General features: G+C 39.8%; 2 protein-coding genes across 6 annotated transcripts; one reads left to right on the forward strand and one right to left on the reverse strand.

The window, feature by feature from the left end:
- Positions 1–5,713: 5,713 nt before the first annotated feature.
- Positions 5,714–136,408, forward strand: LHCGR (luteinizing hormone/choriogonadotropin receptor). Of its 2 annotated transcripts, XM_075204094.1 has the most exons (11): positions 5,714–6,030; positions 20,958–21,032; positions 66,161–66,235; positions 70,482–70,556; positions 90,527–90,601; positions 94,084–94,161; positions 99,986–100,054; positions 104,579–104,653; positions 106,736–106,921; positions 131,925–132,005; positions 135,040–136,408. In XM_075204094.1, the coding sequence occupies exons 1-11, from the start codon at positions 5,879–5,881 to the stop codon at positions 136,169–136,171; spliced, it is 2,073 nt and encodes a 690-aa protein (XP_075060195.1). In that variant the 5' UTR covers positions 5,714–5,878; the 3' UTR covers positions 136,172–136,408. The 2 variants fall into 2 exon arrangements, with proteins under 2 accessions (XP_075060195.1, XP_075060196.1); XM_075204095.1 differs by lacking the exon at positions 20,958–21,032.
- A 3,437-nt stretch (positions 136,409–139,845) lies between these two features.
- GTF2A1L (general transcription factor IIA subunit 1 like) lies at positions 139,846–233,405 on the reverse strand. 4 transcript variants are annotated; one of them, XM_075204099.1, is made up of 9 exons: positions 233,257–233,397; positions 229,736–229,837; positions 213,440–213,563; positions 193,885–193,931; positions 191,604–191,694; positions 187,880–188,481; positions 167,741–167,977; positions 159,764–159,853; positions 139,846–140,267 (listed from the first exon to the last, which is right to left on the reverse strand). In XM_075204099.1, the coding sequence occupies exons 1-9, from the start codon at positions 233,284–233,286 to the stop codon at positions 140,160–140,162; spliced, it is 1,431 nt and encodes a 476-aa protein (XP_075060200.1). In that variant the 5' UTR covers positions 233,287–233,397; the 3' UTR covers positions 139,846–140,159. The 4 variants fall into 4 exon arrangements, with proteins under 4 accessions (XP_075060200.1, XP_075060202.1, XP_075060203.1 ...); XM_075204100.1 differs by having other exon boundaries at positions 140,183–140,267; positions 159,715–159,853; positions 233,257–233,405; XM_075204101.1 differs by lacking the exon at positions 167,741–167,977 and having other exon boundaries at positions 233,257–233,405.
- Positions 233,406–288,358: the final 54,953 nt, after the last annotated feature.

Below are 288,358 nucleotides of genomic sequence, written 5' to 3' on the forward strand. Positions count from 1 at the left end.
ATTGTGCATGCGTGCAGGGCAACCGATGTCAACTAGTTGGCTGGTGTCTAGTCAGAGGTAGGTCACCTGGCGTCAAGCAAGAAGTTGTTGATATCTGTCATCTGCTGGGTTTCAGTATCACAATATAGATCAGATGACAGGTCTCTGTGTCTAATAATGAACTAGACCTCTGAACAAGAAGGAAACTATGAATATACACATTTTTTAATTGAAAAAGCTGTATGTGTGAATTGATGTAAAGGTGTGATTCACACAGCTATTTTAACTGAGCTCGGTGATAAGAAAAGTCACACTTTTATAAAGTTGTTGTATTCTTTTTACTGCTGAAGAAAACAAGAGTAGACTCAATATTTTAGAGACACCGGACTGAAACACTATTATTATTATTATTATTTATTTATTTATAAAGTGCCACAAGATTTTACAAAGCCATACAGTAGATGGAACTGCACATGTAATAAAACAAGTAGCATAACATAACACAAGATACAAGCATTACCTGTGGTTAGTCATCAGAGCTACTGCCACAAACCTGACACGGATTAGTCAAACCTCTCATCCCCGACAGAGTGCTAAATCTGACTGTTGAAAAAGGAGAAGTTTAAAAATTGCAACGAATGAACATGCCATGACCCCCACATGACGTCACTATCAAGAGCGACAGTGGTATTTCTGGTGTTAAAGGGCTAATGCAAGGATGCGCCATCTGTACAATGTAGAAGCATTAGTAAAACACACTGGACAGGCGGTGCCCCCTTGCATTACCCCTTCAACACCAGAAATACTACTGTCACCCTTGAAAGTCATTTACAATCTAAAGGGAAGGTGTTAAAATAAGGGAGAGTGACAAAGAGGGGGTGGTTGGTGGGTGGAGCATGTGGTATAGGGATTAAGCAGTGAACTGATAAGCTTTTATGAACAGATGGCTTTTAGGGCTTATTTGAAGCAATGGAGGCTGGGTAGAGTCTGATAGGATGATGAAGAGCATTCCAGAGGAGGGGAGAGGCATAGGAGAAGTTGTGGTGGCAATAGTGATTAGTGGTTAGCAGAGGGGAGGGGAGGCTGAGTAGAGAGGATGGGAGGGAGTGTAGAGGGAAATAAGGTTAGAGATATAGGGGTGGGAGAGTGTGAGGGCTTTGTAGGTGTGAGTGAGGAGTTTGGATTGGAATCTGTAGTGGATAGGGTGCCAGTGTAGGGAATGGCAGAGCGGGGAGGCAGAGCGTCGAGAGAGGAAGATCAACCGCGGTATTGAAATTAGATTGATGGGAGAGAGGCGGGCGAGGGGGATATATATTATTTGTTTATTTATATGGTTGCATTCATATCAACGGCTTGTTTCTCAACCATGATGCAGAATTTTATGTATCCAAGCTTTGTTACTATTTTGTATTTTCTTAAATATATGGCAAATTGTCATGCATTCACTGATGGTATTGTGCATGTTATAAATAAATATATATATATATATATATATATATATATATATATATATATATGAAAAAGTTAATTTTTTTTCTTTCTTTGTTTGTTGGCAAATACTTTTCACAGCTCTCGAGGTAAAGCTGTCAAATCTTACATAGTTATTTAGTATCAGAAAATTAAGCTATTAGACCAAGTAGGGACAACGCAAGAATGCGACAGAGCGACAAATATTAAAAACATCATTTTTGGTTTGTAAACAATTGTTTGACTGCTGGAAGAAAACCTCGCAACAACACGACATAACGACAATGTGACAAAGCAACAAATCTTATTTGCTAAGTAGCATTTTTGGTCTATTAACCAAATAATTTGATAAGATATAAAAGCTGCTACACATTACATATCGTGGGTTGAGGTCCCTGTCGGACCTCCCATAGGTGTACGCTGGATAGAACTTTGATCCAGGGAGCCTGTTCTGGGCCTTCCACTGGATATATTTGGATGCCAGTTAATATAAAAACATAAACAACACTGGCAGTCACCTCATAGGTATATTGGAAGAGCTGCTAAGCTGCTAATTATTTTTAAAACGTAGACAGTTACATCCAGTGTTCCCTCTAAGCTGAGCAATCTGGAAATGATAGAGTTAAACCTGTATCTTACTAGGAAACATCCTGCAGATTGTGAATGCAAACCTTTCGGGTGGAGCCCTCATTAGAGTGACCATTTAACTCTTTCCTTTCCAGATTGCTCAGCTTAGAGGGAACACTAGTTACATCCGACTCATTGATAACTTAATAGCTTGAAGATGTAAACCCAGGCAACGCCGTGTACTTCAGCTAGTAACATATAAATGATGCAGGCCTATCCATGCAGTATAATTTTTGCAGTTTCAAGAGACTTTTCATGTAAGATTTCAAACTATAAAATATTTGGATGGAAAAAAATGCTGATATCTGGCCAATATGGTAGTGTCTCTCATTCTCTGGCCCATAGAGCTATGGCTCTTTCATTCTCTGACCCATAGGGCTGTGGCTTTTCCATTCTGTAGCCCATAGGGCTGTGTCTCTTTCTCTCTCTAGCCCATAGGGTGGTGCTTTTTCATTCATTGGCCCATCGGGCTGTGGCCCTTTCATTCTCTGGCCCATCGGGCTGTGGCTCTTTCATTCTGTAGCCCATATGGCTGTCTCTTTCTCTCTCTAGCCCATAGGGCAGTGCTCTTTCATTCATTGGCCCATCGGGCTGTGGCCCTTTCATTCTCTGGCCCATCGGGCTGTGGCTCTTTCATTCTGTAGCCCATAGGGCTGTGTCTCTTTCTCTCTCTAGCCCATAGGGCAGTGCTCTTTCATTCATTGGCCCATCGGGCTGTGGCCCTTTCCTTCTCTGGCCCATCGGGCTGTGGCTCTTTCATTCTGTAGCCCATAGGGCAGTGTCTCTCTCTCTTTCTAGCCCATAGGGTGGTGCTCTTTCATTCACTGGTCCATCGGGCAGTGGCTCATTCACTCTTTGGCATATAAGGCATCAGCTCTTTAACTCTAGCTCATGAGCTAGGGGCTCTTTGGCCCTCTTGCCTATGTGACAGTAACTATATGTTCCTCTTATCTATGGACCAAATTCATTTTTGCTATCTGGCCTGTAACAATGTGACTCAATGGCCCTCTGGCCTATTACCTTTGTTTGGAATCAAAATCAAAACTGTGATTTTGCCCTGACTCTAATGAGTGTGCAGCTTCCTTAACTTAGAGTTTTATTATCCTATAAAGTTTCTGACTCTACCTTGACTGAAATTCAGCAAATGTTTTAATGAAGTAGGCTCTATTATAAAACATAATACTTTTAAATGGCCTAGCTCACGGGACAGCACTCTTAACCAGAACACTTAAATATGTATTGTACAAATTAATGTATGTAAATTGGGATTGGAAAATTAGAGTTGCTTTCTTAGCAGCTTATATTAATACCATATCAAAACAAACACGCATATATGGGGCGCTAGTTATCCTATATCAATCGATCGAGATGCAGCTGTCTAGACGGGATCTGGACCCGTCAATAATATAAAGACTAATATAAAAAGGATAAGATAGCGCTATCCTATATTAATACCAGGTCATACATTTATATGAAAATACTACATACTATATCCACCAGTATTTATGAATAAACCCTCTAAGTTTCACTATCACTTGGTGGATACTACAGGCTGTGAAGTTTATTTAACCTTTACTATATTATGCTGTAGAGTCTGGATTTGGTCAACCTAAGCTGTCTGTCTCTGATCCATATGGCATTTGCCAAGATCATTAGTGATGTGCTTGAAACATTTATGGAGCTTTCATGTAAAATAAAATCACGGTTTGCATATTTTTGGTGTTAAGCATGTCAAAAGGGTCCACTTAGGCATAGGCAATCAAGGACGGCTTTAAACGCCTGCCAATAAGTAAGCTGATTTTTCATTTTGTCATTATTGTCAGCACTCATTGTAAGTCATTGCTTTTTTCTTCCCAATTTTAACACAATACAGATCCTGCATTCATATGATGTATGGCAGGATCCCTGGGGTGCTGTCTCAGTGCAGATTGTATGTTCTCTTCAAATGAGTTATCGCCAGGCACTCCAGTTTCTTCTGTGGTAGGCTTGTTGGGTGTACACAGTTCATCATCATCATCATCATTTATTTATATAGCGTTAGCAAATTCCGTAGCGCTTTACAATTGGGAACAAACATTAATAAGACAATACTGGGTAATACAGACAGACAGAGAGGTAAGAGAACCCTGCTTGCAAGCTTACAATCTATAGGACAATGGGAGTTTGAAACACAAGGGCATGTGCTACATCATGTTGCACAATGGACCAGCTAGAATGCAAAGGTAAAAGTATTGAGTGGGCTGTGTATGTGGCAGTGTTGGTCAGGGGGTTGTTGTCTTGCGTTAGCAGTGTAGAGGATGGTAATAGGGTAATCTAGGGAAATTAAGATGGTGGTTGAGGAATATTATAACCTTGTCTGAAGAGGTGGGTTTTCAGTGAACGCTTGGAGGTTTGAAGACTAGAGGAACGTCTTACTGTGCGTGGGAGGGAAACAGTTGGTTTTCTTTTAATCAATACATTTTCAGGTTAACCACACGTTGCAATGGATTGAAGATGTACCTTGAACCCCATTTAGAGTTCAGGGCAAAACCAGCAAAATTACATACTGTCTGATTTTGCATGCAACTTAGGGATACTAGGCAGTTTTATATTTACACTGACTTAGAGCTGAGCCAGGACGCGCTCCTCCCAGCCTTAAATCTCTCCAAACATTTTTACTTTTGCTGTCGCAGCAGCAGCACAACATGGTTTTGCAAAGGAGCAAAATTTGCCCTTCTAGCAGGATTTATTCCTACTCTAAATAAGTCCTATTAGGACCGTTAGGTCCATTCCCATAGACTCAATGTTAAAAAAAGGAAAACAGCTCAAAAGATGCAGAAAAAAAAGTGCTGCTCTACCTTGGATCTTGTGTGTGTTCATGTCCCTCTGGTAGGGAGATTATCCGGAGCCCCTCTGGGGCAGTGTCTGAATAAAATTACCTGATTGTACAGCGCTGCGTGATATGTTGGTGCTATATAATTTAGTGTTAATAACAGTATTTTCCTATAAAAATACAAATTACAAAATATTGCAAATGGACAAAATAATGCCAAATTCTGGAGCCGGTCACTCAAGATATTTATAGGGATCCAGGAAACATGTGCATCCACTGAAATCAATAGAAATGATCCCCAAAAGGTAGGCACCAGAAGTCATTTTATTAGGATCATTGGCTACCTGGCTCCTGACAGTTGTCCATCCCTGAAAAAAATCCAAGCATGTGTGGGTCATATTATATAATTCTTAAGGATAAATGTTAAACAAATGCAATACTCTGGTGTAGCAGTAGAAACACGACACTTGTACATTTTTTATCAACTGTACACTGACCTTTTACAATACAATATAACCGGATAAAATATATTGGCAGGCACAGTTGGATTCAGTATTATAAACTTGCCCATGATCAGATTCAGTTGCCCTTTAACCACGCTGAACCTCTGACCAAATCAAACCAAAAAGAGAAATAGCACCCACTGAAAAACATAATTATACAGTTATCACATATTATATGTTTGAATGTCGGATCACTTTACTATAAGTGTAAACCTTTATTGGGGATAGGGCTTGTGAAGAAATCCATTCATGCAATAAACTTTTGATCTGGGAGTGAAATTTTAATTTTCCAAAGTTAAAGACAGGAGGAGCCCTGACAACGACTCACGGTTAGTCAGTATAAAGGCAGACTAAAAATAGGAACACGTTGCCTGCATGGAATATAAACTGTTCCATCTCCCGGCTGTAATTCACTTCAAACAAAAAGTTAACGACATGGCAAAAGAAAAATGGAATTAAAATAACCCTGCTACTTATCTAAGGACTCACCATGGAGACCATGGTGCATTTGTATTACCTCCTGCTATATCTGACTTACCTGAACCCTGTCTGCTCAAAGCAACCTGATGCTTGCACGCTTTGTGACTGCACTGGGGTAAACCTGTTGTGCCCAGCAGTGTACAGATCACCTGGCTTGGAATTGTAAGTATCACCTAAACATGTTCTACAATACCTGCTTGTGTTTCTTTACCATGTGCAAATGTAATTGTATTGTCTTATTCTGCTGTGTGATTACAGGATTCTAGAAATCTTTGCTATTGTTTGCTCACTGATCTTTAGTTCACATATACAGGTTTTCCAGTCAAATAAACTTCATGACAAATGTATGCATTTAAGAGTTAGTGTAATGTATGCACTTTGTAAGTGGTGCATAAAGTTCACAGTGCATTATGCATAAGTTTGTGTTTGCTAAGTTGAGACTACTTAAAGTTACATAACTTAGTGTGAAACAGTGTTCCCTATTTTCCTATTGATAGGCAAATGTGCTATACAATATATAAATTTGTGTGTGTGTATGTAACTTTAGCTGTTACAATATACATGAGTGTGTGTGTGTGTGTGTGTATATATATATATATATATATATATATATATATACACATATATATATATATATATATATATATATATATATGTTTATAAATCTATACTGTACGAGTCATACGTGTGATTACTTAGCTTATGAATAACAAACTAAGCCCAAATATACATATACATATACATACATATTTGCAGGGTGACATTTACATGAGCATAATGAAAAGCACACTTGAGAATCTGCTCTGCTATGCATTATTTCTACATCAAAGGTCATTGAAAACGTTTTTATCCAGTCTTGTGTTCGTATTTTAATTTACAATAAAACACACAAAAATATATTATGTTTAGACTGTTTTTAGGTTAGTGAGAGCACATTGCTTCAGAAAGTAGTCTGCAAATTTTAGTAATTAATATTTTATTTCAAAGTATGTTATTAGTACATTGTGTACATGAAGTGCACAATCCGCTAGTGTTGTTTACAGTTTATTTTATTGTGTTTGTTGTAAGTTATGTGGAAAACCTGTAGAAACATGAGTGAATGATAATGTTTACATTATGTATTGTCAACATCAAACATGCTTAAGAAATATATTCCGTAAGTAAGAAAAAGCTAAATGTAAACTATTCAAATATCATATTTCATTTTATTTCTATGGTTACTACTTTTTATTTTGAAATATAGCAAAAAATAAAAATAAAAAAAATAAAAAGATATATTAATGTTTTCCTAATTGATTTTTTGTGTGTACCATGTGAGAATTTCAAGTCCCATAGTGTAGAACTACTCAAATGGGCATTTGCTGACTATTAACATACCTTGTGTTAATTATGGTGAAAATACAGCAATATTTGGCGTTTTTGGCACTGCAAACTGCAATCTATAACCTGGACCCAGCTACAGAAACTGTTTCACATTTGGTATGATATCTTTATTGCTATAATTTATTTATAATGTGCCAATGTGTTTCATAGTGCTGTGAGTCTAGAGTCACTGCACTAGAGAAGAAAGGAAAATTGTTTCTTAGACCAGGGTTTCCCAAACCCAGTCCTCAGGGACCCCTAACAGTGCAAGTTTTCCATATCTCCTTGCTGGAGCACAGGTGTATTCATTACTGACTGACACATTGTAACAGATCCACAGGTGGTCCTAATTATGTCACCTGTGATCTGGAAACCCTGCACTGTTAGGGAGCCCTGAGGACTGGGTTTAGGAAACCCTGTCTTAGACCATAAAGCCTACAAGAGAGGCTAGGAGCAGATACTAAAAGCAGACATTGCACTTTGCTGTTGTAGCTAGTTCCAGTCTATGCTATAATCACAGGAGGAGCAAAAAATAGTGAGAGGATTTCATGGCACTGTATTGTGGTGGGCTATAACCAGATATCATAATAGTGTTGCATTGGTACTACTAGAGACAATTAGAATTTTCCTCTTTGACCTGCTAATAGATACCAGTGCACCAGTCAGGAGAGAGGAAGAGAACATAGGCACCACAGTGATATGATGGATTTATTTGCTTTGTTATCTTACAAAAGATTAAATGTCCTCTCAGTCATCTCTGCTCCACAAAGAGTTTGTTTGATGTACAATAACAGTTCATTAACTCCAGAAGCCAGGAGCTGACACAATCCTTTGTTATCATCTTTCTACAGACACACCAGGTGAATGATTTACTCAGGTCTTCATAGCCACTTTGTTGGCCTAAGATTCCTAAATGATGGACCACAGGACAGTCTGAGTGATGTATGCAGTGGGAGAAAATATGTGCCTCTGGATAGATAGATAGATAGATAGATAGATAGATAGATAGATAGATAGATAGATAGATAGATAGATAGATACCTGTTTCGATAGATAGATAGATACCTGTTTTGACAGATAGATAGATAGATAGATAGATGCCTGTTTCAATAGATAGATAGATAGATAGATAGATAGATAGATAGATACCTGTTTCGATAGATAGATAGATAGATAGATAGATAGATAGATAGATAGATAGATAGATAGATAGATAGATAGATAGATGGATTTACGACTATCCAATTAGAATAAACACTTTGAAAGTTATGGATGGTTTATAATTTAATTTTTTTTGAGACAGGTTTAAAATAAAATTGGGCCTTTTGTGTTAAGTCTTGTACCCTTCATAGATTCATGAAGATTCTCAAGGCTATACAATATTTGTAATTTTGTACTGCTGCCATCAGTTTAAAATAAATAACTGATTGCTGCTTGGATATTTGGACTATTTTTTACCTTTATCTTAAGTAACTTTACTTTATGTTATATGTAGTCACAATGGTGCGTTATAGTATATCCACTAAACACATTTTGATCAATTTTAGACATTGGAATACAGTAGAAAAGAAATGACTGAAGTCTAATTAGATAGCTGGATATCTACACAGAAGTGTAGGTAATACAGGTAGAAGTTGGTAGAAGATTTTAATGCAGACCAAAATTAAATTACTGTTGTAGTGCCTAGATAACACAGTTGACATGGTCTTGAGCAGTAACTAGAAGTTTTAGTTCCGTGGGTGTGAGAGAACAATGGCGTGACCAATTTTGGTGGGAGTGAAAGTAAATGCCTCCTTAAAGTGGCGCTACTCCTGAGGAGGAGACATGGGATATCTACTGTGGGAAGGAGTCTAGCCCTTTACACTAGACCATGATCAACTCTCCTACCACCCTAAACCCCATCCATTTACCATGCTGTGGCTTCTTATTGATATTTGTGTTAGCGGGACAGTTGGGACTGATCTTGACCGTGCGGTATAGTCTTGAAAAATCAGGACATTCCCACAATATTGGAATAATTGTCAGATTGTGCTGTTCTCTTCTACCTGTTCTTGCAGCTTTGACTACCTGCTACAGGTGTCTTAAGCTCAATTGCTGCTCCTGGAATGTTGGGGCCCTGTTTGAAAAGCCAATGAATGAACACTTTAAACCTTCGATACCGCAAGCAACTCGACATGAAATCAAAAGCCTAAACGTTTAATAACTAGGCCTTCTCATTATTAGGGAGAGGATAAATGGACCTCTGATTGACAGTACATAGAAAAGAAGCATAGTCATGTCTTTGAAAAAAAAAAAATATTGGATAGATGACACAGGTGGCTGTTGGAAAGTACTTCCGATATTTAGGTACCCTTCAGCACCATAATGAACTGAGTGAGGAGTGGCTCAGTGATTGACATTGTCAGTACTCACTGAGTCAGTCACAGTGGCACTGAGTCCTTTCTCCCTCTCACCTGTGCAGACACCCCCTCTGCTTTGTTCCCTGCGTAGTGGCACATATTGCACTGTCCTAGTTACAGCATTGGTATTGGGAAAGAGCTAGACAAAGCCCTTTTACTCTGTAATTATTAGCTATTGGCAAAGGGTCTATCTAGTAAATGTGGTAAATAAGAATCAAGAGCAGATGAGAAAGACCAAACACCTCTATTTGTTTTACATCTAGAATATCAAACTATCAAAAGTTGCTGAGAGGAAATGATCTGTTTAGTTGTTTCTTTTTACTTCAGTAACAATATCACATCTCCTAATAGAACATCAGTTACTGTTACAGAGAAAACATATTTTAGTTTGACAAGTAAAATTAAGTTTTGTCCACCATGTACGGACACACACACACACACACAACTCACCTTTGTCTTCATACTTCCTTATGTTCTTTCCCAGAGTTGTTAAATTTGAATATAATGGCCAAGCAATCAGAAAATCATCAGCAATAATGTGATATTGAAAGCATAAGCCGTGGCTAACCAAACACATTTAGACAGGACTGAATTTGTATCTTTGTGCCTAATGTGCATTGGATGTACACACAATAGCATCTCAGACTGGTTGCAGCATAGATCCATAGAGCCATGAACATTGTAGACATGAATATAAGTGTGTGCTTAGTGTAAAACCAGGAACTATAACACAAAAAGAGACACTAAGAACTATGCTGTAGCTGTCCATATGTGTTAGCAGAAAAAGCACATGTAAAGTTGGTATAAAAAGCATAAACACAATGGCGTTCATTTACAATAAAGCACACTACAGTCGCTAAATCTTACTCTTTTGGAGTCATACCACAACTTATATGTCAAAGCACTGGATTGCACTTTGAGGTACTGTATTATGTATTTTGTGAAGGAAATGTTTGATCCAGATGAGTAATAGGCAACAGGTGGCTCTAGAACTACATGCGGCCCTCCGAGCCTTAACCTGCGGCCCATCAGTCCTTCATGCTTTGTTGTCAGATTTGACTGTTATAATTTGTAACACTTGTTTATAATGCCTGTGTGAAATTGCATTCTAACATACCTATTGAAATGATCCTGCTTGCTGCACAAGGCCATATATTTGACTTTTGTTTCTAGGGAACAATAAATTTAAGGAAAAAATCAACTCTTAGTTTAAGGGAAGATGGGACTGATTGATTTATCAAAGAGGAGGACACAGTGTGTAGTGTAGTATATATGTATCACCTCATTTCATAATTTATTAACGCATACTCCACAGTGCTTTACAATTATATCTAATATATAAATGCTTAGTGGCGTGTGTTAGTCTGTCTGTGTGTGTGTGTGTGTGTGTGGGGGGAAAAAATAAAACCAAGCTGCAGCGCCACCTGCTGGACGGAGTTATACACTGACCTACTAAATTCTTAGTGTGTGTTGAAAAAAAAATTCAGAAAGGGCTGAAATTTGGTATACTAAGATGTTTTTAATTTGTTAATTTAATTTGTTAATTGTTAAAAGTGTTTATAAAGATTTAAAAAAAATATATATATATTTCTTGAAGGAGAAGTGACAGTTGGGAGTGGTTGGTGGTTGCCGGGGGTGACAGTGGGGAGTGGTTGGTGGTTGGGACAGTGGGGAGTGGTTGGTGGTTGAGGCCTGGGCTATTGCCCAAATGCATGACAAGGACCTTTTTAACACCTTAAGTAGCTTGATTTGACTAGAATGCATGAGTATCATGCACGGGTTAACTTGTATATATATATATATATATATATATATATATATATATATATATATATATATATATATATATATATATATATATATATATATATATGATAGATAGATATTGGTCGAAGTGGAAATTTAGAAATGGCAGTATGAAAAATATAATGGGAATGTTAAAAGGATAGTTTAACAATAAAGGCAGTAGAAGTGTTGGTATGGTTAACCACATATACAAACCTCTTAGGGTGTCCAGTGTCCACCCTTAAAAGGAAAGGTGTATTGTCACAAAACTTACCTGCTCCACACTCCTGTGATGCTGATTTCCTCTGCCCCTGTGTAGAGGTCAGCACTTCCTGGTTCAGGCAGCCACGTGATCTAGGAGGTTGGGGGCGGCATGTTCAAATCTGTATATAAAACTCACTCTCACATTGCAGCAGTGTCAGAGCCGTAGGTTTCCACACCGGTCTGACTCCCTGTTATGCTGCACTACTCGTCTCTGCTCTATATATATATATATATTTATATATATATATATATATATATATATATATATACACACATACATACATACATACATACATACATACATACATACATACAAGTGGAAATTTAGAAGTGGTGTTATGGAAATTTAGAAGTGACGGTATGAAAAATGTGGTGGGTATGTACGTGTATGGAATTTGATAGTTTAATAATGAAGGCAGTAGGAGAATTGGTAGGTGAGGCACAGCTACAGGATTCAATCTCATGAATTTGGACCCAGTCAACCATACATGCCACTATTTTGGAGGTTTTCTAGGGTTTTTTTGGAGAGGGAAATTTGCCTGTATAAGCACAATTAAAGTAAATCAAAGGCAAACACTATTCAAATTGTTATGCAATGATGAATAAATATTCACAGATAAAAAAATATATCACTGAGTTAAAGCATTTGTGTACAGGTGAGTACTATTACAAGAATTGTCTTGAAGTAACTGAATCTTTAATGCACCAGAGATCATTTTCTACTTTTAGCTCCATTTCAGCTGTTCTCTGCAGCTTTTAAGATTTGAAAGTAAAGAGGTGATTATAGAAAGAAAAGCAATACTGAAAAAAATTAGTGAGCTGTAAACTTACTTTCAATTTTATGAGGCATTTGAAAGAGAAGATTTCTTATTTTAAGAAAAAAGTGCACTTTCACACAATTACAGTTTTTTCCTCAATTTCATTCCTGGATTCTCGAGTTCATGCTTTCTGAGTTTCAAAGCAATAATATCTACTGTTCCGAGTAGATATTGTAGTGTAGCCGATAGAACAGCGGAACCGCAAGTTACAGGCCAAACAAGTATGAAGGGTAGAACCAGATGGTTTCTCTAATCTGTAACCAATTTATAACATTTATAAATATGACATTGAACTGTGTGAAGCTGATGGCCAGGCTTGGACTGGTCATTGTAGTTGGCAATGGATACAATGTACAATAAGACATGTAGAAAATACAGACTTTCTGAAAAAGTGACAGGCAAAATTTCCGACATCTCTGGTATAAACACCGACAGGAGAAAATGCCGGCAGTGTGATTGTAGGTACCTAATATGGGAACAGTCACTCTGCTGGCATTAAAGGGGCAATGTAAGGACCCAGCTGCTCTATAATTTACAACATTTTAAAAAAACGTGGGGGTGCTTGCTATAAACACTATTGTTTTTAAGTAACTGTTGTACATTATAGAGCTGCCAGGTTTTTGCATTGCCCCCTTAACGCCGGGAATGTGACTATCGCCATTTTAACTGCTGACAGTCACACTACCGGCATTTTCACCTATCGGCGTTTAAACCAGAGATGTCGTAATTTTGCCTGTCACTTATTCAGTAAGTCTGTATTTCCGTCTCTATTGTAGCGATCGCCATTTTACTGTCGCTATAACGGTTGTCGGCTTTGTGGTCAGTGGAATGATGACTACCACTGATCTAAATACCTGGACATTCTTAAAGAAGACCTATAAGCATATGAAACATTTTATCGACAACACTGTGGGCCTTGGGACTCACTCAGTACTGTAGCCACACAGCATGAGTGAAGGACGATTCTCAAGACTATTTTACCTTAGTATGCAATCTGTGTTGAGGGGATTGGCAACACAGATAACTGGACAGCTATGTTGCTTGATTCAATGATTTTCTTTGGCCAGTTTAGCCTGTAGACTTTAAAACATTACAAGGCTTCCATGAATTATTAGCACGAGTAGAGTTAAGTAGCCACCAAATCTTCCATTCACTAAATTTGTAATCAATAGGGACATGTGCTGGTTATTCGGGTGGGGGTTGCATATATGAAAATTATGTGTGCTCAGTGACTGACAATAATTAGAATAACTTGACTGTCTGCTTTTAATGAGTAATGAGATTGTACTAATACAAATTTATTCCAAACTACAAACAAAATGCAAAGACCCCAAACCTACACAGTATTTGGCAAATACATTTTTTTGATCTTTAATATTGGGAGAACCAAACTCAGATTTCAAAGTCCACTATGTACGAAAACTGTGCCTTAAAAGTTATTTGTACTGTACTGTGTGAAAATAACATGAGGTTACACATTCAGTTCAAACACACTATTTCCATGTGCTACACCAATTATGATATTTCCAATACTGGTATAGAAAAGCTTTATAAGCATTTTAATTCCATAAGCTATGCACTCAATTATACGAGTTTGTGTTATACTCTTTATAGAAGACCCCTTTACTGCATATTTGCAAGAGTGTATGTATTGTGCATTGTTGAATTAAGTACTGCATGGCCAAAAGTATGGGGGAACGAGGGGTACCTTGACCATTGGGCCTCATTTCTCACAGAGTATGGATACTGCTTGCTGTACTTTTTAGCTCATGGTCATCACGCCAAATCCCCCCAAATTACAGAAGAAGCAGGATCAAGAAATGCTAATCGCACTTAGTATTCGCCCAGTTATATGTACCCCAATGTATGTTTTAAGCCCATGCATTTATTATGTTTATGTTTTAACCATGGGTTATGTTATATAGGTATTCAGTGTGTTATAAACTGTAACTGAAGCTTGCACTAGTACCTGGTGTGAAAAAGAGTGATGGTCACTATAGTGACATTGTGCCTGCGCCGAGCATCAACGTCAGGTCTCATCTCCACTATTTACTCCCAATTAACTTCACCATTAATTCCTCCTCGAGATCCTCACGAGGTGGCATGGGAACGGGATTTGGGCTCCCCACTTGATGATGAGGAATGATCAGAAATCTGGGACAATGCCACTTCCAGTTCGATATGTGTCCAAATAAAAGAAAATGTATACAAACTCCTCTTTCGGTGGTACTATGTTCCCACACGTCTCCATAAAATGCTACCTAATTCCTCTGATGGATGTTGGCGTTTACGCTCTGGCATTGGCTCATTTCTACACATTTGGTGGGATTGCCCAAAACTGATCTCCTTTTGGCGTGAGGTTAAGGACTTGATAAAAACTGTGATCCAAATTTCATTGACTCTCGACCCAAAAATTTTTCTTCTACCTCTGGGATTCCCTTCGGCCACTAGGAATTAAAATAAACTAGCCCGCCACATTATCTCAGCTGCCACATGTCAAATTGCCATTGATTGGAGACAAATTACTCCTCCCTCCATCAACGCTGTGACTAATAGGATATGGCAAACTTACCGTATGGAATACATGACCAGCGTTATACGTAATTCTTCTAAAACCTTTAAGAAAGTCTGGGATCCATGGATGTCCTACTTTCAATATAGCTCCCCCTTTACATAGGTCCCTCCCCCCCCATTTTCCATTCACCTCTTCCTCTCCCTTCTATTTGGACTTTTACCCTAGGGTGGTCTCTGCCACAACACCCTCTTTTCTGTCTTCTTGTACTTTCCTCCTTTGTTTTTTTTTTTTATTATTATTATTCTTTTCTTTCTTTCTCTTGCTCTGTCTCTTCCTCAATTTAAATAAAAATCACCGCTTATATTCTTTTTGCATACTTCAACAGAATCTAATTTCCACTCTCTTTCAGACACAGAGAGCGTCTCAATCAATGTTTTCTATATGCTATTTCATGTATTTGATTTCTGTAATGTATCTTACTTGACCGGCAATAAATACTTGTTTAAAAAAAAAAAGAAAAAGAGTGATGGTCTACTGTTTAGCACTATAGGAGTTAAACCAGAAGCAATGCCCTTGCTAATTTCATCACTAGTGATTAATCTCCTTTCAGGAGTTCCTTTGTGTGAACATAGAGTCTGTAGAAAGGTATGTCAGGGGTCTATCATAAAGCTGGACAGCGTCTGCGTTAATTACATTCCAAGTGATTATACTCCTTTGCAGGAAGGGTCTTTGTGTAAAAAGTTGGACATCCCAGACATTGTGGAGCCACTACTAGCAGGAGGTTCCAAAGGAGAGGGTCAGCGCCTTATGAGTGATCTAGCTCATTTCAAGAAATGGTTAACAAAGCCACAACATGGCAGATGGGACATATATCACACAAAGGGAGCAAATACAACTCTATACTGGTACTCTATTATCCACCTGCGGTATCCAAACTGGGCTTGTACCAGCTCTGTGGAGGTTTCTACCCTGGTGCTACCATGTAGAAGGCAGCAGCTCTGATTCACTAATCCCCTGTTGGCAGACACATAGAGTCACAAGACTTGTAGGGATTCCAAGTGAAGGAAGTGGGCTTACTGGTCCTGACAGTTCTTCGGTAGTGCTGTTGGTGTTCTTATATTAATAAACCTAATACATATTTTTATCCGGATATTTGCCTGGGTGTGAAAATATGTTCCCATGTCCATGGTACTGATGGTAAAAAGCTTGTGGGTGCCTTGGTATCATGACAACACCCATTCCAATTAGTGTGTTTGGCTTTTCAGCTACACCCATTTCTAACAATGTTGCCTTTAAAACTAATGAAATATGTATTTGCTGTACCAATAATTGTTCAGCCATTTTCCCCTGCACATTACCAACTCTAAAAAGCAAATTATTTTTAATGATATAATAAGATACACGTTCAGCTGACTTAGCAGCCTTCTCTACATCATTAACTTCAACCACATTGTCCAAAACATTTACAAGAGTGGCATCATTAAACTGGTCATGTACAAAGTCTCTTACGACAAACAAATTGGGTATTACCGACCAGTCAGGATCCTCATCTGGAAACGGTGAGACCCCAACTACGACATCTCCCAGAAACAACACAGATGGATTGTTCAGTTCGGCTGTCCACACCTCCTACAATTACAGGAAAGAGTTGCCATGTACTCTTGTAAAGCATTCAAAATCAACAACTCCATAATTTCAGGGAGCTTACCCTCCTGTATGCTCAAACATGTCTGTCAATATCAGATTTTTGTCCTTTGAGTCAATTGCCAATATATTCGGCTGGACTTTCTGTTGAAGGACTTCTTTAAACAATGGAAAGTCTCTGCACAAACTGAGCGGGTAACAGAGTTTTGGTGCAATGGTGGCTACCACAGTAATCGTCTGGTCTTTCACTGTGACCAGCAAGAGTGTCCTCTCATGTTCTATGCTGGTACCATGAATACACAGTACTTTAACTCTGGGTAGCCTGGTGGTTATGGACCCTGGCATAACAGATCTAGAGACTAAAGTGAGTTCACTCACGGAATCCACCAAAGCTAAAACTAAATTTTTATTTAGAAGGACAGTCACTCGAAACAGACAGGGTATACCAACTGTAAGACTCTTGGATATACCTAAGTAATCTTGGCAAAGAAGAGTCCTTAGACTCCAAAACATAGCAGTCCTTTGTCTGCAGTATCTTTTCTGTTAACTCCTCTGAAAAGGATACGTAAACCCGATTTCTGTCGGGGCATTGGCTTTGGAAGCCACATCAGAGGTTCGGACATTTGTTGCTGCACTCTGAACCTCTCTACCAAAGTAGCAAGTTCTTAAAATGACTGTGGATCAGACTGCAGAACCCACCTCTGCAACCCCCCGGTCCAAACCGCAAATACAGCGGTCTATGGCCATGATTCCGATGATCCAAGTGGGGGAGTATTTCTCAGGCTGCATCCACTTTTTGAGAATCTTGGAGAGATTGCATTGTTGTGACCAAATTTTTTTTCTGTGAAAAAGCATCATTCATGGAAGTGCTGGGCTTCAGCTGGCCATGAAATACCAATGAGGGATAATATTTCAGCCTTCAACATCGAAGAGTCGGAAGCATGTGCCCCTTCCAAGTCCATGTAAGTTTGCTGGGCCAGATAAGTTGCCAGCTTCTTAGTCCAAACTTCAGGTGGCCCTTTTTGCAGCCCTCTCAAAGGATACCAGGTATGCTACCACATCATCAAAAGCTGCCATTTTCTGCAGACCCACATCTAAATGAGTAAGCTTGTCACGGCTCAGCTGGTCCACTTGTTCCCACATACACCTGCCTTTTTCTTCCTGCCTCTCTGCTACTAGTAGCACCTATCTCTACTTGAAAACTTCTTCCATATTAACTAGTAACTAGTAACACCGCTGTGATAAAGACCCCAGGTATTTAACAGGACACAGCTCAATGGGTTCACTATTCTTCTTTTATTTTGTCAGGACAGCAGAGAATATGAACCTTTTTTTCATAAAAGACAACACAAACTTGCAAACCTAGGACTGACTAACACAGCAACACGGTCACCAGCCCAGTAGTTAGATTAGACATTAGTCACCCCCTCCCCAACAAAAGCACACACTTAAATAGTTATCTTACACCTACGCACTAATCTAATCACCCATTAAATCATAGGATTTCCACCTGTGTGAGTGTACATTCTGTGTATGTCTGTGTAGGGCTGTATTCCTCACTGCAGGCTGTCACACACCCTTTTCAGTCTGAACTGTCTTAGGGAATGGCTTTCTTTGCCACAATACATACACACATACATACACACATACATTCATACATACATCATACTTGCCAACTTTTCCTCGTTGGCTTCAGGGAGATCCCGGGGGAGGTGGGAGTGCGGGGTGGGGCTTGATGGATCGCATCATTTTGGCTAAGATGATGCGATATTTGTGTCATTAAGCCCTGCCCCCCACCACTTATCTATTGCAGGGGGCGAGAACCAGGAGGTTGCCCCGCTCTCCCGGGAGGTCTCCCAGAAATACGGGAGTCTCCCAGACATTCCGGGAGAGTAGGCAACTATGTGTTAAAAAAAAACAGCTAATGAATCTCTAGAGACTGAAGTGTCTTTTACATTTCTGTCTCCATTGCTGAAGTTATGTTGTCTTACCTGTCATTCTTTGATTAAATCTTGGTCTCCATGAAAATGGCCACCTCCATAGGCATCAATACATGGACATAGGACACAATTTCTGAACTGTGTCATCATGCCACAGATGGCAAAGCCAACCACATCTTGTACTGGCTTAGCATCAGGGAGAATACCAGACTCTTCAGGGAGTGAGGGAGATCACCCCTATTTCAGGGAGTCTCCCTGACATTCAGGGAGAGTTGGCAAGTATGACATACATACATACATACATACATACATACATACCTATCTATTCAAATCCTTGTTATCCTTGTATTTTAACTGTAAATTATACAGCAGTTCAAAGAGTTGCTACAAATGAGAGTTCCTTGTCCCTTTTATTGTTTAGCTTGGATAACCAGCAAATTAAATCCTGCCAACTTATTTTTTTTTCTTGCTCCTGTTGCCAAATTAAATTGTCTCCATTTGTTTGATCTGTGACCGGTGTTATTCTCTGAGTTTTCCAACATTACTAGTTGTCCATTGTGATATTAAAACTGTACTTAAAAACAGCACATATGACCTTTAATTTTCAAAAGACACCGTTCCACAGTATAAATGAGTAATATACTTTAGCTGACATTGAGACTGTCACATTGTTTGTATATGCCAAGCAGCAACTTTTGTTCTGAACAGCTCTTAGACATAACATAAAGAGTCATTCAAACATGATGCATGCTACTTTATTGTTGTACAATGGCCAAATAGGTATCAGACGATGGTGAAAAGACCAGTGTGGAGTGCAGTGGACATGACTCCTATTCAAATGGGTAGATTTATCAAACTTTCTAAAAAAAAGTGGAGGTGTTGCCCATAGCAACCAATCATATTCTAGCTATTGTTTTCTAGAAGGAACTAGAGAATGATTGCTAAAATCTGATTGGTTTGCTAAGGCTAACACCTCTACTTTGCTTTTTAGAAGATTTGATAAATCTACCCCATATAGTGGTGCAGAAATAAGTAGTGGTGCAAATGATAATCATATTGTGGTATAAATTTGATATGAAGGTAAATATTCAGTATTACATTAATGAAGAATACCAGGAAAAAAAGAAAGACCAAATGTATAGTACATAATACAATTATAATAAACAATTGTTAAAATCACATACACAAGCAGACTGATCAACTAAGAGTTCGCTTCATAAGTAAAGTTAATTGCTGTCAGGGAATTAAAATTATTTTTAAAATGCTGAGATCCTTTGAGATCCAGTCTTAAGCATTTTTTTTTATGTGTACATAATTGTGTTATTTTCACATCAATATTCTTGAATTGTAAGGTTGAAGCTGTATAAGATCAAACAACCTTTAGCCAGTTAAAGCATTAGAATGATCACAAAACTGGAACAATTTTCAGCCAATGAGTCTACTACACCATTCATTGGGCTAGACCATGAATTCAAACAAAACAAACACAAAATAAGTCAGACCAACTTGTAGCCATTGAGTGTAGTGAAATGTTGAAAGGTCTACAGCATCCTATAACTCAAACGTTAATAGCTAACCACCAACTACAAAACAAACAGTAAAACAATATATGTGTAAAATATCCCTCTCTATATTTTATTTCAATTTCTTGATTCATACATAGTGCATATTATTATTAGTCAGTGTTATACACATAACATGTGATACACAATATCCCTGACCAATCAAACTTACAATTGAGTTTTTGGCACTTGAACTAAATGGAGACAAAGAGACCTATCCAATTGAATTAATGATGTTCAAACTTTCAACATTCAATTATTAAATCAGTGTACTAGTAGTATAGCAGGTGAAACATATTAGTAAATTGTTTGGGAGAGATCCATTCAAGTCATTAAGATAGTAGTTTTCATTTCAATAAATCATTCACTCATATTTTTCATTTTTGACAACTACTGAACCAATAAGAACGGGCAACCAACATACCTTGCTGTTCTTCGCAGATCACCTCTGAATTCTGAATGATATATGGCTACTTATTGTCAAGTAGCAATGGTAGGAAAACTCACACTTTAATAAAAGTACACCTTTGTGAAACAGTAAAGTCTAGATTTCCCTACCTGAGAAGCATGCACATCATTTTTCTTTTATCTGAATTGACATGACTTCATTGGATACAAGAAGACTTCAATCCAAAGTTTTCAGGGGGAAAAAAAAATCTAGATTTTTATTTTGAACAGCACTTAAGCAAGAACAAGAGAGAAAATACACACATACCCATATAGCAGATAATCATTCAGAGTTTTACATTTCCAATCTGTGAAAACATCATGTGTTAAAAATTCTGTCATCTTTTTTTCAGGTCATTATCCCATTTCTCCTTTAAAGTTATTCCATCTGAGGTATTTCAGAATTTCCACCAAGACCTCTTAAAAATGTAAGTTTTTTTCCACTGGAAAAGTGTGTAGTTATTCTGTAGAACTATTGCACTATACTAAATATGGGTCATATGTTGAGGAAGATACGAACTCAAACGAACATTAGTAACTGCAAATGCAATAAGAACTATTGATCATTTTCTGAAAAAATATACATTTATAAGATCTATGCTATAATTGTTGACCATGTTTCAAGAATGTAATGTTGTTGCCGTTTATTCAGTCTACAAATTTGCTTTTTAATTCTCTTAAATGAGGAATACTGAATATTTATGATTTTATGTAAATTGTCATACCAGGGAGCGCTGAAAGTTTGACTCTGAGATGTAGGGTTGAGGGTTAAGAATAATTCATAACTTGTCCATGTGAAAAATGCTGTTCCTTACATGTTTTACATATACATTTACATATACATTTCGAATTTAGACTGTAAGCTCCATTGGAGCAGAGATTAATTTGAGTGACTAGATAGGATAGGAACTAAGAGCACTAAAGATGGCTACCTCACCTACTGCAAAAAAATACGTACTGTGCTTTGAGTTCTATTGGTATATAAGCGCTATATAAATAAAACAATTATTATTAATGCATTATTATTACATATGTATAGCTTTATAGAAGCTACACACGTATCAAGGTGCAAAACTACTCTCTGATCCTAAGAAATGCCTCCACCTACTAGAAATCTACCTAGGTTCGTTAAGAGGCAGGAAATTAAGAGAGGTGAAAACATGTAAAGCTCTCATAAATAGTCCACCCTCCTACCACCTTTTATTAAGGCGCTCACTTAAAGGTGCTCACTTTAGCCACATTTATGGCTTAAATTAATCAGAGTGAGGGGACATTGGGACTGTGTTTAAAGTTTTGGTTTACATTGTGCAAAGCACACCTAGAAATGCACAACTGATGAGTCCCATTGACATTATAAGGTGAGATGAAATTTCTGTAAAGCTCAGAGCTGTCACTCACCGGACGGTGAGTGCCTCTTCCCGGACATTTAGGAACCGTGGTCGTCCACCATCCTGAGGGTCTGCGCATGCGCAGCCCTTTTCTATACTTCAGTGTATACCCCTTTAAATCAATTGGCAGATCAGGCAACCTCCCTATATTAAGCACCTGTGGTCAACACCACGTTGCCTGATCTTGGAGTCTCATTCCTCATGAGTCTCTGAAGGTGTTCCTGTATTACTTGTGTATTCAGTGCTGCTGATTCCTGTGGTTTCCAAACCACTTCTACTACTGTGGTTCCATACCACTTCTACCATCAACTGTATCATCATGACTGTTTGCTGATTCCTATCCGCTGCCTCCGTGCACTACAGTCTTCTACACCACTTCAACGTTATTTTATATCAATGTGACTGTTTGCTCATTGCTATCCGCTGCCTCCGTGCACTCCAGCTTTTACCTCACTCACCTGCTTCTCATCAAGTCTGTTTGCTGATTTCTATCCGCTGCCTCCGTGCACTACAGTCTCCTGCTTGCAACTCGCCTGTGTTCAACATCGTGACTGCCAGCTGACTACTATCCGCTGCCTCTGTGCACTACAGTCTCCTGCTTGCAACTCGCCTGTGTTCAACATCGTGACTGCCAGCTGACTACTATCCGCTGCCTCTGTGCACTACAGTCTCCTGCTTGCAACTCGCCTGTGTTCAACATCGTGACTGCCAGCTGACTACTATCCGCTGCCTCTGTGCACTACAGTCTCCTGTTTGCAACTCGCCTGTGTTCTACATCGTGACTGCCAGCTGATTACTATCCGCTGCCTCCGTGCACTACACTCTCATCTCATCTTTGCTGTGACTTCCTCGAGACTGCCGCTTTTCATTACCATCTGCTACACTTCGTGATCTACAGCTCCTGCCCTGCGCTGCACTCCTGTTTCCCATCGCTGTTGGTTCCTGTGGTTGCTACTGGTTACCTCCGTGTGCCGCTGAGTCCTGCCGCTGTGGTCAGCGCTATCGTCCATCTCCTGCTGATCCACTCTCCACGCCTTCACGTGTTCCACTGGCCTCTACCCTCCTGTCAGCATTGGATTTGTATCTCTTCTACTACCCTCTGCTGGATCATCTCCATTCTCCTGGGTTTCCTATGAGTCCAGTTCCACGTGTTGCTGACTCCTGTGGATTCGTGTCCCTGTCGGTCTACTCACCTGTGCGCTGCACCTGCTAGACCGCTGCTTCTCCTATCCAGGGACTTCCTATCCAGTCGGCCTCCAGCCGCTCAGGTACCGCTGCAATCCCATCTGACTGCTACTGCTGAACCACGGTATGCATACTTCTCATTGACTGTGCTGTGTATTGCATATCTTGCTGGACTGTGTTTGGTTCTCTCTGGAGTCTGCTATCCGCTGAGTCTATTGCCATCATTGACTGTGTTATCATTGTGCTGGACTACTTCAAGAGACTTTCTAGATTGCAGACCTGATCAGTCATTTACATATATATATACCTATATTGTGCATATTACTGTGGATCGTATATAAGGTGCCTGTGTATATCCTGTGTTGCAGTCTTCCCCCGTGCACCTCCTCACATATATATCCAGTGGTACAACTTGCTGATGTCAGACCACTGATCCCTGTTTCCGGTATCACCTGTTCCATTATCCTCTCACATAGCAGTGGTACAACTTGCTACCGCAGACCACTGACTACCTGGATACCTCCACTTGGATTCCATTCCTTCACTCAGACAGCGGTACAACTTGCTACCCGCAGACCGCTGACTCTCATCACCTCCTTGTTTCTGTTGGACATTCCTCCTCACTATAGCAGTGGTACAACTTGCTATCGCAGACCACTGACTACCTTCACGTGTCCTTGTCCATACAGTTCCTTGTGTATCATTACCTCATTATTACCAGTGTTGCTAGTCATAGACTTTCCTGAGCATCTCATCGGCCATCATTTCATGTTCCGTGATCACCCAGCTACCAGAGTACCCTATTACCATCTACATTGCTCTGGTAAGCCTACCATCTGGTGATCCCTGGGTAAAGACTCCTAGTGCCCGTGACAGTAAGATCAGGCCATGACAGACCCAGATGTGGAACCTACCGCCAAAGAGATGCTGCAACATCTGGTTAGCCGTGTGGAGCAACAGGATGCCCGCCAACAGCTGTTACTTCAGTGTTATCAGTCATTAACCTCCCAAGGAACATCTGGACAGACTGTGACAGCTACTACTGAAGCTCCTGTGCTTTCCTCCGTTTCCCCATTGCCATCCCAGGTGTCTATAGCTTCCACGCTTCACCTGCCTACTCCGTCAAAGTACGATGGAGACCCCAAAACTTGTAGGGGTTTCCTTAACCAATGTTCAGTCCATTTTGAGCTCCAACCTCAAAATTTTTCTACCCATCGTTCCAGAGTGACCTATCTTATCTCTTTGTTTTCAGGACAAGCCCTGGCTTGGGCCTCCCCTCTGTGGGAGAGGAACGATCCAATATTACAAGATAGTGCCAAATTCATTTCTACATTCCGAAGTGTGTTCGATGAACCAGGTCGTGTGACCTCCGCTGCTTCCAGCATCCTCCGTCTGCGACAAGGATCTCATACTGTAGGCCAGTACGTCATTCAATTTAGGATCTTAGCCTCTGAACTTCAGTGGAACACTGAAGCCCTAGTTGCCGCCTTCTGGCAGGGGCTTTCCGATAAAATTAAAGATGCACTGACTACCCAAGAGCTTCCTTCGTCACTTGAAGATTTGATCTCTCTATGCCATCGTGTTGATATGAGATTTCGTGAAAGAGAGGCTGAGAAAACGACTTCTGCTAAAGCACCTTTTCGCTCTAACCCTCAATTTCGTCCAGTGTCACCCGCTGTGATTCCCATGGAGATTGGACGTTCCAAGTTATCTTCTGAGGAGAGGAAACGAAGAGTCAAGAATAGACTCTGTATCTATTGTGCTGATTCCACTCATGTCCTCAGCTCCTGCCCTAAGAGATCGGGAAATGCCAGGCCCTAACTAGTTCTGGAGAGGTGAAGTTAGGGTCCCTGGAGTCCTCTCCATCGTCTATGAAATCTAAAGTCTGCGCTTTTGATGTGACTATTTCCTTTGCTACCAAGACCTTTGAGTCACAGGCATTGATTGATTCCGGAGCAGCAGGAAATTTTATTTCCAAATCGTTAGTTAATCAATGGTCTCTACCAATGATTACCTTAAAAACTCCCATTACTGTGACGGCTATCGATGGATCACGTCTCATCAACGGTCTCATCACCCAGAGTACGTCTCCAGTAACCCTTCAGATTGGTGCTCTGCATCATGAAGAGATATCGTTTTTAATTCTTCCTGTTACGACAAGTCCGATTGTCCTAGGCCTTCCATGGCTTCAGTGTCACTCTCCCCAGATTGACTGGCGCACCCCTCAAGTCACGTCTTGGGGGCCTGAATGTCACCATCATTGCCTTTCCCAAGTCATTCCTCTCAAGGTACAGCAAGCTTCCATTTCAGCTATTTCACCGGGACTCCCTCCTCAATATGCTTCATTTACCGATGTTTTTGATAAAGCTCAGTCTGAACGTCTTCCTCCTCATCGTTCTTGGGATTGTCCGATTGATCTTCTTCCTGGCAAGACTCCTCCCAGAGGCCGGGTCTATCCACTCTCGTTACCTGAAACTCAAGCTACATCTGAATATATACGGGAGAACCTCCAGCGTGGGTTCATTCGACCTTCCACCTCGCCCGCTGGAGCTGGGTTCTTCTTTGTCAAAAAGAAGGATGGATCATTACGCCCTTGTATAGATTTTCGTGGACTCAATGCCATTACTATCAAGAACCGGTATCCCATTCCGTTGATCACTGAGCTATTTGACCGCATTAAGGGAGCCCGTATTTTTACTAAGTTGGATCTTCGTGGTGCTTACAATTTAATCAGAATCCGTTCCGGTGACGAATGGAAGACGGCGTTTAACACCAGAGACGGGCATTACGAATATCTGGTAATGCCTTTCGGGCTATGTAATGCCCCCGCTGTTTTTCAGGGCTTCATCAATGAGATTTTTCGGGACTTATTATATGTATGTGTCGTCGTCTACCTGGACGACATATTGATTTTTTCACAGGACCTGCCTTCTCACCACCAACATGTGGCAGAAGTCCTCTCCAGGCTACGGAAAAATTCATTGTTCTGTAAATTAGAAAAATGTTCATTCGAATTACCCCAGATTCCATTCTTGGGGTATATTGTTTCCGGAGTTGGTCTGAAGATGGATCCTGACAAAGTAAATGCTGTACTACATTGGCCCCAGCCAACTACTCTTCGTGCCATCCAGCGTTTTTTAGGTTTTGCCAATTACTATAGACGCTTCATTCAAGACTTTTCTTCCATTGCATCTCCTATTGTGGCCCTGACTCGTAAAGGGGCTAATCCTAAGCAATGGTCTACTGAGGCTATTCAAGCCTTTCAAACATTAAAAGAGTCCTTCTCTTCAGCTCCAATCCTTCGTCAGCCTGATGTGACACTCCCTTTTTTCCTAGAAGTAGATGCCTCTAATGTGGGCTTAGGAGCTATTCTCTCCCAACGCTCGGAACAGCAAAAATTCCACCCTTGTGCCTTCTATTCTCGGGGTCTCCTACCCGCAGAGAAGAATTATACCATCGGAGACAAGGAATTACTGGCTATCAAAGCCGCATTAGAGGAATGGAGATACTTGTTGGAGGGAGCTCGCCATCCGGTGACGATCTTCACGGATCATAAGAACTTGTCATATCTCCAGTCTGCCCAATGCTTGAACCCTCGTCAAGCAAGATGGTCTCTTTTCTTTTCCCGTTTTGAATTAATAATTACCTTCAAACCAGCTGCCAAGAACAAAAAAGCTGATGCCTTATCTAGAGCCTTTGCTACGTCCTCTGATATAGAAGAGGTTTCCAACCATACCATTCTAGACCCCAAATGTATCTCACTGGCTGCTTCATCCACCAAAACGCTACCATTTGGGAAGACCCTCGTGCCTCCTACTCTAAGGAGGAAAATCCTTTCGTGGTTCCATGCCTCTCGTTTTTCTGGACACGCCGGTGAACACAAGACTTTTGAGATCCTCTCTCGAAGTTACTGGTGGCCTTCAATGAGGAGAGACGTCAAAGAGTTCATTGCTTCCTGTGAATTATGTTCGCAATTCAAATCCTCCCGCAGAACCCCAGCAGGGTTGCTGCGACCACTACCCATTCCGTCCAAACCATGGACCCATATTAGTATGGATTTCGTTACTGACTTACCACCTAGTAAGAACCATAACACTATTTGGGTGGTAGTGGACAGATTTTCGAAGATGGCTCATTTCATCCCTCTGTCTGGTTTGCCTTCCTCGTCTATCCTGGCTGAACATTTCATTAAAGAGATCTTCCGTATCCATGGATGTCCATCTGAGATTGTGTCTGATAGAGGAGTACAATTCGTGTCCAGATTCTGGCGAGCCCTTTGTAAAACCTTGGGCATACGATTAGCACTCTCATCTTCTTACCATCCACAATCCAATGGACAAACCGAACGTGTCAATCAAGATCTTGAGACTTTTATAAGGATATTTTCATCAGCCAATCAAGACAACTGGGTAGAGTTACTCCCTTGGGCTGAGTTCGCCCATAACAACATGTACCATGAGTCATCATCCAAAACTCCATTCTTTGTGGTCTACGGTCACCATCCGTCTTTTCCGGAATTTCCTGCCCTCCCGCCCACCCAAGTTCCTGCGGTGGAGACTGTTTGTCAGACCTTTAAAAATATCTGGTCTCAGGTCAGAACCTGTTTAAAGAAGACATCTGTCAAATATAAATCTTTCGCTGATAGGAAGAGGCGGGCTATTCCACCACTAAAAATTGGAGATCGTGTCTGGTTATCCACAAAAAATATTCGTTTGAAGGTTCCATCCATGAAATTCGCCCCTCGTTTTATTGGTCCATATAGGATCATTCAAGTTATCAATCCAGTATGTGTGAAACTCCTTCTTCCTAAGAGTCTTCGGATTTCTAATGCCTTCCATGTATCTTTGCTCAAACCTCTTATTATCAACCGTTTTTCAACTCCTCCCTCAGCTCCGCAGCCAGTTCAAGTTCATCAGGAGGAGGATTTTGAGATTACCGAGGTACTAGATGCAAAAATTTCGCGAGGAGTCCTCCACTTTCTCGTTCATTGGAAGGGCTTTGGTCCTGAGGAGCGCTCTTGGATCAAAGCTGAAGATCTTAATGCTCCTGCCCTTTTGAAGAAGTTTTACTCCAAAAATCCGGACAAGCCCGGTTCCAGGCGTTCTGTGCCCACCTTTAAAAGGGGGGGTACTGTCACTCACCGGACCGTGAGTGCCTCTTCCCGGACATTTAGGAACCGTGGTCGTCCACCATCCTGAGGGTCTGCGCATGCGCAGCCCTTTTCTATACTTCAGTGTATACCCCTTTAAATCAATTGGCAGATCAGGCAACCTCCCTATATTAAGCACCTGTGGTCAACACCACGTTGCCTGATCTTGGAGTCTCATTCCTCATGAGTCTCTGAAGGTGTTCCTGTATTACTTGTGTATTCAGTGCTGCTGATTCCTGTGGTTTCCAAACCACTTCTACTACTGTGGTTCCATACCACTTCTACCATCAACTGTATCATCATGACTGTTTGCTGATTCCTATCCGCTGCCTCCGTGCACTACAGTCTTCTACACCACTTCAACGTTATTTTATATCAATGTGACTGTTTGCTCATTGCTATCCGCTGCCTCCGTGCACTCCAGCTTTTACCTCACTCACCTGCTTCTCATCAAGTCTGTTTGCTGATTTCTATCCGCTGCCTCCGTGCACTACAGTCTCCTGCTTGCAACTCGCCTGTGTTCAACATCGTGACTGCCAGCTGACTACTATCCACTGCCTCTGTGCACTACAGTCTCCTGCTTGCAACTCGCCTGTGTTCAACATCGTGACTGCCAGCTGACTACTATCCGCTGCCTCTGTGCACTACAGTCTCCTGCTTGCAACTCGCCTGTGTTCAACATCGTGACTGCCAGCTGACTACTATCCGCTGCCTCTGTGCACTACAGTCTCCTGTTTGCAACTCGCCTGTGTTCTACATCGTGACTGCCAGCTGATTACTATCCGCTGCCTCCGTGCACTACACTCTCATCTCATCTTTGCTGTGACTTCCTCGAGACTGCCGCTTTTCATTACCATCTGCTACACTTCGTGATCTACAGCTCCTGCCCTGCGCTGCACTCCTGTTTCCCATCGCTGTTGGTTCCTGTGGTTGCTACTGGTTACCTCCGTGTGCCGCTGAGTCCTGCCGCTGTGGTCAGCGCTATCGTCCATCTCCTGCTGATCCACTCTCCACGCCTTCACGTGTTCCACTGGCCTCTACCCTCCTGTCAGCATTGGATTTGTATCTCTTCTACTACCCTCTGCTGGATCATCTCCATTCTCCTGGGTTTCCTATGAGTCCAGTTCCACGTGTTGCTGACTCCTGTGGATTCGTGTCCCTGTCGGTCTACTCACCTGTGCGCTGCACCTGCTAGACCGCTGCTTCTCCTATCCAGGGACTTCCTATCCAGTCGGCCTCCAGCCGCTCAGGTACCGCTGCAATCCCATCTGACTGCTACTGCTGAACCACGGTATGCATACTTCTCATTGACTGTGCTGTGTATTGCATATCTTGCTGGACTGTGTTTGGTTCTCTCTGGAGTCTGCTATCCGCTGAGTCTATTGCCATCATTGACTGTGTTATCATTGTGCTGGACTACTTCAAGAGACTTTCTAGATTGCAGACCTGATCAGTCATTTACATATATATATACCTATATTGTGCATATTACTGTGGATCGTGTATAAGGTGCCTGTGTATATCCTGTGTTGCAGTCTTCCCCCGTGCACCTCCTCACATATATATCCAGTGGTACAACTTGCTGATGTCAGACCACTGATCCCTGTTTCCGGTATCACCTGTTCCATTATCCTCTCACATAGCAGTGGTACAACTTGCTACCGCAGACCACTGACTACCTGGATACCTCCACTTGGATTCCATTCCTTCACTCAGACAGCGGTACAACTTGCTACCCGCAGACCGCTGACTCTCATCACCTCCTTGTTTCTGTTGGACATTCCTCCTCACTATAGCAGTGGTACAACTTGCTATCGCAGACCACTGACTACCTTCACGTGTCCTTGTCCATACAGTTCCTTGTGTATCATTACCTCATTATTACCAGTGTTGCTAGTCATAGACTTTCCTGAGCATCTCATCGGCCATCATTTCATGTTCCGTGATCACCCAGCTACCAGAGTACCCTATTACCATCTACATTGCTCTGGTAAGCCTACCATCTGGTGATCCCTAGGTAAAGACTCCTAGTGCCCGTGACAAGAGCTAGTGCAGTACGGCAAGCAGTTTGGTGTAATGGAAGTCACAGCCCAGCCCTCTGCACAGTATTAAATATCCCTTTACCTCGTTTCAATAATCTCTCTCCGCAAACTGAAATCTTGATATTGCTCTGTTCATTAAAGGTCCTCATTCTACACAACTCTTTCCCATCAGCCAGTGCAGAATTCTGCTCCTCCACAAAGCAGCATAGTCTTGCTCTGTACACTTATGTGATTTGGCAGAAATCTAGGTTTACTTGCACATGTTGAGCACACAGCACTTTTAAATATCTCTACTGTCAGAGTTCCAGGCTCCATACTGGCAGCTATACAATTTGTCTTCTATTGTAAATAATTCCCAATGAGTTTTGGCTCATCGACTCTTTAAACTGTCTCAACGTTATGTGACAGTCTTCATCAGGGGGCTCATATCTGTTAAGGAAATGTTGAAGGTTTGTTAAAATAAATCACTAGTAAATATATTGTATATTAGTAGGGTGTGTTGCCTGGCGAGCTTCCTCTTGCATGAGGATCACAGTCAATGACACTGGGAATAAATAAGATAGGAAGAGGAACACTTCCTCTCCCTCCCTTACCCTTCCTTTCTCCTCCTGCTATCAGGCACTGGACTCATTATGAGTGATTACAAAGAGGAAACACACTGTCCTATGTGATTGGAGCTTCCTCCTGCAGTCATTGCATGTGGTAGCAGTTACTGCCAGCTTGCCCTGGTTGTAGGTGTGATGATGGATTTGTTGACATTAGCAAGAAATTCAGGCACATTAAATCAAAGAAATAGAAAAATAATTAGAAAGAATAATGTCTTGAATAAGTTCCCTTTGAGATATTCAACCAAATGACTTTACTGACATAAGATACTATAGAGGGTGAGAAGGCTGGGAAATAGATTCATTGTAGTAATACAGTATATACATCAGCATCATCATCATCATTTATTTATATAGCGCCAACATATTCCGTAGCTCTTTACAATTGGGATTTATACAGCCTCCATTCCTTTTCAAATCAAAATCAACAGATTTTGTGGATGTTTATCTGTAACACCCTGGGAAGCAGGGTCTGTAGTTTACTTTTACTGAATATCAGTCTTCACCTTAAATATCTTCTGCGCGGTGCCTCCACCTTAGTCAGGATTCAGTAGTATCTTTGTTAGGTAATGTTGAGTAAATATGCAACACCAGAGGGAGACTAAGGACTCCTCTGCCAACCGACTTACAACGACACACAAATGAAATCTCAATGCTCCAAACTGGTCATTTGAAGCCACACCGGCACCTTCATGTGCAGAGACGTGGGCCACTAAAGTTTTACTTTTGTTTTGTGATCAAAAATATGTTTTACTATAGAAACAGGTTATTCTAGAGGTAGGTATATTTCCATGAAACCAGTTTAAACCTTGGACAAGAATTATCAGAACAATATCCTAAGTTAGCAGTAAAATGTATATGAATACTTATACACAATTTGTACGTTCCCACTTACTATCCTCTATCTCTGACCAACTTATCTATAAACTTTTCAAAACAAGCACAATAATCTAGTCACATAAATGGCTTCTTATGATCATCATCATCACCATTTATTTATATAGCACCACTAATTCCGCAGCGCTGTACAGAGAACTCACTCACATCAGTCCCTGCCCCATTGGGGCTTACAGTCTAAATTCCCTAACACACACACAGACAGACAGACACACACTAGGGTTAATTTGTTAGCAGGCAATTAACCTACCAGTATGTTTTTGGAGTGTGGGAGGAAACCAGAGCACCCGGAGGAAACCCATGCAAACACGGGGAGAACATACAAACTCCTTAGAGATAAGGCCACGGTCATGGTCATCAGCAATCACACTTTTTGGTAGTTTTTCCTGATAGAATAATATATTTCTCATGTAGATCTATGAAGCAACACTCTTCTTTCACATAAGATTCCTCCAAATGGGTGCAAAGACACATATAGTAAATTTTGAATGTTCCCTGCTTTTTCTTATGAAAACACAGCTCACCGTCTCCTTTCTGTAAAGTGTATCACAATGCACACCAGTAATAATTTCCATTGACAAATATTTGATTTTAGGGTTTTACACACACTCTCTCCTTAATTTCTCAGTCCCAAAGTTCTTATCTATCTCTCCCTGCATTGTATCTTGGATATTAAAGTCCCGTAATAGGGTTTTTACAAATATATCTTCAGGTCTTCCCACCAATTCCCTGTCTAACCAACAGTAACAGTCCAGGTAAATAAGTCATATAACAATAGGTTTCTAATTATCCCACTGGTATCCAGCTTCCATTGGCAACATGGTTTCTCTCAGGTATGGAGTCTGGCAGCTGCTTCCATTCCTCACCAAATGGTCTCTTTCTCCCTCTCTTCACCCCTTCTTCCGCTCTCCTGCTCTCTATCCCTGGTGCTTCAGTCACCAGCTTTGTTCCTGGCAGACTTTTTTTCCTGCTTTCTCTGTCTCCTGTATCTTTTCCCAGCTCATACTTGCTCCTCTATCTGGTTGCAAACTCTGTCTTTCCTCTTTCCAGTTTCCCTTGCTCACTTTCCCATTCTGCACCAGCTCTGCTTGACTCTGAATGTTAGATCTCATCCCCAGGATGTAGTTCTGTGAAAGTCGGGACCCGGTCAGTTGCGCATGCATGACCCATCTGGGATGCCAGCGCTAAATATAATGTAATCAAGCTGCTGATTTGACTTCTCTGCCCCAGCAGGATCTAACATTTTGAATCATGGTCTTTTGCCTATCTGTTTGTTGGGGCACAGGGACATAACATCACAGATCTTGGTAAAGTCTGCCACTCAACCAGACCAAGAAGATAAGAACTATGTGAGTCCACATGGCCATCACACCTCTTGATTAGACAAATGATATCTTAAAATTAAAAATCCAATTGGATTTTTCATCAAAAGTGTTTTGCTACAAGGATAGAATTAAGGATTAGGGCTGGCTGGCAACATTTCACCTGGGGACATAGTCAGTGGATGAATGAACTAGCTACAGAGGATGCCTACCTAGCACTAGACTGAATCCAATCCCCTCTCTCTTCATTCATGCACAAGAAAAAAATGCTCTACACATGTCCACAATCCAGAAAACGCCCCATGCATCCACTCTTTCCACTTGTCAAATATCCTTTTCATATTCCCACAAAAAAATATATATTTTTTGCCTGTGGACATAGCATGAGGCATATGTCTCATGCTATGTCATATTATTTCGTTTTAGACATCCTGATCTGCCCAGCCCCTCCCATCACAACATGCTAAATGCTACAACTCTGCAGACGCTGTTATTCTCATATGCAAACTCCATACATGTCAGACAAAACTATTTGTTTTAAAAAATGACATATGACAATAAAAAAAAATATTTGCACTGCAGGCCTGCAAACATTGTTTCTACTCCTGTTAGTAACACATTGTCATTAGATGATGATGATGATGATGATGATGATGATGATGATGATATGTAGGTCTGCTCTTTACTTGACTTCTATGAATCCAAGTCTATGACCAGATCAATGATACTGGTTGTGTGGTGAATGGGGGAGGAAATAATTTCATATTCTTGTTCAAGCTGAGCAGGCAGCTTTTTCTCCATTTAATAAACACAGTTATGTGCATCCGGCTCCCCCTTAATGAGAGCAACATCAAGTGGAACATACCAACCAATTGTCCCTTCAATCAGTATGGTCCTAACAGCACGAGACTGTCCCTAAAAATTGGAATAACTGTTAGACAGTACTGTTCCCTAATACCTGTTTCTGCAACTTTGAATACCTGCCACTGCTGGTATCTTAAACTCTGTTGCTGCTTGGTTGGAACCTGGAATGTTGAGGCCTTGTTTGGAAAAGGCATAAGTCCCATTTACCTCCTGAAAACTGAGCAACTAGTAAAAACTCTAGGCCTCCCTCCAAAAAACAGCCCCAAGATTAAGTCAATCATACTCAAGTTTATTTAACAAGGTCTACTTCCCCCCAGCCTAATTTATTAGATTAATCATAGTTATGTCATCATGTCAGGATCACTACTCAAGCTTTGCACTGATTGGCTGATTGCTTCCGGTGTTGACATTGGAGATGGGCAGGTATCTTTAAAAACATCCTTTTCAACCTGTCATTCATCCCTGGTAAGAGTATTGGAAACTTTCTGGCTTTTCTTCTCACAAGCTAAGATTTTAAACACTGCCACTAAAGATGAATTACTGGTTTGGGAATTCAGCTAAAATACACTACAATAGCATGAGCTTCTTGTGGAACCTGTGATATTTATCTATTGAGCACATTAAACTTGATACATTTTACTTTTCTATTTCAGGATAAAGTGAAGCCAATTTTATAATTAATATATATCAAAGGCTATTGAACTGAATTAAATATAAATATATAACTGAAGGGTTTATACTGTCTGTCATTCTCTCCTTCACTTCTCTGCAGCACATTGCCATGCTAAGGGGAAGGTGCTTCTCTAACTCAGGCTTTGTAGAGGCGCACTTTCTGGATTCATTCATTAGATTGATGCACATGATCAGTGTCAGTGATGACACAGTATCTCAAATCACTGCATCCTCAGCTTTCTCTCCTGTTTCAGATCCCATTAGAACATACTTCTACCTATACGTAACGAGCTTCAGTTGTCTGTAATGATCTGTGGGGAAGGGATACTTTAAATAATTGGGCTAGATGGTAGATTGATTCTACATGCTCCAGTCCAGCACTGAATGTTATTGTTTCTTAATAGTGTCTATCTCAGATTCACTTTTTTTTTTCCTAAGCTTTTTACAAAAATTCAATCTGCTAACACCTTGCTTCCCAAAGTGCACATAAAAGCTTTTCATCAGTCTGATAACATTCCATTGATCCATATTTTCTTCATTCTGTCACAGCTGTCCTCATTCCTAACCTTATATGCAATAACTGAGAGGGAAAGATGAACAGTAGAAACAGTGCAAGAAGCAAGGAGAACTGTTATTTTCACATGCCATTCCTATAAAACCCTCCATCACAAACTGCTTGTAAAATGGGTCTTATTATTCCCCTCTTAATTGCTTTTGGCTGTGGTTTATTTAATATGATTATTATATTAAGTATGTTTCTGCTAAGTTCACTTTAACTGTCCAGATAAGCCTGGCCTTGCGATGAGGCTGTAACAGCTGTTAGCAGAAGAATGGAGAAGCATTGCTGATTTCCATGAACCTATTGTAACCAGAACGCATACTGAACTGATAACCTTGTACATCCCTATGCAAGTAGATAAAAATAGAAAGTGCCCAGGAATCTTAAGATCAAGTATAAAATAGAGAAGTGAAGGGGAGACCCACCAAGTACTGTACACCCCACCAATTCTTCCTGCTGATAATGAATACATTTATGTACTGCTATGCAGTTTGAACTTACCAACAGCTATTGGATAAAATAAAAGTTGTCTCAATAAGCAAAACTTCGGTACACTGAGGAACATTTATAAAGAGCGTTCCACATTTAACAGACATTTAGCCCCCTAAATGATAAAGATTTCAATATGGCGTGAGGTGTCTCCGGAAAGTCCGCAGAGACAACTTGCGCCAATGTTATGGCTGGAATCTATACTCTTTTTTCCTCACACTCCATAGAGGTGATTACATAGATATGATGGTGTAAGATACAGTCAGGTCCATAAATATTGGGACATCGACACAATTCTCATATTTTGGGCTCTATACACCACCACAATGGTGGTGAAATGAAACTAACAAGATGTGCTTTAACTGCAGACTTTCAACTTTAATTTGAGGGAATTTACATCCAAATTAGGTGAACAGTGTAGGAATTACAACGGTTTCTATATGTGCCTCCCACTTTTTAAGGGACCAAAAGTAATGGGACAAACTAAACAATCCTACATCAAACTTTAACTTTATAATACTTTGTTGCAAATCCTTGGCAGTCAATTACGCTGGGTTTCATCCCTGGTGATGCTCTGCCAGGCCTCTACTGCAAATGTCTTCAGTTCCTGCTTGTTCTTGGGGCATTTTCCCTTCAGTTTTGTTTTCATCAAGTGAAATGCAGCTTAATCGGATTCAGGTCAGGTGATTGACTTGGCCATTGCATAACATTCCACTTGTTAGCCTTAAAAAACTCTTTGGTTGCTTTTGCAGTATGCTTCGGGTCATTGTCCATCTGCACTGTGAAGCGCCGTCCAATGAGTTCTGAAGCATTTTACTGAATATGAGCAGATAATATTGCCTGAAACACTTCAGAATTCATCCTGCTGCTTTTGTCAGCAGTCACATCATCAAAAAATACAAGGGAACCAGTTCCATTGGCAGCCATACATGCCCACGCCATGACACTACCACCACCATGCTTCACTGATGAGGTGGTATGTTTTGGATCATGAGCAGTTCCTTTTCTTCTCCATACTCTTCTCTTCCCATCACTCTCGTACAAGTTGATCTTTGTCTCATCTGTCCATAGGATGTTTTTCCAGAACTGTAATAGCTTTTTTAGATGTTGTTTGCCAAACTCTAATCTGGTCTTCCTGTTTTTGTGGCTCACAAATGGTTTACATCTTGTGGTAAACCCTCTATATTCACTCTTGTGAAGTCTTCTCTTGATTGTTGACTTTGACACATATACACCTACCTCCTGGAGAGTGTTCTTGATTTGGCCAACTGTTGTGAAGAGGTTTTTCTTCACCATGGAAAAAATTGTTCTGTCATCCACCACAGTTGTTTTCCGTGGTCTTCCGGGTCTTTTGGTTTTGCTGAGCTCTCCGGTGCGTTCTTTCTTTTTAAGAATGTTCCAAACAGTTGATTTGGCCACACCTAATGTTTTTGCTATCTCTCTGATGGGTTTGTTTTGATTTTTCAGCCTAATGATGGCTTGCTTCACTGATAGTGACAGCTCTTTGGATCTCATATTGAGAGTCGACAGCAACAGATTCCAAATGCAAATGTCAAACCTAGAATCAACTCCAGACCTTTTACCTGCTTAATTGATGATGAATTAATGAGGGAATAGCCCACACATGTCTATGAAATAGCTTTGGAGTCGATTGTCCCATTACTTTTGGTCCCTTAAAAAGTGGGATGCACATATAGAAACCGTTGTAATTCCTACACCGTTCACCTGATTTGGATGTAAATACCCTCAAATTAAAGCTGAAAGTCTGCAGTTAAAGCACATCTTGTTTGTTTCATTTCAAATCCATTGTGGTGGTGTATACAGCCCAAAATATGAGAATTGTGCTGATGTCCCAATATTTATGGACCTGACTGTATATAGATAAGATAGATAGATGCTGTTCAACTTTCTTCTTTAACATGCATTTATCCAATCAATAATGCACCTCTGACAAGGCTTGGGGACTTCCAGTTCCTAGCTATTGTTTGCTTAGCTGACTGAAAGTAAAAGTGCACGGTTTATGTTTATGGACTGAAAGCCCTTTCACCTTTTTATGTAAAAGTTCCCCCCTTAAGCTCCTATTGAAAACGCAAAACTAGTGGGTTCATTTACTAAACTGCGGGTTTTGAAAAGTGGAGATGTTGCCCATAGCAACCAATCATATTCTAGCTGATATTTTGTAGAATGTACTAAACGAATGACAAAAAGAATCTGATTGGTTGCTATAGGCAACACCTCCACTTTTTCAAACTTGCAGTTTAGTAAATATACTCCCAGAACTGCATTTCTTAATGTCCATAATATGGGCTCTGCCTTGTCTTCTTCAGATAGATACCAATTATGTTCATGAAAGTGGGTACCACCAGACAAAAGGTTGTCAGATAAAGTAAGGTGTCTCATCCCCTCATCACAGATGCTGTAAAGTTTTTGTTTTTAATATATCAGAAGATATCTCCCTGAGGGGTGTCCTTCTGATACTTAAAGCTTTGGGAATTGTGAATACCCATAATATTCAGCAAGTGGTATACCATTGATCCAGGTTTCTAAAAAGCCCCTCAGCCTAGAAAAGAATGTTAGTACTAACTAAGCCACATACAGTTGTATGTATGTCTGTAGTATGCCCCCCGAGCACCACCAGAGGCAAGTTAAGACTAATTAGCTTGGTCAGTTGGGCAGATAGGAAAATGCCCATTCGATTATTTAAACATTGTTTCTCACTAAGCTTGAAAGCCTTGATAATTCTAATGTACACAGACAATGACGCTATGCACACAGGAACGGTAATAACTTATGTAGGCCCCTGCAAATTGTGTTGTATCTAATGCTTTATCACAAAAATATTGTAGTAATAGCTACAGATTACTTATTTTAGACAGGGGAATGGATTCATTGTATAGAGAGTCGATTAATTAGTTGCTATTGTTTGCATGCTGACAAATGTTCCACAAAGGGTTGCTTCATTATGGACTGTAATACTGATTGCCCCTGACGTGTCAACCCTTTATGAAATAGCAGGCATACAATTATGTCTCTCTGAAGATGTCTCATTTTAGGCGACTCAAAATAAAAAATAAAAACTTTTACAGCGGTCGCCACTGCTTGAAATTGTAATCCACTAATTGACTCTTCAGCTTACAACTAGGGGACTGAAACTACGTAGGGTTTCTGCTGCAAGTGAGTTATCCCACTTAAATCTTGTATTTATGAATGAAGCAGTCAGTGGCAGGGACTGAAAAATCTGCTACCCAAGTGGTGCCAATAATAGAGCGGTCACTTGTATGAATCACGATTGTATATAATCAGGGGAGGACTGGCATATTAAAGCCATGGGGGTAATACTCAACTCTTTGGGACATATTCAATTAGCTTTCTAGTTTGCGGTAACGCGCATTACCGCAAAACATGCGCAGTATTGCCGGTAATACGGTACCGCAATAACGCGGATTTTCATACGCAACCCTATGGGCTGCGAACGAAAATCCACGTTATTGCGGTACCGTGGATTGACTTCACGGGCCGTTCCGGCGCGATCCCGCGAACTGGAAAGCTAATTGAATATGCCCCTTTAAATGAAAAAAATGCAGGTGGCCCAGTGACCCAGCCCAAAGTAGCCCACTATGGGACCGGCTCAGGGGCAGATGCCCCCTTGCCCCCCAGTCCAGCCTGCCCCTGCATATAAGTGTAATCCACTTACCATATTTCATTAAATAACTGGATTTATACAATCAACATCTTATATTCAGGCAGTGCTATTATTACAGACGTCACCTTTTATTAGTTACTGATGTATGAAACTGGAATTAATATTAGATCTCCTATTTAGCACCTAAGTAGATACTGAAATCATTAAAGCCATTTATGTCTAGTCTAGCAGCCTTACTATTTGACAGTATGCATTATCAAGATATCGATATCCCGAGAATAATTACAGCCAAGGAGATTAGATTTATGGAGACAGGAACGACAGGATGGTCTTTATTTTTTGTTCTTTTGTTTCTATTCCTTCTTTCCCTCCATTTAGATACTTATTTTATTCATCATTAAATGTAACATTTATTATAAAGTTATATGTTAGCACAAGCAGTCCGGATTAGCAAAACAGGGTCTCATTTAGCTAAAGGGTGCAGATTTGCACCTGAACAAACCATGATGGATTTTCTCTGTATTCTAAATGAGGCCCAATGTTTTTACAATTAAGGTTCTCGTATACAAAGTATGAAATGTGTCAAATCTCCATTTATGCACAAACAGTCAGTCTATTCATTAGTAGATACATACAGAGACAAATTATTTCAGGAATTGATGCTGCATTTTAGTGCAATAAAGATTTTTATTTTAATTATATATTGATCCATTTCCAGCCTATCTATAGACATAGAGACTGTAGATTGGTGGTTTTCTATGGTCTCCAGATGCCAAAGAATGTACCCTATTTTTAGCATGTTCCATTTTTAGATCTGCAGTTGTTAGTTTTTCCTGTTAAGCATCAATTTCCTTATTGTTGGAATCAAAAGGTATCAAGATCCAAAATAGTGTCTTCCATTCGATGATCCAGCACAGCCAAGTATCACAAATTTCCCTTGTGATATCAACTGCTAGCTTCTTCAACAACACTTCAAGTTCTAATTGAAGCAGGGCTTTAGACTTACCCACTCTATAAAAAAGATAATTTGGAACTAGAAAGGGTTCAGAGAAGGGCGACAAAATTGATAAAGGGTATGGAGTCATTAAGTTATGAGGAAAGGTTAGCCAGTTTAGGCATGTTTACTTTAGAAAAGAGGCGTCTAAGGGGAGATATGATTACTATGTACAAATACATTAGGGGTCAATACAGAGAGCTTTCATGGGAACTTTTTACCCCAAGGACCATACACAGGACACGTGGTCATCCCCTAAGGTTAGAGGAGAGGAAATTTCACAACCAGCAAAGGAAGGGGTTCTTTACAGTAAGGGCAGTCAAGATATGGAATTCATTGCCAGGGAAGGTTGTGATGGCAGATTCAATAGATATATTTAAGAAAGGGTTAGACAAATTTTTAGCGGAAAGGTGTATCCAGGGATACGACCGTTAATTTAAAATGAAGGATAGTAGTGGATATAGGGTAAAAGTAGGACTGCAATATTGAGTCTGGGGGGATTTTCAAAATTGAAACAGATTGGCGGTTGCTTACTCTGGATTAATTTCAAATATAAGTGCAGAGGATCGCAGGAGATCCAAAATAGGTTGAACTTGATGGACTGGTGTCTTTTTTCAACCTCATCAACTATGTTACTATGTTACTATGTAAGAGGTAATCATCAGTACTCACAGTGTCCCGTTAGGTTGAAGGGTGCACCAAGAGTTACTGGGTCCTCATTCCAAAATCTTGTGTGCTCATCCATGAGTAAGTTTTCTGTTACCATTGTGGAAGTTAAGCAGGAATTGGCAGTGTTGGTGAGCCTTTCCCATATAATTGCAAGCAATCCTGTGGAGGACAGAATTAAAAGGGTGGTGCCTGCACGGAGGGGTGATTGATGGTCTGAGCTGTCTCAGAATGCGGTCATCTTGGACAGCTGCACAGGAACAACTCCCCATCTCAGTACATATTAAAGATGAAGTTGAACAGAAATATATATGAAATATTGTACATAAGTAATTCATAATATGATTGTATTAAGCCGATGAAGAAACTGTACTGTAGTGTACAATGAAGATGGAGAGCAAAATATATACTTCACCAAATGTTGCTTATAGAATGATACAGATTCAAGATTATTAACTTTTTGCTACTTTAATTCTAATACAACATGAATCTCCAGATGTCCTCATATAATTCTCTGCCAGAAACCGAGTATGTGAGAATCATAATAGTTGTAGTTTGAAAGTAGCTAAGGGAGTACAATTTTCTGACCTTTGTGTGAGTATTATTCCTTCTTAAACATCACTATACTTTTTCAGTATGAGAGGAAAGTTAAAATCAAAAATCTTACCACAAGGAGTAAAATAAAGCATGTCTGTGGGTGCTTTTGTCGGCAATAATTTTCATGTTTTATCTTTTAACTATTGGTCAACTGCACAGTATCACTTCTCATTTTATTTTATGCGTGTATTTCTTAGGATCTCTTTTAATCATATATGATCAGTAGTTATCCTATTCCATATGCTGTGTGGGAGACAGCTTGTTATTTTCATCAGTATACCTAGAACAGTGTTTCATAAACCCAGTCCTCAGGGACTCCTGTCAGTGCAGGTTTTCCAGGTCAAGTGAAATAATTAGTACAACCTGTGGATCTTTCAAAGTGTGTCAGTCACTAATGATTACACCTGTGCTCCAGCAAAGACATATGGAAAACTTGCACTGTTAGTGGTCCTTGAGGAATGGGTTTGGGAAACACTAGTTAGGATGTCCTCCCTACATGCCTCAAAGTGCACACCTACTCTCTTAAAATGCTTAATGGTTGATAACATAGCCATAAACCTATAACTTAAACTTCACACTTATGGTATGAAATTAGTGACATCACACCGACTTGTTGGAGATTAACTCTGTTTATTAAATGAACCTTGCACTGATATGGTAGAGGGAGAACACTGTACTCTGCCTTGGCTACTGATCAATACTAATCGGGATGTCCCATCACGAGTCACCCATCCTTGGGACATCCGTATTATCTGCCATTTTAGTTAAGCGCACCGATGTAGTGTATCTTTAAACCCGGGAAAATAATCCCCAGACATTCTGGAACCCGAACTCTTCTGGGCTAATCGTAACGAACCACAAGTCAGCCCATTGGAGCTGTACTTGCACCAAACCTATGCCTGCTCTTTGAAGTGAAAGGATTCCAAATGCCTCACTACCATCAATGTGCGCTTTACCAACCTTGTTTATCGCCTGTACAGTGTACTCCTGCCACTCCAAAAGTTGCTCCGGCCTCATGACTACAGATCTGGCAACAATCCCGGGCACCAGATGGTTCAACATACCTCCAGGCCTAGAACAGCACACCCGTACCATACCTCGGCCTGCACCAAGTGGCCCATTACCTCTAGGGCTAGACCAGCACCATACCTGGCCTGTATATGATACCAGATACCAAAACCTGTGTACCTCCAAACACACAGCCTCAGGCCAGAACTATAACCCGGGCAACGATAACACCGGATCCAGCAGTCAGGAATGGGTGGGAGGGCTGCTTGACTGGATTCCAAGAGAACTAATTGACTCCTCCTTGTCCTTATATAGTCTGTCTCCTTGATCCTACCCTTACTATGACCTGTACATAGGCATCACAACCTCCTTGGTTAAGTTAACCCTTAGTTGGGCCAAATAGCTATATAAACAAACCTCAGTTTTTAATCTCACTTGGGCTTAATCCATCCCTCAGTTCTAATTTCTCATTGTGCCTAGGTGTGGGGAGAGGCAGCAAAATATGAAGAGGCGCACTATGCAAAAGTGTAAGTCTCCCAATAAAAAATCCAACTTCCTTGGTATAATTTAAGTCCTGAGATTGAGTGGAAATTGTGACTGTTGTTCACACGTCGCACTTCTGTGTGTTTGTAGCTGTGATTTATAGTGTGCAAAATGCGACTCTCCACTGAAGTGCAACTTGAACTTGCAAAATATGTCCCATTAAAAGCATAGGATGGCATCTGATCTCCGCCAAATTCCTATAATTGGCCAGTGCAAATTTCTGCTTCTAATCCAATGCCACTATTTTGCCGGATACATATATGCGCTTTGGTGGACATCATGGGGCTTCTGTGCAAATAACAGTGTATGGCACAACCAAAGAGGATTTTGTGCTGAGCTTCAGAAGCCCTCTGTATCTATTCTCCCTTGAGCAGTTGTCCAGTTGACTGTATCTATATGTAAATAAATATACAAAGCAAAGAAAAATTAAAGGATTCCTCTGCAACATCATTTAAGATTCATAGACAACTGTACAGTAACACCTCTTATTCCGAATGCTTTGTGTAATGCTCAGTGCCTTATGTCATACTGTGTTCATCTACAGGTGTAAAGTACCAATTATTTGGCTCGATATACACATTGTTCTTATTCTGTATGTATCAGCAGCCACACATTGCTGCTTCTCTTATAATAAATATTCTGTCTCTATTTTGTATGTATTCTTTTGTCAAATCGCCATTATTTTAAGTAGTATGCAAAATTCACTATCTGCTAACTCTGTAAAAATTAATATTTATTGAAAGTGATATGTATTTCCATACATAACGCCATACTGTCCAAAGTTAACTACATGTGCCATTTTGGGAATAATGGTGCCTAACATACTGCGTGTAATGTGTGTGCTTGTTTCTGGCCAGTAACAAAGGTCCAATGGAATTATATTGTTAAATTTTATTATCTAAAGTTAAAAACGATGTTACCTTCAACCAATTTGCTTGGACATAAGAAATCTGTGCTGGTAACATTACAGTACTTATAAAGTAATAAAAACATTTCTAAAAAATAGAACTGTCTTACTGAATTGCCAGGAGGGAAGTTAATTGCTGGAAGTTGCCTCATTCATTCAAAATTTACAAAGAAGAGAACGGATTATTTTTTTGGCAGTAGCCAGTTGCTGAAACTCTCACAGGCTTTCATCTTTGAACTGTTGATTATACATGGCAGCGGTGTATAGAGCACTGGAATCAATACACGATTTACTATTTTATTATAGCAATCTGCTCCTTTCTACCACATTCCAGCATGCTTGGAGACGGCGCTCATGATGTCAGAGATCAGTGAAGTTGCTCTCAGACAGAAATATTTACACTTTCACCAGCATATAGAATAAACATGTCAAGGTTATTTGGCTTCCCTGCTATATTTGAAGTAGTGTAAGGCTTGTTAACCTAGTTCACAAACTAGAGTTCACCAGAATAAAATATATTGTGTTATGTTGTGTACTGTTACCTGCCTTTTAGTGCTTATAGTTATTATTTACTGTCTCTATTTACTATAGAACATATATGTTATGTACAGTATGGGCCTGATCCATTAAGGAAAGGAAAGCAAAAAAAAATGAGTATGATTTCTCCGATTCAAACCATGTTACAATGCAAAGGGTGCAAATTACTTTATTATTTTGCAGATAAGTTAAATACTGGCTGTTTTTTCATGTAACACAAATAATTGATAGCTCTATTTTTAGACTGAAATTTAAAATTGATCTAGGACATGTGCTACCCCAACTATCTGCCCCCACATTTTAAATTTACCTTTCCCTCCAATGCAACGTGGTTTTGGCAAGGTGCAAAGTTACACATTTTGTTTTGCTTTACTTTCCTTGATGAATCAGGCCCTATAAGTAGGCAGGTCCATTTTAAGCACGAGCCATATGTCCTTTTGCATAAATAGAGAATGCTTGAAAATATTCCATTCCACCCCATCAGTGAGAAAAAGACGCCTTTTTTCTAAGATTATGGTCTCCTCTTTCAAGTTAGTTGCTGGAGCTAAACTGATCCTTAGCTAAATAGTCTTCCCATTTACAGACTGTTTTCACAATGAGTCATGTGACACAAGTGATATCACTGCTGGGTATGAAATAATGCTGGACAACATTTGTGAATCAATTTAATTTGCTCAAACCTCTACATGCTGTAAGTGGTGTTCCAAGATGGTTAGCGTACCGGAACCAACTGAGTGAGTCACACCGCCCAGAGCTCCCTACAGGCCACTGCAATGCATCATGGGATGCATAACTCTACAACAACCTAAAATAAGCAATGACATCACTAGTTACCAAATCTAAGGATATATTTTATATTTTATAATATTTGTGTGTGTTTTATCATGTCACCTATGTGATTATATATATATATATATATATATATATATATATATATATATTTATACAATATTTGATTTACAATAATATCCAACTTCAACCGAATAAGGACTAAGGCAACCACTCAAGACTGTAGTACTTTTCTATCATACTTACTGACCTGCTTCACTAGGCATGCTATGCATGTTACATAACCAATGCATTTCTTCGCTTGGCATCACAATCTACACAAGACTTGTCAGTGTAAGTATAACTGCTGTAGCTCTAACCTCTCAGGCTACATCAGCCATTGCTTGACTCACCATTTAAACCTACCTCCAAACTAGTAAGCAGGATATAGCTTCTCTACAATGGAAGTTTTTTCTACACTTTTTGTCAAGACTGAAGAAGGGAAATATTCCCAAAATCTTGCTAGTCAGTGCTAATCTGTATTATCAGTAATATGGGATGTACTAACAGCTTTTACTACATAACCTTTGCCAGGATAAGGAGCTTTAGCACCTAAGGCAAAGATGCCAGATAGTGCCGATCTCACTCACCAAACACCTTATGGTAGAGGGTGAAGGGTAAGGGTGAATATGTTTTAGCCAGGAGTGCCTCCCAACATACAATACATTACAGTTATCCCCATTAGATTTACATTTTTATACAAAGCAGAGCATTGTCTGATGGCTAGCGTGCAAAGCAAGATGTTGTCTGGTTGTTAGTCTGTTTTCTAGTGTACAGTGTAAAACTGAGTCCTGAGACAGGTGTACATAGCAAGATCCAGTATTGTGACTAACGTACACCCCATTGTCCAGTGTACAGCCTAATTGTGTACGGCTGAGCCCAATGTTCAGACCCAAGGTCTACAGCCATGCCTATAGAGAAAGTAACGTTGGATGCCTGAACAGTGTCTCCATGGCAGTCATTCCATCAATCAATCAATCACAGTAATGTAAATTACAGCCAGGAATGGAGCAGCATAAAAATAGATTGCAAAAGTGGCATTCACTTTTATATATAGCAGCAGAGATTTAATGTCAATCACAACAGTTCGATGGTGAGGGCAGCAGGTAATGTGGGACTGGTAAAGTGTGGGCAAGCACTGCCACCTTTGTATGTTACACTTTTATGTTTATGGGATTTGTTTTCTTGCTAAATAGTGGTGCCAGGGTCTTATGGTGCTCTGTTTATCTAACTGCCTGGGCTGTGTTTTAAGTGGACTCCGTTAGCCCATTAAGTCCCCTGTACAAGCAGCTCACCACTATCAGCACCGTAGGAGCATTCCACTATTATATAATAACAGCTACAGGTGTTCTCCCCTATAATCAAGTGGCAAAGTTTACTTGGGGGGCAACGAGTACCCTCCTGTCTGAGCCCCTTGCTGTGGCAAACCTTCCTGCAGTTAAGGCAAGTAAGTCCTCCATGGCAATAGATCCTATTTATGTATTTGCAAGTGCATTGTAGTGATTTTTCCTTTCATTTTGGTCACCTATGTCTTTCCCCATTCAGATCTTTGTGCCTCCCGAATTATCTTTTCCTTTCAATCTGTAAATATCTATCTCAGCAAAGCATGTGTACTTCATTTGAAATGACATCAAGTGTAATTACTACAGTTTAGAACCACTGCCTTAGAGTATTAATTTCTTCTAACAATCCCAATGCTTTCATGGAAAAGTACATAATGTGACATTCCAAAAGGATTCATGACTGATTGCATGTTGTAACCTATTCTCTTATGGTTAAATGTTCAATAGTGCTAATTCGCAACACCACAGGTTGTTTATTGTGTAAAAAAAAATGCACTAAAAGCTAATTTACAAAGTTGCAAATGTGCGACCTATCGGCCTGCTATGGATGTTATTTTGCACAGAGAGTACAAAGACCAGTGTGTCAAGATGATTGCAGCTGCCCTCAGAATTGGGGACTGGGTGCGGAGGTAATTGAAATAAATGCCATCATAGGCATGACTTGTGACGTGTTTCTATTTCCACCATGCACAATTCCAGCCCCAGAAAAAGGTGCACTTGACGCACACTGTAACTTGACTTCATTTTGCACTCATGCACCTGGTCAGTCCGCCCAGCGCACTACTAGGTGCAGCCTACTCCCCACTCTCAGACGCCTAAGAGTGCTCTTAGATTTATGGAGAGGTCCACTGCACAATACAAATAACCTTTCTCTGTATGTTAGATAGTTGTAGAAATAGTATTAGGGCGCTAGATAGGACCTATAAGATAATTACAGCTGCCCCTGAACGCTAGGATGCAAACCTAGACCAAAAGACAAATAGACATAAAACAGATAAAGAGGCGCTAGTAATTACTTGATTAAAAAATTATTGACATTTATTGTTATAAACATACACCAGGAACATATATTCCCTAAATAGGGATTTTAACACAAGGCTCCTATACCTTGGGTAGAGCAGGTAAAAAATCACAGCACTATCAGCTATGAGCACTCGGACAGTTATTTGAAATGACAACCAATATTAATAAAAGTCAATAAACTCCATAGATGAATTGAATGAAAGTGGGGATGACACAATTTGTTAGGGACTCATATAATGTAGAGTATCATGTTAGACTCTTGCTGAAATACATGTCCAGATGGTATAGCAAACACCATATATGAGTTCTCACATTGCCGTTTATGCAATGGTATAATTTATCAAACCGGCATCATCTCCGCATGAGAGACCACCAGGGAAAGAAACACAATATCAATGGTTTGAAAAGAAAAAAGGGGGCAGTGCACCCTTGATCTTAATACAAGCTGGATCTCTTCTGGTGAAATTTGATAAAATTAGATCACCATCTTCAATATAAGAAGAGCGCTTAGTATAGTCAATGTAGCAAACTGCAGTTTGGAAATGTTCTTTTGAAAAAAGAAACTCACTTTTCGTAGCGTGGTTTTGATCTCTCACCCTCTAGAGTGTCCTCAGACGGTTATTGCGGCTCACTGAAGCTTAGCGTAATATAACCTCAAAGTTTCATCTTCCAGAGCGTCCTCAGACGATTGTTGGAATTAGATGCAAAAAACGTTGAATGGAAAAGCCGTTGTTTCGTCCGTCAGTCCGCATGAGATACAAACAAACCAGATATCCGCTAGTGAAATCCCCGGGGTCTCTAGATTTTCAAGAAAAACTTTCAAAGTTATAAGTGTAAAAGCTTGACGCGTTTCTCGACAGATGTCGTTTCATCAGAAGCAGGATCTACATTATATGAGTCCATAACAAATTGTGTCATCCCCACTTTCATTCAATTCATCTATGGAGTTTATTGACTTTTATTAATATTGGTTGTCATTTCAAATAACTGTCCGAGTGCTCATAGCTGATAGTGCTGTGATTTTTTACCTGCTCTACCCAAGGTATAGGATCCTTGTGTTAAAATCCCTATTTAGGGAATATATGTTCCTGGTGTATGTTTATAACAATAAATGTCAATCATTTTTTAATCAAGTAATTACTAGCGCCTCTTTATCTGTTTTATGTCTGTATGTTAGATGCCATTGTTTCCAACTGTTCTTTATAACTAAGCCTTATTACTATGTACAGTGCTTAGATTGGTAAGCAGAAGGCAGTGTTGTGGTTCCTATGTAATCATATGTCATAGACCTTCACACCTTAATTTGCTTCTATCTGACAGGCAGATTTGCATATTTTCTCTACCCTTAGAAAACAGATAAGCTTAGTTCTGTGCATTGGATAGGATGCGTTAGAAGGTGGAGTACCAGACCATACTGAGTAAATATATTATATTAAGTGAATTGCTCTGAATAATGTGCATTATGTCAGACAACAGCAAATATTAGCAAATTGATTATTGAGCAAAAAGTAATGATGAAAAGCATGATCTGTTTCGGACACACAAACAAGCCAAGTACATTGTTCATCTGATTTTCTGTGACATATTACATATTGTTTGTTACAGAGGAAGACTGAATGATCAGCACAGCTTGTATTTTATATGCAATAACAAGTGTAGAACGCTGGGTCTACTGGGGTGTCTAGAAAGCTCACACAGAACATTAAACTTTAAACCAGCAACATGTGCTGTATTGCTTAACAAGTTAAATATAAAAGTGTCCTTTCCTGTCTGGAGAGGTCACACCCAGAAAGTACATTAAACTGCTATATGGGGCATAATTTACAGTTGAACATAAATCCAACTGCGGCCCGTAAAAATACACGTTGCTTCTCTGCTTATGCACATTGAAATGCAGCCACATTAAGGGCCTGATCCATCAAGACTCGCATCTGCTGATTCTGAGCGTATTGTACGCAAAATCACTCTGCACATGCCCAGATCCGGGACATATGGCTGTGTCTTCGAACGCAAAGGACACTTACTACACTCCTACGATTTCAGGGAGTGAACGGGGCAGGGAAGGAGCGTTTTTCCATACAATTGCAGGAGTGTTCAAGTCACAGCACACTCACCTCCTGATATACTGTGTCCTACATTGAAGATATTGCTTATGTCATTGTTGGATAGTATTTTTACCACCATACACTTCAATCCAGGGAACACATGTACATGTAGGATACGAAGGATGAGAACAAAGAATTTACCCTAGACAACCAAATTTTACACAAATTGCTAAAATATAATTTAGAAATATGTTAACAAAATGCTTACAACAGTATTCAGTTCTTTACACTGAACTTACTGGGTTTTTTAAAAGAAAATCCAGAATAATTTATAGCAGCTTTCTCGTCTCTTGACCTCCTCCACACAGCACATCCAATCGGAGGAGAGAGTGCAGTGCATTCTGCACCACGTTTTCTCTGTAGGCTCTGACCTAAAGGTAAGTGCTTTCACTAAAAGTCACTAGATTAGTTACTGAGTGGGAATGTTTGAGTGACACTTGGGAAGGTCTGGGCTACATGTGTGAAGGTCTAGGTGTCATGTGAGGAGGTTCTTAATGGCATGTGAGTGGCATCTGGGGCAGTCTGAGTGGTATGTGGGTGGCATATGGAGAGGTATGATGGACATGTAGCGAGGTCTGAGGGGCATGTGCTGAGGTCTGGGTGGGAAGTGGGGAGGTCTGAATAGAAGTGGAGCTAAGTTTGGTGGTCTGAGTGGGGCAAGTGAGGTGGACTGTCTGCTTGGCATGTTCAGAAGTCTGAGTGGCATGTGGGGAGGTCTGAGTAGCATGTGGGAAGGTCTGAGTACATGTGGAATCTGAGGATATCTGGAGGGGGGGCATTTTATCACATGTGGTGGAACTTGGAGCAAATCCTGTGGTTGTTATGGAACTGTTCTTTAATTCTCTAAATTAAAGACACCCTTGAAGGTTAGCGGGCAGCACAGAAGTATGCCAGGTTGCCTATCACTGTTTTAGACCCACAATTCTTCTGTGGTTTGAATGTTGCATAATAAATATCTGGAATCCCAGCAACAGTGTAGAAAAATCTATACTCCTTTACCCTGTTTATTTATTTGGTCCAGTAGATGAACAGATAATATTTAAGGATATGTATAAATTATTATTACATAGTAGCAAATATGCATTGCACTGCATTCTAAGTGCAAAAGCTTTTCATAGATCCATATGTGATACCCAGAATATTGTGTTTCAGCCAAAACAATGCTGTAAATATATTAATGCAGCACATTCAACGTCTATGGCGTCTTATAGCATAAGGGGACCTGATCCCTGAGAAAAGAATATCCATCTATTTGATGCATATTTATACATTCAGAAACAAACAGATTTAGAAGCTACCAGGGATAGAGCAATGTGTGTACAGTTCAGGTGCCTGTGTCAGATTAGTAAATTTGTAATTAAAGGTAATTGTGCATTGTAACATTTGGAATTGTATTGTGATGGAACAGATGTTGGAGTTTGAAACAAAGGAGCAAATGATGGACAGTCTGGTGGACTTCCACATGTTTCTGTTCTTCCCAGCAGTTTCTAATTATGCCCCTGTTTTTTATGCATTTGTTGTCCGTTTTACACTGATAGGTGGTGTACACTTAGTGGACTATAGGGCACAGTCCACTAAACTCAGGCAACTGGATGTTAACTATACCTGGATTTATTACTACTCCCTGATCCTAATGATGTCTTTTGTTAAACACCATGAAAACCTATAAAGGTTATTTTTGTTGCTTGCCATGTAAGGTACTTATGATTCTTTATCTATTTATCAAACCTTGAATTTCTCATTCCTCAGTATAGAGAATTGATAAGAATATGTAAAACAAGAAGAAATGGTTGGTTTCAGTCTCAACAATCTACATACATGTCACGAGCAATGGCGGCTCCAGGCACCGCCGGGACTCTCTGCCCCAGCCGTTGTCATGACGACCGGGACGTCACTTCCGGGTTGTCCCGACCGTTGCCGCTTTCAGTGTGTAGCGCCGCACCCCGGCATCCAGGACAGTCGGGCGCGTGCGCAAATTAAGAAGTGGCCAGCTGCCTGATTATCCCTTCTGTGGCTAAACATTTTCATTGGGCCATGCTGGTATTTAAGGCAGGAAGGGGCAAAGCCGGTTATAGTCCCTGCTACTTGCATACTTCCCTGCTGTGTTGCTGTTTCGGATATTTCCTCTCCTCTGTTGCCGACCTTTGCCTGGATTTTGATTCGGATTGATTGCCTGTGACCTTGACCCCCTGCTTGTATTAGACGCTGCTGATTGTTCCTGTGACCTTGAACCCTTTGCTTGAACTTAGACACTCCATATTGCCTGTGACCTTTTGACCTCTGGCCTGGACCTAGACACTATTGTTTGCCGGCGACTCTCAAATACCTTGCCGGGATCTTCACTCCACCTCTGTGTGAACTTCTGCGCTACGTTCTCAGGTATCAGCTCCTACTACTAGAGAACAAGACCTAGAGGCATCAGAGTACCTGTGAGCACATCTAGCTCTATGGGAAAAGCGGTTCCTATAGGCGAAGACCTCTGAAGCAGTTCTAGGAGTTGATGCCTGGGGCGTGAGCCGTAACAATACATCAGCTCCTCCTGGCTTTTTCACTTCCTCTTCTGGAACAGTGATACGGGGAGATGTATTAACCCCACAGCCTCTGACCTTTCTGATAGCTCAATGCTATCAGCCATGTCTAATTTCCATGGACAGTTTCAGATATTATAGATTTATCGCTGGAAGATTTTGCACAATAAAATTCTCTAACGTTCTACATGCCCTATAAATTTCTTGCCATCTATTCTTATTCTCTTTAAGATAATATCATTGAATATTTATTATAAAGCAACCATTTGAAATAAAGAAAAAGCAAGTTACAATTCAGTAATCATGTCATGATAGGGGCTGTAGTGCCTCAAGGTCTGTAGAGACATTATCAAGCAACATGCTCAATACACCAGCTCAGCAGCAATGTGTCCCATTTTTAAATGTTGGCAGCTCTGGATTGAACTTAATCACAATGCCTCAAGGTGGCAAGCAATATATTACATTTTCTGTACTGTTTGTGGACAGAGTTGCTAGTTTACTGGTCAAGAGTTTAGCGAGGCCTCTGAACTGTAAACAGGCATTAAAAAAATGTAATGAAAAACTAATAAAATAAATAAAATAAACACAAACTAATTAAAATAAAAAAATATATATCTTTTTAAAATGCATACCTCATTCTTCATTATGGGACTCATTTAATGGCGAACGAATTTGCAGCCCAAATGTAGGAAAAGGAGCAAACACAAAATAGGTAATTTACATGCGTGTTCAGTCAGCTTTACTGCAATAGCATTTTGCCCAGTCTACATCAGCTGTACAAGTGTGTATAGTCCAACAATAGCACAAAGATATTGTAGAGATGTGGCTTGATAGTGTTAGTAGTAAAGGCTAAGGTCACATTACCCTAGGGAGGTCAGGGAACTTTTTTACATTTTACCCTAAAATATATTTAGATACGCTGACGGTACCCCCCTTGATTTGCAGGGAAGGAAATCATGTATTATTAATTATTGGAATTCCATACTTTTGTACCCACTTCTCTTACTTCCCGCACCCTATGTGCCTCCATAGTATTTCTCCCCCCTCTCTTACTTCCCTCACCCTATGTACCTCCATAGTTTTGTTCCACCCTCTCTTATTTCCCTCACCCTATGTATCTGCATAGTTTTGCTCCCCCCCCTCTTTTACTTCCCTCACCCTAAGTGCCTCCATAGTTTTGTTCCCCCTCTCTTATTTCCCTCACCCTATGTGCCTCCATAGTTTTGCCCCCCCTCTTTTACTTCCCTCACCCTATGTGCCTCCATAGTTTTGTTCCCCGCTCTCTTACTTATCTCACCCCATGTGCCTCCATAGTTTTGTTTCCCCCTCTCTTACTTCTCTCACCCTATGTGCCTCCATATTTTTGTTTCCCCCTCTTTTACTTCCCTCACCATATGTGCCTCCATAGTTTTGTTTCCCCGTCTCTTACTTATCTCACCCTATGTGCCTCCATAGTTTTGTTTCCCCCTCTCTTACTTCCCTCACCCTATGTGCCTCTGTTATTTTACTTACTTTTCTATTGACTTTTTCTCTTCTTTTTTCTTCTTCTCTGTTCTTCTTGTCTTGTTTTCTTCTGCCGCTGCTCCTCTCTGCCCCTCACTGAAAATGACGTCAGGCCGCCCCGACATTCAGTGGGAGAGAGGAGGAGAGGAGACTGCTGGGAGCCGCAGCGTGGTCATGTGATTGAAAAAAAAAAAATCACATGACCCCCGGCGGTGTGTCTCGGCAGCATTACCCCCAGGAAATTAATTTTTACCCCATTTGGGATAATTTACTCCGGTTCCCCGACCACTGTCCTAGATGCACACAGTATAATAATGTAATGAAGTGCCATATACAAAAGAGAGAATATTGTCTCAACAAATATTAATAAATCCAAAAGTCGCATTTGCAATGTAAAATGTAATATAATAAAAACACAAATACAATCTCAAGTTAAATGAAATACTGCAGTAGTCCAAATGGAAATGTCCATTAAGTAACACAAATAGACGGCCATGACTTCACATTATATAGCAGCAATGCTAAAGATTTAAGTAGTCAACTGGACAGGTCAATATGGAACCAGCCAATCACGGCCGATAGATGGATAGCTAGAGAGTGCAGCTGATAGTCAGCATCATTGTGAATTTGTGCACCAGCCTGCCAGCCCAGAGAAGAAATAGGTCTCCTAAAAAGGCTTATCTAATTGTGTCACAAGTGAACACACCCGTACAGAACTTGGCTGACACTGCTCCCGTTCTGCCTCTTTAGATGTAAGGAGGAGACACACGTCAATGATATGTACAAATATACGGATGTATGTATACGCATTTTAGGTTACACACAAAAACATGACGTAGTCCAACCTTATATACACTGTCAAATGGTGTCCACAATCCTCATTTTATTTCAAAGCACAGCTCTATGTTTTATGAGAGGTTTTGCAATATGTATGTTTTTGGCTTTAAACACAAGCCTTAATCCAGCCAGTCTTACAAATAAACAACATTCACAATTCATTATGCAGCACAGTACATAATACTGGCATCATTAGTACTAACAACCACCCAGTTGGAAATGACAGTGAAGCATATGAGCACTCCCCAGTCCATGTGCAGAACACAGAATGTGTCCACTCTTTCCTGCCTGATGTCTCTTCAAGTGTTTTGTTTGCTTAAGGACCACTAAACCTAAAATACAAATTGTAAAAGTTCCAGGAGCTTATCGGAATAAAGGTAATCTGGCATAAAATAATACAGGGTGTTTAAAAAAAAAAATGAACCCAATTTCAAAGCAATATATTTCACAATGGCAACATGTTACAATTACACAAAAGTTGCAAACAGTTTAAAGAGTTATCAAATTTTACTAACGATTTTATAAATGCTCTATGTGCAAGAAAACTATGGATTTTTCTCACATTTTTCCTCTGAACTGCATGGTCACCCTGTGCTCTTCTCTTTACATAAATGTTTGCTCAAAGTGTTGGAACCAACGTTGAATGCTCTTTTTGCCATTGAGCAGCCAATGCTAATGCTGCTGAAATGCACGTTGCACTGCAATTATAGGTTCAGTCTTGCTAAACTGCAGAACACAAAACGCCTTTTGCTGCGGGCTCGCCATCTAGCGAATGACTGCAGCTAGGAGCTGTTGGTGCGCTGTGAGAGGCATCGAGCGATAGTCATTTGAAACTCTACGTCCCATCCTTTCAAATGGTAAGAGTTTCATTCATGGGCGATTCGTGGTTGCAGAAATATAGCAATTTCAAATGGGATCCATCTTTTTGAAACACCCTGTAGATACAAATGTGATCATGGAGGGGGAGGGATTTTCCTGGACACAGCAGACTTCCTGCCTGGTGAAGGACACAGAGAGCTTCTTTTAAGCTCCCATCTGTACTCTTTCCAGTGCACCAAACGTCTGGATCTGCCCAGTTTAGTTACTCTCATGTGGTTATGACACTGAGTACAGAGCAACACGATTAGTCAGTGTGGGCCAAGGTAAGTTGGAAATGGTTAATAACAAAGATTGATAGTTTGAACTGGAGGATTGAAGGTATTCCCACTGATGTACAAAAGTTTGCTTTGTTTATCATTGCGCAACAGAAAGGAGATTTCATTTTGTGGAGCTAGATTATTAAAATAAGTTAAATGCGTGGAGAGAGCATATATTATGGATGCTTAAATGCACGGCCATTCCTCCTCCGCAAACAAACTTTAATTTCGCACTAGATGAGAGGCGGCAGACATTAGGGGCTAGATTTACTAAGCTGCGGGTTTGAAAAAGTGGGGATGTTGCCTATAGCAACCAATCAGATTCCAGCTTCCATTAATTTAGTACCTTCTACAAAATGACAGCTAGAATCTGTAGAATCTAATTGGTTGCTATAGGCAACATCCCCACTTTTTCAAACCCGCAGCTTAGTAAATCTAGCCCTAGGTCTCATAATATACTTTTAATGAGATAAAATACTTCCCAGACACAGTGCACAGTGAAATTAATATAAATAATAATGGAAATCATGCCCACCCAAATCTCAATCAGTCTGATCTCTAGACAGCCTGTAATAGGGACTAACTATAATAGGGAGACCACGAGTGTAGGGTCCTCATGTTATAGTGAAATATAGCCACAAGCTGGTTTGTCTATATGGAGGGAGGGGGCACAAAAGACATAGTGAAATCCTCCAAGAGAGTTCCGTGCAGGGAATCTTCCTGACCTTTCTGGGTTGTGAGCGCCAGGGTAATTAATAAGATTGGGACCACTGAAGTGACAAGTTATCATCCCAGTGACCCCAGTAAAATGAGCCCTACCCAATACATTAAAAAGAGGAGAAAACACACACGCTCCATTTTCAAATTAACTAAAACTAAACTAATTTAAATAAATAATAATATAAATTTAATAAATTAATCCAACTGTTCAATTTTCAGTGAATTGATTTTACCTTTCCAACATTATTGAGATTTTTTTTTTTTACCCTTTGGGCTTCTAATTTGCAAATCCTTCTCAGCTGCTCACTGACTCTCTCCTACGACATCTGCAGAAGTCTTACAGCTGGCTCCCATCCAGATACCTGCAAGAAGAGCGTTTTTATAGCAGAGTATTCACATTCTCTTAGCTATAGCAGTTTATAACAAACAGCATTATCCTGCAGAATCAAACAGTGAAGGATTTACTAGGAAAATCAGCTTACGATTGAAGAGGTCTGTGGAACACTTGATTCAGAAGGCAGCAGAATAACAATTGCAGTTACTCGTGGAGAAAGTGGTTGGGGCTATTATTAGGCAGCACCATTATCAGCCTCTGATAATAAAGGTCATTGACAACTGGCATTTATGTGCAGTTTCCGGTGGTGTAGTATGGTTGGAATAAGGGAAGAGAGCCAAAGCTGGAGACATGAAATATGTGCCAGTCACAGTAAACTCATGACACAATCAGCTGCTGCCAACCATAAGTGTCCTTCACCAATTATCTTAACTGAGCATCCATCCTCTGCTGGTTCTTGCTTTCATGCTGCATGGCCATTCTTGTGGTTTTCTGTCAGTTTGGAGTAACTGTGTATAGACCAATTATTTCCTTTAGTGTCATGGTCACTGTCGGAAATAGATGCAAGACAGTTGTTCCGCATGTTCAGTGGAAGGAGGCAGCGGAGATCACCAAAGAAGGAACAGAGATGGCAAAATAAATGGCAGTTGAACTCACTGGGTCTAGCAGCTGAACTGGGATGGTATTTAGTACTATCTCAGGTCCTTGGTGTGACTCTCTTTGGCACTACAATGTAATTTCACACAGCCTGTGTATATTTTTACATGTTTTATATTTGTGGAAAGGTGATTATGTGGGAGGTTAAGAACAGAGTAGTGCAGCCATCTCATAGTCATCCAAAAGATGCAGTCCCGTCCAAGACAACTCTGCAAAAACTAGAAAGGTTGAGGGGGTATCCTAGAGATGCATATGCCTGGTGGATCATAACTAGGATTCATGAGAGTAATAGAGTATGTTCTAAATATGCAAGGACAGTCCCATAAGGTTTATTACCCAAGCCCACACTTGTTTAGTCTCAATATTATACATATAAGCAAATTAGTCCTACCTACAAGGTACACCTACATACTCTAATATATTACATATTATAGGCCATATCGTATTATACTTTGTTTAGAATTTATTTATGCGGATAGACTTAATGATGTTCGAAAGAGTAGAAAGTGTAGGTGGCTAGTTTGACACAGAATAAAGCTTTTCTGATTTATGGACCATTTAAATGACTTTGCCATTCACAGTGATCAGCATTCATATGCCAATAAATTTGTGTTACTGACTGAAGTAGTGCCAGGTTTTATTCACATTTGAATTCTTCTTCATACCTGATTAATGAGACTCAGTAGCACTTGGAGATAAAGTAGTTATGATAGTGCCCCTCATGTGTGATTTGTACTAAGTATTTATATCATTGTTGAATTGACAAGTATTTTCTTACACTTAAATATCATTCCTTTGAGTTCATACAGAGTAAACTGTATTTGTTATATTGCGGGAGATGTACTGAATGGTGGTATATTTAGCACTAAGCAGGTATGTTGAGGTTTATCAGCTGACTAGGCTGATCCTGTGACTGACTTCCATCATAAGCAGCCTTTGTGATGTCACTCAGCTTTAGTACAAAAGCTACAGCTTGGTATAGAACACTCAGCTATCAGCTGAGAGTAAACTGTGTATTATACACTTACATATAAACACACATTTGTTTATTGCTATGACTGTGTCTGATGATATGACATCTTAGACTGAGGTAAGCTTATTTTAACCTAAATGTTATATATACTAGTGCTGATAAGAAATTTTTAAGGCTGGAAGTACTGAATCTAATTATGAATTCAGTTTCACAGTGTGTAAAGAGTCCACTAAGTGGGCAGTTGTGGCATTGCGAGGGAAACCATTTAATGATGTGTTTAACATAAACCAAGGAAAAATCATAATGTACCTATTAAGGATGTAATGGCATACAATTGCACCTAGTAAAATGTTTGTTCAACACTTGTTACTTCCGTTTCTGTATATTTTAAAGTAGAGTGTGCATTATTCTTTATGATATGTGAGTAGTGGCATTAGAAAAAGTACACTTTCATGGAACTGTGTTCTGAGTTGCGGCTTTCAAATTATAATAAATTTGTTTTAAATTTGTCCCACTGACGTCATTATTACAAACCAAACATAAATTAATGAACTCACCAAGCACCAATGATAAAAATATATTTAACATGTTTCTACATATATTGTAGTGGGTTGGGTTAACTAGGAACCTGTTTGTGGTGGTTAGATTTCGGAGCTGTGGATTGATGTGTGGTTAAAGAGACAATAACCTAAAAAAAGGTCTGGTCTTAATCGTGCCTTGCCCATGCTAAACATAGTGTTATACAATTAGATTGATTGTATATAAGAGGTGAGAATATATGTAGAAACACCTTAAATATATTTTTATCATTGGTGCTTGGTGAGAGCTTTGTGAGGTAATAATGGGATTCTGAGAAAGCAAAAAGTGTAACTGTACTAAGTAGTGAGCCTTGCAAGCAGACTCACTAACAACATCATAGAAACTAGATAAAGTCCTAGAACAAGAATATTTATATATCGTTTTATAACATTTAAATTAGACAAATGTAAAAGGAAAATAAAAGGCAGAATGGGGGAGGGAAGGAATGCACAAGCATAGGCATATGCCAAAGAGGTGGAAGTAGTCACAAGTACACCAGCACCAGAGGCTGGTCACGCTAATACAGCATGGGGTACCCCTATTATAGGGGGACACAACCCCACCACCTTCAGAACGTGTTTGAGTCCCCTAGGGGAATCGGAAACAAAGAAAAACAATATCCAATGGCACTCGACAAGCTGTGATGCAAAGGACAGCTGTGAGGGATCTGCAGTCCCCCTAAAAAATGTGTAGCAAGAAACACGAAACGCGCCAGTCTGGTCTGATCTTGTTTATTGGATTTTATGTGGAGCCCACGAGCCATTGTTACGGTCCCATTTACCACTTGCTTTTATTATTTATGCCAAAAAGCAACCGGGGTATCATATTTAGAAAACAGAAGTGCTTGTGCACAAACTATTCTAAGACTGCGGGATACACGATCACGTGAGAGAGAGGTGGGGTCTTTGAGCGACCTAGGATCGTAGTGGTCCGGGAGCAAGTTACTCTAGATGCACACATAGTTGTGCAAGTGGATGGATTTTGTATCCTTTGTATTTACTGCTTGAAAGACTGTGGAATACGTTGCCCATGTGAAAGAGAAGCGGTGTCACAGAGCAACCCAGGACTGACGTCACAGCCGACATTCAGTGTGTAGCGAGGAAGGGAGGAGGATGCCGGGTCCTGGACGCCACCGGATTGGAAAATTTTGAATTTGTTTCTACTCCTGGCCACGGCACCCCTGCTTCCAGGGGTGCCGCGGTGCACACTTTGGGAACCGCTGGGTTAGTGGTTGGATTATCCATTATCTGCAAGTCTGCTACTGAGTTTAACCCACATAGTATTAGTAATAAAGTGGTAGAAGTTAGTTTAGGATGAAAGGGTAAGGTAGTCTTATTCGGCCACTGAGCTAGATGATTGTCAAAATCAATTGAATCTCCCACTGCTTAAACATAATTCCATTTTTTCTATCAGCACTTGAGCTTATTGTCTATATACCAAAAATATGTTCCTTAATGTTGTTTGTTCTTTCTTTCAAGCAATTTGTTAAGGATTAAAAATAAGTCTGAACTTCCATGCTTATAGTTTGTGGTTTATATTTTTGTACTGTACAAATTAACAGATCATTAAAATGTTTTCTAAAACTTTTTTTTTTTTTTTAGAAAGTACAGTGTTCCCTCTCATCCATTCCACTTTGTGTTTAAATGCATGTATTAATGTTAGTCCAGTGAATATTAAAGTGTAACATGTTTAGTTATTCCCCATTTCCTGTGTCCTCGTTGAAAGGTTTTCCTTTGTTCTAGTTCTATCTTCTAACAGTTGCTTTTTCTATTGTCTTATCTCATATTGATTTTTACTGATGCTACTGTATCTCTTACCCTTTACTTATTTGTATATTGCTTTGTTTACATTTTGTGGATTGTATGGCGCTGCATATTCTGTGGCACCTTACAAATAAACAATAATTGTTATTGTTACAATCTTGTATTCTTTGTGGACTCCACTGAGAAATAGTAATACACTCAGAGCCTTATTATCCAATAGGCTGACTAGACTGCAACCTCGGGTAAAATAGTTTTGGGGTAAGAACCACATTATTGGGGGTGCAAAATTGTGATGAAGAGGTATAAACTAAAATCCATTTTAAAATATAAGAGAATTGTTTTTCTCCAAAGTACAATTAATACAAGAAAGAAAAATATAGTAAGGTTTTAAGATGATGCATCATCCTTGGGCAAGTGCTTGAAGATAAGCGAGTAGGAGAGACAAGGATGGTGACAGGCATGTTCTGCTGTACAGTTCTGATTTTAATGAAAATGAAATGAGTCACATAGATTGCTATGACTCTTTTAAAAAGCCAAGTGCCACTGAGTCTCGAAAAACAGGAACATAAACATTGGTGTTGGTGAAAGAAGACAGATTTTAAATTAAGGACAAGTTAGTTTTTACCTACCGCACATTAGCCTGACGTGGGAGTGCTATGAGTGTTTTATCCTGGGGGGGCATAAACCCTTAATCAGGCCCTAAATACACTTTACAGATATTCAAGTTCCTTCATAGACATGTATACAAGTCTTGTGCAACACCCATTTCTTTGATACATGCATTTTCTAGTTTTCCAAACTTTTCATTTCATCATAGTACATTTTCCGTAAAATATGTATAGTGAAGCCAGTAACAACGTCACATGAAAGTCCAGCCTACTACCACTTTAGGACCGATGCTGTCATTAGTTTTAACTCTGGCTCAAAAATTACCTTAAGCCTGTGATGTCATTATTTTTTAGTTGATATGCTGTATTCTCGCATTGGTTTAGCCCATGAAAAGGTCTCTCCATCTGACTTTATCTTACTTCCATAGGTACCAACCATGACCCTGTCTGTATTAACAATTAATTAAAATGATCTCAATACTCCACAGAAATGTACAATACTTCCCCAATACCTAAAACGGCACTTGTAATGCTTTAAGAGACAAATTTTAAACATACTTACACAAGTTTGTAATGTAAAGGCCTACCCTCAGGTATACTACTCCAAATCTCCCCACAAGGTCAAAGTCATCTCTCCCTCCCACTAAAAGTTGACTCTTTACATATAGACCCCCAAGGACAATTTATCATCCTAACCATTTCCCTACAACAAACACTCATCCCCTTACCTACATTACATGCTCTGAATACCTCCCAGAGCTCCTTTTTTGCCAGGCTCTCACAAGTTGTGACTGGCAGGGTAATAATAGGTGGAGACTTCAATATCATCTTAAATACACGACTAGACTGCTCACAACCTGTATTACGTAGCAATCAAACTGCTCGAGAGAGCTCTAAGCTACAATCTCTGCTCACCTAAGCCATTCTCTATGACACATGGCGGGTATCATACTCTAATGATAGAACTTGCGCGCATTATGCAGTACCGCATGGCACACACTCCAGATTGGATATGCTCTTTTTGGGCGCTTGCACATCTCGGGCCCTGAGATTGGCCACCATCACACCAGTTCCCTGGTCTGATCACTCAGCCATGATGTTACATCTTGATGTTTTGCCGCTTTCACACCGTGCTATCGGTGGAGATTTAATGACCATTTGTTCTTGAATAAAAGATAACATCAATACCATTTGACTTTGGCCCTATTAGGCTATTAAGCAGACAATGACCAAGAGAATGTCACCCCCTCTATTAAGTGGGAAGCCCGTAAGGATACCATTAGAGTATTTAGCCTAGCTTCTCATGAGAAAAATCTCCACCTGCAAACGATCAGAGACCTAGACACCCAAATACAAACCCTTACTGACCATCAACAAAAATACTCCAAATGCAAAACTTATTTAAAACTCCTAGCCTTATTGGGTCAGCTTGGCAAACTACTCGCCTGAAAAGTAGCCAAAACACTTCAATGGCTGTAGCAACAATATTATGAAAAAGGAGATGAAGCAAATACGTTAATCACCCAAAAACTTCAAAACAACAGCACCCGCAATCGTATTATGGCCATTAAGGATGAATATCAACACTCACTCTATGACCCTCAGGCCATTGCCAATAGATTCCTCTTCTACTATAGTCTACTATACAATCTCCCTCAGCCAATTGATGATACAGATGCTCTTCACTCCCAAATAACCAATTATCTTCGCACCTGTTCCCTCCCCCGCCTTACTCAAGCACAATTATCAGTCTTAAACGCAGATATCATGGCAGTGGAGATAAAAACAGCCATTAAGACCTTTTCGAACTCGGCAGCTCCAGGTCCTGACGGCCTTACTGCTTTGTATTACAAGAAATTCACTTCTGTTCTTATACCCATACTTCTCCCCATCTTTAATGCAATTTTAAGTGGTAAAAAATTTGAGAGGGACACCACCAGAGCAGACATTATTGTTATCGCCAAAGAAGGACTACCGGCCAATCTCACTCTTGAATGTAGATTTAAAGTCATTTGCTTTTGTAGCTCGCGAACAGATTATGTCAAGTGATCCCCGCCCTGCTCCACCCAGACCAGGTAGGCTTTATTCTCACTTGCCAAGGAGCAGACAACACAAGACAAGCCATTGATCTAATCGGGCGGCAAATCGCTCTCAATCCCCTGTCCTGGTGGTGTCTCTCGATGCAGAAAAGGCCTTTGATAAGGTCTCTTGGCTATTCATGAAGGCCACTCTCACTCCAATGGGCTTTCAGGGCTGATTGCCATCCCTCTATTACAACCCTTTAGCAAATGTACAGGCCAAGGTGGAGCCATTGGTGGCCCGGGTCTGCAACAATTCATTGATCACTTGGTCCAAGCAGGTGCAGATGATTATAAGATCTCAATAAGATTTGTATGCAGATGATATTTTCCCACAATTACCAATCCCCTCACCTCCCTCCCCTCCCTCCAAACTGAACTCAATGAATACGGAGCAATCTCTAATTTTAAAATTAACATGGACAAATCCAAAATCCTCCCCCTAAAACAACCCTCCAACTTCTCATTAACTTGAAGCGGCAGTCAGATTTCCAATGGCAAGCAAGCAAGCTTAAATTCCTGGGGATCAATGTGACTAGCCATTATAACCTACTGTATGCTGCTAACTTTCTCTGACTATTGGATTCGCTTAAATGTGACCTTGAGAAATGGGATAAATTGTACATCTTCTAGATAAACCGCATAGCAGCAATAAAAATGAATCTGTCAAAGATCCTTTACTTGTTCCAAACAATACTGGTGCAAGTACCCTTCCTGGCAATTCAGACCCTTCAGAAACAAATTGCTCGATTTATCTGGGCAGATAAATGTCCCAGAGTATGAGCTTGTACACTTTATAGGCAAACTGCAGAGGAAGGTTTAGGTCTCCCAAATATCTCTAAATACTATATAGTCGCACATCTTACCCAGCTGGTTCTATTCCACTACCCATCTTCCACAAGACTATGGGTTGAAATTGAGGCCAACCTTTTACACCTACTCTCACCTTACACTCTACTATGGATAACCCTCAAACATCGCCCGCCACTCTCTCTGCTTCCTCCCACCACTCATTTCTCGCTACAGATGTAGGACTATAGCACCAGCACATTTTAATTACTGAAAAATCCCAAAGTCAGGTTCCCAGTTTGCAAAAATCCAACCTTTATCCCCGGTTAACAACATTCCACCTTCTGACACTGGTCCCAACGAGGTCTCAGATTTCTGACAGATATAGCACCTATGCGTATATAGACCTGTAAAGGACCACTATGAACTGAAGTGGGAAGAGGACCTGGGTGTGGAGCTGGTCCAAGATCAGGAAACGAGTCGCCAAGAGCTCTATCTGTGTGCGCAATAAGGAAAATTCATACAAGCTACTCTATAGATGGTATCTGGTCCCTACCCAATTCCTCTAACTTATGCTGGAGGTCCTGTTGGCAAGAGGGCCCATTCAACTACATTTGGTGGTCTTGCCCAAAGTTCATGAGATTCTGGCAAAGTGTACATAATCTGATCCGTAGGGTCACCATGTTACAACTACCTCCCTGTCCTTCTTATTCTTTACTGCACAGACCTGTACCTGAAACTGATAAGTACACAATGGCACTTGCTGGCCATATACTCAATGCCACCAGGTGTTCAATAGCAATGAACTGGAAACAACCCCAACCTCCTACCTTATCTGAAGTGATCAATAGAATTTGGCAGACCTACTATTGTGAACATATCACAAGCATCATCAATGACCACCCCAACAATTTCCATACCATTTGGAACCCTTGGCTCCCCTCTCAAGAAATAGACAAGCCAAGAACCACTTAATCTGTAGGTGGACCCCAATGGTATTACTTACAGTCCGTGCATCAAGCACCCAATGCACGGCAAGGTGTCAAGTCGGAGCCCTGCCCATCCATTTCCACTCTCCTTACTAACATGCCCCCTCTCTGCCCCCCCCCCCGTCACTCTCCCTTCTTTATTTCGAACACCTCCTCCAATCCCCAAGACACCTCCTTTTTTTATTTCTTTTACTCTTACTGTGCTTTTAAACTTTCTTTCTCTTAATAATCATCTAATTACTGATTGTTTAGTGTAATTTTGTCTTTACACTGTTAAAATGCTGAAAAAACCCCAATAATATATGTTTTAAAAAAAAAGAAAGTGTCCCTCTACTGTGCAGAGGTTCCTGGTTCACAGACCGTCATTGAACACAACTATATAATGAAATTTGTGACAGCAATGTTCAGGTAGAAGCAGTTTACAATTAATACTGATGGAAGCTAAAATGTTGAGGGTGTACAAATTCGGTGGGGCTGCTTAGCCTTGACTTGGCTCTGAATAAATGTCACTCCGCTCTAGTGAAGCACTTCTCAGCACAGCAAAAACAAAAAAGAAAAATTAATTCCAAAATCAACCTTAGTAGAAACACTGTGTTTTACATGTGTGAGATCATAGCGCAATGTGGTATTTCGACAGTAAGAACTCATAATGTCTCATAATGCATTTTAATATTATTTTGTTTGCTTTCATTACAGAGTAATATCTGAAAGTGATTCACTAGAAAGGATTCAAAATCGTGCGTTTGCCAAACTTCCCAACTTGACAGAATTGTAAGTAAGCTTTTTTTTAAACTTCTGCTGTTACCAGTATTTATTTTATTTTTTTTAAAAAAAGTATATTGAAAGAACAAACATACTAGGAGCAATTGTTTCAAAATAGATCCTCAAAATATTTGCCTTATTCAGCATTTGGGTGCAAAATGTTTTGATTCATTGCGTAGCATACGTTGCTCTGCCTATGCCCAGAAAGTGGGCGCACACATATGCGCCTATGCAGATTTGCGTGACTATGCCACTTATGCCAGACTGCACCGGTTAAGGTGGGATGGGAGTGAAAGGAGAGCATTCAAACATAGGTCAAGAGTTGCGAATGGGGGCAGAATGGGAAAAAGGTGCGTACACACCTGAGAAAGACATAACACTTGTAGGTGGTCAGGGGCAGGTGCAAATAGCAGATGATGATAATGATTGTCTCTTGCACTAGTGAACCACTGTCTGCTTGCACTTGCAATGCTGACACTGATTGGTGCTTTCTTCGGAATTTGGGCATATACTATGCTTTTGTGTGTGTGTGTGTGTGTGTGTGTGTTTAAGTGCAAAAAAACATTTTGTACACAAGACGGAGTCTTTGCTTACGCTCTATTAGAGAAAGATACGGTTTAGTGATGCCTAATAACATGCATTTGTTGCACACAAATGAAAAATAACATTGATGCAAGTAGGATGTAAGTGTCTGTGACATGCCTGACATAAATCTGACACATGTAAATCTGTTGCCATCCAGGACACATCTGGGCTGTGAAGCTCTAGACTCACCTCAGAAACCTCCCTTCCACTTCAAACACTGCAGCACCCACTGAACCGCTACTGCTTAGTTGTGAACACAAGATATCTCCCTATGTTCCCACCCATGGGACAAATATGTCTATGGGTGGGACAAAGCCCTAAAATCAGTACTGGGAGTTATGATAAACAGCCTATTCCGCTGCAAAACCAAATTCCCAGAAAATTCTGTACATTTGCACTTTTCGCTGAGACTTGCACTTTCCACGTGTTTCAAAACACATTATGTGTCAAACTTTCAAGAAAATAGAAAGGACAGGTGATCCATGTTTGACCAAATAATCATCGAATCATAAACCTCATCATATGTACTGTGATTAGTATCAAAGGAGCATCATGAAAAGCCAGAAAGCCAGTCTCTTCCCGCCCCTAATTGGGGAAGGGGGGTTGTAATTAACAAAACGGGATCCCTGAAGTGTAACCCCAATTGTCCCAGTATAGGATTCCCTATTTATCAATGCCCATTATACCAAAAGAGTCAAATAAAAAGCACACACCCATTTTTCAATGTTTAATTGAATAAACTCCCCAAAACACTTGTTCACCACTATTAAGTAAAAAAAATAAAAAATTTCTGTCTTGAGCCATTGTAGCAGAAATAGGGGGAAAAGTCTCCAGAAAAAAGATGAACTACCTGCACACTAATCCGTACAACCAAGCAAAACTGACAAAAAGCAGGAATCCTCAGGTCTCCCTCTCACTACCAGCCAATCACAAGTTACTAGTGTTGGAAAATGTTTGTGATTGGCTTGCACTGAAGGGGAGTTCCAGGACAAAACTTATCTCCATGCACATTATCTATTTAACCAGACCCCTAATCTACCCAATTATAACTCTGCAATTTGACATATCCACACCCTTTTTTATGTCTCTAAAATCAGGACACTTGAGAGGCATGCTTTAAGACTAGAGAGCAACTCAGCAAAACTAGACCTGGGGGTAAATGTATTAAGCTCCGGGTTCTTAAACACCCGTGAGTTCGGCATCTTCGGCGTTTAAATTTAAAGCGGCGCTGCCTTGTAAAGAGAAACTTCCCTTTAAAAGGCAGCGCCGCCTTAAATTTAAACGCCAAACTCGCGGGTGTTGAAGAACCCGGAGCTTAATACATTTACCCCCTAGTGCTAGAACTAGTGCTTATTATTATTATTCACATATTCTTGAGACTCACTATGTCGATAGCTACAGTATTAATCCATTTTCACAAATTTGAGTAAATTATTACAACATATTTACAGCTTTGCTTTACTTTAATTCCAAAACTATTTAAAACGCCCCCCCCTGCCCCCCCTACTAAAAATTTAGGTTGGTCTGATTTTAGTATGCTCTAAAGTTCATTTAGGCAAACAAATATTACCTAGCTCTCGCCCAACATTTTAGAGGCCCTTGTATACCCCTGCTTAGATCTTAATTAGTTGCTAACTGAGGAATCTCCAACACTTCAGTTGCAGTTGAGATGCTGACATTGACAATTTGCTTTCACACAGGGACTTTCCCACCTGTTCACTACAGCAGTACAGCATAGTGGGAGACTGTGGGACTGGAATTGAAAAGTCTACATTTCAGCGAGGTCTCCCTTATGAAACAACAAATATCACTTGTTTGTCCTGCTTATATGTTTTGTCCAATCTTCATCTCAATCCCCCCTGACATCTTATACATCCTCCATATAAAGGATGCCCATTATATGTGTTTAGTAGGAGAACATATCTTCTGACACTCCTTCATTCATTTCCCTTTCTGTCTTTTTCCAACTCTTCCATCTTATCCTACTAGTCCTCTCTCCTGACACATGGCAGTTGGTAACAGGCTAAAAATATAGCTTTATGCTCATTTTACTTAAACTGCAACATGGAATTCAAATGAGTGTTGTTTAAAGTAAGGCACTTGAAGGTGTCAGCAGGGCATATGAAGCGTTTCCTTGTAACAGTGCTTCCTTATTCTTATGTAGTATTTTTACTTGAGTATGTTATCCCAACCTTTTCCTCCTTGAAAAATATCCCCTCCAAAAATTGCAGGTTTGAAAGAAAAGGAGACTGTGTCGCTGAGAAGGTGGGAGGGATTTGCAAAATGTGATTGCAAAAAAAACATTTGGGCACATAAACATTTATTCAAATGTTATACAGGTTGGGTGCTCTTTTAACAGCTCCACTGGTAGAAATCTAGTACTTTTCGTATTTAATGTGGCAAGTCCAAATTGTATCTTTATAGAATGCAATTGTTACCCCACAAATAACTTAAGAGTTTCTGTAACCTGGAAATCAACAGCCTGAAATGTGCAATCTCAATATAGGAGGCTTCTATGCCTCCCAATGGTAAGATAACAAAACACAAAACCTCAAACAAATCTTTTTTACAGATGGATTCCTGCATGATATACCACTTACATCCGTGGCTACCAGAAATTATTAGTGCATAAATGGAATATAAGTAACATGTCTATATGTAGTAGCCGCCCATCAATTGGCGTAGGAGGGAAATTGATGAAGAGGGTTCATGACCAGTTCATGAATGCTGCGAAGCACACACAGGAAAGAATAGTGTGACATTCCATATTTATTATGAATACAAAAGTGCATAAATACCAAGACATATAATGTTTCAGGGTGCCATCCGTCCTCTCTTGAGTGCTGCTTATGTCATTATATATATACATATATATATATATATATATATATATATATACACACACACGCACATATATATACATATACACACATATATATACATATATATATATATATATATATATATATATATAATGTATGCATATATATATGTGTGTATATTATTATTATTATTAACATGATTATTAATTTTTATTTATAAGGCTCCACAAGGCGTCCGCAGCGCTGTACAAATTACAATACAATGGGAGACAGCACAGTACAGTAAACAGTAAGCACAGCAACTCAGTAAGCTCAATGCACAGCTAGAGAGGGCGGGGAAGGGGGAGGTAGGATCCGCAAATGACGGGGCCCAAGAAGGAGGGCGCGGAAGACAGGGAGACCCCCAGGGGGGAGGAGGGAGCGAGAGTGGACGTGGAGTGGAGCCTCGAGGAGAAGGGCTAAGTAGCTGGAGAGCAGAGTTACAAGTGGTGGAAACAAGAGGAGAGATGGCCCTGCTCAGAGGAGTGTACAATCTAAGGTATATATATGTGTGTATATATATGTGTGTGTGTGTATATATATATATATATATATATATATATATATATATATATATATATATATATATACACACATATATATACACACACATACATACATACATACATACATACATACATACACACATTAAGACTGCAGCAATTAATATTGAGAGTGAATAAAGGTATAATGATGCAAGCTAAATTATCGTCTTAACAGATGAATGTGTTAATTATAAATTTCTTTTAGAGCAGTATGTATATTCTAGATATAATTTGAAGAAAAACAATTAATATTTGTCATTACAGAACTATCCGGAACACCAAAAACCTGGTCCATGTTGGGCATGGAGCCTTTGAAAACCTACAAAAGTTAAAATACTTGTAAGTTGGTGTCACATAAATGCTGCAGTGTCCCCAGCTCTTCCATCAGCATGTTATGTTTGGTATCAGTTGGAGGGCATGTGTGCGGACACTTTGTGTCTGGGTGTGTTTGCTTATGTGTTTCCGGGATTCCACACTAACGGGATATTCCATTGTGAACTGTGGGACATAATTATCTTAAATATATGTTTGCCTAAGTGAGATAGAGTTTGTAAATTATGGGCTTTGATGAGGAACAAATGCTGGTCTGTTATTCTCTGCCACAGTAAACACATTATTGCTCATGAGATAACATGTTTTTGCTAACAATGGCAAGGACATTTTTATCAGTTCATTGCAATAGCGTACTATACAAGAGATGAAGACTCATTGAAATTGTATGTTGTAAGAATGTAATTTGGAGATAGCTGTAAAGAAGATATGTTTCGCCCATAATTCTGTCTTATGGAGCTCCTTTGGTTATGTGAGGTGTCTTGTTATATATAGTTGGAGTTCAGATGAGCAGGGTTTAATGTTTTAAGTGTTGTTAACAAAAGGTAGTTAAAATATCAAATATAGAATAAAAAAAAGAACTGCGTAGATGACACCTTAATCATAATCAATACAATGTAACAAACCAATATAAATAAACACATAAACAATTTATTCAAACATAAAAATAACTAAAATTAATCAAATTGACATGATAAAAACTAGAGAGCATACAGAGTAATTTTAGCTAAATAGCACTATATATTCATCAATGGAGACTCATTCATTATCAACCAACCAAAATAATTAAAATAATATTGGTAGCCTGTTCAAAAATGTTTTAGGATTAATGTGGCATCTTAGTCAGTCCAATATGTAAAGAATCCTCATTGTGTGATAAACAGAATATGGCAGTATAATTTCTTCTTCCTAGCATCAGCAGGAGGATCGAGCGTGAATTAAGTGCAAAGTTCACACACCCCCAGAAGCTCAACCGCAAATGCACACAGTGGAATAGCACTAGTCCGTAATAAACACTCACCCAAAGCCAGGGGTGCTGGATAAATATCTTCAGATTACATGCTTCTCTGGTATAGTACCGGCTCACTGACACAATGAAATCTGAACTTCCTACGTGGTGTACACCGAATTTACAGATAGTTAGTAACCGCAAATAAGTTCCTTTCTAAAGCAGTTCGTAATTAGAAGCTCCGGATTACAAAATATTGTACTACTTGAAGTCTTCACATACAAATAATGTTGGTTGGAGATAAAGATTGAAACACACAGATTGCGAAGCGTTTCATCTGCCGCATGCAGACTTTCTAAAGCAGTACTTGAGGTAAGGTAGTTAAAAGCCTTTGGGGTTCAGTACAAAGTTTGAGGTAGGGTACTGTCACGTCTAACGGGAGATTCCTAACAGTCAGTGTTTACGTAGACCTTCTCAAGGAGCGGGGTCTAACGAACCCCCAGTCTGCACCAAGAACCGCCGCAAAGCAAGATGGATTTTGCTGCCAGAGGTTCGCAGGTCGCAGGCCTTGGATTAGTCCACTGACGCGATAGATAATAGATGGTAGGAGAGAGTTCCAGCAGGATAAAGGAGAATGGACTCTGTGCCATACTACACTACCACTTCAAACGAGCTGAATCAGTTAGCTGAAGAAGCACAGCACACGCAGAAGGATCCAAGCAGCATTCAGTAGAAGTTAGGGTCGGATACACTGGTGATACACCACACTTTGGAGAGTTGCCGGGTTGGACACACTGATGCTCAAACAGTGGATGGGTCACAAAGGATAGTCGCTTTGGATACACAGGAGCACTGACAGTACGAGATAAATGAATATAGCGGAGTCAGATACTCAGAAGCACAGACAGTACATAGTCAATGAGGAAGGCCGGGTTGGATACACAGGCAGCAACATAGTCAATAAGGATATCCGGGTCGGATACACAGGGAGAACACCAGAAGCAACACAGAATACACAGGGAGAGCCAGACGCGAAGTGGTAACTTGTTGCTCTGACAGACAGTGTGTCAGAGCGTGCTAGATACAGTGGGTGAAATAAGTATTAATCACATCAACATTTTTCTCAGTAAATATATATTTAACCCTTGCAATCCACACAAGCAAAGAAATCAAACCATAGATGTCCATAAATTAAGTTTTGTGTAATAATGTGAAATGACACAGGGAAAAAGTATCGAACAAGCTTCCTGAAATTTATTTAATACTTTGTACAAAAGCCTTTGTCGGTAATAACAGCTTCAAGACGCCTCCTGTATGGAGAAACTAGTCCAATGTATTGCTCAGGTGTGATTTTGTCCCATTCTTCAACACAAATAGTCTTTAAATCTTGAAGGTTCCGTGGGCTTCTTCTATGAACTCTGATCTTTAGCTCTTTCCATAGATTTTCAATTGGATTTAAGTAAGGTGATTGGCTGCGCCATTCTAGCAGCTTTATTTTCTTTCTCTGAAACCAATTGAGAGTGTCCTTGGCTGTGTGTTTGGGATCATTGTCTTGCTGAAATGTCCACCCTCATTTCATCTTCAGCATCCTAGTAGATGACAGCAGATTTTTATGAAGAATGTCTTGGTACATTTCTCCATTCATCCTTCCTTCAAATATATGCATTATGCCAGTACCGTGTGTAGAAAAACAGCCCCACACCATGTTCCCACCTCCAAACTTCATTGTTGGTATGGTGTTTTTGGGATGATGTGCAGTGCCATTTCTCTTCCAAACATGGTTGTATTATGGCATCCAAAGAGTTCAATTTTGCTTTCATCTGACCACACTATATTCTCCCAGTATTTCACAGACTTGTCCAAATGTTGTGCAGCAAATTTTTAATGAGCTCCAACATGTTTTTTCTTCAGCAAAGGAGTCTTGCGTGATGAGCGTGCATACAGGCCATGGCGGTTGAGTGCATTACTTATTGTTTTCTTTGAAACAATTGTACCTGTGTTAGGAGCGGCGGTTCCCAGCCACCCACGCCAACATGAGACCTCAGTCTCGGCTGCTGGAAAAAGTTCAGTCGTTTGTAGATCGTCAGTGTAGAAATTGTTCCTTCAAAGTAGGTCAGGAAGTCTGGCTTTCTACTCGCAACATAATGCTTATACAGCATTGTAAAAAAAACTCGGGCCTAAGTTCATTGGACCCCTCTCTATCATCAAGCAAGTTAATCCTGTGGCCTACAGGTTAAAGCGTCCTCGTTTTCTGAGAATCCCAAACACATTTCACTGTTCTCTTCTCAAACCTGTATTCTACTCAAATCAATTCAGACAACTTCAGCCACCAAGAACTTGGCCACCTAATTTAGATGGATGACAGGGATTTGTGATTGAAAAAATTCTTTAATCTAAGAGAGTCCAAGGACAGGTGCATTTCTTGGTTCAGTGGAAGAATTGTGGCCTAGAGGTACGAGCTTGGATTCCGCGGAAGCGTCTACACGCTGACACACTTATCAAGAAATTCTTCAAACAATTTCCCAAGAGCCCGGGTGTGAAGGTTCCTTAACCCTTCCTCAAGAGGAGGGGGGGGTACTGTTAGGAGCGGCGGTTGCCAGCCGCCCACTCCAAACTGCATCCCGGGTGCCATGGTGACAGTCGGGATGTCACTTCCGGGACCTCTGGCAAGCCAGGTGCGTGCACAAAATGTGCAAATTAATTAAGTACACTACGGGGGGCTCATTAGTGTACTCCCCTCACCTAACTACCTTTGGTCATTTTCTGTATTTAAGGCAGGGAGGGCTTAGCCTCCCTGCCTGGAAATACGGGTGTTTAGAATCTCGTTAACCTCGTACTTTTGATCTTGCATAAAGAGTGCTGCGGGCGGCTTCTTAGAAAAAGAAAACTTGTTAATAACAAGTGGTTTCAGAAGAGACACGTGAAAAACATTAGGAATTTTCAATGTGGGGGGTAATTCCAATCTGAATGCCACCTGGTTGACGACCTCTGAAATTTTTAAGGGAATTTCTTGGAAGGAAATTGAAGGCTAAGGTTTCGAGTGGACAACTACACTGTATCACCAGGAAAAAGTAGAGGATCTGGATGGACGTCTCTTTTTATGATAAGACTTTTACTTACTACAGTGGAAGTTTGAAACAACCTGCGTTTAATTTGGGCCCATACGGAAGAAAAATTTTGCAAAAGAGAATCCACAGCAGAAACTCCGGATATTCTTGAAATGAGGGAAGTTTAGGATGAAATTCCTGAAGAGCAAAGAAAGGAGAGACAGAAGTAGAATTATGACAATGGTTATTATGGGCGAATTCCGCCCAAGGTAATGAATCAATCCAATCATCATGCTTGACCGAAATATAGCATATGAGGAATTTCTCGAGTTCTTGATTGGTTCTCTCAGTCAGCCCATTAGTTTGAGGATGATAGGCGGACAAAAAGTTTAACTTAATCCCACAAACACGATAGAAAGCTCTTCAAAATTTTTACAAAAACTAAGGCCCTCGGTCAGAAACAATCACGTCTGGACAACCGTAAAGGAGGAAAACTTCTTTTATAAATAGCTGAGCCAGAATAGAGGCAGATGGTACACCCTTCAAAGGAACAAAATGGGCTGCACAGGAAAGGCGGTCAGTAATAATCCATAGCACGGTCAAACCTTTTAGATAAATCAGTTATGAAATCCATAGAGAGATGACTCCAAGGACGATCCGGAATGGAAAGTGGATGCAGCAGCCCATAAGGAGATTGTCTAGGAACTTTATTTTGTGCACAAGTAGAGTATGCCGCAACAAAATCCTGCACATCCTAGTGTAGAGAAGGCCATCAATAACCATGGGATATTAGTTCCCTAGTGTTCTTAGTACCGTAGTGACCGGGGAAGCAAGAATCATGAGCCCACCTGAGAAGTTTGAAACACAGACAGAATGAAACAAAAGTTTTTCCGTGGAGAATGTTAAGTTGAGTAGGAGTGGTAACCACAATACATTCTGGAACAATGATAGGTCTTCTAGAATCCAAAACCTCAGAATCGGTAGCGTCAAAAGAACGAGATAGAGCATCTGCTTTTTTGTTTCTTGGAACCCGGCCTGAATGTGATTATCATATCAAAGCGAGAAAAAAAATAATGACCACCTAGGCTGCGGAGGATTGACACAGGAGGCAGATTGTATACATAGCAGATTTTTATGATCCGTATAGACAGTTATAGGAAATAAAGCCCACTATTTGGTGTCTCTAATCTTCCAGGGCCAACGTAAAAGTGAGAAGTTCCCTGTCGCCGATACCATAATTCTGCTCCGCAACAGATAATCTTTGTGAATAGAAGCCACATGGAGAAAGTTTCCCTGAAGAGTTCTTTTGGGATAATATGGCTCCAACACTGATAGAGGGAGAGTCCACTTCAAGGAAAAAAGGAAGAGTGGAATCAGGCTGTCATAGGATAGGGGCAGTAGTGCAGGCTTTCTTAAGTGAAGTAAAGGCCTCTACAGCCTCAGGAGGCCAAACTTTAGAATTGGTGGATTTCTTTGTTAACGCGGTAATGGGTGCCACCAAGGAAGAGAACCAATTAATGAACTGTCTGTAGTAATTAGCAAACCCCAAAAACTGTTGAACCCACAGGCTGCAAAATTGCCTTAAGCTTCTCAGGGTCCATTTGAAGACCAGAGTCTGAAAACACATATCCTAGAAAGGGAAGATGATCTTCTTCAAAGACACATTTTTCCAGCTTGCAGTATAATCTTTGTTGCCGGAGCTGATCAAGGACTATGGAAACATGTTTCTGATGGGAAGTGATATGCCGAGAGAATATGAGGATATCATCCAAGTATATTACCACAAATTGATAAAGAATATTTTGAAAAATTTTGGTGATAAAGTTTTGGAACAGCGCAGGGGCATTGCATATCCCAAAGGGCATAGCCAAATACTCAAAGTGTCCATCGTGTGTATTAAATGCTGTCTTCCATTCATCTCCCCGCTTGATACGGATTAAATTATATGTGCCCCTGAGATCCATCTTGGAGAATATTGAGGCTACTTTAATTCTATTGAACAACTCGAAATTAGAGGAAAAGGGTATTTATTCTTTACGGTGATGGAGTTAAGTCTCCAGTAGTCAATACAAGGACAGAAACCACCGTCCTTTTTAACAAAAAAGAAGCCAGCCCCTGCGGAAGTAGATTGCCTTATAAAACCCTGCTTAAGATTATCCTTAATATAAGCAGACATGGCCCTGCAATTCAGGCAGCAACCAAGTAGACTCGTCCACGAGGTGGCATTTTTTCTGGCAAGAGTTCTATACTGCAGTCCCAAGGTCTGTGTGGAGGTAACTTAGAAGCCTCTTTCTCGCAGAATTCATCAGAAAAGGAGCTGTTTTGCAGAGGAACATCAGAGGATACCTTGGGTACACAAGAGGTAGTCCTCAAGGGCTTTTCTACTCTTAGAAGACATCGAGTGTGACAAGCAGGTCCCCAAGCGAGTAGTTCAGCTTTATGCCAGACAAAATTAGGTGAATGAAGTCTTAACTAAGGAAGACCTAGAACCAAAGGATTTATGGTTTCTTTAATAACCAGAAACGAAATGAGCTCTCTATGCAAGGCCCCAATCTGAAGAGACAAGTTGATAGTACATCTCCTAATGGATTCTCATACAATCCTGCTTTAATTTATGGCGGTAATAGCGAAGGGAGGATCCAGGGGTAGAGTAGGTAATGATAATTTAGTGACAGTGGCAGCACTTATGAACTTCCCTGCAATCCGGAGTCAATGAGAGCAGAAAGTTAAAGCCGTTTATTGGCATGTTGAAGGAGAGCCTTGATGTAAAAATTGGAATCTGATGCAGAAGAAGCGAAAACACCTAACCTGACCTCTCCAGAGCCAATTAGGTCCTGTCGTTTCCTGGCCGTTTAGGACAATTGCCCAGAATATGACCTGGTTCTCTGCAGTATAGACACAAGTGGTTCTTGAATCATCTCTCTCTCCTCCTGAGAGATGAGCTCTCGCCAATTGTATAGGTTCCTTAATAGGTACCACTGGACCCTGGAATTGAGGAGCCAAACGAAACCCTGATCGACGGGATATCTCCTTCTCTTGAGAGCGTTCAAGGACATTAATATCAATCTGGTTACATAGAGAGATTAAAGTGTCCAAAGAGGAAGGGAGTTCACGACCCGCTAATTCATCTTTGAACTGGTCCGAAAGACCTTGCCAAAATGTGGCCACAAGAGCTTCGTTGTTCTAGCGAAATTCGGCTGCCAAGGTACGGAACTGGACAGCGTTATTGACCTAGAGATTGAGTGGCTTGACGAAGGCGCAGAATACCGGATGCCGCACTGGAGACCCGTCCAGGTTCATAAAAAATATGCCTGAAGGTTTCCAGGAACGTGGTACAGTTATGTAAAATGGGATCATCGCGTTCCTACAAGGGGGATGCCTAAGATAGAGCTTGTCCAGAAAATAAAGAAATGATATATGCCACCTTAGTTTTCTCTGTAGGAAAATTTCCTGGTTGTAATTCAAATTGGATGGTGGTTTGATTTAAAAACCCACAACAAACTTTTGGATCTCCATCAAACTTAGGAAGATTTGGGATCCGAAGCTGAGAAGCTGACGGTGCAAAAGCTGCCAAGGTTTGCACAGGAGGAGGAGGAAACAGTGGAGGAGACAGTGTAGAAGATGTCACAACCACCTGTGAGGCAAGGGTATTCTAAATTGTATCTAGTCTAGCAGATTTATCTGTATAAATTGTAGTAGCTGGGCCTGATTCTTTTCTTGTTCCTCCACAAGGTTAGCGAGATGCTCCAACAGATCCCTGGTTGAGGGACTACAAGAACCGTCCATCGTGGTTTGGGTCACAGCAAACCGTAATGTCTAACGGGAGATTCCTATCAGTCAGTGTTTATGCAGACCTTCTCAAGGAGCAGAATCTAACGAACCCCCCAGTTGTCACCAAGAACCGTCGCAAGGCAGGATGGATTTTGCTGTTGGAGGTTCGCAGGTAGCAGCCCTTGGGTTAGTCCTTTGATGTGATAGACATTGATGGTATAAGAGAGATTCGGCAGGATAAAGGAGAATGGACTCTGAAGTGGTAGTGTAGTACGGCACAAAGAGCTGGATCAGTTAATTGAAGAAGCACAGCACACGCAGAAAGATCCAAGCAGCATACAGTGGAACTTGGGGTCGGATACATTGGTGATACACCACACTCAGGAGAGTTGCCGGGTCGTATACACTAGTGCTCCGAGAGTGGATGGGTCACAAAGGATAGCCGCTTCGGATACACAGGAGCACTGACAGTACGAGGTCAATGAGGAAGGCTGGGTCGGACACATGGGCACACAGGCAGCAGCATAATCAATAAGGATAGCCGGGTCAGATACACAGGAAGAACACCAGAAGCACAGGATACACAGGGAGAGCCAGACGCCAAGTGGTAACGTGTTGCTCTGACAAAGGCAGTGTCACATGACCGTAGCGGCGCCGTCCGCCCGGACGACAGAGCGGCGGCTGAGATCGGGGAACAGGAATGCGGAGAAGTAAGTTTCGTACAGGTACCCCCAAGCCCAGCTGCACACCCTCCTTTGCCAGTGTGTAAGTTAGTTGAAGCCTAAGGACATATATTGTACTGGACACTGGAAGCTGTAATTCATAGACAGCATTGCCAGCTACATTGCACAAACACGGCTAGTTTTTCATTACTAGCTACATTGAACAGAAACCATTACAGCAGCTAATGTATAGACCTCCCATCCCCGACATTCCCCAGTGACCTACTTTTTATGCCTAGACAACAGGAAGGTGGTGTCTACTTCTGTCCAGAACTTCCATGTGACATGTGTTTGCTGGTTCTGGACCCATTTAGCTTCTCTCTAATCAGAGACATGTTAATACTGGTATAAGAATTACTGTTTCTTGTTCTATAAATATAGCCCTCTGAAGGCACCCAGGAGAAACCTGCTGAAACTGGGTTCTGCCTACTCTGCCTAGCTACCTAATCAGACAATAGTCAAAGTAGGGGAAAGGCACCCGGATCTCATTGGTGCTTTGTGTAACAGCAGAGTACCACTATTTGTGACCGGTTGATATATATAGGGTCACAGCCCAGACCTAGACCCCCTGACTTTCTGGGCCTCTTCTCAATCATAACTGCTGCATATGAACTGTATGAAATCGGTTTATCAGGACTAATCCTCAACAGTGTGTAGGCTACACAAAAGTGATTGATGGGACATCAGGGGGTAAATGTATGAACATGCGGGTTCTTCAACACCCGCGTGTTCAGCGTGTTCGGCGATTAAATTTCAAGCGGCGCTGCATTGTAAAGGGAAGTTTCCCTTTACAATGCAGCGCCGCTTGAAATTTAATCGCCGAGCACGCTGAACACGCGGGTGTTGAAGAACCCGCACGTTCATACATTTACCCCCTGGACTAGTTTTATAACTTGTCTCTTCTGTGTGAAACTTTCTATTACATTTCTTGGAATGCGCCTAGAACTCGCTTCTCAGCCAAAGACTTGCAGAGATCGGAACCTGTCCTGTGATGTGACCCACTGGGATGGGTTGCACATTGCCAGGTGCACTCCAAAAATATAAAAAGACATTGTACACAAAATCGCCACCTGTAATTAAGACACTCCCCATATTCATTGGTTTTGTAATAAATTCATTTTAGCCCCGACATCTGATTTTTATACCTTACATATTAAGCAGTAACAGTCCCAAGGTTGTAATTATTTAATATATCTGGCAATGCACTCTTTGCTTTAAGCAATCTGGATATTAGAAATCATGGAACGGTTCTGGGACATTGTGAACATACAAGGTTTTAGGCCAAGTACTTTTATACAGGTCACAGAAATCCAAGGTGATTGGAAAACAAGAGTGAAAAGCAGAAGTAGAGAATGATCTCTCTGTGAAAAAAATTGGCAGTCAGGCATATGAGCTCATATACGTCTGTATTATTTTGATTAATAGAATTCATTAAACTTTGCTCTACCATGTCACTGTCCTTATGACACCTGAACTACGTGCCAGCAACAAAGAAAAAAATAAATTAAAAACCTCCCTGTCACTGTTTGTGCTCATGAGCTTGTACAATCCTTTTCATTTGTACACTGTTAACATAATTAATTATTTTCAGAAAAGTGTAGTGAGCTCTGGTTTGTGTCCCAGTGTCTTGCTTTTATGCCTTTCAATGAAATGATCACAACACACCCACTGTCCAGTTACTGATTAGCCCTTGTCACTGAAAATTGACATTTAATCATAGAGAAAAAAAGTGAATGCTAAAATAGAAACCAACCTGATGACTGTCTGAATCCTCAAAAGGTTGCCAAGGACAACAGACTCTAATGGCAAATAAAGAACATCTGTGACTCTTAACTCATGCACTTCATGTCAAGATAGACTTCTTGCAAATTTAAATAAAAACAAAATGCTGCATGTGTGTGCAAGACCATTTTCTCCCAGCAATAATAATTTGAGCAGGAAAACACAATGTACTTACTGTAGCCAATGCTGAACTATTAATCCATCAAAAGATATCAAGCTTGAATAGCTTGAAATGTAATTAGCAGAACCCAGAAATTGATTTATATAACCTGTTCTATGTATGCTTTGTTTATATATGGTTCTTCCATGAATTTCTAAAGGAAAATAAACTGTAAAAAAAATTAACAAATATAAATATTATTATAGTCCAATATAAGATTACCAGATAACAGTCTCTCTCTCTCTCTCTGTATATGTGTGTATATATATATATATATATATATATATATATATATATATATATATATATATATATATATATATATATATATATATATAAAGACAGACACAGTCACTAAAGCAATATTATCTTTTTATACTATTATTATTTAGTAGTATGGTAATTATTTTTCTATGTTGTATTGTAGAATGTAGTGAGTTTTGTTTAGTAATTGCAATGTTACAATGTGGGAATGTAATATTGCAATCCTCACTATGGGTCCTGGCACATGGGTGATCCATATAGTTGGGTTTATCGGCAATACACTTTTGCAGGCCAGAAGTTCCCACTTATTAACATAAAACAGTTTTGCACACTTGAGAAGTATTATTCTTAAATATGGGTTCAGATAATTCAAACCAATGACATCATGAATTAGTGAACACATGTTATAGGGATTCTTGATCCTTATGTTGTCTTTATGACTTGTTCACACTTGTCACTGGGTAAAACTGACCATGCTCAAAAAACTAAGTGGTGGCACGTGTGAATAAACTTTTACATGCAGCAGCCATAGGTATTAATGATTTATATTGTAAAATAAATGTACTCACCCATACAATTATGTTACATTAACACATAAACATGAATAAACCCTGGCATGAGATATTAGCCTTGGTTAGAAATAGAATATGGTGTTATACTACTTCAAGCTAATGCATACCTCCCAAGTATTCCTACTGCAGACCCTAAATTACCTGTCCCACCATGATGTCCCTCATTTAGATGTATTGTATAAAGTTTATCATGTCAACATCACTTTAAGTCAAATACATCATCAATTGGAATGAGTTTAGCACAATGTAGAGTTTCACGTGTATTTTGCTTAATAAATTTCATCTAGAAAAGTCATATTTGGATTAAAGGATTTCACACTGGCTAGCTGTCAAATTTTAGCCCGGTGGGCAAGACTCGGCTCAGCCAGAGCTGGATTAAGGCTTCGGGGGGCCCGAGGCACTTAAGACAGGGGGGCCCCTAAGATCTAAAATTAAGGGCATAGTGACACATCCTGCATTACATCACCTACAGCCCACAGTATGACACTTACAGCTCTCCCTGAGGGCTCGCTTAGGTTGTCTGCATAAGAAAAATCATTGCTTGCACAAACTAAAATACTGTACATTAAAATAATCATCAAAACACCACTTTAAAATGGGTATTGACACCACACATTAAAACTAGCAATGATACCGCAAATTAAAATACCATTGATAATGCATCATTGGGCATGGCCAGGCCACCCTCCTACAGACAAAAAACCTGCATTGTTGTGTACACCATTGAACGGTCACCAAAAATTGGGATTGCCCCACTAGAATAACAATATTTCACAGACGTTGCTGCTCTCTCCTACCTGTGCTTCTCACTTTCACCACCTGTGCTGCAGGTTTCTTTAGTTGCTGCTTGTCTGAATGCTGGAATGTTAGGAGCCCTATTTGGAAAAAAAAAAATGGGTACATTTAGAAAATTACAGCCACCCACAGCGTTAAATCAGTACCACCCATGATTAATAATTAGGCCTTCCTCCAGCCCCAACATTAAAATGATAGTATACACATTTAATAAATAAACCTATTTCACTCTCTACAAACAGCCCCAGCAATAAATTAATAGTATTTACATTTCAGAAATATACCTATTTCCCGCAACCGTCACTACCATTAAATAATTAATAGGCACATTTAATAAAGGGACCTCATTCTTCCCAAACTCACCCCCACATTCAGTAGCGCCCAAACCACCCCATCTTAAATTAATTAATTGTCCCCACTATTGTGCCTCTCTCCCCCCCCCTTTTTCCTCATGATGTCTCTCCCCCTTTTTCCTTACTGTGCCGCTCTTCTCCCCCTTTTTCCTTACTGTGCCTCTCCTCCCCCTTTTTAGTTACTGTGCCTCTCTTCTCCCCATTTTTCGTTACTGTGCCTCTCTTCTCCTCCTTTTTTCCTTACTGTGCCTCTCTTCTCCCCCTTTTTTCCTTACTGTGCCTCTCTTTTCCCCCTTTTTTTCCTTACTGTGCCGCTCTTCTCCCCCTTTTTCCTTACTGTGCCGCTCTTCTCCCCCTTTTTTCCTTACTGTGCCTCTCTTTTCCCCCTTTTTTTCCTTACTGTGCCGCTCTTCTCCCCCTTTTTCCTTACTGTGCCGCTCTTCTCCCCCTTTTTCCTTACTGTGCCTCTCTTCTCCCCCTTTTTCCTTACTGTGCCTCTCTTCTCCCCCTTTTTTCCTCCATACTGTGCCTCTATTCTCCCCCTTTTTTCCTCCATACTGTGCCTCTATTCTCCCCCTTTTTTCCTCCATACTGTGCCTCTATTCTCCCCCTTTTTCCTCCATACTGTGCCTTTCTTCTCCCCCTTTTTTTTTTTTCTTACATTTCTTTTAGCTTTCTTCTCTTCTGTCTTCTTGTTTCTTTCCTGGTCCTCTCCGCGCTGCTCCTCACTGAATGACAGGCGTGCCTTGATGACGTCACGCCTGTCATTCAGTGTTAACAGTGCAGAGAGGGAGGAGGAGGGACGCCAGCGCCGCGGTGAGGTGAGTATATCTTTTTTTTTTTTTCTTTCTTTTACTACCCTGCTCCCCCCACCAATGAAGGGAGCCCCGAACACGCCAGCCCGCAAAGCCCCCCCTCCCCGCAGGCGCCGGGGGGGGCCGCCATTGAAAAAAAAACAAAAACAAAAAGGAGAATAAAAAAAAAACATCAGAGGTTAGGAGCGCGGCAGCGGGGGGCCCTCAAGGAGAGAGGGGGGCCCGGGGCACATGCCCCCTGTGCCCCCCCTTAATCCGGCTATGGGCTCAGCAGCCTATTAGGAAAATTGTAAAGGAAAAGTAATGCAGGTAGCCCAATAACTCAGCCCAAGGTAGCTGGGTTATAAATCACTAAGGGGCATATTCAATTGTTCCTCCGGCCGCCGGAAAAACGAGCGCTCTAAAACTATTACCGTTAATACGGTAGTTTACTCGCTGAATTTCAGCTCGCAGCTCCCTGAGCTGCGAGATGAAATTCAGCGAGTAAACTACAGTGTTAACGGTTTTTACACGCAATATTACCGTATAAACGGTAGCAGTTTTAACGCGCTCGTTTTTCCGGCGGCTGGAGGAACAATTGAATACGCCCCTAAGATTCATAATCTTCTCACATACAATAATGCGATTAAATTTAAAGATATACTCACTATTCCGCCCCAAATGATCTCTATCCTCAAATTATTATTATTTCTTTGTGAACCATTCCACAACCCAAAATCTAGTTAGTCTTCAGGTCCTCCCAGTGTCGTGGTCCGACCACTTGGTGATCAAGCTTACATTGCACGTCTCCCACGCTCTCTGTGTACGTTCCAAGTGGTGCCTCAGCGAATCGCTGTTGCTTCAAAGCAGAAATATCACAGGTGCCTTTCTGGGAGGCCCACAAGGCCACAATACGAAGAGTGCTAATTAGTTTATCCATTGCCTGCAAACAAGACGAGTGGGACATTAGAGATCTTGAAAGTCAGCTTTTGGCCCTAATCACTCAACACCATAAACACCCCAGGAAATGCACATACCACAAGATCTTAGCCTGAAAGTTCAGCTCAATGATCTGCTATCCAAAACAGCTGCCAACTCATTGTTGTGGTTAAAACAACATTAGTACAAAAAGGGGGACAAGGCAGACACACTTCTGGCACGTAAATTTAAGATACGCCATCCCCGTAATAACAGCAATGAAAAGTGGCAGATGGCTCCCTTCATCTACGACCCAAAATTCATCACCCGACACTTCCAAGAATATTACACATCTCTATATAACCTTCCCCCACCGACAGCAGAACCCAATTCAACTGAAACAGACATCAAATTCTTCCTACAGACCTGTCATCTCCCCAGACTCCAGAGACCTCAATTGTAGTCTCTCAATGCCGGAATAACTTTGGAGGAGATTGTGGATGCGATTAAAACCCTTAAGTTAGGCTCGGGATCTGGCCCCGATGGATTCAACTAACTCTACTATAAGAAATGTACTAGTTCCCTGGTTCACATGCTATTAGGGTTGTTTAACACTATGTTCTCTGGGGATAAATTTGACAGGACCGTCACTGGTGTGGGGATAGTTGTGATTCCTAAACTTGACAGAGACCCTAGGGACGCAGGAAGCTATAGACTACTATTGTTACTCTGAAATTGTTTGCTAAAAAAACTGGGCAAAAGGCTGAGTAAAGTACTACTTCTCTGTTCCACCAGACCATTTAGATTTTGTACTCAACCGACAATACTTGAAGGCTCATTAAATTGAGACATAGTTCGAACAGATCGTCTCTCCCTGCACTGGTGTTTGCCCTGGATGCTGAAAAAGCTTTCGACAGGATTGCATGGCCCTTTATGCAACAAACGATAGGGAACATGGGAATCCAAGGGGCGTTTTGTAGGGGAATATCTGCACTATACCATAACCCTTCAGCCAGGATACTAACGAATGGTTTTATGTCCACCCCCTTTCCTATCACTAATGGCACCCCGACAGGTCTGCCCCTTATCGCCCCTGCTTTTCACCTTACTCATGAAACCCCTAGCAGCCTGCATTCGTCTGAATGCAGATAAATCCGGGATCTCAACTGGCTCCCGGGAATACAAAATTGCCCTGTACGCAGACGATGTGATTCTCACACTCACAAATCTCCACATTTCCCTGCCCAACCTATTTAATGAAATTCACATGTATAGTAGACTATCTAATTACAAAAACAAGTTTGAAGTACTCGATTTGAACCTCCCGCCTACTGTTATTCAAATGTTGTAAGCAAATTACTCTTTTCGCTGGCAATCGCAGAAACTCAAATACCTAGGAACAGATCTTACCTAGCAGTACTCCTAGTTGTACTTGACCAATCTCCCATGGCTTCTGGACTCCATCAAAACACTGGTTTAAACTCACCATTTCCTGATTTGGCCATATATCATCCATTAAGATGAATTTCCTTTCAAAGCTATTATATATCTAGCAGACCCTCCCTATACATATTCCTGCACATGTTCTGAACAACTTACAGAAAGCTCTCACTAACTTTGCCCGGAGGGGTCATAAAGCTAGAGTCCATATGAGAATCCAATCTCCTACACTTCTACTATTTATTCCCTTCTATGTATGCCCCTTAACCAATGACCCAAGCTGGTCAACCTCATTCCCACACTCAAATTTTCTTTGACTATCTGGGATCACACAACACAGACACATCAATTATGCTCCATTTACGCATTGCTAGCTCCTTTATGAAATTTAGCTGCATTCCCACTGGGGCAAGACCATCGCCTCTTTCACCACTGGACACGTCATAATCTCCTATTTATGAGGGATCTGACTTCAATGCACTTATTCCCTATGTTCTCCGCCCTCAACTCAACAGTGGTTCTCCCCAAACACATTTTTTAACCAATACCAATCTTATTTCAACTTCCTTAAACTCCCACTCCCCTCCAAATGATGTTCACAACTGGAATCTCTGTGGCATGGTACCCTATCTTGAAGGCTCTCATCTCCACTATTTATCAGCTACTACTAGCACATAATCAACCCCCAAGAATTCTCATGAGCTGGCTTGCGAGCAGGACAAGGTGGTGATCCTAGATTTAAAGGAATGGACCAAAATTAAGTTTAACTTAGCTAAATTGTCCATCTCCGTTCAGATACAAAAGAACGCATATAAGATCTTCTACCAATGGTACTGGGTCCTCACCTTTATCTGCTCGATTTACCCTGCTTCATCTGGCCTTTGTTGGAGAGCTTCTTGTCAGACAGGCACCCTGTTGCACATATGCTTGAATTGTCTGAAAATACGTTTCTGCTGGCGGGACATACACTCGCTCATTGATCACTGAAGTCTGTATACCTGACTCGGCCCCGTACATGCTTTTGCCCAGACCTATCCCTTACACCCCTCACGTTACAAAGAAATTGATCTGGCACATTCTGAATGCGGCAAACTGCCTAATAACTGTGTACTGGAAATGTACCTTCCCACCTTTACTGTCTGCAACTATATAAAATATATGGTCTACATATCAGTAGGAAAGTATCACGGCCACATACGTAACACTCCTTACACTTTCAGAGCAGTGTGGACTCAGTGGACAACATTCTATAACATAGAGCCCCCCCCCCAATCTTCATACAGATATTCCACTCCTCACCTTGTGTCTTAGACATTGCTCCTTTCCCTCCCCTCTCTTCTATTCCTCCTACCTGAGAACCCCCCACACCGTAAGCGAGATACTCACAATCAGAGAAGATATCCTTTATCCTTTCTTTAATGGGGTTTATTCTTTCCCCCCCATTACTACACTATAATCTGGCATGAGGATACATTTTGTTAATGGTCATTTTGATATACTGTTTCACTGAATTACAAACCAGTTTTTGTACGGTCATTGTTCTTTTCAATGTTTTTTTGTTTTCTTCTTTTTCCTATGCCTAACAAAATCAATAAACTTTACTTAAAAAAATAAATAAAATAAACATATTTCAGGATATCTGGCACCCCAAGCTATCTTATTATGAGGTCACTGTTTAACCTTTCATCCATATAAGTATTTAAGTTTTTACTCTGATATTATATAAGGTTAGATATGTTTATTGATAGAACCGATCTGGACATATGTCCTCCCCGTCCTTTCCATTACTAGTTTTCCTTCCTGTCCTCCCCCTCCTTCTCTCACACACTGCTTCTCAACTATCTGATGTTTAGTAGATGTTTTACGATTCTGGATACTTGTGACTTTGACAACTTATGTCAATGCATTTGTTTCATTATGTAATACTGTGTGGATCACTTTGCTCCCTGCTATGTTTCAAGCAGTTGGTTGAATCTTGGTATCCTCTTCCCTTCTCCCTGATGCACTTTTTTCCTTTTTGCCCCCCCCCCCCCCCCCCCCCGCATCCCTTCCTTTTTATTACTTATTTCTGAATCTGCAAAAAAATTCAATAAATTATATTAAAAACAAAAAAACAATAGAAAAAAACAATAATGTTACTAAAAATCTTCTGTTCAGATACATTTTTATGACTGCAATATATAAACAGTTTCATTGGCTATTAATACAGTGACATAAAAAGCACAATACCTTGAATAACTTCTTCTGTTTGATTAACAACATGCATCTCCCTTTAGATATCAAGAACCTGCCTTGAAACTTGACATAGAGACCTTATCTTATTTAATTAGGATACTCATTTCAACATTTGCTCTGCCTGTTTCATATTGCAAGATGACCTGTTGGAGCTGAGGGTTCATTTAATCATGTAGCGTGATCTTTACTTGACATCTTCAGGCTAGCACTATAGAACTGTATCTCAGACTGTAAATTAATCACCTAAATTGCAAGACATTTATTCAGAAGAAACATCCCAATAGATTTAAGGCCCCCATCATTATTTGCCGGTTCATGTTACTCTGCATTAATAGCCAATTATTTTTTTAACCTATAGTATAGCGTTAATAAAATAACTAATGTAGAACTCATACAAGCTTACTACATATTTATTGCAGTAATTTATTCACAAATAGGTGTTTGTGTAAATATTTCAGTCTCTGTACTTGATACCAGGAGCCGATTGGGAATGTAGAGTGGACATGAAAAATATTCTGATAGTGACCTTATGTTCCAGGCGGGCCAAATTGTCAGCATGTGGGGTCAAGTTGTCAGGTAAGGCAAGCCGGCAGAGTGAACTCCTAATTGTCCCTGCAGTTGGGACAAGGTCCTGACTGAGTAGGACAGTCCACAAAATTAGGAATATACCACTAGCGTCAGGAAAGTTGATAGACAGTAGTGCTCTCTTCTACCTGTTCCTGCAGCTTTTAATGTCTGCTGCTAGTGGTATCTTAAGCTCAGCTGCTACTTTCCTGGATCCTGGAATGTTGGGTCCTGTTTGAAAAAGGTATAGATCTATAAGATATGAAAAATAAAGAAACAAGAAAACACATTCTAGGCCTCCCTTCACAACAGCCCCAAAAATATATTAATAGTGTTCAAATTTAATAAATAGACATATTTCCTGCCAGCAAACACCAATATTAAATTAACAGCATTCACATTTAATAAATAGACTTTATTGCTCCCAACTAGAGCAAACATAAAATTTATACCATTAACATTTTATAAATATGCTTATTGACCTGCACCCAGCAGCGATATTAAATTTGCTTTTAAAACATAGGACTGTTTCCTCCCAACCAACCCTGACATTAAATACAGTATTCAAATTTAATAAATAGGCCTACTTCCCATTAAACAGCCCCGTCATTAAATTACTAGCATCCACACTTAATAGGACTATTTACTGCAATTAGGAGGTGACATTAAATTTATAGTATTCAAATGTAATAGGCCTATTTACCCTCAACCAGCACCAACACTAAACTAATAGCACTCACATTTAATAAATAATCTATTTTCCCCAACCATCCACACCCATAAATAAAAATAATTTTAATTAATGGCCGATTTACCCCCAAACAGCCCTGATAAAGAGGCCTATCTCCCCTGAGCCAGCCTTAACATCAAACTAATAGTACTCACATGTAATAGGCCTCCCTCCTTCACAGCTCTCCAAACATTCAGTTAATAGCCCTCAAACCACCCCAACATTAAATTGATAGTCTGCTAATGTCAACTTAAATAGTCCCCATCATGACCCCACTAAATAGCATCCTCTATCACCATCACCTAAACATTAATTATACCTATTCTCCCATTAAATGAATAACCCATGCAACCCCACATACCTATGTCAACCACATTAAATTAAGATCCTTCCCACACTTACTTTTTTCCATCTGAGGCTTTATGCTGCAGAAGGCAGACACCTCTGTATTCCTCTCTTGCTACTTGAACATGTGGGATGTGCATTCGTCAGGTAACATGTGACTTGCTGCCATTGGAGGCAGGCTGGCACATGTAGAGGGGAAGAAAGGGAAGAGAGGGCTAGGAATGGATCAGTGTAATATGCACTGCACATACAAAACAGTGCCTGGTTCCAGCGATGGGACCAGACATTGGGAAGTACACTAATGCTGGGCTGGCCCCAAAAAGCTTGGCCTACCCAGGACAAGGCTATGATTCATTGACGCCCTCCTGTCCTAGTTAAAGAAACAAAACAGACCTAAGATGGCCCCATGACATCAACTCCCAGTGAAGTCTATGTCCAATCGGCCCCTAATGTCATATATCTACAGAGTACTTTATGTGTCTTTATTTTAGATTTTCTTTGTGTTGTAACTTTATTTTTACATTGTCGTGTCTTGTAGGAGCATCTGTAACACAGGAATTCGTAAATTTCCAGATGTCACAAAAATCTTCTCTGTGGAATTAAATTTAATTTTGTAAGTAATACTCTATGTTATATTATTATTATTATTATTATTATTATTATATATAGCACTATCATATTCAAAAAAACAATACATTGATTACAATATAGAACACACCATGTGACAGATGGAGGAATGACCCAGCTTACAAGAGCATACAAACCAATAGGAAACAAGGTAGTTATGCAGAATGTACAAGTGCATTGTAGTACTCAGTTGTACTGTGTGAACAAGCAACAAATACAGATCGTGCTTATGGATGACATTGGCAATTGTAGTACTTCATAAAATAAGATTAGCCCCAACAATGGGTTAAATTGTACCCATCCCCTCCAGTCATTTGTATAGACCAGGGTTTCCCAAACCCAGTCCTCAGAGCTCCCCAACAGTGCAGGTTTTCTGGATCACATGTGACATAATTAGGACCACCTGTGGATCTGTTACAATGTGTCAGTCAGTAATGAATACACCTGTCCTCCAGCAAGGAGATATGGAAAACCTGCACTGTTGGGGAGCTGTGAGGACTGGGTTTGGGAAACCCTGGTATAGACTGTGCCAATAACCAGCCTGTCAACTCACTAGAATATAGTGACATCAATCAATTTGTGATGTCAATAGATTCTAGTGATTTGATACCGTAGGCCAGTGGTTCATTACTTGTTGTGAAACACCTATCACAAGATTCATATTCTCACAACACTCCGATGTTAAAATATGATGAAATAATAGAATCGCTGACCCCAGGGCCTTAATCTGTGCTGTCATATAATGACAACCTGCCAGCAAATTCCCCAATGTCAATAACAGACCCACCATCATTATAATTATTTAAAGTGACCTCTGTGTGCTAAAAGATAAAGTAGTATGCACTTCCATATTTTAATAGGAAATCCCAGTGATGTTTAAGTGATTTGTATTCAAATTATACAATTTATCCTAACTTTACACCTACCTACAATATTAACAAAAGTGCTATAAAAGTTTGGGTTACGTTTACATTATTTTGGTTGCATTAACTGCATAAAATAAAAAAAGTTTATTTTTGTGACTTTGCCCATTTTTTCTCTCTAATGCTAATTGTAGTAAACATAGATGAATTAGTTATAAGGATTAACACATAACATAATTGTGGGGAATAAGGCCTAATCACAACTGCATTGTAAATACTGTGTCAAATGAAGCCATTTATAATTTGTTTTTCTTTGTAAGTCAAATGCAAGTGACTTCAAAGCAGAGCCCTGCTATCAAATGGACTGTGTTTATTTGGTGGCTCTGCACATCCCTGTGTTAAGAGATAAAAGCATAATTTTAAGGGGAAATTGAGCAGCTTCAAAGGCCCCTGGAGTGATATACATCCTGACATAGGGGAGTTTAGGGGACAGTCACCTAGAGACTTTGGGCAGCACCGTGGTAAGCAGTTATGCCTCACAGTGATGCGGTCATGAGTTCAATTCCCTACCATGGCCTTATCTGTGTGATGTTTGCATGGGTTTCCTCCCAGAACCAAAACATACTAGTAGGTCAGTGATGGATAACCTGTGACACTCCAGGTGTTGTGAAACTACAAGCCCCAGCATGCTTTGCCAGTAGAAAACTAGCTGATATCTGGCAGAGCATGCTAGGGCTTGTAGTTTCACAACACCTGGAGTGTCACAGGTTGGCCATCACTGTAGTAGGTTAAATGGCTGCTATCAAAGTGAGCCTAGTCTATGTGTGTGTGTGTGTGTGTGTGTGTGTGTGTTAGGGAATTTAGACTGTAAGCTCTATTGGGGCAGAGACTCATGTGAGTGAGTTCTCTGTACGTTGCGGAATTAGTGACACTATATAAATAAATGATGGGGGAGCCATTCACAAGGAGATCACATAAGGAATTGCTATATTTTGTATAGCCAAATATATTTCAGTTTCCAAAATACCACTTCAAATCAATAAAAGTAGTGAACTACCACATATTCATAAATAGCATGATGCAGGGCAGCACATATGTCAAATAAAGCATACAGTCACACAGAGAAGTTGAGGAAATTAATATAAGCTCAACTCATACACTGGACCTAGGTCTGTTTGGCATCAATAAGTTGGCAAATTTGTAGTAGATCTATTAATAATAAAATTGGGTCTGCATGAAACTCCACAGGAAAGTTAGGTCACATAGTAGAATTGGGTACTAAATCAGGAAACATGCAAATTGTGGTTGTAAATAGTGTCACAGACCACAACCCCCAGAGGTGGAGAAAGGTGTAAAAGTATCTTTAAAAAGCCTAGACCATTTACAAGAAATTGTCAGCTCTTGCGCATCAATCTAATTTAAGGACTGTCTATCTCTTCTGTCTGCCCCAGGCATACAGATTATTATACGTAAATTATGCTCTGTACTCATCTCATTATAACTGTTATGTAATTTTTCTTTATTTGTATGTTAATTCTTTATTGTTTTCATAACCTGTAAGCATTGTACCTTTTGTATATTAAATCTAAAAATTAATAAGTGCTGTCCTTATTGCTCTAAATGAATTCACTGTCTGTTTAGAAGAGAGAGATTGCTTGGCTGGATTAACCATTTGGATACCAATGTGTGAAGTGTTAACTATTTTAGCTACCAGAGCACAGAGTGTGCGCAATTTGGTAATTGAGTCATACGTATGCTACGGGCCTTTTACATAGCTGGTGGCAGTTGCGGAGAGGTGTGTCTGTGTTGGGAAAGGGACCAGCTAAATCGGTAGCCTAACAGAGAGGTGAGTGCGAGACTTAGGCTGGAATCCTGTGTGTTCCCTTACAGTAAGCTTCCAAGTCACAAGTGCGCAGAGTGCGTTTTGTGACAGGTAAAGGTAGTCAGGAGAGGTTTCCTAACAAAACAGAGGTGATATATTGTTTCACTGTGTGAAGATAGGATAAGATAATAAATCAGGGAGAGGCTAGAAGTGGCTATCCCTGACACTCATAAAAATATATTTAATATAGTACACCACTATATTAAAAACTTGCTATATGTCTTCTAAAAAGAATAAAATAAAATGTGATGAATTTGACTCATAATAAAGAGAAGTTAATCCCGGTGAAGCCAAGACAGTACGAAACACAAAAATTGCTCCGATCCTTAAGATGCAAACTCCAGACATGTCAGGGATATATCTGAGTAAATCTGAAAGCCAATGTGAATTACAGCTCATTTGTTCCATTCATATTTAAAGACCTGCTATTCAAAAATTCTTACAACACATGAAGCCTGACAGAAATGTGCTGTGGCACAAAATCAATGATGTGGGCTCAATATTGGCTTTGCCCAGAAAATAACAGGCATACTTCGAGTAGTGTTGATTTATTTACATGCATCTGCTTTTTTTTTTTTAACAATTTTGTTACTTGTTCAAATAGTTTCAGGCTGTTGTGTTATTTACATACATTTTTTTTTTTGGGGGGGGGGGACATTTAACTGAATCACATGGCCTTCTAATTTTATCTGCATTTTTAAATGTATTTCTTTTTTTCCACAGAGAGATTTATGATAATCTGCATATATCAACAATACCAGCAAATGCTTTTCAAGGGATGAACAATGAATCTTTAACATTGTAAGTGAGACATAAACAAAACCCTAACCAAACGTGTTTTGCACATTGTGGGACCAGGGCCGGTGCTAGGGTTCTCAGCGCCCTAGGCAAAATTTCAAAATTCCGCCCCACCCACCCCAGAACACACCAAATACCCACTTCCCAGACACTCACACACTTCACTTTCGGTAAAAAAAAATAAAAAAATAAGCCTTACCTCCTACAGCGGTCTGGCTGCCGTGATGTTTCATAGAGAACGTTGTCCAGACTCCACTGCTGTCCAGGGGCAATCACAGGATTTCTAGAGGGGAAGTATCCAAGTATTAGATATGGGAACAAAAACTTGTGAGAATGACCCATCACACTCTGCTCCCCCTGCAGCATACTGCCCCACCCCACTGCTTGACCATGTGCTCTCTCTCCCCCCCCCCCCCCGCAGCACCATGTCCTCTGTCCCCCCCCCTGCAGCACCATGTCCTCTGTCCCCCTCCCTGCAGCACCATGTCCTCTGTCCGTCCCCCCCCCTGCAGCACCATGTCTTCTGTCCCCCCCCCTGCAGCACCATGTCCTCTGTTCCCCCCCCCCTGCAGCACCATGTCCTCTGTCCCGTCCCCCCTGCAGCACCATGTCCTCTGTCCCCCCCCCCCTGCAGCACCATGTCCTCTGTCCCCCCCCCCCTGCAGCACCATGATTTTATTTGCACGTCATGCTCTATATTTGACTTGCAGCAAGTCAATAATAGAGCATGAGGTGCCAATAAAATAATTATTTTATCCACCATAGTGTTTAAATCAAAGATAGAGCATGAAGTGCAAAATAGTCATTTTTCCAACGCATATTTTGCAAATCAAATATAGAGTATGACGTGGAAAATAGTAATTTTTATACCATTGAAAAAATACTATTTTCCACCTCATGCTCTATATTTAATTTTCAAGCTATGTGGGAGAAAAATTAATATTATTTGCAACTTCATGCTCTATCTTTGATTTAAAAACTATGGTGGATAAAATAATTATTTTATTGGCACGTCATGCTCTATTATTGACTTTAAGCAAGTCAAATATAGAGCATGAGGTGCAATAAAATAATTATTTTATCCACCATAGTTTTTAAATTAAATATAGACCATAATGTGTGACATAATAATAAAAAATCCTACCCCCAACATTTTTTGGGGCTCCACACTTCCCCTTTGGGTACCCCATTTTTTATAAAATGAAATTAATAATACAAAAAAATAAAAGATAAAGATACTTACTGTTTTTGATGCTGAAGGCTGTTCAGATGCAGAGAGGCTCTTCTGTAATGGCTGCCCACCGCTCCTCAGCTTCTTTACACCAGAGGGGTGGAGCAGCCGTGGCATGCTGGAAAGAGAGGGGGGCGCTGGGTAGCAAACTTTATTCACACTGTCTGTCACTGACAGACAGTGTGATATACTACACAGGCGCCGCGGAAGAGTGACCCAGTGTCACCTGATCACTGATGTCAGTGATCAGGTGTGTGACAGATAGTGGGAGCGACACGCCGGGCAGCCTGAGCGGACATTGAAGAAACAGCAGCGGCACCCCGCCGCCGCTGCACCACCTCTCCCACTTCTCCCGGCTGACTAGATTTTCAAATCTAGTCAGCGGCAGCGGCGCCCTGCAGGTCCCGGCGCCCTAGGCAACTGCCTAAGGTTGCCTAATGGGAGCGCCGGGCCTGTGTGGGACTCAAATTAAGTTGAATGCAATTTGCATTCGTTGCAGAACATGCTCTTTTAAATCTGAGCTTCCGCATACAACACTATTTGTGAAGTAGTGCTTTGTGCGCTAGGGCAGAAGTAAAAAAAAGTGTTTTTCATATCACAAATGCAATTTGTGTTCATCTTAACAAGAGCCCTTGTGTATGCCATGTAATAGGATTATGTGACAATGTTAGACTATTTGAACTAAACCGTTCTGGATCCAAGGTAGAAGAAGGGTGCCAAAACATAACCAAAAGTGTTAATGCAACATACATTAACAAAACAACCAGCAAATGTATTTAATTTATAAATAAGTTGTCCAGTTTTGATCAACTCCTTCTAAAAACCAATAACCCCTCTCACTTAAAATTATAATAATAATGATATTAACATAAACCATAGATAAATAAATACAATTAAGTGGTTTAATAATGGTGATTAAATTGCTTGGTAATCGAAAATAATATGGTTCTTTAAAGAAGAACACTCAAGAGACAAATAAGCTATATGAACGTTGTACTAAAAGTAGCAAGTTTCAGCATTTTTGTAGTCGAGCAAGTGATTTTCATGTAAACAATCAGAGGAGGAAATTATTTCACTCTTTTCTGTCAAGTGATTTTGTAGCTGTGCAGAGTTTGTTGCTTAGTTTAACTGTTTAAGTTTAAGTGTGTTCTAATCGAAAATATTATGGTGAGACTATACATACAAACCATGTTTATGTACCTTTGTAACCTCCTGAGCCTGTAGCTGTCCTCCTTTTACCTGGTTAACCTTGGCTTTCCCAAGGATGTGTAGAGCTAAGGGTACTATTATGAGAGGTGGAGAGGATACTTTTGCTGAATTAATAAACGTATCTAGAAATCATATGTCTCCTATCACCAAGCACTACCTTGCAATGGACTTACTTCCTGTCCTGCTGGCCTCTATAGAATATATCCAGTAGGCTTTTCAGGCAAGGACATGTGGTCAAACCATCTTCAGACAACCAGCAGTCATCCTGCTGTTCCATATCCACTGAACAAGACCATATGGTGGCCAGACTATAGATACATAAACTTATTTCAGCTCCAATTCAACTTCTTTGGAAACAAAATAAAATGCAACTATTAGCACTGGTCCTCTTGTGACATGTTTGGTGAGTAGATTATTTACAGTGAATTAAACTGAGATTAGGACAAATGGAAGATATTAGGACAACTGGTTTTTTTTTTAGAACCAGGTCAGTTCTTATACCCCAGTACCGGCACACATCTCTGGCACTCTAGCATGCACCACCCACAGAAGAACATCTACAAAAGGAAACAAGAGATGCATGTGAACCACTAAGTAGAAGAGCAAGCTGAGCTGTAATCTGTCATCTCAGAAGGAAAGCACAAAATTATCTGTGACAGAGGCTTGTCCAAGGACGAACAATGACTGGTATTGTTAATATAAGGGCAAAAAGGCAAGGACATAGCTATCATAGGTGCAGCTGCTACAGACCCACAGCTGAGGATGCGTGTATGCCACTTTTTCACCATTGGGCAGTACATGGGGGCCCTTAAAAAATTTTGCTATTGGGCCCACAAATGTCTTGTTACGCTCCTGAGCAAAGATTCAAGATTGCTTTAACATTATTAGTGGACGCAGGATAAAGATCACCTGAGTGGGGCCTTCCTGTTTGTAACTATGCCTCAAAAGTATAGTGTTTCAAGTTTGCTCAAGAGAACAGTACTAGTATACACTACAGTGCAGATTATGCTATGTGAGGATTTCTTACACTATTAGAATTTTGGGGAGAAAAAATGAGAGGTCTACAAGTATTCTGATAGGATTATGGCTTGAGTTTGGTTAAAGCTAGGTGGTAGGCTCCGATTTAGGTCTAAAGTTAAGGAGATATAAGGGTTAAGATTAAAATAAGGTTGTTATTATTTTGGAAGCAACAATTCGCTCGCAGGAGGACACCTGAGAGCCGAAGTTTCTTTAAGGGCCCTGAGCTATCCAGGCTCCATTCCTAGACAGTCTAATGGTGTAATGATGGGATCAGAACATATGCCTCTTCATTATGTAACATTTTATATCTTCTTTTTCCTCCTCGAATTCCACATTATTGCACATTGGATACTTTTAAGTCTAGGGTTAAGGCTTGAAGAAGGATTCCAGACTCAATCTTAGAATCATATTGATCAAGCAACAACTCACTTTTTTGTCTTAGAATCATATTGATCAAGCAACAACTCACTTTTTTGAGTCTTCTCTGTACAAAAGGAGTTTCTCATCTTAGATGACTTATACTGCTTTTATACTGCCGCCCCTGCAATTTCCCGGGTTTTTCAAGCCGAGTTTTTAGCGAGGCACAGAGTGTCCCAGCTCAGAGACCCCGTTCACTCTGCACCTTTCCCGGGTCGACCCCATTCATACTGAACACGGGTCTGCCCTGGCAATACGTGTGAGTCATCACAAGAGGAGCTTTCATTGGCTGTAAAAATACTGAGGTCATTTAAAGGGAAATAGTTTTTATGCACACAAAGTTGAGGTCAAAGTGGGTGGTGACTGTTCACACCATTGGTTTAATCATGGCCGACGAGTCACTATTGGGTAGCCCAGAGTTCCTGTTTTATTGCGTTTATTTGCTGTTTTATACATCAAATGAGAGCTTGATGCAGCTGCACAGTGTCATTTCAGGAGAACGGAGCAATTTCTGGCTCAGAGGTAGAATACTCGGCGTCTATATATGCACAGGAGAGTTCTTCTCAGGGCCAGCGTCCCAGACACCCAATCAGCTGCTTTATGTGAGACCCGGGTTGAAAAACTTGGGTCTCGCCAGTCATACTGCAGGCTAACCAGGGCTGACATGGGAATTACCCCACCAAAAGTCCCGGGTCTAAATCCTGGGTTTTCAGACCTGGGATTTTTCACTAGCACCATTCAATACCACGTCTAAACCCGGGTCGTCTGGGCTTGCCCTGGCAACAACACGGGTTTTTCAGGCAGTATGATTGGGGCATTATTAGTAGGGACATATTAACCCTAGACTCAAAGCTGCCCCTCCACCTGTGAATTTTTTTTTTTTACTAGCACGCTCCTTCACCTTGCCAAAACTCTGGGAGCTTTTACATGCAGCTAGTTTTCCTGGGGTTCCGTCAGTGTTTGTCATATAGAACAGACAAATTCATTTAGTTTGCCTAGTCTATCTGTGAGTGACACTGTGTCTGTGGATTGCATGAGGGCAGTTCATATCAGACCACACAGTAGTGCCCCCCAGGGCTGCCTTCGGAAGCTGGGGGCCCAGGATTAATTAATCTGGTAGGGTCCCTCCACCACCTCTCTCTTTGCTGTACATTACAGTATTCTTAAAAAATATAAATATTATTAACAAAATATATATAAAAATAGATTTACCATAAAAAATATATTTTTTAAAAATAAAAATTTATAAAATTGATAATAAAAGTAAAATAGAAATAAAAATCAATATACATGTAAAATTAAATATAATAAACTAAATATAGGATATATTCAGAATGTTAAATAATACAAAAAAGTGGTGGTCAGTGGTGTTTCTATATGAAGCGGTGGCTTTCTAAAGCTGAGTGTGGAACTACTAAAAAAAACAAGAATGTGCTCATTCCAGAGGCTTTCCATTCCCAAAACCGAAGGGAGATGTTAGTGGCACCTCTGATCTCTCACACATACAAACACACTTGTAATGAAAACTGCCTAGGGCTGATACATGAACATTACCACATGTGAGAGTACTAATAATAAGACAAGAGCCTCACTATTCACATGACTCTAAGTAAAATTACAGCAGCCAATAGTCAATTCTAATATATACAACCAGAATTAGAGTTTCTCTCCTACAAAAAGAACTTCACATTACTTCCCCATAGCAGGTTTTAAAGTACAGACCATAGACCCTAGTTGTAGGCCAGAGTAGGAAGGCTCCAATAAAAATGTTATAGGAAAGCTTTAATGTAAGGTGTAAGTTTATCAAGGAGTAATTACTCATCTCATAGTAGGTAAAGTTACTTTATAATCTGTATCTTTGTACAACGTTCCAAAATTGTTAAGAAAACCATTTGGTGGTTTAATGTGTTCTGTAGGAGTAACCATCTTTCTGACATATTCATATTACAGGAAACTTTCCAGGAATGGATTTGAAGAAATACAAAACTATGCATTCAATGGAACAAAACTGGATCAATTGTAGGTATATAAATGTCTTAAGCAATTCACTTATCACAGGTTACTTATGGAATGTGAACGTTGACATACTGCACAAAATGAACTGAATTATTTTATTATGTTACTCTATACGTGAACATAGAGAAATGTTATTTTGTATTGTGGAATACAGTTCAAAAAGTAAAGCTGGGATGGGCAGTCTGTGTCACACCAACTGCTCATAAACGTCCATCTAACGCACCTGTAAGCAGCTCTAAAACAGCTGGAATAACACTAGTTGTCCAACCCTGATACATTCTAAGTCTTCTCACACTGTAAAAGTTCTGAGAATGATACAAGTATTGGTTTTCACAAAGATTTCTGCTTCAGTGTCTTTTTAGACCTTTTTGTCAGAAGTGTCAATAAAAGCCTTTGACAATTACATTAAATTTATGCAAAGAGTCAATATTTGCAGTGTTGACCCTTCCTTTTGAAGACCTCTGCAATTGGCCCTGGCATGCTGTCAATCAACTTCTGGGCCACAAGTTCTCAATGGGATTAAGGTCTGGGCAGTTTTCTGGCCATGGACCCAAAATTTCGATGTCCGAGTCACTTAGTTATCACTTTTGCCTTATGGCAAGGTGCTCCATCATGCTGGACAAGGCATTGTTCGTCACCAAACTGTTTTGGGATGATTGTGAGAAGTTGCTCTTGGAGGATGTTTTGGTACCATTCTTTATTCATGGCTGTGTTCTTAGGCAAAACTGTGAGTGAGCCCACTCCCTTGGCTGAGAAGCATCCCCACACATGAATGGTCACAGGATGCTTTACTGCTGGCATGACACAGGACATTTTTCCAGACGACCCAAACAATCTGAATGGGGATTCATCAGAGAAAATGACTTTACTCCATTCCTCAGCAGTCCAATCCCTATACCTTTTGCAGAATATGAGTCTGTCCCTGATATTTTTCCTGGAGAGAAATGGTTTCTTTGAACGCCTTCTTGACAATAGGCCATCCTCCAAAAGTCTTTACTTCACTGTGCGTGCAGATGCAGTCTCACACCTGTCTGCTGCCATTCCTGAGCAAGCTCTGTACTGGTGATGCCCTGATCCCGCATCTAAATCAACTTTAGGAGACAGTCCTCACACTTGCTGGATGTTCTTGTGTGCCCTGAAGCCTTCTTCACAACTATTGAATCTCTCTTCTTGTAGTTCTTGATAATTCGATAAATGGTTGATTTAGGTGCAATCTTGCTAGCAGGAATATCCTTCTCTGTGAAGCCCTTTTTGTGCAATGATGACCGCACGTATTTCCTTGCAGTTAACCATGGTTAACAGAGAAAGAACAAGGATTTCAAGCACCAGTCTGTTATTCTAACTCAATCAGCATGACAGAGTGATCTCCAGCCTTGTCCTCGTCAACACTCTCACCTGTGTTAACGAGAGAATCACTGACCTGGTGTCAGCTGGTCCTTTTGTGGCAGGGCTGAAATGAAATGGAAATGTTGTTTTTGGGATAAAGTTCAGTGTCATGGCAAAGAGGGATTTTGAAATCAATTGCAATTCATCTGACCACTCTTTATGACATTCAGAAGTATATGCAAATTGCCATCATAAAAACTGAGACAGCAGAAAAATATTTGTGTCATTCTCAAAACTTTTGACCATGACTTTATACTGTATATAATTATGTTACGATTTGGTATAGTAGATAAATACTATAATGTGAAATACCATTATATGACGAGTAAATAGATATAAAAATCATCATGCAAAAGGACATACTGCATCTCCAGTTTCTCAAAAAACCAGAAAGGAACTGGTGTAAGTTTATTATTATTAATACTATAATATTATTATTGTTATTTATTTGTAATAAGTGTCTACTGGCATTCTTGCTCCAAAGCTATAGGAGCTGATCAACAACATCCTGGAGGGGGGCAGCCTTTGACTCAGCCACTACAAGGGCCAATATAGTGGGTATCACAAATCTGCTTGCAACCCGAACTTGTGTAGCCTACTAAATGTGTTTTAAAAGTCTTTCCAAAAATCCTAGCTACCCGCTTCAACCCCATCCTTCCTTCATTGTTGTACCCAGACCAAGTGGGCTTTGTCCTTGGCCACTAGATTCAGAAAACACCAGAAACAGAACTGACATACTCCCTGATATATACAAATGTTAGTGTCCTACTATTCTCATGGCCCTTGAGAAAAGACAAGGCTGTCCCCTCTTGTCCACACAGTATCATCAGCTTTTTCAAACTAACTGGCCTCCACTGCTATCCAAAATCAAGATGGACCATAGAACATGGGATAAGCAATTCACCTGGATTGGCGATATCAACTCCTTTATTTATTTCAAACCGCATTTCTAAATTTAAATATGAACCTTCATTTGGGCTAAAAGACTTTACTTGCTGCAGAAGTTTACAAGGAGGGGACCTGGGCATCCAGACTTAGAAAATAATATATGGTGATGCACATCACCCAGTGACTGCAATGAAATGCCTCTTCATCCACTAAGGATTGGCTCAGCATACAAACAGAAAGCATTAAGGTTTAATTTTTTTTATTAATAACTTCAGACTATACACTTTCATCAAACGAATATACCATTTTAGTTAACAGGCCCTCACCACACTAGACTACCCGTTTTCACTGGGCCTCCTCATAGAGTCTACTTTCTTGCTGTACCTGGGAAGAAGGGTGAAAACATTCTTCTGCCATTAATGTAAAATGTCCTTATGGACAGAGAAAGGATTGCTCTGCAAAGATTAAGAGGGCTGGGGCATAGTCTGTCCACCACCAGATCTGTGTAAAATAGTATAAAACGATGTCTAATAACCCTGTAAACTGCTACATGTGAATGCACTTGGAACAGGTCTCATAAGATCTAATAGAGCCAATAAACACACTATGAGATCCTGCTTGCTCCATTGACCAAGAGATTAAAGCTTAAACTTTAAGCCATAAATTGGTCGTCCATATTGCCAAGTAAGTGGTCAGGAAGGATTGAACCAGTGTCAAATAAAAGAGTTCTGTAGTCGCTACATATCAGCCAAGTGTAAGCTCTACCAGGTGTCGTGGAAGGAGCCTGGTGGTGGCAGCTATATCCTCTTTCAACTAGGGACAACCAGTTTACTCAAGGGCCTCACTTAAAATTTGGAGTAAATCCAGCTAGGATGAGTTGCAAAGGGGGTGCGTCCTAGCTGTAAACGAAATCTTGCAGTGTTTACATGAAGCTCCCTAGTATTTGTGTGCTACAGGAAAAACATTCAGTATTTTGCATTCATGGAAAATAGAAATGCATTTACACTAATTGCATTGCAACATGTTTTTTTGCACCGATTAGCTGCATTTCCTCCTAACTCTAAATGAAGCCCATGGTCAGTGAGTGGCTGGCTTTGCCATGCATTGCTAGTAGCAGTTGGTGACAGTTCATTTTTTCTAACCAGTGAAACCCCAAAAAGCCTAGTGGAACGGTGTGGCACTGTAGGCCCATCTCATCACACCTAGTGCCACAAGTATCTACTTTAAATGGTGTACCCATATGGAAAATATTAAGTGTTGCCACATGAGAAAAAAATATTGTTGCCCCTCTGGTAATGAACCAGTATGCCACAATAATATAATAAAATAAAAATTCCCTTAGTATAATCATTAATAATTTGGCCCACTAATTTATTCATAAAATAATTTTTGCCCCTCTAAACAAGAAATCATGATTATTCCCATAATTAAAACTTGTATTGTGTCTCCTGTTATTTTAACGTTGACTAGCAGTGGAAAGCTGATGTTTGCTGATCTCACCTATCCAATGCAGCATGTTGATTCTGGCGATTTTCACATCAAACTTGCGGCGAGTTTCACTAAACAGATGACGGGATAGGCATTTTAAAATCAACGGAGATTGGATTTTGGAATCTCAAAATCGCAGGTTAATACATATGGCAACTTTGCACATAAAATCCAGGGGATTTCAAGTGATTTGCAGCTGCTGGAAAAAAAATTGAACTTTGATACATTTACCCCCTAGTCTTTGCTATATTGTGCATTTTAATTAAAAACCTGTATGCATGTTTCAACCATTTTTAATGGGAATCAATGTTCTATACTTTTATAGTCTGTCTTTTTGACATATCTTGTATTGAACCATGAAATTAAGAGAGGCAATTTGATCAAGTCAAAAATATACAGTATATATTAGCAAGGAGAAATTTACTCTGTAGTAGAAATCCATTGCAGCAAATTATAGAGTGCTTTTATTATTTTGACATTACAGTCAGACCACTCTTAACAATCATCTAGTCCTCACCAAGTCCTAAAATGTGATACATCTAATCTCATGTAAAAAATAACAAAACAGATTTTTCTTTATCATTGTTTATTCAACAAAAAATTACGCAACATGCAGAAACCATGTGTTGTAAAAGTACACCCTTATTGCTTCCATATCAATTAACATTGTTATTTGTGCCAGGAGCTGCTACTCAATTGCACTTGATTTTTTGATTAAAACAGAAATTCAATTGAGAAAATGTAGTTAATATTTGTTATATGCAGGTTTCTTGATAACAACAAAAATCTACAACGCTTTCATAATGATGCCTTAAAGGGAGCTACTGGACCAAATCGTTTGTAAGTATAACAATAGTGATTTCATTTTTTTCCCCATGACATTTAAGCAAAACTTTAAAAAAAATTATAATTTGGTCATTGAAAAAAAATGAATGAACAAATTCAGGGGAGTGCAGTTAAGTTTATTAGATTATGGGCAATAAATTCCTTATGTATGTGTATAAGTACCATTTATTTTATAAACATACTCCTGTTGATTTTACATTTAAAACGTAATAATGTTAATTACAAAGTTTACGTCAAAGGATGACCCATTAAAATCTAAATTTCTCCCTACCTCGTACAGTTTAAAAATGATTTACTATTGAATTGTGGCTCCATACTTACCACCTATTCAGTGCTATCATTAATGTGAACTACCAGAGGAGTATAAAGGACTAATATTTAACTGAACTTGCAACTTCAGTCTCCTGAGTGCTGCCTCTTTGCCTAGTTATTATGTGCTATATGTGATGGTACGCTATACTACTGTATTAAACTATAGAGTGCTATCATGTATACCACAGAGTATTAAGGCAAGCCCGCAACACCCTGGAAATCTCTCACATCATTAATCGGCAGAGGAGAGATGGACATCCAATTCACTCTCCTGCTATTACACAGCATTCACTGGTAATCAGTCAATTTTTACTGACCATTCCCCTTAGTGTAGCTACGTGAATTGCACAATCAAACAGTTTTTCCTGAGACTTCTCCATCTCTATAATATAGTACCAGCAAATGTTTATAGGTCACCACTTTAAAATGGACTCCAAGTACGAGGTGTGAGTGGGAGCACCAAGAGAAATCTGCAATTTCCATAATTGTAACTTCTTATTGGTCTGGAGGGTCACACCCATTTCTGCAGTGTCGAGCAGCCCTTTCCCCTGTTTTCAGCCAAGTCAGTGATGGAACCTCAGGAATGTAGCAGCCCCCCAGGCTCCAGTGAGGGAAGAGATGTGCTTTTTTCCCCAACCTTCCTAGGAATGCTGCTTTAAGGCCAACACTAAATATGTGGATATGTAGGTATATAACACACTTAATTCTATAACAATATAAAACTTTAAAGACAGTATAGGAGAGAGAAAATTTGCTTTTAATGGAATTGCCATTTAACATACATTGACAGAGTATTGGGTTACTCTTACAGTGATATTATAGTTGATCTGTGTTTGAGGAGGCAATAATAACATGTGTTGTGTATGAAATGTCTTCATACACAACACGTGTTAAAATATATATACATACTTTAATAATGTCTTTTAACAAAATGCTCCACTGCCCAATGCTCCACACAAATGTGCTATTATTTAAAAATAATGTGTGGACGGGAAGGGGCGCTTTAAGAATGTTTAACTTACCTCTTCATTGGCTTTATAGTTGCCTCCTGACTCTCTTCGTCATGGTGCTCACACCAGCAGTTGCCAGACAGTAGACTATCAAAGGTATAAATGTCATATCAAAGTCCTACCTTATACAACTTTAGAACAACCCCCTTCATAAAAATTTTTTTTCACTTTTTCTTCTAAAATAATGCTCGGTTTAGGCTTATTCATAGCTTACATTAATCAGGAGAGTGAGGAGACACACGGACTGTATTGCAGGTGGCACTCCTGTCTGTGTGAAGATGTTTATTACATTACTTGTGGCTAGCTTCTCTGCCAAAGTGCAAGATGAAGCAGGAAGTTGGTACCATTAAATATATAGACAAGAGCAAAAGACCACCATCTCGGATTTGGGGCAAAATGTAAGAATTTTTTGAGTGGAAAATAGATGTGCACTCCCTCCACCCATTTAAGTCATTTCAAAAGACTCACTCCACCAAAAGGTAATAATGTTTATTCAATGGGCCAGAAAACCAGGCTTACCAGAGTGCACCATACTTTGTAAACACACCACGGGGAGGTCAGAATAATTTATTTAACTGAACTCCTCCCCTTGTTCCTCCGCAAACTCAGCCATCTTGATCCAACAACACTTTGGCGAACATATAGGTGCACTTGTGCAACGTGAGGCTCACAATGAGACCAAAGCTGATTTTGCACTGAGCAGTGGCCGTTTTGTGCTTTTTAAATGACCTTCAGTATGTTTTGTTTTTTTAAGAGACATATCATCAACAGCTTTAGAGCATCTACCCATCCATGGACTGGAATTTATCCAGATCTTAGTCGCAGAAAAATCTTACTATCTGAAGAAGTTACCAGCTCTGGATAAACTTGCCAATTTGGTGGAAGCTCGGCTAACCTATCCCAGTCACTGTTGTGCTTTCACTGACATGAGATCAAAGGAGTAAGTATCAGTTTTTACTTTAAAATGCACTGTATTTATTAAACCGCTTTTTGGAGTTTATTGGCAAGTTAACCAATGACATTCACTTTGAGTTTTTAAAAAGTATGGGGGCAATTCTATGAAAGTGAAGGAAGCAGAATATGGAGGGAAAACATTCCTTAAAATAAAGGCAAATTAACTCCATATTATATTTAAAAAAATAGTCCCACTTTTTTCTACAGTTTAGAGCACAAACGTGGTAATGTTAGATGCAAAAATGTACTTCCTCCACTTTAACAAATTTCTCCAGATGGAATTGTTTTATTACTACTACTGCTGTGATTGTTATTTGTATATATATGAGAAAGTGTTCATCAAAGACAAACCTCTTAATCTCTACCAGTATTTATGAATAATTCTGCCCATTGCACAGAGACATGCCACATCTCATATATGTACCTGTCTATGTAATGTAAAAAATAAAAATACAGTGTAAATGGCCAAGGTGGACTTAATGGGTTTAATTATTTTTTTTTCTCTGTATTTGGAACATTTGGCTACGTGATAGAAAAAAAAAATAGTGTACAAAACAAGTTATTTATTGTATATAAGTGTTATTCAGTGCTTTTAACATCCGGATCTCACTGCAGCTTCCATTGTTACTGGATTCAACCTGCTGATAGTCTTAAAAGAACAATCTAGAGTGCTGGGTGTCCGTATAATCGATCTTCTCCGATTTCAGTGCAATATTTCACACCTCAAACTCCAGGTAATATTGCACTAATATTGGAGAGGACTATTTGTTATGAACAAATCTCCACAATGATTCTTACTAGAAGCTTAATACGTGTGTTTACACTTTTTTTGTTAAATTAAATTGACTATACTGACTCCCAGTGCTCTTTTTTTTTTTCTGTTAAGTAACTCATGAATTACAAGGACAAATATGCAACTAAGCAACACATTATCACTTCCTTCTTCCTTTACAAATAGTTAAAAAATCCATTAAAAGTATTACAAACATTAAAGGGATGAATATGCACAATAGGCATGAAATACAAAAATAAAATCAAAATATATTAAAGCAAAAAAAAAAATCTTAATTTTTCTGAACTTTTTAATTATCACTACGTCTTAAAACATTGATTTACATTTAAGAAAACTGCTGATTTATTAACAAAGTATAAAAATAATCTAGTAGGCAGAAGATTAAATACCCCACTTCACTTTTATACAATAAGAGGAGTGTCTCCACTGGTAAGCCAAAAAAATATAATTGCTTAAACAAAGGTAGGGCCAGAGTTGTGTCAATCTGTGAAATATTTAGTGACATTTGTTGGAATGACTTTCCTGATGTCATAGAGACATCTTATCCTATCATATAACTTAATAGTACATCTCACATATTGAGTATGATAAAGGCTATGTCAGGATTTAAATAATATTCTCACTGTTACAGTAGCTGCAACATGTAATCTAAAAACATAATCAACTTTTTTTTGAAAAGCAATCTTTTTTCACATATTCTAATGTATAGGACTCTTGAATCCTGATCTGACCATTATTATAGTTTAGGTGCATTGACAGTATTAATTCCAAAAAGACCAGAGGCAAAATGTATCAAGCTGCAATTTGCCCAAATCGACAATTTTCAGCATTTTTTTCGGGCGATATGCAAATCTCTGATGTAAGAGGGAGAATTGAGAGACCGCAGAAAAAAAAACCTTATTTTCAAAGGCGCCCATTACATATTGCAGTCCCAACTTTTGATAAGAATACAAATCATGAAATGTTTGAAGCAGCGGTTTTGCAAATGGACCGTAAATTGCCCCAAAAAATCCCAAGAAAAAAAAAGAGGTGGTTCCGAGAGGCGAGATAGCTCAAATCACCTGTGTTTTGAACTATCTGGCTATTCATTACATTACAAGAGGAATACAATTATTAATTATGAGATAAATCATTATTTCTTCATTAGAGGGACAAAAATAATTATCTTATGCAAAATTATTTTATTAATATGTTATTGGGCCAAATTTCATATATAATTATCTTTAAGGGGCAATAATATTTTCATAATTATATTATTGGGGCTAACTATTTGATTACCAATGAGGTAATAATATATTTGTTTATAATGTGGCAACACATTATTTCCTGATGGGAACACTTGTGGCACTAAAAGTGGAAGCATGCACATGAGCACAAGTAGTACCACACGTATGCACTTTAAATGGTGTCCATATTTTAAGGAGGTGCCACCTGTACAATATATTAGACTTTCTAAATAACATTGTACAGGCAGCGGCTCCTTAAAATACCCACGCTTAAGAACAGCAAACATAATGTGCAGCATGAAAGTGACGTCATCCTTACCTGCCGGCTTCTTTATTCGTCGCCATGGTTTCCGGTCACTGTTTAAAGCTGTCAGTATTTAGCCGGGGAATACACCTTCGGTGTATTCTTGTTGGCGTATCTGGTATCGGCGAGATAGGCATCGTAAAAAGGTACCCCACCCGTTTTTAGAACTATGTGTGTGCATTTACTAAAATGCCAGGAGAAAAAAATCACTGCCGATTTAGGGAAGATACTTAATTATAAACTAATATAGAAAGTAATTTAAGAGTACCAGATCTTTAATAAATATAATGGAAGCTTATAAATGGATCATTAATATTCACCTTTAACTTTTCAAACTAGTCAGATTTGTTATAGGAAATGTGTTCAACCTATATCTGTTTTGTAGAAAAGAAAAAAAAACAAGTGTGGCGTTAAGGCCTGTTTTCCCCAGGTGATGCAGTAAATAGACAAATATTCTTACCGATAATTTTATTTCCTTGAAGTGCTCCATGGCAGATATAACAAATGGGTTAACCCATAGGGCTAGACACATCAAAACTTCTAAGAGAGGAAAAGTGGGGCTGCTATCCATAGAAACTAAATCAGATTCAAGCTCTCATTTTCCAGCATTTAGAAGATAAATAGCTAGAATCTGATTGGTTGATATGGGCACCACCTCTTTTTCCATTTAGAAGGTATGATAAATATTCCCCTTAATCAGCTGAATAAAGACAGGAAAAAAATACCAACCCTGGAAGGTATATAGTGTGTCTTCTCGTTCTTGCAATGTCTTCTGTCTCTGAAATGTATAAATAGATCACGAGGGAGGTATATTGGAGCTGCTATGAAGTACCTCAAAAAAAACTAAATCAATTGGTAACAATAATTTGCTTATTTTCTACTCAGACTCCATGGCAGCCTTAATTAATGGGATGTTCCTGACCAATCATAACATAGGCTCATAAATTAGACAAGTACTGCTCTTGTAATGCATCTAAAACAAATTATTGATCCATTGATTGCAAGATCTTCTACTCAAGTTGTGCATCAGTTGAAGTGGACATGTCTAAATGGTAATGTCTGAGAAAGGTGTGAAGCAATAACCAGTCTGCTGCTTTACTGAGATCTTTAGCTGAAGCTTGTTTCGCCCAAGGACGTTGCCACAAACCATAAATTAGACAAATACTGATCTTGTAATGCATCTAAAATTATTTATTGATCAACTGCTTCCAAGATCTTTAATCCAAACTGTGTATCAGCTGAACTTTACATGTTTAAAAAGTAATGTCTGGAAAAGGTGAACCATCTGCACAAGGAGGTTGTTACCAACCTTGAGGAATGCACTTCATGTCCACTCTTCTTATAATCCTGTGTAATTACTTCTCTAATTCAATTTGTCAGTGTGTCTTTAGATGTACCCTGTCCTTGATGTGGTCCACAGCAAGGAGAAAAGGCTGATCTGTCTTCCTGAACTCTTTTGTTCTAGAGAGATAACTCGGACAAGGTCTAACGTATCCAATTGTTTTTCGCCGTCATTGGTTGGTTGAGGGCAAAGGGACAGAAGTAAAAACAAATGTGATCATATCCAATGTTGCCTCACAAGGGAAATGAATCCCTTTCTTCATGATTTACACACTTTTAGTTGCCATCTACTATTTTTTTATACAAAAGGTTTCCAGGTTTGCCCTGGAGTCCAAAGCCATCGCTACCTGAGATTTGATCACAATTCCTGACAAGATATGTAGTTTCTTAAAACATTTCTCCATTTTTTTGTCCATTGGATCTTTTATTAGACCACCATCTTCTAATGGACAAGTAGTTTTTGCTGAGAGACGTGCTACAACGTCATCAACCTTAGGTATTGAATCCCACTTAGTGTCAACATTTTCTTGAAAGGGATGTATTCATTCTTTAATAATGAGTTCTTTAATAATCCTGTGTACTACGAAGCCTCTACACCTATGGTGATTCCCTTCAAAAAAAGAATCCAGTTATGACTTTAAAGTCCTCTATTCCCATGGTCTTATTAACATTTTCATCCATCACTTCTGGGTTAGATGACCTGGGCTCCTCTATAATTTCCCCTTTATCACTATCAGATAAATCTTTCCCATTTCATCATCCAACTGATTAAATTATTATATTGTTCTGGGGCTGACTCTGGATTTAGGTATCCAGTAGCTTATTTAGTCATTAGGTAAATCCTTATCACATGCTCCACAAACACAATTGTGAATCTTGCTGCTCCTTTTTTATTATGTAGGCTCTGAAAGAATATTGAGAAGGAATAACTAACTAATCTAATAAAATAATCACTCTGACTAGGGGCATATCTAGAACGGATGTCTACAGACTTTTTGGGGTGGTTTCCAGAACCATGATTGGAGGATGTCTAAAACCTTAACGATGCAGACTGAAACAAACACCAATGTTTCTGGCTTACTGCCAATACATAAGTGAATCTGATATGGAAATTACATCAGCCACCTTCCCGATGTTTTCTGATGTAGTGGCTGTACACTCGCGTCTAAAGAAAGAATTGTGTTCAACCCAATGTTAGCCCTGAAAACAACACTGTGAATGGAATTACATTAATCACTATGCCGTCTCCTAAACTACTAACACTAAAGAGGATGAGTAACTGACCTTATTTTTTCTAGGGTTGTGGCAACTGTGAAACTCCTTCACCAACTATAAGAACCACATAAGTGAAATAGTATACCTTCCAACTGTCCCAAATTTGGTGGTACAGTTTCATATGTGCATACTCACTATGCACCTTGCAATTTAAGGGTGTTTTAAGAGGTTTGGATTGGGGCAGCCTATCTCTTCAGAATGTAAATGTAACCATGCCTTCTTTTCAGAGGAGGGGTGTTAGGAGGTATGAAATACAGAAATAAGTGTATTTTTAATAACTTTTTATTAAATAGAAGCACAACCTTGTAGTTCACAAAATAGTACTAAAATTTAAAAGTAAAAACAAAAACAAATTTATGAATCTCATAGAATCCAATCACTTCAGCAAACTCTCTGTGCAGTTAATTGGCATTCACAAACACCGACAAGAAGCAATTATTTTATGTAAGTGATTAAAGTAACTTTAATATTATGAGTGTCTAGAAAGGATGTGTGTACAAAGTCTTGCAGCTGATTATGAGGTAGGGTAAATCAAAAGATACAACAATTTGAGGTGCGCTTAGATAATACTGTAGTTTCTGTTTGACACTTGTTAATGTTCCTAATGTTTGTGTCAGACAGAGAATAGAATGTTGAGACTAATGTGAGATTTATGGATTTATTGATACAGTGTATACACACTTTTATACAAATATGGTGATGATTTTAGTTAAAGTTGTTCCCCTTGGCGCTCCGCTTATTATTCAATATTAGTATAGCCGTTTAGTTATATAAATACAATATGTTTATTAACAAAGTTTAATCAATCATGATTGTTCTGGCCAGAACACAAATAATAACTGCATGCAGTAAATGATAAAAGTACATGGATAACAATTAAACAGTCTGGAAATCATAAATGTATATCACACTTGGACACTTTTCTCAAATGTACTTATCAAGAAGTCCTGGTGTGATGTGATACAGATGAAAAGTCCATATGAAACCAATGCTTCTTGGTTGGTTATAGTCGTTGATATATAACTTATATTGCAGGCAGTATTATTGTGCCTCTTAAGGGCTCAACGGAAGGAGGCTGCGCCTGTATATTACAGAAGTCTTCTTAACTACATTCTACAGGCGCAGCCTTCTTCCGTTGAACCCTTAAGAGGCACAATAATACCGCCGGCGTTAAAACGCACGTGATTCTGCGTGGCCGGCTTCTTACGGTCAGGATTTCTTCTTGTCCGCGGCGATCGCTCCGGCTCTATACTTCCGGGTAGCACTGCCGCGGTCATGTGATCTGGGAGGCGGGGAATTCAAACCACCCCGCTACTTATGCCTTACTCTGACACTCTCCTGTGTCAGAGAGCAATAAGTGTGTTTAGCATCCTGGCTGTTTCTGATCCCTGTGCTTCCCCAGTGCATCTCTCCTAGTGAAATCCTGCCGATTTATTGTGTACCGGCTACAGTTCCTGACTTTTCTTGTGTCCGCCTCAATGTGTCGGGGTAAGTGTTGTCACTGAAATAAAGGTCTATAGGAGTTTTTACATTTTCAGGGATAGATTTCCTTTGGGTATATTCCAACTTCGTCCTTAGTCAGTATTTTCTTGTTATGTAATGGACCATTAATGGGCTATTTGACACTTATAATATTCTAGTGAATGTATATCTGCTCTGCACCTGTCAGTGATTCTTGTTTTGGAATAATAACTGACCTATCCCCAGATGCATAAATGGTATTGTAACACCTATGACATTATGCAAACATATAAGGCCTGAGTAATTAAGGCAAAAAAAAGGAGTAAATGGTCTCTGGGACAAACCATGTTACAATGCAAGGGGCGTAAATTAGTTTATTATTTTGCACATGATTTAAATACTGGCTGTTTTTTCATGTAGCACACAAATACTTAATAGCTTTATTTTTACACGTAAATGTAAAGTTAATCTAAGACATACCCTACTCAAACTATAAATCTGTCCCCACATTTTAAATTTACGTCCCCCTCCAATGCAACATGGTTTTGCTCAGATGCAAAGTTACTCCTTTTTTATGCTTTGCTCTCCTTCATGACTCAGGCCCTTAGAGTCTATGGGGGGTGAATTGCTGTCTGCCTCCTAAATTCTCCTTTCTCACTTTGGGTTTAGTGGAGCTTGGAACCTGCAGAAAACATCCCCCTCTGGAATGAGGAGATCCAGCTATGATAGGCATTAATACTGTTGGCCAGTCTGCCATGGGGAGTGATTTGCTGCCTGATTCATAAATGCTCCATGCTAACTCTGGATTTAGTGGAGCTATCCTGCATAAATATTCCCATCTATAATATAAGATGATCCAGTGCACCAAGCTAATACGCGTGTTTCGCTAGGTAGTACTTATTCAAAGCTGACCGCGTGATATGACAGTTCTTAGATACTGCCTTTTCAGAGCTTTCAGAATGACATCTAGTGAGTGGACCAATCAGGAGTATAGCACCCGATTAAGATGGACAGTACTCTCTGCCAATAAATTGCGGTTTGAATTGAGGCACCGCCTCTCGTATGATCCTATTGGTTAAATCAACCAACCTGTATTATTTGGGGATAAGTGTGGTCGGCAGAATCTTTCACCAATAACAGACAACAATTCAGTTAGTACCGCTCCTTAAAGTATTCTGTTAGTTACTTTCCTATATAAACAGACTCACCGCGATTATGTTTCATAATGCTATTAATAATTTAATTCATATTTATTAATGTCTGACTGGTAAATAATATGTCACAATAATAAAATTGTATGAGAAATTACTAATAACAGAGATTAAACAATAGTGGGATGTAGCCACTCAAAACAAAACAAAATATTATTGCTCCTACTGATTCATAAAACTTCCCAAGTCGAAATCCAGCTTTAGGCTCTGTGGTGCTAGCGTGCCAATGTCATATATCCACCTGACTTCTACCCTGTTGATTTGAAAATGTAGTTTTACCCCCTCCAATCCTGTTTGACTGTTTTATTACTATAAACTTAAGCGAGGTTGGATCACTATTGTTGCTTATAGCATAATAGTCTGATAAACTGTGGTTCTGAAACTTGTTCCGGATGTTCTTACAACGTTCAGCTATGGTTGTTTTTAAACTCATTCATGATTGATTAAACTTTGTTAATAAATATATTTATATAACTAAACGGCTATTTATATTAATACTGAATAATAAGCGGAGGGCCAAGAGGCACAACTATAACCATTTCGTACTGGTGATAGGGATACTATCCATTTTCCATAGGCTGCACCAATTTTATTCACTCTCAAGACTTATTACATAGGACAGCGCTCTGTTTTTGCTTTGTAATGGTTATGATTTTAGTTTAGGTTCCTTCTACCTACTATAGAACAGTTGAATCTTAAAAATAAAAATAGATAAATAATGTGGGTTTTGTGTCACAATTAAGAAATATCAGATAAGAAACTGTTTAATCTGTAGGTAATCACATACTGTGAGTAATGTGTAGTACTCATTCATAAGAAATGTTGTTAGAAAGTCCAAATGAGCATTGGAAGGGTCAAATTTAATTAATGACATTTCTTCAAAGCAGGTGTGCTGAAATTCCTAACATATTTGGCTACACACATAACTTTAGCATTCCATAACATTCCATGTGCAATGCATTCAGTTTAATTCTCCGTAATTATACACTGAAAAGGGGCCAAATGAAGCACTGTTCTTTCCTCATTGAAAATAAACTCTAGATTCCATAGAAACAAATGCTGCATTACACAGCCATTGCAACAATTAAAAGATTGTAAAGGTGGAAAGTTATCTGATGTGCCAAGCACTAAAACTGTTAAAAAATAAAAAAAAACACTGGACGAGACAAAAAACCTGAACATGACAATTAGAACAAAGGGTGAATATGTAAAAATAACATTTATACAGTTTATTTTCTTTATATATAGTGACTGTAAAATACACTCTTTGGTCTTACCTTAACTTCCTAGCCAGGGGCTGCATATCTAGGTCAGAAAAATTCAAATAGCAAAGTACAGAATGTCAGTCATTTTCTTTGCAATGATAAAACTCACCAAAACAAAAACCCCAAAATATTAGTTATTTCAGTATTAGAGTAGTGCCCCTGGGAGCATGTTATAACTGCCGTCCTGGATGGATGCAGCTCTGGTGCTCTGTTTCAGTCATTCAATACTGCTTCATTGTAGCTTCTAAAGTGGTTTTAATAACAAAAATTGAGGGTGAAAGAATCGCTGCTACAATTAATGGGCAGTTTACTCACCTAAAGAAGGTGATTTTTTTAATCTACAACTTTTTTGTGCGCAACAGCCTGTGACTTGTGAAGAGGTACTCCCACCTATTGAGCCAATCTGATGCCCAGGCTTTGATCAATGTCTGGCTCCACTTTAATTTCACTGGTTGCTCGATGAGCAATATGTCTGTCACCTCCAAAGATTCCATGGAAATCACTCCATTCTTAGTCGCAGATCACTAACCACCATTGACTCATCAGCTCTACATTCCTGATAGGAAAGTGTTCAATGACCATCGAATAGCTAGTGAGCCTCTTAGCGGCCTACTCAGCTAATTCACAGCTCTCCCTAACCAAGGCTGGCATTGGCATCCTGTGTCTTGCAACTAGGTAATAGACTCTGCCGGAGGAATGTATTCCTGTCTCCCTCTTTATTATTGCCCTTCATCCACTCATTTCATGCATGTAACCTTATTGCTCTCAATTATTAGCTTCCTTGCTGTCCCTAAGCTCCCATCCAACAGTCTCACCAACTTGTTTAACTAAAGCTGATCCTCATCCCGATTTCAACCTCAGATGGAGATCATTACAGCTTTCTCCACAGAGCCACATGCCGTTTAGTTTGTCAAAATGAGTCAAAATCAGCTGATCCTTTCCACTTCTTCAGGAGAAAGGAGTGGCAAAACACCCTCCCTCAAGTCTAGTTCTCCCCAAACCCAGAATTGGCTCCAGAAGGGGAGTTCCCCATAGTATTAAAATGCTTTATAATTGGGTGGAAAATGAAAGCAGTAATTACAGAATTTAAAACTTTAATTGCTTGCTTGGGCAGCCATATTAATGCTCTAGAAGTGTGAGTAAATTAAGTCTGTCAGCTTAATGAAACGGTTAACCAAGAATTGTCAGTTCTGACAAAAGATATGGATTGAGTTAAAAAGCTTGAGGATCCTAAGAACCGGGCCCTCCACAACTTACGTATTAAATTTGTCCGAAACAATCAACAATGCTGCTCTCCTCTAGGATCTTGAAGCTCTACTTCAACAGATACTTCTGGATACCACTAGAGAGAGCCTTGTATTAGACAGTGCTCAACTTCCCCAATGTGCAAGAGGTTCGGCGAATCAGCCACCAAGAGAATGAATTCTGAAACCGGTGATTATTTTCTTTACCCCACACTGAATGCTAGATGCTCCCATAACAATATCCACTCTATTAAAAGCAACAGTAAATACCAATTGATCCCAATAAAATTGCTGAAGAATCTTGGTTCGTTTACTCCACCATTCAAAACTTTGTAGCGCCCACATTAAGTTCACCCTGTATAACAGCAATTGATGAATATCTGCTGACATGTAACCTTCCCTCTGTGTCAAATATGCAACATCTGGCACAATGTGTACAGATGTCCCTCTCCTAATCTGCTTCTGTTAATTAAGAAATCTCTATACATTAAGTAACCTCATCCATTAAATCCCTAAAATCCTCCACTGCCCTGGTCCAGACGGGGATACTACGCAATACTATAAAAAAAAAAAACCACTTGGATTTGCTATCTCCTTTTTTGACGGTCATGTTTAATGCGGTTGTAAATGGGGTGTAATTTGACCCAGCCTTCATGCAAACCCAGGTTATAGTTATCCATAAATCTGAATTTATGTTCCAACTATAGATCAAACTCATCTTAATGTAGATCTTAAACTCTATGCTAAAGCACTGGCGACAAGATGAAGTTGAGTAATGTCCTCTCTAACATATCTAAACCAGGTGGACATTATCCCTAGCAGCCAGGCCTCAGATAATACAAGTGTGACAATCCATGACAAAGTAAACCATCCATGACAATGAGGTCTCAACTCTACAGCTATAAATCAATAATGTTATATATCAGTGCTGATTATATCTCCGTTGATCTTCAACCTGCTCATAGAACCTCTTGCAACCAGAATTACACTCGACAATAGTATTTTGGGGAGTGATGTCAGGTCTTGTGACCATAAAATTGCGCTATTATGCATATGATGTCCTTGATATTCATTTGCTCACACTTCTTGAGGACACAAACAAATGTAGCATGCTTTTGGGATATTAAAGCAATTCCGATAAAACAAATTTTGGATCTGAATTTACCCAACTCCTATGATAATATAATCCTAATATGATAACTTTTTATTGCCAATTTCCCTGCACTACCTGAGCTTGATTAAAACAGAGCTTTCCAACAGGAGCAAGTTCTTTATATATTGAACAGTGCATATATCAGTAGCTAAGATAAACATCCTACAAAATTTTATTTTTTTAATCAAAGCTTGCCTATTCAGATACCTGCAATTCTCTGAATGTATTACAGAAATCAATATCACAGTTAATTTGGCCCAGCAAAAAAATCCTTGTTTCAGGATTCACACCTTTATGATCTCATCAATGTTTACAGATGTCTTCTCTCCAAACTGTGAGTGCACATGGAATCTGTGCACCTTAAAGTGTCTTTAGTCTCCACTCTTGAATGCCAAGCATCTGAGATCAAACCTGTCAATATAACATCTTCTGTATTTAGGATTGTTCATGAAAAGCATTCCATCTACATTCTGACCATCCTATAGTGTTTCCTTTGTAAAGTGCTGGTTTGTAAAGGCAAGTTTGCCTTTACAAGCCAACGCCGATTTAAATTTTAGCTCTAAACTCGCCGATTTCCGACGAGTTGAAAAAAACAGACCATAATACTTTTACCCCCTGGTCTGATACTGGTGGCTCTCTGAGTGAATCAGATGACTGGTTGGCTATTAGAGAAATAAAAACCCTAAAGCTTAATCAGTGCACGAAAAAAAAGAAAATACCTATTCACTATCATCAGTGGTATCTGGTCTCCTCCAGGATTCTCTTTTTTCCTTCAGATACTTCAGATTTATGTTGGCTTTGTACCCAAAAAGCACATATTTGGTGGATCTGTGCCAAACTTATCTATTGAGCAGGCACCCGCAATCTCATCATACCAATTACTAGAGGTATGAGCTCCAGTTTCCCTCAGTGTTTCCTACTCCACCTTCCAATTTCAAACAACTCTGAAACCTCAAGAAGCTAATTAGGCACATACTGAACGCAGCAAATTGCCAACAAGCTGCCTCCTAGAGGAGCCTTGACCTCCTGTCCTTGCATCGTTACTCTCCAGGATATTCTATAAGCACAGCACTGAAGTATATCACTAGTATTCCACGCAGCTCCTCCATTGAGAGGCTGGGATAGAAATTGTGGCAGACTCAGGAGTTCCACTGCTTCTCAGTCTGTTTAAACTGGTAATATTGGTTGCCTTGACATTCTCTGACTCAGGTTCTGGACATTGGTTATCAGCAATGTAGCAGCTGAACTTATCTGCTGGTGGGATTAGTAAACTGTGGATTTATTAGGCTATGAGTGCCTTTCACTTGTTTATTAGCATTAGCTTTACTAGGTGTTCATGTTCTGTAGCGCATTGTAGACTGCTCGTTACTGACAACTCTTTCCTGCCACCTTCCTCAACCATACCATGTTTCCATTTATACTTTCTGCTAACTGTAGTGACTTATGCTTGTACATCCTGTCTGCCATCATATTGACCTCTGCTTGTTTCCCTTTATCCTTGTCTGCAGTTTAGCCTGACCCGCTTTGTGAGTCCTATGATTCTGTTACCTGTCTGCCACAACTGTGGATTGTATTTTATTACTGTTGCCACTTAATGTTATTGTTCCCACTCCTAGAAGTCCCAGTCAATTATAATAATTTATGTTTTAGGGATTATTCTCATATTTTTTCTGTTTGCCAATATCCATATATAAACCTATGCTATTGCTAACAAGACCTTTGGGAAATGTAATATGGGTGAGCACATACTACACTATGGAAAATATGGGCTGCTAATGGTGAAGGTATGATGTGGTTCTATAGGTTTAATAGGAGCAGCTAACAAACATGTTACTCAAAGCTCATATCATTTGTTACGATAACCTGTCCTCTGCAGCGATGATGTGCAGTCTCCACTGCTGGTTCCCCCCAAATCTTCTCTATCCTGATATGCCACTGCATAATTTCACAAGGGCCTATAGTTTATACCCTCATGACATACTATTTGTGCACCATTTTATTCCTGATTCGTACATTGTATTCTAATTTGTGTTTTCATACATCTCAAATAAATCTTTTTAAAAAAATCTGAATTTCAGAGATTCACTGTAAGTGAATTAATTCAAATATTGGTCCACAATCACCAAAAACTTGGCAAATAAATTAACATCCCTGGAGAATCAGACCACTCAGTGCATAAAATGATGCACTTCAAGTTTATAGAGGCATCCACAAAGTGGGTTTACACCTTAAAGTGTCAGATATGTGCTCCGCTGCAAAACCAAAGTGATCTGTGTTGCACCTCGCAAATGACCTCATTTGATTTTTAGTGTTAACATTATTTAGCCTACTGTGCCTGCAATGAAAAATGGACAAGGACTATAGTGATTCACCAATTTACTTGAATTTGCTGGTATTAATGTGATTTGTTAAAGTCTGCTCAATTTCCAAATTTTCGGTATGAATTCATTCAAACTGATGTGGCATCATCATTTTTCGGGTTTAATACATCTCAATTACTTAAGCTGGCTTTTAAGTCAGGCCCCATACTATGTTATACCGGCTCCAAAATTGCTTCCTTCACACAGTTCTTCTTCTTGGGGCAAGGAAGTTGTGACCTGAGGAAACTGTTAAAATCAAATAAAAAAATTCTGCGTATCGTAAAAATGAATCTGGCCTGCAGCGTTTATTGCTTTTATATGGTAAGAGACTTCTTTCACACTTGCAAATTATATCAGCTAAGGGTTTATATTACTCCACATGTTGGTTTGCACAAAATATAAAAGCACACATTCTAGTGTTTAACAGTGACTGGATGCATTGACCACTTTAACTACTTGTGAAAAACCTGTCAAAGATCTGATATACTTTCTATACCTGTGACATAAACCAAACCCCTCAAATTGATATGTACAAGTTTATGCAGCTTTGTATTCATTACGTGATTTTTTAAAAAAACATTAACTGCTATTTCTTAATATATTATGCTTTATTACACATTTTTAATAGATCACATGCTTTTCCTACTTCAACTGTTTTATTTAGGAAAATGTTACTCAATTCCAATTAGTTTTGAGAAATAAGTAGCAGTGAAACTCATATCCAACACATACTCCCCTGAGATGATTTTGACACACTGTGGGTAATTAAATCCAACTATCACCAATATTATTTTCTCCTTGGCAACAGACATCAAACTGTAATAAAAGCAAATTCTCCTCCACACCCTGCAGTGCTAGTGCTGAGAGACCGAAGTGTCTTCAGTAATATTGTCGGTGCTCTAAGCCTCCTGTATTAGAGCGCTTTGATTAAAAACTATATAACTGAAAAAGTCTGCTTTATATAATAATCAGCTTCATTTTTTGGTGCAAAAGTTGACAGTTTAATTGTAAAAAAATAATAAATAAAAAAGTGGAAATCCTCAATGCTCCCATAGTATATATTTTTAAATTAATTTTGCCAAAATCCTATTCATGATGCCAAATGTATTATTAGAATGGTTTATTAAAGGCATCACAGATGTGTGCATTAAAAGTGTATGCAAGAGAGGGCACTACCACAAACATAGGCAGTTGTCTAGGAGTGCTAATCATTATGGGCGCCTAAACCACTAAATGCGTGACAAAGTCACTCATTTAGTGTTTTTAATGTCCTGTAGCACCCTCACAGAGCGCCAGCTACAGTCATGGATGAGCATCAGCAACTGTGAAGCTGCTCCTGTCTGATACACTGGAAGTTTGGAGCTGGGCTATTAAGTCAAAGCGCAGTCTGAGGAATAGGAGATGCCACAACCCTCTGCCGTCTGCTAAGGTATAAAGCAGCAATGTGGTGAGGGTTCTGTCTCTAAAGGGTAGCTTAGCCACTGAGGTGGTGAGAGCAGTTCTACCTCTAAGGTCAACAGAATCATGATAAAAAGAAAAACAATCTTATTTTTATTTCAGAAGCGGGTACAGAGCTTCCATCGAACCAGTTTATGAGAAACAAATCAAAGGCATGACAAGAACCGAATTGCAAACACTGTAAAATAAAGAAATACAGAATCTTGTGTAGTCATTGTCCTACACTAGGGAAACTAGTGCAACTTATATTTAAACTTATATGCACTATATGGAGAAAAGAATTTGGGCACACCTGTTAATTATTAAATAGAGGTGTTTCAATCAGACCTGTTGCCAGAGGTGTATAAAAAACAAGCACCTAGCCATGCATTCTCCATCTGAAAACATTTGATACAAAATGGGTTGTTCTGAATAGCTCCGTGAAGCATTGTACTGTGATAGGATGCCACCTTTGCAATAAAAGACGGTTCATGAAATGTCACCCCTGCTGGATATTTCATGGTCAACTGTAAGTGATATTATTAGAAAGTGGAAAAATTTAGGGACAACAGCAACTCAGCCACAAAGCAGAAGACCATTTAAAAGCACATGTGCGGGGTCAACGACAGACTACTAAGGCGTACAAAATTCACAAACGCTCTGTTGATTCCATAGCTGAAGAGTTCCGAACTTCCACTGGCATTAATGTAAGCACAAAAATTGTGCAGCGGGAGCTCAATGGAATGGTTTTTCCATATCTGGACAGCTGCATGCAAGCCTCACATCACCAAGACCAATAAAGAACACCAACACTTGACTGTGGAGCAGTGGAAATGTGTTCTGTGGAGTGATGAATTGCAGTTCTCTGGCAGTCAGAAGGGCGAGTCTGGGTTTGGCAGATGCCAGGAGGTTACCTGCCTGACCGCATTATGCCAACTGTGAAGTTTGGTGGAGGAGGGATAATGGTATAGGGCTGTTTTTCAAGGTCTAGGCTAGGGGCCCTATCTCCAGTGAAGGGCAATCTTAATGCTTCAGCATTCCAAGTCATTTTGGACCATGCTTTGCTTCCAACTTTGTGCCTTGTGGAAGGCATTTTTCTATTCCAACATGACTGTGCCCCAGTGCATAAAGCAGGCACTACAGAGACATGGTTTGACAAGTTCGGTGTGAAAGAACTTGACTGGCCCACTCAGAGCCCCGACCTCAACCCCATCGGACATCTTTGGGATGAACTGGTATGGAGATTGCAAGCCATGCCTTCTCGTCTGTTAAAATACAGGGTTTAATGTAACCCTCTGCGCTGCACAGCTGGCCTACCCGGTACCTATCCAAGGTTCAAAATCACCTCAGCAAATATCCAAAATAAAATAAATAAGTTTATTTAACAAAATGAAAGCACCAAACAGCGATAAACATATTTAAATAATAACTTGCAACCAATAACACTACAGTCTGGCACAGACAACGTACTGGGTATAAAACACCTCAACGTACTGGGTATAAAACACCTCACCAGTACCCTAGTCACTTTCAGGGACTGCTGTCTATCCATCCAAGCTTCTCCCCCTCTCTCATTTGAGGCTACCAGCAAGGCAGTGGTCCTGAGTCAGTCACTCTGCTTTTGGCAGACACAGTTCCCCAAGACCTGGCGAGGTAGATCAGTACTCCAAGGACCGATTGTCTCTTTCCTGTCAGGGGCAGAGGTCTAGATCTCAACACCAGCCTGACTTCAGCTATCACTTGGTAGTGAATGTCCCTTTGCTGTTTCTGGAGCTGGTTTTTACAGGCAAAAATGACCTCCTTATGCGTTTCAGGACTGATTTGTCCTTTACCTGTGAAAAGGTAAGCACAGAAAACATGGAGACAAAAGGATAGCAGATGCGCCACTCTTGATTTAATTAGGGACAGGTATTGATCTGTGGCTATACAGCAAAAGTTTTTTTAAACAAGTGAGGTCACAATCTAGACACATTACATTTAAATACACAATGCAGTCCTCTAATTAAAGATCTATCTGTGGGCAATAATCCTTTTGCCTAGGCTGAAACAATGGACGAGTCTGCAAGATAAGAAAACCATACTGTCAGACATTTTAACTACTTACAAATAGAATATATATACAAGTTTAAATATGATTGACAATTATGGGGAACAAGAGGGCTAGAAAAATTATATGTTTTTATAGTCCAGTTTGTGAGAAAAGAGGTGCAGACTATTTGAGGTGATATTAATACCTCGTTTCATCACATCGTCCAACATCAGTGTTTGACCTCACAAATGCTCTACAGAATGAATGGGCACAAATTTCCACAGAAACACTCCAACATCTTGTGGAAAGCCTTCCAGGAAGAGTGGAAGCTGTTATCGCTGCAAAAGGGGGATCAACTCCATATTAAAGTAAAATGTGTTTGAATACAATGTCACTACAGTCCCTGTTGGTGTAACGGTCAAGCGTCCGAATACTTTTGTCCATATAGTGTATATATGGAACGATAAAAAAGGAGTAAGGAAACATGGGGTTGGGGTTAAAGACTCAAGAGGGAAAATAAAAAAAGCAGGTGTGTGTGGGGATCCACTCTGAAGCCAAACGCTAGTAAAGGGGACTGATTGTGAGCAGCATTCTGTCACTATTCTGTCTTGCTCCATAACATTTGGGTGCCCTGGGCTTTATCACAAATTCCATTTGGTAAGTAATACATGCTTATTATTAGCCTTGAAGCTCTAAGAATGGGGTGGACAGGTCCTTCCAGAAGCAGCATTTGGCAGGAGGTTGCACTCTGAATATGCCTAATGAGTTTGTTTTGTTGTTTGGGAATATCCAACATAGGGATTTTAATCGAGATCAGGACCAATATGATGCTAAAGATTACATTTCTGATTTCCATCTATAAAGGCTGGATCCTGATGCAGCTCTACTACATGTGCAAAAAGAATCATTCCCTACAACATATAACAGATGTATTAGGAAACATGTTCCAAGTTTTGTTTTTCACAGGGACATAGTGCTATCGGGTTAATAATTTGTTTCCCTCTCAAATGTCATCCAGTCCTCTGGGTTCAAGGATTTCCCCAATTTGGTTTCCATTTTAGTTCATATGGATCTTTGGAGTTGCTCTGTGCAATTAGCAGTAGCAGAGAGTGGAGGTAATGAGCCCCTTAGAGAACTGATTACTGAGACAATTGCTCTCAAAAGGGATGAAATCACTTTGTTGAAATATTATAACATTAGTAGTGAAAATGTGTTTTCTGCAAATACTGATGGAACTGCACCTTGAGAAAGCTGTGACAGGTCTGGAGATCATAGGAAGAGGAAACTATTCAAATTTGTGAAGTCATTAAACCTTACATTTGCCATCTTAGTAAACAATAAGGGAGGAGGGCGCAAAATAATTAACAGACACAGATGATAATATGTTTGATTTTTTTTATCACTGTCAACATATGAGAAAGTTCAAAAAGTTCCAGAAATCCCATTTATCACTCAATATAATAGCAATTCCATAGATATTGAGAAGATTATCCAGAAACACTGGCCAATTTTAAAATTAGATCAAGAAATAAAAGATTCAATACCCAATAAACCAAACATTGTCTATAGAAAAGCTGAAAATTTGAAACAGATACTTACCAACAGCTACATCCCATTACAAAAGGAAAAATCATCATTTTTATCACTGTCAACAATTGTAAGGCGTGTAGAGATTTAAATATTTCTCAAACAAAAGCCACCACTACTTTTAAATCAACTTCAAATGGGAAATTATTCAATATAAAAAAGCATATTACCTGCAACACGCAGGGAGTTGTTTACATGTTGGAATGTGAATGTGGTGTTCAATACATAGGAAGGACTCAACGCATTCTAAAAATAAGAATTGTGGAGCATCTATATAATATTAAAAGAAAATTGAATACTCACAGCGTTCCCAATCACTTTTCCAATAACTCCACATGTAACCCCAACAAACTTAAATTTTTGGGGATTCAGAAAGTAAACCATTATTGGAGAGGTGGAGATTATATATCAAACATCTCACGCCAAGAAACCAATTGGATTTATATGGTTAAAACTTTGATACCATATGGTTTAAATAGTGACTTCGATTAGGGGTCATTTTTAAAGATCTAATTTTAATCATTTTAATTATTTTATATTCAATCATTTTTTCTTACTTTTAACATTTTAATAACATTTTGGTACTATATGTTATTATTTTATTCAATAAAAATTCTTAGGGAAATCAAACTAAATGTTTAAAATGGTGCCCAACCAATCGGGACTTAGCAGGCTCTTTATAAGACCTTCTCTATTCACCCCATAACATCCTTGAAAGTCCAATATCGGATGAAACGCGTTGGTTTAACTTAGACTCAACTCAGCCACCGTAGTCTGTATTACATCATCCTGCTTGCTGTGTGCGGCGGGACGTTTGGCTATCAGAACGCTGAGGAATAAGAATAGGATTTCACTAGAACAACCTGTCCGGATTTCTCCTGGAGTAACTTTGAATTTCACAACAAGTTCAGCCACTGCTGACTGAGAGTTATAGAAGAAAATCAATCAGATCAAGTCCCGGGATCAGCGATCAGGGTCATATAGGGTAAGATCATTTAACTCCTTTATGCTGACAGGTTTTTTTGGACATCTCTTATCCTATTTTTGACACAATTTAATCATCCAAAAGAGCTATAAACATAATCAAACATATTATCATCTGTTTCTGTTAATTATTTTGCGCCCTCCTCCCTTATTGTTTACCAAGATTTATTTCTAGAGGTGCTGCAATATTTGTTTGAGAGCGCCTCCCCTTTTTTATCTATCTTACATTTGCTATGGTCCAGGCTATACAAGCCAGTGGGAAGAGTTTGGACTATGGCTCTCCCAGTCGACCAGTTTTTTTGGATCTTTGCAGGATTCAGACCTGTAGTGTGGACCAAACCAGATAAACTGCTTTTTTTTTTGTAGAAGCCAGAAAGTTTTGAGAGGAATATGACCAGCCAAGTAATGAGCATCTGGCTACACAAGTCTAAAGCCTCATTATAGGGGCAGGAAAAGTAAAGAATTTGGCTTGAAACAGAGCAGGTCTGTATAATCTGTAACACTCCAGGTGTTATGAAATTATAAATCTCAGTATACCCTGCCAGCTACTGGCTGGCAAAGCATGCTGGGGCTTGTAGTTTGAAAAAGTGAGAGAGACACCAGTTCAGTGGCTGCCTCAAACATTGGAGTAGCTAGGAACATTCCTTATGATCCCTAATATAAATAAATTCAATCCCCCTCCCCGTATTATAAAGCAGATCCCATCTAGTGCGTTACTAAGTTCTCGGTTAGAATGCATTGTACAGAGGCAGAGGATGAGTGATGCCTCAACCCTCCAAACACATTGTAAATTAGAGAGTAACATCATAAAGCAACTATGCCTCATTTCAATCTTTCCAATTACAGATTTACATAAATAGTTTTTACTATTTTATTATAATAGATTACTATTTGTAATCCATAATTATATAAAACTAAGGGATTAGTTAGCTGGCATCCAATTTAGCCAAATACAGTTGTTTTAATCCTGCACAGACATATACAGCAATACTCCATTACCAACACTGATCATTACAATGATAAAATAAATGGTATTTTTTTTTTTTTCTACCAGTCTGCTAGTAGCTGACAATTTATTACTTTGCAATCTGTTTACACATTGAACTCGTTTGCTTCACATATTCATTTTTAGAATTCATTCCATATCCTATGCTGCAGTATTTTGTAAACACAACATACATATATTTTCTAAATTTACAGAAAGCTTAATGTTTTTGCAAAATGTTATTCCTTTCCTCATAGTGACAGTACATGATAAATAGTGCACTGGAAAGAATGGTTCTTCTTTTAAATAAATAGTCCACCTTTGTGGTAAATTTATATTCTGTAGAATTCATTTCTTCCGAAGCTTCATTCATGCAATTACCCTATGATTTAGTTTAGCCACTTGAGAGAGGGTAACCATCAGACATGTGTCATTTTATAAAGTAATAGAAACATTCTATAGTAGATTGTGTAAGTTGATTATAAATATTGCTTAAGTCTGCATAAGAACTCACCATTTATTTACCTTATAAATACAAAATCAGAATTAACAAATCCATGTCTGTTAGAAAAATTATAGTTTGATGACCGGGCTAAGAGCACTTGGTTTTGGTCCCCAATGCTCAATTTGTACAACTGAATAAGAGTGACAGTGAGACCAGGTTTACCAAATTAATTTTTTTAAATGTTTGCAGTACACCGATGTATGATGCTGTGTAATATGAATGGTGCAATATTAACAATAATACTGTGATTTTATAGATCCTGACAATGTTGTCTAAATTTTTAACTGGAAAGACCATATATTCTTATAATTGTTATTTTGCATCCTAATGTATGAACTCCATATAAATAGAGTCAATAATGCGTGCATGAAAGACAGGCTTATTATATAGGATATAATCCAATTTAATTACAGCCTAGATCCATAAAAAGCAATAAAATGCCCGTACATCGGGTAAAGTAAAACAGGCTTATCTGTATAGAAAACGCTTGCAGTGGTCCCCTCAGAAAACTCTCTGGAACTGGCACATGGGAACCTACTCGCATCAGCTTCCACCAAAATACAGAGCCTGAATATCAAAAGACCTAATCAAAGCCAATAAGCCAAAAAGTACTATGTATATATACTAATGCCCAAAAAAGTCTAAAAACTACCGGAGCTATACATTATATACTGCTTCCCGATAATAAGAACCTCCCAAAATCAGCCAAAAGGTAAGTAATTTAATAATAAATACATACGAGATTTCTATACATAATACCACTATACAAGATGACATAGTCCAGCCCCCAAATATAGAGTTAATACAGAATAAATGACCCAATCAAGATCAGTATGACACAGAAACTAGCAGCAAGATATAACAGTTCATAAAATTAATCCAAACATCCTCAAATACAGATATATATATATATATATATATATATATATATATATATATATATATCTCTATAATATAAATGCTTAGTGGCGTGTGTTAGTCTGTGTGTGTGGAAAAAATAAAACCAAGCTGCAGCGCCACCTGCTGGGCGGAGTTATACACTGACCTACTAAATTCTTAGTTTGTGTGGAAAAAAAAATTCAGAAAGGGCTAAAACTTGGTATACTAAGATGTTTTTAATTTGTTAATTTAATTTGTTAATTGTTAAAAGTGTTTATAAAGATTTTAAAAAAATATATATATTTCTTGAAGGAGAAGTGACAATTGGGAGTGGTTGGTGGTTGCCGGGGGTGACAGTGGGGAGTGGTTGGTGGTTGCCGGGGGTGACAGAGCGAGAGGAGTGTGATACTCAGGACCGCTGAGAGAGATCCCTGTGTCTGGATAGACATCTGGATAGATGTGGCGATGGAAATGAAGGATGAGGTGATGGAGAAGAATGATGAGGTGGTGACATGTGGACAAAACCACGTTAAAAAAAGGGCGCTTACGTCGGGAAGTAACGCTCTTCCCCTGAGGAGGCCTGGGCTATGGCCCAAATGCATGACAAGAACCTTTGTAACACCTTAAGTAGCTTGATTTGACTAGAATGCATGAGTATCATGCACGGGTTAACTTGTATACACATATACATACATATATACACACACACATATATATATATATATATATATATATATATATATATATATATATATATATACACATACATATATATACACACAGATATACATACACACAATAAGAAAAATTATACCCCTCAATTAAGATAGATGACCATTGTTATTTTTCCTCTACTACAAACCAGCAACAACAAAAGAAGCAACAAAACATAATAAATTAACTAATGTTTAACTATTTTCCAGCGTATAGCAATATTGTTTTTACAAACCAAGACTACAATACCGCCAATAATTCTCTAGATTATAAATGTATACATTAAAAACTGTTTTAATATATGAAAATTGGCACCAGAAAAAATAAATAGTTGTAAATTATTGTATTATTAAATAAGGACACTAACACATTACCAAAAAAAACAAAAAAAACCCAGTTAATTTATTTTTATTTTTTTAAAGCAAATCTGCATTAAAAAGTTACATTACTATGAAGTGTATTTTGCCCTCATATCTCAAAATTATAGGTTCAGTTGTGTAATTAACGACAAAAAAAATACAAACTTGGGAGGTGAATCTAAACTAAAGCAACTAGTTAAGAAAATATATTTAATGCATGTCATCAGATCTGGACTTTTTTGAAACTTTTGTTACATGTTTGTCTAAAGAAATGTGCCCCCTGACCTTCCCCTAGAAAAAAAACAATTGTGTGTTTTATTATATGATAGATTGCATTCTGAAACAGTCATGCAACTAGTGCAACACCAGAAATATATCCTTACAATTATTGTGCTAATTCAATGCTTATACAACAAATGTTTTAGTCTGTGTACCATATATTCAAGTAAAAAAACAAATTAAAGCACACACACACCATAAACCATTTTTCTGCTTTCTACGCATGAATAGAGCCACAGTTTATTTGTGTATTATATTATTGCAATGACAAAAAGCAACATGCTTTAATCCCTTCAAGTTCTTCTTATACCTTCAAAGCCAGACCACATTTTAGTTTTTTCAGGCGTTTGTTATAATGAAAATGTTTTAAAACTAGTTTTGTAACTTTATGAATTGCTTTTTTTTGGCAAAGGTGTCATGAGATTCTTTAGGAAGCTATTTAAATAATTCACTTCTATTCAAAAAGATTTAAACATGCAAAAAAAAAAAACAAAACACATTACCCATAGTTGTTTTGATCCATTTAGTGTAAAACTAGAAAGTTACCAAAAAGTGATCTGTCTGCGCTCCTGATATTTTTTTCAATATATATTTATATAGCTTTAGTACATTCAGTGCAATGTGGGTTTAACACCAATTCTCAGGCCAGCCCACATAGGACTGTATATGGAGTTCAATGCTGTTTTTAGGTTTAAGGTAGCATTTCCTTTTCTACCTGAGTGAATGTACATACTGGGTGAAATTCATGAACATTCCATTTTAAAAAAAACTTGCAAATCTTCTTAATACTGGCGCATGCAAGAAGAAATGTTTATTTCTGATTACACTATTAATAAAAAAGGGAAATATTAATCTTTCCTTTATTATGTAGGTAAAGTGTTTTATAATATAATCGTTTTACCAATATCAAAACAGAATTATAATGGATAAATATACCACAAATAAAGAATATTTTCTTATCCTAGAGTTGAAAATTACAAATGTTATAGGTTTAAATAATTATGATTGCCGTAAAATACAAAAATAATCATACTATATAAGCATTAATTCATATTCAGGACATATTTCTTGCTATACATACAATATGGAAAATTAATATCTGAAACTAACATTACTGAATGAACAGTGTTTTTAATGTTTACATATTTCTTTAAAAACTTAATTGTAGTATAATTCTTTAAAACATTTCTTGTATCAAGTTAACCACATACGTTTTAACACTATTTTTCAAATCTTATATTTATGGCATTAAAAGATTTTCTGAATAGTACATTCAGTACTTTAAGCAAAAAAATGTAATAGCAGGAAAAATAGCATCACTTAAATTTCGCCCACTGTATTTAGAATGTTTATAGCACTGCAAACAAGTAAAAATAAATACAGTATACATTTAGTGCTTTGTAATCCTATCTGAAATGAATAATTATGCTACCAAGTGTCAGAATACAATTCTGTTTTTTGCAAAAATTACAGCATTTAAAAGAGATAATACAACATAACTAAAATATTTCAGATTATAGTATATAATGAAATGAATCACATGATTTCAGATGGGTGGGTTAATTTTTCTATTTTGTTCTGTTGTCTTCTTCCCCCAGTTTAAATCCCACCCTTCCCTATTTTGGAAACCTATCAAACCAATGTGATAATATGGCACGGAAACAAATGAATGACACAAAGTAAGTAAAAGTGAGTCACTATCATTTTTCATAAAAAATAGAAAAAAAACACTACACAAAATATGGTTACCATACACGGTTCAGACTACTTTGGGTATAAGGAAAACATTTCAGTTTTCTAATAATTTTCTGTGTTAAATGTTTGCAGCAATAGGTTTAAAGACCTTGTGCAGTTAAATGATGCTGGTTGTCATGTACTGACCATCTCCTTACCACTTGACTGCCATCATGCATTAGACAAGCGCTTTTAATGCTAGCCTTTTTCCAGTTAGAAAAGCATTCATAGCTCACTATCACTTCTATGCACCATTCCCCTTTCACTTTGATGTGTCAGCATGGTAGCAATTGATCCCCAGCGGCTTTTTTTTTTTTTTAAATGGAAAATCACTAGCACACCTGATATCACCTTAAAGTAAAATCAATGCAATTCATTTTATATGAAAATATCATAAAACAGGTTTGCTTTGAAAGGGCTGTCAACCTTCAGATTACTTTAAAATACCGATTAGTAAATATTCTCCTGCAAAAAATTCTACTTTAAAAGCATATCTTTTTATGAGGAGGTAAAGTTGTGAATATTCATTGCCTTGGGACACATCTCTGTTGAGCTCTCTGGATTGGATGGAACTGTGTCCAAATAGGAGCTTTGTGTAGTGTCCCAATGTAATTAAAATAAACTCTGCCTAAACTATCACTGTCATGTCAGGCACTATATGTAATACTACTCTTTTTGGAGGAGACCTTATTTTAGCCTGATGAGGACCATCATATCAGTGACGTCATATTGCAAGTGTTGTGCGCATCATACAAAACCAAGAAGCCAACATAAATGTCCTATCAATGTTTCTATTAAGGACATAGCTATAAAATACTATGGCAAAACTACAAGAGATAATTCATTTAAAAATGTTTTTTTTTAAAATGAATGAACCATAAATAGCATATTCCCAGAATGTCGAATATAGCCTACATATTACAAAGTGGTTGACAGAGGAGTCAACTACCAATATCTTTTTGATCTGTGGAAGAAACCCCAGACAAACACAGGAAGAACATACAAACTCCACACATATAGTGCCCATGTTAGATTTAAACGCACACTGAAAAGCATCAGATATTATTAAACTGTTTCTGACTCTACAACAAAATGATTTCTACCAGTTAAAATGCTCTGCTCCCATATTGTCCACTTGACTTTCTATTGTTGTTATGTGGAAGGAATGCATTAACGGATGTTAAATAAAAAAACACCCTCGTCATCAATTAATTAGTTCAGTCCTCGCTACTTTGTGCAGTAAGGTGACCATACAAACTTCTATCTTACTGGTCATTTCAGCTTGGTTTAGACCTAGTTAATGGAAAATTGCAGTGTATAAGCCTGAAAAAAGACAGCTGATGACAAATCAACCACTGATTAGGATCTTTCGGACGTTGATTGGAACAGATGAAAAATACAGTTGGACAATGACCATGTGTGTGCAGTCGTTTTCTGACCACTTTCTCACATATCTTCCCAATTTGGCCGCGTGTGGCTAAATTGAACATGGATTGGAGCATTAAGGCTGTATATCCAGATTTGCTCACTTAATGGCACCACCAGAATATTAAAGGGTATGTTGCATCTAACGGTACAATATACACCAATCAATCACAACATTAAAACCAATGACAACTGAATAACATTATCTCATCACAATGGCATCTGTCAATGGATGGGATATATTAGGCAGCAAGTGAACAGTCAGTTCTTGAAGTTGATGAGTTGGAAGCAGGAAAAAAATGGGCAAGCGCAAGGATCTTAACGACTTTGACAAGGGCCAAATGGTGATGGCTAGACTGACTGGGTTAGAGCATCTCCAAAATTAAAGGTCTTGTGGGGTGTTCCCAGTATGCAGTGATTAGTACCTACCAAACACGGTCCAAGTAAGGACAACCAGTGAACCGACGACAAGGTCATGGGGGCGCCCAATGCTCATTGATGCACATGGAGAGCGAAAACTAGTACGTCTGGTACAATTCCACAGAAGAGCCATTGTAGTACTAATTATTATCCTTTATTTATATGGCACCACAGGATTTCCACAGCGCCTTACAAAATACAAACAGTAGACCATACAGGGTACAACAGCGCAGAACGCAAAAAAGAAGAAAAAAAAATTCCAATAACTCCAAGCATAGCAAGTACAGTGAACATTGGAGGAGAAGAAATGGTATAAAGAAAAATAAGGGAAGAGGGTCCTGCTTATAAGATACTAAAAGCTTACACTAATTGCTGTAAAAGTTAGTGCTGGCTATGATAGAAAGTTGTCAGAACATGTGGACGGCCGGGTGAGTGTTTTTGTCGCTTACCTGGGGAAGAGTTGGCACCAGGATGCACTATGGGAAGAAGACAAGCCGACGGAGGTAGTGTCATGCTCTGGGCAGTGTTCTGCCATTCATGTGGATGTTACTTTGACACGTACCCTGCATAAACATTGTTGTAGACCAAGTACACCCCTTCGTGGGAACAGTATTCCGTGATGGCAGTGGCCTCTTTCAGCAGGATTATGCGTCCTGCCACACTGCGAACATTGTTCAGGAATGGTTTGAGGAACATGACAGAGTTCAAGGTGTTGACTTGGCCTCCAAATTCCCCAGATCTCGATCCGATCGAGCATCTGTGGAATGTACTGGATAAACAAGTCCAAGCCATGAAGGCCCCACCTCAAAAATTACATGACTTAAAGGATCTGCTGCTAACGTCTTGGGGCCAGATACCGTAGGACACCTTCAGATGTTATGTGGAGTCCATGCCTCGACGGGTCAGAGGTGTTTTGCCGGCACAAGGAGGAACCTACTCAATATTAAGCAGGTGGTTTTAATGTTGTGGTTGATCATTGTAAAGGCCTTAGTGAAGAATTCATAAATACAATGTAGCATATTTAACAAGGTTTGCAGAAGGTCATGTATAAACCAATAAATAAAAGCCTTCAGTATGTGGAAAACCTCAACTTTTTACTATAAAGATTAAAAAATGTTTATTTTTTTTTTCCAGTGCTGAACTGACTGAGGACTATGAATTCTTGTGTCAACCTAGAACACTCCAATGCAAGCCAGCGCCAGATGCGTTTAACCCTTGTGAGGACATCATGGGATATGACTTTCTTCGAGTGCTGATCTGGTTTATTAGTATACTAGCTATTGCAGGGAATGCTGTGGTTCTGTTAGTCCTGCTGACAAGTCACTACAAACTCACTGTTCCTCGATTCCTAATGTGCAATCTGTCCTTTGCAGATTTCTGTATGGGCATTTATTTATTGCTAATTGCATCAGTCGACTCCAAGACTAAAAGTCAGTATTATAACCACGCTATTGATTGGCAAACAGGCAGTGGCTGCAGCGCAGCTGGTTTTTTTACTGTATTTGCAAGTGAGCTCTCTGTCTACACGTTGACTATAATTACCCTAGAGCGATGGCACACAATAACCTACGCAATGCAAGTTGACAGAAAGCTCCGGCTAAGACACGCAATTCTGATTATGCTGGGAGGCTGGATATTTTCTCTTCTAATTGCACTTCTGCCACTTGTTGGAGTTAGCAATTACATTAAAGTCAGCATATGCCTACCGATGGACATAGAAACACCCCTTTCTCAAGCATATATAATCATCATCTTGGTGCTCAATGTTCTAGCCTTTATTATTATATGTGCCTGTTATATTAAAATTTACATAGCTGTCCAAAATCCAGAACTCACACCAACTAACAAAGATACAAAAATAGCCAAGAAAATGGCAGTGCTCATCTTCACTGACTTTACATGTATGGCGCCTATATCATTCTTTGCCATTTCAGCAGCCTTTAAAGTTCCTCTCATCACAGTGACCAATTCAAAAATATTGCTGGTTTTGTTCTATCCTGTGAACTCCTGTGCAAATCCATTTCTATATGCAATTTTTACCAAAGCATTTCGAAGGGATTTCTTTCTGCTTATGAGCAAATTTGGTTGTTGCAAGCTTCAGGCAGAACTTTACAGAGTGAACAACTTTACCACCTACACCTCCAACTGCAAAACAGACAGCTTATACACTGGACCAAAACCGAGCACACGGGCTGATCTGCATCTTGCAACATTTGCCTGCCAGTATTTGAGTGTAAATGACAAACCAACATGCATAGACAGTTAATTCTCCTACTCATTTAGATACTTATTTAAATTCCAAAATCCCTTGGAAGGAGTCTTTGTAAAATATGTAAATCTATTTATGTATGTATGTATGAGGTTGAAAATGGCCATTTTAACTGTTGTAAACCTGTATTTTTGTATTAAATCTTTTTAAAGGAACATACAACTAGTAACTGGTAATAGAATCTGTGCTGTGACTAAAGGTTTGCCAATAAAAACACAAAATCATGGCGTTTTACGATATTCTGATAAACAGGATAAACTATGCATTTTACATTGGCATATATCACCATTTTCTTTTCAGTTGTAACTAGAAGACATCTTTAACAGTTCCCGTCTATGGCAGGTTAAATAATTTCACTCATTCTACTGAAATGATTAAATCTATGTTTTTATATATTTGGATGGCTGGCTATCTCTTAAAGTCTGTTATAAGTCTAGCATAATGCTGTAAATCAACTTTTATATAGATGGGATATGCAGAGGTTGGGGTCATGCAGCTCTATAGAGAGGACAGGATAAAGGAAGAAGGGACTTCTTCACAAAGTATTTTGGCAAGATAAAGTATGTGAATGGTCCCTATTTAACACACTGAGTGCACTATCAGTTACCACAGACCCATAGCTCAGGAAATGGTGTGGGAACCCTGGGGGATAGAGTGGAGGATGATGTGCTAGTGTTTTATGGTAGGGCACATGCTGGTATAATGAAGGCAAATGCTGATATATTGAGATGTGCAGACCGATATATTTAGGAGATGCAGACTAGTGTAGTCTGGAGTAAATTCTGATATATTGAGGGTTGCAGAATGGCATTGAGGTAAAAAGGTTGATATATTGAGGGCTGTAAGCTGGAATGAGGGGGGATACACATCGGTTTAATGATAAGGCTTAGGATGGTATATTGGTCATAGGCTAGTATGACATGGAGGTCAAAGCCGCTAAAGTGATGAGACAATGGCTGGTGTAATACTGGGTATAGACTAATACAACATGTTAAAGGGCATTCTGGTAACATGATGGGGGTGCTAGCTGCTGTAATAAGGATGTTGGCTGGTGTGTTTAAGGGAACACAAGGAGGTGTAATTATGGGGGCACAGTCAGGAATGACGTGGTGTTGGACACAGTGGGTTATGTGTCTAGCACATACCTGATTAAGTGGTGGGCCCAGGCTGATTTCATATGCTGTTGGTGTAATATATTGTCAAAGCTGGTATAATGTGTGGAGGCACAGGTTTGTGTAAAGTGATCAGCATAGGTTGGTTTAATGTGGTGTTGCCAAAGCCTAGAGTGAAGTGATGGGCATTGTCTAATATAATGTGATGGATGCAAGCTGATCTATCGTACTGGACATAAACTGGTATAGCATACTGGACATAGGTTGGCTTACTGTGGTGTTGGGCACAGGCTGGAATTATGTATTGAGCACACAGTTTAAGAAGATGCCACAGGTTGGTATAATGCATTTGGGATAAGCTTATGCAATATATTTTGCACAAGTTACTCGCACAAGCTGGTATAATGTGGTGTTAGTCAAAGATCAAATTACTTGATACCTCCCAGCAGAACTATGGAGGTAGAGAGGAAGATGGCCCAGAAAAGAACCTATAGTCTATGCCGATAGCCCCTGCTTCTGAGTCGTGCCGTCAACTTGAGAGCATGAAGTATTAGGTGCTCTCTCCCAGGTAAAAAGAGGAAACCCTTAAATTGTTTTTTGCCTCATCACATAGTACATACGGCACCAAGTAATAAGCACATAATGAAATGCTGCAGATGGTGACAGGTTTGCTTAAATTAAAGAAGAGATCTTTAGCAGGATACTTATAGATTTACAGCTGGGAAAAGGATACCTCACCTTGCCTATGGACTGGAACCATGTAAAACCACTGCACTGACTATACCAGAAGAATCAGTAGCAGCTCTAACAGAAGCACAGGTTGCTAGCACCTGCTAGTGTAAGGAGATCAGTCCCCAATTGGGTAGTGATTAAACAGGGAGAGTGTCGACCTGGAGCAACTGATGGCTGAAAAAATAAAAAGAGGAATGGAGGGAAGCATCAAAAGAAACATACGGGGGTGGGCGTACGGGGGAATTTTATATCTGGAAGCTATCTTTATACACAATAGATGCTAAATATTACTAATTTCCAGTGCAAGATTTTTAAGATTTGCAAATATTCCTTTTATGCATTACTGAGCTACTGTATACTGTATTTTATTGTATATATACTCACACTAGTCTGATTTAAAATGACACCAAGTGCATTTACACTGTGTTAAGTTTGTGCTTCACATAAAATTAGTCGTACTGTCCATAAGTTGTGCCAGTGTGTGGATCAAGGGTGTTCACATGCAAGTGCAGTAAGAACATGAGTTGCAAGTTAAGCACGCCTCTTTCAGAAGCATCTTATTTTGGGTTACACATCTCAGAAGTATATCCCTTACCATACATAGATTCTGCACCTATACACAGGACATTTGTAGTTTGAATTGATGATGTTTGTATATTTACTTCAGACACATATATACGCAAGCTAACTAAAAATTCAGAATAGCAAGTGTAAGTGTGCAAAAGAAAATAGGAATCTTTTAAGTTTAACTTTTTAAATTCCCACCAATAATAAGAATGTACATATAAAACAAAAAAGGATATAAATATAACCGTGTTCAGTGAACATGGTCATGACAGAGACACCATAAATTGCACCATGCATGGTATGTTTGTGCCTGTCCAGCGACAATATAACCATGGAAATCCTATTCAAATGTTAGCAACTATGAAAAGACACAGCATTCACATTACACACACATCACTCACACATACATATACATATAATATATTACATACATACACATCACTTTCCTCACAAATTACTTAACTTTTACATTGTCCTGTCACATAGCTTTCTCCCTGTTGAGAACACATCAATGTGAACATTACTTCAGTACTTTAAGTAACGTGCTTGGGTTAAGTCAATTACACAGCAGTGCCCTCTGTATTTTTAAATCAGAGATAGCTTGCTGTCAACACGAAAGGCGGTATGAGGCAATGATATTCCTCTCACTGCCTTGTCGTCAACATTTTCCAACATATGTAAGTCTTCAACACTCCTGCAAGAGAACAAATGTGGTGGACATCTCATCTTCTGAGCTATCTCAGTTGGTCCTCAAATGAGCAAATCACTCCATATCCTTGAAAATACTGTTCTATTTTCTAAATGCAAGTGTCAGGATACATATTTACAGATATTTTTAGACTTTAACTTGGAATAAAGATAAAAAAAAACCAAAATATACATTTCTTTCGTACACTTTTTACTGCATAGTTGTTAACAAAAATATCACAAACATATTATAATATAAACTTAAGTTTGAAAAAAAGGCACCATTCAATTTATTATAAATAATGGAGTATGTCTTAAGCAAGTATTTGAAAGCAGTTCAAATTAAAGTTTAAGTAATTTCACCACTGTTTCCTACCTTACGTGAAAATTACAACTTTCAACAATAAAAATATTGATGCAGCTAATAAAAGGCATTTGATCGGCAATGTAGGGGTGCCCGCTTTACAAATCATATGAAATCATTTGTCAGGGAGAATAAATATAATACTTTCATAGTGTATTCTAGGAACCAGTGTTTCTATAGCTCCTTAAACTGACAACAGGACAAAAATCTTTTTCAGATTCATATGGAAATAAGTAGTTTATTACCATGTCTACTCTGACACTGAGTACTTCAGTGCCCTTTAAATACAATTATATTTAAACAAACAGTATACTAAAAAGGAAAAGATTTTATTTCTTGATACCATTTTAACTGAAAAAGAAATCATGGCATTTAACAAAAACAATATTGCTGGCAACTGACATTTTATATATACAACAAAAATATACAGTGTCAATATGTAAGACACAAAGACTCTTATAACAAAAACGGTTCATTGAAATAAAGCATAGTAGCGGGCACTTCATGTAAAGCAAAATCTGATTCACCATTCTGCCTCTCCAATTGCTTTTGAAAAAATATAGTCTTTTCCTCCAAAGCACATGACTCCATCTTTTAAGTAGAACTTCCACTTGTTTTTACTTCTGTGGATCTGACAAAAAAAATAAAATGGACATTATACAGAAACATTTCTTCTGGAAGCAGTTTTCATTATCGTAAATGCTAGAAAAAAAAAAAAAAAGCTTAAAAGAGTGTTAATCCATTCTCTCAATTTCAAAGTTAATTGCTTAGCTATTGTCAAGTGTTACAATACCTGGTGATTTGGCTATTGCAACAACTTTAAAATTCACATCCTTTCCATAAATGTGCTCAGATAAGGTATGGACCTACCCATAGTACTGCTCTCCAATCAATTGAATGCAGTGCCGGAGGACGTGAAAATAGTAATTGATTCATCACTGAGGAACACAATGTGAGCAATCACTACACGGACGCAAAACAGACCTTGGATACAGCTTGATGCATTTTTGCACCAATGACCGATCTACAACTTCCCATGAATACATAGACTATGAGGTTTAAAATACCGTATTTGCCGGCATATAAGACGACTGGGCGTATAAGACGACCGGGCGTATAAGACGACCCCCAACATTTCTCGCCGTATAAGACTACCCCCTCTTCCGCACACCTTCCACACACCAAATAAAACGTAAAAGAACATCAGATCTGATTTCAACATGTTAATTTATATATTCGAATGCCTATGACATGCAGGAAAACTGTCACAAGGCTGTATGTTATCAAACATGTACAGTAAACATAAAACAGGCAAAGTTTACAACTTTGAGTTTAAAACTTGCATCATATTTCTTTCTTTTTGCTGGTGCCATGATAGGGTTGATAGGGGTTTGACTGCTGGACATTTTATATGCTGTATTGTACTGTACAATGGTGCAGTACTGTGGTTGGCTGTTGGCTGTATACAAAGCCTGATTGGATTGGTCCCTGCTCCCTGTCTGCCCTCCCTGTCAGCAGAATGGGCCGGTCACGCCAAAAAGGCTGGCACCCCTGTATCGCTGCTGATGCTCGCCGCAGCCGCGCTGATGACCCGCCGCGGCCGCACTGGATACCGCGCGATACTGGACCCGGTGTATAAGACGACCCCCCCACTTGGAGGCATGTTTTTCAGGGCAAAAAAGTAGTCTTATACGCCAGCAAATAGGGTACATGTTTGAGAAAATTGAAATGCCGAGTGAATATAAGCCAACTCAGAGCTAGAGCTTAATGTTTCGCCGCACAGCTCGCCTAACCTGTACCTAGTCAAGGTTCAAAATCATCTAGGCAAATAACCAAAATAACTATATTTAGGTTATTTAACAAAAATATAGCACTAAACAACAATAACATTTAAATAATAAACCGCAACAAAATTACACTAATGTCTGGCATTTTTGAAGTTCAGGTTACATAGACATCACAACCGTGCAAGCGTATCAAGTATTTAAAATATAAAGCATTATGCCAACCAATAGAAAATTGCATATCTCAAGACTAAGCAGACTAGATAAATACATTAGATTTTTTATAATACTTCAATGTATTTCTAGAAATCTCTAATAAGCAGGTGTATTATATATGCACATCATTAGACCTTGGGCTTAAAAAGCAACAAAAGAGCTGTTGTGTATCTTACCAGGCACTGAGCCAACTTATCTATACAAAGTCAGACCTTGAATTTTGACAAGTTACAGAATGCAGCTGCAGGCCAGAAACTAAACTACTTTTAGTTAATATTATACTATATTGCTTTTGAACAAGAAAAACAATTAACTTCCAGTTGCATTATCAGAATGAACTTTTTTTAAAATTGGCCCACCCGTGACAAATGAAGTCACCAGGAGGATCTTCATAGGACACGCTTAGCAGCAAGCATCTCAGAGGAAGCAGACGGCAACAGGAACACAGAGACAGTGAACAGCACAGCAGGTGAGTATGCAGGAGGCCGGAGCCTGAACCAACAACCACAGAGAGATGTACTGGCAATCACTGAAAACCTGCTAAAGGAGAGAGAGATCAGGCATTTCAAACATCATGTTTCAAAAAGCTGCGGGGATTGGCTCAAAGTGGCATGTGATGAACAGATATCTCCTGACAGGGAATCAGTGCTGATCAGCAAAGTGACATGAGAGAAGCTGACAAAAACGGACGCGGTAAGTGGGTCTGTCTGGGCGCTTTGTGAAATAGGCTACAATAAAGATAAGGCCTTAGCAGTTACAGTATAAAGTGGGTGTAAATAGCATGAAATAGAGAATGAAGTTAGATAGGCTTTTGAAAATAAAATTTAAATACCATAGCTTAAATTGTTTTGTTTTTTTCTTTATAAAAAAAAAAAAAAAAAAAGACTACCTCAACTGAGAGTATGAAGAAATTTTGCGAGACGCTAAAAGATGGAGGTTTGCTTGCAACACATTTAGAAAGAGAGAGGGTGAGAGGTAGAAAGCATAGAGACAAGGCAAAAACAATAGAGAAAAAGTCACCACAAAATTGAGGCAACAAAAAGACATGAGTGAGCAGAAAGAAAAAAGAAAGTATAGAGAAAAACTGGATTTATACTTACGATAAATCTTTTTCTCTGAGTCCATCTGGGGGACACTCCTTAACCATGGGGTTGAGTCGGGGGGAGGAGTCTGGCACCCAAAGAGTTAACTTTTTTCAACTGACAGCATATCACCCCCGCCAATTCCCACATACCTCAGTTTGATTACCAAAGCCCTTAGGATGATAGGCCAATCAACCAAGACACACCACTCAACAGAGGGAGGAGTGGAGACAAAACAACGAAAAGACAGGGGGGATCGGAGTGTCCCCCAGATGGACTCAGAGAAAAAGATTTATCGTAAGTATAAATCCCGTTTTCTCTTTCATCCATCTGGGGGACACTCCTTAACCATGGGGACTTACAAAAGCAATCCCTCTGAAGGGTGGGACCGCTCTGATCTCCTTGCACGCAGAAGACTACGGCCAAATAAGGCGTCCCCAGACGCAAATATATTAAATTGGTAGAATTTCGTAAAGGTATGGACCGAGGACCAGGTGGCTGCTCTGCACAGCTGGTCAGCCGTGGCTCCATTACAAGCTGCCCAAGACGCCCCAACCGACCGGGTAAAATGGGCAACAATACGTTTCGGCACAGGGAGATTAATACGGACATAAGCCTCCCTGATAGTCAGGGTAAGCCATCTGGCAATAGTTTGCTTAGATGCTGGCCATCCCCGTTTGGAAAAGTCAAACAACACAAATAGAGACTCTGTCTTACGTATCTTTGCAGATCTCTTAACATATATACGTAATGCCCTCACTACGTGCAAATATATTTATTTGTCTTTGTTCTTAGGAGTCTGAGGGTCCTCTCTACGGGACCCTGTAGGGCAGGTTTTACCTGCAGCCCCAAGGCCTTGCTAGGACGTCCCTTACCCGTGGATCCCTTGTTCTTGCGCAGAACTTTGGGACTTCCCTGTCTTTTGTTCGGTTCTTGTCCAGCAACCACCAGCTGAGGACCTACCTCCTCCACTGGTACCTCGAACACGGGAATGCTCCTCTGGGGTGGGTCCCTGCCCAGGGTAAGGTTGCGAAAGATGTCACCATCTTTCCCAGCAGCTTCAAAGACCTGGCTACTGACAGCCTCTTGTCTGACAGGATCCTGCCTGTCCACTCCATCTAGGACCTCAACTTGTCCTGTGAAGACAACCTTCTGCTGCGTACCAAGTCCCTCACTAGTCTCAAGAAACTTATTCTCAGACAAGGGATTCTCTGTGACCCTTTCAGACTCTAGAAGTTCGGTCATAGACTAAACAACTCGTCTAGCCTTAGCACCCTGAATGGGTGCGACTAAAACCTTTTCCCTTACTGGAAATTCTAAGCCTGTATAGCTTCGTCTGAACGAAGCAAAATCGACAGCCCTGAGCTCTTTCTGATTTGATAGAAGCCAGCGAGGTAATGTTTTTCAAAACCTGAGGTGAGCTGGTCCCATGAATTCTATCACGATATTCTGGACCTACTCGTCTACCGAGGACCCTGTCTGCTGCCGGGCAAACCCAAGCAGCCGTTCTCCCACCCCACCCTCTGGAACCAGAGGTGGGTGGTAGTCATGCTGCTGGTCTAACCGGCAGCTTGGCGGAAGAAGCTCTCCGCGCCACAGGGGCAAAGGATGACCTTCCCCTACGGGACTGTCTCCTGTATTCCACGGCCCCTGGACTGGTAGTCTGGCCTCTGCCAGACCCGCCCCCGTAAGGAGGCTGTCTGAAAGTACTAAACCTAGGCCTAGCCCTAGGTCTTGGAGTATTTACAGACAAGGACGTCTTCTTGCCCCCTGAAGCCTGTAAAATCCAAGAGTCTAATTCTGGACCAAATAGCATCCCACCCGTATACGGGATGGATTCTAATGATCGTTTAGACTCTGAATCCGCATTCCAAGCCCTTAACCATAACGACCTTCTAGCTACTACAGCTGTAGCTGAAATAGACGAAGCTATGGAGGCCGAATTATGGGCCGCTTCATATACATAGCCTGCTGCCTCCCTTAGCTGCATGGCCAGAGGCAGTAAATCTGAATCCTGCAAGGCAGACTCTAACTGCCTTGCCCAGACTTCCATGGCCCTAGCTACCCAGGTAGAGGACAATGCTGGCCTGAGGCTAATACCGGCGGCCGAGAAGATCGACTTCAGCAGGGATTCTAATTTCTTGTCAGTCGCTTCCTGTAAGGTCGCTGACCCGGGTACAGGTAGTGTAGTCTGACGAACCAATCTCGCCACAGGTGTATCTACCTTTGTCACCTGTTCCCAACGGGTCATATCCTCCTCTTGAAGGGGATACAATACGCCAAACTTTCTTGGCATAGAGAACCTTTTATCTGGATATTTCCAAGAGGCCTCTACAATATCCCTCAACTCAGCTGAGGAGGGGAACCTGACAACCTGCTTAGAAGCCTTCTTAAAGAGGGAGCGGTCCAAGGACTTCGACTCCTCTACTTCAACAAACCCCAGGGTCTGACGAACTGCTCTTACCAGGTCGTCCATACCCTGGTGCCTAGAGTTTCCTTCTGACTCTATAATGGACACATCTGAATCGTCCAACAATTCCCCCTCCTCCTCTGAGGAACTCTCAGAGTCTGACACTGACCACAGCGCTTTAGCCGTTTGTCTACGTCTTTTAACACTACGCTTGTGTCTGGGGTTCTCCAGTAGATGGGTAAGCCGCTCCAGGCTTTTAGCCACCGCTGACCAACCCACCTCTCCCATCTGAACCACAATCAGGTTACTATATTTACTGCTTGTAAAGGGAAGAAAAACGATCCTTTGCAATGGTCAGTGATTGGCTTGCCACTACAAGAAAGCTGTATTTGCCTACTTGAAAAGAATTGTAACTTCATTGAAAAAGTTCAAATTTACTAAACTTTAAGATATTTTCCTGATGGGTCAACGCCCCAATTTAAGAATATATTTACAATGTTGAATCTTTGTTTCATGAAAGAAAACGTCAGTGTGGAGGGACAATGGTAGTTCTTTGCCCCATGCCATGGCAAGGGGGCGGTTGATGGGATAATGGGATAGGAGCCGTAGTATAACATGCTGTATGGAGCAGAGTAAAACAGCACAGATTTCAGGTTGAGCATTCTAAAGACTTTGTTTCAGCAGCATGCTTGTCAGTAAAAAATGTTGAGATCATATGCATCACTCCTGAAGATATTGAAGAAAACAAGGAAATACTGTAACAATGATCGAAAACTCTAATTGGTATTGATGGGTTACAGTCACTACACTGTCTGCAGGGCCATGACAGACAGACTGAACATTTTGTGTTCAGACTGAAAAGTGTGCCCAAAAATCAAAGTTTTCAAACTGTGAATCTCTGAAGTGTACTCTGATTCTGAACCTGACAGTCCTGAAGATCATACCTCCCAACTGGAAGCTATTGAAATATAGTCACCTGAAGTTGCCGATGTAACAGCAGGGACATTTCTGCTGGTACAGTTCAAAACATCTCCCAGAAAGGCTGCTCACAGATATGCTGACATTGCTCTAAGCTCCTGTGAAGAGGACGGTTCAGTGAAAGAAAGGTTTTTGAAGATTGTTGTTGAAAACGGCCTTCTTATCACGAGCAAGAACTGCTTCCACTGGTGCCGGACTTACACAAATATCATCCTCAAACATCCTCATTAGTGCCGTCATCGGCTACACAAATATCCCCCTCATCCTGTTGCAATTCCAAAGTGGCATCCCCAATTTCTGTATCACCGGCTACACTTTGGCTGTTCATCCTTCATCTTCAGAAATGGCTTCTTTAGGAGTACAGTATCAAAATAGGTCAGGCTTACACATAGCACTCGTGGATAGAATCTCCTCATGGATTTGTGTCATTTCTGAATCTGAACATAGTTTCTTCAAATGACATACTATTTTCTTCCAGCTTGTGGACTAATGACTAAGGCAATAATCAGCATCCTTTTTTTCTGGGAGGAAATTGTAGAGCAATGCTCAATTCATAACATTTTTTGACCACAATATTGGCTACAGGGTATACATCATTTCCATAGCAGCGTTGTGGTTCTATTATTTTAGACTCATGAGTACCATTTAACATGGTTTTCTATAGTCCTTGAATTGTTACATCATCCTATGTCACAGTGCACTGTGACATAGTCTTTGTACACCTTTCCCCTATAACTACCACTCAAGCATCAATAGGTATTACATGTATGATTTTATTGTGATATTAAATACTATTTTATATATTTGACCACTCGTGATCTGCTATTTTTGCTTCATTAGTCTATATTGGGAGAGTTAGATTTGAGCGCTGGACTCAACATTGCGCTCCAAAATGGCCTGGTACTCTCAAGACGCTCTGGGTGCTCAAGGCACCCAAAGCTAGATGCAACACAGCAACCCCAAAGCATCCGATAAGTGTCGAAACATGTACTAAGTGCAAGGCCTTTCTGTAATTCTTCCTGAAGTCAATCCAGTCCTTGAGGTATTTAAGCAGCAACTGGATTAGCCCATCCAGCTTTGCACCAAAGAACAATGTTTTCCAAATTCTGAAACAGAAGTTTTCTTTCTTGCTTAAATCAACTTGTCAAAGATTCCTTAACTCAAGCAATGACCGCTCAATTTCCCCACCATCAAGGAGAGAGTCTCTGGATTCAGGTGAGAAATAAGTCCTAGATGCCGAAGATCTGGTCAAAGTGGTAGAGGCCAAGGTTGTTCAAGGTGCAAGACATTCTCCCACCTTGGTTAGATGTGTTTTATCAAACTCCAGTTGGACTTTCTTGTGTCTCTCTCAGAAGAAGCGGCCTCCTGGGCCTCCTACCATATAACCCACTTACATTGAAATGTTGACAGATAGTGCAAGTAAAGACTTGTGTCTGAAGATCAGCTTGAAGCTGTTTGGCAGACGAATGAAGTACTTTCTCCATCAATCGAACAATCTGACTCTGCAATCTTCAAACAAGTTGTGCCTTAAACTTAATGATAACATTACATACGGTGGAAACGGAAACTTCAAGGTCTATGGAGATTAATTTGTTTTATTCAAACTTGTTTATTGAGTGATTTTCATACTGCAGGCATCTAACAGGTGAGTTTAGTTCCAAAGCTAATGAGAATCACTTTCTTGAAATCAAATTATTTTGTAACAGTTTCTAAAAAAAAAGTGCTAGTAACTGTGTCTGGCCAGTAAAGGATCTTGGTGTGAAATAATCTACAACTTATTAAATGTTTCTGATTTTTGTGTTGTGTGAATAGCAAATCATTTTTAAATTTCAACAATTTTCCAGAAGGAATGGTGCATTATTAGAAAAAACTGAAAGGGTAACAACATTTTTAGCCACAGCTGTAAAGTCAGAGAAAAAATAATACTGCAACTTGGTGAAGAAAAAACAAAGCGCACACAAGCGTGTCATTTAACCAATATACAACGAAAATATGAAACTTAATTGTTAAAATACTGCATGAATTATATAGAAAGATGCTCAAAGTGAAAATAGTAAGACATTTTAATTTGTGTAAAATTATATTTTAACTATCTTAAGTTAACAAAAGCTATATTAGCTTTATTAACTCCTCCCTCTTTATACACCTGCAGCTTGATGGGAATACAGTAATTTTTTTCAGAACAAAGGAGGAACTGAATGAGAGCAAGGAAACAAGGTTCTAAAACAACAATTAACTACAAAACAATATTTATTAATAAGGAAATCAAGAAAAAAAACAAGAATGTAAATGCTGGGCTTCCAGTGTCTCCCATGCGATTCAGAGAAAATGATTTAACAAAAGTATATAAAAAAAAAACAAAAAAAACATTCCTTCTGTTTCATTATGGGAATAGGGACATCCCAAAGATGCCTCTACAGAAGAGTTCAATTAGAAGTTGAGGTGCACAGCACATGCTCTCCAAAACGGGCATCCTTGAATACAAAAATGTTGAATTTGTAAAACTTAGTCAACGTGTGTACCAAAGATTAATTGTCCACCCGACACAGCTACTCAGCCGACTATCTATGCCGCACGGCCCAGGAGTAACTCACTGAACTGGCAGAATAAGTAGACATTTTCGGGAACAGGATGTCCTGCTCTAATGTAAGCCTGGCAAATTGCTGAAGTAATTCACCTAGCAATGGTCTGCTTGGGCGCCAGCCAACCTCTCGTATGGGCTTCATAGAGGACCAAAAGAGCATCCATCCTGCACACATCATGGCTCCTATAAAAATAGGTCCTCAAAACCAGTCCAATGTCCAGAGAGTCCTATTTTTCTGGAAACCTACCACGCTCTAAGGCTGGATTCACAATGTTTTGATTCAGGTGGAACATGCAAGACCACTTTAAGCTGAAAAGAAGATTTAGTCCAAATAACAGCCCTATCTTCATGAAGGATGAGAAATGGAGACCTGCATGACAGAGTTCACAGCTCAGAAATTCTCACAGCTGTGGAGATCGCTAAAAGAAAGGGTGTCCTTCAGGTAATCAGGATAGTCTTATAGGCAGAAGCCATGACAATCCCTTCGCCAAGTTTAGAATATCAATCCACCACAAACTTCTTGGCTAGTCCGGAGCTACCAGCATCACCTGAATAGCCTCTCTTTACCTTCTTAGCACCATTGTTACCAGAGCAGGCAAGTCAGACATAAGTTCCAAGGGACCGATATGTTGCCTACCAAAAATGCCTTTAGATCCCATTTACTTGAGCAGAAACACTCAACCTTGTGGTTCAACCAAGATTCCATCATCATGTCATCTGGCTGACTCCATCTTGCCCCAATCTGCTGAAAAACTTATGGGTGAAGTGACTATTCCCTTGGTCATGCCTTCTGAGAAAATCTGCTTCCCAGATTTCCACCCCAGGAATAAACAAAGCTGTGGTGGATGGAACATTCCACTTCAATTCACAATCCTGCTGGCTTTTCTGATGACATGGGAGCTTTTGGTGCCTCCCTGATGATTGAGGTATATCACTTCCAAGGCATTGTCTTACTGGATCTTTATATCCTTTATGCACAAAAGCCGACGACTCCAGCACTTTTATCAAGAGCTTTGGGCTCCTTTGGAATCCAAAAGCCCAGAAAGCTGAAGTGTGCTGGACCCCCAAATATCCAAACCCAAATGATGAAGGGGCGACCCCTGTTAAGGTTGTCAGCTCTCAGCCACCAGAGGAGCGAATCATGCACCTTTGGGTGCAGTAGATGGAACGGATGGCAAGACTTGTTTCTTTTCAAAATGGGTTAAATTAATTTAGGGGAATCTATAATGGAAAAGGATTTGGGAGTGCTCAGACAGTAGACTTAACAATAGTGCTCAATGTCAAGCAGCAGCTGCAAGGGCAAATAAAGTATTGGCATGTATAACATGGGGCATAGATGCAAGGGAAGACAGTAATTTTGCCACTGTATAAATCATTGATAAGACCTCATCTTCAATATGGAGTACAGATCTAGGAACCACTCTATAAAAAAAAGCTATTTTGAAACTAGAAATTGTTCAGAGAAGGGCGACAAAATTAATAAAGGGTATGGAGTCATAAAGTTATGAGGAAAGGTTAGCCAGTTTAGGCATGTTTACTTTAGAAAAGAGGCGTCTAAGAGGAGATATGATTACTATGTACAAATACATTAAGGGTCAATACAGAAAACTTTCATGAGAACTTTTTACCCCAAGGACTATATACAGGACACGCGGTCACCCCCTAAGGTTAGAGGAGAGGAAGTTTCACAACCAGCAAAGGAAGGGATTCTTTACAGTAAGGGCAGTCAAGATATGGAATTCACTGCCAGTGAAGGTTGTGATGGCAGATTCAATAGATATATTTAAGAATGGGTTAGACAAAATTTAAGCGGGAAAAATGTATCCAGGGATACGACCGTTAATGAAAATGAAGGATAATATTGAATATAGGGGAAAAATAGAATTGCAATATTGGGTCTGGAGGGATTTTTCCTGATTTAAACAGATTGGCGGTTGTTTAATCTGCATCAATTTCAAATATAAGTGAGGGATTGTAGGCGATCCAAAAAAAAAAAAATTACCTTGATGGACTGGTGTCTTTTTTTCAACCCCATCAACTATGTTACTACGAAACTGTGCAAATTGCACTGTCTCAAGATTGAAACCATCTTCCCTAAGACCTTCATGCCAAAATGAGCAGATATCAGTCTGCGAGTTAACAGAAACTTTACTAGTCCCTGCAAGGAAACAATCTTGCCCTTTGGCATTAACACTTTCTCCTATCAGATATCGAACAGCAGCCCAAGGAAACCCATCCGCTGGGAGTGTGTTAAATTGGAGTTAGAATCTCAAGGGTGAATCATAATCTACAAGAAATCTATGGTGTGAGCCATCTCAGGTACATGAAACTGCAGCCAGGTTGGTGATCCCACCTTTAATCTGCAGATAATCCAGGTAGGAAATTACTAACTCCTCAGAAGAGCAGCCATCACTGCCATGATCTTTGCAAACAACCTTGGCACGATCACCAGCCCGAAAATGAAAATGATGGGACTGAACTGCAAATCTGAGAAGGCATTGGTGCCCTTCCTAGATTGGAACATGCAATACACGTCCTTGATGTTGATGAACTTGTTCTGTTCCAATGCGGTTAATGACAGACCTAAAAAAAACTCCATCTTGAACCTGCCCAACAACCTGACTCTCACTCAGGAGTCTGAGGTGAAACTGAAATATCGAACCAAAAGAACAGGATACAGGCTCCCATAAAGGGGCTCCCACCGAGTGAGCTCCCTAGTGGACAGCCTGCTATGGAGACTGACACTTAGGAGCTGGAAACTGGTTCCTCTCTACTGACTTCCACAAGGACCCAGAAGCTTGACCTTTGGAGGACTGACTTCTAACTTTTCCTGATGAATGAAATAAACGAAACCTGGTAGAAAATAACTTTCAATTCACAGTCTGATTTATAATCTTATCTAGTTCTGGCCCAAATAAGACACCGCCAGAAAAAAAGTAGACACTCCAAAATACTTTGGCAGAAAATACAGGTATATGGATGCCTTGCAGACATGCTCATCCAAAGATAGCATATCCAATCTGGTCAACCTGACTGCAAACTCAGTCAGTTGCTGTTGGACAGCCTTCAAAAAAGATTAAGGTCCCAAGGTGCTTCCAGAGATTATATGCGAGGACAAATTCTTTTAGCTACTTAAAAAAAAAAACTCTTCTGAAAAATCTGACAGTGGTCTTTTTTCCTGAAAAATAACTGCCGAAACATGTACTAAGTGCAAGGCCCTTCTGTAATTCTTACTGAAGTCAATCCATTCCTTGAGGTATTTAGGCAGCAACTGGATTAAGCCCATCCTCATTTGCACCAAAGAATGATGTTTTCCAAATTCTGAAACAGAAGTTTTCTTTCTTGCTTAAATCAACTTGCCAAAGATTCCTCTACTCGAGCAATAACCGCTCAATTTCCACACCATTAAGGAGGGAGTCTCTGGAATTAAGGTGAGAAATAAGTCCTAGATGCCGAAGATCTGGTCAAAGTGGTAGAGGCCAAGGCGCATCCCCCATGTCACTGCGAACTACGACTGGGGATGCTAGTTATTGCTTCTACTGCCTCACGACTGACCTTCAGTGGGCGTGCAATCAGAAAACAGAAGGGAAAACATGCCCTAGTTTAAAGTTAAAAAGTCTCACCACAGCATCTATTCCCTCTGCTCTGGAGTCTTTGTCAAAGGAGTAGAACTGCCCTGTCTTGGCGTTTTGACTTGTCACCGTCAGTAAGAGGCCCAAGCTGTTGAAACACATCCTTGTGTAATTTCCACTCCCCTGTGTGGATCTTATACAGACCAAGATAATCTGCCCCCTTGAAGCCCTTCAATGTTACTTGAAAAGCTGAAAGATCTACATTGTTTTCTGCCCATGACATGATTTTTGATAGCTCTCATAATGGTTTTGCTCTTGGTGCCTTTTTGTCAGTTTATGGACGTCGCTACTGTCCAGTAGTCTGAAAAGATTTTGAGATGTTTGTGTTGCAACTGAAGTAGAAAGTGTTGTATGACATCACACTGGCCTGGCATCCAGAAAGTTTGCATACAGCTTTGTTTCCTTGTGATGTCATGCAACTTGTACTACTTCTGTGTGCACATGAGCACCCAAATGTTTGGAGCTTGAATCTATTGTTAACACTATCTATTCTGCTTGAGAAGGAAAATCCCTTTGCTGCAATGTTGAATCTAGCCACCAGTCGAGAGACTGCCCTAAACTCTGTCTAAGTTTGATAGGCTGATCCAGAGATTCTGGACTACAACCCAATTGATCAAGTACATCTAAGTGAAGACTCCTCAACTGTCATCTCGCCCATGGATCCATAAGGGAATTTTCATTAGTCTTTCACTGTGTCAATTTGTATTCCCAGAAATTGCAGTTTTGGAGAGGCTAACCTCCTTGGTTACATGATCTGCAACCACAATGGAGGGGGTGCTACGTGCAATATGAATCAAATCATTAGAAAAGAAAGGAACGAAGGTTGCACTCAAAGCACTCCAGACTGGAGTGCTCTGAGTGCAACCCTCATTCCTTTCTTTCGTAATGAGTTGTTGAGAAGGCACAAGAGAATTCAGGATGGTGCAAGAAAAATTGACTTTCAGTGATTTGGTTCAAGCGCTGTGACCCATTACTAGAATATAGACCAGATAAGTCAAATTTACAATTCCCTGCTTCCGGAGATCAGTCATAAGAAGCACTAGTACGTTGGTAAGGGTTCTGAGAAATGTTGAGAGGCCATATGGCATACAGATAAACTGGAAACAATGTCCTAGTGTCAGGAGCCGAGCATGTGCATTAGTTACAATGCACTGTTATCTTTGTGGTATAGAGTAGGAGGGTGTAGGGACATCTTCCAACTCCAGGGGGAGCTCTCACATGATTCTAATCTCTCTTTTAAATTTTCATACATGTTCCTAGTTTGTGATATGACCTATGCTAGTTCTAAGCTAGTAATTAATTAGCAGCCTCCTGAGGCTGATTGTCAGCCCTGTCCTCCTCCTTTCTGATTTGTCCAAAGTATTTAAGGCAGTGAGGACTGGGCCTCAGTGCCGGTGATAGTCCATGCTTGCTAGCATACGTCTCCTGCTGTTGTTGTACTTGCTGTCTTCTGTGTTACCGTTGCTGACCCCTGGCCTGGATTTTGACATTGCCGATTTGCCTGTGACCCTGACCCTTTGCTTGGATATTGACGCTGCCGATTTGCTCGTGACCCTGAAACCTTTGCCTGGATACCCGATTCCTTTTCTTTGGAATACCTGCGCTACGATCTCAGGTTATCAGCTCCTACTACTAGAGAACAAGACCTGGGGGCATCCGAGTACCTGTGAGTGTGTCTAGCTCTACGGGAAAGGCGGCTGCTATAGGCGAAGACCTCTGAAGTGGTTCTAGGAGTTGATACCTGGGGCATGAGCCGTAAAATCTAGCCTGAAGATTCTGAGAAAACGATGATGTTGCAATGCAACTGGTATGCGCAGATAGGCAACTTGTAAATCTATTGATGTAAGAAAATGTCCTTTTTCTATTGCATTGAGAATAGAGTTTACAGACTCCATGCAGAAATGTACTGCATCCTCAAATTGATGGATACTTCTCAGCTAGAGCACTGAAAGCCTACTCACTATTTCTCCTCCCAAAAGAGTTTGGATTATAAGCTGCTGCCTCTTTACGCTGTCGGTACTAGAGGAAAATACCTGCTTCTCCATGAGCGTCTGTAAACTGCTACGTAGTGTCATCATATGCACATGGAATGAAGGAAATTGTGCATTCACAAAAAAACTTTTTCCAGGTACCACTCAAAACCCTTTGTTTATAATGTTCTCAACTCTGCAGTCTTGTTTACCGAGTGTCCAGGTCTCCGCATACCTCGTAATGCTGCCAACCACCAAGACTGCTGGAAGCGGTGTTAAGCAGGAGTTAACATATCTTTCCACTAAAGGAACGAAAAGGCTGCCTGTCTAGCATACTGTTTTCAGGAGAATAGGCTTCCATCTCTTTAAATATTTTGCCTCACAGAGGTAATCAATTTTTATTTTCATGATTTCCATACATTTTCTTGAATGTCCTTGTACAGATTATCAATCTACATTCTGTGTGCCCAGGAGGCCAAAGCCATGGCTACTCCAGATTTAATTACCTTCCCTGAGGAGACAGAAGTTTTTTAAGACATTTATCCATTTTCCAATCCAATGAGTCACAAAATGAACCTCCAGCTTCTAATGGGATAGCAGTTTTTACAGAAAGACAGGATACTGCAGCATCAACTTAAGGTACTGAATTCCACTTAATGGTTTCAGTATTTTGAAAATGAAATGGCAGATTATTTATCTGGTAAACTAGTTTCCTTTACTCCTCCATGGCAGCATACACTATGGGATAAATTCCACCTTGCACGTGAGTCAGGACAGGAAAGACGACACATCCGGAGGGTATATAGGGCCACGCCTCTCTCCTTCCTGTGTCTTCTGGTTTTCCCAATGCTGAAAAGTATCTTAATCTCATTAGAGACAAGCAAACAAGAACAGAAATAACCTAGAGCAAGCAGCATGCTGCCATGGAGAAGTAAAGGAAACCAGTTTAATAGGTAATAACGTGACGTTTCCTCTTCCTCCGCAATGGCAGCATACACTATGTGGCGATACCAAAGCTGCATTGAGTGGGCCCCATCATATAATTTAACTGAAACTTAATGAATCTGCTGAAGCTTGGACATCAAACTTATGGTGTTTAGAGAAAGTATGTTTGGAGGACACAAGTGCAGTCTTACATAACTCCTCCATATAGGCAGATTCCTTTTCTGCCCATGAAGTTGCCATGGCTCTTGTTGAATGTGTTCTTATGCTTTGAGGCACATCCACCTTCTTTACTATGTATCTCTTTCTAATGCAAGATTTTATCCATCTTCCAACTGACGCCTTTGAGACTGGACCATTTTTTATTGCCGCTGATTAGAATAAACAACTGTTTTGCTTTCCTAAACTCCTGTGTCCTTTTTAAATAAATCTTAATGGCACAGGCCAAGTCCAAAACAATGATTATACTTTCTTTTGAGATTTGTTGGTTTTGAGCATAGTGAGGGTAGAACAATTTCTTGACCAAGATAGAATTGTGATACCACTTTTGGCATAAATTGTGGACTATTTCTTATCACCTTATCCTCACACAAAAACGCTTCTGCCCAGAGAGCTTGTAGGTCTGAATTGTCCTCGCTGAGGTAATTGGAAGTAGGAAAAAAATATCTTGATTGATAAGTATTTCATCGGAACCCTTTCTAAAGGTTTAGAAGATGCTTCTGTCAGGATCTCCATTACCAGGTTGAAGTCCCATTGAGCCAAAGCAAAGCGATGAAAGGTCTTATTCTCCTTGCTGCCTGCAGACCTTCTTTACAAACCAATTTACGAACAACCTTCTGTGTAGTAATGGCCCCAGAGCAGATATCTGGAACTTTCGTGTATTGAGCAGCAGTCCCTTATCAAGCTCATCTTTCAGGAATTCAAGAATACTACCTATGGATGGACCCTTAGGTGAAAACTGTTTAACAGAGCACCATTTATGAAAAGTGTCCCAGATTCTATAATATGTCTTGGATGTTGACCTTTTCCTTGCATTTCCTTGTAGTGATTACTCTATTAGAAAGCATCGGTATTTCAAATGTCTCCTCTTAATAACCATACCGCTAGTTTCCAGAACACTGGGTTTTGCTGGTTTATCTGAACATGATGGATCAGGTCTGGTTGTAGTGGAAGGAATCACCGTTTATGCACCGCTAGCTGTAACACCTGAGGGGACCAAGCTCTGTGGTATTAAAAGGGTAATGCTATTACTGCTACCCTGTCCCTCATTTTTTATTAGCACTGGTGAGATCATGGGTGTTGGTGAAAACACATAGCCCAGATTGAATTGCCATTGAATTGCATAGCCTCTGCTTCTTTGCCAGTATGCCTGGCATAAACCCTCCTTCTCTTGACAATTTGTGAGGTCGCCATGAGGTCCACTTGTGGGTGGTTCCATCTTCTTATAAGCTTGAAAAAATATCTGTTTGTTCAATGCCCACTATCCTGGGTGCAAGAGGTTTCGGTTTAAAAAATTCTGCACTGGCGTTGATAGCAAGCCTAAATGCAGTGCACATAGGCTGGCGCTAAGTTTTTCTCTGCCCACAGCTGTACCTCCATCATAACACAGCTTTATGTGCCCCCGTGATGATTTACATAAGACACTACAGTCTGGATGTCTGAGTGTATTATGACATGCTAACCTTTAATAAGAACCTGGAGTGAATACATACCTCGACCGCAGCCTTCATTTCCCATACATTTGAGGGTAGAGTGGCCATCTCTTCTTGCCACTGGCCTTGTGCTATCTCTGTACGCGTGTTGCGCCACAGGCAAATAGACTCACGTCTGTTGTAATGACTATATGGGAACCAACCGTTACTTTACAGATCATGAACAAAATGCTGTTTGTGGACCGCCACTGCATATCCCTTCTCACCTCCTTTGTCAGTGAAATCACTTGACCTTGAGATCCTGTGCATTTCTGTTCCACTTGGACAGAAAATTTAGTTGAAGATTTCTCATTTATAGTATGGCCCATGGCACCACCTTTATGGCTGACGCCATAAGACCCAATACTCTGAGGTAGTCTTCTGCCTTGCTCCAATGTGTACTTCTGAGAAATAACGCTTCCTGTTTTAATGTTTGTTTTCTTCTGGGTGTCAGAAAACCTTCCCTTGTGCTGTATGTATACACATACCAATAAATTATATCCTCTGTATTGGATATAAATGGCTCTTTTCATTTATTATCCAGCCGTGGTCTATCAGGACCTGTAGCACATGAGTGGTGGCTTTTTTTTTCCATTTTCTACTGCTGCTATTAGGAAGTCATCTAGGCAAGGCCATACTGATATGCCATCCTTCCTCAGTGTTGCTCTGACCACAACTAGAACATTGGTGAAAGTCCTTGGCGATGTAGACAGTCCAAAGGGGGGAGATTTGTACTGATATTGACAGCTGAAAATCACAAACATGATATATTTCTGATGTGCTAGGTAAATTGGAATGTGGAGATATGCATCCTTTAGGTCTACTGTTGTAAGGAATATTCCTACCTCCATAGCATTGAGGATAGTTCTTACTGACTCCATGTTGAACCTTCTGGTATCGATAAGCTCGTTGAAGCTTCTTAAATCTAATATTATCAGAGAGCCTCCACTGCTCTTTACTACTATGAAGATCTTCAAATAAAAGCCTTTCCCTTTTTGTGCCTCTGGAACTTTGCAAATTACTCTCCGATTCCGCAATATCCTTCGAATTTGCTTCATTAGTACCTGCTTTTCCCTGCTTCTGGGAATTGGGGATGCTTGAAATACCCCTTGTGGAGGTTGAGATAGGGACTCCAGCCTATAGTTTTGCTGTATTGTAGATAGTACCCACTAGTCTGCTGTGGTTAATGTCCATTCTGCCCAAAAGTGTACAAATCTGCCTCCTACTTTGACATCTACCACTGAGCGGGTCTCTCTAGCATCATTTAGAAAAAAATCTTGCAGAACCTCATGGTTCCCTGCCTTGATGTGCCAGACTGATAACGACTTGAGTAACCTTTCCCAGGTCTATGAAGACTTGCACCTCTATACTCTGAACGTGGGTTTGGCCCCCCTGAAAACCTGAGGGGAAAATCTCTTGGTAGGTCTATCCTGAGAAAGCCAGGCTGATTTTCCCACAGACAATTTTGAAATAATACTATCTAATCTTTGGACAAACAGATAATCTCCTTCAAAGGGAAGTGATATTCATTTATTTTTAGACTGGGTCATTCCACATCAGATCACCCAATAAAACATGAAATGTCCACCACCCATCTGAGATTTTTTTGAAAATTTTTTAGTTGAGAGGATGTCGAAATAACTATTTCTGCCAAATATCTCGACTGTCTGACAATTAGTTGATTAAATATTGATTTTTCAATCAAATATTTTACTAATCGCGGCTTCTTTATCAAGTTTATTTGAAGTATCACAAGTGTTTATTAAGGAATCGACACAAAATTTGGACCCCTAAGGTAACTCTTCCTCCTGAATCCAAAAATCCAAACCAAATTACTTTATCTGCCTCATGTTTTGCGTTACAGCAAAAAAGCACGTTTTTCGAATATAATTAAAAACTCTAGATTCAATTGACATTAGGGATCCCATTTTTTGGGGGGTGTTTAAAAAAGGTATTAATTACTACCACAAAAAAAAACAGCTGGGTCCTTTCTTTCATAGTAGAGAAAAAAAAATGAAGTTGATGCTCGATTACTGCTGTACAGCATACATAATTTACACATTGTTAAAAACCATACCAAAAAAGTGAACTAAACTGAGGCAATGGGATAAAACTCCCATACAGGAAATGAAACAAACAGAAACTGATGGGAAGGGGATTCCCTTTACACAGACCAAAACTGAAACTTTCCAGAGAAAGAAAGGGAGACACAGAAATAGTCAATTATGGCAGCTGCTCATTTGGTAGTCTTTTAAATACGGACTGCCATATTACTATTTACTCAAAAACCATTGGATTACATAGCTGGAACCACTTTAAATTAAAAAAATAATGTCTAAAGGGGTGTTTACCATTTTTAGAGAATTTGATGGCATTGACAGACATTTTATACAATTCTAAAAACTAAAACTCTATATAAAACAAAAAGCCACTCTTAAATCAATCTCTAACCTTTTTTAAATATAACAGATAATGAAAACGAAGAGCCTTCAAAATACCATATGTTATGTAAAGTAAAAAATATATATATTGGGAAAGAGAATTTTCATTCAGTGTACATGCAGATACATGCAAACATACAGTTATCGAACTAAAGTGCTTAAAAAACTAAACAAAGAAAGGAAAATGGGGCAACAATTCAACATATTAACAGAGATCTACAAGTGATCTTTACTCTAAAAAATTAAATCATAATAAGGTCTAAAAACATCCTCCTTAACCCCATCTTTGTATTATTTACTCTACAATTTAGCATCTGGAATAAAGGCATACGGAAGGCATTACTTTACCTGTTATGATGCTTGGAAAAAGTCATTGGTTATTAAATAAATGTAATACCTTGTCGTATTGACACACTATTACGTTGTCCGTGTCAAACAGGTCTGGAACTTCTTGTTCACTCACATCATCTCCAGAATTTAAAGGATCCTGGAAAAACACCACAAATTAATATAGATCTCACAGTTAATACAGCTCAGAGGTAAGCAACATGGTGTATTATCGGGTCCTTAAAGACCACTGCTTTGCGAATGAATATTATTCTGCTTATGTGTGCTACCTTGCTCATTATGACATCAGTGACCCCACATAACCAAAGCAGCTAGTTAATAGTTAACCGCTAAATAAATAATAATTGCAATGGCTCCTGGTACATTAATCTTAGAATAATTAGGAAAAGATCTGGTATTAAAAGCTTGTGGAATACAGCCAACAGATCTGCAGAAGATGTCTTTACTATAGTCCTACTTCATAAATCAAAATTCTGAAAAATGTTTTCTATTGATAGATATATTGGTTTTCAACATGCCAAATGTTGCATATTTGTGTAGTGTCCTGGACTGCCACACTAATAAGTTTAAGTATAAAAGGATGTTAGAATGAAAAAATTATAAGGCATTAAATGATGCAATAATATTAGCTGTTAATATGCTCTATGTGTCAGATGGTCAATTTGGAATAAGTTTGCAGTAAAGTTGTAGACGGCGTTGTGCGAGTTTACACGTTAACCATCATCAACATTTATTTATATAGCACCAGCAAATTCCGTAGCGCTTTACGATTGGGAACAAACATTAATAAGACAATACTGGGTAATACATACAGACAGAGGTAAGAGAACCCTGCACGCAAGCTTACAATCTATAGGAGTTTGAAACACAAGAGCATGTGCTACATCATATTGCACAATGGACCAGCTAGAATGCTGGTATAAGTATTGAGTGGGCTGTGTGTGTGGCAATGTTGATCAGGGGGTTGGTGTCTTGCGCTAGCTGTGTAGATGATGGAAATAGGGTAATCTAGGGAGATTAAGATGTTGGTTGAGGAATATCATAACCTTGTCTGAAGAGGTGGGTTTTCAGTGAACGCTTGAAGGTTTGAAGACTAGAGGAGAGTCTTACTGTACGAGGGAGGGCATTCCACAAAGTGGGTGCAGCCCGGAAAAAATCCTGTAATCGAGAATGGGAGGATGTGATGAGAGTGGAAGAGAGACGTAGATCTTGTTCAGAACGGAGGTGTTGAGTTGGGAAATATTTTGAGACAAGTGAGGAAATGTATGTCGGTGCAATTTTGTTGACGGCCTTATATGTTAGTAGAAGAATTTTATATTGGATTCGTTGAAATACAGGCAGCCAATGTAGAGACTGACAGAGTGGCTCAGCAGAGGAATAACGGTTTGCAAGGAAAATCAATCTAGCCGCTGCGTGCAAAATAGATTGTAGGGGTTCAAGTCTGACTTTGGAAAGACCAGTAAGGAGGGAATTGCAATAGTCGATGCGGAGATGAGTGCATGAATTAATGTTTTTGCGGTGTCTTGTGTGAGATATGTATTCTGGAAATGTTCTTTAGGTGTATGTAACATGATTTAGATATAGAGTTGATGTGGGGAATAAATGACAGTTGTGAGTCAAGGATTACACCTAGGCAATGAGCTTGCAGGGTGGGATTTATGGTCATGTTATCAACAGAAAATGAAATGTCAGGCACAAAGCTTCTGTTTTTGGGTGGGAATATTATTAATTCAGTTTTTGAAAGATTGCATTTGAGTTGGCGAGAAGACATCCAGGATGAAATGGCAGAAAGACAGTCAGTAACGCGAGACAACACAGATGGTGAAAGATCAGGAGAGGATAGATTTGTGTATCATCCGCATAGAGATGATACTGAAATTCAAAAGGAGCTTCTTAGTTTTCCAAGAGAAGTGGTGTAGATAGAGAATAGCAGAGGACCTAGGACTGAGCCTTGCGGTACTCAACTGATAAAGGAAGCAGAGCAGAGGTGGATCCAGAGAAATTAACACTGAAAGAGCGATTAGATAGGTAGGATGAGAACCAGGATAGGACAGTGCCTTCAAGACCTAGGGATTGTAGCATTTTATGAGGAGAGAGTGGTCAACAGTGTCAAATGCAGCAGAGAGATCCAGGAGAATTAGAAGATGGTAATGGTTATTATTTTTTGCTCTCATCAAAGATAGGTAATCACTTAATTTCCTACCTTTTCTTCTGCCTCTTCCCCTTCCCTTATCCTCCGTTCCTCGTTCTCTCCCTCTCTCCCCCGTGTCTCTCTGTCTGTCTACCCCACCCCTTAGATTGTACGCTCCTTTGAGCAGGGTCACCTCTCCTCCTGTCTTCACCACTTTTAACTCTGCTCTCCAGCTACCTTGCCCTCCTCCTCGAGGAACCTCTTTCCCCCATCCCCTCTCGCTCGCTCCCTCCTCTCCCCCCCTCTGGGGGTCTCCCTGTCATCCGTGCCCTCCCTCTTGGGCTCCGTCGTATGCGGACCTTCCCCTCTCCCGCCCCTAGCTGTGCTTTGAGCTCACGGAATTACTGTGGAGTGTTGAAAGCGAAAGCCTGACTAAAGAGGATCCAATAGGTTGTTTGCTGTAAAAAAAAGTGTGTGAGGCGAGTGTAGGCAATTCTATCGAGAAGCTTGGAGGGGCATGGGAGCTGAGAGATGGGGCGGTAATTTAAGAGAGTTTGGGTCAGAATTTTGTTTTTTTTAAAATGGGAGTAATTACTCCAAAACTGATCCAGTGCTAGAAAAAGAGGGAGTATTTATACCGCCTCAGTAAGCTAAGTGACAACATACAATGACTTGAATATTACACTTACCAAAGATCATAAACTGTACATATAAGGCCTGGTCAGGTGAAAATATTGCCAGAGTATACATTGTAGTCCAGGAGAGACTACCCATTTCAGTAAATCTCCACCACACACAGACTGGACTGAAAAGTGGGGGTCCATACCTTCAATATCAATTTTATTTAATAACAGAACAGAACTGTGACACTCAGAACTTAATTTTGGACTACTAGAGGACCTATGGTCCTGAATACATATCGTGTAGGACTGTTAAGAGAAAATAGGAGTACCGCACCCATAATATTGAAGATTCAGACTGTTAAGACTGCAATTATACGATTATAAGTGTACATAGTATGAGTTGCTGTGATGATCTTAAAAAAAACCAAAAAAAACCCCACTTATTTTTATTGATTATAAAATAATGTCCATAATGTATTGATGTGAAATTTAATGGGAATTTAAGAATACCACACAATAGTAACTTAAGTAAGGTATTAGAGAGTTGTTTGCACTTTCTATTGTGTTAATTATTGTTAAATCCTAGCCCCAAATCCTTCCCCAATACAAGCATAGCCTGACATGACAGTGTCCCTTGTCTCTCTTCCTTGTGGTCTCTGCCAGGCTGCAGCCTCGTCTGTCTCTAAATGGGCAGTGCACTCTCCAAAGCCTCTACTGAGGTCCACAAAACCACAATTAAACATGATCTAATTAAAACTCAATTATTAGGAAATGCACCCTTGCCTAAACAACTAGCAAAGGGTGGTGGTGGTGAATATATATATATATATATATATATATATATATATATATATATATATATATATATATATATATATATAATATTTTCACTAGACCATGATAGGTAACCCTCAGTTAGAAGTCTAAATAAATCATAGAATCTAATGTTGACTTGCAATCAGCCAAGCAGGTATGCTAATGTAATTACATAATACGTAAATAAGAAGTATTCAACAGAACAGATAAAATGTATATATGTATATATATATATATATATATATATATATATATATATATATATATATATATATATATATATATAATGTCAAATTTAGAGATTTCAAAGAAGTGTATGCAATTCTGCAAATTTAATAACGATTACTATAGTATTTATTTTAGAATGCGGACTTCCTAAATAATTATTGTATAACATTATATATGCTTGGCAGGCTGAAATTTAATCTAACATTTTAGTGTAAATTTGTGGCTGACCAATTCTATCATTACGTCTCACTAAAGGAAACTTTTAATTTATGCAACAGTTTAAAGATCAAATGATAAGTGTTTCTCTTCATTGCTTCTAAATTAACACATTTGAAGCAGGCTGAGACAATAGTGCAACACAGACTTATACAGCACAAATCAATAACATTAAATTGATTTCTAAAGATGTGTCAGCAGGAATTCATTAAAAAAAAACAAAAAAAAAAAACAAAAAAAAAAAAAAAAGTAAATGCACCAAATATACTAATGTAAATCATCAGCTTATTAATACAAAATAGAATACACTTAGTCATATCTTGGACATAAAAAAAATTACAAAAAAATTAAAAACTGTCATGTCACTTGAGCCTGTGTGACGTGTATGTGGCAAAGGGTTCATTAAAAACTACCACCTGGTCTGTCCAAAATGATTAAATCCTTCCCTACCTATGCCACACACTAGCCGTAACAACTATGCTACCACCAAAGTTTTTATGAAGAGGTGACACTTATTTAGGAAGCCTTAGGTCCTCCCTTAGAATTAATCTAGCACAATTTACTTTAATCAGAGTTAACATAGACTACAATGTAAAGCGCTACGGAATTTGCTGGCACTATATAAATAAATGTTGATGATGATCATGATCATGGATGATGGATGATGGATGGATGATGGATGGATGGATGATGATGGATGGATGGATGATGATGATGATGGATGGATGGATGATGATGGATGGATGATGATGATGAATGTTCTCCCCGGTTTTCAACTACGTAGCGTTTTAGCCAAGCTGTTGTGTAAATTTGAAAGAACACAGATGGGGGTATTCAATTAGTATTCGTGGGTGTGGCTGTGTGTGTGTAACGTGCCATTACGGTACCGCAAAATTGTGGATTTCTATGCACAAAATCCACAACGTTGCAGTACCGGGACCCGTGCAGCCACATGTAATCGCGGCCGTGATTGTTAATTGAATATGCCCCAGAGACTTGAACTTATTAAGTGTAATTTAATATTGAAAATACATCCACAATGCTTAAGATAAAACAATTAATAAAATGACAAATATAATGCAATGGTTTCTTATAAAATAAAAATGATAAAAGACAGAATTGACAACTCACGTATAATCAAGTTTCTGGTGTTGGGAGAAGCAAAAAAATGGGACACTCTTCAATATCAGATTGACTCCCAAAAGTGAACAAATTCTTACAGTTAACTACAGTTTAAAAACCATAATGCAGGGCCCACAGCCCCCCTTCCTGTAATGTCAGAACTGAAAGGTTTGTGTAAATGCAAATCAGGGTTTTATGACTCTGTTGGAGAAACATCTAAGTCAGGTTTTAACTTCCTTGTCCTAACTTTTCACCAGTATGGCTTACAAACATGATTTTACCTCCACATAACAGGTCATAAGTTCCCCTTCATCTGCATACCACATATGCCTCCGGTAAGTATAATATTGGAGAAAATATATATATGATATTTTCCTGTGAATCTATTCAGCTTCAATTTGTCTTTAACAAATAACCCTGTCTCCACAGTCGACATGTCTGGGTTTGAGGCATTTCACTGTCCTAAAAGAGACATTTCAAAGGCTTCCATTTTGCGACCTGCCATAAATGTCCCATCTGAGGAAAACAGAGGCATTTAACATAATCAAACACATTGATACAAACAGTGCCTCCGAGTCAAGTCACGCTATTACTAGGAATTAATTCACAAACACATATTTGCAGATTTATATGCCCAGAAATTAGTTTGCACATGACAAGAACTAAATAATGAAATAACTGCATTACAATAATGAAACATTTGGAGTCAGTCAGTTTCAGAACAATATTTTTCTTAAATCTGCAACAGAAATGAGTTAAGGAATTGGCATTTCTTCTCTTGCAAGGAGTCTCAATCAAGAAAAAAAAAAAATACAACTTAGGTGCTAAACTTAATAAATCCCCACACCACTCAGCTGCTACAAAAGTGTTGGCTGCAGATTCAAATCCATGATTGTAGTCATTAAAGACTGTGCAATTAATTGGCAATCAAAAATTTCACTTGCTTATCTAGCTGTGAAGGAGCGTTTGCTCCTTGCAACGTCCTCCGAGTTGATGTAATAGCGCAGGGGGCTAGGGGCGTAAATGGCAGTGGGACTTCCTGCTGGATTTCCTGTATTGGCCAGCGTGTCTTTAGATTTTGATAAGGCGGGTGTCTGAATAAGAGATTTTACACGCGTAAGGAAATTCGCACAGCATTCTCCCCAGAAAATATTTCCAGCCAGGAGGCATTAAGTAGCAGCCGGGTTGGGGCAGTTGTAATACTTTGCAATGATAATGAAAAATGTTGGAGGTTATTGCCCACACCTGCAAGGACTGGTCAGACTGGTGGTCAGTGGTCTAATACACACTGCTGGCTGTAGTGCTCACATAGTGACTGTTCTAATAGGAAGAAAAAAATGTTTATTCTATTATAATATGACTTTGTTGGGCTCTAAGAGCAGGGTAGGCAAGCAAAAACAGTCGGGTGGAGTACCCAGGAAATAGGTTCTGGGGAGAACACTGTCGCATAAGTAATTATGGACTTCTGGTTGTGATACTTTAATGTATTATAATCGTGACAACTTTGTCTATGGTTGGTTGTGGTACAAGACGAAAGCATAGGAAGGTTGTATAGAGATGCCAGTTAATGACATCGGAGGTGTCATTGGTAACACATAGTTAGATATTGATGAAAATTATCACAATCATGAAATGTCATGACAGAGAGAGCTGAGTCATGGGTAATGATTAGTTAGATATTGACAGAAAGGCCAGAGATGCCATAGGTAATGAATGGTTAGATATTGACAAATAGCTAGGTTATGGGTAACGGAGTGTTAGACATTGACTTAAAAGGGTATGAAAGATTGCAAAGTATTTAATCCATAATTAATGGGATCAGTTATTAACATATATACACCACACCATTGCACCCTCAGTGCTAGCAGAGAAATAACAAACTTCCAGGGAAAGGGCATGATAGGACCCGCTTTAGGGGCAAAACAGATACCCTTTTACTCTAGCATTACACATTGTACAAGTCACAGTCCCACAAGTGAACTAATAAGTGATCAAGGTGGGGCATATTGCTTATCATAAGACATCATAAACTGGGTCATATTACACTTGTGTATTAACTGTGTGTATAAAATATACCTATACAAAATACTTGTTCTGATCTTGTATATTAATATGCAGAAGGCAATTCCATATTTAAATAACATTTAATAACGCTAACATGTTCCTAAGAGATGTGTATGTATGTATTTTGTTTTATTATTACGACCTCAGAAATATCATTTGCAGTAACTTTCTGTGAACCCTTGTTTTCTGGCTTTGTGACTTTTTAAAAGGCAGTAATGGTGGGGAAAGGTTGGCCTGTAGTAATGAATGTAACAAAAAACTACACAAATCATCCATTGCATCTTTGCAATAGTACAGCTGCATTTACACTATCCCCATCTATCTCTCCACTTCTGCATGGTGGCATGAACTAGTATTTGAGAGCTACCACCTGTGGAAAAAGCAACACAAAATGGAGTTTGAAGTGAGCATGGGATGGCCAGACAATTGTAAAGCGGCACTGAAGTCTCTAACTCACAGCAACCTAACTAAACAATATTATTCCACAGAAAACAAGTGGATCTTCAAAGCTCCCAGGTACCATGCTGAATAAGCAAATATTTATGGTTTGGTCTAATATACTTCTAGAAGCAATTTGGTTGAAAGTGGATGGACTACACTGTGTCTGATGCCAGCAGAAACTATAAACTTTGTAGCAGTGTATCTGGACAATGATGGCTGCACATAGTTGGATGAGAGAACACTGTAAGATCTTCTTACATCCTGGCCAAATAAGCCCTGGTGCTTCAGCGATTGCAGTCTCTCCTGACCAATCAATAATTTGTGCAATCAACACGAGAAAGTCCACCTACTTTACCTAATACATCATCCATAAATGTACATGTACCTCTTCAATTATATCAATCTCTGGATCTTCATCATCACTACTATTGCTAGTTGAATCGTTTGACCCAGAATCCTCCTCCAGAGCTTTAAGATCTTCGGTGTCAATAATGCCAAGAAATTCATTCTCATCGATATCTTTCATAGTTCCTAGCTCTTCATCAGAGGAGGTGTCTCCTGTCCCATCAATCTGAACTATATCATTGTCACTGGGAGTTGCAAGATTATCTACTGTTGACACCTAGGCAATAAAATAAGAACATATGCTTTGTTTGCAAAATGTATTCACCCATATCAGTTAAAGAACAGTATAAAATAAAAGCTTTGCATCTGTCAAATATAAGCTTAAAATGCAGAGTTCACTCTTCTGTTGACTTTCCACTGTAGATTTATTAAAAAGAAAACTGTAATAGTGCATTTCTCAATCAGTTTTTCCCACAAACAATGCTAAAAATATTGCTGGAATAGGACAAAAACACTCAAATTTATAATGCTGTCAGTTCAGATAGTGAACCTGGCCTCATTTGGATCCATAAATGACTAGTGCATTTTGTTTGAAGTGACAAAGAACCAAGAAATCAATTTTTGTATTTTTTACCTAAACAATCCAACTACAAACAAGGGCAGAGGTCATACAGACATTACTATCTTGAACCCCACCTAAGTCAACGGTGGCTTGGTTTTCATCAACACAAGTTTTACTTAATGTGGGGGGTTACCTCAATGCTTCTAGCTCTGGGCATAGCTTACAAATCGAGACCAGATGGGTATATCCAATTTCCATTACTCCTCACCCCTTTATGAAGTAGTCACCCAACTCATTTTTCTCGTTGGCAAAAAAAGGGATATAAGGATGGTGGATGACGTTGATGAAGAGGAGGTAATAAGACCTTTCAATATATCCAAATCTAACATTTTATTAATTTGCTTCCAAAGGAAAGCATTTGCCAAAACCCAACTCCCTTTGATGGACCGGTTATTAGAGGCTTTTAAACAAAGGACATCTCCATGCTTTATCATATGACACTGGCTTCAAAACCACCACCAATACCTAAATATGAAGATAGATGGAAGCAGACTTGGGCAAGGCACCGATGAGGAGGCCCGATACCCAATTAGATCCCAATAAAAGAACATTGTTATACAATGTACTATAGAGGCGGTATATGGCGCCTATTAGCCTTTAAAAAAAAATTAAAAAAAATATACAGTATATGGCTAAGACTCACCTGTGTCGGAGAAATAGCGCCCTATTCTGAAAAAAGCCTGATCTTTTATCTTGGGTTTCCAATAGAAGGTCTTGAGAAATTATGAAGATAAACTGGCTTACCAGGTCTTTCATTCAAGAAAATTACTGGAAACAATATCATGCAACATCCATACTCCTACATAAAATATGTCATATAGCAGCCAGGATAAAATTACTGCATACCTAAATAATGAAACTAATAAATTCAACCAGACACAATTTGGCTTCTTCTGTGGGCTTTCAGACCTATGCTTATTTGAAATTGTTCCTTCCATATTCCAGAATACTTGTACTTTGAGGTTTATTCATAACAATGAATCTGAAGCAAAACCGTGAAAAACAGTTTACCAAATACGTGCTTTTAGAATGTCCAAAAATAAAATTTCAATTATCATCCATGCAGACCTGATCAGCAGGTAAGTAACTAAATATCAAGTCACATATGTACTGGTACCATATTGTATGGTGGTGTCCCTGTGGACTTCATAAAAAGTGATACATGAGCTGTAAAGAACAGAGACGTGTTAAATCAGATTTTAATCAAATTTAATAACATCTCAAAATTTTCTAGTATCATTGTCCAACAGTCTGTCTTTAACTGACTTATACAAGGAGGCAGCCTATTAAATATAAAAATTGATTCACATAACAGATGTAATCTACTATTGCACACGGTTTAAGAAATCGTATGGATATACTACTAAACACAATCCTTCGCTGAGCTTATCGATTACAGGATAGAACTTAAGTATTTTTCTTATTAGTTATATTACATATTCATTTGTATTGGTGTCGCAGCTGTAATAAAAGGACCTTTCTTAAGGGCATATTCAATTCTTTATTTTTCCTGCCGCGTTAAAACTATTACCGTTATTACGGTAATAGCTGGATTTCAGCTCGCGGCTCAGGGAGCTGCGAGCTGAAATCCAGCGAGAAAACTACCGTAATAACGGCGTTTCCGACGACAATTGAATATGCCCCTTAGAGTCTTATTTTTAAATGAAATACAAAACCAAAATGATACAGTGCTGGCATCAAAACAAATTGTCAGAATATTGGTGCTGGTATTGCCACTAAATAAGGAGGCACGGAGTCTAACGCACCCCTGTGTTCACTAGGGACCTCGGCAAGGAGGTATGGAGTTGGCTGCGTGAGGTGAGCAGGTCGCAGTTCTCTGAATTAGTCACCAGTGCGGTAGCGTGGTACGGGTCAAAGCCAACCAATAGCGAAGTACACAAGGATGATCCAGAGGATGGTCAGAGGGAAGCCAAAGATCAAAACCAGAACAGGTAATGCAATACCAAGGATAAATGAGAGGGTAGTCCAAGAATCAAGCCAAAGGTCAGGAGCCAAAACACAGATGCAAGATACAGGTAACAGGAACACTGGAGCTGGTGTGAACCAATACTGTGGCACCAAAACACTAACAGGAGGTGCCTTAAATACATGGAAGTGACCCCTGATAGGTGGGGAGTATATTTGGCGATCAGCTGCAGCTGACTGCCGGCAGAAGCCAGTGGAAAGCGTCCCGTTGTCTAGCAATGGGAAGTGCGGCTGCCCAGAACCAGGAAGAGCGTCCCATTGCCTAGAGCCGCGTGAGTAGGCATGCGTCCTTCTCCAGCACCTAGGGGAAGTTCGGGGACTGCGCCTGACACAAATATTGCTCCAATTTGGAATAATAATTCCTATTAATATAATATCTCAATTGTGATAATCCAAATGGAAAATAACACTATTCACCAGGGGAGAATGGCTCTCTGAAAATATATAAAGTTTATTGCACACCTAACAAACAAATAGTACCAAATTACAAGTATATACCTGGTTTATAACAGTATAATCACTAAATGATGAATGAACAGATACTAAACATTCGGAAACATCAGTTTATGGAAACTAAATCAATATAAAAAAAAAAAAAAAAAAAAAAAAAGGTTTTCCCTCATACAACAAATAATGGCACTTATATTTCTCTGTAAATCCTGGTGGTCACTACATATATTAAAGTATTTATTGAAACATGTGACACCATAAATGCTGCCATAAAACGAGATAAAGTGAAAGAGAACATTGAAGTTAAAATAGGTCCCTTGTCTGTAAACTAGTTGTAACAGAGCTCATCTCATAAAAGGGACCTACTCTGTATGTACAGATTAAATAATTATATCCCTCAATATGGGGTCCCCCTATTTATTAGTAACTAGCCTGCAAGGTGGTCAGGCTGATTACATGCTTCCCTAATCATGCAAGCTGAGTGTTACCGATTTTTGCAGAAATAATCCAAAAACTAAATCTCTTCAGAATATTTTCAATTTATTTATGTATGCGCAATACAGACCGTTCAATTAAAATTAGAATAATCGCAAATTCATATTACTTTTGCAAGCATATTTATACCTTAAAACCACAGACTAATACGTAGATAAAAGCATCATATAAGACTTTAGACCAATAATATCACTCCACATTTCAAGAACTATCAACATCTCCCCTCATCCCCCAGATATAGGCATTAACCCAAGTTAATCTTGCCACATCTTATCAGGTGCTAATTTACGGTACCACAGATTCCCTATTCCCTTAATGGAGGGCACATTTCAGTTAAATACTTTTTAGACATGTTTCCCCACATACCTTAAGCAATATTGTCTCAAAAGAATAACAGCTTAATTTGCCAATATATATTTATGCACTATAACTCGTTAACTCTTAAGCATCCTATCATTTTATAATCAGCTTTAATTCAACTTCCATTTTGTGTGAATTGATTATCCATATCATGAGCATTGGCACTAAGAAAGGGACCTAAAAAATATGCAGGTACCTTCAAAAAAGAGTTGCACAAAGAGCCTGACATGCTCATTGTTCTGTCCCATGTTGCAGAAATTGGCTAATAGAAATAATTGGGCCTAGAGTTGGCAGTTAATGCCATTCTTAGTGGTCAAGTATAATAGAAATTATTACTAACAACATTTATAAATCATCTTAATATTCTGCAGAGCTTTACAGAGACTATTTAATCATCCACATCAGTCCCTTCCCCCATGGAGCTTACAATCCATCTTCCCTACCACAAGGATCCACACAAGTGTTAATTTTGTCAGAAGCCAAATAATCTTCCAGTATGTCTTTGGAGTGTGGGAGAAATCAATACCCCCTGTCTAATAGGGTTTGCACACACGAGCGCATTGAAAACACTAGACCTAGTAAAAAGAATAGACAAAATTTTGTACTTTGATATTGCTTTTAACGGAGTGCTAGAAATGTTTTCTCAAAGGTCTGCAGCATAGCGTTCGGGTACTTATTGGGCACTCCTGTAGAATTCTATTGTATTTTACCAAGCATTAACACGCTGCCAGCAACATTGAAATATAGCAAAGCAAAGGCTTGTATAAGTGTGTGTATAGGTCCATCCTACAGATTACACTATTTTTTGGACCATCAGTGTGCAAGACCATTTATACCCCTTTCACACAAAAATCCAGGGCCAGACACGGGATAATGAACACGGCTTCAATCCATGTTGAAATCCAAACACCGCACTTTGGACCCAGGTATATCCCGTCTCGCCACCTTTCACACTAGATCCGTGTCAGCCCTGCATTTTCAAGATGAGTCATAAAGGGGACCACAGAGGCTCATATAGATGACATAGCAGGCTGTTAAAACGAGTTGTCACAAAAAGTGGCCAGTGACTGTATTGCTGTAATCATGGCCAAAGAGATCAGCAGCAACTATGCAGTATGAAGTTACTGTATTATTGTGGATTCCTTCTGTTTCTGGATGCAAATGACAGCTTAATGCAGCTGGTTACAGTCTGTAATCTGTCCAGTGTTATTTCTGCAGGTGAAGGGCGGTATTTTTGGGTGAGTGGGCTAAAACTCGACGCCAATACTTACACAGGAGGAGAGCCTTTATGTTGTTCACAATTGGCACCATACTAAAATTCAGCACTGCGACAAACGGAAACATTTGGGTCAAAAATTAACGTCACGGACAAGCTTTATGTTCACTGTGGAAGGTTTTAATGATGAGCAGTGCATGGTACACTTTCGCACGTGCAACATTTAACTATTTGTTAGAACTCATCACCCCAGCTCTAGCAAAACAAACCACAAACTACAGAAAAACCACTGAATCAAGTATGTGACTAGCTATTGTGTTGTGGTGGTAAGCAAACTCGGGAGAGTTACGTACTATTTCATCTTTGTGGATAGGTGTAGGCCTATCCACTGTTTGCACTCTAATACACGAAGTGACACAGTATTGGTGAAACCCTGTAACCACCATTTCATCTGCATGCCACATGGACAGTGCCTAGATGACAACATAAAAGGTTTCAAGCAGCAGGGATATCCACAGTGTGCTGGGAGTCATAGATGGGACACATCCCAATTATTGCCCCCAGAGACAACCCAGCAGACTACTACAACAGAAAAGGCTGGCATTCAATTATTCTACAGGCTGTAGTTGATCACAATTTCTGGCAAGCATTAAATATTCTTGATGTTTTGGTTAATCTATTGATAATACATAATGCATCTCCTCTACTGTTATACATGTATATGTCTATACTAAAGGTATTCTTCGTTTCACAGATGTTTATATTGGCTGACCTGGTCGTGCAGAAGTTGTCAGAGTGCTTTCAAATTCAGACCTCTACCAAATTGCAGAGAAGCAACATGATGGCTGGTTTTTACTCAGAGAGAAATCCAAGATGGTCCAGGGAGTGGATATTCCAGTGCACATAATTGGCGCTGCTGCATATCCATTGAGGCGATAGCTGATGAAAGCATCAACAACTTACACCTGAACAGATTTTCTTCACCCACACCCTCAGCTCTGCCATGATGGTGGATGAAAATGCATTTGGACGACTAAAAGGATGTTGGCGTTGTTTGTTAAAGAGGAATGACATTGACATCAACCTAATGCCAGATATAGTTGTTGCTTGTTACATAATATATGTGAAAGAGCAGTTTCTTACAGTGTGGAATGTAGAGGAGCCTGAACTGCCAGACAGTCAGGTAGATGCAGTCATCTATGAGGGTGAGAGACCAAACAGCGCTGAAGTCATCCAGGGCATCATTACTGCCAACATCACAGAAATGCTAGATACATAGACGGCATTAGCAATGATTATATTAAATACACACTGAGTAATATCTGTAAACTTTTTTTTAAAAAAAGTCACACCTGTGCAAAATTGTACTTCAGATCAGTGTAGACCACTTCTATAAACAAATTTAACTTAAACTCATAAACAATAATGTGTTTCATTGTAAATATGGTTGTATACACAATAGCCTTCTGATAACTAATGAAACATTGTTCAACAACAAAAACTTTCTTCATGATTTACGCAGTCACAAATCAACAATATTTTTCTAAAAAAACCCAACAATTTTAAACGGGAAACTCAATAAAACTATTGCAACTGCCTGTACATCTTTAAATCTGAATCGGGAGTAGTGTCCTTTGTGCTAGGTTCAAAATAACTTGGACATCCACCGTAATTGAAATAATTTCCCGCAGAATAGTGTTGGAAGGGGTGTGGATGTGCTGTTGAACCTTGCACTCTAGTAATCAAATGATCTCGTTAAGACATCTGACTCTCGCTATTTTCTCTGCTGATACGCTCATACATGGTCATTAGTTGACCCATAAAATTGTTTTGCTGTTCCAGCTCATGCTCAAAGAGCCTCTGCGGACAGATGTCTTGTTGCACCTGCATAGCTGAATCCATCTCGCTCAGCTGTTCCACCAATATGGTAGACATTGCTTTAGTGGCTTGTTCCATCTTTGTTTTTTTTTCTTTCTTTCTTCTCCTTGGTGGAATAGGATAGGCTATAAATGAAAACAGGGGAGGTTAATTGGCTGCTATCAAATGCACCCTAGTGTTTCTCTCTGTGTGTGTGTGTGTGTGTGTGTGTGTGTGTGTGTGTGTGTGTGTGTGTGTGTGTGTGTGTGTGTGTGTGTGTACACACGTTAGGGAATTTTGACTGTAATCTCCAATGGGGCAGGGACTGATGTGAATAAGTTCTCTGTACAGCGCTGCAGAATTAGTGGCAACATATTGATGGGTGGTGGTGGTGATGATGGCTACTGGGCTTGGAAATATGGAGATACCTCCAAATTAAGCACTTTTTGACCTCAGGGCTGCCCTGTAGTGATACATTATTTGAATCTATGTGTTCGGCTGCCAGTTGTCCTCTCAACCTGCTTTCCAACATTTACAAACTCCTTGTAGAAAGTATTTTTAGCTCCCTACCCAAGTTTACTATGGCATGGGAACCAGATCTGAGAGATCAGGTTTATGAGGCAGACTGGACAGCCATTTTTGAGGGAGTAATGCGCAGAGTCACATTCCAGCCATCCACAATGTGAGGTAACTTGCAGGGACAGCTGGTAATGCTGATAATTAACACTTACTTTAGAACGTGGATATTTTCATTATGATTGAAAACAGTGATTGCAAAACGTATCACAAAAAGAAAATGCAGCAGAGAAGCAATTATTAATACAAAGGACCCAAAGGGAGTTAACTTACTGTTTGAACCCAAAGGCTGTGTATCAGTCCTCCCCCCTGCTTCTTCAATACTACTTCCTAGGTCTTCGTTAATAGATGAATAATATTCACTATTATCTGCCGTCTCTTCAGTCACCATCTGTGATGAGGGCGAGTCAGCTTGGCTGCTTTCAGGGGTTGCATTACTGTTGGCATAGCTTGATGAATAAAGTCGAATTGGGTTGGATAGGGCTGAGTTTTCAAAGTACAACATTGCACAAATCATAATATTTCCACTGCCACTTTTCTTTTTGTTGTGGTCATGCACTTTGCTGTATTACTTCCTGAGGGCATTGAGGGACTTGCTGCTGTGAGTGCTTTATCCCCCAGTTGGCCATTATCTTTGCAATGTTCCCATATATATAGTAGCATCTTTCACTGTGCCTGTAATTTGTGTTTTTTTTTTTATCATTTCCTCTCGTCTGACAGCCAGTAGCTCTCAAACTTCTGAGTTCTGCTAGTTCGCCATCTCCTCCTCTCTGCCGTTGTGCAGCATGCGATAGCTGTCAGAGAGTTTCCGACCCTCCAATGAGCTGCTTTTAAGTGAACCCAGGTCAAATAACCTTGGTTAACCTTTCAGACAGAAGCTTAACCGGCTCCAAACCGGGAATAACCCTGGTCGCGACCAGGGTCACCCCTTTCACACAGAAACACGACCTTGGTTATTCCCGGATCCATGCCTCTTTGTGAAAGGGGTATAAGTAAGCTTTAAGAAAGAACATTAGATGTTTAAAGTTAATGCCCAAGTGTACTAGGCCTTCTGGTGAATGCCTTTTGGGTGGAATGATCATGAGAGGACTTATAAATATTAATACCTATGGTAATTTGCAAAACATTGTAAACCTTGAGACATAGAACATTTTATATCCACTATAAGCGTGCATTTTAATTAATTCATCTGCTGTTGATTTTCAATGGTTTAGCTTTTACAGCCTGAAGATGTACACAGCAGATATCTTTTGGAAAATATTTTACCACTAACAATACAACCTTCATTTTATAAACATGTGCTGCACCTTATGACAGAATATAGTCAGATTTACTCAGCCTCTGATGTATATCACTAGATCAAGAGTATAATTTTAATAAGCAGAATAAAAACACCTCAGTTATATCACCTCCACATTTATTTTCAAATATTTTCACTATCTATTTAACAAGTACATATTTATACAAAGTATACTGATCAGGTTCTGAGATGGAAAACACATTTTAGGTCTAATCAATATGTACCATTAATAAGCCTTTAAGGGCTACTGGGACATCCTCTTTCAATTTCACAAGCCAACAAACTGCAAGGGGTGAAAATAAAAAGTCCATAAGGACTCTCACAGATCCACAAAAAGCCAAGCAAAATCAAATCAATATATTTTTACAGCCTCATTTTTCAAAAGCTTCTAAAAAACAATTTACATGGAGAGTTGTCAGCTAGGGTTCACGTTTGCATCAGTGAATACACTTGGCTGAGAACACAAATATGAGCAAGATACAGTATGTTTTGTTTGGTGAAGAAAAATGCTAAATTAAAGTCACTGTAATATTGCATTAGACATTTAATAATACAACAAACCTAATACACTTAACCTCATAACAGACAGACTATTGGTGAAAAACTAGATTGAGCCAATGGTATCTATTATGTTAAAGGTTTTTTTTTTTTTATTTTAAATATCAGTTTTACTTAGTACCCTGCCCAATAAGAGTAATTTGATGGGGTCCTCCTCACTTGGGAACCCCACAATTTAGGACCACACTCATTGATAGCCTCGACCTCTGCCGACCAAAAAAAGGTTTAAGTGTCTGATTGTCTTATTTAACTGGGCAGATACCCTTATCCGTGTATCTGAAATAAATGGAAACCGATAATAAAATGACATCATGGGGCAGGCTCAGAAAAAAATATAACCAGGTACATTTCATACAGACTGTATATTCAGAATTGTGGATAGCTTTAAGCTACATCGAAAATAAAATTTTTTAGGGGTCACTGCTGCAAGGAAGGACCACAGAAAATATTTTTCACTCTCCTACTGGCACAAGCAGCAAAAATGTTGAAAAGATGCTGTGTGGACATAGCCTGTGTGTAGCTGCTGCTAAAAATTCCAGTAGCATGCTAGTTTAGTGGTTGACATTAAAGTACATAGTGCTACAAAATTAATTGTATTGATTTGCATACATAAAAAAAACAAAAAACTTTTGATACTTTATAACTAACGGCCAGTACAATACAAATTTCAACTGGTGCATAAGGTCCCTTATCCACTGGCATCAAAACACATGCTTTTACTAGCACTTTTCAACACTAGCCATAGCAAGGAAATATTTGGGAATGGAACACACTGGTTACAATGACCCCATGCCCTAACATTTGTGGCTATTGTGCTTGGGTAAGCAGATGTTACAGTACAGTTTTATTGTGCATTCCATAATTTGCAAGCAACTTTGAGAGTTGCTTGGGATCAATGTGTAGCTCAGTAGTCTCTAAGTAACTAGTGAACCATCAGGGACACAAAAGGTGATGGGTTCTAATCCCAAAGGAAGGATGAGAAAAATAAAGCTTTTTACAATTACTCTGATTAGTTATTTTTCTATAGGATTTGCAGACACAAAATGCCACCATACTATGAAAAAGGATAAATTTTGTTGTTTTTTAATGTGCAATTTAATTAGACTGTTTAATTAATTGACTATGTTGTGAGATTTAAAAAGAATCTCTGCTTCCGAGTTTGTTATCTCTGATGAAACCACATAGTTACTATGTGGAGAAATGCGTAACATGGAACATTTAACATCTATTTGAGAACCTGATTACTTCTATGCACTGCCAAATTAATGGAACAAGGAGTGACACATATATGATCGAGTGTGTCTCCTTTTCTGTAGGAACAAGCCTGAGGGAGGAAGGTAACTGCTGAAGCCGTGATCTGTGTGTTTGGAGAAAAAGAGATGGAAAGAACAGCTGCAGCCAGCGGTGTCATCAACTGCCGACACAGACTGTTTGTGTCTCTATCCTAAATTACTTCTCATAAGCAGATAATACGGCACACATTCATACATTGTGGATGGGATCCCTCAAGTAAGGCAAAAACGGGATTTATACTTACGATAAATCTTTTTCTCGGAGTCCATCTGGGGGACACTCCTTAACCATGGGGTTGAGTCGGGGGGAGGAGTCTGGCACCCAAAGAGTTAACTTTTTTCAGCTGACAGCATATCACCCCGCCAATTCCCCACATACCTCAGTTTGATTACCAAAGCCCTTAGGATGATAGGCCAATCAACCAAGACACACCACTCAACAGAGGGGGAAGTGGAGACAAAAGAAAACAACAAAAAGACGGGGAGGATCGCAGTGTCCCCCAGATGGACTCAGAGAAAAAGATTTATCGTAAGTATAAATCCCGTTTTCTCTTACATCCATCTGGGGGACACTCCTTAACCATGGGGACTTACTAAAGCAATCCCTCTGAAGGGTGGGACCGCTCTGATCTCCTTGCACGTAGAACACTACGGCCAAAGGAGGCGTCCCCAGACGCAAATATATTAAATTGGTAGAATTTTGTAAAGGTATGGACCGAGGACCAGGTGGCTGCTCTGCACAGCTGGTCCGCCGTGGCTCCATTACGAGTCGCCCAAGATACCCCAACCGACCGGGTAGAATGGGCAACAATACGCTTTGGCACAGGGAGATTAATACGGACATAAGCCTCCCTGATAGTCAGGGTAAGCCATCTGGCAATAGTTTGCTTAGATGCTGGCCATGCCCGCTTGGAAAAATCAAATAATACAAATAGAGAATCTGTCTTACGTATCTTTGCAGATCTCTTAACATATATACGTAATGCCCTCACTACGTCCAAATATTTATTTGTCTTTGTTCCAGGAGTCTGAGGCTCCTCTGAACACTGGAACAACTATATCCTGATTAATATGAAAACCTGAGACCACCTTAGGGAGAAAGGACGGAACAGTCCTTAAAACTGCTCTATCCTCATGAAAAACCAGATAAGGTTCTTTGCAGGATAAAGCTCCCAGCTCCGAGACCCTTCTGGCCGAGGCGATAGCAAGCAGGAAGACTGTCTTCCATGTCAAGAACCGCCACTCTGCTGAGAGTAGAGGTTCAAAGGGAGGCTCCTGCAACATGCTAAGGACCAGGTTAAGATCCCAAGGCTCCGCAGGATGTACGTAGGGCGGCTGGATGTGAAGCACTCCCTGTAGAAAAGTCTTAACATCCGGAAGCTCCGCCAGCCGTCTGTGGAAATACACTGACAAAGCAGATACCTGAACTTTTAAGGTCCCAAGTTGAAGCCCCGCCTCTAAATCACACTGTAAGAAGGCGAAAAATGTAGCCAGACCAAAGGTTTTAGAATTGTAAGACTTCTTCTTACACCACTTTATATATATATGCCAGATACGGTGGTAAATTCTGTCTGAAACTGGCTTCCTGGCATTCAGGAGAGTGCCTATTACACCCCCCGAGAAACCTCTCGCCCTCCACAGACTGGATTCTAAGGCTCTGCCATTAAATTCAGCTGGTTCAGCCTCTGACGCAAGAACTGTCCCAGGGTCAGCAGATCTCTTCACAGCCTTACTGGCAGTAGCAGAAAGACTGGACGATCCTCCAGACTGACTCTCCACGAGACCCTGTGGGGCAGGTTTTACCTGCAGCCCCAAGGCCTTGCTAGGACGTCCACTACCAGTGGATCCCTTGTTCTTGCGCAGAACTCTGGGACCTTCCTGCCTTTTGTTCGGTTTTTGTCCAGCAACCACCAGCTGAGGACCTACCTCCTCCACTGGTACCTCGAACACTGGAATGCTCCTCTGGGGTGGAACCCTGCCCAGGGTAAGGTTGCGAAAGATGTCACCATCTTTCCCAGCAGCTTCACAGACCTGGCTACTGACAGCCTCTTGTCTGACAGGATCCTACCTGTCCACTCCATCTAGGACCTCATCTTGTCCTGTGGAGACAACATTCTGCTGCGTACTAAGTCCCTCACTAGTCTCAAGAAACTCATTCTTAGACAAGGGATTCTCTGTGACCCTTTCAGACTCCAGAAGTTCGGTCATAGACTGAACAACCCGTCTGGCCTTAGCACCCTGAATGGGTGTGACTAAAACCTTTTCCCTTACTGGAAATTCTAAGCCTGTATAGCTTCGTTTAAACGAAGCAAATCGACAGCCCTGAGCTCTTTCTGATTTGACAGAAGCCAGCGAGGTAACCAAAACTTGAGGTGAGCTGGCCCCATGAATTCTATCACGATGTCCTGGACCTACTCGTGTACCGAGGACCTTGTCTACTGCTGGGCGAACCCAAGCAGCCGTCCTCCCACCCCACCCTCTGTAACCAGAGGCGGGTGGTAGTCATGCTGCTGGTCTATCCGGCAGCTTGGCGGAAGAAGATCTCCGCGCCACAGGGGCAAAGGATGACCTTGCCCTACGGGACTGTCTCCTGGATTCCACGGCCCCTGGATTGGTAGTCTGGCCTCTGCCAGACCCGCCCCCATGAGGAGGCTGTCTGAAAGAACTAAACCTAGGCCTAGCCCTAGGTCTTGGGAGTATTTACAGGCAAGGACGTCTTCTTGCCCCCTGAAACCTGTAAAATCCAAGAGTCTAATTATGGACCAAATAGCATCAAACCCGTATACGGGATGGATTCTAATGATCTTTTAGACTCTGAATCCGCATTCCAAGTCCTTAACCATAATGCCCTTCTAGCTACTACAGCTGTAGCTGAAATAGACGAAGCTATGGAGGCCGAATTATGGGCCGCTTCATATACATAGCCTGCTGCCTCCCTTAGCTGCATGGCCAGAGGCAGTAAATCTGAATCCTGCAAGGCAGACTCTAACTGCCTTGCCCAGACTTCCATGGCCCTAGCTACCCAGGTAGAGGACAATGCTGGCCTGAGGCTAGTACCAGCGGCCAAGAAGATCGACTTCAGCAGGGATTCTAATTTTTTATCAGTCGCGTCCTGTAAGGCCGCTGACCCGGGTACAGGTAGAGTAGTCTGACGAACCAATCTCACCACAGGTGCATCCACCTTCGCCACCTGTTCCCAACGGGTCATATCCCCCTTCTGAAGGGGATACAATACGCCAAACTTCCTTGGCATAGAGAACCTCTTATCTGGATATTTCCAAGAGGCCTCTACAATATCCCTCAACTCAGCTGAGGGGGGGGAACCTGACCACCTGCTTAGAAGCTTTCTAAGAGAGAGCGGTCCAAGGACTTCGTCTCCTCTACTTCAGCAAACCCCAGGGTCTGACGAACTGCTTTTACCAGGTCGTCCATACCCTGGTGCCTAGAGTTTCCTTCTGACTCTATAATGGACACATCTGAATCGTCCAACAATTCCCCCTCCTCCTCTGAGGAACTCTCAGAGTCTGACACTGACCACAGTGCTTTAGCTGGTCTACGTCTTTTAATACTACGCTTATGTCTGGGGTTCTCCAGTAGATGGTTAAGCCGGTCCAGGCCTTTAGCCACCACTGACCAACCCACCTCTCCTATCTGGGAAACCCCTGGGAGGGAATTAACCCGACCCCTGGGGAAAATGACTCATCTGTCATTCCTACTGTTATACCCTGAGAAGCCACAGATGTAGATGAGATCTCAACTGGTTTAGATAACAGACTTACAAGGGTATTAACTCCCTGTGTTAAGGCAGCCGCCCACTCAGAAGGATCTACCGTTATGGTGGAGGTGTCTATAGGCTGTTTAACAGGATCCACAGTGCAGGCCACAGAGCCCCCCGATCCAGCCGTTCACTTGTTAATTTAACATTACATTTTGAACAGACATTAGGTTTGGTACGTGTTGTTTTGCTTTTATCTGCCATCACAAGATAAGAAAAACTGAATCACGTTTCAAAATTCACAAACACTTCTCCAAATTATCAGAAAATACAGATTAGGTTATTTAACATATAGTATTTCTGATTTAAATAAGACAGGCTTGGAGAACTTTATAGTTTTCTTATAAACAACAGTTCTCTCAACACATCATTGTCTTATAATATACATGTCTTACACATGCACACACATACACACAGAAGAAATAAAAGTGATACTCAGCAGGGAAGATATGTGTCAACAGTGCACTTCTCTTCAAATGACTGCTGCAACTGTCCTTCTTTTGAACCTTGGCGCCAAAAGGGATCTTCCACTCGCTCACTCAGCAGCGTTTTGCCCTTTCTGTTATCTTAGGGGAAAACCTGTTAGAATGTGTCCCCCGCTAGCGCTATCATTAGCTCGCCATCCTCAAGAATTCACTGCCATCCCATGGGAGGAGGAACTTGGTATACTCCAGCTGGCTTCCAGGGAACCTCAGCAGTAAAGGCGCTTTCTGCCTAATGGCAGCGTCCGTCCTGCATCAGCGGGGAGAGTCTCTTGCCGACTGCTTCCCGCTGTGAGAAGCGTTTCACTCTCCTGCTCTGTCAGCGGGGCCGCCCCCCTGACCAGCGCTTCTCCCATGAGTCAGCTCCGTTGTACATGGAGCCTCTTGCTGCTATCAAAAGAAAAAAACTTGCAAAAGAAAAGGATAAAATCTATTACCAGTGAACCCTGTTCACTGTCTCTTTTGGAGCTCTTCAGGTGCGACCTTCTTCCAAGGGCACCCAATTCAAACTGAGGTATGTGGGGAATTGGCGGTGGTGATATGCTGTCAGCTGAAAAAAGTTAACTCTTTGGGTGCCAGACTCCTCCCCCCGACTCAACCCCATGGTTAAGGAGTGTCCCCCAGATGGATGCAAGAGAAATTATGTTTTGGTAATACAACTTGCAATTCAATTACTTTCTACCTTATGAAGTCTGAAGCAGTGGCTATAATCATTTGATTGCAACATTCCCCTATTAGTGCCCTATAGGGAGTATGTGAAGGAGCTCCTATATCACCACCACTGCGCACCTGTGGTTACTCAATCGCAGAGGGCGGAGCTTGAACCCCATATAAGGGCCACTAGCGTACCACTGCTGTTTGCACGCACCGAACACATGCGCAGATTAAGAAATGTCTGGAAACCAGAGCATTTCAAACATGTGATTAACAGGACGTTAGATCAAACAAAGAGAACAAATGTACAGCTGAGCACAGAGCAGTGACTCCTCATTCCAGTGTGTTGTTGTGAGGCTACATCGCGCGCACACACCTGAAGCAGTGCATTCTGGGTTAAGGTTTATAAGCTCTAACCCAACCTGAAATTGCCCTTTGTCCATACACACACCTGAAAGGTTAGGACATTCATTGGACATCACATTGCACTTTAAGGTATTACCCGCACTAACTTCTCTATATTCCTGCAGTTTCTGTCTGTATAACCTTATCATCTATTTACCTCATATGTATTCTGCATGCAAGTTATATACTTTACTTGCATGTATATGTAAAGTTTCTATCTATCCTATTTACCCTGTTACATTCTGTTTGCATACGCGTAAGATATATTATAAATTATATATAAATATCTATATCTATATCTATATATCTCTCTCTATATCTATATATCTATATATCTATATATCTATATATCCAGATATATACATATACACACACACTACACAATTTCTAGACCTGCAGAAAATCACTAGATTTTGGGATAAAATTGTGATGTTTATAAATTCTAGTTTCCATGTCTCTGTGTAAAAACCATAAGGCACTTTTATTCGCAAGTTTTCAAGATTCAAGAGTGGTTACCAGATCATTCAGAAATAGATATAAAACCTGTATTGATGATCATAGTGACAATAATAAAAGGGTTTATATTGAAAAATTGGATTTTGAATTATTCTCCCTTACTCAATACTGTAAAATCAGAACTATATTATATTTAAAATAAACTTAAAAGCTTATACCCGAGAGGAGAGAGAACTTACAAACCACAGAACTTTATTTATAAATATTTTACGGAGATATTTGTGATAGACTGTCAGGGTATTCACATAGCCAGGAACACGATTGGTTTGCTGACTTATGACGTTTGAGTAGCAGCTGTCAAGTGACTCAGAAACAGCAGATTATGGTATAAGTATTTACCCTGGAACGAAGGAGCCCGGGCTAAACCATGAAAAACAGCCCCAGACCATTATTCCTCCTCCACCAAACTTTACAATTGGTAGTATGCTTTCAGCTAGAAATCATTCCACTGGCACCTGTCAAACCCAGATTTGTTCGTCAAACTGCCAAATGGTGAAGTATGAACACATTTCTACTGCTGCAGAGTCCGATGATAGTGTGCTTTACACCAATCCAGACGTTTGGCAACGTCCATGGTGATCTAAGGCTTGAGTGAGGCTGCTCAGCTATGGAAAGCCAATCCATGAAGCTCCTGACGAACAGATTTTGCACGGACGTTTTACAACCAATAGGAGATGATTTTCATTTTTATTATGCTCTTCAGCAAGCTTGGATGGCCTACAGCTTAAACAGTTGCCCGGGGTGTACTAGCAGTGCAGAAATTTGACTGACTTGTTGGAAAAGTGGCATCCTATGACAGTGCCATGTTGATGCAATCCATTCTACTGCTAATAGCTGGCAATGGAGATTACATTACTATATGCTTGCTTTTATGCAACTGTTAGCAATGGGTGTGACTGAAATGGCCAAACACTATCTAGAAGGGGTGTCCACATACTTTTTCCAATTATATATAGTTACAATAACATATGTGACTTTCACAGTGTCCACAAACTGTAGAGCCAAATACAGTGAAATATTATTAGGAGAAAAACAGCGTCTCTCAATTTAAAAAAAAAAAAACCCGCTGACTTATTCCCTCCAAAATCCATACATTTCATGAATGTAGCTACAAGAAAATGAAATACAAAAATATAGATTTTTAAGATAGTCTTGAAAAATAAAAATAAAGAATTCCTGGCATTGCAGCTGCGATTCTCACACATGCCCTATATACCAAAGAGAAAATCAACAAATATAAAACCACATTTGTGCACACAGATAGCACACATTGTATAGACATACTTATGTGCACATGTCTAAATTTGAATGGGACATATATCATAAAATGTAGTTGGTTACTCGGAGTGGCATTGCTGAAATATGTGCAGTCATGGATATCAGCAAGTGTTCACTGTACGCAGTATGGTGGAATTGGGGACTCTGTACGGGCATAATGATGACTTTAGTTGTGTCTTGTGGATGTCCTCTAATAACTATTGCCTGAAAAATTGCTCTGCTCCACGCCATTTTGAACACTAACCAATTTTCCAAAATGGCTGACTGACTGCGATTTCCAAGAAAAAAAATGGAGGTCCCTAATTAGGGTGGGGCACCATAAATTTGCTACAGGGGAATCAAGACACTGATAACTCCTGCAAGTAACTATGGTAGCATTAAGTTACAAAGGGATACTGACCTCTATGAAAATACTTTTCCTATGTGTTTAAGTAGCAATGATGGCAAAGATGGACAACCCATCACTATTTATAGAGGTGTCATATGAATGGTTAATGGCTATGTCAGTAAAGCGGTTTTGAAAATTAAAAGGATATGTACACCATAGGGTATTTGCTAGGCAAGTCTTAACTTCAAATGCTGGTAACATACACTCTTGCATAATGTATCCAAAACTTCCTTAAAATGTACCAAATTGAATACGCTTCTTTAATCAGGGGATGGGCATAATGTAAAGTATTATTATTATTATTATTAATATTTATTTATAAGGCGCTACAAGGCATCCGCAGCGCCGTACAGAGACAAACAAAATCCCAATACAATGGGAGACAGCACAGTACAGTAAACACAGCAACTCAGTACGCTCAATGCACAGCTAGAGAGGGCGGGGAAGGGGGAGGGAGGATCCGAAAATGACGGGGCCCAAGAAGGGGGGCGTGGAAGACAGGGAGACCCCCAGGGGGGAGGAGGGAGCGAAAGTGGATGTGGGGTGGAGGACCTTTGAGGAGGAGGGCTAAGTAGCTGGAGAGCAGAGTTAGAAGTGGTGGAAACAGGAGGAGAGATGGCCCTGCTCAGAGGAGCGTACAATCTAAGGGGAGGGGTGGACAGACAGAGAGACGCAGGGGAGAGAGGGAGAGTAGGGGGGACAGAGGCAGAAGATAAGGTAGGAAGTTAAGTGGGAGACAGAAAGGCTTTAAGAAAAAGGTGGGTTTTTAGGGCCCGTTTGAAGCTGGATAGATTAGGGGAAGTTCTGATGGAGGGAGGGAATATAAATAAATAAATAAATCTATATTATAGGTAATTATTCAATATAAACTACGATTACCTACTTATCTCTGCTGCATTGCTACATTATATCTTGGTAAATTTAACAGCTGTCTGTAATGGTTGCTGCAAAAGTCCTGTGCAGCCAATAATCTGATGAATGGATCCCAGTGCAGAGGCCAGAAATAGGGGCAACAGGAGAGATCTAATATAGAGAGACTTTCACAGTGGATGAAACGAAGACTAGAGTATCTTTAGTATCTTTTAGTATTATTCCATAACATAACATATCAGCAACTTAGCACCATAAATTGTGATAACTCTCTCCATATCTCATAGCACACTACTTGCTAAAGAGATGTCAGATGCTAATGTATGAAAGTAAACTAACAACAGCCTGTACTCCTACTCAATCCAATAGCCAAGTGTCTGGGGAACTGGTTAGTCAGAGTGTTAATAAATGTCGGCAACGATGTCTCAAGATTCAGCAAACACAGGGTTAAAGACATAGCGAAGAATAGTGAACAGAGAATTCAGAAGGGTAGTCAAGAACAGTCAAAGGGTCTGGAAAACAATGTAACATCAGGAACTGAAGAATCGTTACATGCGGTGACAGACACAATCTTGCAACGCGCTGTCCAGAAGCAAACCATGGTAACCCGTATCCCTGGTCTGTAAGCCAATTGCCAAAATGTGAGTGACCCACACTTCATGGCAAGATGTTTGAAATTATAGGATTTCAGAGCGAACTCTATAGAACTGTGTCTACCCAGGGTTTGAAAAAAAGTTTGCTGCGCTGATTTGACACGGTCATGCCAAATGTGACTTTCCCTGGTGACCAAAGGAAACCATCACCATCAAATGAGTTGCACTCCCTACGTGGCAATCGGGCCATTAAATTTGAAAGTCCTGGCTTGAACATTTCAGCAGTGCTGGTATCAAGAGTGAGGGAGGTAAATGATCCTGCAGTGTATAATTAGGATAAAATAAAATAGTTCTAGATTTAAATGAAGGTGTAACTGTGGTTTAAAGCAGTTACTTGAATAAAATGGCAACTCTAAATTTGCATTCCACTTTAGAAAATGCAGCAAACTAAATATTACATGAAACAAAAAGTAACACGAACTTTGGTCATATAAACTACTACTCACCTTATCTGGAACATTTATGTTGCCGTTGTCTAGGGGTGTATTTTTATTCACATCATCATCATCCAGTAATATCAGCTCAACAACACTATCCTCAGACGGCGATTTTAATAGGCTTGTATAGTCATTTGTCTGCTGCCCTTGAACGGTCTGAGCCATGTTTAAGCTATTCAGCAAAGAATCAGAGTTATCAGCCAAGGTTAATTCAGTCTCCTTTGGACTAAACAGCGATGGTGGCATATCATTAAAATTATTTTCTTTTAAACTATTCAATGGCTGATTAAGCACATTACTTGCAAGTTGCTGCTTCTGCATATCAACAGTCTGCTGAATAAATGACTCGCCATTAGCATTCCCAAAATTATCAGCTAGAGTGTTTTCTGTCTCATATGTATTTATGACTTCAGCCAGCCTGTTCACTTGAGCCACTTGCTGCTGCTGCCATTTTTGCCCTCCTTGAACACTTCCACCAAGCTGGTTGCTTGTGGCTGGTCTGGGAGGCTGATTGATGTGGTGAAAGTATTGCTGAACTGGCTGCTGAAGAATTCTTGGAGCCCCCGGTGCCTGAGTTACCATAACTGGCACAGTAACTTTGTAAAGTTGACCTAAGATATATAAACAAAACAAAATATTCTCAGTTCTTTGAATGCCAATTTATAATTAAAACCAATGATGTATAGGTGTGTACACAATGTAAATATGCATCTTTATTTCTATGCACTGAGAATAGTCGAGGTCCTTTCAAGGGGAAAAAATACTCTAAACCCTATAATACTAATAACATTTTAGGTTCGAGATACAACCTCGGACTAGTCTAAGATAACATTCTTGTGATTATACCACCTGCCAAAGGACTACACTAGCATTAACTTTTTATTTTTTAAACAGATATCATAACATACAGCGGGTTAAAGTATTTAACACCAACATTTTTCGCAGTAAATACATATTTAATGTGGCTACTGTAATGAAATTTATACCAAATGTCAGCAACAACCCTTGCAATCCACACATGCAAAGAAAGCAAACCATAGATGTCCATTAATTAAGTTTTGTGTAATAATGTGAAATGACACAGGGGAAAGATATTCCTGAAATTCATTTAATACTTTGTACAAAAGCCTCTGCTGTTAATGACAGTTTCAAGACGCCTCCTTTTTTTTGAAACTAGTCGCATGCAATTCTAAGGTGTGATTTTGCACCATTCTTCAACGCAAATAGTCTTCAAATCTTGAATGTTGCATGGCAAACTTCTATGAACTCTGATCTTTAGTTATTTCCATAGATTTTCATTAGATTTAAGTCAGGTAATTAGCTGGGCCATTCTAGCAATTTTATTTTCTTTCTATGAAACCAATTAAGAGTGTCCTTGGTTGTGTGTATGGGATCATTGTCTTGCTGAAATTTAATAGCCACATTAAATATATAATTTACAGAGAAAAAAAATGTTGATGTGTTCAATACTTATTTCACCCGCTGTATACAATACGGACGAAGAAACCATCTAAATTATTAAGCGTCTTTCCTATAAAGGATAGAATTCTTTTCAGTGAGGACGTTTAAACTTTTGGCGTCTTGTTTTAAAGTGGATTTACTCTAGCATTAGTCCACAAGATGGTGGCCTCCACTCTGCATAAGCAGCATGTATATTTTAAAAAGTTGATCATGATTAAAAGAAAAAACCCAAACGCTACTAAAAACTTCAAGCAAATTAGATTTTTATTAAAAAAAAATAAGAGGTTAGTTAGTGTGGAACACATGCACAGCATGATATACAGATGGTACCCAAATAGCTATCTGAAGATACCCCAAATAGTTATCTCTAAAGTAAGGAAGTGACTTAAAGATAAAAATATAAAAATAATAAATTATAAAACAAAATAAAACTATAGATATTTGAGAAAAATGGTCAGCACAAAGTGTAGTTCATATACATTCAAATTAGTTTATCATGTTTCCAGTATTATAACCACAACACAGGTATGAGATAGATTATAGACATTACTTAGACATTATACGCTACATTATGGAAAAAATACATATTTGGGAGACCATCAGTCCTATTACATATAAAAAGTACCCATGTATTTCCCCACATTGCCAGTCAACGGTTTAGCAGTGTTCCTCAGTTAATGTCAAGGAGAAGGCACTCTGATCGTGTGTGTGATATTTTCACAGAGCACAAGCAGTTACTTACCTTTTTTTTACCCCCATCGGATCTACTGAGCTTCTAGAAAATACATGTTTAAGGATAAAATATTCCTTACATTACATTTATCCTCATGTCAAAATTCCATACACTTATATGAATATTACTGTAGACATGCTTAACTTGAGCACCGCCACTCTAAAAAGGTGTTCGTGTAATTTAAATTTTTGATTTAAGAAAAAAAAAATTGTTAATGTTAATATTTTGCACAAGCATCTATTTCCTAACAGCGATACTGTATATTAATAAAAAGTAATAAACTTGTGTTTTAGCCATTAGTAATGCAGCAAAGGAAATTTATTATAAATGCAAAACTGAATGATGGATCCCTTAATTAATCTAGGTCCCAGGTCACAAATATTATGAACTGTTGATGTAGACCATCCGCAACCATGCACACAAAGCAAAAAATCTCATTATTCCAAATTAAAATTTCTGGAAAACGACACTTTCTACCCTGAAGCAAGCAGCTTTTGCAAACCTTGCAGGGTTTTTGCCAAGTTATGTTCTCAATTTGTAAAATGGTGATCCTAAGGCAAAACCAGTAGAGAGCAATGTGCCCGAGGACTCACAATTAACTGTAGACTCTTAACTGAATTTAATAGGGAACGTAAAATAATGTTTCTAATAAAATGTATATTATGACAGAATTCATGCTTTTGTATGTGCAGTGTTCTTTGCAGAAATCTATGTATATAAAACTACTGTATAAATAAATAAACCTCATGTCACCTTTATAGTGTGTTTATTAATTAGATCGGTACACCACCCAGGTATGTTAAACAATGGTCTATCATCTTTGTTGATCTAGCCCAGGCCTGTCCAACCTGCGGCCCTCCAGATGTTGTGAAACTACAAGCCCCAGCATGCTTTGCCAGTAGACAACCTGTTGATAGCTGGAAGGGCATGCTGGGACTTGTAGTTTCACAATATCTGGAGGGCCGCAGGCTGGACAGGCCTGATCTAGCCTATTCCAACTCATCTCTGTTCTTTCTACCTTCCGAGCGCAGTTAGGGGTTTTTTCTTTGTATATAAAATGACTGACTCTCTGGTGTTTTTAGGTTTCAGTGCAAATTTCTGGCTGATGTGGACAAACATGCAGACATTGCACTACAAGTTCGATAAGATAGATAGATAGATATATACACATTATATAATATATATATATATATATATATATATATATATATATATATATATATATATATATAGATAGATATATATATATATAGATATATATATATATATAGATATATATATATGAGTTGAATCAATTCCCCCCCCGATGTGCTGCAGAGCGCGTCCAATTGTGAAGGTACTCCATGGCGATGTAACATCACAAATTTGTCCTCGCACCTCGTAGAGGGAAAATAAGTGATCTAGTACCAATTTGCCATGGCTTTCTAGAAGCAGGTTGAGAGTCTAGATAATAAACTGAAATATAGCGAAGAAGCATCACCAATTTTTTTTTCTCTTTACTCCTAATCAATTACGGACACCATTCTACCAGCCACTTACCAGATGCAGTCTGCACAGTCATTCCAGCTGGTAGGTGGATCGGATATGTGATACCAGAGGGCAAGGAAAATGTACCACTTGATCCAGAGTTCTGAAAATACATTGTAATCTAAGGTTACCATTTAGAGAGAATATAAACTTAAAAGGTTAAAATTACACAAGTAAATCAAAACACTAAATTCCAGCCAGGATCTTGTTTTAATTTTAAAACCGAACAACTACTCCTCACTTAACTACAGTATACAGGACTCCTCCCCATTACCAAAATACTTATCCCCTGCTGCATACTTCTTTGTGCACTTTGAATGTGAGTGGGCTTTACATGGAGTTGTTGAAACTGGGAAAGCACACAGTCATTTTATAAAAACTATTATCTGACCAAACAGTGATATTTCAGCATGCCTTCCCTTCAGTATAAGCACAATCGGCATAACATGAAGTGAATGGGGTACACTGTTCCCCTATTACACCACAGCAATGTTGCTGTCAAAATGCTTTATTCAAACATCTGTGATAGTGCGACAGGAACCAGACATTTACATTGTATGTGAAGGAGAAGAAAAGTGCTGTATTCCTTCGTGGGCACAGAAAATGCTTTATTAACATTCCCAGCGTTTGGAGAAAGGGTAAATATGGATTTTCCCCTTTATGGTGAAAGTTGCACTATCATGAATTTGGAAAATGTTTCGTGGACAAATTGCTGTCTCCTCCTGAGATGTGGAGGATGTGCAGGTATACGCCCTACTAAACACTCAGAGAAACTATGTAAGTGCAGTGAATATTGTAATCAACACCCCTTAAGTGACAGGCCAACAATTACACAGCTCATTCAAAAAGCAGAGCTTCACTAGTACATCACATTATCATGTATACATTTCTGGTGGAATTTATTTAATATATATATTTCAAGAACATGATACAATTGCAGAACCTCTCCATGCCTTACTTACCAATAAACGTCTGTCATTTCATGCTTTTCCCATGGAGTATTTTGAGAATAAAAGATTAAAACAGTATACTTATTTATGTTATACACCACTTTACTGCTCTGTGCCAATAAGCGAAATCACAAAAGGATTATTTTTATGTTACAGATATAAAAATGTGTTTCAGAGAAATGGTTAAGAGGGTAAAATATCTACTCGATTAGTAGGGTAGTAGCTCTCATTTCAGAGCAAATTGGAACAAATATAAAATATATTTTAAGCATTATCTAGGAGACAGTAGGCACAAATACAACATTTCCATGATTGTTTCCATAATTACTTTAATGTAATTAGTGAAGCCACAAAAATGTAACCTACAATTTAATTGGCTTGCTCTCTGTACAGAGAATATGTAGCTATAGGACCCATGAATAAAAGTAATCATTTTAGCTTTTAAATACTACATGGCGGCCTGTAAGTGTGGTCTATAAATAACAATTAGGCCAATAGCGGCCATATTTCATTTGCATTTCCACTATGCACGGCGATGATCCTATCAATAGGAACATTGCTCAGTCCTCCTGCACAGAATCAGCGTTATAATAGGAGTATGGTACTAAGGTGGAAAGGACTAAGGATGGACAGTCAAAACAAGGGAAAAGGAGCATTTTATGCTCATTTATGGATGGCAAGCATTGATATGTTTGGGTTTATCAAATTTTATATACATTTTACTTAGTTCGTTGCGTGTACAGAATTACACAATCCAGAATGTGACCATGTTGAAATTAAACAGTAAGAAAAGAAAATTTTCTACAGTAACCAAAGGCTATACATTACTTAGCTATATAATATACTTGCAATAATTATGATTGCCTAAATCTACCCAACTTACTGTCTTTTACAGATATCAGACATTACTTACAAAGGTATCCTGCAGTAGGGCAAAAATAAAACGTGTGTAACTGAAAAGCTCTGTGGATTCATACACTGAGACAGAGCCTGTGAAGTCATAAAAAACGAACATGCAGTATTTTTGTTTTTTCAGCTTTTTAACCTATATCAAGCTATATAGCTATATTTGAACTAATGTCCTAAAAATGTGCTATGGCTAATGCTCATGTTTTAACAAAGTTACTAACGATATCAGATAATTAAAACAGTTTATGTGCGTACAGTAAAATGACACAGAGGAGACTACAACAGGGGGTTCTTAATTCAGTCCAAGCCCTCAATGGGGATGATTTTTTTCCCTGCCATTGAAATATTCACCAATTCAACACCAAAGTTCTGAAGAACCGTGTTCTTAGATTTACTGTGACAAACGAAGGAGTAAAACACAAATATCTACCTACCATGTCAGTTCCTGTAAAACTCGAAATATTTCTACCACCTTGAAGAACTTTAAAATAAAAAGAGAAAAGTTCAATTTTGCATCAAATAAACAAGTGCATTAGGTGCAAGAATAAGTATGTAATTATGTTTAAACTCCATAACACCAACAATAGCATCATAGTAATCCAACATTTTACTAAAAGAGCAACAATAGGCAATTAAATGAACATATTTCTGCCTTTGTGTCTTTAATTACATACTTTATACAGCTCTAAATAAACTGACAAATATGCAGACTCAGTTTCAGAGCACGTTTGTTTTCCATGATTGGTTGGCTAGAATAGGAGTCTTCTGTAAAGAACCAGTTAAACTATGAACATAACTATGCAAATTAGTACATGACAATCCACCAGATCTAGTAAAGACAGATGTTCTATGACAGCTGCAATAATAGTCTACATTGGAAATGGGGAAGAAAAATATACAATGCAGTACTGCAATATCGATCACCTCTGATGAAACCGCCTCTTAAGAGTGGAGAAACGCATCAGTTGATCGTGTGAAGTTTGGCTGGATTCAGCTCATCATTCAAACAGTATTCACATTTATCTCTGGAATCAATGTTTATGGATTCCTCAGCCTCATTGAGATTTAGTGGAGCTTATTTTTCGGAGTAAGGTAAAAGCGGATTATTCACTCTTTGACAGCAAAGTGACTTCTCTTGTGGCATATATTTTTGTTGCCCAAAATGGATTGAACTTGTCATGAATTGAGTGATTTGTGGAATACTCCTAAAAGCTGTGAATCTTTAGAGGCACTGTTTCTTCTTTTTTGGTGAACTAAAAGAGGCTAATATTTGGGATAAAAATTGTTATTCCTATGTGTGTGGTCACATCACATTATGAACTTTTTATGAGTGGGATTATATTTGAATATTTTGGAAAGTGATTGTGTATGTACAAACTTGCCACATCTAGTGAGATTTTAATGCATTATATATATTTCAATTTTTTTTTTTTTTTCTAACTCTGGGATTATACAATAAACGGTAAATCTATTTTTCACTTTAACCTGCGCTCCTCTGTATGTTGCTTTTTCAATATATATCAAGTACAGGGTGATTCATACCAGGTATGCTACATTTTGGTGAACTATTCTAAACAACCCTTGTGTTTGTACATAAACCATAATTTGAAGGTAAAATGTAAATTTAATCAAAAATGACAGCATGGGAGATGCAGAAGCTACCCCCCCCCCAAGGTCAATGATGGTGCTGCCAGGACACTTCTCACATATAAGTTCACAAAGACAAAGAAAGGTTTACTGCCAAAGGAAGAGGGATACCACTAAACCCCAACCAGAATACTTACAGTACAGGACCAATGGTTAAATGACCAAAAACATAAAATGAATACATCATTAAATTACAGCAAATATCAAAATCACTAATTATTTGGTTTGGTTACAGACTGCTACATTTTGTTCTGTAAAAAGACAACTGTTATATTCCAATGAAATACATTCATGACGGTATATCAAGTCCATGCAGAAAAAAACCTGAATGTGGGAGAGCAGATGCTGAATAATATTTTTAGAAATACTTTTAATTAGATCCATATGCGTAAACCATCATTTGCATTGTCAAACAAAGTGAAAAGAGAATTCTAGTTATTACATTTAAACTAATTTTTCTCCTAAGATCTAATTTTTCTCCTTCAAATTACTTGCAACTTACAAGAACACAGCTGTTCATATTAACTGTCTTTTGCACTTTGCGTGAACCCTATAAATAATCAAGTTATTTTTCTGTTTCTGTGTTTTGACTTTATAAATAGCAAAATGTACTTTGATAAATTACTGGATTATATTAAAACCAATTTCTGTAAAATAATTCATACTAAGAGGTCGCCCACCTAAAAATCACAAAATGTTTGGAACCCCCAAAATATTATTTTAAAAAAATAAGTAAGAATTGATAAGATCCAACTCTCCGCCTCCCCTTGTGAGTAAGCTCTTGGTCTTCCTTTTCACCACTTACTACAATGCAATAAAAAGAGAAGTGGGGTGAGGACAACAGCTGTAGAGACTGCTGAACTTGGAAATCTGTAAAATCAAAAGAACATTTTATCTCCAAGGTGTCACATACATGACAAGATCCAAAAAGCAGCACTGTATATTATTATTTTCTAGCAATAGTTTTTAGAAACAAAACAACCAAACTGACTTTACAACAAAAACTTTTTTTTTAACCATTTTTTTTTTGTTATTGAATTCTTGAAATGCAGACAGTGCAAGACAAAAATAACCAACCCCCCCTCCTCCCCAGGAAAAAGAAACACAAAAGAATACCACTTTCCCACGGTACAACAATACAATATCATAACAATATACATTACATCAGCTGGTATTGAAGGGGTTAATCACAGAGCAATGCATATTCAAAAAGAAAAACCTTAAACAAAGTCTCGAAATCAGCGTATCACACGAATCATACACATCTCATCTTCAAAACAAATAGGTCAAATTACCGGGTAAAGAGAGTGTAAGCCATAAGCAGTGTATATACACATGAATATTGAGAGAACAACCAGACCGGGTGCCTAGGAGTAATCATCTGATTCCTCAGACACAATATTACCATATCTTATAATGTTTAGGAATGGAGTTCCTGACCGTATGAATATAACACTTATGGCAAACTGTTTCATTCATCATTGACCATCCATTTTCTAGCTATAGTAACTTTAGCCAGAGCGACCAAATATATAAAATACCGGGAGGCTGGCTGGTGGCACTATAGCAGGGTCCCACTGCCATAATGTCAAATTGGACCCAGACTGGCCAGCAATGGGCTAGATATCATAGGGAGATCGGGTTGCAAAACAATAAATAAAAAAGGCCGATCATCCTTCCCCCAAGTGCCAGCATACCCTGGCACCCAGGGTCCACTGGAACATATTAAAAAACACCCCTTCATGGCAATGCAACGTCCTTATGGCAGGGGCCTCTTTCAGCAGTATAATGCGCACTGCCACACTGCAAAAATTGTTCAGGAATGATTTGAGGAACATGACAAAGACTTATAGGATCTGCTGCAGAGGACACACTCAGAGAGTCCATGCTTCGATAGATGTGTGTAAAATATATATATATATATATATATATCTCCATGTACAATCAAACTCTCGCTTCAAACTTTAAATGTTCTCTTTAGTCGACCTTATTTGACAACCACATTGAAACCCTGCAAGCTGAGCTCAGTATCCGCTGAGAACTGGGAGGGATTAATGTGATACGAGGACTGGGGTAGTTTGTGCGCGCACAGAGGAAATGCGATATGGGAGACTGGTGTGTGTGTGTGTGTAGGGGAAATGCGATACGGGGACTGGCGTGTGTGTAGGGGAAATGTAATGTGTTATTCCACATCAAATCAAACACAGGGTTTCAAACTGATAGTTTCAGATTGCAATGAAATTTGGTATAATAAATGCTGCCATGGGAGTAATGAAAACCTCAAATCTTAGGCTGATATGTGCAATGGTTTTGAAGTTATATGCCTTTTAAAGCTGCAATTTAAACAAAAAAATTTGCTTCTAACATTTTTTTAAATTGCATTTATAGTTTACCTAATTGAGCTATAGATTTGGGCAAGGTCTCATTATAAACCTCTATGGGTTTTCATATGACATTTAACACAGCAGTATGTTACAATAAAAATTAAAAATGTAAATTTTTCAAAAATCAAAAGTTTGATTCTCAAAGAGACACTTTAATATTTGAAAAACATCTCAAAAATTGTTCACACTGTTGTTAATAAATCCCAGTTTTGTTTTGGGATCATTTGCTTCCCATGAGACTGCTGAGGGATGAGAGTAAAATGTGCTGAGCCCAGGTTGCTGTGTCTCTCCCTCCCAACATCCCATCTCCAAGCTGCTGTTCCTCCCTGCTCCCAGCATACATTCTTCCAGTCTGATTATCCACTGTAATGAAACACTCTGTTTTTTCAAATGTGCAGGGTCAGGTTAGGTTTGGGTGGGCTTACATTAGTAACCAAGGGACTTTTCTTTACTAAGTAAAGCCCACCCCAACCAAACCTGACCACTTGTAGTGGTCCAGGGAAATGTAAAAGATGGGCCTATTCAACACAATGAAGTTTCTGTCAACATAGAGTATCTTTAAACTTAAGTTTGCACACCTGCGCAGAAGCAGGCACTGTCTGTAAAATTTAGTCCCTTAACACACCTGAAGAGGAACATGCATTTGTATAATGAAGTGAACTGGAAAATACATTGGTTTGATTTTCTTAGATGTGTAGTAACTCAAATACAATTTTCATGATCACTCAAAACTGAAAGCTCTTGTAGCAGGTGATCCCATCATAATCCTAAAATTAAACGTTAGGGATTTATTAACAGTATGAACAATTTTGAGATTCTTTCAAAGATGTTTTTAAAATCAGGTAGATACTGCTCTGACTTTGTATGCTTTCAATGTTATTGTCTTCCATTCCCACTATGTAACCCCCCCCCTTTTTTTTTTTTCTGTACCCCTTTAAAAAATCCCAAAAAAAATAAAGTTTTAAAAAATGGCTTTTTGAGATAATCTAAATTTAGAAAAATTTTACATTCTTAATTTGTGTTGAAACATGAAAAACATACTACGTTATATATCATATGAAAGCCCATAAAAATAGGTTTAAAATGAGACTTTTCCCAACTCTAGCTCAATTGAGTGAACTACAAACGCAACAAAGTGGAACAAAGTGAAGGAAAACAGTCAAAGTCTATGAACAACGATTCTCAACTTGATGATAGCGATGTTTTGAACAAAGAAGACCGAAATAATATTGCGGTATCCGTACAAACATTTTCCCAAAAGAGTGGTGGCAGCAGAAATAACAAAAAGTGGTACTGCCTGTACTGCGAGAAGCCTCTCTCAAAAATAGCCTAGCATATCCAGCATGTTCACAGTAATGAGAATGAAGTAGCCTGTGCCATGAAATTTCCCAAACACTCGAAAGAAAGGTACATGCAATTTGCACATCTTGGCATAAAGGCAATATTGCTGAGGTGATAATGACAGGAAAGCATTCCAATGCCATGCAAACTTCCAGACACAGAGGTGGTAGCCAAAGGCTTCATGGGCTGTTCAGCCTGCCAAGGATTGTTTGCAAGAAAATATCTTGTGTCGCCAGATGACACAAAATCAGAGTGCACTGGCAGTTACCGCCTCCCAAAAAATACCCTCCGACTTGTCAAGATCAGCAAACTTTTATTGGCTTGAGAGTGGTAGAATGGCTGAAATCAAAGACAAGAATTTGGAAGAGATGATCGAGACGGTAAGTTGGAAATTTCGTATCTGATGGTTTTGACTTTTACATCAATCATTTACATATCCGTTTCTTTTTAGAACTGGTCCAGCTACAAAGTGAAAAAAGGGGCATTAGGACAGGCGCTTCCCTATTTGTCGTGTTCCAGACATAGGTCCTCATGAAAATATTAACAAGCATGTGTGTGTTTGTGTGGTGGAAATGTGATGTGGGGACTAGTGTGTGTGTGTGGTTGGGAAGGGGAGGTGTTTATGTGAATGGTACTTATTTAATGCCTGGGCTGCTTGGGGGGGGGTACTAGCATCAATATTTAATACATTGACTAGTGTAATGTCAAATGTGTTTCGGAAGGTTTATTAAATGTAACTACTATTCATTCAGTGTTAGAGATGACTGGGGGAGAAGGAGGCCTATCCTCCTTTCAACATTGTTTTAGTTCATTGATGTTTAAGGGCAATTGTTTAAGCAAAGCTGTCTTAATGTCCCACAATGACATCTCAATAGCTATGTACTTTGACTTCATGTTCATTCCAAAACCTTCTTTTTTTCAATTTGATGTTAGAATGTATACTTGTTGTTCAGCTTTACATAAAGTTGAAAGTACCCATCTCTTTTTCAAAAACTGAGCAACAGCTTTCCAGGATCAAGACAAGCAGAGACAGACACCAGCTGTAGCAACGCTTTAAGGCCAGGTGGGAGAGAGAAGCATTGTGACAACTATCCAGAATCTAGTGGGTCAGTCCTGATGTTCAAGGGGCTGTCCAGAGCTGGCGGGACTTTATCCCACTGTCCCTGCAGTCAGGAGGTATGTCCTGCTTCACACTTCTGTTCCTGAAATGAGAGGCATCTGCACCTAACAGTAATTTCTCAAAGAAGAAAACTGCTTGCTCAGCTTAAACAGTGATATGAAATTACTTTCTCACCATTCACCACACAACTCGTATCATCAGTCTAGTCATAGGCCAGGACCCAGATATTCTAAGGAAAACAAACATCCATGTATCAAGCTACTGACAGTTTGTTACTAACAGGAGTAGTAAAGATCATTTGTTAGAGCACAAAATTTCTTAAATCCAGTGCAGATCATATATGAACCATAGTTCAGCCATTTTGTTATCTTCTTCAATATAGTAAATTAAATTACGTTTTGCTAAAGTGTATTTGAAGCAAGAATGAAACGAATTAAAACTGGAAAACCACAATAACTCAAAGCCCTGTTTGTAAAAAGTTTTTAAAACTGGATAAAGCTGTGAAATGACTCCAACTTTGGATATTATTCCGATACACCTAATTTCCAAGGTATCTAACATTCTCCAAAGGAGTTCTTCAGTAATCTAGCTTAATAAGGACATGGTAGTCTGAAAATTGTCTTAAAAAAAAAAAAAGGGAAGGTCACAGCAGGTGAATCAAGAACAATCCTGGCGCAACGACATACAGAGAAAATTTGACTTACACAAATACATCTAAATTTTAAAGGTCTTGGATATTGTACTTTCTGGATTTGAAAGCAAACTGAGGCAGTGAGTGAGTTAAGCAGCAGTTTATAGAAACAAACATGATATTGCTTTTTGGGGAGTCGTTGCACAGTGAATGGTCTGACTGGTTTATTAATGAATGCAACCAAATTGAAAAATAGACCACAGGTAAACATTCTGTAGTAATATGTAATCTGATGATTACTTTTGAAACCAAGAGAAGAGCAAAGAAATTTAGAGATCTAGTGGAAAGTGAAAAATCTAAAAGGTTGATTAAGCAGCTCCACACTAAAGCAATTAGTTAAAAAAAAAACTATACATTGGAAGAGAAGAATTTTTTTGTTCATTTGTGATTTTTAAGTTACAAGTTTAAAAATGTGTTGGAAAGTTATTTCTCAACATTTTTAAGCCATCCCTGTGAATGGTGGGGATGCAAAGTTAATAACAAAAAATAACTAAAGGTTACGGAGACTTACATTGCAGATTGCTTATAAGAATAAGTTAACATATATAAGTTATGTCTGAAAGATCTTGGTAATATAGACTATCTGTGCGACGTTTGTATGTTCTTCCCGTGTTTGTGTGCGTTTCCTCTGGGTGCTCCGGTTTCCTCCCACACTCCAAAAACATACTAGTAGGCTAATTGGCTTTTATCAAATTCACGCGTGTGTGCGTGTGTGTTAGGGAATTTAGACTGTAAGCTCCAAAGGGGCAGGGACTGATGTGAATGAGTTCTCTGTACAGTGTTGTGGAATTAGTGGCGCTATATAAATAAATGGTGATGATGATATGTTGAGTAATTCTGTAAAAAGTGAAAGGTTTATGCTTTGTTTCTTTTAAGAGATTATAGTAATTGTGCATGAGGTTTTATTTTTAAGTCATCGTTGTGATCAAAATCACAGAGACGTTTTGGCATTTTCACTATACAGTTGATGAGTTTGAGAAAAGCGATGGCTAGTGTTGCTTTGGTAGGGTGTAACCCTGACTATTAGTCTTTGTTCATCTTTCCCAGGGCAAAGATATATGGTCATATTTGAGAAGGAAAGTCTATAGTAGCAATGGGAAAATATTTTGTATATACCAGTTTAGCCGTATCTACTGACCATGATCTAATCAGTTTTTGAACTTCCTCAGCAGTGATGAAGCGCCGATCGGTGAGTGTCTTCTAGATGTGGAGGTACACTGAGGGTAACATACTGCCACAGTTTTATTTCGGGCTTTTTTTATTGCATGAATAAAAAGTTGAAATGATTATTATTGGTACTTACATTTTAGATGATATTGGTATTTTGGTTGATTTAAAAATACATTGTTTGCTGTGAGAGTATATTTCTGATGTTAATTTAATACAGATGTAACTATGATTAGTCAGCCAAAAGACATATTTAATAGTCAGTATTAGAAAATGTTATACTAATTAAATTATTTTAAGATATAAAACTTCAGAATTAGAGGAATTCATGGGAAACAAAAGAAATATACTCTAAGGATATGGCCAACCAATGAAACGGCAGTTTGCAATCATTTGGTCCTTGCGAAAATAAGCAGATATTTATTTATTTGTTGTCTCTGTAATGGTGTGGAAGACATGACAAAATAATAAGTGTACCATGTGTTGAAAGGGTTCCAAAATAAAGTGCTATCAGGATAATGGCTTTAAAAATATCTATTTTGTTACTTTGATATTATTTCTTATGGAGTTCTTAATTCTCCCAAAGACTGATTAAAACATTCTGAAGCTCAGGCCTTTCATTAGCTTTTGGGAGGCTCTTGGCAAAACATGGCCTTTATGATGTGTGGAGAGAAGCAGTCCCAAATGAAAGAGACTACACATATTTCTCCTCTGTACATAACACATACACCCGAATTGATCTTATTTTCTACAACAAGTGGGTGCTATAGATCACGCAGAGTTCAGATCCTTCCCATGACATGGTCAGACCATGCCCTAGTAGTTTGGGCCTGAAAGTTAGTGATTAAATCCCCTTCCCCGCATCCTTGATGCCTCTCTGCCTATTTGCGCTCCGCTCTGGAAGCTAAGTTAGCAATTAAAAAGGCTCTTCTTTTTGTGCAAGATAACGATGCAAGATAACAATCCTAAGGACACCTCCATTTTCATCTATTGGTGCACCCTTAAAGCAATGATCAGCCATCCAGATTGCTTTTAGGCTACGTAAGGCTAATCTCCATCACCAGCAGGGGATAGTATCTAAGCGCATATTCTTAAAATCACAGAATAATGAACACCCTAAGTCCCACACTAAGAACACACTAAGGGGTCTATTTATGACCCTTCGTTTTTTTCTGTAGAAACTTTTCAATCCTCATCGCATAGATGCGGATTGAAAAGTTTCTCATATGTATTAAAAATCAACACAGGAACAGCCGTTCCGAAAAACGGCTGCTCCTGTGAAGTCTTACACTTACCTAACACTGGATTCTTCTCTTTTCCTCCCTCTGCGGTGCCGATCGTCCCTCTTTCAATCCCTGTGCGCATGCGCCGACCAGTTAACTCGGGCATGCGCACAGAGATCCGTGTCTGCAGGAACCTGAAGCATGTGATGGAGGGATCATGTGATCCCTCCACACATGCGCTGTGCAGCTCTGCTCGTCAGAGCAGAGCTGTTTTCAGTGTAATATTTCACTTATGTTAATGTACGCCAGCTTCAGATGGCGTACATTAACAAGTAAAAAAAGAGAAATACTTCACCTGCCAGTCTTTAATACATAGCGTTACTGAGCACTCCCCATACATTGTTATGGGGAGTGCTCAGAAAAACGCTAATGGGTGCAAAGCAGCAGATATCTTCGATATCTGCTGCTATGCTAGATTAATACATCAGGATTTTAACGGGCTTTACAAGGGGGAAAAACTTTAATAAATAGACCCCAAAGTCCCTTAGGTCTGAAATCTCTGATGAAAACAGAATTGCAAAAACTACTTATGCTGCATACCCTCATAGCACTGTCTAGACTGCGTCAAAAATTTTCTGTGGCAGGATACAGAGCGGGCAGGTTGTTAGCAAGAAAACGGAGGGGAATGCAGACCCGTAACCTGATCAAGTCTATTATAGATCCTGAGGGATATAAATGTTTTAATCCTCGAGACAGACACAATTTGCATATTTTTATGCCAGCCTATACAATTTGAAACATGACACTAATAGACATCAACCGAGTGAGACTGTGAGGATACCGGGTTTAATGTAACCTTCTGCGCCGCATATCTGTCCTACCCGGTACCTTCCAAAGGTTCAAAATCACACAGGCAAATAACCTAAATAAAATAAATAAGTTTAACAAAATGGTAGCACCAAACAGCAATAAATATATTTAAGTAATAACTTGTAACAAATAACACTACAGTCTGGCACAGACAACATACAGGGTATAATGAAAACACCTCACCAGTATCCTAGTCACTCTCAGGGACTGCTGTCTATCCATCCAAGCTTCTCCCCCTCTCTTCTTGAAGGCTACAAGCAAAGGTAGTGGCCCTGAGTCACTGTCACTCCGCTTTTGACGGACACACAGCTCCCCAAGACCTGGAGAGGTAGATCAGGGCAAAAGGCAGTACTCCAGGGACCGATTATCCCTTTCCTGTCAGGGGCAGAGATCTAGATCTCAATTCCAGCTATCACTGGATAGTGAATACCAGTTTGCTGTCCTCTGAAGCTCTCTTTTAAGCCCAAAAATTGCCTCATCAATAATTTCAGGACATGCCTGATTGGTCCTTTTCTGTGTACCTTTTCACAGATAATCATACAAAGGGATAGCAGATGAACCACTTCTGATTTAAATAGGGACATGTATTGTTCTGTGGCTATACAGCGAGTTTGTTTAAACAGGAGAGATCACAATCCAGACACATTTACATTTAAATACACAATGCAGTCCTCTAATTAAACATAGATCTCGTTTCACCACAGAGACTGATATCTCCTCTTTGTTGGAGGGACTTCCCCTCTCCTCCCCTCTATAGGGAAAGAAAAGTGCATCTTGGTCCCAGGAAGAGACCAAAACACCAGGCCCGTACAGCTATATATATATCATTTTTTTGTCACTTTTCAGGAGAAATTGGTCCCCTTACTAGAGCAATTCTATAATGCCGGTATTGTAGAGGGGAACTCCCCAACCAAACTGCTGGGATACCACATAATAGTGCATACAAAGTGCAAAAATTTCAGGCCAATAGCCCTATTAAATTCGGAGGTGAAAATCTTTGCGAAGCTTATCGCCAATAGGCTTTCTATTATCCCCGAGTTGATAAATCCAGACCAAGTGGGGTTTGTCAAGGGCAAGCAGGCTCCCAAAAATTTAAGGCGTGCATTTCATTTGATAGAGCAAGTACATCATACCAATGGTACAGTGCTCCTGCTCTCATTAGACATCGAAAAAGCATTTGACAGACTCCACTGGTCTAATATGGCAAGGGTCCTTGAACAGTTTGGGTTCACGGGAGATTCCCTAAAGGCCATAATAGCACTTTATGCTAGGCCTTCTGCATAAGTGTTTAATGATGGGTTCCTCTCTGCCAACCTCCCCATTTCTAATGGTACCTGTCAGGGTTGCCCTCTGTTCCACTCATGTATGTCCTGACGATTGAACCACTAGCTGCTCGAGTGAGGCTTACACGGCAGTGTGGAGGCGTCGTTTTAGGTAAAGTACCACATAAATTTGTTCGCAGACGAAATCCTGCCGTTTGTTACCGATCCGGAGACCTCATTCAGCCATCCTTCTATAAACTCAATACTTCTAAAACAGAAGCCCTTCCAATTAACATTCCCCCAGAGCAACCTCAGGGGCTGAAAGATAAATTCACATATACATGGAAATACACTGATCTTATCAATCTGTGATCTGAATACTTAAATATGAAAGAATTTCTCCCTGCTGATGCAATTACTTTCAGCTTTGCCGGCTTCATGGATGTACTATGAGGTCTCCTGATTGGGCAGAATCTTGGCATTCAATATGATGCTCCTTCCGAAACTGGTTTGTTCTACATACTCCCGTTTCGTCTCCAAGCGAGGTTGATGAATAAACTGACAGCTGTAATAAAGACATATGTCTGGAAGAATAAACCACCACGTACGGCGATGCAGCAAATGACCTGGGAGAAAATCCAGGGGGGGGCTGGCCCTTCCCAACCTGTGGAAATACCATGATGCATACTTGTTGCCCCGGATGCGCGACTGGTTTATTCCGAGGGGGCAGAAGCCTTGGGAAGACATATAAACTGTGTGTAATCCAGACTTCCCTTTAGTTGATCTACTATTGATACCCGAAGATTGGAGGCCTCTGGCTCACAACCTGCCTGCTCTACATAGGGATGTCTTGACAGTGTGGGACCGGCTCTGTGGTGGTAACGACAAAATTTTCCCACCCTACAGCTAATGTATTAATACAGTGGCCAAACAGATTCCAGACCTCAACCCCTCACTATGGGCTTCTAGAGGGATTCTATCCTTGGGCCATCTGCTTGAATCAGGAACACTCTCCTCCTTTGCCCGCTTAAGTGATCGCTACCATTTACCTACATATGATTTTTACAAGTATATTCAGTTAAGGCAACGGCTTTCGGTGCTGCTGCTCAAAGGAGTGTCAATAAGACCCCCTCTAACATTATATTTCTCTAAATTGACAAATAGAGCCAGTATAACCTTCCGATTACACAAGTGAACTTGTCCAAATCAAAGGTCCATTTCCAGTGGGGGGGCAGACCGCAACCTGGAATTTTCCAGAGAGGAGTTGGAACGTATTTTCTGGAATTGCTTTAAAATATCCAGATGTCTCAACCACACAGATATGTTGGTTAAGCTTATTAATTGGATATATGACACCCCTGAGAAATTGCACAAAATATGGCCCTGCGTGCCCCCATCCTCTTGGCATAACTGTTCGGAAAGAGGGGTATTTTCCACATTTTCTGGTCCTGCCCAGCTCTGCAGACCTTATGGGCTGAACTTTTAGGGGATATCTTCTGACACCCTGTTCTTCCCTCCGCGGAGCTGGCTCTTCTACACCACTACCTACCCTCTACTTCTCAATGGGAAGGGTATGCGATTGGGCACGTTTTTATAGTCACCAGGGCAGCTATTGCCCAAACATCTAAGCAACTATTACCAATGATGTAGTTAGCAGGTCTATGTAACTAAGGTAGCGAGAGCTCCTCCTCTGGCCTCCAAGCAGATTGATAATGCCTACTCTGTGAATACAAGTGTCTTATTACCAGAGTGTTCTAATTTCACATATACTAGTTTAGGAAATCTGAACTGTAATTGTGTAACTGCTATTTTATAAGATGCATCTCAGTACTTTCATGTGTGCAAGTATTCTTTTTTTATGACCTACTGTTATTTTCCTTATCCACTATGTCCCTTTCCCCCAACTTAATGTAATTCCCTACCCTTTGTACTCATATAACATCTTTACAAAATTTAAAAACATTTCAGTAAAAAAAGAAAAAAAAGGAAGAAAAAAAACACACATTATGAAGTTATACATTTGATTAATACCGTAGTCAAACGTATTTGGATAAGATGACAGATCATGTGTTAAATGGATGATGGAAATTAAAGAGAATCATACTTACCATTAATTTTTTTCCTTGCAGTACTCCATGGCGGCCTTTACAATCAGTTAACTCCTGAATCAGCTGAATAGACATAAAAAAGAAACACCAGAAGGATGTATGACATGATTCCTCATTCACTCTGGTGTCTGAGAAACTTCCTAAGCTATCCTATTAAAACAAACATAGAACATGGGTAGAAATATTAGGCTGCTATGGAGTGAGTCAAGGAAGAGATACTAAAAAAGTTAAGTATAATTCTATTTCCTTTGCTTACTCCATGGCAGTCCTTACAATGGGACATATCAGAGTAGTAAACATCAACAGAAAGGGATTAACAACAACACTGATATTTATTTTGCCCACGGAAACTGAACATCGGCAGACCATTATAAAAACCATCATCTTTAAGAAACTCCAAAATAAACTGGATACTGGCAGACATGGGAATCGTCAAATTCTCTTTGCACCACAAAATGAATATTTTCCAGTTTCTATAATATTACAAGAATTATGTTTTGCTTGAATGTGTCTCAATAGTGACCGCTCAATCTCTATTCCATCAAAGAGAGGGAGTCTGGATTAAAGTTAAGAATTGGTCTCTGATGCAGAAGATCTAATAGTCATAGTAGAAAGCCAAGGTTGCTACAAGCCACTGCAAAACATGGGCAACGAGGGCAAAAATAGAAGGATTGCTAAGACTTCCAATGCCTCTTGATTTTTCTCAGAGTGCAGGCAGAGCCAAAAAAAGGAGGGAACACATTCATGAGCTGGAATTGACAGAACATCAATTCAGAGTGCCTTGTTGTCCTTGTAACAGGTGTAAAATTGCACTACCTTAGCATTCTGGACTACCTGGCATTCTGAGCTGTTGCCATTAGAACGATGTCAGGAAGACCAAATCTCAAGCAGCTGAAGAGACTTCTTATTCGTAAGGCCAATTCTCCTGGATGGTTCTAACTCCGGCTGAGGTATTCTGCTATTGTATTGTCATTGTCTGCTACATGAACAGCAGAAAGTGATATCAGACAAAGGTCTCTTGCATGCCACCTTGCCCATGGAAATATGCCGATAGCAAAAGAAAACATCACTGAGTAAAGTCCTTATTGAAAATTGTCGCCGAAACTAAATTGTAATGTGTCTTTCCTGTGACAGACACACTTTATCTTGTAAAGTATCTATCTGAACTGCCAGGAACTGGTGTTGTTACGAGGGCACAAGAGGACTTATGTTGACAAACAAGCCATGCTGTTGTAGGAACAAGATCACCTCTGCTGTCATGCTCTTGGCAATGTGTTCTGACTTTTCCATGACAAGAATGTTATCTAAATACAACCACGATTTCTGACAGCAGCCATAAGGACTATCAATAATTTGGTGACCCTCCTGGTAGACTTGGAGAGGCTGAATGGAACGCAGGTGAACTGAAAGTAATATCCCTGGACAAAAAAGAAAAAAAAATCTTAGGAATTAATGATAATGTATTGCAATAGGAATGTGGAAATAATGTCATGCAAGCCTACTGAGGTTAGAAAATACCCCTTTATTATCGCAATTAAAATGGAATCCATTGACTGCATTTAGAAATGTCTTGTATATCCAAACTGTTAGTCCGAGAAATGTCTCTTCTTATACACGGATGTAGGTACACTCTGCATATACAACACTTGCTATCCCGAGACAGACATAACCCACTGCAGGATACGAACAATACATATGTGCAATTTAAAGTCCCCGTAGAATGCACAGAAAAATAAAGTAATCAATTATTGTCACCTGTTAACATAATTAAGAAAAATTCTCATTTTTTTTTCAACAAATACATTTATCGAGATGTTCTCAATGTGTGTGGTATATAAAATGACTATCCAGTGGATCCTGATTGCAGACACATTTTGTGGCATGTAAATACATCAGTCATCACTATCACTCGGTACTTACACTAGCCCTGTACAAGTGATAGGACTGAAAAATCACATACCTGAGAGTTGCCCAGAGCTTGGATCGGACAGATGTGCATGCACTCAATCTTGGCACACCCTTACTATACATTGCCTTCGTTCATTAGCCCTTTCCCTCCGCCGTTCCGCTATGGAAGTGTACTATCCGTTCACAGGTTAACTGAATGTACTTGCAGTCACTGACATATAGAACTTTTTTGGGCATGTGCAGTACAATTTTAGGTAAAATATGCCACATATTGATGTTCACATCTCAGACTATCCAAACCCCAACTATGGCACACCAAACAGACTAGTTACCTGCAAAAATGCTCCCAGTAGCACTCTGCAGCGCGGAGGAAATCTCAATCCTATGCCAATTTTCTCCACTATAAATTCATCCTTTCATCCCACAGTAATGCCCTTTCAATTCCTAAACAAACATACTTCAAATCTCTAACATTCTCTCAGTCTTCCCACCCACATCAGGGCTCTGCCACATTCAACTCATTTCTCTGCCCACCTCCCTTTCACCATGATTTTGCCACCTACTTCAAAGACAAAATCAACACCATTTGTCAACATATTTCCTCCTGCCAAATTCCACATACTACATCCACCTTCAACTTTACATCCCAAGTCACCCACAATTCATTCTCTCCAGTAACTGAAGACGAAGTTTCTGCACTCATCTCGTCATCTCAACCTACAACCTGTCCCCTCGACCCTATTCCCTCCCAACTTCTCCACTCCCACACTGTATGCCACCTCTAGCTCATCTATTCAACCTGGCACATTTCCATCCTCCATTCAACATGCAGTACTCTCACCAATTCAAAAGAAGCCGTCTCTAGATACAGCCTCTCTCTCTAACTACCGCCCTATTTCTATCCTCCACTTTGTCTCCAAAATATTTGACCGCTTGATGTACAATCGCATATCTCATTTTCACAGCTCTCACGCTAGTCTCAACTCTCTGCAATCAGGCATCAGCCCCCAACATTCCCCTAAAAGTGTTCTCACAAAAGTGATCGGTGATCTACTTACTGCAAAGTATAAGGGTCATTTCTGCATTCTCATCATCTTGGACCTCTCTGCTGCATTTGATACTGTTGGTCACCCTCTTCTCCTACACACCTTTACTCCACTGACCTTCATGACAAAGTTCTTGCTCCTGGGTGCAATACTTGCAAAAGGTCTCAGCAGTGAGAAAAGATTTATCTCTTCATCTCGACAAGAGAAAGTCAAGAAGGATCTTTGGTGGCGGGACGACTTCGAAGGCTCCACCACTATTCAAGTCTCAGGATAGAATATTACTCAAAGGTGATAAAGGGAACTTAAAAAGAAATTCTGAAGCGACTAAAGCACCTTCCCACTAAGAATTTTTTTTTAGCTTCTTCAACATTCTATGCAAGGGACAGATACAGCAGATGTGGCCAATATCCAAACTAAAATCTCCAGCCTCTCAACTAGGCTAACCACTCTTGAGGCAACCATGAAGGCCTCAGACAACTTTTGTCCATAAATAGTCAGGGAACTGTGGATATATGGACCAATATTTTTAATGAGATCCTGGCAAAGGACCCATCACAGATGTTTTTGTGACTGGGTCTACAGAGATCTCCAGCCAAGAAGTCTTCAGAGAGGCATAGAGATACTATTTGTGGCACAAAGAGCAGAATGTCAAGAAGCTCGGCAGAATCCACTTCCATGGAAATAGAGTTCAGGTATTTCAGGACCTTTCCTGGCAAACATTACAATAGTGCAAACAGTTGAAGCTGTTAACAGAAGAATTAAGCAAAAAGAACAAAAAATATGAATGGGGTTTCCCCTTCCACTTAATAGCCACACATGATGGCAAACAAGTAGTATTACCAGTCCTGGAGAACTCAGATTCAATCTCCAGTACTGGCTGTCTTTGTTTTCCAACAGTCACCTCAGTAAAAAGCAAAAAAGACACAGGTGCTAATCATCCAATTTCATAATGATGATTTTATAATGATAATCCAAATTTTATAATGTGATAAATTACCTACTAGTGGTTAAAGATCGCTGGGGTCTAAAAAGAAAGAGGTGTACACTTATGTACAATAAGACAATAGAAAATAGAGACAGCACTAATGAGCCATTAAACCACTGTGTGTAACCCAAAATAACAGAATTATAAAATGGTCAATGCATATAGTCACACCAATTTAGTTAAAATAAATAAATTAGTTTGTTTATTGTAGAATCATATAAGAGACAACCCAGAGTTAGGCTCAAATATAACAAAAAAAAAAAACAAACAAAAAAAAAATCTCATAAGCACATCAATGACAATTAAAACTAAAAAGCCTTACATAAATCCTCTATTTTTCTCTCAGGACTAAGTACAATAGAAGCAAGAGACATCTAAAAACCAATTGAATGGCACTAGTAATCGTAACAGATCCTTTAGGAATTCATGAGTACCGAATTAATCCTAATGAACCCAACTTTATGTTTTAGAAAGGAGGAAATCCCTGCTTAGTGAACAAGTGCAGACACCTGTGCAAATTTAGATTCTTTCATAATTGGCCTGGTTGAAAGATTATATGGTACTTTCCTATCATATCACTCCTTTTTCCCATTTTGGGGATATGGCTTTCTTAAGAAAGGTTCACAATTTTGTTTTTGACTTCCCCTCTGAACATTAGGTTAAAAGTCCTTGGTATCACAGCACATTAAAGAGAATGGAAAATATATTTGTTCCTCCGCTGGGCCTCTGTACGTGAAGATGACAGATAGATTAAATTAATGTACGCTTAAAAGGAACCCGAAGGGCTGTCCCTTCACTTTCCTACTATACTCTCTCCCTACTTCCCTTACTGGATTTTTCTTTTTCTCTTATATAGATACGTAAATGTTACTGGCTACATACTTCGTATCACAACCCTGCTGATTTGCATCAATCTCGGTCTGATATATATATATATATATCTCTATTTCAAAAACTAGTTGGGAACCTTACTGTTACTACTGTGAAATGTTACAAATATAACCTGTTCGATTTCCCCAAATCACCCAAAAAAAAATTAAAAAACAAAAAACACAAAACAATAAAAACAAAACCACAAAAAGAATCAAGTCTGCATGTTCTAGGATTAAGGGAAACAAAGAGTTTGGTACTGGGTTGGAATAACTTCTTGGTTTAAGAAGTCTTGTATTTTTGTTCTTATTTACTCATCTGTCTTGGATCTTAACAGATATTGCTGCACTCGGAAAAGGGGCTTGGTAAGGTCAATAGTTATTTTAACAGAAGTGGCTATGAAGATATTTGTCCTACCTCATTTACATGTTGGGACAATAAGTCAGAAGGTACTAGGGCTAGGATCTCTTTTTGGAGATCTCTTTACTCTGGGCTTTTTTAAAGGACTGGGAATTTTTTGTAGTGCAGTGACAACTTCAGGCTCATTCCCTAAGACTGAAGGTAGAACTTAGAAGGTATGCTTCTCAGCATCTGGACCAGTGACTAAAGATACAGGACGTGTGACAGGGTGCTCTATGACTAAGAAGCTTCCATGCATTACAGGAAATAACAGGACAGTTAAAAAGATCTTGAGCAACTTCCACTTCTGAATTGTTTGTTTGAAAGGCATACTATGGTGTCTGTAGCTGATGGGGAGTGCTGGAGCCATATTGCTATTTGGAGGAATTTGGGGTACCTCTTGGTAAGTTAGCTGTCATTTTAAAAACACAAAAATTATGCCCCAAAAATATGTACTCATTGTTTAGAATTAGACCACCCTATTAGCAGATGCACCGTGAAGTGGCGGGTGGCTTTCCATACATTTGCAAATGTGTGCAACTGAGCTTTCTGTATTTTCTACAAATAGAAATAGCAACTCCTATAGCAGTGTGTTGGGGGATTTTTCCCTGAAAGAGCTCAAGTTGTTAACTTGGCCTACAAGTTCCCTAGATCTCACACCAATCGAGCATCTGTGAGTTATGCTGGGGGGAAAAAAAAAAGCCATGTAGACCCCACCTCGCAAATTACAGGACTAAAAGGATCTGCTGCTAATGTCTTGGACCAGATACCACAGGACACCTTCAGAATACATGCCTCGATGGGTAAGAGCTGTTTTAGTGTCATGAGGAGGAGCTACACAATATTAAGCAGGTGGGTTGAATGTTGAGACTGACCGGTATATATGTAACAAAATATGTATTTTTTTTCCCCACAGATACACACAAGAACATAAGATACAAAAAAAATTAAATAAGCATTATGCTAACCTGCTGATGTGTGAAGTGACTGATGTAAATGCTGTGGCAGTTGAAGAAGAAACTGAGGTACATTATTGTGATCCCTGAAGAAACCTTCTGTTGCTTTAGACTGCATAACTTTGGTTTCCCACAACTGTAATACACAAAACGTGCCAATGAATGAAAGAGCATGCAGAAATAATGTAACAAAAATTAGATGACAATATATTTATAAAAAGAAAAAAATAAGTCATACAAATTACGCAAACTCATCACAACACATTTTAAGAATACGTACAAGAATTACCAGCTTAAAAACCTGCACCCCATTTTGCTCTCTCCAGTGTCAAGTTGGCAGAAATCTAAATTCCTCGCTGGGGATGAATTACCAGATGTGGAAATGACTATTTTCTAGTTGCCCTGGAGAACATTGACCTGAGGATTTAGTAATGTGCCACCATAAGCAACCAGCTGGCTGCACAGGACATTCCACCACTGGTCTTGAGCAAGCTTGAAACATAATATGTTTTTATTTATGAATGACTATGCCTATTGTTCCTTTTGCTTCTATCTGGCTTTTTATTGTCATGCCCGAAGTCTGCTGTCCTAGGAAATAGAGTGCTTGTTTTAATCCTAGAGTGCAGCTTGCAATGCAGAGATAGCGTTGCAAACTTCGCTTTCACAGTGTAAACGCAACACGAAAATTCATGACATTACACATCTCCAGTATCACCTTGGTCATAAGGAGAACATCACGCAGTCCTTATCCGAGAAGAAAAAGTTTCTTTAAACCCACATTGCTAAGACGTCCAGGGAAAACAGCCAGCAGCGAGGGTCCTTTTACAATGCAAACTGACTACATGTTGCTGGGCATTTTTTCTGTGGCAAAAGGGTATTGCTGCTACATGTCAGGCGCCAGCCCCGCAATTGCTAGTGATGGCCACCCGACTCCTTCCTGCCACTCACGTATCCCTATGCAATGGGATATGATCATTTCCATCCAGCTTCCCCGTCCTGCGTACATGTGCACCAGCTCCATTCCCGTTGCTTAGCAGCGGAGACGCTCTCCTTGTTAGTGTCGGTGGCCAGTGATGTCAACCAATCAGCAGGTTCCAGCCACTAAAACTTTACTCTGGCACTCTAATGGTGCCAGAGTATTAGGCTCACACCTCTACTCCAGCTTTCCCGTTACCTGCATCCCTCTGTTCCTGGCTTGATTCGGCTTTGTTTGACCTTTCATTTGGATTCTGATTTGGCGTTTCACATTTCCTATAGCATTATCTCGGCTTCCCTGAACACTCTTGTATCCTGATTTTGTACCGCGTTACCTCTCTGGTTTTGACCTCAGCCTGCCTGACTATCCACAGTTCACCCCTATGTCGTCGGTGACTGTCTTGAAGAACCGCTACCTGAGCATCCCTTGCGGCCAAGTCCATACTGCCCTGCAGGGGTCCCTGGTGAAAACCAGGGTTGTGTTAATATGCGCCCCTGTAAAGTACCACTAATACCGACAGACTCATCTCCTTCAAGCTTGTGACACTATACTCTGAAGAAAATATGTTTGGCACTGCTGGTACATTCTGGGTGGTACGTGTTCTGTAAGCACACCCTTAACAATATTGTACATCACCTTCTGCACACCACAAATTTGCTGCCTAAATTTTGGTGAAGTTTGTCAAAGCCTAATATAAGCAGTTTCATTAAATAATGCTTTTTAAATGCTGCTCAAAAGAATACAGAACAGTCAGTAAAAACAAAATAGAAATATGGAAGGAACAAGCAAGCTTGAATTGGCAATTACAGTTACAAGGGTAGACAATGAATAGCTCCATGGCTAAGCCGCCCACTGAAGAGGGTTTTGTACAATGAAAACATGGTAGCAGTGACTTCATTTTCTTCTGGTGTATTTGAAAACTATTAATCAAATATATTGCGGATTTCATACTTGAATTAAACAAACTTACCCAAAATATATTGCATTTGTTACAACTGCATCTAAAAATACAAACTGCAGTCCTAATCCAGGTGTAACATCCACCTTATACTCAATTAATTGTAACAAAACAAATACTGTTTAAAGCTAAATGTTTTGTAATTATTTTCTCCCCCGCCCCCAAAATATATTCTCAATATTTTTATTTTTGGGAATTTCACATATTCCAAATTTTCATAGATTACAAGAATGCTCTATTACAAATAAAGACAATTTTAAAAATTTAAATTAAGACATCGATTAACAAGGGTTGGGCTATTTTATATTAAAAGTTAACAAATCGTGAGTATATTTTATTTGTGTTTTTACTAGTCCGATTTTCACTATAATATGGGAAACCCAAGCTTACTGTCCCCAGTGAACCAGTCACTGGTGTTGGTAAGGAATTTAGCGGAAAAATATAGTGAGACTATGCTGTCCGTTTTAGATTTATGTATTTATTACCGTCACTTTCCCCTTCAATACAATGGGGTATCTAAATGCAAGTAATTTCTTCCCCGTCCTAATGCTGCTGTCGCTTTCTACCACCACTTTGCACCCACGGAGCTCCAAACCCCAAATCTGGCACTCGTTACAGGCTTGCTACCTATAAAAGTGCTGACATTCTGCAGTGCTAATGGAGAAAATACAGCTCAGACGATGACTACATCCACAATTTATTCCTGTCTTCTTAATACACTGTCCACTCTTTCACCAAACCTACTGCAAATCCCTAATCTTCATCCTATCTAAATCTCCACCTCCTCTTCGTCTCCTCACTTCTCTTCCCTCCACCACCACCCACCCCTTTTCACTCACCACTCCCGACTTTGCCAATTACTTTTAAGGCAAGGTTGACACCATCCTCCACAAAGTCCCCTCCCATTAGAACCACCCTCCCATCCACCATCAAATCCACTATCCCTGCCACCCTCAGTTTGTCCCCTCAAGTAACAGAGTCTGAGATCCTCACTATCTTCCCATCACTTTCCTCTAGTCGTCAAACCTTCAAGAATTCTCTGAAAAACAACCTCTTCAGGCAAGATGAATAATATTCCTCAACCACCCTCTTAATCTCCCTAGGTTACCCTATTACCATCCTCTACACAGTTAACATAAGACAACCCTGTGACCATCATTGCTGTGTAACTGGATCATACAGGCCACTAAGTACTTTTAGCTTTGAATTCTAGCTGAACTAATATGCAATATGTAGCACTTACCCTCATGTATCATCAAACTCCCATTGTCCCATAGATTACAAGCTTGCGGGCAAGGCCTTCTTACCTCTCTAGTCTGTATGTATGTATTACCCAGTATCGTTTTATTACTGTGTTTGTTCCCAATTGTAAAGCGCTACAGAATTTGTTGGCGCTATATAAATAAATGTTGATTATTATGATCTCTCTACCTGTCCCCTGGATCCTGTTCCCTCCCAAATCCTCTACCCCAACGCTTGCCTGCACCAACTCCAGCTCTTCAATTTATCCATCTGCACTGACATCTTCTCTTCCACCTTCTAAAACATGCTCACATCTCCCCTTTTTTCAAGAAACAATCTATTGACCTTACATCTCTCTCTCTCTGCCACCCCACGTCTATACTCCCTTTTACTTAAACTTCTTGAATGGCTTGTCTAAAACCACCTTATACCGCTTTCATACTGCCGTCCCGGCAATATCCCGGGTTTTTCAAGCCGGGTTTTTGCCGGGGCTCGGAGCGTCCCAGCTCAGAAACACCATTCATACTGCACCTCAGACCCGGGAATTTCCCGGGTTGACCCTATTCATACTGCACAAGTCTGTGCCCTGGCAATTTGTGGGAGTCATCACCAGAGCAGTTTTCATTGGCTGAAAAATTTCCCCTAAACTCCTTCTCAAATCTTCCACGGGCTCCCACATATGACATCATCCTCCAGAGACAGGCAGACAGCCAATCAGCTTGTTTTCTGTGCAACCCGGGTTGAAAAACCCGGGTTGCACTATTCATAGTGCAGGCAACCCGGGTCCGACCCGGGAATTACCCCTCGATAAATCCCGGGTTGAAGACCCGGGTTTTTAGACCCGGGATTTTTGACTTGTACCATTCATACTGCACAAAGACCTGGGTCGTTTGAGCTCGCCCCGGCAAAAACCCAGGATTTTGGTGCAGTATGAATGGGGTATTACTCACTTTCTCTCCACCCTCTGCAGTCTGGCTTACGCCCTGTTCTCTCCATTGACATGGTCTTCACCAAAAAGTGACCAATGGCCGACTAGTTTAGTTGAGTCTAAGGTCACTTTTCCCTTTTCATACTCCTTGACTGCTCACACGGTTTCTATACCCTCTTCTTGTCGCCCTCTGCTCTTCTTTCTCTACACCACATTTCTTCGCAAACTCACACACTCCTTCAGCCTCCACTATTACCTCTACGCAAACAATACCCACATCTACCTTTTCTTTAGATAAATGGTTACCCAAGCAATAAATGGCTGCAGCATTTTACTTCCAAAGAAGAAAAAGAAAAATGTTTCTGCCAAGGACTGACTGAACCTTACATGCCCACAAGGCTGCCAACACCCTCATCAAATGCACCTTCAGGAGTTAAGACGCCTTATGGCCATTCCTGTTGTATGCCTTTGCAATGCCCTCCCTGACCCATCTTGCTAGAGTATGTTTGGACAGAGCATGCCCTTGATGGGATCCTGTAGGATTCGGTTTCCTGAATTCTTTGTTCTAGAGAGATATAAAAATGGCACTGACAAGATTCAAGGTATGTAATCTTTCTTCGCTGTTGTTAATTGACTGTAGGCAGAGAAACAGAAAAATAATCTTTTGATGGATATGAAAAGTGGAAGCTGCACTGGTTAGGATTCCAGGATTGGTTCGCAATAATACTTCATCACTATAGATAACCAGAAAAGGCCACCAAAAAAATAAACCAAGGGTATACATACATACATACACACACGTTAATTACTAAAAACTATTGATCAAAAAAAGTCCAAATGTAGCAGATGTCTAGAGGGTACTGCTATACCCAAGACACCAAGAACACTATGGTTATACAGCTTTAGCTATTTTACAACTAGCATGTTAAAGACTGAGCTTATTTTGGAACCTCCATGAAAGTGAAATCCCTAATATTCAATTGGACAACCTATGTGTACTGGCGAGACTCAAGATCAGAGTAACGCGCATCTGTTGGATTTTAGCTAATACCGAGGGGACACTTTCAAGTTTATATCTCGCCACCACTCTTACTATGCTCATCAGCAGAAAGCCTGTATATACTTGAGTGGATAGCAATACATTGAGAAGAAATTGTAAGAATCAACCCGGAATTGTATGTTTATTATAGTATTTAGTGAGAGCATTTATATAATGAATTTATCATGCCTCACAGCGCTGGTGTCATGCGTTCAATTCCCGACCAAGGCCTTTTCTGTGCGGAGTTTGCATGTTCTCCCCGTGTTTGCGAGGGTTTCATCCGGGTGCTCCAGTTTCCTCCCACACTCCAAAAATATACTCGTAGGATAATTGGCTGCTATCAAAATTGACCCTAGTCTCTCTGTGTCAGGGAATTTAGACTGTAAGCTCCAATGGGGCAGAGACTGATGGGAATGAGTGCTCTGTACAGCGCAGTGGAATCAGTGGCACTATATAAATAGATGATGAAATCTGAATTTTCTAAATAGTGTTTTTGGACCATCTGTATCACACTAAAAATCTATGCCGATTAGTTATGCTGTTTATTTAGAATATATAAACAGCATAACTTTAGCAGATGTGTCTAGAATACAATTACACTTCTACAATTATATTTTAAACAGTTCACTGCTCATCACAATTTAAAGATTAAGTTATATTGAATATATATATATATATATATGTACTGAAAGAATATCATGTATTTGTTTTTGAAGAATTATTTAGTGTATTAGTAATGAGTGAATTAGTTGAGTGCATCCTAATTTCTTATGACATTACATGTGTTTAAGATTGAGATATTTTATGTTATTTATGATTGATCTGTTTTCCTTTTATTGGTTGTATTATGGTTATATGTTTAAATAATTTTTTTAAATTTTATGTATTTTTTGGATGGTGGTCACAATTCTTCAGGCGCTCTTATTTCTGTTTGTTTATATTGAGTCCATCTGTGTAGAACTGCAAAGTTTAATTAGTCCTTACATCATAAGACATGTAATTTCCAGACAAAAACAGCCAGATTTGATTACTACTAGAAATAACACCTTAAGTCTGACCCACTCGAAGGGAAAATCCTGTAAGGGCTCAAAGGGGTCAGTTAAGCCACTGGACAAGAATGAGATCCCAAAAAGCCACAAAAGGATTCATGAAAGGCTAAATTATTTTTACTGCCTGAAAAAAAAAAAAAAAAAAATCAAGAAATAAGATCACCCAAAGCCAATCAAAAGAAAACATTAAAAGCAGGCACCTGGACCTGCATAGTACACTAGTGACACCAACGCCCTTGTTGAAGTCTTCTTGAAGAAAATCTAGAATATGTGGGATGCTAGCAGATGAAGGATCCCCTCTAGCCTGTGTTTGCACCACCCAATGAACGTCTTCCAAATCCTATAGTACACCAGTGAAGGATTTAGTTTAGTGATTGCAGTGCTTGAGGGAGCACTTCAATTACCTTTTCAGAAACTCACTTGTGCCTCAGCACCAACTGTTCAATTTCCACACCATCAAAGAGAGGGCATTCAGATTTAGATGAAGAACTGGCCTCTCGTGCAGAAGATCTGGTAGGATGGTATAGGTTAATGCTGTTGGCTACTGCAAACCATGGAGGACAAAATGGAAAAATTGCTATGACCTTGACTGCCTCTCTCCGGATCTTCCGTAGGATGCCACAATCAGAAAAAAAAAAAAAGAGGAGGAAATACATACCCCAGCTCGAAATCACTTTGCATTATCTATTCCTTCTACCTTTGTGTCCATGTAGAAGAACTAGGCAACATTGGTGTACCCAGCTTTTGTTAGATCAATTTGGTAAAGCCCAAACTTACTGATAGTAATTGGAAAACCTTTTCAGATGGAAGGATGGCTCTGACACTGGCTGACATAATATGCTACGTGGTTGTCTTTGCTTGCCATGTGAAATGAAGAAAGGGATATAAAGTTGTATTCTGCCTTGGCCCACACTGATATCTAATTCAAGATAATACAGTAATAAAAACATTTCTTTATCTTCTAAGAAAACTATACTATACACATGAAATTGGATATATCCCTACAATCCCCATGACTTCATAGGGGGGATAACATAGCAGGTCTCTTAACAATGGTTCATTTTGAAACTTTTCTCTCTTGGAAATGGTTAATGAGTTTTAAACAGGAGCTGGTGCTATATAGTTGTGACTACAGGCTTTATTTTCAAGGATATTTTTCTGAAAAGTTAATCCTATGATGAAGTTGCTCATATATCAGAGATGAAATTAGTCCGGAAATTAGACTTTATTGTACCTATGAGATCTGCGGTTTAACATCTACTCAAGCTTTGTATGGACTACATTATTTTCAGATGGAAATCATAATGGAATCCGGTTAGTTAGTGTGTATTAAGGATACCAACAGCAACACACCCAAGGCAGACTTGAGTATATTTTACCACACCAAAGCCAGGTTAAACAACTAGTTCCCGATAAAGGGTTTCAGAAATAAGCCAGGTTGAGTTTTTCGGAAAAAGAGCCACTCCAACACTAAATATAGGCATTGTGAATGCGGATCCACACTGTTGTTGAGCCTGGTTTGCCAACCACCTTTTTTTGTCTGGAAATTGCGGAACCCAGTAATAACTATATTTTATATACTTATCTGATATGCATTATCTTACCATACAATCTTATAGTGGGAGTATTCCTTTGAATAATTTGTTTTATATTGTTAGTTTCGGACATTAAATTACTACTATTGTTTTCAAGTCAAATCTACAAGGATACACAATATGTATCTGGAACTACGAAAAAAAAATTCTATAGATGAACTAAATATTAAGCATTCTCATAATATATGGTGTGAGAGACTGGAAGCAGATTATTGAATACAGAGTTTGTCCAAGTTCTGTTGCACAATTATATTTATATATAATACATCAAACTTCATTATAAGTTTTAAACGGTATTTGCAGATACATAGGAGATATATTTTTTGTTTTATGCTGTATGAAAAAGAGTAAGATATTCCAGCAAACTGTTATTTACAAGTGTTTTTATTGGGAATTTATTGGATTCTACAATGAACAGCAAAGTGCAGTGGTAAATGTGTTTTTATTGTACAGTCATGGCCAAAAGTTTTGAGAATGACACAAGTATTGGTTTTCACAAAGTTTGCTGCTTCAGTGTTTTTAGATCTTTTTGTCAGATGTTGCTATGGTATATTGAAGTAAAGTTATAAACATTTCATATGTGCCAAAGACTTTTGTTGAATCCTTCTTCACAACTATTGAACCTCTCTCCTTGAAGTTCTTGATGATCCGATAAATGGTTGATTTAGGTGCAATCTAGCAGCAATATCCTTGCCTGTGAAGCCCTTTTTGTGCAGAGCAATGATGACTGTACATGTTTCCTTGCAGGTAACCATGGTTAACAGAGAAAGAACAATGATTTCAAGCACCACTCTCCTTTTAAAGCTTCCAGTCTGTTATTCTAACTCAATCAGCATGACAGAGTGATCTCCAGCCTTAACCTCGTCATCACTCTCACCTGTGTTAACAGGAGAATCACTGACCTGATGTCAGCTGGTCCTTTTGTGGCATGGCTGAAATGCAGTGGAAATGTTTTTGAGATAAATTTCATTATCACGGCAAAGAGGGATTTTGAAATTAATTGAAAATCATCCCATCACTCTTCATGACATTCTGGAGTATATGCAAATTGCCATCATAAAAACTGAGGCAGCAGACTTTGTGAAAAATAAATATTTGTGTCATTTGCAAAACTTTTTGGTCATGACTGTATTTCTTATTTTTGGGAAGCATAAGTAATTCCCATTTTCCCACAGTTGCCAACTGTTCGGCAAATCTGTCTTCAACACTTAAACCCCCATAAAGGTAACTTTAAAACATTTTTTTTTTCATAGATGAGCACCACTGCCTGTTGTGAGCACTATTCATTCTGGTTGTGAAAGACACAAATCAATTCCTCAGCCTTGTATACTGCCATCGGCTTAGGGACTTCCCTGGTGACTTTTGTGAGTGTGATGACATATCCAAAGAAGCTGGTAACAGCTGAAGAACCTCTCAATATGCCACCTGGCCTATCGAAGGATGCCAATAGTGTAGGAGAACATCCCCAGTTGGTGGAGACAAGGCTGTATGAACATCTGTTGGGACTGGATTGGGTATACCAATGCCATTTTTTTTCTCATTCCTTCCTCTGGAAAAGACACTGTGTCACAGTCTATCTGTACACCACCACCTGAAGTGTACCTGACCGGGATATATGTTCTAATCTTTATACCACAAAGAGGTAGCCCTAAAAAAGGCCATAGAACAACTACCTACTTCCTCAGCTACTAAGAACTAAGAACTCCGTAAGAACTACTAGCACTTTAGTAAAAGGTCCTTGTAGATGTAGAGAGCTCAAATGGGAGACAGGCAAATTGGAATTGACTACCTAGAACAAAGAACCATAATTTTGCAGATTACTCTGTAGTGCCGCCTCCTCCACTGGAGAGGACGGAGCCCAGAAATTCATAAATAAAATTCCCCTCGGGTCCGAGTAGCTAATCTAGGATTGGTGCACTTCAGCTTTTTTAGAGAGGGTTCAGGGTCCATGTTTACAGTGACAACTAACCCCAGCATTCCTAGAAAACACAGGCAACAGCATTATTCAGAGTTTTCCTGTTGTTAAATAGCTGCAGCCGGTGTGAGCATGTGACCCTAAAGTGACCTCTGTACTAACTGCATTGTGTCCCATGTGCATGCACACACCTAATTCAAAAGTGAAAAAAGGTTGGAATGGGCAGTGTGCTACAATCTTCATAACACAAAGAGGTTGTCCAGATAAGGTCATAGAATGTCTACCTGCTTCCTGAGGGAGGCCATAAGAACTACTAGCAGCTTGATAAAAAGGTCCTTGGAGATGTAGAGTGCCCAAATGGGAGACAGGTAAACTGGAAATGACTACCCACAACTAAAAACCATCATTTTCATAAATTAACCAAAAAAAAACCCTACGTTTGCTACGTCATTGCAGCCACTGCCCGTTGAAGGTCAAATTTCTAACAGAAGAAACAACAACACTTACCCTGCCGCCCCCCCGACAAACCTGCTTGCCATTAATTCCTATGAAAAGAGGGTTACAGCTAAATTGGGGAGGTACAGGTGGACTTATTACTGCATCAGAATATGCAAAAATTATGAGAGGCCCGCATCTCTACCTTGGAGGATGTTACTGCACCTATGAAGGGGCAAAATGCCAAATTAGAGGCACAGATGACTACTTGTAAACAAAAGATGTCCGACACTGAAGGACGCCTCTGTTGGAATAATGTTCGAAGTAATGCGGAGTGAGACTGACCAGAAACTTTCCTGGAATATTGGATTACCACTGATCTGTCCGAATCAACGAGTATCTGTATTTCCAAACTTCCCCTTTGATGTGCAAAAATACAGAGCACAGTTCCTGCCGGTAAAGAGAAGATTACGGGATTTACAATTGCCATATACTATGCTCTGTCATGGCTGTGAGCGGTGGCAGATGGCAACTCTCATTTTGTTTCAATCTCCACATACTGTGGCCAACGGGTTGGATTGTAATGTTCATCGTTAATTCCTGCTGGGACTGAGTGCTCTGGACTCCCCTTTTGGTTCTGATGGCTCCTTTGTTAGGATGGCTCCTATGGACTCCAGTGGCATTACATGATCCTGATTTGTATTGCACTGTTTTATATGAATCTCTTAGTCATGTCTTATTATATGCCATTAATATGCTAATGTGTTTGGGTGCCATTGTTAAACTGTGTGGAGGTCTTGCCACAGTACTCTTTCATTTACTGTATTCCACTGTACTGCACTATACACTGGAGAGGACCATGGTGCCAGGGTCTCCTGCTTTTCCCAACCCTACCCACTCTTCTTTACCCCATTTTCCATTTGATTCTGATACTCTGCGAGTGTGGTTATAGAAGTTGTTTAGTTGGTATCTTTGGGTCCAGGTATGCCTGGTTGGGTTTTGGTATAAGGGGTGGGGTGTAGTTAGTGTGCTTTGGGTGGGAGTGGGGATAGCTTGGGGATGTATGTGTTCTTGTTTATGTATAGGATTTATTTTAATGTCACACACTGCCTTATTGTTTATCCATGCTGCTGAAGTGTACAATATATTCTAATGGTGCTGGGCCTTGTTATAGTCGTGCTTGGGGATGGCTACTGCTCTGTCCCTGTATTGGGTATCATTTCATGACAGCTAGAGCTACTCGGGACGGACCCCTTCGTTTTTTGACCTGGGACGTTCAGGGCCTCAACAACAAAATTAAGAGGTCCTTGGTTGGGTCCCAGGTCAAGAAATATGAGGCAAATGTTATCGGTTTTACTGAAACCCATTTGATTGTTGATGCTTCTAACTCCCAAGGTGTATCCCTGCTCATCCAAAAACGAGTCAAGTTTGTGCTGGACATGGTTCAATCAGACCTGCTGGGCAGATATGTATGTATTTCACACTTTATAGTAGCAGATGACAACTTGCTAGTATTTGGGCTGCTGAAACTGGAAGCACAGAGTCTAATGCGTCCCTGGTCTTCACCAGGGAACCCTGCAAGGAAGTTTGGATTAAGCTGCGAAGGACATGCAGGTTGTGCTTCTCCAGAACAGCCACCAGCATGCAGAAACAGTACAGAATCAGGAACCAAGCGAAGCGTCTAAGGTACGCCAAAGGACATGGGTAATACACAATCAGGGATAATCCATAGAATCAGGGATCCAAAAACAAGCAGGTTAACACAGACAGCAAGTAAGCAAACCACCAAATTCTATCAGCATCTCCATGGGAGGACACATAAGCGGCTTCCAAATGGCGAGACTCACTCTCCAGCTCTTCTCCCCTTAGTCTGGACCCACGCTTATAGGAGTTCACAGTAGTGATGAGGGATCCACGCAGGACAGCCTTGAAAGCATCCCACAAAGTGGGGGGACCCACTGAATGCTGATTGTAGGCAAAGTACCGTTCCCACAGGGACACCAAATCGTAGCAATCACCCAGTAATGTTAACCAGAAGGGATTGACTTTCCAGAATTTTTGTCCCCTTGGGCAGTGAGCATTAATAGCAAGAACCATGGGGAGTGGTTCGATATCCCCGGAGGCAAGCAGCTTGCATCCACTACAGTCTGCACCAGTCATCTAGAGATAAGGCCTAAGTCTATTCTGGAGAATGCACGGTAAGAGGAGAAGCAGGAAAATTGCTCCACCTCTGGGTGCTTGAGGAGCCAGCCCCACCTCACTCACCAATTGGGCAAATTTGGTTTTACTTCAGATAGCAGACCCTCCAGACTGCCGCCACCTATCAAAAGAATTGTCAAACAGAGCATTAAAATCCCCTAGGCATAGTCCCGGAGTGTCTGGGCTTAAAGACAAAGTCACTACATTTTTTAAGAACATCCCAAATGTAAGCAGGCGGAATATAAGCTCCCACGAGAGCCAGCAGGACAAAATTTAAAGCACCTCTAACTTATTTGCATATATATATTGTCAGGCGCCGTCCCTCCACATAAGGACAGCCATCTGCTACTTCTCCCCCTGCGTCTGGTTGCTCGGCAATCAGACGCCATACTTCAGTCCCATTTCCTAGGTTCTGGACGCGGCGGCTGGCGACGTCACCGACGCCAGTAAACAGCTTTTGCCCCTCACTGTTTAAATAAGTTTCTGGCACCTGTATTTGGTCCCTTTCAGTGCTCCAGAATATAATATTCAGCCTCAAATTCACCATTTGAAAGGTAAGATGCATGTCTGGAAACAGCTGCCACTTACAGATCGTATTAACATCATTAAGATGCTTGTGCAGTCAAAGTTTTTGTATGTCCTGCAACAGTCTCCTATCAATGTCCCTAGAACTGTTTTACAGAAGATGGATCATATCACATTCTTGGTGTGGACAGACAAAAGGGCTCGTGTTAAGCTCACCACCTTGTGCAGATGATTTTCGATCACACTACTATGCCTCACAGTTAACGCTTATCAGACAGTGGGTGACAATCTAGAGCTCATATCGATCTACACAACTGTTTAGTTGATGGGTCGGGTACCCGCTATTCACGGATTCATTTCCTTATGATTGATAAGTACTCTAGATGGGGCCCCCTTTGCTGTCCCAGGCAGTGAGAACATGGTGCCTTTCGATCAAGCTCACTGATGGCTCCGGCTATGATCCAGACACCTTTCTATCGCTCAATACTAAACTGGGCGAGTTTATGCAAATCAATGGAGCGGCTGCCTGGCGCAGGTTTGGGGTCTGCTATCTTGGTCACCTATGCTGGGGGGGGCGGACTCTCCGATACTTTGACCAACTCAGTTAAGCACATGATATCCCCAGGACATGTATAGATACTACAAATTCGACATGCCCTTATTTTCTAATTACAGAGATGCTGCTCCACAGCTGGTGGGCAATCCCTTCACTGCTGGGTCTCATATACTGCCACCTTGTTTCCTTGATCTACTAGTACCTACTGGAGGGGCTCTGTGCTGATGGTCTTCCCAGACATGAACGGAGAAGGAGACAGATCTGGGGGTGTTGGATGATAGGGACTGAGGTAGAGAGCACTTATAAAGTCACTGCATCTGCAAGTTTTGGGCAGATCCGGATTTTTCTGTTGCATAGGTCTTACCTTACTTCCACTCATATCTCCAAAATTAGTGGGAATCAAGTTGTGGCTTGTCCTAAATATGGGAGCAAGCTGGGCATCTTTTATGGGATTGCCCCCAGGTGGCTACATTTTGTGGTGAAGTCATTGACTGTATAATGAAACTTGATTTGGGGAGTTATTATTATTATTATTTTTTATTTATAGGGCGCCACTAGCTATCCGTAGCGCCGTACAGGGACAGACAGAAACACGATACAGGGTGAGACAGCACGGTACAGTTAACAAAAATCACAGTAACTCCGAAGCTCAATGTACAGATAGATGAGAGGTGAGAGCCCCAAGCGGGGTAGAGAGAGGGGTAGAAGGGCAGGAGGACCTCGTGAAAGAGACAAGAAGCTGAAGAGCAGAGTTAAGGTGGTGGAGAACAGAAGGAGAGGAGGCACTGCTCGAAGGAGCGTACAATCTAAGGGGAGGGTAGGACGGAAAGACGCAATGGTAGGAGGAGGGAATGGGGAGAACAGAGGCAGAGACGGAGAGGGGGGAAGAGGAGAATGAAAAGGAGGGAGGTAAGAGGGGGACAGGAGGGAGGGCAGGAGTGGGAGGGGGGTAGGGGGAGACTGGGAGGAGGTCAATTAGGTGGGGGACTGGAGGGTTTTTAAGGCCCGTTTGAAGCTGGACAGGTTGGGGGAAGTTCTGATGGAGCGGAGGAGCTGGTTCCAGTGGAGGGGGGCAGCGAGGGAGAAGTCAGTTTCCCCAGGAGTTTCCCCATTAGTCCAGAGATGTGCCTCTTTGGACTGGGCCTGGCCGGTAAGATGCATAAACTGATTCGACAGTTATTGTCCACTCTGTTTATGCTGGCTAAAGTTGTTATTGTCAGGAAGTGCGCCAGAGTAATTAACTCTCAGGGACTGGATCGAACTGGTCAATGACACAGTCGGCCACAAAAGATTCATGTATACTCTAGATAGAATGGGCTGCCTGGGGGGGGGCACACCCGGCCAGCCAATAAAACAGTTGTAGTCTCTTCATTATTTCATCATTCTTCATAGAAGACAGTTCCAACACTGCAAATATGTGTAAACCTAGGTTTCGCTAGACTCCTACTGATTATGAGATATTATTCCTGGTCTATTTATACAGATTTATTTCTTATATGTACACAGTTGAATTGTGTGACACTAGTCAGATACACGTGTGATTGTTGTGAATGCTATCCAAAAAAACTAAATTTATTTGAGTTAAAATGGGAGGGGGGGGCTGGGCCATGCTTTTGTCCCCCCCGTCCCCCCGATTTTGCTAGTACCAGCACTAGGCTGGCAGAACCACAGTTAACCTAATTGGGTAGCGGGGGGGGGGGGGGGAGGACGTGTTAATATATTTTGTTTTTTTAACACTGTTTTGTGCCGGCAGATCCAGCATTGTCACAGTTTGTAATCACACTGTCGCCATTTTCTCAGTGTAGGACAAATGTAGATGTCGGCATTTACCCTGTCAGCATTTTCAAGTCGGCAGGGTAAGTGTCAGTATTTCTTCCGTCAGGATTTCGTACCTAACCCGTCAATGCCGTCCCAGGGAAATGTGCTGGGACCCTTTAGGTCCCCTATGTAATAAGTATGTCCCACAGACAAAAAATAAAACCACTAGCTACACTGCTTACTATTAGAGACAGGAAAGAATGACACCAGGGTAAGGAGGCGTCACATTAAATACCTTCTGGAGAGGGAGGGCATTTCTTTTTCTTGTGTCTACCTAGCTGACTATTGGGTTAAACCATTTCTCTTTCTTTTCTCAATCCTACAAAAACAACGAGATGTTATCAAACGCAGGAATGCAGCATACCGGAGGAGGATGAGGTAGTACAGTATGCTCTCCCTCCTTTCTCTGCAGCTTAGAGCCGTAAAAGTGGTAAGGGTCAGGGAACCATGGCGGGTGAGGTCTGAGAGGCAAGTGGACAAGTGGTTGAGTTTTGAGTAGACATGGGATCTGACGGCATGTAGTGATTTTTGAAGCATGTGAGGGGAATATGGCGGCATTTTAGCATAAAATATTTGTGATTCATGGTCGTTTTCAAGCTGGGTTTTTTTGGGGTTTTTTCAGACTTGAAATTAAGGAAACTTTTGAAGGCTGCCCCTGAAGTATATAAGGTTGCCCATCACGATTTTAGAGCATAGTTATTAACTTGTGAGTAGGACCCTTGTATGCCATTTAGAGTGGCATTGAGTCATTTTCTACTTGCAATACTACTACAAAAGTGTTGCAGTGTATCTTGGTGAAGACAACACCGTTTGCACCTTTAGGATCTAGAAACAACCTTGCCACTGTAATACACATAAGATATTTACCAATTAGAGCTCCCTATATTCCTGCATTTTAATAATACTGAGCAGTCAATAAAAATCTGTTAACGGAACAGGTAAGCTCGTAGAGTTCTAGGTTAGATGTTTTTGTTTATGCACTTTTTCACTGCATATGTACATGCTGTCAAATAGATCATTTCATGATTAGTAACAACCAACAGTAAAAGCAAAATATAGAAGCTAGCACTTACTTGCTTTAGTTCTTTAAGAACTTGCTCATCTACGCCTTCTTCTGCAAAAAGGTCAGTCACACTTTCAATGACATCTTCAATAATGGACTTGTAAAGTTTTGGCTAAATAGACCAATGAAAACAGTAATGTCAGTAAATAAAGTCATTAATCAAGGTATTATTCTATATTTGCATATTAACACATTAATACTATTAAAAACCGTTGTAATCTTACACTATATCAGCTTCAGCATTAACAATGCTGCCTGTATATCTGTCACCATTAAAAAAAATTCACAGCGACATTAAAGCTTGGAGACATTTTTTTTTCCATCTATTTCCAGGGCTTTATGATGCTGTTCCTCCTGAAAATCTCCATAGGACGATATTCCATAAGACTGATAGGCTCATCTCTTCGTTTGTCTGGGGAGAGGGCAGGGCCCGTATCCGATTGGCTACATTGTGTAGATCCAAGGGCAATGGAGGCCTAGCTCTTACAAAGCTTTATATTACTATGCAGCACAGCTTACCCACTTGATCAGCTGGTTGGGAACTCAAATCCCTATAGACTTACTGGGGTTTCTTAGTGAGCAGGCGGAGTCCTATGCTTCTGGTAAAGCGCTTTTATTACCCATGGAAGTAATACTTATGGGTAAATGTCCGAGTCAGGTGGCTCCGATGATTAAATAGGCCATGGAGATTTGGCGTATCTAGCATAATGTAATGGGAGGTCAGGGTTTTGGTCCAGTTACCCCATTGTGACATAATCCTTCCTTCCCAGAACTTAAACTGCAAGACTATAATATATGGCATAGATATAGTATAGTGAATAATAATGGGCAATTGTATGAGTCTGGTTCCTTGAAAACCTTATTCCTAATTCTGCATTTTACTGTTACCTCCAATTAAGACACTTTTAACATGCAGTTTTCTGCCTCCCCTCCATTCATTCAACCATCCCCTCTAGAGAGTCTTCTGCAAAGGGTAGGTAATGAGAACTACTATATCTCAACTCTACTCAAACCTCAATTGTTCACTTGCCCCGAATGACTTAAACTTACTGAAAGCCAAATTGCATGTGGATTTAGCCCCTCTATTAGATGAGGAGTGGCCACATATGCTTAAGAGTCTCCGCAGCGCCACGTCCTGCCTTCGCTACCAACAAATACACTTATATGTATTGCACAGAGTATATCTTACCCCTGTTGGTTTGCATCGAATGGGCCGAAGAAATGACCCGTCTTGTCCAAAATGTTGCTCACTATCTGCTGAGTTTTGGCATGTTTTGGGGTTGTCCAGTTGTAAATAACTTTTGGTAAGAAGTTTGTGAATGTGTTAACACTGCTCCCCTTGCCCCTTATTTGAATCCCAAATGTTGTCTCTATGGTATTTCATTAGAAGAATTAACAAATAAATATACAGCTGCGTACGTTTTCAATTTAACAACACTTGCCAAGTTGGTAATTTCTAGGACCTGGCCGGCATCTGGCTCACCTGATTTTCATAAATTGAGAACCCTGGTTAATACCACTGTGCAACATTAAAGATATGTGTAGACATGTAGAAATACTAAATCAAAGTATCATAAAATATGGTCTAGATCAGGGGTAGGCAACCTGCGGCTCTCCAGGTGTTGTGAAACTACAAGTCCCAGCATGCTTTGCCAGTAGATAACCAGCAGATAGGTGGCAAAGCATGCTGGGATTTGTAGTTTCACAACACCTGGAGAGCCGCAGGTTGCCTACCCCTGGTCTAGATGGTATACGTCTAGATACCGAGCCTGTGCAAATGACTTGGTGTCTTCTAAATAATTCACTTGCTGGAGGTAGAGGAGAGGGGATTTTTCAGGATGACCTGTTCCATATGTGTAAAAAAATTAAAAATGTTAAACTATGAAAGACTACTGGAACTTTCTAATACTTAATCTGTTCGAGCACTATTTGTAACGTCTCTTACTACCAATATGCTAATTGTGGCGAGTCCCAAAATCTCACTTTTTCATAAAACTGTCACATATCCTGGGAAAATAAGCCTACCGATATTATTGTGAAAAATACTTCATAATTGGTTTGTATGTGAATTTGCCAAGTATAAGTGAGAAACATTACAATTTAAGAATGTCATGGTTTGTTTTGTACTAGTATTTGTTTGAGTTACTTTTGTTTTGGATGTTTGAAAAACCAAATAAAAAATATCTGATTTAAAAATATATATAAACAAAGCCACTCATTCAAATGAGAGTTTAGAATGAAGCATGCATTATTTTCGACACATGAGGTGGACATGGCTACAAGGTAAAAAAAAAAGAAGTCTGCAGTTACTCACAGGATTTTTACTTTCAATATTATCAAATTCAATAACTTGATAAGACAACAAATGAATTGCTACTTGCGTCACACGAATGATATACATTTATAGACTCTAATCTATAAAATCATTCAGAAATTTGCCCAGAAAACTATTTTAGCACTGTGTGTGAAGGTTGAATGAACATAATTAAGAAATTGCTTACCTAAGCATTTACAAAACCTCAAGAACATCACAATTAAATCACATCACATTTATTCAAAGCCAAATTATTTAGATCATTCAATTAAAACTACTATCTAGGGAGGGAGCAGAGCATTATAGCTCTATCTCCCCAAAGCTTTGTGCTGCCATTTTTACTAATGCTTTACAGTTAGTCCCACAAGCTGAAAACTGGGGCTGTGTAATGTTTTGGAGGGCATGTAAGCAGGAGGAAAACTGAGAATACAGACACTGTGGCTTCTCATTAGTCCTCCCACTTACACCACAATACTGCAGTCATTTTTAAGTGGTGAACAAAACCATTCACTACATCAGGTGGTGCAACTCTAAAGTTCCTTAAATTCAAATGCACGGGTACCCTCTGACAACAATTATATAATGTTCAGTGAAAAATCACTTCTGAAAAGGCACTTCAGCCTTATGTATTATAAGGAAAGTGATTGCCAGGGGATGTACTCACCTCTGCAGAACGTTGTGACACTAGTAGGCAAGATCAATATGCTTTTTTTCAATAAAACGCTATACAAAATAATTATGCTGTCTAGGGACAAAATAAGAGTTTAATAGTATGCACTGACCTCAGGACTGACAAATGGAAAAATAGGGAGATAGTATCCTGTTTACCAGTCAAATATACACCAGCAGTATCTGCTTAGCAGGAGCTATAATCCCCATATTACATTACAAATCTTACATAGTAAACAAACTATGTTTATTGAGTGTGTGTTTGTTTGTTTATATATATATATATATATATATATATATATATATATATATATATATATATATATATATATCCAAGAATTACATTACATACAAAGGAATTTACTGATGTAAAATAGAGACCCTTACTGGGATGGATATTTACATCCTGTCTGGGACTGACTTATATATTAGGGACAGCTGTCAGTCTCACAAATAATATAACTACCAAATGGTTCACCAAAATGATTAGTAACATCAATACTAAGTATGGGACCGCCACTGTCGTTAGAAAACACGGGTGTCCTTACCACTGGGTTCGGATTCCCAGAGTGAGCCATGACTGAAGCCCCCAACCGGCGCCGCCCAGCTCCTCGTCACTCTGCAGCTGTTAACCGCGCCTATCGCCCTCTCTGTGAGGAGCAGTCAGCACGTCACAAACAGGTCACATGACCCTGGCCCCTACATCCAGGGTCATGTGACCTCAGAGAGCAATAACGACCCACTCTCACGTGACCCCCCCCAGACGGCCGCCATCTTCTGCCTTATCAGTACTGCCGTGTTGGTAAGATGGCCGCCTGTGGCATTGTTGTGCGTAGAATAGGCGTTGCTTGACAAGTAATTGCCAGCTCCACAGACTTACAATAATACTTTGCAGCTAAATAACTGGGTCACAGAGCCGCTTCAAATCTATCAACTGAAATACTGACATTAAAATCAATGGTTATTTTTTTTTTTATATATCATTTCAGTGCATTATATTTGCCCCACTTTGGCAGACTATGATAAATGACTGCCACTATTCTTCTTCCTTCAGATGCGAGAAGGCTTTTCTTTGAGTCTGTCTTTGTATGAAGGCAATTTTACTTTTAAATATACTATCAGTTATTTTTCTGTATCACTGAGACTTTTTATTTATGTGCTGTGGAGATTTTGTGCCTTGCTGAAACAGTCTCTCAAAGCAAAAGCCTCTAGGACTAATATTAAATATGCCATGAAGTTGTTCATCGATCACCAAATAAATGTAAAAAGCTATTTGAAGAAATCTATCTCTTTTTGCTATGTATTTTTAAATGTACGAATGCTGTGAGCATACTTTTGTGCCCATTTTTATATTCCTTGCATTTTGTGCATAACAGCGATATAAAACATCAACAAAATCAGCAATGATCTGAACAGAATCTTTTTTACCTATTTTTTTTGCTCTTATTCATACATATGGGCAAAATACATAATAACTAGTGCACACATTAGACACTTTAGTAATCTGGTTTTCAAAAGCTTTTGATGAGCCCATTGTATTGTGAAGCATTTTTACATTTTAAATATTTCATTAAAATTTTAGAATGCAATGGTGGGAACGAGCCCAAAAAAAATGATTTTTCCTATTTTTTATTACAGTTTCAGGTGTAAACTAGCACCTGAACAGTGTGTTAACAATGGATAGGTGTGACAGGTCATCAAATACACCAGGTGGATCATTAACTTTTTTTAGTTTTTTCAGATCATGTATAAAATAAGTAAAATGTAGGCACTGCACTGGAATAGATTTTGAAGACTATTGCGTGCCAAAATACAGTTGCAGGCATGCATCTGAACTAATGCCAGGATTGGCCTGTAGCCTACTTATTCGTGTCTGTATTTCATTTGCCTGACACTATACTATATAAAATAATTAGCATGTCCTTTCTGAAAAGTGCCATATTTGCTAGTCACTTCTACTACCTGCATTGCAACCTTATGAGTCAAATATTTAACTATCTTGTATACAGAGCAACTACAGATGGACTGTTTAATCCTTTTTTGAGGCTGATTGTTGTAGATGCGTGTTTTCTGCTCAGCATATAAAGAATACTTGGCAACTTTTCCACGTTGGCTTCAGGGAGATTCCAGGGAAGTTGGGCAATCAGGAGTGGGGCTTGACAAATTGCATCATTTTGGCTCCGCCCCCTAAACGTTTGTCTCCATTTTGGGCAATTACAGCAGGGGGTGGCACTCATCTATTGCAGGGGCGAGAACCAGGAGGTTGCCCTGCTTTCCCGGGCGAGAACCAGGAGGTTGCCCTGCTTTCATGGAAGGTCTTACAGAAATGCAAAATTCTCCCGGATCGTAGGCAACTATGCGTTAAAGAAAACCAGCTAATGAATCTCTAGAGACTGAAGTGTCTTTTACATTTCTGTCTCCATTACTGAAGTCATGTTGTCTTACCTCTCAGTCTTTAATTAAATCTTGGTCTCCATGAAAATAGCCACCTCCCTAGGCATCAATACATAGACATAGGACACAATTTCTGAACTGTGTCATCATGCCACAGATGGCGAAGCCAACCACGTCTTGTACTGGCTCAGCATCAGGGAGAATGCCAGACTCTTCAGGGAGTGAGGGAGATCACCCCTATTTCAGGGAGTCTCCCTGACATTCAGGGAGAGTTGGCAAGTAGAATATAAAGCACTATAGAGACCGTCTCTTAGAAATAATGCAAATGATTCATGATAGTTTTAAGCTATGTTTAGGTCATATGCAGGGGCGGACCCAGACATTTGCCCTACCCGGGACGATTTTAGGGGGGGCAATTTAGGCCCCGCCCCCTTTCTGTGTTCTAAGGCTGCCGGCGGCTGCACAGTATGTGCAGGTCCGTTCAGCAGTGAAAGTGTGCTGTCCCGCTGCTCTGATTGTGTTTAAAACACAATCAGAGCAGCCGGGCAGCATACTGTCACTGCTGAACGGACCTGCACAGTGTGCAGCTGTCGGCAGCAAGCCCCTGGTAGGGGGGGCGATCGCCCCCCCCCCCCCCCCCCCCTGGATCCGCCACTGGTCATATGTAAGTCCTATTCAAGAGAAATAATTGATTTGGAATGCTTACATGACAACCCTCTTTACTGTTGAAGGCTCCTTATGACAGTTTATTATTTTTATTGTTTTGAAACTTGTCTTCCATCTTATCACAGGTTATTACTGAACCAAGTTACTTTTGAGAATTTTGGAATCATTTATTACATGAACCATTCCAGTATATAATTTAGAATGAGTGAATATGTTTATTTATGAAAACAGGTATAAAGAGGTATAGAAAGCATGCACTGTTATGACACTCTTATGGTAGACTTTGATCATGTTTGAAGTGCTATGATGTACCAGATATGTTCCTGAAACACCAATCCATTCACTTTAATGTATTCTGAAAGCTAGTAAATGTAAACCCCAGGTACAGGTGTTGTAAATTAGGTATGCCTCATTTTCCATGCTATTGGACACGGTGGGATGAAAACAAAACTGAAATGTTTTTAAAAAGAGGGGAAAATAGGTTGGTTTAGAAGTACCCTTAGAGTGCTCTGGCATCTGATAATGTTTGTTCCTTAATCTTTTTAATTATCTTATGCTGAATATTGTTGGCATGATTGGTAACTATTGACGATTTGAGTGTTAAAATAATTCTAATTAAGCTATATAATCAGCTATGATTTTAAAATCATTACTCTGAAAATACTTTTTATTCACTTTGGGTCTGATTCACTAAGGAAATTTTTTCTCCTGGTCAAAACCATGTTACAGTGCAAGGGGGGCTTATTAGTTTTTTTATTTTGAACGTAAGGAAAGTGTCTTTTTTTTCCCTAGATCAACTTTAAATTTCAATGTACAAATAAGCTATCAAGTACAGGGTGTTCGGAAAGTCACTGTGCACTTATGTATATTTATTAACACACATTTTTCAATATAAAATGTATAATACATGATGTAAACACGAATGATGATTATAAGCAATGTTGAAAATGACCACCGTTAGCATCAAGACAGGCTTGGATCCTTTTTATTTTGTTTCTGTATAGACTGAATGAATGCTGTTATCGCTGCTTTCCAGTCATCCAGTGTGTGCAGATGATCTTGATATACTGCAGATTTTGCTGCTCCCCATAAATAAAAATCTGGTGGATTTAGATCTGGTGAGCGCGGTGATCACCTATCTTTCGAAATAATGCGATCTCCACAGAATTCCTTTAATAACTGCATAGATCTGTAAGATGTGGGCAGTAGCCCCATCTTGTTGAACCAATGAGTAATTGATTTCATCACTTGTCATCTGACCGATGAAGGGGTAAAGAATCTCCAAACAATAGCGCTCGCTGTTTATTGTGTTCATAAAGAAAATAGGGCCCACAATTCAACGTCTGGAAATCGCAACCCACACACCAACCTTGAGATTATGCAGGGGTGTTTTGTGCAAAACGTGAGGATTATTGGATGACCACAATCTTGAATTTTGTGAATTAACATAACCCGAGAGATGGAACCACGCTTCGTTTGTGAAAAAGGTCACATTCTACACATCTGTATTCTCTGTGATAAATTGGTTAAACCATTTGCAATAGTGTATTCTTTTCTCATGGTCAGTTGCTTTCAGTTCTTGTACCGACATTATTTTGTATGGGAAGAGCCGTAACTTCTTTCTCACGGCCTTATGAGCAGTTCCAAGACCAATATCATGCTGCTGAGCTAACTTTGGTATTGATTTTGATGGACTCTGCAGCATACTGTCAGAAATATCCAACAGTTTCTCCTTCACAGCATTTGGCATCAACTACAGATACTGTTTCGTTAAACTTATCGATAATGTTATGAACTGCATTGTGATGTGGAGCAGGTGTGTCTGGGAATTTTTCAACAAATCACTGTCGCACCACATCTATGTAGCTATCCCCTTTTTGGAATACGTTTTGGATTAGCCATATATGTTCTTCAGTTGTTAAAACCATATTGGGATCATTATCTGAAACAAAATATGGGGTCTTTTCATAAAGCAGTGAAAACAGTGGAGAAGTTACCCATGGCAGCCAATCAGCTGCTCCGTATAATTTTATAATATGCAAATTAGAAATGTTGCCTCAATGCTAATTGGTTAAATATCAAAATACAGAAACCCTGGCGCTGAATAATTGTCACATATGAAAAGAGATGAACCCTGCAGCTATCAAGGGGTGGTGCTGACACCCCTACAGTATTGAATAAGAAACAAAAAATGTAGACAGCGCTGGGAAAATCTCAGACCAAGACAAACATCTTAAGTGAGATGTCACTCAATAAAATAATCTCCAAGTATTATGAACAAAGGAAACTCTGGAGATTATATTCCAATGATTTAATCACATACACAATAGAGGATAAATACACATCTCTATTTTCTCTATTTTCAATATAAAAATTCCATCACAAAAAATACATGTCAAACAATATTAATATAAAAATATTAAAATATTCTTCAATAGATATACCATCGATGGTTTGCCTATAATAGCGCTATAATTAAAAAAATAAAAATGGATACAGATAATAATGGATATTCCTAAATAGGCCTATAAAACCAATGAATAAATCTGCACAAGGTGGATCATCGAGAAAAATCCAATGATACGATAGAAAATGAATGTCAGCAGATTGGAGACTAAATAGATGTTTAAGATGTGTGAAACACAATCTTACTGGTTTACATGGAGTCCTCCAATATTTTGAATAGAATGGAATATATCCAGGTTACTCCTCGATCAGATATTAAGTCTGGGAGCTTAGTACCTCCACAATCCTCATAAAATGCCAAACTTGCCTTAAATGTTGGAGGGATCCCGATTGCAGCTCCTTGATAGTATTAGTCGCAGCATGCCAGCTTGCTAGCTCCGCTGTAGAGAGATCAGTAGAAGCAGGTACGCACCTGATGTTAGTCCGTGGGAAACAGAATAGACGCCGGAGTGTTCCTGATGTGTCCTTAGTCAGCGTACTTGCATCAATAGATAGGACTGGGTCACTCCTCGGCTGGTCAAGATGTAGATAAGCACAGATAGCTTACAGCATGTGCTGGTGTAATAACAAATGGCAACGCGTTTCGTCCACCGTACTGTGGACTTTCTCAAGCCAATGCTAATTGGTTGCCATGGGCAACTTCTCCACTGCTTCAATTCTCCACTGTTTTCACTGCTTTATGAAAAGTGCACAGTGACTTTCCAAACACCCTGTATTTGTTTGCTTCATGAGAAAACAGCCAGTATTTATCTTATGTGCAAAATAATAAACTAATTTGCACCCCTTGCATTGTGACATGTTTTGTTCCAGAAAACTTAAGTAAGAAAACATAGTCAACTTCTTGCTTAACTTTCCTTAATGAATCAGGCCCTTTAAGCCTAACATTAAAATGATACTAATAATATCTGCCTTTTATGGCTAATTCTGTTGCTCCCAGTTTCTTGTTGTCAAGGCTTGGCAGGTAGCAGAGGGAATAAAGTAGATTAGGATTGGTCTGCGAGGGAAGAGGGTGAATAGGTATATGCTGGCAGAATTAGTGTCAATTTGCTTGGGAGTGGTTATAATCAGGAGAGGCTATGGAGCTTGTGAGCTCCTTCAGTTTCGAGCAATTGCTCGCAGTTATGGAGCCGTAAACAATTGCTAGTTAGCAATTGCAAAATAACAAATGTTAGGGTATAGTATCTATTTAAATTTGTCTTTACTTGTTTCTTCTTTGATTCTTTTTCTGGCATTTTTCAAATTTTCTTGGAATTTCTTGCTTTCCACCTTAATTAACAATAATTGAATAAATAATGTTAGCGCCACATACCTTAGCCTAGTATACTCAGGTGTTTTCTAGCCCATTCTGAGAAGTGTTGTATTCACTGCTGTCACGGTCGTCTGAATTTCTTGATCCGATTCGGGACCCTTGGGACTAGCTGGAGCAGGAGTGAAACAGAACTTAGCAGCCTGGATGAACTTCTTGCTCATGTTCGTGCTGATTGTAGAATATAGCAGGGGAATTAGCAGTCTGGAAATGTAGACAGGAACACTGCACTTGTAATGCAGACAGGATTACTGCACTTGTAATGCAGTCAGGAACACTGGAGCCAAGAACTATCCTCTGGAGAGAAGTGTGTTGTTCTGGCAATGAACAGATCACAGCAGCAGGTTTAAATAGGATGTCCCAAACAACTATTGGCTGATTAGTTCATGTGATCACAGCTTCTGAATCTGGTTGGTTAGGACTGATCACCTGACTGCATCCAAGATGGCCGCGCCCATGCAGCAGGACAGACAGTATGTGTTTGTTTACAAATGAAGGTGTGGAGAACGGGAATGCTGCAGATGACCAGAAGGGACCCAGGTAGCCGTGATATGACAGCGGCGGATGAGGTAAGTGCGGCTAAGATCCCGATTTGTGACAGTACCCCCTCCCTTACGAGTGGCCACTGGACACTTAGATTGGGGCTTAGTTGGAAACTTAGGTGAAATTTTTTGATGAGAGATGGAGCGTGAACATCAGAAGCTTTGATCCAGGCCCTCTCTTCTGGACCATAGCCTTTCCAGTCGACTAGATATTGTAAGGTTTTATGTCGAAACCGAGAGTCCAAGATCTCTTTAATTTCATATTCGTCACCATGTTCAGTCTGCACTTCAGGAGAAACCAGTTTGGGTGTATAAAACCGATTTAGCACCAGTGGTTTCAAGAGAGAGATATGGAAGGTGTTGGGTACCCTGAGGTAAGATGGTAGATGTAATTTGTAGGACACTGGATTGATGACTCGGGAGATGTTAAACGGTCCAATAAAGCGAGGAGCGAATTTCATAGATGGAACTCTGAGGCGTAGATTGCGAGTAGACAGCCAGACTCTGTCTCCGGGTTTCAAGCTTGGAATGGCTCGTCGCTTTTTGTCGGCCTGAATCTTGTAGCGTTGGGACGCCTTAAGTAGAGATTCCCGTACCTGGCGCCAGTGGCCTGAAAAATTCTTTAGGAAAACTTCAGAGGCAGGTACTGAGGCTGTAGGAAGTGGAGTAAACAAGGGTACCCTGGGGTGTAGGCCATAGACCGTATGAAATGGAGTGGAAGCAGAGGATTCGTGATAATGATTATTATGAGCAAATTCTGCCCAAGGAAGCAGATCTACCCAGTCGTCTTGAGAAGAGGATATGTACAAACGGAGAAATGTTTCTAGGTCTTGATTAACTCTTTCCGTTTGCCCGTTGGATTGGGGATGATAGGCCGAAGAGAAGTTTAGTTTGATCTGTAGTGCTTGGCACAAGGATCTCCAGAATTTCGCCACAAACTGAACTCCTCTATCTGAGACGATTTCTTCAGGACACCCATGCAAACGGAAGATCTCCTTTATAAATTGCTGAGCCAGGATAGGTGCTGATGGGAGTCCACGGAGAGGAACAAAATGCGCCATTTTAGAGAATCGGTCAACGATGACCCAGATGGTATTGAAATTATTAGAATTGGGCAAATCGGAAACAAAGTCCATAGAAATATGGGTCCAGGGTTTGGTGGGAATAGGCAGAGGCAAAAGTTGACCAGCTGAAGATTGTCTTGAACTTTTATGTTGGGCACAGCTGCCACATGCGGAAACAAATTGCTGAACATCCTGATGAAGCGTAGGCCACCAGTAGCTTCTCAATATGAAAGACTGAGTTTTGCGGATGCCAGCATGACCGGCAAATCTGGAACAATGTGCCCATTGGAGCAATTTTTTACGCAGATTCTCAGGAACAAAAGTTTTCCCCTGGGGAGGTGTATTGTCGGGTCTACTGACTGCGATGCTGAGTGGGCTGATAATAGGCCGTGGATCCACAATGATGGAATCTTCTTCTTTTACCATAGAACGTGACAGAGCATCGGCCTTGCGATTTTTGGAACCGGGACGGAAGGTGACATGGATATCAAATCGAGAAAAGAATAGTGCCCATCGGGCCTGACGTGGATTCATGCACTGTGCAGTTTTAAGGTAGAGCAGATTCTTGTGATCCGTGTATATTGTGACAGGATAACGAGCTCCCTCAAGTAAATGTCTCCACTCTTCAAGCGCCAATTTGATGGCAAGCAGCTCTTTGTCCCCTATGGCATAATTTCGTTCAGCTGGTAAAAATTTTCGGGAGAAGAACCCGCAGGGATGCCATTGCTCATCAGCTGGTTTTTGGGAGAGAACTGCCCCTACTCCGACAGATGAGGCATCAACTTCCAAGTAGAATGGACAGGTTAAATCTGGTTGCCTCAGTATGGGAGCAGAAATAAATGCTTGTTTCAGAAGTTGAAAAGCAGATTGGGCTTCTTCAGACCACTTGGCAGGATTAGCTCCTTTTTTGGTGAGGGCGGTGAGTGGTGCTACTACAGTAGAGTAGCCACGAATAAATTTTCGATAGTAGTTAGCAAATCCCAGAAATCGCTGTACTGCCTTTAGTGTAGATGGTTGAGGCCAGTTAAGAATAGCTTGCACCTTCTCTGGGTCCATACGGAGACCGGTGCCCGAGATGATATACCCCAAGAATGGAATGGATTCAACTTCGAAGGTGCATTTTTCAAGCTTGCAATACAGTTTATTCCTTCTGAGACGGCTGAGGACCTCTTTAACATGTCTGCGATGGGACTGGATATCAGAGGAGAAAACGAGGATATCGTCCAAATATACCACAATAGTATGGTACAGTAAGTCCCGAAAGATTTCGTTTATGAAATTCTGAAAAACCGCTGGGGCATTGCTCAGACCGAATGGCATGACAAGATATTCGTAGTGCCCATCCCTGGTGTTAAAGGCGGTTTTCCATTCATCGCCACGCCTGATACGGATCAAATTGTAGGCCCCGCGGAGATCCAACTTCGTAAATATTTGCGCACCTTTGACTCTGTCAAATAACTCTGTGATGAGGGGCAGAGGATACCGGTTCTTGATGGTAATGTCGTTGAGACCTCGGTAATCGATGCAGGGACGTAATCCACCATCTTTTTTTTTTACAAAAAAGAACCCGGCTCCTGCCGGTGAAGAGGATGGGCGAATAAAGCCCCTTTCCAAGTTCTCTTTTACATATTCAGACATAGATTTTGTCTCAGGGATAGAAAGAGGGTAGACTCTGTCACGCGGTGGGGTTTTACCCGGAACAAGATCAATGGGACAGTCCCAATCCCGATGAGGTGGTAGAGTTTCAGCGGCCTGCTTACTGAAAACGTCTGTGAACTCTTGGTAGGCAGAAGGAACTGGCAAAACTTCCTTATCAGAGGTGGAGCAATGTGGAAGAACACGTTGTAAACAGGACCCGAAACAAGTTGGAGCCCACGCCAGGATTTGTGGAGTCGACCAGTCAATATGGGGGTTATGCGTTTGAAGCCATGGAAACCCGAGAACCACAGGGCTAGTGGCTTCTGGGATGACCAAAAAGGTAAGAGACTCGGAATGCAGAACTCCTATTTGGAGCGTCACTGGAGAAGTCTGATGCGTAATGGTACCCCCTGGAATACGGCTACCGTCAACCGCAGAGAGAAAGATGGTCACTGGAATTTTCTCTAGTGGAATGGCTAGTTCAGCAGCTAATCTGGCAGACATGAAATTCCCAGCTGCTCCAGAATCCAGCAGGGCTGAAATGTATTGGGAGCCTTGAGCGTGTGTCAGAGTGACTGGGATAATACAGTCCTTGCCTTGTGGGGAGCGAAGAGCCACTCCTAGGCTCACTTCCTCATCGTCAGCTAGGAGGTTGTGTTTACCCGGCTTACGAGGACAATGATGTAACAGATGTCCGGAACTGGCACAGTATAAGCAAAGTTTCTCTCTAACTCGCCGTTCTCGCTCGGTGGGTAAAAGACGTGCTTTGCCTAATTGCATGGGTCCTTCAGGGAAAGGAGACGGTACACGGACCCGTTGAATAGGGTGGAACTTGGGGTGTTTCAGCTTCCTCTTTTCTAGAGCTCTTTCTCTGAACCGAAGATCAACCCGATTGCAGGTGGTAATCAATTGGTCTAGCGTTGTAGGTAAGTCCCGAGACGCTAATACATCCTTAATGTGGTCAGACAGGCCCTGCCAGAAAACCGCAACAAGAGCATCGTTATTCCAAGATAGTTCAGAGGAAAGTGTTTGAAATTGAACGGCATATTGGCCCACAGACTGCTGCCCTTGCCGAAGGCGCAGAATATCTAAAGCGGCTGACGTTGTTCTTCCAGGCTCGTCGAATATTCTGCGGAAGGTAGACAGGAAGCTATCAATGTCAAATAAAATTGGGTCAGATTTTTCCCAGAGCGGTGATGCCCATGCCAGAGCTTGCCCTGATAGTAGCGAAACAATATAAGCAGTTTTGGTACGTGCAGTGGGGAAATTTCCGGGTTGTAATTCAAAGTGTATACTACACTGGTTGAGAAACCCGCGGCAATTCTTCGGATCGCCATTGTATTTAGCTGGCGTGGGAAGATGGAGTCTGGATGAAGTAAGTAGTGAAGCAGGTATTACTGGCTCAGGCGGAGTCTGGGATGGTTGACTGCGGAATAACTGCAAGGTATCCATACGTGTAGAAACATCATGCAGCAATCTCAAAATTTGCCCCTGGTTAGTTTCTTGTCTCTCAATGCGTTCAGCTAATATTTGGACAGAGTCCTCCCTCGGGGTATGTTCCCCTAGCGGATCCATTAGGCCAGAACAAACTGTCACGGTCGTCTGAATTTCTTGATCCGATTCGGGACCCTTGGGACTAGCTGGAGCAGGAGTGAAACAGAACTTAGCAGCCTGGATGAACTTCTTGCTCATGTTCGTGCTGATTGTAGAATATAGCAGGGGAATTAGCAGTCTGGAAATGTAGACAGGAACACTGCACTTGTAATGCAGTCAGGAACACTGCACTTGTAATGCAGTCAGGAACACTGCACTTGTAATGCAGTCAGGAACACTGCACTTAGGAGTGCAGACAGGATTACTGCACTTGTAATGCAGTCAGGAACACTGGAGCCAAGAACTATCCTCTGGAGAGAAGTGTGTTGTTCTGGCAATGAACAGATCACAGCAGCAGGTTTAAATAGGATGTCCCAAACAACTATTGGCTGATTAGTTCATGTGATCACAGCTTCTGAATCTGGTTGGTTAGGACTGATCACCTGACTGCATCCAAGATGGCCGCGCCCATGCAGCAGGACAGACAGTATGTGTTTGTTTACAAATGAAGGTGTGGAGAACGGGAATGCTGCAGATGACCAGAAGGGACCCAGGTAGCCGTGATATGACAGCGGCGGATGAGGTAAGTGCGGCTAAGATCCCGATTTGTGACAACTGCATGGCACATAGAGCACAAATTGTTGTATTTTTTATGTCTGTAGTAAAAGAAATATAGGTAAAAGAGAGTTTAAGTTACACAAAGGCTGTTGTAACATACACATTATTTATTGATATCAGTGATTGACTTGATATTGGTGAATTGCATAAATAGCCAAATTACAGCTTAGTCCACCCACTTATCTACTACTACAGCAATTGAGAATCTTATTTCTCTGATGTTGTATCCACCACTACTCTCTTATGCAATTTGTTATCAATCAAATCCTACCAATTTAATTTGAACTCTGTGTGTGCCCCAATCTTGCCACAAGAGCAGGGTTCAGATATACATTAAGTACCCATCACTTGTGTTTTTATCTTGCCCATGCTGACAGTTTTAATTAACCGACTGGGAGCATGAGTCCCATTCTGCTATAAAACACAAAAGGGGGGTAAATTTATCAAGCTGCAGGTTTGAAAAAGTGGAAATGTTGCCCTTAGCAACTAATCAGATTTTAGCTGTTATTTTGTAGAATGTACTAAATAAATAGCTAGAATCTGGTTGCTATAGGCAACATCTCCTCTTTTTCAAACCCGCAGCTTGACAAATTTACCCCAAGATGTCATAGCAAATGAGATTTCAGCATTAATACGTGTGCTATATAGCAAATGATGTAGCTGCTAAATCAAAATAAGGCAACTCTTTTATTATAATGCTTTAATGTATAATAAGATAAATAATTTGGTGTCAGGTCAACTTTCAATACTGATTAGTTCCTTTTTTATGTACATACAACATGTCTAATTGCAATTGAATGTCTTTAATATATGCCTCTACTGTTATCCTAATTTCTTTTTGCTACCAAGTCAGGGGCCAAGTAATTTAAGCAAAGCAGTTTTTTATTGATACATTATGTCCTAATTTAACTGAGCAACAAATAGTATTTATGGCTGATTTTTTTTTTTATTATTTTTTATGTGTTCCGCCCTTAAAATTGAAAGCTCAATTTGTAAGGTAATACCTTGATGATGTATCCCCATGCTTCAATGTCAACGTCTGCTGCTTAGGGTCAAGAGAAAGGACATGAGTACCAGGGTCTCTGGGCGACTAGAAACGCCAGTGGGCAGAAGGATAAGTAATGAGGGCAATCTGACACATCACATTGTTAACTTGACATAATTTATTGCTTTTCTCGTTGCTTCCTTGTCTTATTCTTCATATACATTTTCTTTTCTTACGTGAATGTAATATAACTGGTAATCAGACTGTGATGAAAATCTCTTAAGTAATAGTATATTTAGATCAGTTGGATATGGAAATTGTGAATATTTTAATATATATTGCTTATAGATGTGTCACACAGGAAACAGATTTAAACAAGTTTTGATCAGAAAAAAATATCATTTTGAATAACACTTTCAAAACGTGATCAAGTAAATCCAAACCACGGGTATCATTACAATCTGCAGGATCTGCCAAGAGAAGAAATATAATTTGTCTCAACTGATTACAGGAAAATTACATTCCCTGAGCTCATACTCTGATATCTCCAAGTGCCAAGTATTCCCTGCTGCAATGCAATTATAACTGCCCCTAGAAAGGAAAGAGTTAAGAAGCAATCATGACACTTAAAGTTTAATACCAACATAGTACAATGTCACCTTGGAATCTAGCCACTTGCATTGTATATTTGCCATTTCTGCATTAGAGTGGAAGCTTTACTGTTTCTATGAATGTGCGCTATAATGCAGTTTACTAAAATTGAGGTTGTTGCTCTGTGAAAGAGCACTTTAAATAGTAATGTTAAAATAACTTGACAAATCTTGGATGTTGTATTTTAAACTCCTTAAAGGGAAAATATAATTAAAAGGTTTGTCCAGCCAGTGCTTATAACAGCCTTTAAAAGATTGAAAGGGTATATGCGATCAAATGGGTGCCAGTCATATATGATTGATTAGCAGAGCAACACGCTGCAGTCATGCACCTTGTCACACCCCGCATTAACATTTCTAGAGATAGCCAGATACTTGATCTTGGAAAAACACCTGGGGGTAAATGTATCAAGCTGTGAGTTTTCCGGCGGGTTTGAAAAACGAATCAGATTCTAGCTATCATGTATGTAGTACATTCTACAAAATGATAACTAGAATTTGATTGGTTGCTATAGGCAACATCTCCACTTTTCAAACCCGCCGGCAAACTCTCAGCTTGATACATTTATGCCCTGATCTCTCCTTGTCTCCCCTGTCCTACTTACCCAGCTGCAACCTACCACCTTCTGGCTTTTGCTCCTATCATGGGATCTCAGCCATCTTGATATAGAGAATGTGAAATACATCTCTACTCGGGTGTGCGGTGCAAATATGTCAATTAGAAGAGAGTATATGAAATGCCTTTATCATATGTGTCAGGAATGCACTTACCATGCTTGTGACTGGGATATTACTGTCAGGGTTAAACATAATTTCAGCACTCTACACTTGGCTATCACACAGGTTGCTCCATAGTCCATACACAACTTAATCACTGCCACCCCCTATTGTATTAATAAAGTAGGATCATATAACTCTGTTACATAAATCTACACAATGGCACACACTTTGCTCTTTATTAGTCAAAGAGGTTAACACTTAATACTCTACAATTAAAACGCTTAACACAGCATACTTGTCACACATCGGGGTCTTAGTCACATTTATCACATTCATATGTGTCATCTCATGGCTATTCGGGCCTCTCCTGGCCGCCTGCGGCATTCTTGAATACTATATCACCATTTGCAAACAAACAGTTCCTGTCTGTACTGCTGCATGGGCGCAGCCATATTGGATTCTTTCATGTGATCTTCTCAGTCCAACCAGACTTCAGCAGCTGCTTTCACATGACCTGTGCAGCTAATTGGCGCTGGGAGCATCCTATTTAAACCAGCTCCTAAGTCCAGTTAATTGTTAGAACAACTTTCTTTTGCTGAAGATAGTTCCCTGGCTCCAGACTTTATTTGTTTCCAGTGCTGTTCCTGACGTACTCGGCATTTACCAAAGTGCCTGTTTGTCAGCAACTGTTCAGCTTGCACCAAGTGCCTGTTTCCCTGCAAATGCTTCAAGTAATTGATGCCTCTGCATTTCTCAGCAGACTCCTGAAGACATTACTGTCTTCTTCAAGGATCTCCATTTCATACTACCAAACACCTCTGGGTTTCCTACAGCATTTCCATTCCGCAGTAGCCAGGTGTTCTGCAGTTATCATCTTATAGCTGGGGCTAGCTCTGAATCTCGGAGGGCTAATTTTGTGTTCTGCAAATCTGTCTGTGGATTCCAGGTCTGTGCACCTGTAGCCAGCTCACAGTCGAGTTTTCCACTCCTGGTCACAGTCCTGAGTCCTCCACTCTTGGTCACAGTTCTGAGTTCTTGTTTCCAGCTTTAGCTTTGTTCTGTTCTGAGTTTCTGTGGTTTGTATACTTCTGAGTTTCCAGTAGTGGATTCCAGCTCCATGTGCCAGGTTTCAGCTCTCCACCAACAGTTCCATCCACCATCCACAGATTCTTACATCTGTGGATTCCAGCTCCCTATTCCGGCACAGACCCAGTCCTAGGACTCCTTTCTGCTAGTGCTACTCTGGATTTTGGCAGACCTATACTTTTGCAACAAGGATAAACTTGTTAAATGTTAGATTTCATATAGAAAGGTACAAGGCTTTGAATACTTTAGAAATACAAAACAAATGACCTACAAAATGAATACAGTAACAGGAAAAAATAGCTGCTCACTCAGTTGCTATCTTGTAATCTCTCTCCAACGAGCTGGCTCCTTAAACATCCTGCCTCTTTCAGGACACACAATGGCCTCACACCGGTCCCTCTGTCCAGCTCTTTGCTGAGCCTCTCTCTGGTGACAGACCTCTTGTCCGTCTGTATCTAGTCCCCTATGCTTTCCTGCCTCCTGCAGGACACACCGATCCTTACTATACTGCGCTACTGATTTGCACCATGATGCTTCAGTTATGCTCTTAAAACACCTCTCCATTTACTTGGGTGGGGTTCTAAAAAGATTGTTATAACTGCCAATCACCAGTTTTTGTTAAAAAGAAATAAAAAAAACAAAAGGTACAGGTGTGGAAAACAAAGACAACTTTATTTTCCACACTGCTGGATGTGACATGAGGGGAAAACATCTCTTGAAAGATAGTAAATTAACCAAAGCTCATTAAGTATATTGAAGTTATAAAATAACACACAGGAGTTAAATTGTTATCTAGTGTGTTCAGTGAACATTCATCTTAGGAATCACTTTGAATCGGATCCGATCTCTTCATCATTCAGAATAGACTTTAAAGATGTATCAGATAAATGCCCAGCAGAGTTATTCATTAGGCAGAGATAGGACTGATCCAGGGTTTATTGCATGTCACTATTCACAGCAGTGTTCCAAACAGATCTATTGTAAGTACAAGAATAACCCATTCATTCATATTACTGTACTGTTGATATCTCTGCACTTCGTTTCATTCTGTGGCGGAGTTTGAAGATCCCTGTGATGGGTCAGCCAAGGCTGGGAGAACCTTTAGTGCCCATTGATTTTTACAATTATAACTATGTAAATTGTTATCCTGTACCACGGTTTTCAGTAAACATCATTGATTGACATTGAAATAGTTTTCTGTGATTGCTCTGTTGCATTCAGCACACCAAACCTTGTGGCTTTTGTGGTCTAGACAAATGTGTCATATATATAGTAGGTGACACTAGCTGTCGTGGAATGGTTAATGTTTCCATGTGTCTTACCCCCTTCTACCTTTTAATCGTGAAAACAAATATGTTGCTTGTCGTCACTAAAGCTTCATACAAGTCACATAATCCTCTATTATAGAGTGCCTAATATCATACCTTGTCAGACCTGCCAAGTCCAGGGCTCAGGAAGGGACTAGGATAAAGTAAGTGTGATGACGGTTTGATAAGGAAGAGTTGGTGACATCACATAGACATACCATGAATGGTTGTTTTGGGGGCGTTAGTGCAGTGTTAAATTCATACTTTCCAGAGGCAAAACGTGATCTCAATTAGCGATTGACATGCTAATTGCGTGACAATTTTTAATGCAAGATATACTAGGTGGTTGTACAATTCATTACTACTAAACATGTGACATCAGGGTGATCTAACTTTTCTGAAAATAATTGTTGATAAGATGCACTATTTCATCTACACCACTGCACACATTATGAACAAAGTCTGCTACTCCATCAAGAAATATGAGTAATGATAATAATGAAGCTTTTCTACCACAGTCTAGTAAAAGCATCACCGTTTACAGAATGATGGTGATGGGGGCCACAATACTGCTACCAAGTTTCAAGCGGAAGAATGGTGTAATTCTTTTTGCTTTTGTAGAAAAAGTGTGGTGCATGGGTCCAGGCCTTTACTGAAGGGATCAGGGTGGCAGTGGGGTGTGAATGTTACTGTTCTGCAGTGGAGAAGTACCAGGAGGTTATATATCACAAGCAATCTCTGTACTTCTGATCATGCCATCCTGCGATATGCCTTCTGACAGGAAAATAAAAGCCCAGAATCAGGGCTGGCAGGGGAGCATCTGCCCCCCCGGACCGGTCCCATAGTTGGCTACCTTGGGCAGGGTCACTGGGCCATCTGCATTTTTCCTCCTATAAAATGTTCTTAATAGACTGCTGAGTCAAGTCTTGCCCCCTGGGCTAAGATTTTCCAGCCCTCCCCAACCAGGGTACACCTCAGGACATAAGAATCCTATTCCTATGTCTGACCAAACGCTTTCACTGACATCATAAATAAAAGCACTGAGGTAAACTGCTCCTGTGGTCAGACATAGTGAAGTGGAAACACTCCTCTGCAGTGGCGGAACTACCATTGATGCAGCAGGTGTGGTGCACCGGGGCCCATGGAGATAATGGGGCCCGCTGCACAGGGAACTAGCAAGCCGTGGGCCCCGGTTGCCTCCTTCCGCTTCCCTGCACTGGGGCCCACAACTTGCTACTTCCGCCTCTGCTCCTCTGTGTCACATGAGAGTGCTTCACCTGTAAAGTTGGTGCGTTTATCTGCGCTTCACTCACTTGTATGTCTATAGTAGTCATTTAGGTATTATGAATGCTGGGCTTGTCATCCTGGGTCTTTCATTCTGTTTTCATCCATTTTGGATGCACGAAAAACAAACAAAAAAAATACAGGAGTTTAGACATCATTCAGATCTTCATGACAGTATTATGCTTTACCTTTTCCAACATAGCATGCTGCACATTCTTCACGCACATTTTCATGTATTCAGATTGAATGCTGTCCTGCACAACGCATGAGAAATGTATAAACACGCAATGTCCTTTTTACATGCGTTCACTTGATAGCACCAGAACTTGTGGTGTGTGTGAATGGTCCCTTACTGTATTTACCAACTAAACACGTCAACACATTCCTATAACTGAAAGAACATTCAGAATATGATACCAAGAAAATGCCATGCAATGCTTGTATTGTAATATCTACAAAATAAAGCTTATAGATTATCATTTAGGTGGGTTACAATAATACTCTCTGAACTCCTTTTGTTTTTTCCCTTTAATACAGTTTTTTTTGTTTTTTGTTTTGAGATTTTTATGCAACATCTCCCTATTTTTGCCTTGTTGTTTCATGCCTTTACTAGAGCAATCGTGTGCAGTGGGGCCTTTCTCTTCTTGGGCTAGTGAATGTGCAGTGACTGAGAAATGTGAAAATTCTGGTGTATCTTAACAAATCTAGGGCCTGATTCATTAAGGATCTCAAATGAAGAGGATACTCATTTCAGTCTCCTGGACAAAACCATGTTACAATGGAAGGGGTGCAAATAAGTGTTCTGTTTTACACATAAGTTAAATACTGCCTGTTTTTTCATGTAACACACAAATATTTGATTATTTGTACACTGAAATTTAAAGTTGATATTTGTGTGTTACATGAAAAAACAGTCAGTAGTTAACTTATGTGTAAAACAGAACACTTATTTGCACCCCTTCCATTGTAACATGGTTTTGTCCAGGAGACTGAAATGAGAATCCTCCTCATTTAAGAACCTTAATGAATCAGGCCCCTAGTTATTATCTTCTATAGCAGGGGATGGCAAGCCCTGGGAAGTGTGCCAGATGTGGCACTTGGACCAGTTTTATCTGGCACACTGGAGCTCCGTAGCTACATCACTAAAGCAGCTAAAGATGGCATGTAGGCTCCGAGTCGGTCATCTTTGCCGGTGTCACGGTTTGGTATCCTGGACTCTTGAATCCGCCCAACAGATGTTACCCCTAGCAGGGCGCGGAGTTTAACGGGCAAATGGTTTTCACCAGCGGTCAGCGCAAGGCAATATTGCATGAATGAATACAATAGAGATATAATCAATATATTAAAATATGGCAATAGCATGAAGAGTTCAGCAACAAAGTAAAGATGGTAATGCAGCAGGTATATGGAACTACAATAAGGCAGCACAACATCGGAGGTATAAGTAACAGTCCAGGCAGCAATGTAGTCACAGGAGATGCAGCAAGGGTAAGATACCATGTAATGCCTTAATATGCTTAAGATGAATAGGAACAGTTCAGCCAGCAGGAGATAAGAACAAGCAGCTAGATGATATGACCTGTAATGCCACAGAGGCAAATGCGGAGTAGATGAAGCTTGAGTAATAGAATCCGGAGCGGTGACAAGATAGGGTCAGATGTAACTTGAGCAGCACGGCCCGTGTAGCAGCAGCACAAAGAAGACAAGTGTAGCTTAGGGAATCCAGCCCGTGGAACAGCAACACAACAGAGTCAGGTGAAGCTTGAGCGGTATAGCACGTGGAACAGCAACACAGCAGAGTCAGGTGAAGCTTGAGCGGTATAGCCCGTGGAACAGCAACACAGCAGAGTCAGGTGAAGCTTGAGCAGTATAGCCCGTAGAACAGCAACACAGCAGAGTCAGGGGAAGCTTGAGCGGTATAGCCCGTGGATCAGCAACACAGCAGAGACAGGTGCAGCTTGAGTAGTATAGCCAGTGGAACAGCAAACACAGCGGAGACAGTTGCAGCTTGAGCAGTATAGCCCTTGAAACAGCAACACAGCAGAGGCTGGTGCAGCTTGAGCAGTATAGCCCTTGAAACAGCAACACAGCAGAGGCACTGACGATCCAGGTGAGAGCACACAGAATAGGTAGGCACCTAATCAAACAGGTAACTTGATCAACAGGCCCAGAGGAAAGGGAGGAGGTGCCTTTTCAAGTTTAGAGCCAGAATCAGGAACCAATAGGAATCTTGCCAGCAACAGACAGGTACTCAGTCTGTACATGTGCAGATCAAGACTGAGGGCTAGATTTACTAAGCTGCGGGTTTGAAAAAGTGGGGATGTTGCCTATAGCAACCAATCAGATTCTAGCTTTCATTTATTTAGTACCTTCTAATGACAGCTAGAATCTGATTGGTTGCTAGAGGCAACATCCCCACTTTTTCAAACCCGCAGCTTAGTAAATCTAGCCCTGAGGGTTTGAGGTCTGCTAATGAAACACAGATGAGTGTCTTAGTCTTTGTTTATGGAAGCCGAATAAGCGCCGTGTGACATCCGGCTTTAGTGAAGAGGCTGGCAGGTTTCAATGTGAAATGAAAGACGTGTGCTGACTCCAGAGGTGAGTAGCACATAAGAAAGTAGATAGCAAATATGTTTTTAGTTGAACCGGGGGCGCAACAATGTGGTATAATATGTATTGGGGGCACAACTATGTGGCATAATATGTATTGGGGGCACAACTATGAAGCATAATATGTATTGGGGGCACAACTATGAGGCATAATATGTAATGGGGGCACAACTAAGGCATAATATGTAATGGGGGCACAACTAAGGCATAATATGCAATGGAGGTACAACTATGAGGCATAATATGAACTGGGGTACTACGATGTGGCATAATTTGAACTGGGGACACTACTGTGTGGCATAATGTTTATTTGTCTCATCACTATTAATAGTATGATATTAGCATAAAAGAAGAAATAATTTATGTATGTATATAGAGTAGACGGTGCTCAAAGTGGAAATTTAGAAGTGGCAGTATGGAAAATATGAGTGAATGGAATTTGATAGTGTTAGAATGAAAGCAGTAGAAGCAGTTGTATGGAATAATACTATAAACCAGCAAACTTCCACCTGTGTGTGTATGTATATATGTGTATGTGTGTGTGTGTCTGTTTGTGTGTATATATATATATATATATATATATTTACACACACACACATATATACATATATATACACACACACACACCGTCGGCAAAGTGGGGGTGTATACAGTTGTACGCCACTTCTCCTACTGCCTTCATCGTACAACTATTTTTATTACTGCCAGTTCTGATTTTCCACTTCGACCAGTGTGTGTGTGTTATATTATATACACAACTGGCGCACCTGGGCTTTAATAGATGTTAGCCGCACACTGATAAAAAAAAGTTGACCAACCCCTGTCCTGTAGGGTTTATGTGAATAATATAATATTATGTTATTACTTAATGTAAATATTGGAATTATATTACCCCTTAGGGGGGTGGATATTGGAATGTTATTATTTCCCCTCTATAGAGGAATGTGCATGTTCATATGCTATTCTGTCTGTGCTGAAACTGAACTCTGTCATCCCTGTAAATAATTAAAAAATACCTTGTAATTTAAAATGTGGAGCAAACCAAAATAATCAATTTAGTGATGGAAATATCCAGCTCATGTAAGTAGGCAACTAAACAATTTAACGTTGAAGGAAATTTTCATTATAAGAGAGCCTCTACTCCTTCACTAACATCCCCTAAGGGTGTGAAAGCACTGGTTTTGTATTTTTATTTTAATGTTTTTCCAACCTGCCTATATTACTGCGATTTGTCAGACAAGTACATGGAGATCTTAAACCGCAGCTAATGACAGATCCTTTGTGTTCTCCTTTTAAAATATTACTGAACAACTTAGTGCAATTTCTACACTTCCAATATAATAGACAATTACAGAAATAACTGAATTATATACACGTCTTGTTACAAATACAGGTATAAGGTGTAATTACATGTAATTATATTTTTCACAGTAGCTGATGGCAACATTTTTGTTACATTTGTCTTTTGAGTTTATTTCCAACACTGTTTTTTCTTCCATTTACACAATGAAACCTATTGTTATTGTTGAACCCATACTCGAGTATTTATTGCCCTCTACTGGTGGGAAACAATATTTTCTGTGCTAACCTTCACTGCACTGATGATTGTGCTTTAAACTGAAATCCAAGAAATATCAGCATACTGTCTGCCCCCTACTAGTTATCAATCACCTGAAATTAAAATAAATTACTCTTAAGAAAATGAATTCTTATAAGTGCTCAAAACTTATTAAAAAAAAAAAAACACTGTAAAAATGTTGTGCAGCACGGTGGCACAGTGGAAAGCATTGCTGACTCACAACGCTGGGATCATGAGTTTCATTCTGACCCTGCCTCTAATTATGTGGAGTTTGTATGTTCTCCTAGTTTTTGTGTTGGTTTCCTCTTGGTGCTCCGTCTCCCTACCACTCTATAAAGACATACTGTTAGGTTAATTGGTTCCGATGTAATTAACCCTAGTGCCTGTGTGTCCCTGTATGCTAGAGAATATAAACTGTAAGCTCTGTGGCAAGGACTGATGTTAATAGTAAAGCATTCTCTGTAAAAGCGCTTCGTAATGTGTAGGTGCTACATGATTAACCGTTAATAAATAAATGTTAGTACTTTTTTTGAATTCAGTTCATGAGTTGTCACCTGCTTCTGTTCAGGCAGGGACATCTTCACGTATGGGTTGTCGCCACGTCACTATGTGAATTTATCTGTAGGATTTGCTCTCTTTATTCAGCACCTGACTTTATTTCTTTGTGATTTGTATGCTGTTTTATTAATCCAGAAATCCTCCTTGACCTGTTGATTGACTCAGCAGTGAAGTTCTAGTGATTTCAAAGTATCCAAAGACTTTTAGTCCTCAGCCTCAAAGGATATTCCACTTTATAAAATTATTTCTTTAAAATGAATTCCTTTGCTTTTTCTTGGGGACACTTGAAGAAGTCCGGCGTCCACAAGTGAAGAGGTTTTATACAGACCTGATTATTCTCTTTGTTGCTTAATTCATATTTATTACATTCAGCGTTAACCTCAAACAGCCTTGGAAATGGTAGCCCTGGGATTTCGTTACTGACCTCTGTTACTTGGCCTGCAATGTTGCAAACATTCTTTCATGGCAAGCAACAGATGGGATAACAGTGTCTGTGTTCAAGCTTTATGTTTATAACCTTCAGATCACCACATTATGACATGCTGAACTTTTTATTTATTCCAGGACAGTCACAGGCCAAGGAGATGTACCAGAGGTTGTTCATGATACTGGTTGGATTATACGTGATGCAAGGGAGGCAGCTGCAGTTTTATGTATACAAACACATTGCATTCCTTCAAGTCCTCCTTCCTGCCATTGGCCACTGTTTCTACCTTTAATGTCAGCCAGGGGGTGAGCCGTTTCCTCTTCTCCACTGAACTACTAAATGTCAGTTTAGGACTGGAAAGGAACACGATTGACCTGTTCTGTTATTAGCTGATAGAGTTCTGTTTCCCATCAAGCGCTGAACTGCGACTAGCTGCCAGACGACAGAAGAGGAGTGGTAATGAAGTTTCTTGCATAGTTAGGTATAATGTGTGCATCATATCGAAACCGCAGTAGAAACACAAGGGATATATTTACTAAACTGCGGGTTTAAAAAAGTGGAGATGTTGCCTATGGCAACCAATCAGATTCTAGCTTTCATTTATTTAGTGCATTCTACAAAATGACAGCTAGAATCTGATTGGTTGCTATAAGCAACATCTCCACTTTTTCAAACCTGCAGTTTAGTAAATCTAGCCCAAGGACTTGAGGTTGAAGTGCAATATTTAAGTCTTTACAAAATGTGAAATCAGAGTAGACAGGTGGGTGGACTGACGCGACTAGATGCCAACCAGTAATAGATGTAGAGGAACAAGATACACTGGCAGATATGAGACAAAGTGTAAGCCGCAAGACCAAGACGGGACATAAAGCAGAGGTCAGCCGCTAAAGACAGGCTGCAGTACTTGCAGGTCACAGACTGGTATCGGAAGAAGTACAGGGAACAAAATCAGTGCAACGACTGTAGCAGGTTATAACAGAAAACATCTTGGTGCAGCGGGTTTAAACAGGTTACACTTGCCAAGTTTATATTTCTCCCTTCTGGAAGATCTTGGCGTGGAGGTGGATTGCGTTTTCGAAGCCCCATCCCGACCACTTCACTATGAAGTGGGTAGGTTACAGGAGAGTTGCGTGCTCTTCCAGGAGTCTGGGAGACCTACCCGGAAATCAGGAGTCTCTCGGTCATTACGGCAGACAATTGACAACAAATAAAACAATTAGAGGAGCAGGCTGTATCATTTTTCTCGTAGAAGGATCAGTAAAATTGCTCACGTTACTTCTGTTTAAATATTTGCAACTGTTTAAATGGATGTTATTTATATTTCATTGAAAATAAATAAAAAGTGTTTCTCCCAAAAACATTTTTTAGAGGGAACTACTATGGATGCAATGTGTCTGTATTTCAGAACAAACGTAGTTCTGGGCATGATTAACCTGATAGAAGTAATCTGGGATTAGCTCACAAGAAACCGGGATCCTGACTGTTTGTATGGTAAATGAGTCTCACTGGGTGTACATATTACAAGTAATAAACAAAAAGAATACAGGAGAATGAACAATGTGTGGAGTGCTGGAAGAAGGAGAGGAGAAAAATCTAGGAGGGGGGGGGAGGCGAGAGGATATCATCATCATCATCATTTGCTTATATAGTGCTTGCAAATTCTGTAGCGGATATAGAAATAAGAGAGAGGTGAATATTTAAGTGTCTACAATCGTGTATACAAATTTTCACACTGGTGAAACATTCATCACTTAGAGAATGGTGCTACATCAAACATATAGGATCAGAGGTGAGATTTATGAGGGTGCATTTTATAGTCCAAGTAACAGATATTTTGATATACTAAGCTTCTATCTCAGATTCCTATATTTCTCCCCAAATCTAAATGTATCCTATGTCAGACGGAGCAATTTGTGTTAGTTTCTATTGGATAATTTTATATGTTTGTTTGATTTTAGTCACTTTTAACTATGGATTTCTTAAATGCGGGAATGGAAAACTCTGAAACTGACAGACGCCGTTCCCGCTGATCCCCTGTCAGTCGGGGAACAGACGTCTGACCTCCCCGCTTGCTGCCCCGGAGTTCTTCCGGGTTTCTCCTTGCTGTCGGGCGCATGCGCCCTTTCCTCTGTCCCGTTGCTAGTCAACGGGACGCCGCTGCCTCCGCCAATTAACGCTTCCTGTCGCTGCCAATCAGGTCCTCCTGACCATTATTTAAACCTGACTCTGGTGCCATTAGGGTGCCAGAGTAACAGGTCTACTAGCCTGTGTTACTGGTTCATTTGCTCCTGGTCTCCTGTGAGTTCTACTGTTCCTGCTTTCCTGTTGTGACCCCGGCTTGGCGACTATCCCACTATCTGAGTGACCCACATTGTACTTTGACCCCGGCTTGGCGACTACTCCTTTGGATTTCCCTTGGTACCGCATATTCCCGATTGGTGTGACCCGGACCGTCTGACCCTTTTACACTATACCGGCAACTGGCTAATAGGACCGCGACCTGTGTACCCTGTGCAGCGAAGTCCAAACCTCCTTGCGGGGGTCCCTGGTGAACACCAGGGGTACATTAGACTCCGCACCTATTAGTTCAGTAGTGCTAATACCGGTTAGTGTTTTGCTCTGTTACATTCCTCAAACGGCCTACGGCCTGACAGAAACATGACATCTTTCGCGTTCCAAATGAGCCGTCAGTATGTGCATCCAAACACAAAAGGTTTGTTCAGCGGCAATTGGCGCTGATTTGAATCTGCCCCATATAGTGCATTATGGTGAGATCCCTAATGAAGGAATGTTTGTATACATTTCCAAATCTCCCATATCAGGAGAGCTCAGATTTGAGTTTGTTTTGTGTGTTATCAATTGTTAATAATTGTTAATTGTGTAAGTTTTAATTATATATGTATGAGAGTCTGCACGACAAGGCTGCAGACATTTCACACTTATTCAGCAGTACACCTAGTTCAAAGATATACAGGTGGATGACATATGTGGGACAATACAATAGTATAGAGTGTGATTTAAAATAGTGGTTTTTGAAATATTTTAGAAGTATCTTTTTCCAAAGCTAACAGCAAGCTTACAGGGTGTATCTGCAGTGAAAGTAATCAAGCAGAACACCTGTAGATAACTTCTTTTAAAGGCAAGACGGGAGTGTCGTCTGCCCATCAAGCTAGGGCTGTGGAAGTAGTGTAAAGTGTTAAAGCTTGAGTTGTTCATTATTTAGTGTGACTGATGCTGAATAGCTTGGCTGGTGTCTAGGGAGTTGGTCTCTGTTATCTTAGCATTAGGGTCAAAAGAAAGTGTGTGGAACTTTGAGTTATCAGTGACGTTGCCATCCTGACAATAAAAGCAAAAAATTGTTCATATGTGCATCGCCAGAAGGGTGTCATTGTCACTATAACTATATATATATATATATATATATATATATATATATATATATATATATATATATATATCCATCCGTCCAGTATCTCAGATAGGCATGAGTGCAGGTGCGAACATGTGTTTATGAGAGATGGGGGGTTAAATGGTAAAGTATGTAGATAATTGTCCCCACTTCAGCTGCGCAGTCCAGCACCCAAACGTGGGTGTAACTAATAGTAGAATATTTAGATATGCATAGTCCCTTTACATAGGAGGATGACTCACTCATGCTTTCACTAACATTATCCATATTTTGTTTATTGGGTCCCATGCCAGTCTGCTAATCTTTGTAGGTTGGATGCTTTATAATATCTGTGAAGATGGAGGAATTGACGTCCACCTTACGTGTGACCTAAATTATTGAAGTATACACACACTAATTCTAGGTGGTTTCTTATTGCATATGAATTTTGAAAGGAGGCCCTGAAATTCCTGAAAGTATGATAAAGGAATGTATATCAGGTGTGTCTGCACTAAATATTGAAACAGCACAGTTAAGAACCATTAAACATTTTTAAACCATTGTCCAGTCAGCGTATAAGCTAGCAGTAATGGAATACATTAAAAATATATTAGGTCTGGAACATGGATTGATGTCCCTGAATAACAAATCTCTCAATTACATGGAATCCTTGCCCGAGCCATATCACAATTAGCTGCATGTCCAGTTCATGGGACTTCCATCCAACTAGAAGTGTCTGTGTTATGGAGCTGATAAAGTGCCCATTTCTGGCAATCCATAAGACTTCTATCGCCAACAAATTTCGGTGGCTTTGCACCTGTATCTTAAGCCTTGCAAAAGTATTCAGGATCTACAGTTCCTTTAAGAGTCACTGTGTGGCCTTCACAAAGCACCTGCAAGCTAAGGAGGAACTCCCATCTTACATTTCTCTTTCTTGCAGGATTTCAGTTTCGTGTGTCAGAGTCCATCTTTTTAGCAATGAGAGGTCCTGCTGGATTTGTATACCATTGCTAATCTTCCTTCCTTCCTTACACTAGGCACTGCCTCTGATAATCTTACAATAATGCCTTTGAGTGTGTACTCACTGAATGGTATATTACTCTTATTCAAAGAAGAGATTTATGTTGAGCTAAAAGCATCTATCAAAGCAGTGTGATATGACAGAAGAAATATGTGGAAGAACAGACCACCTTGAAAGAACATTTTCCTGAACTTGTTTGCATCCCACATTAGACTTATTAAAGCCCATGACGACCAAGCTGATATTTTCTGCAGGACAATATTGCTGACCTGGAGGATAGATCCTGCAGGAATGACATAAAAATCTGTGGCCTTTCAGAATTTATTGGTGCACCAGAGTTGGAAGCAGAAGTGTGAAAAATCTGACTCATTGAGCTTGACCCACAAATAGATAGTATACACAGGTTATCGAAACCTAAATCAGCCCTCCAGGTATGTTAACCTGTTGCATCACTTCCATCAAATTAAAGAATGGATTCCTCGGTGAAGGACTGCTGAGAGGCCTACAGTTGTTTGTAGACCTGTCTAAAGCAATGATTTTGTGATGCTGGACGGACAATACTTTTCATCCCATTCCTGTAATGCATATTCCTGCATAGACCTATATCAAATCCACAATACATCTTATTGTAGAGTCAGACCATGCCCTTCTTTTTAACATATGCAACATCCCTAAACATTATGACCCCTGCCAAAAACGATTCAAACATTATCTACTGTCTAACCCTAAATCATAAACTCCTTCACTCCACTATCACCCGTTTTGAGAGTAACAACCCTGACAGTACCTCTTTGTCAACTAGATAGTGCGAGTACAAAGCTGATATTAGAGAAAGAGTCCTTCAATTTGCTGCTAGAATAAAAAAATTGCATCAAGCCTAACTCAACTTACAAAACCAAACAGGAATGCTAAAAAGGGTTAACAAATCTGACCATTTAAGAAGAGAGCTAGGAGTTAGGCAACATACGAGAATACTGTAATTCACTTTTACTGGCTCAGATAAACAGGTCTTATACCATAATTCACTATAGATTATACACCAACACTGACCATTAACACGGACCTAAAACAATATACCAAATTGATTCCTAACAGAATAACCCCCCTCTCCCATCCCTAATAAAAATGACCAAGTGGGGTTTGTACATGTTAGACAAACCCTGACAACTTCAGGAGACTGCTCATCTTACATTCCTCCCCTAAAGTTAAGCCTCTATGGTGGGAAATGTGAAGTGCTCAACAAAGAAGTAGCATGACAAGGGATGTATAACTATTATGTATTCTATGTTTATTGGATATTCAACAGCTAAATTTAAAACAACAACATCTTTAAGGGCAAGTTTTGCCCTTTAAGACATTGCCGTTTTAAATTTAGCTGTCATAGTCGACAAATTTTGGAGATTTGCAGATATCGCAGTTTAACACATTTATCCCCCCTCCCCTCCCCCAGTGTCCGATGAGAGCTGAGCCATATTCAAAGTGGGACAAGTGCAGGAAAATAGTAATAATACTGCTTTACAATCTCCTCTTCCAGCCTCCTTTATTCTAATGTCTTATCATGCAGAGGACACCCCTTCTCTACACAGACACAGGGACCTGGCTTCCACATTTACCCTCAAACACAACAGCTATGATATAACAGAAAAGCCCTAGCTTTTGTTAACACTAGTTGATGCTGAAAGGTAAGTGCTATTTTAAGATTACTCATCCCTAGAAGTACAGCAATTATTTTATTTGAATGTCCAAAATTATGGCTCTTGCATATCCACTTTATGTCCATGTGATTTACTGTTCTTTATTTATAGAAGAATTCCATGTATTGCACGTACATAGTAAATAATTATCAATCCCTTTTATGTGCAGTTAGTTGTGTTCATTGCATGGTGAGATAATCTGCATTATACTTGCTAACTCCTGTTATGATTAAAATAATTCCCCACTGGTAATTCCCTGTACACATCTATATGTCTGGTTGAACATACCAAAATTGAGCAGTATAATGTGATCACTAAGCTGTGAAGCTAGCTATAAGAATTATGTTTTTCAGTTTGCTGTGTCTGAGTTAGGTCTGTTCTCTTGGGGTGGCAGAAGAGAACGGATCATACCAGCAGGTGGAGGTATTATTATTTTATATATATAAATATATATATATATATATATATATATATATATATATATATATATAAAATGGCATAGTAGTAGACAACATATAAGTTCCATACACTTTCTGGTGACCCTAACGCTAAATTAACAGAGACAAGCTCTCTAAACACCAGCCAACTTACTCAACCTTCGATCACATTGAACAATGAAAACATGCAGGTTTTTATACTTGATACTCCTCCCACAGTTGATGGGCAGGTGATACTGCCACTTCCCTATAGCTGCTCTGCGTTGATTGCTCTTACAGCAGTAATACACTTTCAAACCCTGTACGTTAATCATACTATTATTGTACACACATATGGCCTTCACCTGTTTATCTTTAAACTAGGTGCACTGCTGCACAAATGTGTAACTCTATTTGCATCCTTTCTCTGCAGATTGCCAACTAAATACCTCCCTTTGACACAATATATAATAACGGGGATAATGTATATTAAGATGTGACTGCCCAAAATACCCCCAAAAGATTTGCCCCATGACATTTAAATAAGAAGGCATTAATAACCATGTTTTCCTGAATGCATAGGTTGTTGTAAAGTTTGTTTACTTTTACTGTACAGTCATGGCCAAAAGTTTTGAGAATGACACAAATATTATTTTTCACAAAGTCTGCTGCCTCCGTTATTATGATGGCAATTTGCATATACTCCAGAATGTCATGAAGAGTGATCAGATGAATTGCAATTAATTTCAAAGTCCCTGTTTGCCATGACAATTAACTTTATCCCAAAAACATAATTTCCACTGCATTTCAGCCCTGCCACAAAAGGACCAGCTGACACCAGGGGGTGTCAAAGTGGAGATGTTGCCTATAGGAACCAATCAGATTCTAGCTATCATTTTGTAGAATGTACTAAATAAATGATAGCTAGAATCTGATTGGTTTTTTAAACCTGCCGGAAAACTCTCAGTTTGATACATTTACCCCCAGGTCAGTGATTCTCTTGTTAACACAGTTGAGAATGTTGATGAGGACAAGGCTGGAGATCACTCTGTCATGCTGATTGGGTTAGAATAACAGACTGGAAGGCTTAAAAGGAGGGTGGTGCTTGAAAAAATTGTTCTTCCTCTGTTAACCATGGTTACCTGCAAGGAAACATGTGCAGTCATCATTGTTTTGCACAAAAAGGGGCTTCACAGGCAAGGATATTGCTGCTAGTAAAATTGCACCTAAATCAACCATTTATGAGATTATCAAGAACTTCAAGGAGAGAGGTTCAATAGTTGTGAATAAGGCTTCAGGGCGCCCAGGAACATTCAGTAAGCGTCAGGACCATCTCCTAAAGTTGATTCAGTTGTGGGATCGGGGCACCACCAGTGCAGAGCTTGCTCAGAAATGGCAGCAGCCAGGTGTGAGTGCATTTGCATGCACAGTGAGTCGAAGACTTTTGGAGCATGGCCTTGTGTCAAGAAGGCCAGCAAAGAAGCCACTTCTCTCCAGGAAAAACATCAGGAACATAGTGATATTCTGCAAAAGGTAAAGGGATTGGACTGCTGAGGACTAGGGTAAGGTCATTTTCTATGATGAAACCCCGTTCAGATTGTTTGGGGCATCTGGAAAAATACTTGTCCGGAGAAGGAAAGGTGAACGCTACAATCAATCCTGAGTCATTTCAACAGTAAAGCATCCTGTCACCATTCATGTGTGGGGTTGCTTCTCAGCCAAGGGAGGGAGCTCACTTACAATTACAATTACAATAAAGAATGGTACCAAAACATTCTCCAAGAGCAACTTCTCCCAACCAAGAACAGTTTGGTGATGAAAAATGCCTTTTCTGGCATGATGGAGCACCCTGCCATAAGCCAAAATTGAGAACTAAATGGATCTGGGATCAGAACATCAAAATTTTGGGTCCATGGCCAGGATACTCCCCAGACTTTTATCACATTGAGAATTTGTGGTCAATTCTCAAGAGGCGGATGGACAAACAAAAACCCACAAATTCTGACAATCTCCAACCATTGATTAGGCAAGCATGGGCAGCCATCAGTCAGTATGTGCTGAGGAGGAAATGATGCATTAGTGGAACTGTTGCTTGTTGCGCCGAACCAAAGTGTGTTGATTGGATACTAGAATAATAATGACCAGTTAAACAATACCATAACATTTATTTTGAATTAAAAAACCAAAATGCTGAAAACTATTCCACAAATTATGAGCATCCATATCTGTACTCCTATATACCCCATATTTGTACCTCCGGCCCCTATCATTGGTTTCCTTGCTGGGCTCTACATGCCCAGCCCGAAACTGTCTCTAACGACAATTAAACTTTTTAATTAAAAACGTAAGTTCAATGCCATTTAGTCTGCATGTATTTTATAATATATATTATTATGTTTAAAGTGGTACAACCTGCAAATCACATTTCTCAACTGGTCCTTTCTTAGAGCACACTATGTCTTATAAAAATCCAGAATAGTGTTTTAAGGGTTTTTTTTCCAAATTCCATTAAAGATCTTGTGAGAGCATCTTGTGAGGCCTTGAACCCTCAACTGTATCCTATCCTCCATTAAACTTAATTTAATTCCCAGATTATCTGGTGCCATCATGGGAGTTAAGGTGTCTGCTTGCTGATATATTGGAGCACGTCCTCTCTAATCTTTTACTGGGATGTATTTTATCTTTCCCGTTTTATATGCAGTTTATTAGATGTAGTGTGCTCATTTTGGTTAGGATGTCCAGCGTTCCATGCTGCTCAGCACCAGACCACACGCCATCACAACACAACTGGAAATTTCGTCATAGGGCAGGTGGCTCAATGATTGATAGTCTTTACAGGTTCATGCCCAAATAGCAAACTAACAGAAATGAATGAATTATTCAGCCCATCCGAGTTCTATTGCCAGTAAAGATTGAAAAAAGCATTTTGTTTGTGCTGTGAGTACTGTCATTGCTTTCAGCTGAATTGATAGGCTGCTTTCACACTTTAGAGTCACTAGCCTCAAATTTGTTTTTCCTTTATTTGTTTTGTTTACTGGAAAATAAATGTGAAAATACTGTCTGTTTTCATCTCCTATCTTTTGGTAAAACGATTTTCTGTGGGAAACAGTGAGTTTATACGCATCAGACAGGCATAAGTAGTCCTAAGAGGTTTCTTTTGCTCCTTCCTCCTCTCTAAACACGTCTGATAAGAATCTAAAGAAGTTATACCAACAATCAGGAAGGGGAGACGGAGGTTTGAGCTGGGATTTTTAAAACACACACATAGGAGTAGTATGGCAGGCACTCTCACATAATGCCCTGGAAGCCTTCCTGCCTCCACTGACGTGCACTTTAAATAAAAAAGAACAGCTTCAAAGTTAAGTTTTAAAACTGAAATTCACTGATATGCAAAACTGTATTACTTCCTACTAATTAAGTACTAATTATTTAAACACTAAAACTACAAAATTAAATGAATATGTACTGCTCTACTCTTTCATTTCCTTTCATAACTATTCTTTTTTATTATTACAGTGTATTTTTGCATACTCACCTTGTGAGTCCTTAACCATTGTGAGTCTTTAATTGGCTTTCATTTAACTACGTGTAGGTAGGTACTTGGTTTTTGTTAGATTTGAAAAATATGCCTATTCAACAATCCACAGTAAATGCATTAAACCCACCAAACCTTTTAGGAACAAATTCAAAGTAAATATTTTCTGGTATGTCATCACTGAAATCACAGTGACAAGAGCCATTTCTGGAAAGGCCAGCTAAGTCCTGACTTGGCGAGGCAAACTGTCCCCTCTTTTGGAGGAGTAAGGCATATAAAGCCAAATGACCTTAAACTCATTTGCATGTTCAGTCAAGCACTTACCCATCTTTAGCCTTTTCTTTCTACCTCCCCATCCATTATTCAACAGATGTCCCGCCCGAGGCGCCTAGTTTCCACCCCACCCCCACCCCGCCAGATACATGGAGCCGTCCATTGCTCCTTCCCCTGTACACCCCGATGCTCCCTCTCCTTTTTCTGGTCCCCAGTTCCTCCGGCGCCTGTAGAAGTGCCAGGCGCTGGAGATCTTTGAAGGCTTCCACTGCTGCACCCTCCAGAGGCGCACGGGAACCGGAGCTCCATGCGAGCATCGGCCGTCATTGGCGGTCACTGGCCGCGGCGTGTGCAGTGTACCTGCCGCACAGTACTCGTCCCACTCTGGTGCTGATGCTCACAATCCTGCCAGTACACGGGTGTCGAGGGTTGTTACAGTCAATGGGGTGACAAGCTGCATCATCTAAGGGATTTTAGAAATCAGAACACAAGTAGGAACACAGCCTTTGCCCCCCCAACTTGGGTCATAAGCTCCAGAATGGGGTCTAAGGTATCTGGGGCAGTGCCTACTGGCTCAGCTCCCCTCACAATAAGGCCTTCCCATCCCATCAGTTACTCCAGCCCCACCAGCTTATCAGGAGTTTGGACCAGCAGCCTCCCGAAGCACCACTCAGCAGCTCCCATCCTGTGACTATTTGGGGTACCCACCCCCGACCTCTATTCCTACCACTCCCTGGGCCCTCACTCCTGGTCAGGAGATCAGCAGACGACACGAGGGGTAGCCGGCTGGCACAAACGGGGATTGGGGCTGAACTTTTCATTGGTTCAGCCTCACCTATGCCACGTCGCACAGCCCCATTCCATTCCTTGGGGACCCCACCTTCCTCACCCATATCTTTCCTTCCATTCCCCACTCCTCCATGGCAGGCCCCAGCGCCCAAGTTGGATGGAGGCTCCCCTGGACTATTGCCCAGTCTGCCCCCACACTAGCCTGATAGTGACCCACTGGCCAGTTGGTCCGCACCATATTCCCCCTGCTTTCCCTTTCTCATCTCCCTGGTTTTCCAGATCTGCCACACAGTCACCCCCTCCCAGCCCTTAAGGCAGTCGAGATCACTCACTCTTGCCTCACGTTCCCTTAGATTTCCGCCCCCCCCTGAACCAGGTTTCAATGTGACGCCTCTTCCCCTACTAGCTACTTTGCCCACTTTGGTGGCCCACGTCAGCTCACAAATGCATTCTGTTTTATAAGACGTCATGAACGGACTGGGGGGTCAGTCAAGCACAGCAGCAGTTTGGGTATTGCACAAATTTTCACCATCGGGCATACCGGTAGCCCTGGGTAGCAGTGAGCATGAGAGATGGGATGTTCCTGCACCTCCCACACGTAGTCCACCACTTTCATCATCTAGTAATAACTCCTCTGACACTGAGCCAGGGCCATGCAAGCTGCTAAAGATTTTGCATCAACACTTTAGCGGTTACAAGGGTACAAAAAGTTTAGCACTGGCAGGGTCAGAGTGGGAATCACTCATCCCTTTGCTAAAGGAGGAAGAGGTACGTCACATTATACCAGACATATTGGTAGTGCACCTAGGGGATATGATTTAGGGAAGGGGAAATTACTGAATTTGTTGATAGAAATCAGAGAGGATTTGCACACCATAAATGCTTACTGGCCATCAGTGTGCATATGCTGGTCCAACGTTATCCCCAAACTTGTGTGGAGGGCACCTATATCTCGCTCTATTATGAAGACCTTTCTGTCTAAAGTTAACAGGCTGGAATTGTCATTGCTCACCCTTTAATTGTGGTAGATTAGATAAGTTGCAGTTTTATAGACCTGATGGTGTCATGTATGTTTTTTGTAGAATTAATTCAGGCTACATGGTAACAACTGTAAGCAGCAGCACTAATTCCCATAATTTATCCATGACTTTGGGACAACTATAGCAGGGGGGAGCAGTAGTATTTTACTGTACAAAAACATGTGAATTGGTCCAGATCTGTAGAGAATGTAAGAGAGGGCAACCAGGATCAGAATTAGTGACAAACATTTTAGAATTTTAACTCAGCCTTGAGGAGTCATTTGCATTAATTAGATAACCTCTGTAATTGTTCTGTGAAGCTGGAGGCTGTGTCCTGTGAACCACTGCAGTTATATAACAAGGTGACTATCTGTGCAGTATGACACATTTCCACATTGTATTGGATTGTATAGTTGTAGTTTTTTAAACTACAGTATTTAAATAGAGGACATGGCCTGCCAAGCATGAAACTGCATGACTGTAGCATGTGATGTGATTGACTGGATGCCATTAGAGTCTTGTTACCTTATGGTTGAGTTGGATTTCTCTATATACCCAGGCCCTCCTGTGGTGCGCTGGCTGTCATCCCTAGAAATAATTTGTCAGAGTGCAAGAATGTTTTATTTTTATAACAATAACATTAGAGGGTCTGCACTTACTAAGCAAACATATTAAACCCACTCTTGCCTACATCCACTTTGAATTTCAGCATCAGAAATGAGTCCTGTAGTTTATTTCATTGTTAGCACAACCCTAGGCTTTCTCAAGTCATGCGTGACAATGCTTGATGTGTGGCAGGAAGCTTCAAACCATATTGGTAAATTAGAAATCTTATAACATGCTGACACTTCTATGTAGAAAGAAGTCACAAAACTTGTAGCACAAGAGCCATAGATCTAAAAGAAATGTTCAACCACACTTATTATAATTGTCTTCTAAAAACAAAATGTGTCTTCAACTGCAGGGAAAGCATTGATGACCTTCACAGCAAAATATAATGCAAACCACAGTATCTCAATTTCAACTAATTTTGTGTGTATACATATATACAGTATATATAGTAGCAAAAATGGCAGCAGGCCACTAAGTTAGAGACTAATATTTTTTCTGCAGTCTGCAGCCTCATGCTGCAGGCAGGATTAAGGGGGCTATGCATCAAGCTTGTCTGACACTTAAAAGATGCAGAAACTAATGTTTCCGCATCTTTTAAGTTTAGTTCCCATGTATTAACTGTGTAACGGAGGAGATTTCACAGAAATCTCCTCTGTTTAAGCAAATATCGTGCAGCATCACAGCCTGCGATGTTCTGCAATGCATCAAGCTTTGATAAGCTTGCGTTGCGCAGACAGGTAACGCCATCTCAGGTTGGCGTTACGTGTCATTTCCTATGGGATTCTGCTGAAGCCTCTTCGACTTCGCAGAATCCGTTACAGTAGAAATGCTGTGCATGCGCACAGCACTTCCTTCTATCACCGCTGCCGATAAGTAGAGAAATTGAATCGCAGGAGAGGGCTGCCAGAGTAGCCCCAGCATGATGCATTCAAGCGGTGCATAAATATGCATCACAGCGATGCATATTTAGTTGCACCGCATCTTATTGATGCATAGACCCCCAAGTCTCCACACTTCTCCACACACAAAGCACAGAATCACAGGTGGAGCTTGTGGGTGTGCCTAATTAATTAAGGGTTCAGCTAGTTATTGCTTGTGAGGAAGCTTAAATAGCTGGACTTGTGTTGTGGCCAATTGCCGATGACTAGTGAAGGGACTGTGGGCTGAGTCATTAAGGAGAGCACAGCATAAAAAGGAGTAACTTTCCACCTGGGCAGAACCATGTTGCATTGGAGAGGGAGGCAAATTTAAAATGTAGGGAAAGATTTATATTTGGGGTAAGGCATGTCCTAGATCAACTTTATAATTCAGTGTACAAATAAGCTATCAAGTATTTGTGTGCTACATGAAAAAACACAGTATTTAACTTATGTGCAAAATAAAAAAACTATTTTGCACCCCTTGCATTGTAACATGGTTTTGTCCAGGAGAAAACTTACTCATTTTTTTGTCTTACTTTCCTTGATGACTCAGGCCCAGTGTACGTAAAATGCATTATTTTTATCACTATCTGCCAGTGATAAGGTATGTCTTAAAATGGATTTTGTGTGAAGGGGAAGTTCAAGAGTGTAAAGGGCACTGGCAACACTGCTGCCTGTTTGAATCAATCATTCGGAGACAGGGTCACAGTGCTGGACCATTAAAGCCTTCCCATGAATCCAGATTGGGTTAGTGCTGCAGTGCAAGTAAGATCGTTCTCCATCCAAAAATAATAATGGATTATAAGATATGGGATTTGTTTTTTCCTGTGTGTTGAAGGAAGTACTCCATCATGCTTTACTTTGAAATATAGTAAAAGTGGTATTATTTCCCTTTAATTTCTATTGAAATAAATTCTGTTTATGCTACAAATGACAGCAAATAGTATTTTATTTGATACCAGTATAAAAGTAGAAAAGCAAAATATGTTTTGCATATAGCAGGTCTTCAGGACCAGAAATCTATATAGGCAGTGGGGTTTTTTTTATTATTAGTTTATTTTATCATGAATATTTGTCAGCAGGGAACATTCGCTTCAGTGATGCCGCTGATTGACGTGCTCAGCAGCAGTTCGGCTACTGGCTCTGGTTTAATATTCATGTTAATGGCAAGCTGTCATTGAGAATGCATATTCTAATTGATAAATGAGACTGCTATAGTATTATTGTCATAATGGATAATCCAGTGCCTCATTTGTGGAGTTTTTTTCTAATGACTCGGGATAATATCTACATATCAAGAAAAACAAGTCAATTGTGCATTTTAATAAATATACTCGGATTCTAGTTAAAGCCATACGTGAGCAGTGAACTGGAAAAAAAAATCCTACGGGGGGGGGGGACTACAGTAATAGTTTGAAACAACTTTAATTATTAAAAATCAATACTCAATTTACAGCGCACCTTGTTTTAAAATTGCATTGACAGTAGATAATATTGCAATCTCAGTAAAGATGACAATGATTCATTGTTATTTACAAGCTTCTCTTAGTGACTGCAAATTAATACCGTAGGGTGGTGTTAAAATGAGGCCCTGAGGGTCTATCATAAAAAAAAAAAAATAATTTGAATTGAATAAAAATAAATTTACCTGTACAAGCATATGATTCATAATACTGTAACTTTTATGGAATAATAAAATGGCAATTCCATGGGTCCATCTACTTGACCTTACTCTTTATCTTTGTTCATTTTTAAAGGAGAAATCCATGAATAGTAATATTATAATGCTAATCCTCTTCTCTACTAATATTGCAGGGCTCACACTTGTGGGTGTGGCAGATGTGGACAACTGCAATCTTGAAAACAGCCGGTGAGTGCATGAATGGATCATTAAATTATTATTTTTCACTTTCTCTTTTGAGTCCAACTTAGGGTCCTGTTAACGATGATATTAAAAATTCAACTGTTGATTGAGAATCACAAATGCACCTTTTACAAGAGCTAAAAAATGCATCGGTACACTTATGTTTCTGCTATTGTATTTTCTGTTTCACGTACCATGCAACTTGATGTCTAGTGTATAGATGCAGAAAATGCAAAAAATGTGGCAGTCATCATTATCAACTTGAAACTTGCAACAGGCCTATAGCTGCACAAAGATGTGTATTCTAAAAAACAGATCTTAAGGATGTGTCTGAGTCAAAATTGGATTTGAACAGCAGTTACGTCTTACTGTGATATCTCTTTTTCCATCCACGCACTTAGCCTGGCTCAGGCTGCAGTCTGTAGACTACACAGTGGCTAAGTGGTTAGCACTTCTGCCTCACAGCACAAGGGTCATGAGTTCAACTCCTGACCATGGTCTTATCTGTGTGGAGTTTGTATGTTCTTTCTGTGTTTGCGTGGGTTTCCTCCGGGTGCTCCAGTTTCCTCCCACACTCAAAAACATACTGGTAGGTTAATTGGCTGCTTTCAAGTTAACCCTAGTCTCTCTCTCTCTCTCTCTCTCTCTCTATTTCTGTCTGTGTGTGTATGTTAGGAAATTTAGACTGTAAACTCCAATGGGGCAGGGACTGATGTGAATGAGTTCTTTGTACAGCGCTGCGGAATTAGTGGCGCTATATAAATAAATGGTGATGATGATGATATTTATTTTAGATATTGTTTTGCAGCACGGTTGACATTCTCAAACCATTGAGACTGATTGAGAAGAACAACAAAAAAAACATTCTACAGCTCCAATATGAAACCTATAAATAGTCTGAGAGTTTGGTGCAAAATTTTAAACGCAAAAATAAATAATTATAATTTATAACTATTTTCATAAGATCGTATTAGGCTTACCTTCTTCTGGAGTAGACCGATCAGCCAAGGATATCATACCAGTCAATTGTTTTGGCCGCAAATAGTTTTATTCACCAGGCATAAAAACAGAAAATAAAAGTCCTAGCCTGTCCCGCTTCTAACTTATACATGGGAACTCCCTCTCTAAAGTGAGGAACCTAGTGTCCCACACACATACAAAACAATCAAACCTAGAGATCTGAAAATGCTGCATCTCTCTGGAGCCATCTGACCTCCTCCCCATGTTTTGACAGAGTGAATGAACTGCCTAGCAGCCTTTTACCAGCACATCAGGTGCAACTTCTGATTACTAGCAACTTGCTAGCTAGTTGGAAAACCTTCTCTCTCCATTCCTACCCCAGGGACCCTTATATCGACTCTTTCTGCAGCTGAACACACTCTTTGGGAAGTTTTTTCCCACACACAGACAATCTCCCTGGGGTTTTTATAAAACAAACAACAGGAATTCAGGACAAATATACCTGCCATTTGCTACTTACACAATGCATTTGTCACACTATGCACAATTTTGAAGATGTTATCTTCAAGGTATTTCAATCGGGATCTAGATTAAATCAATTTTGCTTATAACATAACGCAACTGATTCTTTAAGGCACGCAAACGACCGCATTATTTGTTTCTTATTCAGGCATTCGCACAATCATATTCAACTAGAAGCGGATCTGTAGAAACATCTTTTGTTGAATACAGGTGTAGGTACGCTCTACTTATACAGCACTTCCCATACTGAGACAGATATAATAAACTGCTAAATACATACAATACATATGTTGAATATAAAGTCCCCAGAATGTACAGAAAAAAAAAACAAATATTGTCACCTGTTAATATAGTAATCAATGAAAAAACATTTAATAAATGTCTACTGTACATATAATTCATTTTTACAGTTCTCGATTGCAAACACATGTTCTAGCATGCATACATGACCATGTTATCTCTATCACTTGGCACTTATACCTGACCTGTAACTGGTACAAGTGATACGACAGAAAAACACGTACCTGAGAGACACCCAAAGCTTGAATCAGACACTGCTGCGTGCACTTAAGCTTGGCACAGCCTTACTGTACATTGACTACATGCATATGGCCCTTCCCCGTTCTGCCCATGAAATTGTAGGTTTTCAATGATAAAATGGATGTACTTGCGTTCAATGGCATATAGTTAATTTCTGGGCATGTGCAGTGCAGTTTAATGCAAAATATGGCATCTATCAACATTTACATTCCTTAAAGTATCAGGCCCATAATCACTAACAAGACTTGTTGAGAAATTTGGTACGGATATGGGAAGTATTTTCCTGAATTCTTGGGATTTAGGGTCTTCTGAATAAGGGTTTCTTTCTGTAATTTGGAGCATCTTGCTAAAAATAAGCTCATTTTCATTTTAGTAAGAATGCTGTATTTTCCCACTACCCCTAATCCTCTTCTCCTCATGACATTGGTTATGGTGTATGACACTAATAGGTTAGATATCCCATACCTGTATGACACTGTTTTGAAAAATGCTGAAATATTAGGACCGGACTAGAATTAAAATTAGAAGAAAATACAGTTTATTAAAGCGTATCACGGAGACTAACCCTAAATGATATGTTGAAAAAGGGTCATAACTAAAAGTAAAAAAAAAACAACTCTGTTCTAGAGCATTAACAACTCTTTGCATATTTCCTTTCAGTTACTTGGCTGGTATTTAAAAAGATATTCACAGCACATGTCCCCTGGTGTGCATGTTTTACTGATGTGTTATTATTGCTGAAGGTGCAAGTACAAGAATCTGCAATCATTTTACTTGAAAGTTTGTCTTTGTGATAGCTTTTGTGTATCTGTACTGTTCTTGCTTTGCAGAGCATAACATAGCATATTGTACTAGTATGTTTTATATCCCAACATATTATAACAGCAGTGAACAGCAATTCATTTTACCTTCAGTGCCCAACCTAGCAGAATGACCTACCAGCAACCCCCATGCAGTGTTACTGTTCCTTGTGTTGCCTGATGTAATAAAACTACTAGTCTGTGTATGCACATTTCTTTACATTCTCAAAGCTCCTGTTGCACTGTTGCCATCATAGCAAGCATTATAGGCGAAAAGCTGCTAAGCATTTACTTATCCCTTTCCAGTTAAAAGTGTAGTATTACGAAAGTGTATCAGATCTATGAGGATCAGAAGTGAATGTGTACTGATGACTAATTTTGGCAAGGCAAGTCTTTCTGTGAGGTCATAAGGATATAGTCTTGTAGATGAATATATGGGACACTGCATGGATCCAGCTCTACCCAACAACATTGAAAGTAGACACAATGCATTTATTGATAACCTATCATGAGGGTGTGTGTGTATTGTATGTGGTTTCTGTGTGCCCTTTATCGATAGAAATGCCCATTTTATGGTTCATAATTTAAGATCAGCCTGAATGTACTCCTCCATAGTTGTTGATAAAGTGGTTAAAGAAGGTCACATAGTTAGAATGGCTGATACACTAAATTATACAGAATTTGCATTTGATCTTTTTTGGAATAGTTCAAAATAAGGATCAGGGTCAATTCCATCTAATTTATTACTGATTAGGCCTACGTTAATAATGGCAGGCACTGGATTTTGCAGTGTGTTCTACACATCCTTTGATGCAATTTGGTGGCTGGAGAAGTGGTATTCCGGTCTGTGATTGATAAATTTACAGTCAGTTGACCTTCTGTATCCTACTTGTACACCTATTGCTTTCAGCTGCTGCACTGATCTTGGGTTGGTCGGGTCTATGCGGATTGCTCCCGTGTATATTCAGTTCCATTTCCATTATCACTACTTACACCGCTTTCATACTGCCGCCCCGGCAATATCCCGGGTTTTTCAAGCCGGGTTTTTGCAGGGGCTCGGAGCGTCCCAGCTCAGAAACACCATTCATACTGCACTTCGGACCCGGGAATTTCCCGGGTTGACCCCATTCATACTGCACAAGTCTGTGTCCTGGCAATTTGTGGGAGTCATCACCAGAGCAGTTTTCATTGGCTGAAAAATGGTGATGTCATTGAAAGGTGACTGTTTTTTTGACGCATATAGATAATGCAAAAGTGGGTGGTGATTGTTTACCACATTACTTTTCATCATGGCCGACGACTCACTTTTGTGTAGCCCAGAGTTCATGTTTAATAGTGTGTTTTTGCTGTTTTATGCAGCAAATGAGAGTTTGCTGCAGCTGCTGACACTGTGCACTCTTGCACAGTCCCAGTTCAGGAGGAGGAAGGCGAAGTTTATGGCACAACAGAAGAAAACTCGGTGTCTGTATATGCGCAGGAGGAGAGCTTTTCTCAGGGCCAGCATTGCCTCAATTTTGAGATTCAAAGCTGCCAGTAACCGAACCATGCGTGCCAGAGAGCGTAGCCATGGAGAAGCTTTCTGGTCTACTGTGGAAGCGTTTGAGGAACAGCAGTGGATGCAACACTACAGAATGTCACGTGGGACATTTAACTATGTGCTGGACCTTATTACCCCGGCACTTTCCAGGAAGGCCACTAACTTTGGGAAACCTATTCCACCATGTAGGCGCCTTTCTATTGTGTTGTGGTGGTATGCTACCCCTGGAGAATACCGGACAATCTCCTGCTTGTTTGGAGTGGGGATATCCACGGTGTGCACTCTAGTGCATGAAGTCACCACGGCATTGCAGGAAGCCCTGTATCATCGCTTCATCTCCTTACCGCAAGGTCAGCGCCTGGATGATACAATTGCAGGATTCCTGAAGCGTGGGTTTCCACAGTGTGCTGGAGCCATAGAAGGGACACACATCCCCATCATTGCCCCCACAGACAACCATGCGGATTACTACAACCGCAAAGGCTGGCATTTCATCATTCTGCAGGCTGTGGTTGACCACAACTATTGGTAAGCATTTTTTTATGGGGTTTTTTATGTGACTGTGCTATGTGTAATGCGTATTGTAAAACATTGCTATATGTATTTTTTTATGTCAGTTTCACAGATGTTTTTAATCGGCTGGCCTGGACATTCCCATGACGCCAGAGTTCTAGCAAATTCAGACCTTTACCAAATTGCTGAGGAAAGACAAGATGGCTGGCTGTTCCCTAGAGAGGTAAATATAGGTGTAATGTTGTATGATGTTTTTGTAATTGAAGCTTATATACTATTGTTTGCTATCAATATTGTATGTATTTACTGCTCCTTTTTATATATAGGGATGTACCACTTGCAAAATGCATTTTCACCATATAGTACCAAGTGTACTGCGTTATGTGACCAATATTTTTAACATGGTGACGTGAAACTGCATGTTTTTATTTACAGAAATCTAAGTTTGTTGATGGTGTGGAGATACCGGTACACATCATTGGGGATGCTGCTTACCCTTTGAGGCGCTGGCTGATGAAGGGGTTCACTCAGCAACATCACCTGTCTCAGGAACAGATCCGGTTTACACATACCCTCAGCTCGGCTCGGATGGTGGTGGAAAATGCTTTTGGGCGCTTGAAAGGACGTTGGCGCTGTCTATTGAAGCGCATTGACATTGACACCAAGCTTGTGCCCCACGTGGTTGCTGCTTGCTGTATTTTACATAACATTTGCGAAATACAAAAAGAGCAATTTCTACCTGAGTGGAATGTGCAGGAATCTGAAATGTCAGTGCTGTCAGTGGACTCCAGTACTTTTGAAGAAGAGCGCACCAATACCTCTGCTGAACTTATTAGGACCACCCTCACTGCCAATTTGACCTCACTTGTTTGAATGTACCACACAAATGTAAAAGTAAAAAATATATGTTTATTTCACGTATTGTATTTTGTTTTGTACATATTTCCTCATATGTCTCTTCACAAAAATATAAAATGACACAATACAAAAGTGCTTACTTGCATGTAGAAAAAAAAAAAATATATACACAAGTAGTAAACAGAAGACACAAATGTGCCCAAACAGTAAGTGCAAATTTGCTTTTCACGTAATATGTGAAGCTAACGGCGTGTTTCCAGATCACACGTAACATACATGATAACAATTAACTGTTAAACATTTGTCCATAAAACATGATTATTACAATTGCCAATATTGTGGCATTTCTGGTTGTGGAGTGGTTTGGTTACCAGGTGGGTATTCTATGTTGGGGTTACCCATAGGTTGAGCATGTTGTGTATTCTGTACCGGGTTTGGAGGGTTATTGTTGCCTAACATGGGTTGCCCCCGCTGGTACATAGGATAATGTCCGTCATAATAGTAAGGACTTGGAGGAGGTGCCTGCATCCGTGAGAGGAGTCTGTCCATGAATCCCATCATACAATCACGATTTTCGCGTAACACGCGTACCTGCATGTTCATGATTTGCATGAGGAAAGAGTCCTGGAGATCCCGCTCATTGTCCATGAAACGCGGCAGTTGTGTATTCTTGTGTTCCCTCATGGTGCTGTCCATCTCCCGCAGTTAATCCATCATGACAGTTGTCATTGTTTTAGTTGCTTGCTCCATTTCGTTGGGCCTTTTGCGTTTTTTAGGAACGTTGTAAACTGTACGTAGAAAAAAACACAGTAAAACATACATTAGAATATATAATGTGGCAGAACAAAAAAGCAGTGTTGTAAGCTGATATGTGCTTGAGGCCTCCTCCCTCTTGCCCAGTAGTTTTGCACTGCAACATATGCGTGTTAATGTTTTAATACTTTGGAGTGTATTATATTTGTCTTTTGGGTTTTTTGTTGATATAGTTCTCTTTTTTAAGTTATGTAGATATATTGGTATTTGGTTTGCATTTATGTTGATATACTTCTCTTTTTTTGCAAGTTATGTTCAAACATTTTTTTTTTTTTTTAAAGTTATGTAGATATATTTATTGGTATTTGGCTTGCATTTCTGTTGATATAGTTCTCTGTTTTTGGCAGTTATGTTTATACAGTTAATTTTTTTTTGCCAATTATGTAGATATATTGGTATGTATATATAGTTGGTTATTATGTGAGATTATTAAAAATACTTACTGTTGGAGCGTAAACTGGGACCTGGCGTAGACTTTGACACCGGCACTGGTTCTGGCTGCGTTTCTTGCGAAGTATTTGTAACGACTTGCGCAGCAGGGAATGGCTGTGAATCGTTCAGTTCGTCCAAAGAAATGTTGGTGTCATCTGTTGTGGCAGAGCACTCCAGTTCTGGGGTGTCTTCTATAGAATCTTCTATTATTACCGTTGCGGCCTCGCTTGTCTGTGTGCTCTCTGGTGGTGTTGGTATAGCCGCATCCACATTGCTAGAAGATGACAGTGCAATTGGATTTGTCAGAGGAGAATGTCCAAAGACCATATTGCACTGGTCATAAAAGGGCCAGTCCATTCTTGCAGCGCCACTTTTGCGCCTGTTGTGGTCATGGACTTTAGTGTACTGCTTCCTCAGGGACTTCAATTTGTTCAGGACTTGTTGCTGTGTCCTCTTTATGCCACGTTGTGTGAGTATTTTGGCGATGTTGTAGTACACTGTGGCATCCTTCACAGTCCCAGTCACTTGCCTTCGAATTTCTTCCTCCCCTCTGACATTCAGCAGCTCACGCACCTCTTCCTCCATCCAGTGTGTCATAATTGCTGTTAATACACACTTTTTCAGTGAAATAAAAGCAATTTTCTCCAACAAACTCTGATTCTGCTTCAGCTTGATCTGCACTCCACCATCCACCATTTCTCCTAAACTCCTTCTTGAATCTTCCACGGGCTCCCACCGATGACATCATCCTCCAAAGACAGGCAGACAGCCAATCAGCTTGTTTTCTGTGCAACCCGGGTTGAAAAACCCGGGTTGCACCATTCATAGTGCAGGCAACCCGGGTCCGACCCGGGAATTACCCCTCGATAAATCCCGGGTTGAAGACCCGGGTTTTTAGACCCGGGATTTTTGACTTGTACCATTCATACTGCACCAAGACCCGGGTCGTTTGAGCTCGCCCCGGCAAAAACCCGGGATTTTGGTGCAGTATGAATGGGGTATGAGATAGATTGCTTCAAGTTTGGAGTCCCATAAACAGTTATCAAGTTTATGCCCATTGAATTGTTTTTCTGCTGGATAGTGTTTGTTGTTTTTTTCAAGCTGGAAGGCCCTTTGTGCAGTAGTTTGTGAGTCTCATAAGGTTACCACCAGCAGCTACAGTTTCTGACTCAATTCTTAACCAAATTGTTCACCCATCTAATGGAAAGAAAAATAAGAGATTTTCTAGTTCCTACTCCAAGAATATAGTGACGGAGTCATAAAAGTTTATTTTGCAACCGTCTGCTGTCAGTGTTACTACTTCTACTTTGCTGATTGACTCACCACTATTGGCTTCACACCCACCAGCCTTAGTCTCTAGAGGTTCATTTCAATCTTAAGCTGTTTAGATGCCTGCTTGTTCCAGTCCATGCCAGTCGGTGCGTTCCTCACTAAATTGAAACAGGTGTTTGTATTTAATTTAATTTTCTTTGTGTTTGTATTTAATTACATATTGAAAATATGTCTTTTGCATTTCTCGATTACTGTCAAGACTTTATTCTCTATTGTATATATGACACTTCATTACATTATTATGTTGTGTGCAAACATGGTAATGCGACTTGCATTTGCTACTAACACTGTCAATCCATATTTCTATGCTATCATGATGCATACACACTTGTAAACCTGACATACGTCTGACACGACCACTAACTACTCTTTTACAGATAGACACATCTTGACATGTGTCAGACTTCGCATATTTTTTGCGCTTTTTGTGTGTGCGACTTCTCTTACATACGTTCAGGGTGCAAATGCCTCCACATTTAAATGAGCCTCAATGTATCCCCAATTTATGTTACACTCTCTGACACCCTCTCTTTTCCAAACTAAATGGAGAGATGCATATATCCTTAAGTGTACTGGCTCTAAGATTGATTTTTCTATGTCCTTTTCCGGTGTCACTTTTCATAAAACACTTGATGTTCTTGTGACGCAACTTCTTACCCAGCACAAGTGTTCCTCAATCTAACTTTGCAGTGCTGGGTCTGCTGTGCTCCAATCAAGACTTCCATCCAAGAAGCTAGAGCTCTATATAAGATAAACACAGATACTGCTATATTTTCCAGATTATTACATTTATGCCAGTACCCCAGCGATCACTCCTGCGACCATTGAGAAACAACTGACCTTGTTCCTTATGTTAAACCTTGACTCCTGTTACTGACCTTGGCCAGTTCATATGACCTGGTACCAGATCCTGTTCCTTTATTCCTGATAGTAACTCCTTGTATAGGCCTCTGTCTATCTGACTACACTACTGACCCTTACTCCTGAACTAGAGTATTGTACTCCTGTTGCTAACCATAGAGCGTCAGCTATAAGATTTATTTCCTACATAACACCAGTAGTTTCTTGGCGAGAATAATCTGTCCAAGATGCTTATCTGACTTTGTTCCTGGTCCTGTACATTGATAACAGATATTAATTGCCAGTCTAACTACTCTTCGGACCCTCACTATTGAACTTGAGTCTAAGGGGTAAATGTATCAAGCAGCAGGTTTCTGGCAGGTTTGAAAGTGGAGATGATCCCTATAGCAACCAACCAGATTCTGTTATGAACACCAAGTAAAACAGAAGTGTTTCTATAAACAAAGTATGTTTATTAAGGCAGATACACATGGAAAGCCAATTGGTGCAGAGAACCTATGAACAGCAACTCAGAACAAGCAAAGGTGTGTTTCAAATATATGAAATGGCACAACAGTTTCAGGATATGAAGGGTTAACTACAATACAAGATAGCAGGACAACCATGTTTGAACAACATATGCAGGAAATCATTAATTGTTCAGTCTATAGCAACTCAGATTCAAGGTTGGGTGTAATACTAGTAGTGGTCTGTATGGAGATGGTACTGGAGAGCAACTCAGTACAAGCAAAAGCCAGATGAAGCTGAAAATCTGGATGGTAGAAAACAGTGAGCACAGGTAAGTCCAGAAGAAGCAGACATTCGGCACCACATTCCTGAGGCTGGGGAAATGGTATCACAGACGAAAGCAGAGTCAAATACCAGGCAAAGGATCAGTTCAGGCAGCGATATGCATAGTTGGAGTCACAGGTTAAGGGTCAATCCAGGAAGCAATCAGGGATGGTTAGGTCACAAGCAGAGGTCAAACCAAAGTAACAAACTGTAGCAAGTCATTCACAAGGATAGCAGACAAACGATGAACTGCAAGGAACACTAACTGAGGCAGGTATATAAAGCAGTGGAACAGATGCAGCCACTAATCAGGGAAGGAGATTAACTCCTGCAGGCGAAGTGGAATTTTTAAGAGCAAAACAGCAGCACCTCTGGTGGTATTGAGGTACTGCAGTCACATACAAGATAAAGGCAGAGCCCTAACAGATTCTAGCTTTCATTTTATAGAATGTACTAAACCAGTGGATTGCAAAATTTTTCAGTTCAAGGCACCCTTAGGGTCTCCAAATTTTTTTCAAGGCACCCCTAAGCCAAAATAATTACCAAGTAGTCCCCCGCCTTGCTTACCACTGGCCCTGGCCAAGGCACCCATGTGAGATCTCCAAGGCACCCCAGGGAGCCTAGGCGCACAGTTTGGGAACCACTGTACTAAACAAATGATCAATGGAATCTGATTGGTTGCTATAGGCAACATCTCCAGTTTTCAAACCTGCTGGAAACTTGCAGCTTGATACATTTACCCCTAGATCGCCATTGCTGCTAATTCTAGAAAAATGACAGTAGTTAATCTGACAAGTAGTCGTTTCAGAATAAAATCTGAATATGTTTTATTAATGTTGCTAGGTGAAGATTGTAATGTAGTTGTAAGGTCTGTGGCTTACTTCTGTCTTCACTAGAGCAGGAGAAACCAATCCATGATGTTTTGTGGAATTTAGGTGCTATATTTTTACTGGCACCATTGAAGTGTAGTACGTTGTGAGCCTGGTGGGTACCTATTCAGGCTGACCGATGACTTAAAAATGTGCTAGGGTTCTGGAGGAAACCGTACCATAAATCTACAGATTTGCCTTGGTATTTGATATAATGTAATTGCAAGCAGCCACCCAATAAGCTTATAATATTCCTCTACCACCCTCTTAATGCCCCTAGGTTACCCTATTACCACTCTCTACACAGCTAACACAAGACAGCAACCCTTTGAACAACATAGATGTATGACTGAGCATACAGCCCACTAAATACTTTGTAGGATATAAGGTAATATTTTCATTCTATAGCTTCTTCTCCAGAACAAGACAATAGTTCTTCTTCCTCACCAGAGGTTTCCAAATCTACAGAAATGGCTACCTTGACTAATTCCACCTCTATTGATTGCTCCGTGAATCCCAATCAAGATATCGGGGCGATCTTACAACTAATAAAATCCTTACCCACAAAGGCTGAACTTCCTTCTAAGAAAGATTTTGAATTATTAGAGTTCAGACTAAAGGAAACAGTTAAGAAGGAAGTTGCCCTTCTGCAGGCTGATCTGACCCGTCTATCATCAAGAATATCTACATTAGAGGATTTTAAGGATGAGGTCGTGACACGCCACGATCATCTTAATGATACAGTAGCTCAACAAGCTCAAGAATTACAACTACTACAAAGTAGAGTTGATGATCTTGATAACAGGGGCCGCAGAAACAATTTGCGAATTTGTGGGATTCCTGAGGACATATTTACACAAGATTTAATTGCATTCCTCACTAAGGTTTTTAATAAAATTTTAGAACAAGACCTTACCACCAACATTCAGTTTGACAGAGCCCACAGATCATGAGGTTCTCCATCCGAACGCCCAAGAGATGTAATCTGTCGTCTACACTATTTTGTACAGAAGGAAGCAATTCTCCAAAAATCTAGAAAATTAAATACAATAGACTATGACGGCATCAAACTTCAGATATTTCAGGATCTCTCATGGCATACCTTACAACTACGCCGTATGCTCAAACCCTTAACAGATATTTTACGTTCTAAGAATATTAAATATCGTTGGGGATTTCCTCTCAACCTACAAGTGTCCAACAATGGAAAGACAGAGTTCTTGAGAACACCTCAGGACATTAAGCCTGACTGTTCTCACTTAGGTTTAATGGAAGTAGAACTTCCGGAATGGCAACAACAATTCGCCCGATCACAGCCAACTTGTAGTGTAATTTGGCAAAAAAAAAAAATAGGAAACACCAGAAATGAGACAAGGAGACATCGAGATCCACCAGAATCCTAAAATTCCTATTCCTATGTTTGCTTCTGGTCTTCTTAGTAATTTTTACAGTAAATAATTCTAGATTAGATAGATTAATTAATAGATTAGATAGAATAGTATCTTTTTATTGTGAGAATTGCTTTGTAATGATTATTCTTGCTTTTATTTTTATTAATATTTTTATTGGTATTTTTATTAGTATTAATGTTTTATCCTATTACAATTTTTTTTTTTATATACTTATAAGATAATTCTGTTTGTCACTGTCATTAACCCCCCCCCCTTTACCCCCCACCGCTGGAAGAAATTCGATAGATGGTTGTGGCTTCCTCACACCCATTTGCCTGGAGCGGTTTGACGGTATACTATTTGTTATATTATTGTTTGTCTTTTAATCTGTATTTGTCTATGTTGTCTTTTCCCTTATGTAGCTTCCCTACCCTTACTTTCCCACCAGTCTTAATTTCAGTAACTCAAAACATATCTATAAAGTCTAAGGTCTTTCATTATTTAGAAATGCCAAACCAACTATTTATTCTTGAGAGCATCAGAAATGCCTTTTTAAATTACTTTGATCCACCATGACAGATAAACTTAAATTAGTTTCAATAAATGCCAAAGGTCTTAACGTTCCTGAAAAACGATCACGGGCACTAAAAGAAATGAGACACTTGGGAGCGGATGTTGTTTTCTTCCAAGAGACTCATTTTAAACAGGGATCTGCCCCACGGCTCTCAGATGGTTTCTATACTAGCTCATATTTTAGTAATAATAGTAAGGGTAAAACTCTGGGTGTTGCTATTCTATTTTCCAAAAGACTCCCTTTTTCAAATTTTCAAAAAATTCGTCTTGCTGAAGGAAGAGCACTCCTAATAAAATGTCGTTTATTTGATGTAACATACACTTTTGTAAACTTATATCTACCTAATCAAGGTCAACCACTGTTTATTTCCCAGATATTAGATAAAGTAGCAGAATATACAGAAGGAATTCTTATTGTGGGAGGTGATCTAAATTGGACTCTTCAACCAGAATTGGACACTTCCAGCGGTTGGTCGAATGTACGCAGATCACAGCATTGTAAGGTTAGATGTACCCTTCATGAACACCAGCTGGTCGAGACATGGCGCTTGCAACATCCAGGGGAGAGAGATTACTCCTTTTTCTCTCACCCTCATAATGTATATTCACGAATTGACTATCTTTTTCTTTCACATAGGTTTCTTCCTAAACTTTTAACAACATCAATTGGTCAAATAACTTGGTCAGACCATGCACCCATAACTTTGATGTTTCAACTTTCCCATTTAATGACTAGAAAATGCACTTGGCGTCTTAATGAGCTTCTTCTCCAAAACACATATTGTAAAGACCTTTTAACAGCTGCTCTAGATGATTATATCTCTGATAATATTACCCCTGATGTCTCGGAAATAACTATTTGGGAAGCACATAAATGTGTCATAAGAGGGAAACTTATGGAATTAGGCTCCCGCTTTAAGAAGGAAAAAACTGCGTACCGTGATCATTTACTCAAACAAATTAGAGATTTAGAGACAACACATAAATCCAAAATGTCTAAAGATCTATTAACAAGATTGACAGAGATGAGGAAGACACTTAATAATTTACTTTATGACAAAATTAAGTTAGATTTTCGAAGATGCCGTCACCGTTTTTTTAGGTGGGGAAACAGGCCAGGTACCATGTTTGCTAATGCCTTACGTAAACAACGAGCAAAGACATACATTGCTATGATTAAAGACGGTAGTAACCCTGAATGTAAATTAACTTCAGATATAGCTAATGCCTTCCACACTTATTATACCAAACTTTATAATCTTGAAACTCTAGAAAATGACACTGTAGGTACTACAAGATCAGCTCAGATTATGACCTATTTGAAGGAGATTAGCTTTCCCACTCTCTCGGGTTCTAATATAGACAAGTTAGAACAACCCTTCACTGATAGTGAGTTAAGGGAGGTAATCAAATCTCACCCTCAGGTAAAAGTCCGGGTCCTCATGGTTTCTCTATTTCATATTATAAGACTTTTAAGGATAAGTTGATACCCCTGATGGTTTCGGCCTTTAATGCGATTTCCAGTGATTCCTATTTCTCCTCACAAAGTCTGGAAGCCCACATAACGGTTATTCCCAAAGAGGGGAGGGATCCCTCTCAATGTGCAAGCTATAGACCTATCTCCTTGCTGAACGTAGATGTTAAGTTATATGCAAAACTTATTGCAAATAGAATTAAGTTTATGCTACCAGATCTAATTCATTCAGATCAGGTGGGTTTTGTCCCAGGTCGTGAGGCACGAGACAACACCACCAAGGTGATAGATTTGATTTATTTGGCCTCATGTTCAACGTTGACTTCAATGCTTCTATCCACTGATGCAGAAAAGGCTTTTGATCGTGTGAGTTGACTTTTTATAAAAGGTATCCTTGAATATTTGGGATTAGGCCCCATAGGATTACATAGAATCTTAACACTTTATCGATATCCCATGGCTCGAATTAAAATCAATGGAGATTTTTCGGGATCCAGTAGTGATTAATAATGGAACTAGACAGGGGTGTCCACTGTCCCCACTCATATTTGTATTATGTATGGAGATTCTGGCAAGAGCCATCAGGACCAATTCAGATATATCTGGTATCCGAGTTGGAGAGAGAGAACATAAACTCGCTTTATTTGCAGACGATCTTTTGGCCGTTATTACTAATCCAGTTATCTCTCTACCGAATTTGGTGGGAGAATTTCGAAGGTTTGGCCTATTGTCTAACTTTAAAATTAACTATAGCAAGTCAGTGGCTTTAAACATTAAGACCCCGGCCAATATAGTGGAAGGCTTAAAAAGTGCCTTTCCTTTTATTTGGCTTCCCTCTCAACTAAAATATTTAGGTGTTCTACTTTCTAATGATCTTTCACGTTTATTTGACCTCAACTTTAAACCACTTCTGGGGAGTCTCCGGACTAACTTAAAAGAGTGACAAAATAAGAATTTCTCTTGGATAGGTAAGATTAATATTATCAAAATGAATGTTTTACCTCGAATTCTATACCTTATACAAACGTTACCTATTTCTATACCCGACTCATGGTTTCAAGACATCCAGCGTCTGGTGCGTGATTTTGTGTGGAGTGGGAGGCGCCCTAGATTCAAGCACGAAATATTATTCAGACGGAAACATTTGGGAGGTCTCCAGCTTCCTCACATTCCCTCGTACTATGACGCGGTGATCCTAACTAGAATATTGGAGATTTCAATCCAAACAGGAAAAAAACAATGGGTAGAAATTTAATCGTTATCTCTTGAATCCCCTAGTACTACATTAATTTGGCTCGCCAAATTAGCTAAGATATCACATCCTACTTTGGGACCTACCCTTGCAAAATGGTCCAAACTCAGAACTCTTACTCACATCTCTTCATTAATATCTCCATTGACTCCATTGTTCAATAATCCAATGTTCCCTCCAGGATCTACTCCATTGACATTTAATCGGTGGTTGCAGGCGGGAATTCATTGTGTCGGCCAGTTGGTGGGAATTTCAGGGATATTCTCTTTTACAGAGATACAATCTAAATGGGAATTACCTATTAAAGAGGTGTGGCGATACCTCCAGCTTAAACACTTCCTTTCGATGAGTCTCCCAAAACAAAATATTAATAGAAATTTAACGGTTTTTGAGTCCCTCTGCAGTGGATCACATTATCCTCCACATTCTCTATCTACTATCTATAAGCTTCTAGTGGAATATCTCTTTAAGTCTCCCCTGAAATTTACTTTAGAATGGGAAAAGGATTTGGGAATAGAGTTACAACAAGCTGATTGGTCTAAAATCTTTCAAACAATCCATGCTTGTTCTCCTAATGTCTCAATATTAGAGACTCACTTTAAGGTTATTACAAGGTGGTACAGATGCCCGACATATCTTGCGAAATTTTTTAGCGGACAATCTAATGTCTGCTGGAGATGTACACAGGAACCAGGTTCACTAATACACATCTGGTGGGACTGTCCTATACTACAACCTTTTTGGTCACAAGTTATAGACATTAACCCCAGTATTCTGGCTCCTCAATAAAATAGATATGTCTATACCCTGCTTTAAAAAATCTTTGTTAAAATTTGTGATATCAGCTGCTAAGGCAGTTATACCTGCAAGATGGAAAACAACTACACCACCAAATATCCGTGACTGGATTAATAGATTAGAGTATTATAGGTCTATGGAGGAACTACATCTATCAACTACTGATTCTTTTGAAACATATTCTATTATTTGGGGTCCTTGGTTGCATTTTATTGATTCTCCAGATTTCGCAGCCTTAAACATACCCACCTGAGCTATGTGTATGTGTATCTATGTATGTGTGTGTATGTATGTATATGTATATGTGTGTATATATATATATATATGTAT

The sequence above is a fragment of the Mixophyes fleayi genome, chromosome 3 (assembly GCF_038048845.1).
Source record: "Mixophyes fleayi isolate aMixFle1 chromosome 3, aMixFle1.hap1, whole genome shotgun sequence".
NCBI lineage: Eukaryota > Metazoa > Chordata > Amphibia > Anura > Limnodynastidae > Mixophyes > Mixophyes fleayi.

Excerpts from the sequence above, each read along its gene's own strand:
- GTF2A1L (XM_075204099.1), bottom strand. The coding sequence starts at position 233,286 with ATGGCTCACTCTGGGAATCCGAACCCAGTG. Across the intron at positions 213,564-229,735 it reads TTCTTAAAGAACTAAAGCAA|TTGTGGGAAACCAAAGTTAT; the intron begins GTAAGTGCTAGC and ends TGTGTATTACAG. Across the intron at positions 167,978-187,879 it reads ACATAAATGTTCCAGATAAG|GTGTCAACAGTAGATAATCT; the intron begins GTGAGTAGTAGT and ends TTTATTGCCTAG.
- LHCGR (XM_075204094.1), top strand. The coding sequence starts at position 5,879 with ATGGAGACCATGGTGCATTTGTATTACCTCCTGCTATATCTGACTTAC. Across the intron at positions 104,654-106,735 it reads GCTACTGGACCAAATCGTTT|AGACATATCATCAACAGCTT; the intron begins GTAAGTATAACA and ends TGTTTTTTTAAG. Across the intron at positions 132,006-135,039 it reads AAACAAATGAATGACACAAA|TGCTGAACTGACTGAGGACT; the intron begins GTAAGTAAAAGT and ends TTTTTTTTCCAG.